The 288,358-nt window shown below is 41.6% G+C and overlaps 6 protein-coding genes across 9 annotated transcripts; 3 read left to right on the top strand and 3 right to left on the bottom strand.

Annotated features, from left to right (window-relative positions):
• Positions 1 to 71,313: 71,313 nt before the first annotated feature.
• PRLR (prolactin receptor) lies at positions 71,314 to 87,241 on the top strand (the record flags this gene model as incomplete). Its single annotated transcript, XM_082335818.1, has 12 exons — positions 71,314 to 71,383; positions 72,536 to 72,668; positions 74,715 to 74,884; positions 75,690 to 75,856; positions 77,458 to 77,599; positions 79,066 to 79,198; positions 81,035 to 81,204; positions 82,373 to 82,542; positions 83,519 to 83,663; positions 84,481 to 84,580; positions 85,505 to 85,574; positions 86,216 to 87,241. 12 exons carry the CDS (start codon positions 71,314 to 71,316, stop codon positions 87,239 to 87,241), a joined length of 2,496 nt encoding a protein of 831 aa, XP_082191944.1.
• Positions 87,242 to 98,599: 11,358 nt separating this feature from the next.
• AGXT2 (alanine--glyoxylate aminotransferase 2) lies at positions 98,600 to 111,196 on the top strand (the record flags this gene model as incomplete). Its single annotated transcript, XM_082336084.1, has 13 exons — positions 98,600 to 98,635; positions 99,053 to 99,237; positions 99,551 to 99,674; positions 100,798 to 100,892; positions 102,030 to 102,123; positions 103,237 to 103,330; positions 104,364 to 104,464; positions 105,578 to 105,670; positions 106,470 to 106,602; positions 107,279 to 107,367; positions 108,938 to 109,087; positions 109,448 to 109,546; positions 111,086 to 111,196. 13 exons carry the CDS (start codon positions 98,600 to 98,602, stop codon positions 111,194 to 111,196), a joined length of 1,404 nt encoding a protein of 467 aa, XP_082192210.1.
• Positions 111,197 to 111,953: 757 nt separating this feature from the next.
• Positions 111,954 to 125,932, bottom strand: DNAJC21 (DnaJ heat shock protein family (Hsp40) member C21). Of its 2 annotated transcripts, none has more exons than XM_082337368.1 (12): positions 125,772 to 125,932; positions 125,324 to 125,417; positions 124,274 to 124,397; positions 123,271 to 123,393; positions 119,865 to 120,169; positions 118,423 to 118,574; positions 117,976 to 118,063; positions 117,575 to 117,733; positions 116,883 to 116,922; positions 114,768 to 114,958; positions 114,279 to 114,354; positions 111,954 to 113,599 (listed from the first exon to the last, which is right to left on the bottom strand). In XM_082337368.1, exons 1-12 carry the CDS (start codon positions 125,866 to 125,868, stop codon positions 113,435 to 113,437), a joined length of 1,614 nt encoding a protein of 537 aa, XP_082193494.1. In that variant the 5' UTR covers positions 125,869 to 125,932; the 3' UTR covers positions 111,954 to 113,434. The 2 variants fall into 2 exon arrangements, with proteins under 2 accessions (XP_082193494.1, XP_082193495.1); XM_082337369.1 differs by having other exon boundaries at positions 114,279 to 114,351.
• Positions 125,933 to 129,783: 3,851 nt separating this feature from the next.
• BRIX1 (biogenesis of ribosomes BRX1) lies at positions 129,784 to 134,567 on the bottom strand. The gene is made up of 10 exons (XM_082336039.1): positions 134,416 to 134,567; positions 133,393 to 133,504; positions 132,965 to 133,008; positions 132,259 to 132,329; positions 131,828 to 131,877; positions 131,657 to 131,730; positions 131,510 to 131,560; positions 131,113 to 131,214; positions 130,423 to 130,551; positions 129,784 to 130,105 (listed from the first exon to the last, which is right to left on the bottom strand). Exons 1-10 carry the CDS (start codon positions 134,548 to 134,550, stop codon positions 129,836 to 129,838), a joined length of 1,038 nt encoding a protein of 345 aa, XP_082192165.1. The 5' UTR covers positions 134,551 to 134,567; the 3' UTR covers positions 129,784 to 129,835.
• A 57-nt stretch (positions 134,568 to 134,624) lies between these two features.
• On the top strand, positions 134,625 to 140,380 carry RAD1 (RAD1 checkpoint DNA exonuclease). The gene is made up of 5 exons (XM_082337491.1): positions 134,625 to 134,842; positions 137,361 to 137,469; positions 137,735 to 137,993; positions 138,348 to 138,446; positions 138,769 to 140,380. Exons 1-5 carry the CDS (start codon positions 134,648 to 134,650, stop codon positions 138,950 to 138,952), a joined length of 846 nt encoding a protein of 281 aa, XP_082193617.1. The 5' UTR covers positions 134,625 to 134,647; the 3' UTR covers positions 138,953 to 140,380.
• Positions 140,381 to 149,350: 8,970 nt separating this feature from the next.
• On the bottom strand, positions 149,351 to 238,434 carry RAI14 (retinoic acid induced 14). 3 transcript variants are annotated; one of them, XM_082336777.1, is made up of 18 exons: positions 238,331 to 238,434; positions 228,729 to 228,820; positions 186,670 to 186,800; positions 169,283 to 169,371; positions 167,441 to 167,505; positions 165,200 to 165,257; positions 164,749 to 164,819; positions 162,374 to 162,480; positions 159,916 to 160,094; positions 159,212 to 159,240; positions 158,264 to 158,350; positions 157,533 to 157,619; positions 156,769 to 156,829; positions 156,303 to 156,421; positions 154,263 to 155,789; positions 153,313 to 153,462; positions 151,602 to 151,667; positions 149,351 to 151,343 (listed from the first exon to the last, which is right to left on the bottom strand). In XM_082336777.1, the coding sequence occupies exons 2-18, from the start codon at positions 228,762 to 228,764 to the stop codon at positions 151,266 to 151,268; spliced, it is 2,940 nt and encodes a 979-aa protein (XP_082192903.1). In that variant the 5' UTR covers positions 228,765 to 228,820; positions 238,331 to 238,434; the 3' UTR covers positions 149,351 to 151,265. The 3 variants fall into 3 exon arrangements, with proteins under 3 accessions (XP_082192903.1, XP_082192904.1, XP_082192905.1); XM_082336778.1 differs by having other exon boundaries at positions 156,769 to 156,826; XM_082336779.1 differs by lacking the exon at positions 158,264 to 158,350.
• Positions 238,435 to 288,358: the final 49,924 nt, after the last annotated feature.

The raw sequence follows: 288,358 nt of genomic DNA, 5'->3' as shown, positions 1-288,358 counted from the left end.
GAGATAAATCTCCTGGAGCTCCCATAACTGCTGTCATATCTTCCACTATCTAATGCTACCTAGCTATTATTTTATTCTTCCTGTGTTACCCTCTCCTGCGTTTGCCTATACATTCACTAGTTACCAGATCCTGTTGTGTGTTATTTTCTTCATAATTCTTTGGTATTGGCATAGACTGGCAGTCAAAGGCTGAAGGGAAATGGAGATCTCAGAGAGAAGGGGAAGAAAAGCTGGTAACTAAGCTGGTGAGGAGTAAAGAAAACGGTGTGATTTGATCCTGAGAGCATCTTTTTAACCAATTTTCCCTGCATTCTATTGAAACACTGTACCATCATCATCTGTAATATTTTCACTATTCCAACAGTCACCTGGGAATTCATTAATAGTGTGGGAATGAATATAGTTTCCTTTGCTATGAATTCCCTCTAGAGAGCGCAGCAGCCTGCAAGACAGTGTACGGGTTCTGTGTCCGTATTACCAGCATAAGCTTTCTGCTGCAGAAATGCTATGCTGCAGCTATGCATCTTTTCTTCTTTTGAGAGCTGGCTTGCTATTATCAAGCTGAACTAGGCACTCCCTTCCCCAAGGAGGCAGTTAGATTGCCCAGGCAGTGAACAAGTTTAAGCAACAAGTAATGCCTGAATGTCTGTGTAATGAATGCAGCCATTTACTACATGCACTTTTTGTGGCACTGAGCATCTATACGAAGTCTGTGGCATGAATGCACACCGGTCTTCTGTGATGAAGTACAGCCTAGTTTGTCTGATACAAGGATTAACATAGACCCACATTTGGCATAGAGCTTGCAGATCTTAAAGGAAAACAAAATCTAGAGAAATGCAATTAGTATAAAGGCTACGAGGAGCAAAAAATGATAGGTAATCGGAGCATTTTTTGTGTCATTAAAATGGAACTGGAAATCTTCCAGACTAAATTTTCTTGTGAAAGATGTGATGCTTTGACAGGGCAACATTTTCCATTCGCCTGAGCTCAGAAGGATAATTCAGGTCTCAGAATTTTCATCTTTATTTTTGAGAAGGGCTTTATATGTTTTTAAGCTATTTCCATTGGATTGTCATCTTTTTTTGTTGCCCAGCTAAAGATCCTTTTTAACTGTGTCGAGTTCTCGTGGCTCCAGCTGAACACCTGTACCAAATGAAGTTCGGCTATCAGAAACAGCATACTTGGGAACGAAGGTAGCCTTTGAAAGCTCTGGCCTTCATTTAGAGATTGTGGAAGTCTGACTTTTACACATTCATTACTGCAGTGAAGGAAATGGACTTCAGTCACTTCCCTCAGTTGCATCAGGATTTCAGTCCAAACTCCTAGTCTCCCAGGCTTGTATTCTTCACCAGAATTAGATGCAGGTTAATTACATAGAACAATAGAAATATTTCATTCCTACTACCTCTTGGTTTTGTCTTGTTTGAAGCTAATATTCTGATACTTCCAGAGACTAAGATTTACAAACTTTAAGTTGTTTTCTATATATTTATGTACCTGCATAGACATATACACATATCAATACACTTTTTATCCTTCAGGCAGGATTTTGTTAGAGTTTTGTCCCAAACTCTTGCTATGCAATACCCTTCTTTCAAAGATCTACTCCACCCTGAAAACCTTAGTTTTCTGTGGCTTCAGCTTCAGCACCACTTTTGGTTCCCATTTATTTCTTCAGTACAGCTGCCTTTCAGAGAGATTGTAGGACTTCACAAGGTAGGATGAAAGGGCAACTCAGCCTGTACTGTAAGTTCTTGGTTGTACTAATTAATTGGACTATTCTAATGCTCTAATAACTTCAGTCACAAAGACTTTCTCATTGACCTTTTCCTGACTGGTCCCCTACACTTTTGGGGGGATGCCTTTATTCCCTGGTTTGGTCTCCATTCTTGTTTAGCTATCACATTTCTCCTCAGCCTAGTTCTGAGTTAGAAATCTCCTGTCACATGAGTCTGTACTTATTCCTGCTGCAAACTTAGTTCATTTGAGGCTGATCTTAACCCTTTTAAAGAACTGTCTCATCTTATTTTAATACCGTTTATTGACCGGTCAGCTGCAGCTGTACCTGTTCTGCAGTCCTCCCCCCACCCCAAGTTATCACTGTGGAGAAATTTATTTACACATTATGAAATCAAGGATTCATATTTTTTTAATGAGCTAAATAATGAGAGAAGAAAGGTTTCTCACTTCCCTGTCCTTCCTCTTTCCTTTTTTTATTGCCTGGCCTTGCTGAAGACATCATGACCTCGCTCTGAGAGAAGAGTTGTCTCACAGTTCTGGTAAATACCAGTTGGTAAAAGTTCTCTTTAATGTGACCTTTAATCCTTGTAAAAACTTACTTGCTAAGAAACTTTCATATCCAGTGGACTTTTTTTACAATCACTTTCTAGCCCTAAAACTTTATCGTAACTTCCAGTAGAGCCACAGGTAATTCTGTTGGTAAGAATATAGAATCATAGAATCACAGAATCATAGAATGCCTTGGGTTGGAAGGCACCTTTAAAGGCCATCTAGTCCAACCCCCCTGCAATGGGCAGGGACATCTTCAACAAGATCAGGTTGCTCAGAGCCCCGTCCAACCTGACCTTGAATGTTTCCAGGGATGGGGCATCTACCACCTCTCTGGGCAACCTGTTCCAGCGTTTCACCACCCTCATTGTAAAAAATTTCTACCTTATGTCTAGTCTGAATCTACCCTCTTTTAGTTTAAAACCATTACCCCTTGTCCTGTTGCAGCAGGCCTTGCTAAAAAGACTATCCCCATCTTTCTTGTAGGCCCCCTTTAAGTATTGAAATGCTACAATAAGGTCTCCCCGCAGCCTTCTCTTCTCCAGGCTGAACAACCCCAGCTCTCTCAGCCTTTCCTCATAGCAGAGATGCTCCATCCCTCTGATCATTTTTGTGGCCTCCTCTGGACCCGCTCCAACAGGTCCATGTCCTTCCTGTGCTGAGGACCCCAGAGCTGGGTGCAGTACTTGTGTCTTTGCAGACAATCCAATGGGACTGCAGATATCTTGTCTGCAAATATCTTTGCAGACAATCTAATTGGACTTTTATATAACTAATTTTTCAGTTCATTGGCAATACTGAGAAATATTTTTAAAGAAATTGAAATTATCAGGTTTTCTTAATTGTGTTTTGGCAAATTGAAAAGTCAAAACTTCAGGCTGAACAAAGCATTCAGCTAATACTGTCTAATCTGAAAGAAAACCATTTTATTTTCAAGCTTTTTTTTAGAAATAAAGTGGATTATGAACCTGTCATATAAAAATGTAAAAGTTTTCTTCATAAAAATTGGTGATGACTGATTTCAGTGTTTCAGAATATTGTTCAGGTTTTCTTTCTCTTCTGAAACACTTTATTAAAATTGATACAGCTTACTTAAATGTTTCAGCTCACTTTAGCTTGCATGTCTGTGTAAAAGTTCTGACCAAAATTTTCACTCAAGGTAAATTAAGTCTCTGCTTTTCCTTTTTTAAGATATACTATCAGTTTTGGGATTATGTGAACTAGTACAAACTTCATGCTGAGAATCTCCTGACTACTTTTCAAATTGTTGCTTGTCTGTTATGAGTAAGAAGGAATACCTTCTAATCACGCAAGTACAAGGACTTTATGAGACTTGCAGCAGTTCCATCCTCCATCAAAATCTTCCTCCCACTTTTTCAAGTGTGAATATTAATAAACACCAAAATGATCTAGTCATCTCATCTCACTTGGGACATCGCACCCTACTTATTTCTGGTTTAGGAATTACAAACTGTTACTGTCCTTTGGAGTTCAGTCAAATTGCATGGCAGTTTTCTACTGCTGATCAACAGAAGTTTCCTTAACGAATAATTCAATTCATAGTGTATAGAAAGTAACTTCATATTCCCAGAAGAAGCCTATGCTTGGTAGAATTCTGCGCTGGTAGTGATGTTTTCTATATGTGCTGTATTCTTTTGGAATTTTCTCATGTAGTAAAAAAGTTTCGTGTTTTGAGTTGCAGGATAGCCGGTGACCTTACAAAGGTTTTGTTTAATCTTTATTTCAAAATAAGCTATGTAGGATGTTTCAATTGAAGATTCAGAAGAGTTTGGATCAGAATTGTTAAAATGAGATATCAGGAAGCACTGAACCATGAGGAAATTTGTATCAGTTTCTGACTGTATGACTAAGGAGTCTAGTTGTAATTCCAGTGATTCATGTGAAAGATGTATCTGGAGGCTAAATCTGGGAAAGCATATGATAAGTTTACTTTTACTTAAAAATAGATATCCCTTTTTCCATTAAATTCAAACGTTCAACCCAAACTTTATTGTAAGAGCATTTCTTAGGATATATATTAAAGTGACTAGAAAAGGGAGAGAAGAGAGACAAGCTGAGAGGCAAAACAATCAATTATGTCTCAAATTATAGTATTCACAAACACAGCTCACTGCCATGGAATGGTTCAAGTTGAGATCTGCAGTAGTTCAAACTTTAAAAATCCTCTGCAGGACTGCAGATTCATTTTTGCAAACTGCTTTATTATGCATATTTTTCCATATTTCACTAGAAAAATTGTGAAATTGGCAGAAAAAAATATTTTAAAAAAACATTGCAAAGATACAAACAAATATAAATCTCAAAGCACTTATTCATTTCCATAGTCCAGGCTTCTTGTCTTAACATCATGGGTGATGGGAGGGACAGAGTATTCCAGAAGTATTTGTAAGACGTGAGCATTTCAGAATAGGATTTAGAAGCTTCTTGAATAGGTACACTCACATGTCCACATTCTGTACCTGTGGAGAACGCATGAGGTGCCTACCGGTGCTCTGGTGCCATTGGATGAACTCGCCAACACAGTCACAGAATCATAGAATACCAGGTTGGAAGAGACCTAGAGGATCATCTGGTCCAACCTTTCCACCACAGTCTAGACGAGATGGCCCAGCACCATGTCCAGCTGAGTCTTAAACGTGTTCAGCGTAGTGGAGTCAACCACTTCGCTGGGGAGATTACTCCAATGATTGACTGGGCTCATTGTGAACAATTTCCCTCTCGTGTCCAATCGGAATCTCCCTGGGAGTGACTTGTACCCCTTACCCCTTGTCCTCTCCATGTGACTCCTTGTAAAAAGGGAGTCTCCATCTTCTTTGTAGCTCCCCTTTAAGTACTGGTACATGGGGCAGTTTGAACACGGACTGCTCCTTATCACAGGAACCATTATTCCCCTACCTGCGGCATGTACCTGCCACGGGCAGCTGTGGCTCTGCCTGGTGACCTTTCCTCTACCGCATATACCCCCATACCTTCCAGCAGCATATGACCAACCAAGCAGAGGAGTCTGCTTAGACTCCTTTCAGGGTAGGCTGACATCATGCACCAAAAAGGAGCTAGGGCATTGTTTTACATATCTAAGAGACCACTAGATTTTCTTTTTTTGTCTTTTGAAGAGCCAAGGGCACTCTGCTTTATTTTTGTTTTCTCTTCCTGCCCCACTCTAGGTTGCTGAATTAAAAATGTGAATGAATGAACGTTTAAAATAAATGTTAGAAATACAGTTTTCTGAAAGATCTCTGCTGTTCAGGATTGCACTTAGGTGAGTCCTGTCGCCTTCGTATATAGATTAGATTATCGTTATGATCCCTATAGCTTTACAGTTAATGATCTCTGAAAAGGTCTCATTCAGCACATTTGTCACATCTGAAATCATTTATTTTTCTTGTCTAGAGGAATTTTCTGATCTCTTGATTTTCAACCCCCTAACAGCCTGAGGTAACCAGAGTTTTTTAGTATGGCAAGTCTCTTAGCACATTCATTGTTCCCTCAGGGTGAGGTCATTCCACATTAACTGTACTTTTAAATTGTCACATTTCCACTTCCGGTGAACGTGTGATACATAACATTCCCCGTGAGCAAGTATGTACTGGTTTATAAAAACAGTCAATAAACTTGGCACTGATAATTTCTGAAAACTTTCAGACCTCTAACTGGAGCAAGCACAATCAGGAGCAATCATGGTATAAAAATGGAAGTTTTATAATTTAGGACAGAATAATCTCTTTGATGATGAATAGCATGTTTTGGATGCTTCTGTATGGTGTGACGCTTCTTCCTTGGAGGACACGAGAGATAGATAGCCTTTTAAAAAGCAAAGATGACTTGTAGCTAAATCTGCATCTGCTCACAGCTTGATCCAAAAATAGCCCAGAAGTGTATCAGATCCCTCAGGCCCAGGAAGTCTTCCCTTTGTCCACGAGAGTCACCATTTTGTCATGGTCATGGCCATATCCCATGTGATCTCAGAACCCCCTGTAATTGCCAACAGCTGAAACTCTGCCTTTTTCTTTACCCCAGAAGTATGTCAAAGGCCCTCATATATACATATATATACACACACACACACGTATATGTGTGTGTGTTTATAAAGATACATATAAGAGTGTACGAAGTATATAAATATGTTTATACATAGTTACACTTCTTTATGAATATATAAGGACTATATTTATAAAGTGTGTCTATAAAAATGTTTAATAAGAGATAATGAAATTAAGTCAAAATTGAATGTAAATAGAAAATTAAATAAAAGGAAAGTACAGTTGAAGCGTGTGGGAGTGTGTCAGAGTCAGGCGGCATGAAAAAATTTGAATATGCGTTGTGCAAAGTGCTAAGCCTGTGAAGCTACCCAAGAGACCACCACCCAGCCCCAGCTCATCCAGAGAACAGACCAGACCTGTGCATCTGACCAAGAGGCCCCCTTCACCTACCTTCACACCAACCAGATCACCATTACTGGGGCAGTCCTTCGACTTTGTCTTGTGCTAGGAAATATAGATAACATTGCTTACCAAGGTAGAAAGCCAGGAAAAAAGCAACTTCACAGGAACATGTGTGTAGGGACACCTACACCCCAACAGGTTTTCCTAAAAAGACCATGTGCATTACAAAGACGACAGTTGGGCTGGGATTTGGAAACAAAGGTTTGTTGGAGAAGGTGGGAGGCAACTTTTGCCTACATCTCAGTGTGCTAACAGCTACCTGTAATACCATGACAGGGATTGTGTTGCATGTTTTCCCTTATACTTATGTTGATGTGGATTTTATAACGCTTTTTGAAAACATAATCCTGGCTGATTACATAGAAGACAGAATTATTCTGTGAACTGTTTTTGTTCCTGCTTAGGACCACAGGATTCAAAAAAAAGACAGCACTTAAAAAAAGAACAAGAGCTTTGAAAGAAAAGAAACAGTGACAATGAGAGACAGGTCACCATCACCCCAATAATCAATTAATAAATAAAGTTTCATTGAACATGACTTAAATTGTTTGTCTGATGTTTGTTTTCCTATGTACATGTAGTAGCAGCATGTTACTAGACTGCAACATCTGTTAAAAGATATTTACTATGGTCCTGGGGAAGTGGGAAGCTTTGGGGATGTAAATCCCCTTTCTGAAACAGCCAGGAGTACTGTTGATCTGAACAGAAAGCAGGTGGCCGCATGGCTTGTAAACCAAGAAACTTAGAACATACATAAGACAGTGAGAAAGCACTTTAGAAGTAACAGGTATTTGTGGCATATTCTAAACACAAAACCAGTGTTAAGCTCATTTTAATGGTGATGAATATAATATCCAAATGTGTCTGGACTGTGTGTCTAAAAGGCAGAATGGATTCTGAAATAGCAGAAGCTTTTAAAACCGTTTTGCTGTTTCTGTAATTACAGACCAAGCAGGGAATGGGTGTTTTTAAAACAGCCTTCAGACAAGCTGTTAAAGTAGAATAATTTTCACTACTTTGTTACTAATAATGAAGTAGAGGCCTCTGTCACAGATTGCTTTAACAGGATGCTAGAAACCAAGACGTGGGGATGTTTTACAGCATGCAGTTACCATTTGCTACTTTGATGTGTTACTGGAGTTCATAATAAAGAGCTATAACCACAGCTTCCGTAGTGCTGTCAGAATCAGATCTGTGGATGTGAAACCTCCAAGCTCTGCAAGGATGTGGAAAACCATGTCTGGGAATTAGTGCAAAATTAGAGTAAATATGCCTCCACTCAGCAAGGAAGACCATGTGAGGATGTCTAGAACAAAACAAAGATTTGACAACAGTTGTGATCAGATGTTCACAGATAGTAGTTGAAACTGTGAGAAAGGGTCAGATACCCATGTACTGCTTAATAGACAACAGTCACCAAGCTATCAAGGGGACATTTTATTCCAATGAACTTTAAAAAGTGAACACTGTTGAGGACAAAATCTGCAAAATTGAAAAGTTTCTAGCAATAAAAAGGCAGAGAAGGAAGAAGCATCTGTTTGTAAAGTGGTGTTGCTGGCCCTAGAAATTTAGCAGCTGGATAAAAGCCTCTCAAGTCCATGATGTTTAGCAGTAGGAGACAGAGTGGGAGAAAAAGAAGGATGGTAAACTGCAGTTTTTACATCATGCTCCCCAGCAATGCTTGCACCAGAAGTTCCCCACGGAACACCAGTTTGAACTTTACTAAACAGCTATTCAAAGCCCCTGGGAGCTGTCAGGCCAGTGGGAGGTGGAGTCTGAAGAAATACAATACCCAGACAGCTGGAATAATATTAATAGTGCTGCTGGGTAAGACATGGCATTATTCTTTGCGGCAAGTCCATTATCCATCCATATACATATTGCTGGAATGTATAAACACTTACTAGTTCCAACAACAGAGCTTTTAACTGTTGACCAGCCATAGGCCCGGTCTTCAGTCCTGCATTTATGAAAACAAAGCTTAAAGCAGACGAAAATTCTTGTACTTTTTGTACAGCTGGGAAGCTAGCCATTTTTTTGGAAGCTTCCCCTGGGGTTGCCAGTGACAGTTTCCGTTTTCAGCTGACATGCCTGGAAGGTTTATCTTGATCTACCTCTACACAAAACCTTGTTGAGCACCACCAGCTGGTTGGAGATTTATTGGTCCCATTATCACGCTGTGTTCTGGCAAACGGTAACAGCAGTGAGATCATTACAGCAACACAGTACAAGCTGCGTTATGTGCCAGTGAACCAACCTCATATCGATACAGGCAGCACTGAAATAAATACAAATGAAAACAAGCACATCTCATTTCACAGGGGAAAGGAGGTTGTGAAGTTGCATCTGCTGCCCTGGGAGATTCTGATATTTTAAGAAAGTGCACCATCATGTAGTAAAGAATAAGTAGTAAAGGGAGTAGTAAAAGAATTAAAAGGACCCGTCCTTGTACAGGGATTATTAAAGAGCCCAGGTGGAGTAGAAGGTATAGGTATGTTCTACAGCGTCTTTTCAAAAGCTGTATCACTTTTCTAAAGGAGTTTGCAAGTTATTAAGCTGCATGTTAAAGGCGTGGCTGAAAACCCATCCAAAGATGTGATCAGATGTGTCTCCTAGGCTGTTGTGGCCAAGTTGCAATCGTTGGCAAAGCAGGAGGTCTCAGGGGTTGTTGAGAGACACATCACAGCCTGAAGGGGCAGCCTTCCTCAAACCCTTAAAAGGAAAAGGATGGGTAGTGCCAGGCTGCATTCCAGCCAAAAGAAGAAGTAAAAGAATAACAAACCCTACTGAACAGCAGAATATAAACAAAAAATCCAGAGGAAGATGGCCCATTCTACCACTAGAAAAGGAGATATATTTTAACAAGGCTGATTTTTGTTCGTGGGTGCTCAGAATAATGTACCAAACCCCACCTGGATTCATTTGAAGTGGCCGCAGTGCAGACAAGCATCAAGAAGAACTTGTTCATTGAGATGCCATTACTTTCAGCTATAACACAATTTCCCACAGTGGACTTGAATGGGAAAGACTCTGTAGGTTTGAACAACCATACTGATCTTTGCTGCAAAATTGTTGTCTGATGAATTAGTTGTTGGCACCTACTTTCAGCCAGCTGGATGTTATGTCTAGAGACATCCTCATTCTAAGTCTGTAAGGCACAGTCTGCTATGTAAGGTGTAGATGACATGGAAGTTGCCTTCAGGAGTTCATCTTCCGTCCTAACAGGATACATGTTTACTGCTGCATCAGGTTCAGGAGAGCCATTCACATTAGAGAGGCCTTTTGGTAAATGTGATCCCTTGTTGTGCTGTACAATGTGGTTTTGTTTCAGAAATCGCCACCCAACTATCATTTATCCGATGGATGTGGTCTTTTGGGGAAAACCCAATGGAAACTTTTCTTAGTGCCCCTACACATGCTCCTGCAAAGTTGGATTTTTGTTCTGGTTTTCCATTTTAGTAGGCAATGTTGCCTGTATCTTGTAGCACAGCACAGAGTCCACAGACTACCCAGGTAACATTGTATGGTGATCTGGTTTGGTTTTCAGCAGTCTTGTTAACTAGTGGTCCCATAGCTGTATTTTCTTCTTATTTAATTTTTCTCTGTCATTTGTAAACTTTGTTATGTTCAGTGCTTCTTATTAAGCGATCTTTTATACGTAAACTTTTGGAAATATAAATTCATTTACATATAAAAATAAGTGTATGTATAAGTGTAAGTGCATAATGTATAAGTGCATTTATACATATTTATACACTCCTTTCTGTATATATTTACAGAGATATTTACATGGCTATCTATCATATGTATCAAGAATATATGAGGGCTCTTGAGAAGCTTCCAGGTGACCAGGAAGGTGAGGTTTCAGCTGCCAAACGATCCCAAGGTGCACTGAGATCACAGGGTTTATACCATTAACAAAATGGCAGCCGTGACAAAACGGCAGCCCCGCGCTGGGCAGAGGGAGGACGGTCTGCTCTCGCTCTGCTCCTGGGTTGACCACGGCGCGGCCTCGCCTGCCAGGCAATCACAGGAAGCACTGATATCACAGGGGTTACGGCTGTGTCACAATGGTGGCCTCACACGGGGACAATGATGTAGTTTGGTGAGGCATGACTTAGTTGGGGGGGTGGAGCCATAAGCCAGTCATGTGACTGGAAAATGTGACTTCTGGGGCAGATGGGTCACGTGACCACAAGGGGCTGGACTTGCAGCAGGAGAGGGTGGGTGGGGCACTTGCCCTCTCTTACCTCATGTGAAATTGTCCTGACCCTTCCCAGGATCTAGAAGAGGACAGGGGAAAAGGGAGACAAAATCTTTTTCTTTAGACAACAGAACACCAGGTCAGCAGTTTCTGTAGTCTGTTCGCAATTAGTACCTCTGTGCTTCTGTTGTGTGAAGATTTTTAATTGTTGGATCTGCTTGGTCACACAAAGGAAAAAATTTATAACAAAACTAATTTAAATTTAACAAATGTGATTTCGGGGCAGGAGAGTTAAGAATAGCTTTTATGATCATTGTGCAAGTTTCTCTTAATCATCCATTCTTAGGCAATTAAAACTGAGACACCTGTACCCTCTGTGTGTTGATCACATGATTATAAACCGCTGGAAGACACTGAAATCAGTAAGTGGGAGAACATGGACATAAGTAACAACAACATAGGTTCCCGCCAAAAAGAAACAATCTTCTGAAAGCACTCCAGTTTTCTTCTAAAGAAGGCCAATGAGTCTCAAGGACAGAAGAGCAGCAGTGATGCCATACATCTGTGACGTGGTCAGGCTTTCAATACAGTTTCATGAAATTTTCAGAAATTAGCTAGAAACATAGTCTAGATGAAACTACGATGCTGGATGCACAGATCCTTGGAAAATCATTTACAGGTGGTTATTGGCGGGTCACTGTCAGGGTGAAAGGACAGATTGAAAACAGCTGCACGAGACTAACTCCTTCATGTAGCAACTAGTCAGTATTTCATTAGTGATGTGGATAACATTACACCAAGTGTATTTACTAGACAACAGGGAAAGGAGAGGGACTTCCTTGGAGAAGATGAAGAGAAAGCAGTTAATTTGATAGGTCGCTGTATTATTTCTGATGAAAAAAAAGTTAGTAGAAACAAGACCAAGCTGCTGCTCTTAAACATGGACACGCAATTGCACAAATAGAGGAAAGAGGTAACAAGGATTCAAGAGGGTATTTTGTATAAATAAGGGTTATAATGGTACACAGGAGGAATAGGAGTCAGTAATGTCATCCTGCTGTGCAAAAAGCAAATACTATGCCAGGGTTTATACATAGCACTCTGATTTGAGGTGTGCAAAGTGATTCTTTTATTCCCTTCAGTATTTTCAAGGCCTAAACTAAAACACTTTGTCATTCTGAGGAATGGTGCTTCGTGAAAGATAGGCAGAGAGTCTGCAGGAGAGTAACAAGAAGATTTAGAGGTCTGGAGAATGTGGCATATGAGAAAATGAATCAAGACTGATAAATCTAAATAAGAGAAGACAAGGGTGATATATTTGAAGTGTTCAAAGTAGTGTTTCTTATCTCTGCAGAGAGACAGGAATAGTCTTGTTTTGTTGCTTTTAGACTGCAAAAGAAGTACTTGGATTAAGTTGCAGCAAGGAAGACACAGATCAGATATTAAGAACACTTTAATAATAAAGGTAATAAAGCAGTAGCCAACATTGCCTAAGGAGATTGTGAAAGTCCCTAATTGGAAATTTTTAAGAACAGATTAAGCAAATCTCAGGAATGAAATTGGCAGTTAATCCCTCCTTGAGGAACTTAGATAGTCTAGATGACCTCCTGAGACCTCTTCTAGTGTGCGATTTATTGAGAAACTTTTATGCATGGATTTATTACGTTTCACATTCTTTGAAACAGGAACTATGTCTTTTGTATTTGTACAGCACACAGCAAAGCAATCCAAGGCTAGAGACTGTAGTCATTATAGAAACTGTGTAGTAATAATGATATCTAATCAGCATGTTGTGTTGGAACATAACTGTAAAACTGTGAGTCCCTGTGCTATCAGTGATGTGGTGGGTTAACCTTGGCTGGCTGCCAGCTGCTCACCAAAGCTGCTCTATCACTCCCTTCCTCGGCTGGACAGGGGACAGAAAATATGACGAAAGGCTCTTGACGTGAGATAATAACAGGGAGATCACTCAGCAATTACAATCAGGGGCAAAACCAGCTCAGCTTGGGGAAATTAATTTAATTTATTGCCTATTAACATCAGAGTAGGATAATGAGAAATAAGACCAAATCTAAATCCACCTTCTCCCCACCCCTCCCTTCTTCTCAGGCTCAACTTCACTCCTGGTTTCTCTACCTCCTCCGCATGAGCAGCGCAGGGGGACGAGGAATGGGGCTTGCGGTCAGTTCATCACACGCTGTCTCTGCCGCTCCTTCCTCCTCAGGGGAGGACTCCTCACACTCTGCCCCTGCTCCAGCGTGGGGTCCCTCCCACGGCAGACAGTCCCCCACGCACTGCTCCAGCGTGAGCCCTTCCCAGGGCTGCAGTTCCTCACGAACTGCCCCAGCGTGGGTCCCTTCCACGGGGCGCAGTCCTTCAGGATCAGACTGCTCCAGCGTGGGTCCCCCGCGGGGTCACCAGCCCTGCCAGCAAACCTGCTCCAGCCTGGGCTCCTCTCTCCACGGGGCCACAGGTCCTGCCAGGGGCCTGCTCCAGCGCGGGCTTCCCACGGGGTCACAGCCTCCTTTGGGTATCCCCTTGCTCCAGCGTGGACCTCCATGGGCTGCAGGGGGACAGCCTGCCTCACCATGGTCTTCCCCAGGGGCTGCAGGGGAATCTCTGCTCCGGCACCTGGAGCACCTCCTCCTCCTCCTTCTGCACTGGCCTTGGTGTCTGCAGGGCTCTGCCTCTCACGTATTCTCACTCCTCTCTCCAGCTGCAGTTGCGCAGTTTTTTTCCCCCCCTTCTTAACCATGTTATCCCAGAGCGCTACCACCGTTGCTAATGGGCTCAGCCTTGGCCAGTGGTGGGTCCATCTTGGAGCTGGCTGGCATTGGCTCCATCGGACATGGGGGAAGCTTCTGGCATCCTCTCACAGGAACCACCCCTGTAGCCCCTCCGCTACCAAAACCTTGCCACGCAAACCCAATACAACCATGTTTCACAACTACCTGGCATCATTCACATTATCTTGGCTAATTTGAACTTTATTGGAAACCCTGGCAGTGACTCATGTAGGTAAAAATCATGTTTTGATATGATCTGTAATAGAAATCAGCCATAATAAACTCTAATTTATCATTTTAATATGTTTTTGTAAATATAGTCACAAACCCAATTTAAGTCAAGAATGATTGTTATCCGTATCATATTTATGGGGTCTTTAGAGTTTGTTTTCTCCCAGAGCACTGAGCAAGAGGTACTCAGATCAGATGGTTAATAATACTGCATGCCATTGAACTCAGGGGGTTCTTGGATTTCTTTGTTTTTCTGTATTCATCAGTTGCCATACAATCATAAGAAGTGTATCAGATATTACAGCCATGCTGTTCAGCCCCTTGATAAAGGGGAATACTCCCTAAATGAACGATGTCCAATCTGTTGTGAAATGTCTTCATTAAAATTATTTTTTTACATACTCTTTTAGACTCTGTTTAACTAGTAAGAATGTATTTGTATTAACAGTATAGCATTTACATGCCACTGCCTGGTGTTTATTGGCAGCTGTAGTCTAGAAGAGATGATACGCTCTGACAACGCTAACAAATGCTTTATCCTGAAGAAGTACAAAGCAAACCCTTTACAAACCAAAGCACTTCAGGCAGCAGATGGAAGTGGGAAGCTATTTACAGCACACAGTAATGCTACACAACAGTTGTGGGAAGAAAATGTGGAAAAGAGTCTTTCATATTAACTGAAACAGTAAGGGGAATTGTCTACATTACACAATGCTAAAAAGCAGAATACATTAGCCCCTGTGGAGAGTTACATTAATGAAGTGATACTAATTTAAATGCTCAAGCTAATTTACTCAGAACTAGCTTGATTATGTGGGGATGGCACTGATACTGACAGGTAGACAGACCCTTAATTTTCTGTCTCAGACACAAGAAACCCGAATGTGATTTCAGAACAACAGTGTAGATCAGGGGTGAACTTGCTGAGGTAAAGAGGTGCTTTGTGGTTTGAAGCCGGGTGAGTTTTATGAGACTCAGGTCTTTAGAAAGACACACTTCTTGAAGCAGTGCATCACCTGACTCCATAAAGAGCGTAAAGGGATAGTACAGCTATTGAATAGTATGTTTTAATATCTGTTTTTGCAAGCAAATTCTGAACTCAGTTACAGATGATTTTCATTAAAAAATTGCGTAGTAACCTCTTTAAATTATTTTATAATTCTTTTAAGATTAAACTGTTTTATTTCTGAAACAAGCCTGCATGTTTCTTTGTCTCTTCCACAGTATTATCTAGGTTCTTTCAGTATAGCTTCTTTCAGTCCCCCTTTCCAACCTCCTGATGCATAATGGAACATATAAATTCATGACAGATATGAAGAACTATTGGTGTAAAATGTTGGGAAGTTTTATTTGCTGAGTCACAAATGTTCTTTGGGAATATTAAAAAAGGTCATTTTTTTTTCATTTGGAAGGGAGATGTTTCTCATTATAATTTTTAACCAGAAATTCTAGTTGAAGTAGTTGAGAGGCTAGGGCATTCATTTTCATGGGCTTTTAGAGAATCAGCTCCAGGTCCTTGCTTGCTTTCAGCTTGAGTAGAGCCTTTAACTGTAGTATACTATGCCCCAGTTCATTTATCTTACCCACTAGGATAAAAGTACTATACCTTTTTTTTTCCCAGTTTGAAAGAAGTCAGAATAGCTACTACAGAATTGTTTTACCTCACATCGCCAAGTAATTAATTAGTGTTAATATTTAATATTTTTGAAAAAGAAATAGTTTAATTTCTTTTGTCAGTAGTTTCACTCTTCATAAATAATACAGTAGTAAATGTAGCAGGAATCCTGGCTATCCAGCATTGTAGAGGAATGTTTCTGCTGCTGGAGTATGTTTTGCCTTTTGCTCTCTGGCTCAATTAATACTTAGTAATGATACAAAGGGGAATAGTTCAGGCAGGCTGAGTTGAGATACAGAAGTTGAGACTTGTCCATAACTCAGTAGTGATAGCATCGGTTGGGGTTTGAGACATTATCTGAGGGTCCCTGGACTTTTTAAGGGCCTGTCCCACTCTAATCATGCATACTCTTGATGGAGGACATGAGAGGGTCCTGTAAAGAGAGGCAAAGAATGGACACACTGAATTATCTGTGTCTGACTTCATTTCTGCAGGTACATCCTGTGGCAGGCAGGGAGTGGTGTAAGGAGGAAAATTTGACTAATTTAGGGGAGGGAAGCTTGGTTTGCTGCTGTATTGTAGAAAATGAACTGTGATGGGCTCTGTAAATCTCAAGAAGGGCTAGATTCCTACGTAAGATTGCTAGAAATGAGACAAGCTAGTGATGGGGCCTAGAGATGCATGAAAATCATGGAGTATTACGGAAGTAGGCTAAGCACTGTTGTGAACCTTTGGGAGGAACAGAGAAGAAAACAGGTAAAGATGCTTTTTAAAATTGCATTCAAGTGGGATTTAGAAATTGCTACAAAAGAAAGCAGTCCAGAAAGCCTGGGACATAGAAATGGACATGGCTGGGAGATTTTATGCCTAATAGAAACAGGGCAGTCTAAGTCCTAGGGTGTGGAAGCTGAGAGGCACCACAGGAGAGGTTTCTGGTAATCTTTATTCTGGGAAAAGATTGCTAATGCATAGTGAGGAGTGTTTTCATTTTTCTTATTGTTGTGGAAAGAAGGGATAGTACAAAAGGATTGTGTCAGGGCAATACAGCATTGTTGAAGGCGATTGAGGGAGAAATGTACCTGGATTGTGCCCAAACAGGGACAAGGCATTCCAGGGCAACTCACATTCAAGTCTTCATGTAGATAAAGTAAGGCATCATCAGAATAAGATGGAATTACTAATAAAAAGATGTAGACAACTATTTCACCAAAGCCAGGAGCTCTGTAGTTGAGGCACACACTGTAGCAAGGAAGAGTTGCATTCAAGTTCTTGATCTGAATCAAGGAACATAAGGTCTTAGGCCTTTATTTTCTCTAATCTACTATTGTGTTGTTTGAATATTTGGGAAAATGTGTTTTCTTTAACGGGACAAACTTGTAATGATCTTTGTTTTCCTTCTCCTTCAAAGCTGAATCTATTGAAGAGCAATGAAAGCTCTGTTTCAAGCTGTAGTCCTGCCAAAGAATCTCACTTCTCTACATCTGTTAATCTGTTCGTCCTGTGTCGGAACTCAGGTTTATGTTCCATTCCCCAGTATCCCAAAATCCAACCCTGAATGCTCCAGTGCCAAAGTCTTGAAACATGGTCCCTTGCAGTATACAAACTGGCAGGTCAATGTGCAACAAAATACACCATTCACTGTCACTGCTGAGCGGATCCTGGAATCAAAGGAGTGGTGAACACCTGATTGCTGTTTCCTGGCTCCAGTAAAAATTAATTAGCAAGTTCAGACCAGAACTCAGGAATGTTCCAGCTGCTTTTCTCCTCCCTTTTCCTATTCCTGCAGTACAGGGTCAGCTGAGCAGCAGCACCCTGAACTGAGTTACCAGCTAATGCCAGAAACTAGGAATAGTGGAGGAAAGAATTATTCTGGAGTGTAGGCACTGATCTCAAGTGGAAAGGTTGTCTGTGCCCTTTCAACTGAAAACTATAGTTTCTTTTAGATGCAGGAGATGGAGCTGAGTTGGTTCAACATCAATGCCTAGTACTGGAGATTTAAGGTACAGTGTGATCACAAACATAATGACTTTAGGATAAGTGACTTTAAGGCACCCACCACTTTGTTGGGGTTTGGTCTGACATTTGATGTGAAGTAAGAAAGAATATTAACCTTGAATAGGTGTCGACTAAAGAGTATTTCCGTTATACATTACTTGTAATAGCAAAGCTAAAGAAATTCCAGCTTCAAGCTTTTATTTCCTACTCCTGTCACCCAGTTCACTATCACTCTGTCATGCCAATACAGCTGTTTGTTTACCGATAGTATAAACTGAATCACTGAGATGACTCAGGCTTTAAGAAAAATTGTAGGTTATTTTTTAGTACAAACCCTTTCTATGATTGCCTCACAGACCTATAAGCAGCTGTGTCAACCCAACTGAATAAGTAGGAAACTGAAGTATGGGAAGGGCAGTAAGTTTAGTTAGGAAAGCTTTCTGAGATAGCTGTATTGGTGTACATCAGTGTGTTGTAGAATTATACCCCTAGCATTTGGAAGACACATCGGCATAACCTACACACCTTGTATAAACGGTGTCTGAGCTGAAGACTGTGACCCTGTTAGCTGGGAAACTGCTGCCTTCATTCTGACCACTGATAATGGATGGTGCTTGACATAAACCTGAAATTTTGAGTTTCTTTATACAAGAAATCACAACTTTATATGTACTGTACATCCAAAGCCAGGTAGATACAGTCTACAGTGTATGGACTAGATCCCTTAAATAGGAGGTAATTTTCACTGGATCTGTAGGACTTTGTCCCCCCACATACCCGCATTACCATTTTTTCCACCAGACCTTAGAGCTTTCTTTTTCTGACTGTGGAAATACTGGTAGCCACCGCTTAAGAACCAACATCATGTTCCCAAACTTTTTACTTCTTAGATGTTGTTCATGCTATCCTATTGCATGGGGATCCTACTGCTGCTTAATTGTAACATAGTATTAAACATACTTGAGAAAAGTTGCTGTTTGTGCATTTAGCTGATTTTAATCCTCTCAGGAAAACCTCTCCTTGGTTCCCACAAGTGACAACTAACTTTTCCCAGCTCACAGGGGTGTGTGTGGCTGTTTTCTGTGATTCTGGAGACAGGTTGCTGAGCCACCGGTCACCCAGGCTTGGAAGCTCTTCTTCAGTTGTGTGATGGACTCTTTTTATGACTCTTGCCTAGTGACTCTGTGAAAGTCTGTGTGTGTCATCACAGCTTGGACTTGGATTTGAAGTGTGAGCTGTCTTCATTCAAACAGGCATGAGGGAAACTTGTTGCAGGTAATAAGCAATACTCACAAGTACCTGAAAAATGCCTTTACTGTATTTCCAGTCCTGTGATTTGCTTTTCAGCTAACTGCTGATAACAGACTGCTTACTAGGTTCAAGAGGTCAGTGACTATGTAGGGCCAGCCTTAATGGCTACAAAGAACAGCTAGACATATTGTAATAATCCTTTGATAGCTGCCAGTAGAGAACTAGTTTTTCATTGGCTTTTACATTGTCACCTTGATGTGAACTTTTAGCTACATCCTCATACTTGAATCAAAACTCCACAGGGATTAGTGTTTGCCTGAAGCAAGGGTGCTTTAAACAGATTGGATTTAAGTGTGATTGCATAAGAGTTTAAACCATCTCCACCTCCTCCCTCATTCTTTGACTGATACTCATCTGATTTGTTCAAGGAGCTAAGATAACAAAAAAATAGCTCTACAAAAAGAAAAGTGATTGGTTTTAGTTCCTTGAACTTATTCGTTGCAGGTTCAGGTGAGTACTGGAAATGATACTAGAGAGAAGGTAGGAATATCTGGAGTTTTTTGGGCAGGACTGCTGAAATCAGTTCAAGTTATAGAACTATACCATATAAACTGACTTAACTGCTCAGCTTCACCAAAAAAGACTAGAAGAAAATTATCCTCTGCAACAAAATGTGACCTTTTTTTTCTGTAGGTTGCCATCTGTAGGTTGGAGGTTGTTTTAACAATCTCTCTCTATATATAGAAATTTGTTTTGAAGATAGTTAGCCATGCTGACCCCCTTTTCTATTTTACAGTTGGAGTAACTCTGGATGTTAAAATCCTATGCCCTATTTTGGTTTATATATCATACCATGCTTTAGGTATTTTTCTCTGTTCTAACCCATATAAGGAAAAAGCTAATATTATAGTGAGTTTTATGAGAATAACTTCAGACTGGTATAACTAGAATGATTGCCTCTCCCTTGCTCAAAATGTCCGGTCTCTTTCCTAACTAATAATCTCAATCCTGTTGTGCTGCCAGAATGAAATAAGCACTTATATTGTTTAATCAGCCTCTTGAATGTTGAGCAGTCAGTGTCCAATGACTGATGACCGGCAGCTCATTAACTCCCATATAAACTGCCTCATGGGAAAAATGAAAGACATGAATTAATGAGTTTGTTACCATTTATTCATTTGTTATTTCAGCTACATAATTTTAATAGAGTTAGTTAAACTTTTTTGCTTTTCTTTACTAATCCAGTTCACAGCCTGCTAGTGTAGGCACTAGCGAGGGTTAAGCTGAAGCAAGAAACCTTTTTGTAAATCAGTGCCATGCTAAAAACAGTTTAGTTGGGTTTGATACAGCACTGGTAGATTAAAAACTGCCTCCAGTCTTCTTGGTTCTGCTGCTTTCCCCACGGGCAACCTCCCATGTTTAGCTTGGTGGGAGGCTAATTTTCTATCCATCCACCCTGAAACTTAGGTCCAGGTGTCCTCGTCTGCAGAATGGGTTTTTAATCAGGCAGCGCGCTCCTGCTAACTAATGGAGTAGCTTAAGGGTTAGCTCTTGGCTACTGTCCTAGCCCAAAGGCCGCATGAGCGCTTCCCAGTGCTTGGGACACAAACACAATGCAGAGCAGCAACATGTGTTCACTGCAGCCGCTGGCCTGCCCAGCGCAGCGTGCCATGTGGGGCAGATGATGTGCATGCCCCCCTCCGCCTTTTGTTTTCCCGTTGCCTTGGTCCCCAGCTGTGCTGAAGAGATTTGCCTCAAGAAGTCAGTGATATTTTTCTTTAGAGAATCTATTAATGCAAACATTCTGGAGCATTTTACAAAGCAGATATCTTACCATGTAAAACTTAAACTGAAATCAAATGACGTGACTTTCGCTGAAGTTGTGTTCTGTGTTGCCTAAAATAGACGCTGAAGTTAAAAATACATAAGCAAGACTCTGTGTTAATTTTACAGTCAAGCAAAGACTGTTTCTTTGTTTGGCTAGTTGGAGAATCCCACAGGCAAGGCGATACAGTAAACACGGCATGGCAGCAAACAATGAAGATTGCAGGTGCATGGAAAGTGCAGTTTGTTCAAAAGTCCAGTTAAAGCTGAACACAGAGATCCTCTGGAGACATACCAAAATAATACTGATTTACAGGTATGCTTTCTGCTAGAAAACTATTAACTAATGTAATCTTCAGTTGATCTCTAAAACTTAAAAATAGACTGACTCTGTTACAACTGACCAGAAGTCAACAAGGATAAATTTGGTCAGTAGAATGTATATTTAAACAACAACATTGTTCTTTAAAAACATATATCATGGTGACTCTTAAAGGCCAACTCTGAGAGTTGATCTTGTTGTGCTAGTTCTTTAGAAAAGCAAAATGAGAAATCATTCTATCCTGAAGATCTTTTTTTGGTCTTGCAATTTTCCACCAAATATTTTCACAAGACTGCTTGTCTTCTGAATGTCAATATATTTCAGATTTTTTAATAGACAAAGGGCTTTTCACGAGCTTTTTAAAAGGGCCCAGTACTAGTACAATTTCACCTTGTCCATGTCCTTGAATGTTTTTCTTTGTTTCAAATATTCATTGATATTTCTGTTTGAGAATTATACCCTCTAATCCTCTCAGCTCCCACAGAAAATGGATGTAATCTAGCAGGCAGAAGGCATTAGGTGTAGATGTAGTTCTGTTGAGTTCAGTGTAAGAACACAGACAAGCCAAATTTTTTTTGGCAGAATCAGGCTTAGCCGGATCAGAATAGGTCACAGGATCTAACACAGAATAGCTGAAATTTAGATTACCTCGTTTCGTTCAGCAAATCCAAAATGGAAAAGAATCCCAAAGCTCTTCTTGAGCTATAGGGACCACTTTAAATCCCAAAGCAAGATTTCTTTGTAAGAGTTCTTGAAGGTCTGAGTTACATTACTGGTGTTATGTTCAGGAAAATATATTTTCTTTGAAAAACATCATAATTTTCTCTTCAGAGTTCTGTTTAAAATGGTAAGTGCTTCAAAAATGGATTAAAATACACACTAAATCTCCAAAGGTAATAGTGTTTCTTTAGAGGTGTTTCCAGAAGACCTCTGGAGAGAGCAATACTGCATTTGCTTCTGCTTGATTAATTCTTGATGATGAAAGGAATAATGAAATCACTCCTGAGTAAAGTGGCCAACAATTGTCACAGAGGTAAATAAGGACGAGAAGAAGGTAATCATAAATGGCAGTCTGGGGCACACGATAGCTTAGAGCCATTCGTACAGTGCGTTAAGTGTAGTTAGGTACAAAACGGTAGATAGCAAGTAGTGAGTCATGAAAGTAATTTTTACGGAGTGGAGACTGTATCACTGATTCTGAGAACTGCTGAGGCTTCGGAGAGGACGAGCAGCTCAGGTACTGTCAGTTTGATGCTGTAGGCTAACATGAGGTTGCCTCCCTCAACAAGCTTGCTTCCTTTAACAGGGTAATTTTGTCCACAATCTCTCTGTACACCATTACAAAATGCATTCTCATGTGTTCAGTGTGTTCCTACATTTTATGAATGCTGCAGAAATAGAAGGGTGTGGAGATCTGCAGTATTTGTGGGGGAGCTGAAGTTGGTGTCTTAATGTGAGGAGAATCAGGGACCAAGTCTGGGTATTCAGAAAGAATAGGTGACTTAATTTTTAAGTAATTGCCTAAAAAGAAAAAATATTAAAAGCTTTTTCATCTGGGGGTTAAAGTCATAGGAACAGATCACTAGAAGCTAAAACCAGAAAACTTAAACAGTACCCTGTCGTGGTTTAACCCCAGCCAGCAACTAAGCACCACGCAGCCGCTCGCTCACTCCCCCCCAGTGGGATGGGGGAGAGAATCAGAAGGGTAAAAGGGAGAAAACTCGTGGGTTGAGATAAGAACAGTTTAAAGTAAAATAAAAATAGAACAGTAGTAATAATAATAATAATAACAACAATAATAATAATAATAATAATAACAAGTAATAATAGTACAATAGTAATACAAAGCAAACGATACACTCTACAATTGCTCACCACCCTCCGACCGATGGCCAGCCCGTCCCCCAAGCCGCGATCTTTGCCCCCCCCTCCCCCGGCTAACTCCCCCAGTTTATATATACTGAGCATGACGTTACATGGTACGGAATAGCCCCTTGGCCAGTGGGGGTCAGCTGTCCTGGCTGTGCCCCCCCCCAGCTTCTGGTGCACCCGGCAGAGCATGGGCACTTGAAAAGTCCTTTACCACTGTGAGCGCCACTTAGCAACTACTTAGCAAGAACAAAATGTCAGTGTATCCTCGACATTGTTCTCATCCTAAACCCAAAACACAGCCCCATACCGGCTACCAAGAAGAAAATTAACTCTATCCCAGCTGGAACCAGGACAGCCCTTTCAGTTCTGAGCATGATTCTCCCCCCCAAGATAAGTTGTCAGGGATAGTGTCTAAATAAGGACTTTATGGTAGGCATCCGTAGGGAGAAGTGAGGCATAAACTGAAAATTGACACAACATATTTTTTGTCCTCAGGAAAGCCACAACACTGCACTTCAGCCAAGAGATTTGGAGTCAAAGAAGGTTTCTGTAATCAGTGGAGGCTGCTTGAGAGCAGAGCCTGGTAAGATCACACTTGTTACTTCTGACGTTTTTCTGGATGATACATATTATCTCAAATTATTTGGTTAAATGGATGAAATGTATTAGCCTCAGATGTGCAAATGGTACTGGATGTTCTGATTTTTCCTTTTGTCCTTGAACTCCGTGTCTGCAAATAACTTGGGAATTACTTAAGTAATAAGAAGTAGAGAATGTGGAGTGCTGGGATAGAGGCCTGCTGCAAGTATCCCATTAGAAACTTAAGCTGTGGGCAAACTACTGCTGATGTAGAATTCCTATTAGCCTAGGGTTATGGAATATTTCTGTATCATATTACCAAAAATGTATATAAACTTTGAATTTGAGTTTTAAATGCAACATTACTCCAAGAAAAGTAATTCCCAGTGTATTAAATTAAATAATGTGCCTGCCTCACGTTTAAGTATTGGAATAAACAACCTACATGTTAGAAAATATCCACTAGGTTTTGTGTTTAATAAAAAGAGTCAGAGTTGAAAGGAAAGACTTCAGAGGAAACACGTGCAAAAACACTTGAGATTTTGTTAAGAAGCAGATTTAGGATCAAGTCCACTTAAAAAGAATATTTGCAAGTCAACTTTATTTAATATAATGAAACACCCTGTGGCTTTGAACTAGATCTGTTATTTCACTATATGGTACTTTTTCTTTCAGCTAGACGTAGTGCTACATCTACACCTAGTATGTAGGTAATTTCTTTTCAAGTATTTTCCTCAGATTTATGGAATGAAATTGGACAAGCAAACCCTGAAAGACCATCTGAAAACTTCGTATTTCTTTAGAAACTAGTATCACCAGGAAAAAAAAAAAAAAAGTTATTTTTTTACAATCATTTGTTCGCAAAAGAGCTGTGTGTGTTTGCTTGGCATTTTCATTTTGGTGTGAATGGGTATAACTTTGTGGGGTTTGTGAGAATTTTATTCCTTCAATAGAAGAAACAAACCTGAGTTTATAACTTGAAACTGTACATGTTGAGAAATAAGATATTTCAGTAAAGAAAAAAGGATTTGCTTTTAAAATTGCAGAACATTTTTGAAGCAGCTGAAATGATGAATTGACAAACATCTGGGCTAAAGCCAATCTATGTAAGACAATACCAGAATATAATTTTAAAGATCTGAGAACCACAAAAACAAGGGTGTTTTAGACACACTGACAGAAAGCCAGGCTGCTAATACAAAACATATTGCCTACAGATCTGAGAACAGTGCCCCAAATTGCTAACACACAGCAGCACACAGAGTCAGGTTTCAACATTGTTCTTCATTTCATAAACTCATACAGATTTCAGTTGATGTTTAACTTTTCTCCAGCATTGATTTGTACAGTTATAAATCAGTTGGTATTTTTGTTTTTTCAAGGTTTCACACAGATTTCTTTTTACAAATGATTTGTTGAGTTCCCAAGTCATCTACTAACGTTGGGGAATGGAGAATCTCCATCACATAGCTGTGTGGAAGCGGTATAAGAAAGCAGAGCATGTAATTATAAAGTCTGTTCGTTCTTGGATATTATGAGATGACTCAAAAATGTTGTGTATATAGAATCTATATTAAAGGGGAGGTTGGGAGAAAAAGACATGGGCAGCTATGCACTGGTTGGAGTAATTTAGAAAATATGCAGAACTTTAGAGCAGTTCTTCTAAGGTAAAGACAAATATAGAAATAAAGGGAGAGTAGAATGAAATGCTGAAGTCGTTTGAGCTAGACTAATCCGATACCTGTCTACCTAGAAGTGCAGTAAATCTCATCTAACTTCAGTAAAGCATATCTTTTGTTGACAAAAAAGAAATCTCATCTAACTTCAGTAAAGCATATCTTTTGTTGACACATAGGAAACCTTGGGATTGAAAAGTGGGATTTAGAAGAGGGTTTGTAGGGCTGTACCTCAGTAGATAATAACACTAGCAATGAAAGGAAAGCTCTTGTGCAGAAGAAGGTTAGCTTTGAAATTCCTCAGGGTGAGTGTTGGATCTGAGTCTTTAATACTTGTTTTAATCACTTGGACACAAAAGCTAGGAATATGGTGATGAAGTTTCCTGGTTATGCAAAGTACATTCTCAATATCAAAGTGCTGTATGGGAAGAACTAGGTGACCTTAAGAACTGCAGTAATGTAAACAGGATGAAATTCAGTAGTACAAAATGCAAATCCAATGGAATGGAATGCAAGGACTGAGAATGGACTAGTTACAAAAATTACTATTTCAGCCAGAAGCTCATTAGCTGGAAACACAGGCAAAGTAAGTAAGTACAATCCTAGGAGCTTTGGCCTGCCTTAGCTGAATTATTTCTAGCAGAATTAGAGGAGTGTTAATGGTGTTATGCAAAGTTCTAGTGAACACATCAAAATAATTTGTGAAGTTCTACTCATTCATATTCAAGAAACATGAATTAAAATTGGAGCAGATGAAAAGAAAGGCTCTATTCTTATGATTCTAGTAGCCTTTCTTACAAGATACCTCAAAAATCATGTTTACCCTAGCAAAAAGTCCGAGAAGGAATAAAATCATAGAATCATAGAATCGTTTGGATTGGAAGGGACCTTTAAAGAACAGCAAGTTCCAATCAGCCCTACCATGGGCAGGGACATTAAAGCCCCATCCAGCTGTCTGCTGCCTGAGAGGGGTTATTGTATCTCTCCGTAAGATGTACAGTGGAGGAAGAATGCCAAGGGGAGGCTGTAACGCTAAGGACAGAGAGAAATGCAAAACTTTGAACTATCTGAGCCACAAGAACAAGTAGATGTAAAATAGTGAATAAACTTTATTGGGAAATTAGAAGATGATTCTTTTCTGTTAAAGCAATTAAAGGCTCGATCACCGCCCAATAAGAACAGTCAGAGCCAAAGAAGTAGCTACTTTTAAAATATATCTTGATTCGTTCATTAACAGGCTTATGCAATATGGTTATTCGTAACAGCAGGTGGCTTGGCTGAATCAGGTGGTTTCTTCCAGCCTCTGCTCCCAGCTGTTGCCTCTGTGAGGGTGGATCTGTAGAGAAGGCTGTGGATGACAGATCGCTGATGTATTACAGATCTACCTTAACTCAAAAATGATTTTTTGAAGACTGAACCATGACACTAGTGTCAGGTCTTTGGAATTGTCTGGTTCAGCTATTATTTCAGTTGCCTGCAGCGCATATTTTCATTGCAGGTCTAGGCAGTGATCAGAGCTTTTTCATGCATGCAGGGGTATTAGATTTGCTCACTTTTGAGCTTTTGACATATCAGTGAAGAATATGAAAGGCTTAATTATATCTTTGTGAAGCTAAGGTGCTGCCTGTGGTGCGAAGGAAGTGCTTTATGGCAGCTGGGGAGGCCATGATCCCCTCAAGCACTGCGGTTTTACGATGGTTGGGTAGCTCTGGCAGGACACGTCTGGCCCGTGTTCCCGCAGCTTTCCTGACTGTCTTTCGCACCATACGCAAGTGAAGGGAGTTCCTTGGGAAAAAGATGGGAGGAAAGGGAAAAGACAAAGGGGTATAATCCCACCTCTCAGATGCCTCTTCAGAGTCGCTGTTGACCATGTTAGTGGTAACTGTTACTGAGTTTATAAAGCCCTGTTTTGTTGACCTCTTGCTTAGATTAGTCCAGGTTAACGCATTGGTTAGTGGAGCAATTGCCTTGAAATTGTGCTTTTCTTTCTATGCACTATTGCTTTTCTTCCATGTTCATAACCCCTGCTAAAGGTTTTGGGAGCTTTGCTTAGGGAACATGCATGTTGAACTGCCAAACTAAATAGAGGACTATGAAGGAGAAGTACTATATGTGTTTCTGTAGCCCAGCTCTGTACAATGGAGATAAGCTTTTCACATTGTTCTCTTTGTTTCTTACTCCATTTTTTTATCAGGCATCTGGTAACATTCCTGACTGTGTCCAACACCATGGAAATCTGTAATGTGCACTCAGGAGGCAGTAGTAATTACATAAACACTTCTGGTGTTTATGCACTTCCCACAGAGCTCTTGGAGCCCTTGTGTAATAATTTTCTTCAATAAAGAAAACTGTATAAGCATTAATCATCAAAATGTAGTGAGATCCTGTGGGTGGGTCCGGCAGCTTGCCTGGGTTCTGCAGAGTGCAGTTTGACATTTTTTGGCATTGGCAGATTCAGGAAGGGTTGGCTTGGGTGAGTGTATTGGGTCTGGCTGGGATGGAGTTCTTTCCCCACAGCAGCTCTGATAGTGCTGTGCTTTGTGTTGGTAGCTAGAAAGGTGTTGATAACACACCAGTGTTTTGGCTACTGCTGAGCAGTGCTTGCACAGCATCAAGGCTGTCTCTCCAACATCCCCCCCTCCAAAGGCCAGTAGGCTGGGGCTGGGCAAGAGGCTGGGAAGGGACATAGCCAGAACAGCTGAACCAAGCTGACCGAAGGAATATTCCATACCATATGACATCTGCTCAGCAATAAAAGCTAAGAGAAAGGAGGAGAGGAAGGGGAAGTAATTATTAAGGCATTTGTCTTCCGGAACAACCTCTACACATACTGAGGACCTGCTTCTCAGGAGGTGGCTGGATATCGCCTGATGATGGGAAGTAGAGAATCAATCTTTTTGTTTTCCTTTGCTTTTTCTTTACTAAACTACAAAAGCTATCAGCTTATTTAACTAGAAAGCCTGGTGAGAACACGTACATTTATGCATGCTATTCAAAGAGCTAAACTATTTTCTCTGCTCTCTTTTATCTCCCTTCTAAACTCTTGGAGAAATGTAGCATAGCACAAGTTGATTATACAGTGATCAGCCATGCAACTGGCTATAACTTTTTAGGACTGGGTTTGATGCTGCAGCTGAGTTAAGCTAGTGAATGTTTCTGTAAAACGGGAGGTCCTGTTCACCCACTCCTCTCTCTGCTCCTTTATTCCTACCTACCAGTGAGCACTACCTCCTTTGCACTGTCTTTGGTGCTCACTGGGCCTCTTACAAAGCTGGTTTAACTTGCTAACCTGACAGAAGTTTTTTGTCAAGGTAGTTTCTCAGTTTGGAGCTCAGCTGGCACATGGAGAAGTAGGAGCACATGTCGAGGAGCAAGGAGAGTGAGGGAAGGGAGACCTCCCCACTTCATTGATCTGCTTAGCCATATTGTCAAAATGCTCCAGCTGCAGTCTCAAACACATGATATGCTGCCCAGCAAGAAACAAGGTAGAGAGAAAAGTTTGTGATGGTGTCAGAGATAGATGTGTTCATGATTTGTGCAAGGGCTCAGTTCCACAGTGCCCAAACAAGCCTGGTGACGGTAGCCAGGTTCAGCCATGAGCCCAGATGGCCAGGCGAGTCCATAGAGATGAGGCAGGTCGGGGATCAGGCCAGGAGCTCAAGTTGAAGGCTCAGGGTCAGTGTCCAGGTCAGTGGGGTGCCTGGCCCGGTGCAGGAATGGCTGCAACACTGCTGCAGCATAGCTCAGGTGGGGGCCAAGTATGAGGCCCTCAGCTTAAAAGCCACTGCAGAGCGCAATGGAGGAAAGTGCCCACGGAGGCTTCTCAGAAGAGCTTTCTGGAAGAGCTGTCTTCAAAGTTACACACTTGCACCATTATTGAAGCTGACGCTGAGCCCAGGCAACCAAACCCCCATCCAGGGGGAAGGTAGAAGGGGTGTGCTTAGAGCTCTGGCAGCTTTATAAAAACATGCATTAGCTCAGAGCTAGAACTGTAGTGAAGTAATAAATATTTTGGGGGGGGGGGGGGGGGGGGGTGCGAAACTTTTTGTATTCCAGTGCCTACAGTATCTGGTTTTTATGTTCTCTATAGTCTAGATAGAGATTCAAATAGTACAATAACTCTAAACACCATTTGCTTTCTCCAGAAACAAGAAGATGGTGTGTTTGGAGAAGGGTAGACATTTTCTTACAGTTGGATTTACCCAATGCGTAGGGACTATAGCATCATTTATGGTATCTCCTTTCACACCACAATAAACAGAAAATTCCCATAGATGAGCTACACTCTGCATTCACAGTAGGAAGTCTTGTGCTCTGCTTCGTGTCAGCTATGAATGGGAAAGCTAGACTATAGGATCCTGGATCTTCCCTTTCACATGTTCGTTAACCAGCCATAAAGAAACACAACAGAATTTATAGCAGTTCATATGGGACTGTGTTTCTAATTCTGACTCATAAAGCCTTCAAAAAAATCACATCTATAAAACAAGAAAATACATATCTTTAATAAATTCTGGTTCTATCCTTCACTCAATTAGCATATACAGGACAATGACATGTTTAATGAATGATGAGTAATTCATTATGACATTTAAAGAAAAATGGTGTCTAAAAACAGCTTATATTTAAAATGTTCCGGCCTTACAAGAAGAATGTACTTGTCACCATAACACAGTGGAATTATTCTCTTAAGTAAATTGAAATAATATATTTGGTCTTTTGAAATGTCTTTGGGTGATCAGAGCTCTCTTCTGACTTAATGTTACAGAAGATTTTCTTACACTTATTCTGCTTTAACATATTAAAACTGTATTTGGTCCGCATTAAATAAGAACAGAGCTTTAAAATCCCACTGTCATCACTTCGTAAATAATTATGTGGCTATTCATCAGCAGTCTTGACCTAGTCTTACAGAATATCACTAATGCAATTCTTCCTTCATGCTGCCTGCTGTCCTGAGGTCAGTAAGACTGTTTCCAGAACAACATTCTGTTCCAGTATCTTGCAAGTCAGTCAAGGCTAGATTATGATGGGAGAATAAAAAGGTTGGAGTCTTTCTTAGCAGTCTACATGTGTAGGTGATTAATCTTTTTTCATTACAGTTAGAAAACACCTGATGTTTCTGTTACACAAGAATAAAATCAAAATATGTCTATAAGGCAGAAATATTCTGGAGGTTTCAAAATTTTTTTTAAGTTTACAAAATGTGTGTCTCTTTTTATATTATGTTTAAGTAGAAATAATATGTAAATGTGTGTAGTTCAAAAGAGTCCTTTATCTTTGTACTTTGCTGTGCAAACTGGGATCTTGTTGCTTTAGTCACTCTGTTCTATTTTAAGATTATGTCACCTGCTAGAGGTAGAACAGTGAAACTAGATTAGTAGTGGCTGCTTTAACTTGATGAGACAGTTTAAATGAAATTTAAAACATAGATCCACTTTTCTGTTATGCTTCTAAAGATGAAAAACGTATTTATCTCTTCATATTCACTGTCCCTGTGCATGAGATTTGAATGTATGGTCAAAGGTAGCATTTGATATTGAGTTATGTAAGACTCCTGTTTATGCAAATCTTAAATTTACAAGACCTCCTGAGTGTGGTGAGCATATATGCCCTGATTTCCATAGGAATACCTCTAATTAGAGGTATGCTAACCTGTAAGTGTTTTTCTGCAGTCTTCTCTGTGTTCCTATTCCCCCTCATGCAAGTAACAATCAAAGGTTTTTGATCATTGTCTTTCATTGTCTAACTAACTCACTCCAGTCTACAGTGATGAAATAACATCTTCTCATTTCAAAGTACAAAAAGTCTTTGATTTTGCTTTTGTCAATTAGGACAGAAAACTTCAAAGTGTGACTTCATAATCTTTATAAACTCTTTCAGATAAAGCTAATCTCTGTGGGGATCTGGACCAGCATGATCAAGATCAGATTTATTCTGTATTACAGCAGTAACAAGAAAAAGGCCCTTTCTAAAGAAAAAAAAAAAGGCCCTTTCTAAAGCAATTGCAAATACCTACTGATTGCTGCCATCTTCTAAACTCACAATCAGATTTGACGTGAGCTTAATCAGCAGCAACCCTTGCCCTGTCTGCAACTGTTCCTCTTTTCTGTGTGTAAGCATGAAGTGTGCCAGTTTCCAGTTTTATTGTGTCAGGAAAAGAGAGTGATACATAAAGGACTGCTAAACAATGATCTAAGAAGAATGTCATGACTTTATGAACACTTCATATGTTTAGCCCGTGAAGTGCAATTATTACAGATTAGGTTTTAAGAATTTATTGTGAGTGTGCATTCATCAAGCTTTACAGGAACTGTGAGAAGAATAAACCTGAAGACAATTAAGTGTTTTCGGAAATTAACATCTTCCAACTAAGCATTTGAGGATCATGTTTACTTTATAGTAATGCACTTCCAGGATTCTGTCAGAGTGACATAGTTGTATAGTCAAGTCTGGGAATAAAATAAGAAAAAAGAGCACTAAATAAAAAAAAACTTTTTTGGATTAAGAAATGGGCAGGGTGCACTTGTCAGGTGGTGTTCTCACTGGAACAGTCTCAGATCCTGGGGAGGTATCTGAAAGCAGTTGAGGCCTTCCCTGGCTCTCAGGGAATGATGGGGCTTAGAGAAAGCAAGTGTGTAAATGGACTTTTTAGGATGGGGCAATCCAAGAGAGAATGCATTGCTGTAAAGAAGCTGTCTAGTCACGGCTCACCAAAACCATTGCTTTTAGAGGATGCAGGTGCTGTCTCAATGCCTAAGAGGAAAAGCTGAAGCCATGGGAAAACTTATTTACCTTTCCCCTGAAATCAAGGTGTCCTCCTGTAGTTGAGCATACTGTTTTTGCTAACCTGATAACACTGGTTTTGTTTTTGTTTTGTTAACACCATTTTGTTTTTGTTAACCCAGGCTGCTATTTGCCAGTTTTTATTTATTTGCTTAGTTTTGATACATAATAATTTTGGAGGAATGCCTTGATAATTACATTTGCTATTTGCTATCTGCTATCCCAGTAGCTCAGGACTTGAATTTCTTGATTAAATCCTTCTCTATCAAAATCTCTTTAGTAATCACTACTGCACATCTTTGCAAAATATCGTGTCTAGGTTTTGTACTCCAGAAAGTAAATTAGGCACCAGTTTCCCTAAGGAGTTTATGATTCCACCAGGCCTAGAACCTGTTCCTTGTATTTGGTTACAGATGTGTTGGTTCCAAACTCACCAGGCTGGGGCTTATGTATGCCTCTCTGCTGCCTGACCTCCCACTGCTGATGCTGGCGGTTAATGCTTATTGAGACAGCTGCTTCATCCTTTGGGATCTAAGCTGTTTAGAGGTGCTTAGGCACCTCCGGAGTTCATCAGCTCTGTCCAAACAGCATGGGGGCCTTTAGGCATGTCGTGGTTGAGCTCCAGCCAGCAACTAAGCACCACACAGCCGCTCACTCACTTCCCCTCGGTGGGATGGGGGAGAGAATCGGAAGAGTAAAAGTGAGAAAACTCCTGGGTTGAGATAAAGACAGTTTAATAGGTAAAGCAAAAGCTGTCCTAGAAATCTTGCATTACTGCTATCAACATCCACCTAGCACTTGCCTCCCTTGTACAAGATGTGCTTCATGATCTCAGCAAGTAAGCCTGTTGTATAGGGCACCCTACTTACTGCCTTAAATGTCCACATTTGATTTTGTTGTGTCAGCTTGCTGTCAACAAGCCGATACATGTGAAACTGGAAAAGGACGAGATGCAGGCTGGCTGAATGCAAGGTCAGGCAGTTTCCATATTTCTGTGGCTCTGAGACAGTATTGCTCAGCAATGCAAAAATTGCTCCCTGTCCATTTCACAGAGAACACACCAGAACTGTAGAATGATGGCAACACTGAGGTCACACTAGCATCTGTGGATAGACCACATCATTCTTCAGGTGTCGGACTATTAGTAATGGGATACTAATTTCAGGATGTGGAAGGCCCTGGGTTCCACGGAGGCAGCATGACCAGCTGGGACAGAGGTTTTCTTGAGAAATACATAACTTCAGCTATTCTGTGGAGAAGTCTTGACAGCATTGCATCATACTCTGGTAACTTACAAGCTACTCTAAGCAATTCATGTTCAGCTTTTGCAAAACACGGTGATTCAGGTATTTCAAGACTTCAGAGTCTCCCTGTAGACTGTGATGTTAACTTGTTCCCATGTGGAGATTTACAGTCAAGACATGAATGTTCTGACCTAGATTCTCACTGCTTATGCTTAGCTCTGCTATCATATGGTATGTTCCCCTATTCTGATGACAGCTTATCAGATATCTACTGGATGCACTGGCAGGTAGTTTAAGGCCTCCTGGTATTGTCCATAAAACCAACTTAATACAAGCCTGGATAAAGTTATTGGAAGGCAGCTGAATACTTTGCAGTCCATGAAAGGACAGTAAAGAGCAATGGCCCTTGCTGTTTGTGTCTCCAGGCCCACATCTAAGCTGTTGCCAAGCCTGAAACTGACTTTGGTTACAAAGCAAGCAGTCTGTGAGGAAAAGATCTTACTTAAGTTTTGCAGCACCATGACTGTTCTTGCCTTTTCTTTTACCTGGTCTTCAGACTCTAAATCTACTCCTTTCACCCCTTGTAAACTCTTCTTCTTTCATTCTCCTCCTCATCCCCATATTTTCATAGCTACAGACAGCAAAGAGGCTGAGCCAGCCAGCCAGCACAGACTTTGCTGCCCTCACATAAGAAATGTTAGTGGACATATTGGGTGTAGGTGTCAAGGTGTTGGCATCAGGAGGCTGGAGGGGTGGCCTCTATGAGAAGAGGTCAGGGTCTGCCCTGTGCTGCACACAGCTGGTTCCAGCTGGATCCACAATGGACCCACCATAGGACACAGCTGAGCCCATCAGCAAAGCCGGTGGCACCTCTGTGAAAGCCTGTTTAAGAAAGGGTAAAACACTGCATGGCAATGTGAGGAGTGAGGAAAAAAAGTGTGAGAAATTTCTGTATGAGCTCAGAAAATGCTCTCCCAAGGCACAGTCTAATGGGGCACACAGGACATTTGCTGTACCTGAGTGACATTTTGCCTCCAATAGCTTGTGCCAGCAGGGTTTTTCCTCTTTTTTTTTTTTTCTGTAAGTCTTTTTTATGCTGCCCAGACTTTTCCTGCTTGCATGTTGCTTTTCTGTCAAGGGTAAATGAGCAGCTTCCATAAAAGCTGACACTCAGTAGAGACCCAAGAATGACATCCGTGTTTCCCCTTTTGCAGTCCTTATGTTATGTAACCCAGTTCTGCTGCCCTGTACTTTCTTCCTCTGCTGTTTCTAGCTGGTGCTGCCCTATCTTTTATAGGACACTGTAGGCCTGCCTTTAATTCAGCTCATGATGCACTCACCTGAAGCCAGGACTCCCTTTGCTGGGCAGTGATAATAGTGTTTGACTGAAGAGATTATGCCTGCAAACTGGAATGCCTTACAAGAAAAGACGGCATGATATGACAGGGTCCCTGGCCTCCATCTGAAATAATTCTTTGGAAAAAGCATGGGGCAAGGCTGCCAGTCCTTGTTGATCTCATCAGACTCCTCCATTTGGCCAGAGCATCTCTGACAGCCTTGCATGTGTCTACTTGCTAGCACACATGGTTTTCCTTAGTGGCTCAAAGCACATTCAGCATGCATTGCAATGGAGGTTTCGCTGTAAGAGCATGAGTAGGCATGGCACTGAGCTTCTGTCCTGATTCAGGACTGTGCCCCATCCTTTGTGGTATCCTTAGGGACTCCTTCTAGAGCCATGATCTATTGCACTGTCTTGGGATCTCTGTCCTCTCTATTAGGTGATAGTAAAACAGGCTCACTGGAGCTCTGCTCCTTTTCATGTTTGGCTAAATTTTGTCAGACAGATCATTCCAGAGGGAAGGGGATTTCTTTGTATGTGGGCCAGCTAACAGGCTGGGTGGAGGCCAATAGGCTCAATAGCATCAGTATTCCTTGCCAGAAGGAGGAAGGGGTGTCCCAGCTGGATGGATTTAGCTGGTAATTGTATCTCACTGTTTCTGAATTGTATAAGCTCAATAGCATTGATATTCCTTGCCAGAAGGAGAAACGGGTATCCTAGCTGGGTGGATTTAGTGGGTAATCATATCTCACTGTTTCTGAATTGTAAACCTAGATGAGTTGATGGCTAGGGAAGATTTTGTTGGAACAGTGGTGTACCATGGTACAAGAATACCAACAGCTGTGTGAATAGAAGTTTTGCCACTACTCTCTGAGGAGATATCTATGGTGTATCTTGAGGGCCCTTTTTATTCTTCTCCATCATATTATGGTGATGAATTCATGCACAGTTACAGGCTCTGTAGTTCTCCCCAAAGTGAGGACCTCTAACAAGAGCTCTCCCTCCTCATTCCTCTTCCAGTTGTCCCTGTCCTCAGATTTGTGATCGTCATAGTTTCTTTACTTTTGTCTTGCACTCGTGTCCAGTCCATTTGTGGCATATAGGCAGTGATATCCATGTAGTAGGTGGCATTTTCAAAAACTTTATCCTACCTGCACAAACATCTTAAATAAAAGAAGGAAGGTTCTGTACTCCCTCTGGATTCATTGTCTTTCGTTGCCTTTGCCTCAAGCCCTGAAATGATGTATTGCAGCATCTTCTCCATTGTGCAGGAGGATGCTGTGAAAAGTATAGTAGGCATTGGGCACTCAAGAGATTTCACTGCTTGGTGCTCTCAGGGAGTGTCTTGAATGTGCAGAAACTTGCCTCTCTTCTGAATGTGACTGCCAGAAACCCTCTGGTACTTCAGATGTAGAAAAAGACTGGGCATCCTCCATTGCTTACAGAATTTCTACTCTTGCTGGCAGTACAAAATGTTCCCTTTTTACATAATTATGAAACTCTCTTGTGTTTATACATAAGCAAAGAATTAGATACTTTTTGACAATAAGCAGCAGGCCTACCCACTCTATAGATTGTTTTACTGCTCTTCTTTCTTCTTTTTTTCTTAAATGAAAACTTTACCCAGTCCCTCTGTAAGCTTCCATTTTAGCCTGACAGGTCATTAATCTTTCTGCTGTGGTCTGGAAAACATCCCCAGACTCGTTCCCAGATGTTTTGTTCACTTTCTTACCCAAAATGTGCACCCCGTTGGTGAATCTAAAATTTTAACCCAATCATGGATACTTTTTTTCACAGTGCCATTATAAACTGCATGTTTTCCAGATCACTTGCAAACTCAGTGTATAAATAGCTTCACTAAATCATGAAATTTACCAATTTGAATTTTCCCAGTTTGTCTGCTAAATTTTTCCATCACCACCGCTACCACCACACAAACACTTACTGGTTTTGTTTTCATGTTAGTTTGTGTGTCTGCAGGGAGTAGGAGAGGTAATGAGCTTGTATTGGAGAACCAAGACTACTTTTAATGAAGGCACATGTGTTTGCTAAGGAGGTCCATTGGAGCAAGATCATAGCCCCGATTTTGAAAACCTCTCAAGCTTTCATTCAGACAGTAGCTGTTTCGCTATGCGCAACATGGGCTCTACAAGATTTCTGCATGCCATAACGTGGGCCACAAACATTCACTTCTTAGAAGTCTGAAGTAAAAAGTCTAGTTGTTTGTCCATGATATAAGAAGCATGTTCTTCTAGCAACTGGAAATGCTGATATCATGTTAAAAAAGGAAAGCCTTTTTTTTTAAAAAATACTTGACTCTTATTTGTGCTGCTTATTACTTTGATATACTTCCCTGGACCTTCGGAAGAATTGAAACTACTTTAGAATGCTTTAAGATATCCTCATCTCCTCCATCACAGCACCTCTGCTTGGTTAAAGGCTTTTAGAAAGCTGTACGTTCCAAGTAATTTGTAAATGATATATGACATGCTATTCCATTCCATCTTTTTGGTTGCTGTAGCAACATCACACTAAACTACGCATTAGTCAGTAGTCCAGGCCAGCAACTGTCTTGTTTCTAAAGCATGGTTTACACATTATGAAGACTATTAGAAACAAATGCTAAAACAGATAATTGACTATGTAAGCAGTTCCAGTAGAAGAATGTGCATAAGAAAGCATTACATTGATTGGTTTAGAAATGAATCTGTGTATTAATCTCCATACATAAATATTCCAAATTTCCCTCACCTCTTCGTTGTCCATGCAAGTACATATACCATTTTTTATATGCATGCAACGAGGAAAAAAACATACTTCAAAGGTAGGTAAAAACTGAGAACTAGAAGTTTTTTATGATGACCTATGTATCCCTGTCCTGTATCTGCAATACTCAGTCATATGATGTTGCTGGATTTGCCATCGTCTTTTTGTTTCTGTATGTAATACGATGACACAGATTTTATGAAAATTAAGTAGAGAGATTATACCTGAAAAACAGCTATCAAAACATCCTTCCCATGAGAACTAACATGAGATATTAGGGAACACTGGTCAGGACACTGAAAATAAAATTTCAATGTTTAAATAAGTTTTAGATGAGGAATAATGTGTTTTAAATTCTGGTATGAGCAAAAAGGAAACGCTTTTTATATGTAAAGCTGTGAATTTATTTTTATTATAATAAAAGAGTGTAATCAAAGGTTTCTTACTAATCCAGATCTAATTGTTATAGAAAAATAAAATAAAGAACACAATTTCAGAAAAAGTCTCAAAATAATAATACAATGAAAATTGTTGTACACATGATTACTAGTATCTAACTCTTTTTCTCTGCGCATCCTTTTGCTGCCTATGCCTCATAAGGTCAACATGCTAGTCTGCCTCAAGCAGAAAGGAAGGGGGAGCATTGCAGCAAGCCATCAGTGCTCCAAGTCTTTAACTGAGAGGGGTTAAATGTTGATGCTGGCTGGGGTTACTTGCTCTTCTTCACTGGGAGGAATATGATATTGGTGTTCATGGTTTCTTCATCCCCTTCTTTAGGATACACTTTGAGCCATTTTTATATGTTTGCTCATGTTCTGCACCTTGCTATTTATTCATTGGTCTGCCAGTTTACATTACATGCAAGGTTACTCTGCTTGGTGGGTTTTACATATTTTGGATATTGTGCTTTGTTACCTTCATTTTGCTCACCTCAGTGTAGGCATTCTTTAACTGGCCATTGGTGAGTTGTTTATAGCCCTTGGATTTCTTGTGTCAGCTTGTTCCCCTTTTCTTATCAACCCATGCCTGAACTCCCTTGCAGTGAATCCTATGTCCTCTTTCTCAAGGCTTCTGCTGTCAGTCCAGGTTTGTATTCCTCTACACTGGATCATTATGCCATTATTAAATATTTCATCATATGAGAATAACTACATGTTACTACTGTATGTAAAAAAATATGGTTATGCCATACAAAAAAGAGACGTAAAAGTAAGATAAATTAGAAAAATTATTACTACACCTAAACAAGCCCCACAAAAAGGTGCAGGCAGGCAAAGAAAAGTTCAAAGTAAGCCTGACAAGCCTCGGTCCTGTGGACTTGCAAAGTCAGTTCAGTCTGCAGCTCGTCACTAGCAATGGCAATAATGTGTTTACAGGGCCACAGGGCTATAGTAGAAGACAGCTATAATTTTGGAGAAAAATTGAATTGAATTTGAGGTACAGTTTGATCCTGGACCACTGTATGACAAGCGTCAAGGTGCTGTGATTTAAGATATCTGTAAACACAATTAAAGAAATGGGAAGTCTCACATTAAATCAATACTAGAAAACCAAATACCGATAATTTGAAGTGACATTAATTTTTCAGTTTGCTTGCCAAGTAAATGCAAGATAGCTATGGCAGTTATTGAAAGTGTTGCCATTCTTGAAAAAAAAGAATTGAAGCTGTTGTTCACTTAGTAAACCTTTACATAAATAATCCCTCCATAGTTAGCTTTTGTGAATTACAGTTCATCAGAATGAGAAAAAAGTTGATTTGACCATAAAATAGAAAAGAACTTAGTTAGCTTAAAAAGTTGCTTGAAATTCCACTCTAATTAGCAAATACTTACAGTTTTACTTTCAAGGATGACCCTGAATGTGTTGATATGGGTGCAGCATTCATGTGGTTTGTTCCCTCATTTCTGAGTAATTGTTCTCTTTTCTTGGATCACATTTTTCCTCCTGTTTGAAGGTGTATCCCTACATACTATGCTAGAATTATTCCAATTAAAGTTGGCACAAGTGGCAGTGAGATCAGGGGGATATTCTTGGTCTTCTGTCAGACGCTGTGATTTTGTTGTCTTTAATCATGCAAGTTCTCCATGCATTCCATTTCATGGAAAACCTGTTAATTTGAGTTTTGTGGGGGTTTTATATTCTGCCCAATGAAGCAGAAAGCTACTGGCGGGAAGTCAGATGTACTATGTGTATCTTCAGCTAAAGCTAAAGTCAGTGAGATTTCTCTGTATATACTGGCCTGAATGTAGACAATGCAGAGCAAAAGAAGATATTGAAGTGTACATGTGGTTGGTATAGCAGGTAAAATAACTCAGTATTTAACTTAGAGAACTGCTTGCCATATTTTTATTGCTGGTCCTTGTTAGAAATAATGGCTCAGATGAGCTTTTGTCTAACCAGTTAGAGAAAGTGCAGTGATTTACAAAAGAAAAATGTATGTGAATATTTTTTCCCACATATTATTCTCAAGTGGCTGATTAAAACCAGAGTAAGTTCAGTATTGCAGATTCTTTACACGTTAATTACAAAGTTTAGTTGACTTAATTGCCTATGCTTACCAACTGCTGGTGTCATTTCTGTATCCTGCTTCTCCCAATGGAGAAATCATGAGCTAGCATTCACAGACACTGAAAATATTAAACTAAAAATGAGAAGTAAATCAAGTCAATGCTTTGCACTATAAAAGGGAAAAATGAAGACACGAAAGTCTTTTGTTTTGGAATTTGTTTTATTTTCTGATTCAAGCTGGAGATCTTTTTCAGGATTCATGGAATATTTTAGTACTGAATTTGGTGTTTGGCATTAAAAGTGAATCCTGGCAATGTCACAGAAGGAATAAGTCTAATTAATAAAGAGTTTCATCTTGGGTCTGAAGAAATTGAATATACATGTTCACTGTATATATTCCTAGTAAATTTTTTTCCTATTTCATCTTGAGTTGCCATTTTTGATTCTCAGTAACACTGATTTTGACAGCAATAGTTACTGCAGACAGTTTTGCAAGTTATGTAAGTAGTCTTACAGGCAACTGAGGCTTCTTGCAGTGTCACTGTTGGAGTATATGTCTGAGCTCCACTTGGTGCAGCCACTATTCTGGTGTAAGAGTACTTCAAAGCCAACACTTCTTTTGTCAGAAGCAGTTGTAATATTTAGCTTAATTGGAAAGAGAGTGGGCAAAAAGGAGAATCTGTATTCTTAATACAGAACTAGGAAATAAATATTATTCACTGTTTAAATGTACTATTAATAAATAACAGTTGTTTTCTTGGGAAAAAGGATGTTAAGCAAACTCAAAGACATTTTAAAGATGTGTTCATTTCAGCCAAGCAATATCATAATTAAACTTTTCCTCATTCAAATCTTCTTCTTAATCTAAGATCAGATATCCTAATCCTGCGTCACACCAATCTTAATTATAAGTATTTTAGACAGTAACCATATTTTCCTGGTAATCTCATTATTAAGTATCAGTATAATTAAGCAGAATAGAAGAAGATAACTATTTAAATTATGATTTGGAATGTCAGAGAGTTACCAGGGACCAATTAATTTGCTTTAGGCAAGATAATAAAGAATTTTCACTAGATTTCATAATTAACATGCTACTGAAATTAAAAATAAGATCCAGCAAGTTGGAGATTATTGCAAGCTTCTGGAAGGTACCAGGAAGAAGCAGATAGAAGTTACAGTGCAAAGCACTGTATGTGTCTAGCAGGGTATGTTACCTTCAGATAGGAAGAATCTTCTGAACTATCTCCTGTGAGATTTCCAGGTGTCTGTAGGTGCCTAGTGTGGCACTTCGGCAAAATGAAAGCATATAAATCCATCATTTGCAAACTCTATCAGGTACTGGTATTTTGATTTTGAAAGTTCCCTAGCTGTTTAAGCTTAAGCTTCTGCACATGTGCCGTTGGTGTAGCTAGAAAGACTGGCTCTACTCAGCATGCTGAAAAGATGCCTAATTCATACCAACTGTATAGCTCCTCTTTTCCCGGTTATAAAATACATTCTTTATTTAGGAGTGCTCCTGACCCAAAGTAATTCCTTATCTATCCTTAAAGTTTGCAGGTCAAATGTTGGATCCTGTATGCAGAAGCATAACAATAATAGAGCACAATTCTCCTCCCTCACATACCAGACTCCTTGGGCTCTTCCTGTGGCAGCCCCAGCTGCCTCGCTAGCCCGTTGCTGGAGACCTCTTCTTGCTGGGCAGCATTAACAACAAGAGCTGTTGGAGGAGCATGATCCATGTCTGCATCCATCTGCTGAGGCTCTGTTGCCCTGCCTTTGCTGCAGCTCTTCCTCTACCATGCACAACCTGTAATACAGTGGAACAAAATCAACACTTGGGATCTAAAGTCCACAAAACTTTTGGACAAGTGGAAACTGAAATTTATTATCCAGGCCAAAGCCTAATTAATACTTTCCTCTTCAAGACTGTGTGAGATTTGCTTTGTCAGCCAACAAAAGCTCTTAGTTTCATTGGTATTTAAGAAGTGATTGTTATTTAATTGAAGCTCAGTTCCATATTCTGTATCAGTAGGTCCTAGTTCATCTCATATTTATAACCTTGTTTAAATAAAACCAAGGTTAACAGGATACTGATAGAGATTTTCCAAGGATTTTAGGAAGATAAGACATCTAATGACTTGAGTATTTTGTCTCTATTGCCTTCTTTATTTTTAAGTAACCTTTTTTCTCTTAGCAGCTTGCCCATGTTTTTTGCTCTTCTTTTCTGTATGAATCATAGAATCATAGAATGCTTTGGGATGGAAGGGACCTTTAAAGGCCATCTAGTCCAACGCCCCTGCAATGGGCAGGGACATCTTCAACAAGATCAGGTTGCTCAGAGCCCCGTCCAACCTGACCTTGAGTGTTTCCAAGGATGGGGAATCTACCACCTCTCTGGGCAACCTGTGCCAGTGTTTCACCACCCTCATCATGAAAAATCTTTTCATTGTGTTTAGTCTAAATCTACCCTCCTTTAGTTTAAAACCATTACCCCTTGTCCTGTTGCAGCAGGCCTTGCTAAAAAGTCTGTCCCCGTCTTTCTTGTAGGCCCCCTTTAAGTATTGAAAGGCCGCAGTAAGGTCTCCCCGCAGCCTTCTCTTCTCCAGGCTGAACAACCCCAGCTCTCTCAGCCTTTCCTCATAGCAGAGGTGGTCCATCCCTCTGATCATTTTTGTGGCCTCCTCTGGCCCTGCTCCAACAGGTCCATGTCCTTCCTGTGCTGAGGGCCCCAGAGCTGGACGCAGCACTGCAGGTGGGGTCTCACCAGAGCAGAATAGAGGGGCAGAATCACCTCCCTCGACCTGCTGGCCACGCTGCTCTTAATGAAGCCCAGAATAAGGTTGGCTTTCTGGGCTGTGAGAGCACATTGCCAGCTCATGTCCAGCTTTTCATCTATCAGTACCCCCAAGTCCTTCTCGGCAGGGCTGCTCTCAACCCCTTCATCCCCCAGCCTGTATTCATATGGGGGGTTGCCCCAATGCAGGTGCAGGACCTTGCACTTGGCCTTGTTGAACTTCAGTATGCCAGCTGTCCATATAGAAAACAAAAATGTTGAAAGTTTGTATGTCATGGTAATAAAACTGAAATACGTTATTGCAAGCTCATTCTTTCATAGGTATTTTATGTGGTATCATGTTCACCTGTTTGGCAAATGTCTAGATTCAGGGCTGAAAGAGTTCCTGCATTAAAACAGTATTCCTCTGCATAAAATAGTCTTCAGGGATTTTTTGAGAAAAAATGGATTTAGCTGGATGGATCAAAGTGTTTGTGACCAAGTCACAGAATGTAGCATAAAACTTACAGGAAATCTTTTGGAAATTAAAAAAACCAACAATTATTACCCATAATAATACATTCCACTTTTTTGACAGAACATTTTTCAGCCCTGTGCTTTAGGCAGCAGTTGTCTTTTCTGTTGTGGGAAAGGCTGAAGGTTTGCACTTACAGCACAGAATTCTCTGCTGCTGAAATTCACTTTTTCATGGCATTTTTATGCTATGATCAGTCTCAGTTCTGAGTTTCAAGTATGCTTTTATCTACATCTACTTTCTAGAAGACTTTCCTAGCTTATTTTCTTGCTAGTTTTCCTCATAGCTTCCTTAATTTGATCTGCAGTTTTGCTTTCAGCTTTGTGTTTGTCTACGTGGTCTTTCTTAGCCAATAGGGCATTAGAATAACCAAGACAACCTGGTAGTTTCTTCTCTTTCTTACCTTGTTGATTTGCATTATCTTGTGACGGAGCAGAGGTGCTTGCTTTACTCTAAAGGGGCTCAGATTGGTGAGAGCAGACGGCCAAATGTTTTGTGACTGAGCAGGGTTTCGCTGCTTTCGTAGAGTCACAGCAGTAACAGAAAATACTTTCTTTGTTACCTCATGGCTGCAGAATTTATTGTAAATGTGCTTTACAGTGATGTTGTACGTAAATCTGAGGGCTTCTTTTCCTGGATGCGTAAATCATTAACAGAACAGTATGTGTGGTCAGCAGTCAGCTTACGTTCTAAGTAAATAGTGCTTACTTTTATCTAGGGTATGTGGTTACAGCAAAGCATAAAACTGGTAAAGGTTCAAATTCGGCAATACCTCATCTCTAGCTGCAAAACTGATATCTGGAATTTTATATTTTGTATGTGCAGTAATTGTTCAAAATATAAATACTTCTTTTCCTTATAGACAAATCCAGTGACTGAAAAGCAGCTTGTGCATAGAATCGACTTAAACTAATCTTCTTTTCCTGCTTCACCCTCTTCTCCTGGAGTCAGTCCACTCAGGCCATTTATTCCCTTAAAGAGAATTTAAGCAGCTTGTCCTCACCCTTGAGGCAATACAGTCTCACTGCAGTTACTCATACAACGCCTCCCTAACCTATGGCTCCACTCTCCCCCTCTTTTGTGCTCTCATGTATCAAGGTTATTGTTCTGTACCTATTTCTATCAAATGCATTTAGGTCAACATAAACTTTGTTTTTCCTCTACTTCCTCAGTATAAAAAACATTTGAGGGACGAATTAATACTTGATCTGGCTGGGACAGGCAGAGAAGTCTTGAACTGAATCTGAGTTTTGTGATATTCAGGTTTACTTCTTTCACAGAGGCTTTTATGGAAGAATCAGTCTCCCCATTCTTGGCTTCCAAGAATACTTTTATCGATACTTATTACTCCTAGAAGTTCTTCCAAACTGCTTCCTAATTTGTGATTTTCTGCTTGATCCTTCTTAGCTTATAAGGCATTAGCCACAGGAATGCATCTTAATCTGAAATTTGAAAAATAGCATGTAAAAATGAAATATTATACAAATTATTCTTATCAGTAGCTTGTTTAAGAATATTATGTAGTGCAAAAATAGTTTGCATTAGTTCATCTAAATCCTTGAAAATCATCTAACTATACATCATCTTAAAAATAGACTGAAAAAAGGTAGTAAAGCAAATATTTTTCGAAAGGAAAGGTGATGTTTTTGCTTCATCTTTCTTTTTTTTTATGCAGGAAGCAACATACAAGATTTGCTGTACAAGCTTTTATCGTGAAATAACCTTCCAAGTTTTATTTTCAACTGTATTCAATGTATTTCAGTCACTGTGCCCTCATAGAAAATGGAAATAACAGTAATTTCTGTACAGTTTACGAAGTTTGAGAGAAATTATGAAGCTATTGTGAAATTTGGCAGGGGAAATTATAAGTTGCTCTGACTATTTTTTTGTATTAGAATTACCTCAGTGGAGTTGAAATCAGCTGTTTACTATAAGGGATGTACAATGTCTCAGCTCATTTATATAAATAGCTCCTTATTGACCTGAATAAGGGGAAGCACCTGAAAAATTATACCAGCTGATGCTACAAGTTCTTCTAGAGTCTTTCCAGAAAATGTAGAGTAAACAACTGCAACCAAAGAATGGAAAGAACAAACATGTAGATACTGGCATTCAAAAATGGAGCAGCTAAGTGTGTCAAGAGAGGAATCCCAAGGACTGACATGGAGTAAAAGGAATGTTTTACATTAAGTTTGAGCTTGTTAAGCTGTGGGACGAATTGCATAGCTAGCTAAGATGAAACAGTCCTGGGACAAAAAGTTGTGAATTATATTAAAAGGTCTGATATTTTCTTCTAGTTCTGTTCTTTTCATGCCATCTGAGTACAGAAGATGTGTTTAGACTCCCTGTGTGAAGCTGAAATGGTTTTGCATGTAGATCTGTCCAAAGAGAGGGTCTGTCCCACCTGTTGGGATGCCTTGGAGGTCAACAGTGTTCCCAGGAACACACAGCTGGAGGGCTCCGTTTTGTCAGAGCCCCTCCCGCAGCCCATAGGCAGGGCAAGCAAAGCTGTATCCGTTCAGGACGGACAGAGGTGAAGAACAAAAGGGACCCAGCTCAGCAGTCAGGTGAAGGGAGGACTCAACCAGCACCAAGATACCCACTTTGTACAGAATATTTTGAATTGTTAAATAGGGAATGCTGTGTGATTGTGCAAAGTGCCAGGGATTATCTTTACATTGCATTGAACAGTGTCTTACAAATCAGAAAAGACTAAGTCAGATTTAGATTACTTTTTTGTTCAAGTGAGATTCTAATTAGCTTCAGGAGAGTTTTCTCCTTCATTCAAATTAGCTCTGGGATCTTAAAAGTTTATTTGTTAAGACAGTGGGGAAACACTAAGAATTTGCATTTGGATTTTCATTTCAGCTGTTAAAACACAAAAAAAGGAGATTATTATTCTTATCTTCAAATCACTTTAATAACTGAAGGTACTACTGGAGCCCTGCTGCATTACCATTTTAGAATCCTTCTGAGCCCATTTCCAGACTGTTTCCACATAAACAGCATGGGTTTATTTAAAATAAAGATGTTACATTTCCCATGATCTAGAATATGTTCTGAGTCAGAGTGCAACTTTTTTAGTTTCTCTCAAGTATTCACAAGCTACTTATATACACATGTTGCCTGAGAAAAAGGACACTGCACTCCCCTTACAAGTAAAAGAATCCATCAGCACCAGCAAAAATTGCAAGGCTTATACCACATAAGCACAACCAAAAAAAAAAAAAAAAAAAAACAAACCAAACGTGGCAAAGCCTATGAGAATCTCAAAACCTTATTGTATCTTCTGTTGCTGAGGAAAGGCAAGATGCTGCCTTTTCTCTAAACATAAAATGTTATCGTATCCCTCCTTGAGGAAGTAGCTTCAGTCTCTTGCCACAGTAAATAGTGTATGTGCTCCTAGGGCCATGGGTAGCTATCTTGAGCCTTAGGATCTTAGGGACTGAGAACAATGAACTGATAGTTATTGATACAACTGCATTCATTTCTAACAGTTTTAAACCTAAACATTTGTTGTCTAGTGATTTTATTTAACAGGCAGACAATCTTTCTCTAATAGGCTCCATTCTTCCAATGCAGTTCAGTTTAGTGAAATGCTAATCCTACCCATAAACTGTCTCTTATTCTACAGCTGTTGGTTTAAATGAGCACCTGCGGAATATCTCTATCTGTGGGGAAGGGGACCGTAGCATTAAAAGGAATGGACTAGACCTGGAAACCTGCAGCTGTTATGAAAATAACAATGAAAAATGAATTCCCACCTATACTAATCTCTTTCATCTGAAACAATAGGCAGCTGCATCAAGTTAAGCTCTTTCTAATCTTGCCAATTTCAAGAAGTACTTTTTCTGTAAGTATGAAATGTTCTTGGACCATTTCTTTTGCACACAATGTTTGAATAGGTGTTGTTTTAGCAGTGAGTTGCCATTTTTTTGTGCCTGCTTATTCTTGTGTAATTTTTGGAGTGTTGATCCCAAATTGGCTAGGGAAGGCTGATACTATTATATTAGTGAAAATGTAAAGTCCTTTTCTGAATCCATAATGAAATCCCTAATTTCAAGACTGTTTCATTGTCAGCCATTTCTCCTGAGATCATGAGAGCCCCCAGGCTGGTTCACATTCTGTGTTGAAGTCCTCGTACTGTTTACCCTACCTCCCTACTGTTTCTTTGCAGTGAAGTAGGTTTCTAACTGCATCCATACACACAAGATATGAAGAGAGGGTTGATCAAAATGCGCAAGGTAACAAGGCTGATAGTTAAGTGTCAAAATAAGACTTGGTAATTATCTGACATATTTTCTATTTTTAATATTTTGGTGGGTTTTTACATCTGTTCACTGTTGCAGTTGACAGTTCTATGGGAGCTGATGAGATTTCTTTTCTTTTATATAATTCATTCCAGAAAAAATAATCAAAATTATTGTTTTAAGTTGAGACTGCTATGAAGAAACAGCAGTAGCTTACTAGGGTTCATTTTCGTGATCCATTTGAATTTTGTTTCCTTTTGTAGAAATATAAATGTTCATATTAAGTTGCTGCTGACATACCCTTTTTATGTAGGTCAAGTGCATTTTTCTTTTTCCATGATTGTTGGTACTTAGCCAATGTGACTGAAGGAACTGCAGTTTTTGTTTTACACTATTTTCATTTGCTTCTAAGAGGCAGAAAGGGCCACAGACATCATAGAACGAATATACTGTTACTGCATCAGAAGGTCAGCCTAAAATTAAGATGAGCGCTCCAAGAGAGTAAAAGTTTTGGATTACAACCAGACAGTGACAGTAGGACAGTAGAGCTATAAACAGAAAGGAAGATATGGGCCTGCATTTTCCTGATGGCAGTCTTCCAGTACCTGCAGGGAAGTTATTGAGAAGATGAGGGCAGGCTCTTGCTGCAGTCCATGGTAGGAGGACAAAAGACAACAGGCATATATTGATAAAAGAGAGGTTCTAACTGAATATTGGGTAGTATTCGTTCACCCTAAGGACAGTCAAGCAGTGGAACATGTTGCCCCAGAGATATCACGCAGTATCTATCCTTGGAGATTTTCAAGCTATGAATGGATAAGCCCAGAACAATCCAGTCTGGTCTCATAGGTGACTGCTTTCAGCAGAGGATGGATTAGAGATCCCCCAAGCTCCCTTCCAACCTGAATTATTCTTTGATTCTGTGGTTCTGTGCTGTTCTACTTAACCTTAATAGGTGCCATGAAATTTAGGTGACCTTGCTGGGTCTTTCTACTGCTTTTGTTTTCCATTTTTAGTGCATTTCTTATAATCTGCTTCCATACAGACACATTGTCTCTTTGTGTGCAGCATTTCCTGAATTTAATGATTTCTGTGTGCATAACCCACACAGTTACATCTGCTTCTTGAATTCTTCACTAGCAGTGCCCCCAATAAGAAGTAAAACTTCAGTAGCTTGTACTTAACTGGTCTTTTTAGTCTTGGCAGTAAGATTTACCTGCCACATCTAGCTCAGTGTAATTAACACATGCAGGAGAATATGTGGATACTGTGGTTCCTAACCATAAACCTTGAGGGTTTGTTTGCTGCATACCAGTTAGCTCCAAATGTTCACAGCGTTTCATGGAGTTCTAAACAAACATGTTGTATTTGGATTTCCACTTTCCTAACTTAAACAGCTGTTGTACATCTAGACTTAAGGTCAACTAGCTTTTTTGGCTTTCTTACTTGTATTCAGGCAAATACCATTGGTTTGTTCTTCAAGACTGTTTTTAGAACATTTCTTTTGAATAGAAAGTTAAACAAATATATGCTTCTGCATGTCTTAATTTGACAAACACATATAGTTGGCTAATTTCATTCTCCAAGGATGGTGACTCCACAAGCTCTCCTATGCAAACTTCCACTATTTAATACGCAGCTTGTGAAATATCAGTTGAATTGCTGAGTGATTGATTTCTCTGTAAAATATTTGCATAAGACAAGTTGCTTTGTCCCTTTTCCCCTACAACTGTCTTCTCTTCTTCCTCAGCCTCCCCTCCCTTCTGCATGCATGAGAGGAGACAGGCAGACACGTGAGAGGAGACAGAAGTTTTCCTTTTAGCTCTGTCTTCCATAATTCTCCTGACTACTACAGCATGTCTTCTCTCTTCTTTCTCTGCAGGGGTCTACTCTTGATCCTCTTTCATTGTCCCTCCACATCTTATTCTGCATCTCATCTGAATTGACAGGATGTTCCCCAGGGGTCAGTACTGGCTCCAGTCTTGTTCCGCTTCTTCATCAGTGACCTGGAGGAAGGGACAGAGTGCACCCTCAGCAAATCTGCTGGTGATACAAAACTGGGAGGAGTGGCTGATGGTACACCAGAAGGCTGTGCTGCCATTCAGTGAGACCTGGACAGGTTACAGAGTTGGGTGGAGAGGAACCTAATGAAGTTCAACAAAGGCAACGGCAGGGTCCTGCACCTAGGGAGGAATAACCCCATGCACCAGTACAGGTTAGGGGTTGACCTGCCAGAAAGCAGCTCTGTGGAGAAGGACCTGGGAGTCCTGGTGGACAACAGGTTAACCATGAGCCAGTAATGTGCCCTTGCCATTGAGAAGGCCAAGAAGGCCAATCAATGGTGTCCTGAGGTGCATTAGGAAAAGTGGGGCCAGCAGGTCAACGGAGGTTATCCTCCCCCTCTACTCTGCCCTGGTGAGGCCACATCTGGAGTACTGTGTCCAGTTCTGGGCTCCCCAGTTCAAGACAGACAAGAAACTACTGGAGGGAGACCTGTGGAGGGCTATGAAGATTATCTCTCTTATGAAGAAAGGCTGAGAGAGCTGGGTCTGTTTAGCCTGGAGAAGAGGAGTTTGAGAGGGGATCTTATCAATGCTTACAAATATCTCAAGGGTGGGTGTCAGGAGGATGGGGCCAGGCTCTTTTCAGTGGTGCCCAGTGACAGGATAAGGGGCAACGGGCACAAATGGAAACACAGGAAGTTCCATCTGAATATGAGGAAAAACTTCTTTACTTTGAGGGTGTCAGAGCACTGGAACAGGCTACCCAGAGAGATTGTGGAGTCTCCTTCTCTGGAGATACTCTAAACCCGTCTGGACACAATCCTCTGCAGCCTGCTGTAGGTGAACCTGCTTTAGCAGCGGGGCTGGACTAGATGATGTCCAGAGGTCCCTTCTAACCCCAACCATTCTGTGATTCTGTCAGCCTGTGACAACTCCATCTATTTTCTCTGTGGTTTTTACCCATGAATCTACATCTCCAAACCTTTCCTTTTGCCTTTTGTGCAAACAAAGATATTGGCCTGTCTCTCTGACATTTCTTTGTGAATTTGTCACCAGAAGAGCAAGCTAGACAGGGCCTGAGGACAGTTCCTGATCAGTCACCCAAATCCTTTGTTTCTCACGTTCTTCTTTAACTACTGTAGAAGACTGAACCACTCTGCCAGTTAAGCAGCAAATCACTTTTCACATCTGAATTCAGATCCAGCCTGTCTTGCACATTCCTTTGCGTTGCTATTCTGAAATATTGTGCTTCCTGCCCACCAGATCTCTTCATGTATTTTACATTAAGCAGCCACTGTACAATAAACAGAAAATTTGGGCAAGGAGCAAGCAAACCTCATTCCTTCCCAACCAAGTACCCTAAACACTAAGCTATAGTCACATTCTGTCCTGGTTATCTTTCTTCTGTCCCTGTAACTCTTGCATTCATAGCCAGAATGGAAACAAGAGGGGTAGAGGACAATTCTAGCCCAGATTACTCTATGGCATAAGAAATAAGAGATTTGGGATTTAATTTCGCTAGGATAATTTAACTTATGCCTCCTGGTTTCTAGGCAAATGATGGAACAGGTCTATTTTTATCCAAATGAGGCAATAATTTGTAGTCCACATGTCCTTGCCCTGTTTGCTCAGGTGGCAACCCATAAAAGAGAACTGCATGCTCAGAGTGAACACATACACTGTTACAGACTTAGCAGAAAAATAAAATTAAAATTGCTCTAAAATTACAAAATAATCAATGGAGATTTTTATATGTGAAACTGCTCTTGGTTTACTAAGGAAGTGAGGCTAACTGATCTCACAATCTATAGACCTCATTCCTTCCAATATTGTATTATCCTGTTGCCCAGTATAAATCATATTTAAGAGAGGGTAGAATTCTCAAAGATAATGGAAACACAATTTTTCTGAAAATTGTCAAATGAATGGAAAAGAGAAGCCCTAATTAGCGTTCCTCCTCATGTGGAAGGAACACTGTTCAGAATTTAGTTAACATTGTGTTCCATTTGGCAAAAGCCTGTTAGAGCATCAGCATATGCATGCTGGGCATTCCAGCCAACTCATGTAGAAGCCACCCCATCGGCATAAATTTATCTTCAGCCCAGCCATAGCCTTTCAGTGTCTTGGCCAATGGAGTATCATAGAGGATGTCAGGAAGGAGGGAGCTGGTATTACAGTGGCAGGGTGAAACAGATTCTTAGAAAATCAGGCTTTATCAGTTCCACTGCTCATGGAAAAACATGGGCTTTTTACAGGCTGGTCTCAGCTTTAATCATGTGTTATTGCCATGTTTTAGAATTTAACTCCTGTGACTCTGTATTGCAAATCCCTTCCTGAAAGAGCTTTTGTTTTCAGAAAATTACAGTCTTACTGTATTCAAGGGCACAAAGTATTAGCAGTGGCCAAGAAGTGTTTGATGCAACTGAGGGTATAAGCAATAAGCAATGTCTCTAAGCCACTTATCACACCCTGGCACCATCAATATAGGTCAACACCACTGTGTAGAATGGAACTACTTGAAAATAATTGTGTTTTATATCAGCTGTCTGTGATTCAAACCTCATCTTCTGACTTGAGAAGAAGGATGGTTGTCCTGGTTTCGGCTGGGATAATTTTCTTCCTAGTAGCTGGTATAGTGCTGTGGTTTGGATTTAGTATGAGAATGATATTGATAACACACTGATGTTTTAGTTGTTGCTCAGTAATGCTTATACTAAGTCAAGGACTTTTCAGCTTCCCCTGCTCTGCCAGGTGCACAAGAAGCTGGGAGGGGGCACAGCCAGGACAGCTGACCCAGACTGGCCCAGGGGCTGTTCCATACCATATGCCATCATGCTCAGTATATAAGCTGGGGGGAGTGGGCCGGGGGGCAGTGATCGCTGCTCGAGGACGGGCTGGGCATCGGTTGGCGGGTGGTGAGTAATTGCATTGTGCATTACTTGTTTTGTATATTCTTTTATCATTATTATTGTTATTATTTTCTCTTCTTTTGCTCTCTTTATCTCAACCCATGGGTTTTACTGTTTTTTTCCTGATTCCCTCCCCCATCCCACCGGGGGAAGGAGGGTGAGCGAGTGGCTATGTGGTACTTAGTTGCCAACTGGGGTTGCCGACCACGACAATGGTACATAAATCATTACAAAAACCAGGATGAGTATTCTCTTCCTCTGTGCTGCCATAGTCATAGCTGGCACAGAGCCCGTCTCCTCAATTCACAATGTCCTCAGTCAGGTACTCCACCCAGACTTCATAACCTAATACTACTTTCATCATATAAGTAGGAGGCTTTGCTGGGTTTTTAATGTCAGACATAGTTGTATAAGTAGAGCTGCAGGGAAAACACAGACCTGTGTATTTTGTAGATGCTAAAAAGAACAGACTCATGTTCCTCAGTAATGAGAAGTGTGCTGTCACTCTGAGGTTTTTGTAAAGTGATAATCATTAAAATATTCTGGGATGTAATTTCAGTGCAATCACTGAAAATGTCACTCAAATAGAAATGCCAGGCATATAATTCTTGTTAAGGTTTACCAACCTGAATGCTAATAATGGAGGGACAGAAAAAAATATCAGGAAAAGCCAAAGCTTTTATTTTCCATGCAGTTAGCCAAACAGAAACAGATGAACTTTCTGAAGAATGACAGTTTGTTCCCAGGTTGAGAATTTATATGACTTATTTAATGGTTTGGCTGTAAAGTCAAAAATAAAGTGGTTTGTAAAGGAATTCAGTCATTGGCTGCTGCTTTTGTTATGAACACAATTCCTCTAAAAAGGAATCAGATTTTGACTAATGGAAAACTATCATATAAAAGAAAATAAAGAGACATTCGGATTGGAACCAGAATTTCCCGAACCTCAGTGCCAGTTCTTATACATATTCACCAGTGGAAAATGAGCATAGCGGAGCTCTAACGCAAAGTTCTTCTCAGAGGTGGCCTCATAATCACTCCCTTTCTCAATGAATGTAATTAGTTACATATTTTAGCTTCGTTTTTCAAGTGTTGTCCTAAAGGGTTAGACAGTCTTAAGTTTAAAGCACCTGGAGTGCTGTATCCAGTTCAGGGCTCCCTAGTAGAAAAAAAGACATGGGTATACTGGAGTGAGTCCAGCAAAGACTACTAAGGTAATTAAGGGGCTGCAGCATCTCTCCCATGAGGAGAGGCTGAGAGAGCTGGGACTGTTCGTCCAGGAGAAGAGAAGGCTCAGGGGAATTTCATCAATGGCTGTAAATACCTGGTGGGGGAAGTAAAGAAGATGGAGCCAGGCTTTTCTCAGTGGCATCCAGGGAAAGGACAAGAAGCAATGAGCACAAACTGAAGTATAGGCATGTTGTGGTTTAACCCAGCAGGCAGCTAAACGCCACACAGCCGTTCGCTCACTGCCCCCCAGTGGGACAGGGCAGAGAATGGGAAAAAAGGTAAAACTCATGGGTTGGGATAAAGACAATTTAATAGGACAGAAAAAGAAGGGAAAATAATAATAATGATAAAAGTATATACAAAACAAATGATGCACAATGCAGTTGCTCACTAGCCGCTGACTGATGCCCAGCCAGTGTCTGAGCAGCGGTCCTGCCCACCCCCTGCCCCAGCTAACTCCCCCCAGGTTTTTTGTTCAGCACAACATCATACGGTATGGAACAGCCCCTTGGCCAGTCTGGGCCAGTCTGGGTCAGCTGTCCTGGCTGTGCCCCCTCCCAGCTTCTTGTGCACCTCCAGCCTCCTCTCTGGCAGGGCAGTATGAGAAGCTGAAAAGTCCTTGACTTAGTGTAAGCACTGCTCAGCAACACCTAAAACATCAGTGTGTTATCAACATTATTCTCATCCTAAATCCAAAACACAGCACTACACCAGCTACTAGGAAAATTAACTTTATCCCAGCCAAAACCAGGACAAGGAAAATCCCCTTAAACAAAAGAAAAAACTTATTTACTGTGACGGCAGTCAAACGGTGCAAAGGGTTGCCCAGAGAGGTTGTGGAATTGCTGTCCTTGCAGATATTCAAAACCCAACTGGGCGTGACCCTAGGCAACCTGCTGTAGTTGACCCTGCTTTGAGCAGTGGGGTGGGACTAGAAAATCTCTGAATGTCTTCCAACCTCATCCATTCTGTGATTCCTTGAAAAGTTTACTAAAATTCCTGCCACTTGGATTTTTTTTTAAATATTTACAAGAAAATCACTACTAGAAATAATTCTGCTCATGAAGAATCCCTTCAATCTAAAGTCCTCAAAATATCTTGGAAACATTAATTTCATTCAACATGGAAATTATAAGTGCAGTTAAAAAGGTACACATCTCAGTGAGATTTAGTGTCTGCCCATTTTGCAGGTGAGCAAGAGACGTCCAGGATGTCAGAGACTAAGCTATTGGCAGGGCTGGGAGCAGAACTCTGGAGCTGAGTTCTGATTCTCTCTCTTTGTCAGGAGAACATACACCTGCTTTCTGATACTCATTTAAGTCTTCCCCACCTCTTGGATGGTACCTGGAAGGCTTGATGTCCTCCATGATTCTCTGCCCTTGAAATTTTTTTTCCTCCTCTTATCCAGACTTGTGCTCCAGAACCTATGCTTTCACTGAGGAAAGTAAAAATAGTATCAGGCCTTACACAGCAGCAGCAAGCCTCTAAACTGAGAGACAGGTTTTAAAGCCTTTGAAGCAATGGAGATTCCTACCAATTTCACTTGCAGACAGCCTGGAGAAATGCCTCTGATTTTAACCGTTGCCCCCTGTATTTCTGCAGAGTTTTTTAAGATAATGATATTACTGGTGCTAGCGGTGCTTTCTCTTGATTGTTTACAGATCCAATTGATGCATTTAGCCCATAATCTAGAGTATTTGCCCTGTCATGGTATCAAAAGCACAAACTATTTCCTGTCCTTTTTAGTTTCTAGTAATGGATTGATTATATATAAGTATTTAATTCACTGAGTGGCCAAAATGCATTAATTCAGTGAAATAAAATTGATTTCATCATAGTGTATACTAGTGAATTTAATTCCATAGCAAAACTGACCTTGAGAAGCTGCTACTAAGCCTTCAGATTCCTTCAGGAAAATCCTTGCTTCCTGAAGAATTTGAGCAAAAATTGTGTCAAATCAGGAATCACTACATAACATTTTTCAATAATTCACATCCATTTAGTGTGCTACTGTTTTAAGACTCCACTTAATATTCTATTTTACATGTAGCAATTCATATTTTGTAGGCACTATAGTTAAAATAACCTCAGATGCTATGATACTTAGGGTTAAAGAAAAATCTAAAAAAAGCAGTGTGTAACTCCCATTGCGTTCATCACAGAGAAGACTGAGTAATCTCATAGAATCATAGAACGTCCTGAGTTGGAGGGGACCCACAAGGATCATCGAGTCCATCTCCTGTCCCTGCACAGGACAACCCCAAAATTCCCACCATATGTCTGAGGGCGTTGTCCAAATGCTTCTTGAATGTTGTCAGGCTCGGCGCCATGACTGCCTCCCTGGGGAGCCTGTTCCAGTGCTCCACCACCCTCTGGGTGCAGAACCTTTTCCTAATGCCCAACCTAACCCCCCCGGCATATCTTCCTGCCGTTCCCTCGGGTCCTGTCACTGGTCGCCAGGGAGAAGAGATCAGCGCCTGCCCCTCCTCCTTCCCTCGTGAGGAAGCTGTAGACCGCGATGAGGTCTCCCCTCAGTCTCCTCTTCTCCAGGCTGAACAGACCAAGTGACTTCAGCCGCTCCTCGTGCGGCTTCCCCTCTAAACCCTTGATTATCTTCGTGGCTCTCCTCTGGACACTCTAGTAGCTTCGTATCCTTTTTGTACTGTGGTGCCTAAAGCTGCACACAGTGCTCAAGGTGAGGCCGCACCAGTGCAGAGCAGAGCGGGACAATCCCCTCCCTCGACCGGCCAGCGATACAGTGCTTGATGCACCCCAGGACACAAAAAGTAACGATCTCGAAAAGTAAGTTCAGATCAGTAGGACTCTCAGAGGAGTGAAGAGGTTGATACAGACAGCATAGTAAAGGACTAAGGCCATGTGCTTGATTGCTGAGCCTTGTGAAGTATGAACATATCATTCCTAGAAATTATGCTTGGTAACAACATCAAAAAATAGATCCGTCTGGCGTCTGAAATTCTCATGAGAGTAATTGAGTTTTAACAGGTGAAATTATGAGAGGTGGAGCACTTAAAGAAAATGTAGCAGTAATGATATGAAAATCCATCACATGGAAAAATAGGATAACAAATGATTCGTGAAACACTGGTGGTCTTAATAGCCTTTCCTCAATAGAGGAGTCTTGTCTTTGCCACATAAAGGATCTTAAGACTGCTTTCTTCTTGCATCTGCTATTTGCAGTTGTCCTGTGAGTATATCATTGACATATAACACAGCTTTAATAGTATGCTCAAAGAAAATACACGTATAGCTAGTCTCACAAATGTATCTGCTCAGATTGTGATCCTGTAAAAGGTATCACAGCATTTGTTTACATTTTTGAATGGAAGTTATTTGAAGGACAAGGTGATTCAAGACTGAGTATTAAAATGAAAAGGAGTAAGCTTAAGCTAATAAATAAATAAGCTAAGAATAAATGGTCATACTTTGTATAGCAACGTGGTTGTTATTGTGCACTTGTTGATTTGGAGATTTTCTGTTTGTGTGTACTGTTGTATGCACATAATTGTAAAACTATTCTAGGTATACGCAGGTATAAAAAGTAAGCACTCTTGCTCAAATCAGAGTTTTTGAGACCTAAAAAAGAGTCTGTGACTTTTTCCTTTCATATGCTTCTATGCATGCATCAGTATTTTCAAGTACTAGTTTCACCTTTCAAAGAATGAATTTTGTTTAAGTAGTTAAAGATCTGAGCAATTAAGTTAGAGTTGGAAACTGAAATAGCGGAGTAGATTTTGAAATGCAATGCACATCAACAACTTGCAGAACCAGTGTTCCTTTGCACCACTGGAGGAGGACTGTACCAGAAATCTCTGTTAAAAACCCTGTCCTCTTGATTTGCTTTTCATATCGAAGACAAAATGGGCTGTGAGAAGTGGCTAAATGTTACTGTGCTTATTCAACCTTCCAACAACGGAGGCATTGCCTATCTCTTGTCTGTATAGGATAACGCAGCATTCTGACTGCACTTACAGCTTCTATGGAAAGGCAGTAACATATCCACACATGAGGTTAGTGGTTAAGTGTTCAGATCTGTCAGCCTGTGTGATTCTGGGCACCTGTCCTGAGTAGCTCACGCTATAGTCCAAAACAGAGAAATAAGGTTTGCATCAGCATGCTGCTTCATTAGCAGCAGGCATCTGAAGCAGTTCAGGAGCATTGCAGAGGTGGTGAACTGAGTGTGTCCTTAGTGTACATTATTCAGCAGCATTTAACTATGAAGAAGAATTGATCTGTATTATTGAACAGCTAGTAATTTTTGTACCAGTCAGCATACTTCATAGCAGGTAGCTATGTAAATGAAAAGTAAGACAGCAAATGTTTAAATGTAGCTAGGGCTCTGAAAGTGAGTTAAAAACCAGTTTGAAGAAATCTGAGCAAAAAAAGCAGAAGAATGGTATATATAACCCAATGGACTTCTATGACTCACTTGGTCTACTTATTTCTAAAATGTATGTTTACATCTAAAGATTTCAAAATGCCTCAATTACCCATCCACATTGTCTGAAACTAATTTGCCCTCTTAAGGTCTATTGCTATTTGTGCAGTCTTGAAAGACCACCTGGAGGCAACCCTGAAAACCTGTTCTTCATCCAAATAGCAACTTTGCAAGCTGAGTCCCCTACACTCTCTGAGCTGCACCTGGGACAAAACTCCAGGGAGGAGGAAGGAAAGGTGCCTCGTTTATCTGCCTTCGTGGCTGGTTCCTAGAGCCCTAATAGTTTCTGTGTGCTTGAGCTGCTTCACAGCTGCTTTGTTCTGTGTGCTGGTGATAGCCACCAAAGACTATTATATTGGCAGCCTTGTCAGAGGTGTAACCATCCTTTTCTCATGCACTCTGAATGATGCACAAATTTCAAGTGGAAGACGACCTTAAGGGAGACAGAGATCTGACTGTTCGGGCTCAAGGTTCCTACCATGCCCAGTTAAACAGTGTGAATTAGATTTGAAAGTCTGGTGCCAGTATCTATTAAACAGTGTCAGATCACATATTCAACATACTGTCAGTGGAGCGACTCAAGGGTTAAATTAAAAGAGTAATTTAAAACATGGTTGTGTTATTCTTCAATGAATTTTCCATTTACATTGTATAAAATATACTGCTACCTAGGGCATGCAACCAGGAAGATGCAGGCATATGACCATAAAAGGCATCACTGAAAAGGCAACTTGAAAAGATGCAGGTAACAATAATGACTGAAGGTGTGGATTCAAGTTTCAATAAAAATGACTTTTATATCAAGTGAAAAATTCAGCCTTTATATAAAAAAGGATTTAAAAGTCTATGTTGTTATTACCTAAAGTAAAACCCACGGATAGAGCATTTTTTCCTCCTGACATTTCATAAATTGACTGTGGAAGAAATACTGTGGATTAAATGCAAAATTAATGTTTTTACCATTTGAAAAATGATTGGGAACTGGGTGCCTAAAAAAAATTACTAATTAAAGTTGATTGTAATGGGATATAAAACAAAATGGGTTGATGTTAATTATAGCGGGTGATAGTTGATTTCTAGTGATCTAAATTACCATGCTTAAAATTATTTCAGCTGTTAGTAAAATTTACTAGTTTGCTGCAATTTACCCTGAAGTTCACCATACAGAGAGCAAGCATGAAGGTTCCTGATGCTTGTGCCTTTTCTTTGATTCCTTGTAAATATCAAATACTTCTAAAAGAAATGTCATTGGTATTTCAGATTTATTACTTTCACATTTTCTTTTTTTGACATTTTTGTGAGATAGCCTTTGTCCGATTAAAACATGCAGATCTGACATTTCAGATGCCTGGGCATGAAAAGTCATCTTTGCCTACCTGCAGTTATTGAAAATTTTGAATTTTCATCACAGTCTTCTTTTAGGCGAAAATCAGATGGTTTTGCTTGCAAGCAGTTCTGAATTGACCACTCCAACACCCCACCTTCATACCTTTTCATACCTTCCCCTTTGGCCCCTAAACTGGATGGCGGTTTTATAATCTTGAAGAAGTATGCCATTTTAAAGGCAGAGGACTCCACTGTTGACTCCAGTATTCGAAGGTGACGTCATTACCCAGTAAAATAAGGCTTATAAAACTTGATAATTATCGTACACACCATAGCTCCAATCTGAGACTGAGTGCAAAGAAGGAAAACTTTTACAGCCACTGAAGCTACACAATAAACAGTGCATCAAGAACATTTACTAAAAAAACAGATGTAGCTGGAGGCATCAATAAGTGCTATAATCAAAAGTCCTTCATTTCATTCTGAGTCTTTTTTCAACAAATAACAGGAACATACTGAAAAAAAGTGTTAAAATAGGTTTTGCTCTGGTACAGAATATATATTTTTTTCCTTGAAATCTTTTCTTCTCCAAATTCTGTTTAGTAGCTATTTCTTCATTATGTAACCAAGAAGTGTGCAAACTCCACAGAGGAGTAGGGCAAAATAAAACATTCATGTTAAATCTAATTGGACATATTTGGTGTTACAGCAGAGGTAAGGGAGGGGCATTCTTACGTCCTTAGTTTGTTAAAACTAAACACTATCCGTAGTCCGAAACCTAATATCCCATATTTGGTTAATCTTTATTTGTGAAACCATTTGTTTGCCTTTGCTGCACAGTGAAGATTTCTCTCTTTGCAAAATTAATTTCTTCAAGTAGTTTCTTGACACATGTTTTATTTACTCTGTCAGAGATGCAAATATTACCTGGTAGAAAAACGTTCGTCAGTAGGAGACACAATACTGTCCTTGCAGTTTCTAAGGAACAGAGCGAGTGACTTAATGGATGAAAGGGTTAATGAATGAATACATTAATAAATTTACCTTTAACCTCCCGAGACTGCAGTGTAAGTCTTGATTCTGTAAACAAGTACATAAAAGTCTCCCAGTCTGCAACCTCAGGGTCATTTCCTTATGCTGCAAAACAAACGAAACATCCAAAACACAATTCACCCTAATGGAGAATCTCCAAGGAATAGCAGCCTGGGATGAAGATGGGCGGTAGATCAGGTTAGTGGTATACTTCATTCAGTTTATATATTCACTGTGAAGACATTAGAAGGGAAATTCATACTCCTGATCAAAGGGTGAATTCAGTTCCTTCGGAATGCATATTGCAGGTTTTAGGAGCTTCAGTATTGTTCCACTGCAAAACTGCAATTAAATAAAGATATTTTTGCTGGAAGATGAGCATCTATGTGGCACTTAACAGAGTTGTGATACAGTAGTATTGATACTGCTACTGGTTTGACATATAGAAAGTTCAGAGTAGTTTGAGGATTTGACTTTCTGTAGCGAAACACTCCTCATAAGGAAGCTGTGTGTTTTTTACTGACATTACAGATTAATGCCACCTAAGTAAACACCTGTAGAAAATAATCTGTTTATAAAATATGTTCAACACTAGTCTACTCAGGAATTAGGTACCGGAGGAGATCTACAAAATACCACCAAGATTAGAGCTATGCAGGATAAAGATACTTCTCCACATATCCACGTATTTCTGCATTAAAGGGAGCATTAATGCTTTAGGTTGGAAGTGTCAAAAGATTAATTACTTTAAGCTCAGGAAAGTGCAGGTTGAAGGTCAAATATTGTTTTATTGCGATTATTGTCAGCAGTTTCTCTCAAATAATTGTAAGAAAAGATTTTTCCCTTAGTTTTAGATTACCAGGATAACATTGTTTGATTCCTTTAGCTAACCAGTGTGCCACTTGATCTGTATATGGCATTAGTGGTAGCATTTAGCATGCAACCAACCACAAAGCTCTTTTATCAACAAATTTGAAGCTCAGGGAATATGTTTGAGAAACGTTCATGCTCACAAATAATAGGACATTGAGTGTTTATATCAGTTTGATTGGAGTAGTAATTTTTGGTAATTGTGTTCTTTTACAGAGTAACTCTACAGTCACTTAAGCAATTCAAGTGTAAATGTACAACATGTACTCAGAAAAAGACAAAGAAACAGCTACTTTTACGACCTCCTGAAAAAGAGAGCACTGAAACAGAGAACAATTACTAGTCCAATAGTTTTCTCTGCTCCCACTGATATTGTTAATTACTGAGCATATTTGTGATTGAACAAGAACATTTATTCCCTTGCAGCCAGGTTCTTTCTGTTACAGTCTTACCACAGTCATAAGGCTTTGAAGAGACACTCCAGACACAGACAGCTGAAACGGACTGTCTCAGTGAGAGGGAATTAAGAAGCTGCTAGAGCTAAGGTCACAGCTTTCTTCAGCATTACCCTACTGATGCTTGCAGGCACTAGGATCCAGAAGATGCCTCTCCTCCACCCAACCCTGTGTTCACCAAGAGACGGCTATTTGGGGATGGCTTCCAGTGGATGGAGCTTTGAAACAAAGTGGATATTGGAATACATTCAAAATTACAACTTTATCCAACCCTTTCCTGCCCAGTGCCAGCAGATTGTTTGTTCTTTCCCCATTCTGTGCCCTTCCTCATTGTCTCTTTCCCTCAGATTCACTCCATAAACCTTTCACACTTTTCTGTTACTGTGTTCTCTTTACTACTTTCAAAGTCCCATTCCTTTACTTCCTCTAAAGTTTTAGTCACTGTAGTCTCTCCGCAATAAACTTCCTCACCTCTACACCAGCATCTTCGCCCAGAAATGTCAAAATAGCAAGACATTTTGTGCCATTGCATTGTTCATTGAAATTCTGTGTACAATTAAAGATTATCAGAAATTTTTCATTGCAACATGTTTTCATTGGGAAAAAAAGTTATAAAAAACCCTGCAATTGTTTGCTTAGATTTCAGAAAATGTTCCACTGGAAAACTTCAAAACAAAACGCTTTATGTTGATATTTGGTGATATTTGTTCATTTTGGAATTTTGAAAATTTGCATGCATTGGCTTTGGTTGAAAAAGAATTTGTGACATTGTGAAATGACATTCTGAAGTGAATTTTCTAAAACTGATTCTTCATAGGCAGTTTCCAGTTTATGGGATATTTTGAAAATATTTTGCAATGAAAATAATATTTAGTTTTAAACCAAAAAAATATTCAAGTTTTAACCTGCTTGTTATATGCCTTTCTTCCACTCTGTATTATTAATTGGTTATTTAAATTTTCATTTCTTAAGAGCAGAAACCTCTTCTTTGTACAGTACCTAGGACAGTGGGATTCTGTCTTTGCTCTCAGCACTATCATAATTAATATGATTTGAATAGTGATTATTTGATGTAGAAATACTTGGGTGAGAGTCATTGTCCTGGTTAATGCAGGAGGTAAGGCCAATTCTATCATGATTCTGTCTGATCACTTATATGAACAAGCCAGTGATGAAAGCAGTCATGAAAACAGAATAAAATGTGCTGATAGGATATAATTGTATGTTTTGGTGTAGTACCAAGTAGTAGAAAGCAGAAAAAGTAGAGGAAAGTTTATTTTTAATTAATGATCATAACCATGCATTTTCTCTTAGAACTAGCCTTCCTTTTAAATGTGGAATGATTGCATAATTTTTAAAATGTCTCTGTGAAGTGATCTAGATCTACAAGGCAGCTTGTATTTTGGGAGAATTCTTCTATTCAGCCAATCTTGGGTCAAACTGTGTTCCCAGCATGCACACTGACAACCAGATTTCTGTCCTTTCTAAAACAGGGAGCACTTATTGAGCCTCATCTTTAACCAATGTTTCACCTTATGTCATGGTTGAGTAATGCAAACATTATTTCTGCCATATTCAGTTGTATGTTGTCTATGCCATTTTATATATGCACATAAAAAAAACCCTGTTTATTGCCTTCAATTAAATCTGATCCTCTGTAACAGCATGATGTCTAGCTGCCAAATAATTTCATGGTAATTTTATTGTTCTCATTAGCTATACTGAAATGGAGCCAAACAAAAGAATACCCTGGTAACTGAGTAATACGGCTTCCCACCTGGTCCCCAGGTGATACAGACCATTCTTAATGTTAGTTGTAAAAATATTCTACTTTGTTTCAAATTGCTGAAAGAGAGAAGATTTTGTAAGAAATAGTATGACAAGCTAGTCATTTCAAAGTTAGTAATTTAATGTAAAAATAGTTTTTCTTGTTCTGGCAGATAAGTTGCCCATTGAAGCTCATCTAAGTTATTTCTTCACAGCATAGTGTACTCAGGTGGGATAACAAAGAACAGTTAGTTAAACACAGTGGCTTTTTTTTGGTAAAACATTTAATTTCAGTCTGTTAGAGGCAGCTAAATCAGGTATCCCCATAGATGTGAGGCTGCTGTAGGTCCATATCCGCAGGTTCTGCCAGTAGTGAAGCTGAGCAGCTGCTCCCGGTGGGTGGGCGCACAGGCACAATAAACACACATAGAGGCCACACGCACCAACAAAGATGCAACGGACACATTTGCATGTATATGTGTGTATTTGCACAAAACAATGGATCGCTCTAGTAGCTGGTCTTAGATGCTCAGTCAGCCCAGTAGCTGGCCCCAGATCCTCTGGTCTCCCCAGTTGCAGGGGGGTTGCGTCTGAGCCCAGAGGCTTGCAATCCCACTCCTCACTGGCTAATCCAGCTGGCAGTTCACTAGCATGCAAATGCACCCACTCAGAACCAAGCACACCCAGACAGAAGACAGTGAGAAGCAGGACTTAATGAGAATATAGGGTAGACTAGGGTGATCAGGCACACATCTCAGTCAGACAAGCCACCCGTTTACACTTAACTGACCCCTTTATTCCCCTTTTCACCTTATTTTCCCATGCTTGTTTCTCCCCAGTCCACTTTGATCCCTTCCTTTCCTCCCCAAATTCTTCCCCCCCTGCATCCCTTAACGAGTGCTATACCTCCTTCAGTCTGTGGGGCATATGGGGAAGGGGATTTATTTGGCTGGCTTCTCCTGGGGTGTTCCACATGAGGGACGATGGTCTTACTGTGCTTTGGCAGTCTTAGGCGTAGCCGATTCCCTGCGCCCATTTTCACTGATTAGGCTGCTAGGGTTCCTCCCCTGACCCCCCATCGTGTCCTGGCCTTTGTGTAGATGGTGATTAGCCTTTAATTGCATAGCCTAGCACAGTCTACTGGTAAATCTAAACTGCACCCTAAATTGCTACAAAAGTTTGTGCTTTTATTGAAACAGAAAAAGGAAAGAGTGTACAGTAACATGGTATTTTACCATAGTTGCTATTGCTCTCAATGTTTAAATGTATTGACTTAGAGTGTCAGTATCTGAATCAGCTAATACAAAGAGTGATTTTTTTTGCTCTTTATGTTTTAGGAATGAAGTAGTGATACTTCCAGTAATATACTAATCCTGGGATTTTTTTCTCTTGCAGATTATCAAGTGATCTGACATTCATGAAAGAGAAGAACAAAAATCTTCCTCACACACATGAATCTTTTAGGTAGGAAACTGGACTTTGTATTTCATGACTATGCTATATATAAATGATATTTAAAATTATTATAATAAGATAATGACTGTGGAATTGGGCTTGGTAGTTGGTAGAGATGAACTTCCATCATATTTCAAGAGCAATTTTCAAGTTCTAATGTAAATTCTAACTTTCAAACTCAAATATTTTACTCTTTACAGCTTATGCCTTTCTTGCCTGTAAAAGACTGCTGTAAAAATAATAATCCTGAAATTACGGCTAAACCTACAGACCACCAGGGAAGAAAATAGAATATTCAGGAGCCGTGAGACTGGTAGATGAAGATTGCTATTGTTAGCTAAATCATGTTTTATTGGGAAAACAAAGGCAGTAGAGGTGGTATTCAGAAAAGAAAAGAAAAAAACAAAAACTAGTAGGAAAGGATCAGTTTTTAGCTTTTGTTACGTTTCTAGTATGAATCTGAGCAAAGTACTTGATTGTTCTTGGTCTTGGTTCCCCATCTGTAAAGTAGGGATAATGGTTCTTTCTTCTTGTTGCCTTGGCTTTTATGGACAGTTTAGATGTTGAGAGTTTTAAAAGAATTTCAGGGTCAGTTCTGTAAAATCAATAGGAGTTGAGTGCATAAATACTTTGGTGGAGAAGTAAGTGTCTAAACTATTTTCAAGAATCTGGGGTTTCATGATTCTTCTTTTTCAAAAATGACTTAAGTCTTTCAGACTGAGGAGCACATCTCCATGGATGAGAGAAGTTGTTCCATTCATCATCATGTATTGACTGCTAATCAAAGAAAAGACTACAAAGGGTTGTTAGGAGAAGGTTTGTTTAAGAGAGAAATTTAGGAAAAATATATTGGAAACCTTTATATAGGACTTTCAGTTGAAATCTTAAAAGAAGTTGTAGGTGCTTCCCGTTTATGCAACACAGAAATATGAAGTGCTTGGTCCCAAGAAATTAACTGGATGTCTAGGTTCCCTTACATAGCCAACAGCAGGAACTAAGCTTCATAGAATCATAGAATCATTTAGGTTGGAAAAGACCTTTAAGATCATCAAGTCCAACCGTTAACCTAGCACTGACAAGTCCAACACTAAACCATGTCCCTAAGCACCACATCTACACCTCTTTTAAATACCTCCAGGGATGGAGACTCAACCACTTCCCTGGGCAGCCTGGTCCAGTGCCTGGCCACCCTTTCGGTGAAGAAGTTTTTCCTAATATCCAACCTAAACCTCCCCTGGTGCAGCTTGAGGCCGTTTCCTCTCGTCCTATTGCTTGTTACTTGGGAGAAGAGACCGACCCCCACCTCACTACAGCCTCCTTTCAGGTAGTTGTAGACAGCAATAGGGTCTCCCCTCAGCCTCCTCTTCTCCAGACTAAACAACCCCAGCTCCCTCAGCCGCTCTTCATAAGACTTGTGCTCTAGACCCTTCACCAGCTTCGTTGCCCTTTTCTGGACACGCTGCAGCACCTCCATGTCCTTCTTGTAGTGAGGGGCCCAAAACTGAACACAGTACTCGAGGTACAGCCTCACCAGTGCCAAGTACAGGGGCACTCTCACCTCCCTGGTCCTGCTGGCCACACTGTTTCTGATGCAAGCCAGGATGCCATTGGCTTTATTGGCCACCTGGGCATACTGCTGGCTCAGATTCAGCCGACTGTTGACCAACACCCCCAGGTCCCTTTCCGCCAGGCAGCTCTCCAGCCACTCCTCCCCCAGCCTGTAGCGTTGCATGGGGTTGTTGTGACCCAAGTGCAGGACCTGGCACTGAGCCTTGTTGAACCTCATACAGTTGGCCCCGGCCCATCGATCCAGCCTGTCCAGGTCCCTCTGTAGGGCCTTCCTACCCTCCAGCAGATCAACACTCCTGCCCAACTTCGTGTCACCTGCAAATTTACTGAGCGTGCACTCAATCCCCTCGTCCAGATCATTGATAAAGATATTGAACAGAATCGTCCCCAGTACTGAGCCCTGGGGAACACCACTTGTGACCAGTCGCCAACCGGATTTAACTCCATTCAGCACAGCTCTTTGGGCCTGGCCGTCCAGCCAGTTTTTTACCCAGCAAAGCGTACACCTCACAAAGCACTCCACAAAACCTATGTGCTAAAAGTAGCCACCTGGAATCAGTCACAAGAAATTCAGATCGGAGACATGTCTGAACTCCCTGTCTTCTCTGGAGCCTATACATCTCCATGAAGGCTGTACTAGGTCCCTGAGGAATTCAGAATTTGGAGACTTCCAATTAGGGCTCATTCAGAGATGGAAAGCAGGGCTCTGGACACACTGCACATCCACAGCTTTTAATTTGCAGTATAATCCCAACCATCACTGTCATTCAGAAACACATCTAGTGACAGCAATGCCCACGTCTTGGCTAGGGACATGTATCAGTGCTAGCATTTGAGAACTCGTTGTGGGAAGGCAGATTCATGCAATGCCTAGAGTATAGTTGAATGTACAGCCAGTAGGTTTCTGGATGGTCTAACAGACTGTGACATTCTTGCTTTATTCCATTCTTTATTTGTACTTGGTTTCACACAGCTGTAGTTCAGCCTTTCAAATGGTAATGAACTGTGGTGTTTTGAGACTCCTTAAACTGCCTTCTCCCAGGCCTGGAAGACAAACATTGTTTATCATCCTAACTAGTTGGAATGTGAATCTTGTTCAGTACAGATTGGTAAAGTACTTTCAGCTTTAGATTTCTTTAGCAGCACAAGCAAAGCTTGTGATGGACATAATGTCATTGCCAGTGGGTGCTATACAGTTGTTCCTCTTCCTGCAAGCCTGAAAACATTGCAGATAGAAAATTTTTCCATCTGTGCAGAATAGAGTAAAGACTCTGTCAATCTCAAGAAATTTATCCATCAGCATAGCCAAGAAAGAGACAGAAAAGAATGTAAGAACTAGAACTCAATTAAGACAAGGACATGTACTCTCAACCCTGCTCCACAGCACCTGATTTCAGTATCGGTATTTCACTTTCAGCTTCATCTAATAGCATTGTAAGCACAGTTTTCAAACCTACAATTTCATAACATTATTAATTGCAAAGTAGGGTTATTTTACAAGAATATCTAACACTTCTGTGCATTCTAAAACCCCAGTAATCATTTCCATCAAGGCACAGTTTTCTGGGGTGCAATGTGCATCTGTCGAATGTGTTAAAAGCAAGAAATTCAACTATAATGTCAGAATGTAATAAGTCTCTTGGAATTAAATCAAAACCTTCAAAAAGGAAGCATATGATCTTTTAATTATCAGTTACTCAACACTTGGTTTTGCATGACATTCTGGCAAATGAATGTCCACTGTGTCCCTTATAAAAAAATGCATTCAGTCCTAAAAGTGAGGCATTCCCTCACAGCATCTTCAATAATGCTATTTACCCTTTTATGAAAACATTTTCAAGTGATACATAGGGGAAGATGTACTTTTGATATAGTTATGACAAAGTGGGCATTATATTTTCTATTAAAGCAAGTATTTTTAAAAAACAAGACATCTCTCCAGAAGCCTTATAAACGATATTTGAACCACAAATACCAAATACCAGGCAACCATGGAAACTGGAACAAATGGAATATGGTTAATATGCCTGGAGCCTCCTGGCCACTGCTCTGCTGCTGCTTACATTCCTTCAGAAAGCAATACAAATATCAGAATGAAGCTTTTCTAAGATGCTTTTAAGCATGATCTTCAAATAAACAGAGGTTCTGATAATTCTTTAATAGAAAATATTTTGAAAGCATTAAATCCTGAATGTAAAATAGGACATCCAGCCACCTCATACTTCTGCACAGTTTTCTAACTGTTAATAATTCAAGGTATTTAACTTGAATTGAAACACTGGCCTGGAAAGCATATATTGGATCATGAAGTCCAGTCCTCAGCTATCACAACCAACCATGTCATATGTATTTCATAATAGATCAGGCTATCTGGGAAAACTAAATAGGTTTTTTGTGTTTGGAAGACTATTTCAGGAACTCACTGCTGTGATGGTAACATTTTTCTCTAATTTTTGGAGCTAATTATGGCCATATATTCTTGTTCCAACATTTGCTAGAATTTACACATTCTTGATTTCCCTCTTTTGATGCTAATCTCCTGCTACGTTTATAGACAACAACCATCTTGCATGGAGTAAAAAGCCAATTCTTTAAATCACCATCATGAGACAGCTGCTATGTCCTCTGCTCATCTTTGTAGCTGTGTTTTAAATCTGTTCTAAATAGGCTAACCTGGTATTTTTTTTTTCCAAGTATAGGTGACCGGAACTGTACATAGAGTTTAGTCTGTGGCACTAATAGGTCCATGTTCCTCCCCTGTATCTCTCCTGTTCTTTTTCACAGCCACATTACAGAAGTGGTTCATGATCATCTCATTTTTAAAAAACAAATGCTCCCAAGGAAAAATACTTGGGTTTAAATGCATTAATTTCATCCTATTCCTATTAATTTTGTTCTTTAGGTCTGCAGTTTCCAAAATTATCCCATTTTCCTTGCAGAGTGCTCTAATATAGCTCTTTCTTGATGATGCCTCTCTCTTTTGTTGTATTGACAAATTTCATTCTTTTACTCACTGTAATCAGTTTCTCTTATCTGTCAGTTTTTCACACAGAAAAGATACATCTGTAAAAGAAAAAAAGAAAATCATGGTACCAGTTCCCTATAGGGAAGCACAGTATGAATCTCAGTTTGAAAGTGCTGTATTTTGCAAATGTTCCAACTATTTTTAGAAATAATAAAATATTGTAAGTGGTATCATATGTACATGAAATAGTTACTGTTTATAGTTCATTATTTCATGTGCCTTGTTCTTGCATGAGCTCAATGGTCTGTGCTCCGCATTATATAACACCAAGTTTTCAGCTCATTTCTGAAGTTAAACACTAATGTTTGTGCCTGCCTTTTGTTTACAGTCACAAAATTTGCATGCGCTTACACAAAACTAGAATTTATGTTTGAATGGTTTGCTCTCCGCTGACTGTACATGCACAGATTGCTGTAAGTGAGTTTAAAACTAACCCAGATGCGATTCTGCAGCCTGTAGCTCAGTAACATGTGTGAAACGTGCCTGGATATTCACAAGTGGCATATGGAAATGTAGCCAACTGTTGTTCTTCTCCACATTGTCCACAGTAAACATGTTTTAGACTCAGTTAAATTAACTGATACTTCATTTGCCTTTGCGCTTGAAAAACATTTATATGCTGATGGATTATAGTTTCTTGATACAGAAAATGAATTGCATAATGAAAATTGAGTCATCTGATAAACCATAAAGAATTTTTCCTCAGCAAAGAGACAGCTTGTTCCCACGCTGTGCTACACTGAATGGGTTTCAAGCATACAAATACCGTAGGAGTGGAAAGCCGAGGTAAGGAGTTTCCTATTTAGACAGTAAATTGTTCTTCTTCAGTTTCAAAGAGTGAGGTTGGCCACCGAGAATCTAAGAGCCGACTCCAGTCACCATCTCTAAGCAGGAAGCATATTGGTGAGAGACGCAGGAGGTTTGCTTTAAGTTATTCTGTCTTTTCTTCAGGCTAAGGAAACAGATTGAGCAGCAACAGGGACTCCTGATCACCCTGAGCTGTAACCTGAATTCTGAGGACATCTAGTGGTGTCAGCCCACTGCAGGGACTGGGTCTTCACAGCTGGTGGCTTCCCACTTGCACCTCTGTATTTCAGCAACACTGAAACTTTGCAGAGTTCTGCAACACTGCCTCTGGCCTTTACAGGTTGAAGAAAGAGGGATGATCGCATCCCATCTTGCATTTTTCACCTGATAAATTAACTGTGAAGTTACACTACTTTTTCCTTGGTTTCTTTTCTCTGATCTTGGCATTCCAGCTTTACTGCAAAATCAAATGCAGCAAAAACAATGAGTTGAATGCACAGAAAGAGTAGCACTCCAGCTCAGGTGATCTTGAATTCAACATTGCCAGTCCCAAATATTCAGAAGTCATGAGATGATTGGCTCAAAAATCATAAACTTCTAAATAGATTTTGGATATTTTCTATTTGCCTTCTGCTTTCAGGACTTTCGGAGTTCAAACATGTTGAGCTCTTCTTTGTATCAACAGTGGTAAAAGTGTATTTTTTTTTACTAAAAGGCTGATTTCTCAGGTAAATTAATGAGCCTAAAATTTAGAGCTTTAAGAAAAGCACATGTTGTCCCAAGATGCCAAATAGATATGCAAGATTTGTTAATGCTATGGAATTGTAATCCTAGAACTGCTAACCATTCAAAGACCTTCAGGAAGACATACTTACTAATCTGTGATTCAGGTTTTCTACTTCTGAAGTGGATCTGGAGGTGTTACTGCACCTTTTTGCGAAATAACAAGAATCAATTAGCTGCAATTCAAAAAGGACTTTGATCAAGCCGAGTGACACATATTACATGTTAAGCATTGTTACTAACTACTGCATGACGGCCTGTTTTTCAGTGAGCCCTTGATCTGATATTTCCTCCTGAGGAGAAGCAGACATCATGAAGCAGAAATTGATATCATCAGTTCAAATTATTTTGCTACTCGCTCTGACTGCAGTGGGTCTGACCGGTAAGTAAAATGCCTCCTGAAACTCTTGTTTTTCCTTAAAACACTTTTTTTAGAAAAGTCTGAGGCTTTACCCAATCTATCCTGACCACCACTGGAGCCTGTACCTATCTAAATTGCTTTCTTCTAAAGTTTTGTATGCAGATTTTGAAAATGGCTTGAGTCTTCTTTTCTTTTTATAGTATTAATTTAATGATATTGTGGTGGCAATGATGAAAGGCACTCACTCCACCCCTACACTCACTCCATGCTTGTCATCTTCTTGGGAATTAGCATCATATGAATAGTAACACTATTAGAGATAATGGTATGGAACTTTAATGAAATGAAGGTCATCTTAGGTTGAAAAGCCACATGCTTTCATGTCAAAATGTATGTAAATTTATGTTCTATATTCTTGGTAGAAGTTAATGACAATTATCATAGAATCATAGAATCATAGAATACCAGGTTGGAAAACACTTCAGGGATCATCTGGTCCAACCTTTCTTGGCAAAAGCATGGTCTAGACAAAATGGCCCAGCACCCTGTCCAGCTGACTCTTAAAAGTATCCAGTGTTGGGGAAATAGTCTTAACAGGAAATATTCTTAAATGTATTGGGATTATTAGGGAATATTCAAATAATTAATGAATACATTCAGGTTGCCAATACACAAAATGATCCATCCAGCCCATTGATTCCTTCTTTTTATTACTTGTCTTACCTATAATTTACCCCAAATATGTGCAAATAGTGGAATTTTGGTTACTTTGTGAAGTTGAAGGTGAAATTAAATTTTAAGATGACCTGAAGATAAAAATTTTGGATACTTTAGGAAAAAACAAAAGGTCATACATTTACTTCCAAGCTTTTTAATTTAATTTGGAGATAACTCTACACACTTAAGTTTAGGTAAAAATGAAAATTTCATTTGAAAAAAGAGAAGTAAAAAAAAATTAGTAGCTATTTTAGAAGTTTGAGGTAAAATATATTTACTTTTCTGAAAGTTTTGACCCTTTTTCCAGGCAGATTTATTTGCCAAATTCAGTCCATAGTTTCAAATAATCTTATTGTCCTCAAAAAAGCATTTCTTGCTGAATTTATCATTCAACAAGAACAACAAAAACCATTGTCCAACTCTAATATAACTAGCTGGATTTCTGCACTTCCTTAGGTCAATCATACCCTGGAAAACCTAAGATAATAAGATGTCGTTCTCTAGAAAAGGAAACCTTTTCTTGTTGGTGGAAGCCTGGCTCAGATGGAGGACTTCCTAGCAATTACACCCTGTTCTACAGCAAGGACAGGTAACAAGCAGTGCATATGTATTCTGTAAGTGATTGAGTGATGATTATGACAGAGGGAGGGAATGATAACATTAATTTATAAAGGTGCTTTTATGAATCCGTGTTAAACCTCAGATAGCGAACAAGAGCTACATGAGATGAATGGCTTTCCCTTGTTAGAAGAAAACATGAATACTACGAGTCCTAAACCTTCAGCCTGTCCCTGCTGAAACTCATCTGACCTAAAATCCTACTGGTCTAAAGACATGCTGAGAAAGGTGTATTTTGTCCATCTTATCAGAAGGCACACAGCTTTTAGCCGAACGGCGTGCTTCTCTGAGGAGGGGAGCCTCAAGGCACCAGGGGGCTGTGGGGGCTCCCCCGGCGCGGCAGCGCAGGGCCTCCATCCAGGGCCCGTCCCACCGCCCCAGCCAGGGAGCAGGGCAGGCTCTGGGCAACCCAGCCCTGGGCATCAGGCACCTCCTTGGGGACAGGGACAGGCTGAGGCCAGGCTGGGCCAGGACGTCAGCCTGCGGGCTGGGGCTGGCTCGGCGGGGCCCCTGGCCGGGAGCTGGAGACCAGCCCTGCTGCGGTGGGCTGAAATGGGGACCCGGGCCCCAGGCTGTGCGGGGGGAGGCCCTGGGGAGGCTGACCAGGGGCAGGGAGGGCTGGTGGTGCCCTCAGGGCCCCGCTCAGGAGCTTCTCCATTACCATGCACAGCCAACCCCCATCTGGAGAAAATCTGTAGTCTTTGCTTCCCCTTCTGTATTTGTAGCCAACCTTGTGGTTCCCCAAATGGAGTAAAATCAGATGTGGGTATTGCATCTCAAAAGTTACTGTTTTGGTAAAGAATGTGACTCCCTCATCCTGTTTAAAATGTGTAAATGTTTAGCAGCTTTGCTTAACTTGCGCTTCTTCGTATAACTGCCCTTTCTTCCTGAAAACAAGAGGTCTCAGAACAGGGCCAAGTAAGCAAGGAGGCTCAGAGATTAAATTTCTTTGAATAAATCCAGTGAGGTTCAGAATACATAAGGTAAAGCCTCAGACTTCCCTCCTTCAATTAAATAAACTCCGAATCATTTTGTATTAATTGGTCAGGAAAGATGCAGCCTTTAATGAAGTTACCATGCGCAACAATGATCTGAGAGCTTTTATTTTATGACAATCCAGATGTTTCAATCTCAATCAAAACAGAAATTTTACTAAACATTTCAAGTCATACCTACCACAGCCCAGAACAGTCCTGCTTGAGGATGGATAGGGGTGCTTCTCTGTTTCATTAAATCTGCTGAACACCAGGCACTGCCTAGCACACCAGATCTGGGCCACAGTTGCCCAGATCATTGTCTTAGCTCATTTGTCTCTCAGGTCCCTTACTCCCATCGTTTCTTTGTGAACCAGGATAAAACTGCCTGGAAACTAAGAGACCTTGTTATTAGCAGTGCATAGAGCGTAACAGTGGGACAAGCATCCTTGAACCATCTCAGCTGGTGCTTTGGGTTTGTGCAGTTCTTCACACCTGGGACAGGCTCTGAGTACATCACCCAGTTCAGCTTTAATTGAGTACAAAACAATTCCTCTCCTAAAAAAGCCAAAGACTTCTATAAAGGTAATAGGTAAGAGATCATTAATTAATTAAATATTTTTGTTGAGACAGTTGTGATGATGATAATGTTAAAAAGCAGATAAATTAACATCTTGCTGAAAACAAAATAATCAATAAAACACTCCTCTGCCATAGGGCCCATCAGGTTACCTTCCAGGGGAAATACGTAAAGGAGATATTTAGCAACTTTTCTTCTTTAGGCAAAGTGAATGTGTTTAATTTGCCTTTTAACTTGCTTTTAAACATTTTTAAACAAACTGAACAACTGCAGTAAAAACAGCAATGAAGCATTTATAGTAACAGAATTTGACACTCACCGAAATGTTTCCTAGAGGTGGGATTATGTATAGGTTTAAAGTTAAACATTTCAAATTTCTTTGCTGAACCTAGGCCATTACCAGAATATTATCTGCTTTGCTTCATTTCCTAAACTTTTAACTTTTTAAATATTTTTATTTCAGTGAAGGAAAAATCTATCAATGTCCAGACTACCAAACATCAGGTCCCAATTCCTGCTACTTTGATAAAAACCACACTAATCCCTGGACAACATATAATATCACTGTAATGGCAACGAATGAGATTGGAAGTAACAGCTCAGATCCTCAGTATGTGGATGTGACCTCCATAGGTAAAAATAGAAAAATGAAATGGAAAACAAACTAGTTGGAGATGTATGTGGTTTTTAATCCCAGAACAAGTAGTGGTGAAAGATTTCTTTCCTCATGATGTGAAGCTTGCAATGGAGAAGTGTTTATCTACAGATGATCTAAAATATGCATCTTTAATTTATGTGAAAACTGCATTTTACTTATAAATCAAGTAACTACATATTTTATTGTCATTTTAACTTTGGCTGAAAAATTGGCTCCTATTTCTAGTTATCTCCAGTATTTCAATTAGATTCAATGACAGTTCTGTAGGTTCCTAGCACTACAGATTATAAAATTTTCAAATTAGGTTAAGCTACCTAAATTTTCCAAATGTAAACATCTTTCTGGCTGCTGGCATTGCAGTCTTGGGAGGGTAAAAATAACTGCCTAAGCACTCTGCAGGCTTTTTGTAGTATTTCATATTCCTAGCTCCATTCTGCTTTCTGCATACACATAATCTACACATTGTAATGATAAATGTGCTTAGTCTTTTTAGCTATGAAATAGCTGACATTTATTTTTCCACGAGTAGCCTAATGAAATTATGATTTGTATTTACTTAGCCTGACAAATTCAGATGAAAGTCTAAGATTTGCTGATACTGTGGTAAATCAGTAGCCAGTTAAACATTATTAGGGAGAAAGGAAAAAAAGGCTATTGTGCTATTCCCTTACAGAAGTGCTGAATGATGTGAAATTAATGTGATTAAATACAAAACCGTAAAGGGGGTGCCTTTTCTGAGAGAAAATTAAATCATTAATGGCAAACTTTTCATTTATACAGTTCAGCCAGATGCTCCTGTGAACCTCTCTCTAGAAACAAAAACATCTGCTAGCGTAATGTACCTTTGGGCAAAATGGTCTCCACCTCCATTAGCTGATGTCAGCTCTAATTCACGTGTATATCACTATGAGCTACGACTAAAACCTGAGGAAAAGGAAGAGTGGGAGGTAATGGAAAAATATATTTATTATGTAAATGCTCTTTTCAGTGAGTTCTCTTGCCTGAATTTAACTAGTACTATAAAAATTTTAGTTTCTGTAAGGACAGAAAAATTAATGTAACCAAATCTGATTAAAGAAGGAAAAATACTGTAGTGGTTTGTAGAGACAGTGAAATTCAAGGTATTTGTATAATTGTTCTAATGTCATATACTAAAAGACTTATTTAGTCCACTGATATAATATTTGTCATTTTCATCAATGTGTCTGTTCCCAAGTGTCACAGTAAGAGACTGGTCAGTTCATATAGTTTAAACCAAATCAGGATCAAAGCAGTTTATTGATTCGTAAGACGTAAATAAGAAACAATCAATCAAGGTCAGTATCAGCAATACAACAGATAAATCATAATACTGGGCACTTAAAAATGTTAATAGATGCCTACAAACTTATAAACACACTTCTATAACCAGTCCAAGAAATATGCTGTATACAGAAATTCCCCTCTCTCAGGAAGCGTAGGTTACAAGCACACCCCACCCTCCTGGGAGTAGAAACTCCCCTATTTACACCCACTTCTGCAGGGGACATGGATGCTTTAACTTAATGTGAACCCATATCCCTTCTTACAGTCTACTAAGACACATCAGTGAGAAAGCACCCACACAGTCACATGCATATACCCAGGTGTGGGTTCCTGCCTGCGGCAGCCCACGCTGTCTGGAGTACAGCTACTCACAGCATCAGAGAGGGAGGCTGCTCAGTCTGGCACACACAGAGGTCATGATGCTAGCAGAGCAGCTTCTGACAGCATTAAAATAAACCTCAGCTACTGCTGAAGTTTCCAGTTCCCCCATGCCCCTCAACTATTACAAATTTTCATGCATCTTTAATACTGTTTTTCAAGCTGACCCTTTTTGTTTCATAAGTCTCTGAGTTATTCCCTAATTACTATTTAGTTGGGCTGAGAGTCGTCATCATCATCCTCTTCAACATGATCAGCTGGGGACAACCACCCTCTCAGAAAGTTTGGGGCGTCCTACTCACTCACACACACAATTTCCATTGACATTCCCAGCTGTTGCCATTTTGCTAGCAGTGGGACACAATACTCCAACAGCTGAGATACCAGGATTAAATACCACTGTTAAAGCCATAGTCAGATGGCCTCAGTGCTACCTAAATTGTTGATGCCCTAATGATAGAGAAAGCTATGTGTCTTGAAAGACTTCTGAAGAGAGAATCAAAGGGCCTGAGAAAGGCACTTAATAATAAGCACTAAAACTAGCTACCAAGAAGCATTACACAGAGGCTTTATCTGTGAGTTGGACTACCTATACTGTTCCTTGCATTGTGGATCTGATGGAGTACTAACTGATAGGAAGTCTACAATTAAATATGTTCTCGAGTATCAGAATCTCAGTGTCACTGAAGTGAGTTTTTCTGTTAAGTTACTACCTTTGCTTCTTTGTAATTCACATCTTATAAAATGAAAACCCAACTGAAACCCTTGCCTTTCAGAAGTCAGTGACACAAGCCTACTCCTTTATGGTTTATTTGTTAAAATGGACCAATTCTTTATTATTTTTCCAGTCCATTTTCTTTTCCAGACAATATCTGTTGGAGCGCAGACAGAGTACAAAGTGATTAGGTTACAAGCTGGGGTGAAGTATGTTGTTCAAGTCCGCTGCATGTTAGACCTTGGAGAATGGAGTGAGTGGAGTAGCGAAAGAAGCATTCAGATCCCCAATGGTGAGTGGATGATTGCTGTTCTGTTAATTGTTTTTAAATTCTAGCCAGTTCAGCATTGTGAAAGGTGCCTAAATGTCAGCCCTGAAAACCCAGTTCCTCACACAGATACTTCACAGTGCTGGAGGAACAGCTTAGTGCATCTTACTGTACTTCGTGTGTAATTGTGTATTTAGTCTTATTGATCCTCTCAGGATCCTCTGCTGAAACTGGCTATGACAAACAGGCTGGGATTTACCAGGAAGTCACTTCTGATACAGGTGTGCCTAAATAATTTATTGTTCCTGTCTCTCTATTTAAAAACCATGTTGATTTCATCTGTAGCTATAGATATCAGGTAATGGTACTTATGTAAGGATCATTAATTTGTTCACTAGTAACTAGACTGAAAGCACTGCCATGTCTAACAGAGCGTAACACTTGCAGCTACTATCATAAGGAAATAATTATCTGTGTTCTGTTGGGTTTGAGTGAACACATTAAATATGCATGACATCATATCTTGTTAGACACTTTAGCCAGATTGTCTCAAATCTTCTTCTTCTGTCCCTAATAGTATTCTTCATTATTTGACATGGAGATTGCTGAAGTACTGTTAATAGAAAAAAATTTTTTAAATGTCCCATTTTCAGATCTGCCTTAGGCAATTAGAAATTTAGAAGATCAATGTCCCTACTCTAAATGGTAGAAAATATATATTATTGATATAATAAGACCATATTTTGCCACAAATACATAACTGCAAAAGTTTCAATCACATCAGGGTTTTGACTAGCATCATCCTATGCAAAATTTAAGCATTTTCCTCTGCCCTACTCTAAATGCTTTATTTGAGTCTATAAAAACATCATCAGGAATCCAAATAATTATAAACTGCTTGGCAGCAATCAGGCAAGTAGCCCGAGTACTGAGCATAACATCACTTTACAAGGAAATAGGAGAGCTGCTTCTTTATATCTTTGGAGTAAGGTCAGCATAGGTACTTCAGAAGAGCATTACTGAAAAGGACATAAACAAATGGGCAAACACTTATGTTCTTCATTTTTTCCTGTAAAAGCCAAAACAAATGACAGCATCTTAAAACATGTTTTTTGAAGAAAAACTGGTTTGGTAGAAAAGAGATTGCATAGCAAAGTGTGTTTTAAATCATTTTATAGAACCTGCTACGACAGTATTTGAGCACCCCTTATCAGATTTGGGGTCAGAGAAGAGCCACAGCCAGGGAACTAAAACACAGTTCCTCAGCATAGCTGCAGTTGGAAAGGATTTTAAATCCAGCTCAAGGTAGCAAGCTGCTGCCCTAACCACTGAACCGTCCTTCCTTTCCTATGCTAATATGAAGCAAAACTTTTTCTTTCCTCGTAGAAAAAAAAGTATTTTCCTGTGCTCTGCTTGACATTGTTTTATGAATTCAGGGTTGACCTAATGCATTAAACTTACTAATTAGTTAATTTCTTTATCTCTTACAGGAGAGTCACCTCCTGAAAAGCCTACAATAATAAAATGCCGTTCTCCAGAAAAGGAAACATTTACTTGTTGGTGGAAACCTGGTTCAGATGGAGGACGTCCTACTAACTACACTTTGCTTTACAGCAAAGAAGGGTAATAAGCTGTGTATAATTATTCAGTGTTTTATTGGAAGGACCTGGAAAATCAGTCCTGATTGGTTTTGCATTTAGGAGATGTTGTTTTCCATAGCACATGATTTTGTCCAAGTGACATATTCTGGAATAGCATTAGCAGCAACAGCAACATGTTTAAGGTTGAAATAGGATCTCTTTAGAATGTCAGGTTTTTCAAGTTTCTCTGAATTCTTCTGCCTTGAAAGACAGACTGCCTTGAAAGTTGCCATGGCGCAGCAACTGCATAATAGTATGCAATACAAATGCACAGTCCTGTAGCTCTTCGGCCACGCAGCCCAAGAAATAAAGCTTTCCAAAATGACCAGATATTAAAATTTTCATCTTCTAATAATGCTTATTTTGCACAAGTATTCATAGGCCATGAATGCCTCCTGGCTTCTGCAGTAATCTTGGTCCTGGAACTTAGGTGAAGTGCTAAACATTCATTTTAAAGGAGTAGTCAATATTTTGTTTGGGTCCTGTGAACTATTTTTGGTTCACCCAGCACTGCTGAGCTGTACACTGACCTAACTGGATGCTAAACTCTGTACTTGTCATCTGAGAGCCAGGTCTTAGTGGAAAAAGACAGATACTGCTCCAGCCAGCCAGGGCAGAGTGTGAAGTCCACATCCACAACGTTCTCTTTTGTTATTGTGCATCTCAGAGGAGCCTGGAAACTAGTACTACATACTCAACTTTCTCTCCTGTCCCTGCTCCCTTTGGGAAGCTTGGGAACAGATTTGGAGGAGAGGTACAAAGTAGATTTTCTGGAGGAACACATGATGAAAGACCAAAATAGATTCTGAAAGCATATAAATATAATATGCAGAACTCATGTAAGTGTGAAATGAACACTGGAAATACTCAGTTTTTAATAGATGGGTTAGAAGACTTCAGCAGTCACTTCTGCTGGCTCTCCGGAACCTGTAAGGGCTATGCAGTGGACAAGGGCATTCAGAAAAGTAAGAGCTGCACTCTGCTAGCTCACTGCTACATCTACAACAGCCTTGTCATGGTTTAACACCAGCCAGCAACTAAGCCCCACACAGCCACTCACTCACTGCTCCCCAGTGGGATGGAGGAGAGAACAGGAAAAGTGAGAAAACTCGTAGGTTGAGATAAAGACAGTTTAATAGGTAAAGCAAAAGCCGTGCGCACAAGCAAAGCAAAACAAGGAATTCGTTCACTACTTCCCATCGTCAGGCAGGTGTTCAGCCATCCTCAGGAAAGCAGGGCTCCATCATGCGTAACCGTTACTTGGGAAGACAAATGCCATCACTCCAAACATCCCGCCACTGCGTTCTTCTTCCCCCAGCTTTATGTGCTGAGCATGACGTCACATGGTGTGGAAGAGCCCTTTGGTCAGTCGGGGTCAGCTGTCCCAGCCGTGTCCCCTCCCAGCTTCTTGTGCACCCCCAGCCTCCTCGCTGGTGGGGTGGGGTGAGAAGCAGAAAAGGCCTTGACTCCGTGTAAGCACCGCTCAGCAGTAACGAAAACATCCCTGTATTGTCAATGCTGTTTTCAGCACAAATCCAAAACATAGCCCCATACTAGCTACTATGAAGAAAATTAACTCTATCCCAGCCAAAACCAGCACAATTCTTCAGGCTTTGTAGCCTTTATTTTGGGGGGAAAATGCTTACTACAGTCTCTGGAATTGTGTAATCACTCTTCAGTCTGAAAGCAGTTTCCTAATTTTCTTCACGTTGCCAGGCATGAAAAATCTGATCCAGCCCTAAATAATGCTGAAATACTAGTAATCAAAGTCAGGTGTTTTAGTCTGTGTAACCTAATCACTGTGATTCTTTCATTTCAGAGAAGAACAAGTTTATGAATGTCCAGATTACAGAACTGCGGGCCCCAATTCGTGCTACTTCGATAAAAAGCACACGTCTTTCTGGACCATATACAATATTACCGTGAGGGCAACTAATGAAATGGGAAGTAACGTCTCTGATCCTCATTATGTGGATGTGACTTACATAGGTAAGAGATTGCCCTGGTTTCAGCTGGGATACAGTTAATTTTCTTCCTAGTAGCTGGTATAGTGCTGTGTTTTGGATTTAGGATGAGAATAATGTTGATAACACACTGATGTTTTAGGTGTTGCTGAGCAGTGCTTACACTAAGTCAAGGAGTTTTCAATTTCTCATACCGCCCTGCCAGCGAGGAGGCTGGAGGTGCATAAGAAGCTGGGAGGGGGCACAGCCAGGACAGCTGACCCAGACTGACCAAAGGGATATTCCATACCATATGATGTCACGCTGAACAAAAAGCCTGGGGGGAGTTGGTCAGGGGGCAGCAATTGCTGCTCAGACACTGGCTGGGCATCGGTCAGCAGGTGGTGAGCAATTGCATTGTGCATCACTTGTTTTGTATATTCTTTTATCATTATTATTATTTTCCCTTCCTTTTCTGTCCTATTAAATTGTCTTTATCTCAACGCACGCATTTTACCTTTTTTCTCCCTCATCCCACTTGGGGAGAATTGAGTGAATGGCTGTGTGGTGTTTAGCTGCCTGCCGGGTTAAACCACGACAGAGATAAAAAGTATTATTTGTGGAACCAAATAATTCAAAATTACGGGTTTTGACACATGAATTTTAATTCCAGCTCTTCTCATATGTAGTATTATATCCAAGTTAAAAACTTGTAAGAACAAATAAGATCTTATATGCCGTAATAATAAATCAATATTCATACCTTTACCATTTTATTTTCAAAGGAATCCTAAAAATGCTAAAAGCTTTAAAACGGCATTCAGATAACCATTTATTGGTTTTTCATATTTCTTTTGGTCAAGCCCTAAGAAACGTCATCCAGCTAAAATCTTTTTCCGCTCTACCAGCAACTGAAATCAAATTGATCTTTTAACTAATAATACTTAAATTTGATTACCTATAAGTAGTTTCCAGACCTGAGAGAAGCTGAATTAGTGCTTTTTATAGCCATGTACTGATAATCTCTTTTCTCAGACTTTTTCCACAGAGTGACTGTTGACAAGTGTTTAGTTTTTTTTTCTAAAGGAACGGAACATTATCACTGATAACCATTTTGTTGTCAGGGATCTGGCTGCCAGGAGTCTGGCAACTGGAAAAGGGCTGCTGGAGAAAAGGTTTTATTTGTCTTATTGTCTGTTCTTTTATTTTAACAGTACAGCCAGATCCTCCTGTGAATGTAACTCTGGAATTAAAAAAGCCAACAAATAGAAAACCATATCTGGTCTTGACGTGGTCTCCACCCCCGCTGGCTGATGTCAGATCTGGATGGCTTACCCTTGAATATGAGTTGCGACTAAAGCCTGAAGAAGGAGAGGAATGGGAGGTAAGGATCTTGCAAGTTTTTGCTAGGTGATGTTTTCTGATCAATTAGATTTTGTCAGCCAGGTCCCACGCCTGAATATAATGAAGCAGGCACACTGAATAGTTCATCATTTTTCAAAAGTGGTTGTGTGATCTACAGTTTCTTACTGAGAATACTGGTATCTCAGATGCTGTTGTGTGATAGCAGGTGATAAAGTACTTATTTTTAATTGTGTCCATTATATAGTAATCATATTGGCATTACAGTTTAAATTGTTCATTCTCATTTAGTCAGGTTTCTTTTGTGATAATTTGTTCTTAACCATAAGGTAGTGGTTCTTAGGTAACAGAAAGCTCAGTGACATTATGTAAAATCATTTAAATTTGTACAAATAGCCATTAGGTGACAGCTGTCATGACTACATAATAATAGTTGTCTATAGCCAGGATCTGCAGCTCAAACAACTGAGTGGCAAATTAAAGACTCCAGCTATTGGTATCTGGCTGCATGCCCTTCTTGTCTGCTGCAACACTTCCCAGCCATCTCTGTATCTCCTCCTTCCTTCCCCTTGCCACTGCACTGCCCAGCACCCTGGCCATTGCAAGATCCACTTCTTACTACCCTGTGCAGTCCCACCAACTCCATGTTCCTTCTTGTCTCTCTGCATTTTCTTCCCCCATCTCTTTTTTGCCTCCTCTCACCATCGCAGTTCCCGCCGTTACCACAGTTCCTCCCCATTTTCCATATGCTCATGATGTGTTTTTGTAGTAGTTTAATTTGCACAGTATACCAGAGCCAGATCTCATTCCCACTGAATTATGTTAGAAAGCTGAACTATAGAAATAAAATAAATGTACTGTTATTCCATGCCTGCATAAAAATTATTAGGAAGCTATCCAGATTTGTTCTATATTCCCAACTTGGTTATCAAGACTTAAATCTAGCTGTGATTTTCATAGAAAAATGTCTCAATTTTATGATTTTATTTAATTTCCAGACTATTTTTGTTGGACAGCAAACACAATATAAAATGTTTAGTTTAAATCCTGGAAAGAAGTACATTGTACAGATCCACTGCAAACCAGACCACCATGGATCATGGAGTGAATGGAGCTCAGAAAAGTATATTCAGATCCCTGCTGGTGAGTGGCCAGGCATCCCTTCAGTAATTGTTATTACATGGAAGTTCATGTAATACTTTTGTTAGCTGTTTGTGGCACTCGTGCAGATTGACATCCCATGGTTTCCCTAGGACAGGTAAGAACATCATTTCTAATGTAAATGAATTCTCAGCATCCCTGCATTATACCCAGTTAGCTTTCCCCTTCCATTACTTTTTGGAGTTAAGAAGGTAAATAATTTTTTTTACTTATTTCAACCATGTCCTTTCTGTTTATTGCCTCATTTGTTCTCATGATGGTAGATTTTAATTAAAAGAATTAAAAGTTTAAAAGCATTAAAACTGCTACATAGACAACAAAGAGTGACTGCCTTCAGACAGCAACAGCTCTTCATTACTCTTTATCTGGAATGAATTTGAAATAAACACCTCAATGTAAAAAGTGTCACATTACAATAGAAATTCTTAAAAATATCTAGTCCTAGATCATTTAACCCACCATTTAATTAATTGTATGATATGTATTTGATAATGAAATTACTACAGTATTGGATTTGAACCCAATTGCTGTAACTGGCTGTGACAAAATTTCCCTCTTCGTACATTTTTGTATCATTTTTCCAAGAGAATTTATGTCCTGCACAGTACCATTAATAAAAAGTATATTTATTATCAGATATTACAATGATTGTTGAGCTCCGTCTTTGCCAGTAAAGGCCTCTAGAATCAATACCAAATTTGGCTCAACCAATTTTTAAAATAAAAGTAATTTGAGACTTTTTTTGCATGCTGACTATGCATATGGTAGATGTGTGTCCTTAAATAATTCTGTTTCCTAGACTTTAGAGTAAAAGATATGGTTGTGTGGATCGTCGTTGGTGTCTTGTCATCTCTTATATGTTTAATCATGAGCTGGACAATGGTTTTGAAAGGGTACAGGTAAGTCACCAATTTCACAACTGCATGGAGCTGAAAATCTCAGCAAACTTTTCAAAAATAGACTTCTAACATTTGATTCAATTTCCTATGGGTTTTGTGTTCTCTTATAAACTATAAGTTACAGGTATTTGACTTTAAATTCGCAACTGATTCCTATTCTTTAGGGAAACCAGGCTAAATTCTCAATTGGTAAAGACTTTTTTATTAGATCTGGCCATCTTGGTTAGCCATGTAAATATTCAGCAAGCATCATTTGGAGTATCCCTGCTCCTGTAGAAGACACACCTTTTGTTTTTGCCCTAATTTCCTAAAGGAAACAAGGATATCTTATGATTTTGCCTTTCTGCCCACCTGTCTATGAATTCCCCAAATAACTTATTAGAGCACGGGCTAATTTCAATCAAATCTGAAAGAGAAAGTTGTCACAAAGATTATCACTTTTGCACAAGTCTTGCAAATATACTTGCTGAGTAGTAAAAAGAAACTGTTTATGGAAAAGCCATCAGAAGTCATTCATCATAAATTCTGTTTAGTAGTAGTCAGCTGACAGTAAAGTATGTACATACAGGCCCACTAGTCCTCCCCACGTAGCTGTGTCTTGGCCAGTGATGAAGTTACAGTGATATTAGAAAACTGGAGGTTAAGGGACAAAGGACAATAAAAGAACATTAGCAGCGTTACTTTTCCAGTTGAATAACTTTGTACTGTTCTCTTTCTTATAAATACATCTAAGGGTAACTTAGGAACTGCAACTGGATTTGTAATTACCTGGCTTGAGAGGCAGGCAGGAAAGAGAGGTCCAACAGGGAGGTATCAGATATGGGAGAAGTGTTTAAAATGTCAGTCACATTCCAAGGAAATGGGAGAACAAATAGAGAGCTAAGGCCCATACTTACACCTTGTGTGTTTGTTCTGGTTTTTTAGAATGATAGCCTTTATCCTGCCGCCAGTTCCGGGACCGAAGATAAAAGGCATAGATACACATCTATTAGAGGTGAGTACCGCTGATACCAACAAAATAATTCACCATTACTTTTCCAAATTATGTACTAGCAAGCACAATTACCATAATGAAGTATAAAACAGCTTCAATTAATTTAATCAATGTTAAAAATCAGCAGCACTTTCAGGTTGATCATGTGGAGGGTATGTGCGAGACAGTCTTGCCTTGCACTAGTAGTAGCAGGGCGTTTGAGAACGGGGTTTGTGACCGCAGCTGTTCCCTGGGACATCACAAGAGCCAGTGCCTGTGTAATCTTCCTAGTAGTTCTTATGCAAGTTGCTCTCCACAGTCTTCTGCTGGACGTGGCTGCTCTATCATTCTCCTCCATTTCCTTCTTGTTAAACCCATGAGACCTGTACCTGCAAAAAGCTCCCTAGTCCTCCTATTTTAGAAACATGAATTCTGGGATTTTGTCTCCCCACTGAAGGAACTGAAGAAATTTTCTTCTGTTCTTCTGCTACTTTCTGCAGCAGTAGAAATCCAGTTGAGGTCTAGTGATATAACTATTAAAGTATTTGTATATTAAATATGTAGATTGTTCACAATTGTTTGTAGATTGTTCACAATTGTTCTAGTCAGATAAACACTAAGCATAACAGTAAAAAAATATATCTTATTTATTATGCCCTTAGACAGGAAAATCTGAGGAATTATTGAGTGCTCTTGGTTGCCATGGTTTCCCTCCAACATCAGACTGTGAAGAACTACTGATAGAATATCTGGAGGTAGAGGACAGTGAGGATCAGCAGCTCATGCCAAGCCACAACAATGGTCATCCCAGTAAAAATCCAAAAACGATACCCAAGGAAACAGACAGTGACTCAGGCCGAGGGAGCTGTGATAGCCCTTCTCTGCTTTCTGAGAAGTGCAGGGAGTCCCACACCCTTCCATCAACACTTCCAACACAAGACATAAGAGATGTTCAAGAAAATGAAGGAGGAAAAAGGAGCTGGGAAACTCAGTGTATAGCCTCCGAACAGAAAATACTCCTTTTTAACAAGGAGAGTGCAAAATCGTCCACATGGCCTGCAGCTCAGCTACCTAATAATCAGCCTCCTATGTTTGCCTACCACAGTACTGTAGATGCACATAAGATAACGCTTAGTACCACAAATGTGAACATTGCACCAGTTTTGGTGGGAAATGAAGAAAAGCGTCAGGCACAATATCCTGTCACTGAAACGGTCCATGATGACATGGAAAAGCAAAGAGAGATGGAGAATTTGCATTCAAAAACTGACCAAACCACAGTGCAGGTCAAACAAAACAGACCTAATGACAAGTCACCTTTTTTGAATCCTAAACTAATGGATTATGTAGAAGTTCACAAAGTCAGACAAGATGAAGAGCCAGCAGTATTACTGAAACATAAAGAAAATAGTGGAAAGACCGAAAAATACACTCTTCCAGGAACCAGCAAAGAATATACCAAGGTCTCAACAGTTGTGGACCATAATATTCTAGTATTAATGCCAGATTCACGCATCCAGCACACATTTGTGTCTCAAGAACCTGCAATGGAAACATCTCAGAACCTTCAGCAAGGTCAAGCTGAGAAAAATATGAGCTACTGTCTGACAGTTCCAAGCGAGTGCAAAAGAGAGACCAGTGGATCAGAGTACATGGACCCATCTTCCTTTATGCCCTCCTTTAAATAACTAGTAGTTAGTACAGTACATACTTAGTAGTTATGTACAGTAAAACAAAACCACATAGTAAATAGTTCCTTAAAAAGAGCCTAGCCTCCTATGTGTATCATATAGAGAATAAAATAAACTGTGGGTTCAGGTAATAATCATGGAAGTAAACCTTGGATCATTAACACATGTTTCTGACACAGGGAAATGAGGAAATGGATATTATCTGCCATGAAAAATACATCGTAAACTCAGCTCTGCAGATCTTGTGTTAGTTCATTAAACCCAAGGGAATACTGCAGATTCAACAAAGATGAAAATTGTTACAGGTCAATCAGTACACCATAGTGATCTGAGCAGTTCCTAAATCAGATAAATCATTGCACAACAGCATTCTTATCTACAATGTATTTTAGTCTGAATGCATTCTGACACTAGATTAAGTTCTCTCTATATTTTTTCTCACTCCTTAGGAAAAATGGAGCTTTTATGTATGACACATCATATATAAAAGAGAATATATTCAACAAATTACAGTAAAATAACAAATTATTCTAAATATATTTTTGCTTTGTTTCAATGTGACAGAAAACTTTGCATCCCCTTCATATCCTACCCAATCAAACCAAACATGAAAAAAATAGCAGGACAACATTTGATATACTGCCTTACTGTATATAATATACAATTCTACTTTAGTACAAGCCCATATGTTTAACAATGTATTTTTAAATGCTATTTTTCTATTACCAAAAAAAAGCAAAATAAAATATTTTTTAATTTCCCAGTGCTATTTAGCTACTTAGGAACTTTTCTGTTTCCTTCTGCTGAGACAGCGGTAACAAGTAAAGCTACCATTTCTATACAAAGCATAAAACTAAACTTTATACTAATTAAGAATATGAAGTAATTTTTAAACTATATTTCTAATATATTGCAGATGTATTACTATTTGAATTTTAAATTATTTATTTCACATGTTTTTTATCACCTGTAATTATAAAATTAAAATAGAATCTAGGTTTTGGGAGCAGAGATTCTTTCCCACTGAATTTGTACTCTGATGCCAGTCATGAATGGAATGGTGTTCTCCTGCATCCTTAGACATTGCACTTTTCTCTGAGCCTGGAGGGAAGTTTGAAGTCAGATTTTTCATAATGAACTTATCAACATTAATTTTGGAATCCAGCCTCCAGAGTCAAAGATACGAGGCATAAGGTCTGAGTCAGAGATCTGCTGAAAACACGGTGGGAATGAGGAAAGGAGTCCATGTACTTTGGCTGGACGGATGTCCCTGGAACAGCAGTGGGAACAGTGAGGATTCCTCATGTCCCATGTAACCGAAGGCAAAATCAAAATGATCCTGGAATGGCTCTGAACTTACTGTGGTCCTTCCTTCTTGAAACACAAGTTTAATTTACTCCAGGAAAGTACGACCAAGTGATGACTGATTAACACTGGGCCAAGTATTTAGCCAGTATCACTAGCTTCAGGGGAAACTGGAAACATAAGGTAAGGGAAATTGTACTGTACATGTGAAGGAAAGTGTATTTACTATAGATGAGCCCTCTTCTATTCTCGTCCTTCCTGAACAGCTTTACATTTCTCCAGCTCCTCATGATTTTGTGCACTGAGCCAGCCTTCCTGCAGTATCAGGTGACCTGCTGCAGAGGCAGCCAGAAGAGACTTTCAGATTTTGAAGGTTCCAGAAGGCCACATCTAATTTGGCAAATCAGATTCTCACCTTTTACCTTCATGCCATGGAACTGCTCAAGTACAGATCAGTCGAGCTATCTAGCCCTTCCGCTGGCAGGTCTTTAAAATGTGACTAATTATCTGTGTGTCTGTAAACATGTGTTAGTGTATGCTGCAACATTAACTTTAGGCATCGAATTTAGAGCCTGTGTTCTCTATACAGGCAATGTACTGCCCGCTTCCAGAGGTTGATCAGAGCAGTCTGGATGCTCTGCTGAAGGTGTAGGGAGGTATCTTAGGTTCTTAATTCAGCCACTTATTTATCACTTGAAGACATGAAGTGGCTACTCCAGAGAGGAGCCAAACATAAAATTTTGTTTGGTTATAGTTAACAGGACAATTTTACTGTAGTGTTTGTAGTATATCTTACAAATTTTCTAGAGATGCTAAAAGTATTGCAAAGAAACTATCAACTTCTCAGTCAAAACTGGAACACTTTGCAGGGCAGCAACTTGTGTGTGTGCATGTATATAAGCTGATAATACACTCTTTCTGACAGTGCTTCATTTACACTTCAGCTTAATTACTGAATCTGACAGCGCTGATCCGGATCAGACACATTCTCTTTCTTTGCACAGATAGCCATATCTGAGCCAAGTAGTTGTCTCCTCCTAATGCCGTGCATAAAGACATGCTGCTACAGGCCTTCCGTGATGCATCTGATGATGCATAGAAGCTATAGAGTCTTATCAAGCCACAGCCTGTCTTCCTTATGTAGTGGATTGCTTAGGGTAAAACACAGGTGACTACACAGATGTTACAAACCAAAGAAAGCATGGGATAAGGTGTCAGCAGCAGGCTGTTGCTGTCATACCGGTTACTTTGGACCTGAGGCAAACAGACACACCTTTTAGCAGATTTTAAGTGTATGGTTCATCCTGCCTAACTGTAAGTATCTATATGTGTACTTCCAGTAATACACACAGAAAGAGAACTGAGTGGAAGAGTTTCTATGCTTTGCCATAAATTGGTACGGAAGCTGCAAAATAGCTGTAGCCTAAATTACATTGTGAGGCATGGATTCTCTCCCACCTTTGCTGATGAATGTCCCAATATGCCAAATCATCATAGCTTTCTGTGAAAAGGGAAATTCAGCCAGGGTGGAAAAGGTGTATTTGCTCATTGCGCTGAGGTAGCTAAGCCTTTTCAGGGATTTGCTAGCTAAATACAATTTGAACGCACTTTTCATAAATATATTTCATTCTTTAAGCTGAATGAATGTGCAAGTTGATTATTTTTCCCTTGGATTTGCTTTTATTTTCCAAAACACCTTGTTACTCCCAAGGTGGGAGCAACACCTTCTGAAAGTGGCCTTTAACATCTGAAAGTACATTAAGAAGAAACTAGTGTTCTGTAAAATCAGAATAACCTTCAGCTAAGTGTGTGGGGATCAAATATTTCATTATTTCTGTTTGCAACTATTATTTTTGCTTGCAGCTCTTTAAGGAATAGCTTTTTATTAGGAAATAGATGAGATTTTTCAGCATTTGTACACAGTTGATTGTTGTAAAATTATGACTCACTAGTGGGGAATAACAGGCTCTTGACACCTCCTATGATATACACAGGGATGAAGTATGTAACATTTTACTCCAGGAACAGGGAGTAGCCCCCTAGCTCTTGCACCATTAGTCAAATTTCTCACTTGGAATAATTATTTGAAAAGTTTGAACGATGTTTTCAATGTCAAATTTATGCATGTGTCACTTAAAGCGTGAATTAGTTTTTAGTAGCATAAAAGCCCTAAAAGGAAGCATAAAAGCTCTTCAGAAGTAATTAATTTTGTAAAATTCATAAAATTGAATATATAATTTTTTAATTAATTACCTTTCCTTTGGACTTGGACTAATTTTATTAACAGTTTTTCTTCAGCATTGACAAATATGACTCATTATCTTAAATTTTCTAATTGGACTTTTTTCTTTAACAAAGACATATTTTATGTACAATTTTAGTATTTCAGTGTAATATTCCGGACTTTTAAAGAAATACAATTTATTGAAGTGGGACATGTGCTCCCAAAACTCATGGTCACATAAAATGCAGGCTTGAAGAATGGTCTTGACGATACTATGTAACTACAAAGGTTATCTAATAAACATGCAGTAAACTGACCTTATATAATACCAGTAAGAGGATATATGTGTTTATGGAACAAACTGTAAAACAAATATGTAATGACAATTGATTTATGTTAAAGCAGTGAATTCTGTGGTGTATTTGTTTATGTGTCTATGTTTAAATGGCTGGAAAATATACAGTTGCTTTAAATGTCATTTAACTATTTAAAGTGTAGTAACAGCAGGTGTTCAAAATGAATAAGCAGAATTTTTTTGTGATCTCTGAATCTTTGTATATGTGGAGTTCACATCATGAAGCCTGTAAATGTATTCCATAATTTTTCATTAACTGTAAACAATTTGAAGGTGTCATGCAAGGAAACCAAAGTCACCTAGGCCAGTTGATGGATATTAGACATCTTCTACAAAGCCATAAAGCCAAATGAAAGTGTCATGACATCAGGCATCATATCCTCAAAGAACTGCTACCTCAAATTATTTTTTTTTCTCCCTTTAAAAAGGCAGACAAAAGCATTTTACTTTGTGTCAAATTGTGAATCATTCTATCACAATTTTAAAAATCTTATTTGTAATGTTCAAATTATTTTTGTTCACTAACAGCTTGTCATGGAATCATCACTTGTGTTGCAATGGTAGTACTACGATGGGATATTTGAGATATGTAGCAAAATGAAATGTTATTAATATGAAAAAATAACAGAGAAATTTCCATCTTGTAGGGAAAGCCATACTGACCAGTTTGGCAGCCAAGCGTCAGTCCCTTTCTGGGGCTGAAAAGTTTTTTTTGCCACTGCCTGTGTGCTCAGCTCACTAGGACTGAATGAGCTGAGTTGTCCAAGATGCTCTGGTTCTGGATCTCAGCAATGGAACTAAGCATTTATCAATACTCGCTATTTAGAAAGACCTGTTTTCAGCTGAGTTCCTGAGAATTAAATCTTCATACTCTGTCCCTAAATGAGTGAAAATGGAGACCAGCCCTGCTCTCAACTATCTCACACCCTCATACTAAATTCAGGCTCCAGTTCCAGTGGGTGTGGAAAGACGGACAGAATTACATTAATTGGAACAATATTGTGGCCCTGCCTTGAAAACCATTTTAAAACAAATAGGGAATTTCTTCATCTTTCCTGTGTATGTCAAGCAGGAGATTAAAGATAAATGGAATACAGAAATACATAATATATGGGGATAGAAAGAGAGCTTAATGATGGGAAGAGGGACACAGTTGCTGCATGTGGCAGAATGGAAGAGGAGTACAGTCACCACAGGATGGTACGTAAGTAGATAATTAGAGAAATCAGAGGGGGTAAACATGCATTTTGACTACAGCTGAGAAGTGAGGGAGGAAGAAGAGAAAATGGAAGCAAATGTAGAAGCAGATAGGAAAAAATGAGAACTAGCAGAGCTGAGAGGAGTGATGAGTTTGTGAGAAGAAAAGGAATAGAAGAAAGCTACCTGAGATAGTCCACAAAAGTAGTAAAGCCTTATTAAACGCTAAACAGTTGGCAAAACACTGAAAGCTGCTATGGATCAGCTGTTATATATGAACAGAAAAAGTCCTATACAAGAAAAGTGGTCATTCACTTTATATCAGTTATCTGACATTGGTTCTGGCAAACAGAATACTTGAAGAGCTAGAGCCCTCATCTGATCTGCTGTTGCATGTCCTACATTCCTAAGGAAAAAATCAAGAGAAATAAAGTGTACCACACTGTTTTTAAAAGCAACCTTCAATTTTTCAGACAGATCTACAGACGAGGTGTATTTATCCATTTACGTTGTCTCACACATATGCCTATCATTCTTAAGCATTCTTCTATTTTTTATTTATTAACAATAATGTAATGACCTAGAAGCTCCAAGAGAAAAAATACTTCGTGGATACTAGTAAAGGGTCTCTTGGCATTTCTGGGCATTGTTTAGTTTGTACTTGAGACAATGTATCATCTGTTAACACTTTCCCTAATCAGAAAGTCCCTGCCTTGGTGATAAATTTGGAAAATTACCAAATCAGGCTTAAAATACATCTCTCCCATTTAAGCTAAGTTTTTAGGAGAAACTATTATATCTGTCAAAAGTAATCAAAAAAATACCTGAATTAGTTGTGTGGTCCCTTGCAGTGCTGATATGCTAAAAACTGGGCTTATACTCAAGACATTGGTGCATAGAGAAGTTAGATACAAGGAAGTGTTTTTTCAGATTGTCCTCTCTGATTTGTGGAAGGCTTAATGTCCTGTTATACTTTGTGATGCTGCTTGTCTTGGACCTTGCCTTTATTTGACTTTTTTTTTTTGGACAATGCTGCTTTTGAGTCTGTTTTTTGTGAGCTGCTGAGTACCTTCACCTCATTTTGGCATCAGTAAAAACAAAACGATTTCACTTCAATTCCTACAAAGACTGCAACAGTCAGTTTTACAGACATGTAGCACTGAGTAGAATTTTCACAGGATACTGGAAATCTTTGTAGAAGTCACTTACAGAAAATATCCCTTCAGCAGGACAGAAAATTATACAGGTCTAGGAAGAGGCAGATTTTTCTACATGCGGAATACATGCAGAAATATAATGATGTCAAATCATATTTTTTAATATTCATAATGCTATAACTACTCCTAAGTCTCATCCCTGTGTCCTTCATGCCAAGAGGAAGAGGAAATTACTGCTCAGATATACTCAGAAAGAGCTCCTGGGCTGCTTTAGTGTTGTTTATTTTTCATCTTGGGAAGTAATTTTTTTAATCAGACTAATCAAATACCATTCATCATCTGGAATAACACAACCATCAGTTCCATATATGCATTATATTGCTCAGAGATACTCAGACCTATCTGGGCTTCTGAAATCTTTATATTGTGCTTCATAGATTTTTTTAGTCATTGTGTAAAATGTAGCAATACTGAGGGTGCTGGTCTGAAAAAGCGTTGCCCAGAAAAAACATGTCAGCCGTTGTTAATTAATTGTATTTGTTCAAATTTCTGCCATGCTGTTAAGTGCAGGTAAAAGTCTCTGGAACTTCCTTGCCTTTAATTATGCCAGCAGGTCTCTCAAAGAAACATATTTATAAATTAAATTTCATGTTCTAAATAATATGCAGAATAAACAATATACTTGCCAGCAGAGAAAGAGATGATCCAATATTTAAAGCAAACATTTCCATTTGCATAAACCATTTCATTGCTAGCCTTGCAATACAAGACAGGCATTTTTTCCATTGCAATTTCAGAATTCGTATGCAATCTGGAACATCCAAGTTATCATAGTGTCATTACTGTAGCAACAGAATGACTTGAAGCACAATTATTCTATGAACCAGATCCAAATGTTTTGTAAATTTCTAAAATTTAAGAAATTACAAAAAGTAGATTTCATATGCAGTATGTACATTGGTTGGAGAATACTGGTATAAAAATAGTTGCTCAGGAATTCTTCATTGTTTCTAAGTGTATTTGAAGGAAAATGCTTTAAAATGTATTTTTTAAGTTCTTAATATTGAAAATGCTGGCTTTAATAAAATCTGTTAGCGATTTCACTTGTAAGATCGATATTGTTACTGAAGTCTGTAGCTTTCTGATGGACTTTTCAATCTTTTGTCATTGTAAAATCTCTTTGCAATGGTGTTCACATTTCAATTTAATAAAAGTTCTTGAATAAAATTCACAAATTCTAGCTTTCTTCATGAAATGTAACAATTCCAGTATATAATATATGAAAAGAAAAAGGAAAAGCCAGACATCCAGCACAGTCTGTGGGACGGGTTCCCACTGTTCTGCGTGTGGAAGGCCCCGTGACAGAGGTGTTTAACCCACTTTGCATGCACCAAGCAATTGAACCAGTTAACACAGATGGCTGACGCACCCGGTCACAACTTTTATACTTATGCTTCTTTATGGCTCTTCGTGTTGATGAAAATTATCACTGAAATTCAGGGATTTCAAGTTAGCAAAAGTAAAGTTTGATTGAGAAAGTTTGAGCATTTGGGAGTCCTGAGGAATGCAAGCACTGCCCTGGTTAGCAGCAAGTACGAATCTCTGACCCATTGCAGCAAAATCAGGCAGTTTTCCTGCAAAACTGGGGCTGCCCCTCAGGGTAGGTGAAGTAAGTAGTCAGCCTTCTGCCTTAGGAACAGCAAGGGCAACAAAAATCATTGTGAAATATCTTTCACTGGCAATTGTGTCTACTTACAGTGTATGCCAATTACGATTCTAGGGAACACCATCACAAATCTTATTTCTTTTAGTATTATGAGGCACTGGAAGGTAACAGAGGAAGGCAACAGAGAGCTTCCCACTTTTCCCATCCCTGTAGGAGGTTGTGCTAGTACTCTTTACTGAGGAAGCAAAAACAAGGAAGAAATGAGTGACCAATTATCCCTCTCCTTATAACATCTTTCAATTTCTCCTTATCACCCAGCTGTATTTAAAGATAACACCTCCTTCTGGTTTTTTTTTTCGCTGATGTGACTTTGTTCTGCTGGTCTGCCTCATGCCCGTTTGTCACAAAATGAGTGGTTAGGTCGCTTAAAGAATCACCATCAAAGATATTTGCAAATAGTGATTTTAATAGAAATTTATAAAAGTGTGATTTAACAAAGTTTGATGGCAAGGTTCACTCTGTTACTTACTAAATGAATGGGGGGGGGGGAGAGAGAGAGAGAGAGGGAGGGAGGGAGGGAGGGAGGGAGGGAAGGAGAGAGGGAAAATTGAGATAGAAGGAAATACAAGGCGGGTAAAGGAGGCCCTCCCGTTGAGTCACGAGGTTCAGAGGACCCCCTTGCTTTCTAAACTTCTCAGAGAGGAGCCTAGGTGCAGCTGGATCCAATCCTAGTCTCAGGCTTGGTCAACGGTTTATGGCTAAGGATTACATATGTTTAGCAGTAGTTTAAGGTTTGTTCACCCTAAGAAGAGAATCACAGGAATTTAACAGTAAGCAATCATTGGTTAATCTAGTGTCTACAAAGTGATTAAATAGGGTTCACTACAATATTTGTATCGATACACACACACACAACAGGCCTAATAAAGGTACCTAGTAATTTATCGCAAATTTAGTGAAATACACACAATATGCATATATATAAAGGTACCTGGTAAAAATTCCCCTTGAGTTCAGTGAAATACTCACCAGACGATGGTCTGAATGGGCGAAAGTTGATCCTCAAGGAGCGAAGGGCGCGGGAGATCAGCCCAGGTCCTGTTGCCAGGCCCCCGTATGCAAAGTTGAGAGCTCGCGGCTCTGAGGCGTCCCGCTCCGAGGGAGGTGCTGGCACAGCCCGCCAGCAGAGCTCGAAGGCTCTCCCGTGGTACCGCTGCTTGTAGGGTTGTGAGATGGTTGACTTCATCAGTGAATTTCCATTCTGGCCACGGCTCCGGTCAGTAATCGCTGAGTTCTCATCAATCTCAGCAAGGCCGGTACGATCCTCCCGTACCGATCCGCCCGAGTCACGATCCCCAGCGACACGTTCCCGTGCTGTCAGGGGGTGACTGATGAGATCAAGGCACTATGGCTCCCCAGCTCAGCCATGCAAGCGTGCCCGGTGCGGCCAAGGGGTGCCTGACCGCCAGACTCGTGGCTCAAAGGCCAAGCCGTGACAGGAGCCCCTGTGGCCGTAAGGCGTCCAGAGGAGGGGGGGGAAGCACCACCACAGCGTCGCTGCCTCGGCCAAGCGCACGCCGCCACGCTCGACCTTGAGCGCGCTCCCCAGCGCTGCTGCGCGCGGGTGGCCAGCGCTCGCACGCCTCATCGCTGTTCCGTGAGGACAAAACGCTCCCTCGCAGCCACTTTTTTAACTAACGCACAGAAAACGACTCAAGATGGGACAGAACTGGCTTAGGCCGAGTTACGCTGCCCGCCCTAGGGTAACGGCAACCGGTATTCGGCACCGCCGCCGCCGCCAAGAGGCCGCGGTAACGGCCGGGGCCGCGGGCACGTGCGGGCGGGCCCCGAGGAGGCGGGGCGAGGGGCGGGGCCGCGCGCCCTCCGCCCGGGGCTGCGCTGCTGCCGGCCGACATGGCGGGGGCACGGCGGCCGCTGCTGTCGGGGCTGGGTGGCGGTAAGGGACCGGCGCGGGAGAGGGAGGCGGCTCGGCTGGGCCGGAGCCGGGCGGAGCAGCCGTCCGAGTCCCGGCGGGACGGGGCAGCCGCCGTTCCCCGGGCGGGCGCTCCCCCGGGCCCGTGAGGGGCTGAGGTGGCGCTTCCCGCGCTGGCGGCTCGCTCCGCCGGGGTCTGCCGGCGCCCAGAGCCCCCGCAGGCCCGGGCTGGCCGGGAGGCGGGGGCGGCCGAGGGGCCCCCGCGTCTCCCTGAGAGCCCGCTCTGATGGGGATTTTTGGTGGCAGCACCGCGTTTGTACGTGGCGGGGAAAGAAGCCCTTCAGTGTAGCTGTAGGTCCCTTTGGAAGAGGTCCAAAGGCAGAACTTCTCTGACTTAACGGTTTTTAATTAATATTTTTGAGACTGGGCTCTCGTAGGTGATTAATTCATTAGTGCGGTAAGTGGTTGTAAGGGAAGTGACCGTGTATGTAATTTATTTCAGGAAACTCTATTCTTCATTCGTTTTAATGCATTTTAGAAATTGTTTAAAACCTTAGACATTTAAAAATAAGTGTGCTATTCTCAGCAGATAATGTTAGGGATGCAGAAAGAGAAGGTGTTTAAACGATGACTTTTTCTGATACCTGCTTAATTACACTTCCAGTTAAATGAAAGGTAGGGCAGCGTGGTGGCTTTAGGATTTTGGAAAGAGGACAGAGGATGGCAGCGAGAGCTGTCGGGGCCCTGAGCACACCTTGTCTGCCCGGAGCAGGCCCCCGCCATGCCCGCGAGCCCTGTGCCAGCTCAGCCTGAGCCCGCGGTCCCTGCCTCAGCTCTGCCGTGGGTACGGCCTTGACACCAGTCCAGCCTCTGGCCCTCTCTCCGGGATGGACCTTGGACCTGTGCTGTAGCCTTGTCTCCAGCCCTGTCTCTGGCCCCATCTGCTGCTGCTCCTGACTGGAATCTGGGCGGACCCTGGGCCTGATTCGTCTGCTCCACTTGTGTGGGGCACTGTCAGCCGGCCCTGCTTTGCCCACCTTCTTCAGGTCTGTTGGGACCGTACCCTGGTCCCTGAGAGCACCGTCTGTGCTGTGGTCACCCTGGGCTCCTGGCTCATGCACTTGTACAGGATTCCTGCTTTGGCTGTTCCAGATAAGAATTTGTATTAGAAACTGATTTTTTTGTTTTTTTAAGTCTTTTTCTGTCAAAATAATAGTCCATGTGAAACTGAAAGCTGAGTGTTAGCAGATAAGAGAGAAGCGCTTTTTTTTTAATTGACATATATTTTGCCTTTACAAAAATATGTTAGTTAATTATTTTTTTCCCCCAGGAAAGTCTTCAGAGAAAAAGAAAAAACACACCGCCTTGCTTTGACCATAGCGTGTGTGGTCAGTGAACAAGCTTATTGAGAAACTCTTTCAGATGTGCACTTTGATAAGTGTTTGATAATTCTCTTACTATTTTGTAGTTGCCTTTAGGCAGCAGAAATGGAAAAGCTCTGTCTCCACACAAGCAAAAATGCCTCCTTGTTATTTTGTACCTGAAGAATACAAAGTAAGTCATACATGTTATAATGAATTTAAGTAAGACTGCATTACTAGATCTGAGTGATAGGCTCATCTGCTATAGTCAGTGCATTAAATATGATTATAAAATTTGCTTTTTGGGGCAAGAACCAATTATGTTACAACAAGGGTATAGCCTATAGATATACCTGTGTGACAATTCTATAACTTATGGCTAAGTTGTTGATTTGAAAAACTTTAAGGAGGAGATAAGTGTAGAACAGTCTTATTTCAAAAGCTAAGTTTCAGACGTTTGTAGAACCCTCTGTGTGCCAGAATTTGTTAAAAATTTAGTTCTGTGAACAACTGCTGTAGACAGCTATGTCATTTATGTGACCTACTACAGGTCCATTAGTCTGGAGCTTTACAAAGCATAAACAGATACTGACTTTTTTATTCCACTCAGTCCTATCCATATGAACGCATGCAGAAGATTCGTGAACAAAATATTTCTCCTTCCCTGCGAACGTACTACAAGAAGCCATTGTTGCTGCATCAAGGACATATGCAGTGGTTGTTTGATTATGAAGGACGAAGATACCTTGATCTCTTTGCTGGAATTGTCACTGTCAGTGTTGGTCACTGCCACCCGTAAGTTTGTTAATGTTTGATTTATACTATAAATTACAGGAAGAGATACATATGTTGGTTTTGTTCTTTGTTAATTTGTGGCACTGTGAGCCTAAAACCAGAATGTAGTTCACTAAATGGTCATGTATATCTCATTTTAAGGTCAATTTCCACTACATTTTGAATAATTTATTAGTTTTGTCTATTTGTTCATCCCTCTGGCAAATGGAGCAGTGTCTGCATTTTCAGAATTAGTAACAGGTAGGTGTGTGCATGTATGTGTGCACGTGTGTGTTGAATTGAGTCCCTTTGTTTCTTCTTGTGCTACATGCAGGAAGGTGACTATGGCTGCCCAGAAACAGCTTGCTCGCCTGTGGCATACCACTAATATCTACATGCACCCGTCAATCCAAGAGTATGCTGAAAAGCTAACTTCTCTTCTTCCAAATCCACTTAAGGTACTTTGCTTCTGACAGGAGCAGGGGCTGGTGAAGGGGGTGTCTGTTTATAAGAAATATTTAATATAAAAATATTTATTAAATAAATGAGAGACATGATATCTGTGGAAAGAAAACATCTGTGGGGACTACAGACTGTCAGATAAAGAGAGCATGATGACCTTCAAGGCCTTTTCTTTAGACCCAGATGTAGACAAGCATAATATCCCAAGCTCCTGTTCTGTTTGTTCTCTCCTTCCAGTTGTCACTGTGAAGGGGCATTGCCAGCTTAAAAAATTACTGAAGGAACTAAGAAGATGTTAACTATCGTTATATGTAGTCAGCCTTAATTTGCTTGATCTCATGAAAATTAACAGTTAAAAGTGTTTGGCAGTACTTTGTGTAGTGAGGTTTACTGATGTTTAAATAAATAAACCACGTAAATGTCACGTTTCATATGCCCAGAAACGGTAAGAAAAATATTGTGTTTGCTTTCAGGTAAAATAAATTAGTCATAAAATGAAATTAGGTTAGCAGAAGAGTGTGAAGCTATGACAATCTTAAAAATGGAGAGTTAAAAAAAAATTAAAAAATGTAATACATCTGCATAGTTTAAGCAGTCGAGAATCTCGGTCACTTCTGAAAACTAACAGCTGTGACACAAGAATTTGAGCTGTTTTCAAATCCCAGAACTCGTATGCAGGATATCCCCTTAATTCTCATTTTCTCCCAATAAGCAAGCTCTGCTTGCCTCTTCAGTTCCATGGTTGTGTCTGTTTATGTCACTCGTAGTAGCCAACATTCAGGGACACCGTACAGCCCTTTTTACCTGTGTGGAGGTTATTTCTGTTCAGTCAGTCATGCTCACTTTCACCCAGACGCTTTCATTTTTCTTTGAGTCACTGTTCCATCTTAGGAAGACCTGAAAACTCCAACTCTTGAAGATTTTCTGTACGCTCCCTGAGTAGATCAGCTTGATCTTAGTTCTCATCTGTAGTGTATGGGCAACATTAAGTTTATTATGGTGGAGTCACCTTGTGGTAGTGATAGGTTATGGCTCATAATCTTACTAAGTGACATGGTCTGATGCTGAACAAGAAGGTGGTGGTTGCGTGCTGTACTGATCCTAAGCATTCTCCCGTAGGTGGTTTATCTAACCAACAGTGGGTCAGAAGCCAATGATTTGGCTATGTTCATGGCAAGGCTATATACTCGTAACTTTGACATCATCTCTTTCAGGTAATGGTGATAGATCTTTATAAAACTCATTTGTGTGTGTGATCAGTCTCTATATGCCTAAACCAAGAAATAATAGAGAACTCTTCAAGCCCAGATCTGCTGAGAACGCTATAAACTTATTTTATTTGACAAAGAGGACTAAAACAGGAGTTGAAGATTTGATAGAGTCTAGGACTAGTTTGCATACAAAACACAACCTGCCATTTTTGCTTTCATTACTTAGAAAAGGGTGTAGTGTCTGGTTCAGGGTGTGCTTTGGTGGATCTTCATTCAGGGCCAGGGCAGGCTTCAGCAATTACTACTTTATTCCTTCGTTCCACCCCTGCAAGTGCCCCTTTGTGAGGGTGCAAAGGTACCTCTGGAATAGCAGTGCAGCGAACCACAACAGGGAGCTGCTCTGGCTGAAACCTAACCTGGTGGAAGGATTTTTTGTTTTGTTTGTTTTGCTGCCTTATTTTTCTGCCAGGTCCCTGAACCATAGTTCACTGCACAGGTACACAAACAACTCTTCTGGCTTAACAACAGTGGTGGTGCAGGGGTGAGTGCTATGTAAGCACCAGTGCAAATAGTTCTTCTCTTTACTGTGCATCCCAGGCGGCCTCAAATATTAGAATAAAAGGCCTTGTTATGAAGAGCTGTATTTTTCTGTTATTCTGTTCAGCAGAACATTGGGTACCCACCTAGCTTGTATATTCTTATTAATGAACTTTTGATTTGTGTATAAAACTGGCAGCAAACCACCATGTAGTTTAATGATTGGCACCATCTGTTGGAGAGAGCAGCAGTTCCCAAGATTCAAAGAACAGAGACGTTTGCTCTGTAGGGCTCAGGTGCTACAGGAGAACTCGTGAAGCACTGTCTGAATTGCTGTTGATTCCAGTCATTGTTCTCGTCTCCTTGCAAACATTACCTCACAATTTTAACATTTGAAATTTCAGGAAGCCAATGCAGATGGGCAGTCATGGATCTTCCAAAACCAGAGCAAAAAATGGCAGTAGGAATCTTCTCGTTTTGAATTTAACAATGCATGTTTTCCCCAATAATTTGTAGCTCAGAAGCATGCCTTCTCAGAACTAATATTGCCACAGTCTCTTCTTGGAAATGAGTGACATTCATGTGCTTTGTTTGTTTGCACAGAGGAGCATACCATGGAGGCAGCCCTTACACGCTGGGATTGACATCTATTGGTCTTTATAAGCATGGTGTTGCCAACGGCTTTGGCTGTTCAACAGTGAGTTTTTTGTTTGTTTGGTTGGTTTTTTTTTAATAATCTGAGTAACTAACAGTTTATTTGCATGTTTCAACAATTATTACGTTTTCTATCCTCAAAAAGTGCTTTATGGTCACTAACTGAACTGCAGTGTAGCTGTTCCTGCTGTGTAAACACAAGAAGAGCCAGAGCCCCCTTTCCTTCTCCGTGTAGTTACTTATGCTAACTTGGAGTCAGGACAGCCATAACACGAGTGGTCGTGATTTACAGTACTTCAGTCGTGCGTGGTGCTTGCATGGGAGTCTATGTAAGGTGCAAAATAATGATAATAATAATAATAACAACCCCTTTTCTCAAGTTTGTTTTGGCAAATCTGTGCAAAGCTGCTTTCAGCTGGTCTGAAGTAGATCCTCCCTTGGAATGAAAAAAAACAGTGTCCCTCATCTCAGCAAGACAGGAGACATAGCTGTTCAGGAGATCCATTGAAGATAAATGGCAATACCTTATCTCCCTGCCCTTGAGCAGGTGGGAATGACTTTGTGTGCTAGAAACTGTCATTGGCTCTGATGTGTACTGGTGATAGCCAGTGCTGTGGCTGAGCTATAGGAAGGCTCCTTTATAGCAGCCTCCTAACCTGGCTCAGTATATGAGTTGCCTGACGTCACGTGGTGTTTCATCAGCCATCAGGATGAGAAAGTTGGAGTTCCCAATTTCCAGCCTGTAATTACTCTACCAGATCTGCCTGCCTTCCTGTATTTTGCAGATTTTTATCATACTTTGGATTATTGAAGTACTAGCAGCAACTCTAAAAATGTTGCTACTAGTCTTAGATAACCAAAACTGCTGACTAACTTAAAGAACAAAACAAAGGAAATCATTAGTTGAGTGACTATTGCTGGAATAGTCTAAACTTGTTGTTTCCAAAACTTCTGTCTCTGTTCTGCCATTCCTTGAGGGGTAAGTTTGGTATTATTCCACAGGTGTTCTTCAGACAAGTTGCTTGAACTAGGTATGCCTTTTGACTCTTAATAGACTTTTTTTAGTTTTTTTTTCATTAGTCATCCCTAGGTATGATCAAAACATCTCTTAGAAAGGTGTTGTTGAATCTGTAGCTGTTTCTCTTATGCTTGACAGACAATGTTACCAGATGTTTTTCGTGGTCCATGGGGAGGCAGCCATTGTAGAGATTCTCCAGTGCAAACTGTTCGAAAATGCAGCTGTTCAGAAGGTTGGTCAATGACAAAACGTATTTGGCTTTTAGATTAGAAATACTAGAGGGCTGCGGAAATAGGTTATATTTACCTTCTCAAGAATGGTACACCTCTGGTTAGGATTTGCAAGCGCAACCAAAAAAAACATTGCAGAGAACCTCAGGCATCTGCTTCCCACTGAGAAAAATTTTGGGCAGGTGACACCTCATATTCTCAGATTTCTTCTTAAAATCCCAGCCTTTGTTTCCAGCATTTGTCATGATCAGTTCTGGAAGCAGTGGAACTCAGTTTAGGACATCTGGAAGAAAAGAAATGTTGACTGGTGTTCCCTGCTGTTTCTGAAGTTTTGACAGCTCTCCAGCTTTTGTTTTGGAATAAGATGAATAGTAAGAACAGCCTGAAGCCAGTGATAGGCAAGAAGTCTTACATGAGGCAAAACTTTACATATGCAGCACAATGTGAAAGCTCCTCTACTGCTCTCCTATTAACAGCAATTACAGTAATTTTTTGCCACTGTTTCAACAGGCACTTTTTAGTATTTTAATTCACATGCAGACATAATAGAATGTTTTCTTTTTAGCTTTGCCCTCCCTAGTGAATGGGAGCATTAGCTATACTAATTGCTCTGTTCTTTATTTCAGTATAGACTGATATGCAGCTGTATTCTCCAGAATCCTCCTATCTGCACTAACCTAAGATTCCTCATGTCTTATGCTGACGTTTATTAACCCCTGAGAAAGTGTCTGCTTATTCCTCTGCTGATGTAGGTGATTCACAAACACTCTCTAGCCTACAGCTTACTGACCTGTATAATGTGCAACATCTTATTGTCTGCGAGCTTTGCCTTGCTGTTTTGGAACTGTCATTCCTTAGACTATAAATGGTTTAAGAGAAAATAAGGGACTCTCCTTTAATGTTTAGCCTTTTATTGTGTATTTGAGAGGTGATATTTACCATGCAGTCAGATAATACTTGTTGCTTAGATGTGTAATTTCATGTTTTGAAGCTAGTTTAAGTAAATTCCCTTTAAACTGTTTCCCCTGTAAACAGGTGTATGTCATGCAAATGACCAGTACATTGAACAGTTCAAAGATACTCTGAATACCTCGGTGCCAAAGACAATAGCTGGATTTATCGCTGAACCAATTCAAGTAGGTAGTTTGCCATTTCTCAATTGTAATAGCAAAAATAGTGTGAAACACTCAAATCTTATATTCTTTAGTTACATCCTAAACCTGGACTTCTGCCCATTGTTGTTATTTTTTAATGCCTTAAGCACCTTAGATATTTGAAAGAATGGATGCACTGTCTTAAAATTGCAGCTTTTGTCACTGATTTCAATAGAGCTAGAATTTTGCTTATGAAGTTAAATTAAACAGAGAATCATGATTAAACATACACACTTCTTCCACATTTAAATAGCAAGTATGGAGCATGCTATTGTTTAGTTTCTAATACCTTCTTCCAAATTTCACATTGCTTTTCTCTTTACTATTTCTGTAAGCTTTAACTCAATCCCCCTTCCACCTCTTCCCAGCCACGTTGTCAACTATATTTTTAGCAGCTGTCCAGCAAGCAGTGGCTGCAGGATTCGCTCTCTTGGTGCTTCACGCAGATTTCAGAACTGATGTGTGTTTGGTTCTTAAATAGGAAGCATGGAAAATGTATCCTGGGAACAGTAAAGGGAAGAAAAAAAAGTTAGAATTGTGACCACAGAGAAAACTGGAGCTGTTCTCTGTTCTTGCTGTCTTCTAAGCCTTAGAAGAAGGCTTAGTCTTAAGAAGCCGTTGCAGTCCAGGTGTAGAGTGGAATTTTGGATTCAAATGAAAACTGTCAAGGTGAACAGAAATTGAGGAAATGGTGTTTTAAACAAATTAACCAAAGAAGGTACATGAATTCTCTGGTTAACTTTGTCATCAAACACAGTTTCTGGGTTTCTCGGTGTGTAGATTTTCAAGCTACTTGTTTTGGCAGGTTATGTTTAATCAATTCTGTCTTACAGTGATCCAGTTTACAGTGTGGCCTCATAAACATTTATACCAGCAAAACCGACGGAACAGCAAACTGCCCTGTGGAATGGGAATGAGTGACCTGAAAGCAGGAACTTTCTGAAGGAGTTTCACTGCTGGAGCCAGAAACTTGAGACAATAGTCTTGCTGTTACCTGAGGGCTGGTGGTATTTTTTCTTATTGCAGGGTAGTCACACAGTAGAACTCCTGTTTCCTTGTCTGTTCCTGAAGACATTGTCTGTTTTGTCTTGGCAGGGTGTTAATGGAGCTGTTCAGTACCCAAGAAGTTTCTTAAAGGAAGCTTATCAGCTAGTACGGGAAAGAGGGGGCGTTTGTATTTCAGATGAAGTGAGTTTTTTTGACATAAGAGCTCTAGATTTTGGGGTACCTCTGAAAGTCATCTTAAAAGAAACCAAGTGAAGGCAAACTGGAAGCCTGGAAATAATCTAAATGAAATGCTGTATGTTTCATAACATTAAGTTTAACGTCTTTCCAAACATAGGAGCCTCCCAGTTTTTACTGTCTGTATTCTGCTATGTGGTATTCTGATTTTAGACCCGGGTAATGTTAGTAGCAGACTTCAGTTCTTACCTTTAGGGAGCAGTAAATTTACACAAATATGCAGCGAATAAATGCCAGCTGTGATGTGAGGTTGCTGTTATGAGTGTTGTTGGCATACATAAACTCTAGAAGGGAGTTGATTGCTGTACCTGTGCAAATACAATTTATAAATAGAATTTGCTTAGCTAAAGCTATTTTGAAATAGTAGCAAATGCTTCAAAATGACAGTGATTCATACCTCAAGCATTGCAGTAGTAGAAATCGGCAATCATGGGGTTGCAGTTTTGAAAGGTGATAAGCAACTGCATTTCCTGTCCATTTTGAAATGGAAGCTGCAGCTTATTTGTGCATCTCACCATGCCTAAGATGTGGTGACATGTTATCTCTTTCATGTGCGAAAGAAAAATCCAATTACAATAAATAGTATTTTGTTCAAAGCCATCTGAATAAGGATCCTAATACAAGTCGTCTCCAGATGTAGTTGCAGTTTAATGCAAATCAGTAAGAACAGAAAGACACGAAAAAGAAACCATATTGTAAAATGTGAGAAAGTGATGGGGATTTCTCTGGATTTTTCTTTTGAAAGGTACAGACAGGATTTGGGCGGACAGGCAGCCATTTCTGGGGATTTCAAACACATGATGTAGTCCCTGACATTGTTACTTTGGCAAAAGGAATTGGTAATGGCTTTCCAATGGCAGCTGTTGTTACAACAAAAGGTATGAGTGTTCTGTTCTGCTAAGGATTAAAATAGAACATTTACAAAATATGCTATACAATAATTACTTACTGGAGAGATGTGTGTTCGAACAGCTGAGCTTTATTAATAATGTTCATCTCAATCTTTTGACAAATGAATTGGATTCCTCTTACTCGCTTGTTTTACCAAGTGCTGTGCTATACCAGTGCAAAGCTTTATATAAATGGGGTTAGCTGTATAACTGAAGCAGGGATGACCTTGTGAGTCATTGGTAGAGCTGGTAATAGATCCTGGAAATCCTCACTGAATTCACCGTTTTACTAACCAATGTACTGCGAGTATATAAGGCAGCATGTTAGCCAGCTACTTGATTGACACAAATGACTGGCTGAGTCTAGTGAAGAAAATTTGTAGATGTCAGTTTAAGGTGACAACTGACAGCATATGTTAGAAGTGTGACTTCTTTGAAAAAGTTTGTTTTTAGCATCTGCTAGACACTGTAATTTTGGGAAATAGTCATATTTTGCACAGACTACTTGCAGGAAAAAAATAAAATCTTCCTATTGTGTTGTCTCCAGTAGAATCAGGGTTGAAGCACAGCAAATCCAACTTAACAGTTAAGTTAAAACAGATAAGTACTGTTACCAAATATAAGGCAACTGTAAGAGTAATCAATGTTGTTCTTTTTCTTTTAGAGATTGCAAGTTCCTTGGCTCAAAACCTTCATTTTAATACATTTGGAGGAAGCCCTTTGGCCTGCGTAGTTGGAGCTGCAGTTCTTGATGTAGGGAGAATGTTATATAAATTTATATATTCCACACTCTTTCTTGTAGCAAAAGATGAAAAATGTTTACGTTTATTCTTACTGTAAAGTTATATGTGGGCAATTTTTTAAATAACTATATAAAATGCATAAACATATGCATGTATTATGCATACATGGCCAATGTGCCCTATGTATAGGAAAAAATAAATTCCTGGTTAGTTCCATTGCAAAATTTTCATCCCTCTAGCAAGAATAGGAGTCCTCTAATTATGTTTTCAAAATCATCATTGTCTCCCTTATGTTCTTTACTCATTAATAAAAATGTAGGACAGCGCTTTCTCAAAAGCCTTAGCTAACTCTTTCACAGGACTACACAAATGCTCAGCTAAACCAAATTTATGCTCTGGCATGCATGCTTAACAAAATTGTTTTAACTCCACAGCTTATACCTTATGCCTAAAAAGCCTTAACAATTAGATGGTTAAAAATATTTAAGGTCAGAATTCCTTTTGAAAAAAAAAATCCCTCATGAAAAAGACAATAGAAAAATTTACAACATATTTCACTTATTATCCAGCAGAAAATCAGTCAGTAGGCAGTAGGTTGCTATTTAATTTGTCTTGATCATGTACAGACCATTTTTCCTTTAATCTCACTTCATTACAGCAGACACTGTTTCTACTCCTGTTACTTTCCTGAGTGTTTTGGGGTTTTTTTTAAGCTATTTTATAATGATCATATAAATAAAAATATTTTGAAAAAACATTTTACAAATAAGAAAGTCTGAACCCATGTTTTGGGTTTTTTGGCTCTGAAGTAACATGGAGCCTGGATCTGAAATAAGTCCAAGGAGGTTGTCAGAGTCAGGAAGAACAAAATGGAGTTGAATGAAAAGAAGAAAGGAAAAAAAAAAGAAAAAAAAAAAAGAAAAAAAAAGAAAAAAAGAAAAAGAGAAGTACCCACTTTAACTTCTGTAATTGTATTTTCTATTTTTTCATGTAAATTTTCTTAATGCAAATGTTAAATTCAAATGCAAAAGTTAAAACAGTTTGTGCGTGTCAGTGCTGATAGCTGGCTGCATGTCAGAACTTTGATTAAGGAGAACAGAGTAAGGAACAAAAAAAAGTTGTGATTAAAAAGCATGGTGTTTGATGAATTGTAATTAAAACATTCACGTTGTTTCCTAAAAGGCTGCCTAGTACACATAGGTATGCCTTGTCAAATCATATTCTTCTCATGATACTGGAGAAAGAATTAAAATATTTCTGGTAAGATTTTGAAAATAATTCTGCTGGCCAGGTATTTTTCAGTTATGACTATATGTGAGCATGAATTACTGAATTATGTTTATGGAATAATAAGTAAAATGTGAAAAAATGCCACAGCAACATCAAAATATTATGTTCAATTGTACTCTGATGCCATGAGAGGATTGCAAGAGAAGGAAAATATAAGGACCGTAGTAGTGAAGGAACATAGTCTGCACGGAAGTGAGATAAACATAATGTGTTATCAAGCTAAATGGGGATTAACTGACTGTATTGGAAGCTTTTCCTGCAAAACTGTCATTGTACATCATTTTAACCAGGCTATTGAAGAAGATGGTCTACAAAAAAATAGTGAGGATGTGGGAACATATATGCTACTGGAGTTGGCTAAACTACGGGATAAATATGAGATTGTTGGAGATGTCCGTGGCAAGGGACTTATGATTGGAGTAGAAATGGTGACAGATAAGGTTAGTGATTTACTTCATTCCTTTCAGTTTACAGTGCCATTGAAAGTTTTGTCACATTTTATTTCAGTTGAAATGATAGGAAGATTTTCTATTAAAAAATGGCTAATGAAGTGAGAAAGCATTGCTCTGGCTAAAAATGAGCCAGAACATTCCAACATTTCAGATATTCCACAAGCTTTGAGTGAACAGTGACTTGTGTACCTTAATTGCATAAACTCATCTTAGAAAGCAGATAATTTATGCATCTAATGTTTTCAGCCAGAGATGGGGGTGGGATTTATTGGGGAGACTGGAATATACATCTTTTTCATAGAACTGCTTTAGAATATCTAAGTGAAGTTTAACGTTCACTTTCCTTAGCACAGTCGCCAGCCTCTTCCAGCTGAAGAAATCAGTCAGATCTGGGAGGACTGTAAAGACATGGGGGTTCTGATCGGCAGAGGAGGACTCTACAGTCAGGTACTGAGCCTCTTATAACGCATAAAGCTTATTTTCTATCCCTGTGAACTACATCCTGTTTCCCTCAAGCTAAATTAACTTTAGTTTAGTAAATAAACTAGAAAACCCATACTCTTAGGAACTAGCTCTGTTTAATTTTGCATAATTTACAAATTGGGCAGGAGCTGTTTGTTTCTTTTCAAGTATGCTGAACTAGCTCTAAGCTTGCAGTTTTCCTTTAGAGGGACAACCTTCCCTAGAAAAGCAATGTACTATAATGCATGTAAATTAGAAGAAATCAGCAATATTCAGGTCTGCTAAGTCTTCGCTGCTGTTCAGGTTATGACCTGACCTGTTGGCTTAGAGCAAGTTTGGTTTTGCTAGTTCTTTCATTCTGGAGAGCTGGTAGCATTCCACCTGGATAGTAATAAAAAAAAAAAAAAAGTCGTTAATAGCAAGTTCAGCAACGCAGCACAGAAGCGAGGATTGCATGTGAATGGGCATCAGCCCACACCAACTGGAGATGCAGCGTGCTGTACCCCGGGCACTGTGTCACCGGCTTCTCGCAGCGTGCGAGTTAATAGCGGAGAATTGCCGCGGGGCTAGTCAGTGAAGCCCTCTGACGTAGCTGAAGCAGCTTCTCTATGAGATAGATGAAGGATGGCTAAAATGAATAGGACACTGCGTCTGTCACCTCATTGGTTCTTCCACAAGTCACAGACTACTGGGCTGCAGCTCAGAGTGCAGCAGAATCTGATTCCGTCTCGCAAGAGTGCTGTTTATCTGTGCGTTCATCTGTTTTATCAGTTGGGTGCTGTGGGTGGGAATGACCATTATTCCACTCTTGCTGCATCCACTCTGATGCATCATACGATGACAGAAAACTTTAAACTGAAAGTTTAAGATTCTTACAGAAGTTAAATACTCTTGGAAACATTACAGTATAGATCAAACATTTGGATTTAAGAACCTAGGTTCTTGACAAGTTAAACTCTGCATATATCCCTCCCCCATCAACATGCATTCAAGCTATAGTACCCTAACTGAAAGTTAGCATTTAGTGATTTTTTGATAATGCATTCTCTTAGAAGCCTTCAAAAAAGCCTATAACATAACAGCAAATCAGCTGACACAATGCAAGAGGCTGCCACTTTCAATAGATATTACTTTTCCCTGTAGCAAAGCTGCCAGAAAGGAAAATACACCTACATGTCTGTTCTTTCTTAGTACAAACCCATCTAAGCTTTTATACTTTCTCTGTCCGGAATAACAGAGCTGCAAACATGATCGACTCTAGTCAGGTCTCTTTTGGAGGCAGTTGCTTTGTCACAAGAGTGGAGTGGGGAGTTGGATGCAGTCAAGTCCGAAATTGCCCCACTTCAGAGTGTGCTTATCAGAAGCCTCAGTCCCTGCTCTGCTGTTCTCCTGTAATATTATTTTTCACACTTTTGGTTAGACTTTTTGGGGCAGAAGGTGAGTGCTGACGTAGACGGGCTGCTAGAAACTGTATTCTTTCCATACAATTTCAAGGATTTCTTTTTTTTTTTTTTTCTCTCTCAGACATTTAGAATTAAACCTCCTATGTGCATTACTAAAAAGGATGCAGACTTTGCCGTGGAAGTATTTCATTCTGCCTTACAGAGACACATGGAAAGAGCAGCTGCAAAATAGACTTGATTTGTTTCCTTACCTGAGACACACAGAAGCCCTGACACTTGCCACCCAGACTCTGCACTAATCTATGCTGGGTAAGAAAATCAGTCTGAAGATCAAATACTTGTTCAGTATCATAAAAGCAGTCTGACAGATCCAGTTTAATAAAGAATACACTCTAATCTGTAGACATACAGCTCAGTTCTACAGTGGTGTTGTGTATTAGCTGCACGCTTATTCTAGCATTAGCATGAAAAACCCTGGTTGGATAAACTGGGTATCAGTTGAAGAGGCAGACACACATTCATCATTCATCTATAAATGTCATAACAAAATTGGTAATTTTTAGAAAGAGTGACAGCAAATTAATAAAGTTGTTTTGGGGAAGTACATGCTGTTCGGACTTCATAGCATCCGTAGTCCCCTGGGGGGCGGTACCAGCGCTGCCGTGGAGTGCCTCCTGCTGCTCTCGACGTGTGCCTGTGTACCACAGCATTTACTGTTGCGTCTTATAAAATACGTTTTCACAGAAGCGCGGCTCACTCCCGAAGGGCTGCGCGTTGGTGTGCAGCGGGTCTGGCCTGGAGCTGTGCAGGGTGGTCCCCAGCGGCCTTCCACAGCGGTCACCGCTGCTGCCCCCATCCTGCCACCAAAACCTCGCCGTTTATACCCAATACATACAGGCACTTGTAAAACACACAGATGATAAAGTATTTGGTTTTATTTAAATAAGAAAAAAAAAATTAAGTCAAAAAGTAATACTGCAGGGTTAAGTCTGTGAGATTTCGCTTACGTAAGCATAGTCAATCTCTGGCTAAGAACCACCCTCGGCAGAACATAACTGGAGCTTTCAGTTACAACTATTTACCCTTACTATGAGGATACTCTGTAATTACAGCATGAAAAAAAAATCTGTGTGCTCATAGAAGCTGTAAAGTTTCTACAGTAATTATTTTTATCATGGCGCTCTAATCCAGTTCTCATCCTCTCCAAAATACGCTTTTCTTTTCCTCTTGCCGGTTTTGGGATTGCACAGCACGCCTGTTAGTCATTTAGCAAAGATGCACACTCTGGCCGGTGAAGTAAGACACCATGTTTCTTTCTTACGTAATCACTTTTTTTAATGTTTTAGTTCATTACCTCCTTCAGTTTAAAAAAAAAAAAAAAAAAAAAAAAAAGGGCATTGCAGACAGTCAGCAAGAACTCTGCATTTATCATTTTACTTTCATTCAAATTTTAACATTTGAGTAATTCCTTGACCCAATAAAGGTACTGTGTCAACTGGTGGGGGAAGGAGAGTATTCTGCCATTTTGTGTGATGAGTGGAAACTTTAGAGGAACTCAGTAAATGCAAGATCAATGCTTCTGGAAAATTATACTTTACCAGTTTCCTATACAACATACTACAGCCCTTGCTGAGCACCGCCTTCTCCAACTGCGTTGACAATTCCTGTGTAAAATCCACTTCCAGGTGTTTGTTATCCCACCTGTTGGTTTAAGTGCTACTCAAGAGCAGGTAGATCATGCATTTAAACAGAGGTGCAATACCAATTCCCATGTTGTTTTTCATGAGAAATCAGAAGAAATTAATTTATTTAGGACACTCATTTCTCCCTTCACTTATTCCAGCAAGGCTCTTCCACAAGACTTCTTCCCCAACACCTGGCATGCAGGTAGATGTACAAAACCAACAGGAATTGTCAAAACTGATTAACCAGCTTTGTCATCTTGCTCTTTCCGTTCTGTCTGCTGTTTAATGTAATTAAGTTGAAGGGGCCCTTGGGGATGGCAGAAAAGCCTGTGGTTTTTCCATGTCTTGGTGATGTTTTGTCTTTGACAGATGATCAAAAAAGCACAGGCCCCTGTATTGGCTACACTCACCCTGAGCTAATCCCTCTCAAAAGAAAAGCTGCAACACAAGTGTTAAAATAATTTATTATTTCCTCTGTGTGGGTACTTTATCCATGCAAGTTCCAACAGGAATGCAAGGTGGGTAGCTTTAAATTACTATTTCTCTAGCCCCACTGTGAAAGCTGCTGGGATGGTAGGTCAAATCCCGTTGTTAAAGAAAGGCTGGCAAAACCAAAAGAAAGCACAGGTTCCTTCACAAGACAATATTCCTTTTGTTGCATCTTCCTTTTTTCCCAAAATTAGGACTTGTCTCCTCTGTTTAACTCCGAACACAGGCAGTGTGCACCTCTTGGTTCTGGGAGAGCTTTCATGTACGATTCTGAAGACTGTCACTATAACAAAGTTCTATCTGTTTTTACGTTTCTCTTTTTTGTTTCTGGTGTTTACAACTCCGTTTACAGCTGGTGCTTGTGTTGCTTTTGCATGTCCTGTGGCTTTTAGGTGCTCAAACAGTTTATTTCGGGATGGAAACGCACAGTTGCAGGTTACACAGTGGATGGGAACTTCATTCTACAATGAGGGAAAAATCAAAATGCTTCACATTTGTATGGAACATGTAATAAATATAATACACTAATTTGTTGTACGCGGTTTCTCTTAGGCAACGAAATGTGAATAAGCTGTTTGTTTCTATCACAGGTATTCCATTACTGATAAACAATTAAGTATCCATATAAAAACAAAAAATCACAAATATGACTTCTTGACATTTTAAGGAGTACTAAGTAGAATCAATAACAAGAATAGAAGCCTTGCAAATCTAATTCAAGGTAAAGAATACATTTGATCTCACCTGACTAAAAAAGACTACACACTCACTGCTTTGGGCTCTGAGATTTAGTGAATTTAACATGTCTTAGGTGTAGTTATTACAAGATTTAGCTCTTTCTGGGAAGCATCAGTATTGGGAAAGATGCAAATGAATTTATTTGGCTTGAACTGCCTTGGGTACAGAGCTTTAGCTACTCTCTTAGAACTGAAATTTAGTCCTGCTCTTCTCTATGAGGACAAGAGCTGATGTTCCAGTCTCCTAGCTTCTAATGAAATCACAGGGATAGAAATACCTGCATTATTAAAAAATAAGCAAAAAACTGAAACAGAATTTGTGGACTGGAGGTGATCAAACAACCAACCTTGCTTGTAATAACATGACCACCGGCTTTTAAACAGCATACGTAATTTGACATACCGTTGTTGGGCGCTCTGAAGATGCCTTAGCAGACTTCTTGGCATCCTTGGCTTTTTTCCCTTTAGGCTTAGTACTGCTGATAAACAAAGAGAAAACAAGATCAGTGCAGAGGAACATTCAACACTTAAGAGCTTCTGATGATTTTCAGTCATCAGTGTGTCTGCTGCTTCTCCCTGTTCTCCTTTCACACAACACAATGCAAGTGCTTCCAGCAAAAAAAAAATAAAGCAATTTGATTTATATGGTCAACTGTTGATCTCAAGATTCAGCAGGCGATACATCTGCTACTGGTAAGTGATGTGGCAGGGATCTGCAGTCAAACGCCATTTCCAAAGTAGGTCCTAACACTCCTTGTTTAGCATCATATTTAGTCAACTCTGATTTGGTGGAGTAGTGCCCAGTTCACACCAGTGAGTAAATCTAGGCTTGTTTGACAGTATCAAACGCGACACAATGACACAGTAACTGCAATATTGCAAATCGGCGCACCTTTTCGCTTCAGTTTTTGCTTCATCCACTTGGCCAACATCTTCTGTAGCGCTTGCGTCCTCTGACGCAGCACGTCCTTGGCCATCATTTACCAGCTCCTCTGCTGAGCCGCTGTCCCTGTCCACACAAGGCACCTCCTTTTGTTCAACTGTTTCTTCATCAGCACTTTTATCAAGAGAGTCCTCGTAAGTCTGTCCAAACAGAATAAATGCAAGTTAACTACTTCAAGTTCATTAGTGATTATGTTTATAGCATTATACCTCGTTTACCTCAAACATGGGTGGGTGAGGAGAACACAGAGCCATGGACCCGCTTAATTTAACTGTGTGTTTTCAGTGAGATTGTAACAGGTAAAACCTTAGTTCTCCTGTTTTGAAAGATGAGGCCACCTGTGATGAAGGGAAGAAACACCAATAAACAGCCTCTAAAACTACAGAAGAGGAGAATGAAGGTAGCTTTTAATTACACACAGGGCTCATTCTGTTCGGGCTACCATTTCACCTCATAACAGTGGCTTTGCTTGTAACTTTACAAAATGTTAATTATTTAGACTAAAGTTTTCTGTGCCAGACACCTGTGTTAGGACGCTTAAGCCAAAGTAACTGAGGTGACTGAAGCTAGACAGACACACTGTATTTTCCCTCCCTAACATCAGAAACGCTGGCAGCCTTTTCCACGTACCAGAAGGCAGAGCAGACAGTACATGCAGTTTGGCAAAAGATCAACCCCTGAGCATGTCTGAAGCAAAACAGCTCAGCTCCCAAAAGCAGGATAACGTATTTGACCTGATTAATGCAACGCTACTACCTCTGGTATCTTTTCCAGAGTCTTCACTACCTGAAAAAACTTGGCCAATCTCTCTACCTTCAGGAAAAGAACACAAACACCATAGCGATTTCCTGCACTCCATAAAGCCTGGTGGAGGATGGAGGTTACATTTCCAGAAGAATCTCCCTACACAAGATTCCACAATTTCACGCTATGCGAGAGTGGCGCCTGCTGTCCGGGCTCCAGAAGACGTCGTGAACAAACTGATGGACGACAGACACAGTGCCTATATGCAACCTACACGGTGAGAACAAGACCTTCTGATCTCAAACTGAGGAGGCAAGAGTTGAACAGGAGCCTGACGGCCTGCACGGAAACAAGGTCAAGCCGAACTGACTTGGACTATGCAATACCAGCCAAAGAGAAGCGAGAAAAATTCAGTTGCTTGAAAGTCTCAGGGAAGTTTCTTGAAGATGAGACATGGTGTGGGAGAGGGCAGAGAAGGTGAACACATAGTAGGAGGCGAGAGGGGTTAGGCTGGGGGAAGACACGACCATCTTGGGAACGGAGAGAGGAGGCAGGACTTGATACAGAGAGCTCACAGAGACAGGGCTAGGATTAAGGCAGAAAGTAAAGAGGTTAGACTTGAAAAGGGTCGAGCTTGCGGAAGGCAGAAGAGTTTGCTCACTACAGCACTGCTGCCACTCAAGCCTGGAACAGCTTGCAGGTCTTGAATTTCACCCTGCTGCTGTCAGCACACATCTGTCATACCATGCACAGGCTCAGCTCGTGGAGGTTGGTGTTACTCGTGTTTACAATTCAACTGAGGGGTGCAACGGATGTGTTTGTACCAACAACTACAGTGTCAGTAGGATGCCACTAATGTGTTACTTCCCCCCTCCACCAAATTAGAGATTAACAAACAATACATTATACCAGCTCTAACAACCAAAGCAGAAAACGACCACCAAGCAGCTGAGCTGCTAATGCGCTAAGGTCATTGCTGGTCTTTCTGATCAATTCCTTGCATCCTCCCTATCTGCCTGTTTCCATCTGTTTTCCTTACACTTCAGACTGTAGCCTTTTTAGAGCCAGCACCACATTTATTAGGATCTGCACAAACAGAACAAAGTGAGATCTATGAGACTATTATCATAAAATCTGATCATAATAAATGTAATAAAAATTATTTTGCAGTCAGATGAGAACTAAAAGTATCTGAAAACAGTCTTCAAATTCTGTAGAACTTCAAGTTGTCTTGTATTTTTCAGGATAAAAAAAAGTTAAGTTAGGAGATAACAAAACTGGGTTGTAAAGTTCCCTGAATATCATTATATGGCTACATACCATCATTGTTTTCTGTTTCTTCCTCTGCTTCTTCGAGAGTCTGTAAAGATAAGAATTGAAAATTACCTCTTCTCAAGAAAAGAAAAAAAAAAAGAAAACAAACTAGTACAATTTCTAAAAAGGTACCAAGTTATATTTTTGCTATCCTCTTAACATGCTATTAGGGAGACAGTACCCACAAACAGAAAATTACTCATGCCTGAAATGAAAACAACAGTTCTCCTAAACTACTCATTGCATTTAGTAAAACATTTATTCTGCTCAGACTGAACTTGAAGATACTAGTGAGATAGTTGGTATGGTTTGGCTATTCAAAAAATGAAGCTGTACAACTTACTTCATCAATTCTGATTTTCAGCACACTCGTGCCAGCATCCAACTGACAAAAAGTACCAAAAAAGTACCAAATCAATAAACACTGGCCCTGTGCAAGTTCCCGTTTGAAAAATAACAACCACTTTTCCTTAATATGTAACTTTAAGAAGTAGAGAAAATATGAGACTATTATCAAACAACATTTGAATCCAGTGCTAATGCATGCATTTTACTTGAACTCTGATGCTAAGAAATATTTTAAATTGCACAGTACTGAGAGTTCCAACACAACTATAAATCATCGGAAGCTCCCTCTGAGGGCCTCCAAGACTTATTTAATCATTCGTCACAATAAAATTAAAGCAAATTTAAAGTACTTCTGCTTGGGCATGTCTTCTGTTTCTTCCTCCTCTTTGGTATGTATTCCATTTGCATCATCCAAGGACACAGGGAATTTCCCTTCTTCTTCTTCCAGTTGCTGTCGTAACAGCGCTACCATCTCTCGATGCTTCTTTGATTTTTCATGATTCTTCATGCTGTGAAGACCAGCAGATCATCGCTGCAGGTAGCTCTGAACAAACACTGCTAAATTTACATCTAAATTAATAACAGGCCCATTATCCATCACTACTAAGTATGAAAAATTCTGCCCTGACAATGTCTCTACTGGAAAGACGACACTGACCATTATGTGAAATTAAAAAGTCTTTAAAATGCATTTTTAAAAAACTTAAAACCCAACACCCCCACCCCCAAATCCCCAACCACAAGCACTTACGCTTTCTCAGTTTTTAACAATTTGTCACAAGCAGGGCAGTACAGACCATCAACAAATTCAGCTTCTTCAGTCTCATCATTCAGTTTGTCTGAAGAGATCAGTGGGGATCAGAGAGACAAGGTCAGATGAGCAATTTTTGAGGAAGCTGCTCTTAAAGCCCCAGCAGATACTCACAACACTGACATTCAGCTTCAATAGTATTATTGACACACAGAGAGATCAAGACTGTCTCACCAAATCATACATTAGCATAAACTGACAGCTGCAGCTTGATGTCTTCTCATGTTCAATAGAAAACACCAGAGAGGGCCAGACTTGAGGCTGGCACGCCTCGGCTGGAGGCAGGGAGTTCCACTACAGTCAGAACTGTGAATCTGGGGCTTTAAGTGCAGCGAGCCAATACTCAGGCTGACGACTCACTATAGATCACCCTCCCACACCCCATACCTTCGATGCCTTTTGTCTCCTGTTCTTCTAATGCGTCTTCATCATCTGACCCATCTCCAAATTCTTTTTCGTATTGTGCTTCCATCTCTTGCAACTCTCTCTCCAGATCTGACATAGTTATCCAGCTCTGCTCTTTATACTGCTCAGCAAGCCTTTAAGTAGAATAACACAGCAACATTGCAGCCATGAGATGGGAATTACAGAAACAGTATTATTTAAAAGATAACTTGATATTCTCTGGTATTTTAGGAGGGAAGTCCTGAACATACTACAATGGAGCAAACAATTGTCTGTAGGGCCTGGAAATCTGAACAGTTAATTTGTGACGTCAGTGGGCACATCTATGCTGAAACTAAAGAGGTATTAACGTAGGTGGGTCCTGCTTGAATTTCAGGCAGGAAATGCTGTACAGCATGGTCAATATCAAGCTGATGGCAGGAAAGTCAGCTCAATCCTCATAGCAGTACAGCTGTTTTACGTGCTGCAAGATCCAAACCCACAAACAGTACAGGACCACAAAAGCCACAAGCCCATTACTCCTTGACTTTGCGCTATGGGAATGTACCAGCTCAGTTTTCCAAATGTAAGTGTGGTCCAAGTTATCAATCAGTGCACCACAGTACAGCTGAATTTTGCTCCAGCTGACTCCTGGACTCAGAATTATCAAACCATTTGTCATAACATCAAGCATAAGTCTGCTTCACTCTCCCTTTAGGGGAAAAAAAAATAATATATATATAAAAAAATAAATAAGTTGTACATAATATATTCCATATATATTCTAACTATTATTATACAATTTTAATCAATATGCAATTATTTTGCAAGTGCACTCTTATTAAGGATTTAAGCCCCTTCCTCCCATTTGCAGGCAAAAATCTCTCCTAATTGGAAGAATAAATTGTGCTTACACTCTTCCTTCTACTTAATTTCGGGAAAAATAAAAGCATCAGAAAAATGCATTTAGTCCAATGAAAGGGTCCTTTCTGAAGAGCTGAAAGGAAAGGCAAAACTAAATTCATTCGTCCCACTTTCTTTTTAGCAGGTACAGTTCCAAGGCAGATGAAGCTAAGTAAACGTTGTCATAGTCCTGTTCTCCCTCATTCCAAAACATACATTCTTTTTTCTTTAGAGGACCAATGATAACTAGTAAATCTTACTTCCCCGGGTATGTAAAAGCACACTGGATTCTGTGCTACTACAGCCAGTTACCTGCAGCACACAGATAACTACTCCCTGGTCACCTTAGATCTCTACATGTCAGTACAATGCAGAGACACTCAAGTTTTAAAAAGCTGACTTAAGACCAAAACTAATACAGAAAATTTTCAAGGATGTTTAAAAGAGCAAGTGGAGCTACTATTAGAATCTAACTCTATACGGTATCCTCATAGATAGTTTCTCCAAGTTTAAAAGAAAAGATTTGTTCCACATTTACGTACTTGGCTTGTTTGAGCGTCTGCTGCCTCCGGAATTCCTCTGCTTTCCTAGTTTTTTCTGCATTTTGTTCTTCTACAAGTTTTCTATGAGCCTGTACTCTCTTATCCCTTTTACGAATAAAGGCTACTAGCTGACGGACCAGTTCATTCCTCTCTTTCCTTGCTTTATCTCTTGTTTTCTTGTTCTCTTTTTCCATAGCTCGCTTCTCCCAGCGGTTTGAGGCTTGTCGTGTGTCATATTCTTCTTTCCAAGCAAAGTGTTTCTGAGTACAGAAACTCTGCCAATATGCATAGAAAGGGTGGACTACCTGTAAGAAAAAAAATTTAAACAAGTCACTTGTTTAGGGGGGGACAAAAAACATACCAAATAATTCAGGACTTTTCTAGCAGTTTTGTGTCTTCTGTACAGGTCACAGTTTTCCCTCAGAGTGTAAATAAATCACATGAAGGTTTAGAGAAACCTCTAATATAATCCTTAAAATTTCAAACTGTGCCAAATCAACAAGCTTGTCTAAACTACTCCAAACTGCAACTTCTAAAAAATATCCCCTTGCAGGATTGGATCGTGCTGACAATAGTGCCCAGCTACTTAGCTGTGCTGTACTTTTCCTGTCAAACTGAAAAGCACAATCGGAATCAGATACGCTGTCCGCAAGCAGGCACATGCACGTATTGCCTAAGAACCACCACACTAAATTACACCAAATGTCAGCCATACATTTCCAACAGCAGCCAACGACCAGCACAAAAAGAGCGATAAAAGACATGTACATAATGCTATTTCTTCTCTGTATATTCTCTCTGCTTCCAGAGCAGGACAGAAATTAATAGCCCTTGATGGATTTTTCTGTCATGAATTTGTTTAATATTTCTTTTATTAACCCATGTAAATCGTTGGCATATACAACAGCACGGAGCCATGACTTACACAGTTTAATGAGGGGCTATGTGAAGATGCACTTACTCTGTTTTGCTAGCAAGTTATATGACTGCAGGTTAAAATTATGCCCTCTAGCTCTCACATTAAAAGAAACAGTAAATGATCTTTCCTTATTCTCCTTCCTTTTACTATTCATGAGTAAATGCTGGATTAATAAAATGGCATTTTTTTGTTTTGTTCTCTATTCCTCTCCAAATAGTTACAAACCTTCTGCATTTTGTATATTCAGGAAACAAGATACGCCTAAACTCCCTTCTGACGTTACTTGACCCATTAAGCTGCCGTTTTACGACTTACTCATACATGCACTACCATTTATATTTTGGAATACCTCATAGAAGTATTTAACCTAACAGTTTAATATCTCTTCTTCTAGTATTTCCTTTTCTCCTCCTTCTGCCATGGGTATTCACATGGACTACAACTATCAACACCTCAACACTAATTTCGAATGGCCTGTCTACATGCAAAGGTTCATGGCTGTGGCCTCTGGCAGGTAAGTCACTACAGTTTTCCTCTGCTATCACAATAACCAGTAAATATTCATATTTAATCCAAATACCTAAGCGAGATTAGACTCCCCATCTCAGACTTCTGCTTCAGAAGGGGCTATCTTCTGTGCAAAAGGATGCACAGCCATCAACTGATGACAGGGATCATCCTCCCCTTCACCAGCTGTATGAGCTAAGACTTTCCTCCTCCTCCTCAGCAGCTACGTGAAATACAAGCACATCTCTGGCATTCTCCAGAAGACTGTACAGCAGCTCTTGCTGAACTCCCAGGTGGATTTTGTTTTTCCTACTACTTATACTTGGAGCTGATCGCTTTTGTTTCTGCATCTAACTGACCTACAAGTTTTCTCTTTCCATGAAGTCTTGCAAAGTCACAGACTTAAGAACATCTTCCCTGGCTGCCCGGCATTGATCGAGCTGCCTCTCAGGCTTCTTGTGAATTAACTCAGCAGATTGAACCAGAAAGCATTCACATCACAGATTTTGAAGCCTCTGTTAGAGTTTTTGTAGCTCCTTTCTAAAACTCTTTTCCCACGATACTCCCACTGAGTAGAGAAGTGGGCACTGCAATGCTGGAATCCTCTGACAGCTTTCTCTGAATATAAGATACCAGGGACAATGACTTTCCCATTTAACTGAGGCTATTTCCCATAAAGTACCTCTATGGATCCCTTAAAAAAAAAGAAAAAAAAAAAAAAAAGTAAGTATTCTGCTTCCAGAACAGCATGAACAAGGCAGATGTCAAAGCATGCTGGTGCTAGAATTTCAGCCATTTTTGCAATTATTGACAGCTTAAAAGCTATTTTGGGTCTATAATCATATCTATCCCATGGCCTCAAAACAAGCAGTTTCCAAAAGATGTTTCAAGATAACTCCATTAAAAGATGGATTTTAGCAGCTTCAGAGACACTAAATATGCTCTCCCTGGGAAAGATTTCCATTTGTTAAGCCATCCTGTAATCTTACCTGACATTCAAACACCCATTCTGACACTGCTTAGTTTGATTTGTAATTTTGTTTCCAACGCCAGCCAAGTTTTGTATCACTGAAGTTACTTATTTTTAAGGTATGTATCAATTTAAATTTCATAGATAATTAGTCATACAGTACAATTCTACTAGAAGTGATGGGGAGAAGTAGCAGACTAGGAGCAACATTTGAGTACACTGATACTGTGCAGTTATTCACTGGGGAAAGCGCTATTACTTTACTATTTAATTTCAACACAGGAATACTGGTAACTTTAAAAAAGAAAAAAAAAGTAAGCCTGATAGAATACAACAAACAGTTGGCAAACCAGATGACAAGAATTCAAGTGTCCCCCACACATTTTCTTTTCTTGCTTCCCAAAGGAAAGCACGCAATATTTTGGAAATTTAATCTTAATACAGAATAATTGTAGATGACAACAGTATCGTAGCAGGAGCTCACATTGCAGGTCAACCACCGCATCTCCCATTTTCTAAAGGCTGTGTTATGCAGTAAGTGCTATGCAGTTTTTCTAAATGAGGCAAGACACTACCTGTTATTTAAAAAAAAAAAATTATCTCAATATCCTTTTCTGTAATGTAAGTTGCATTAAAACACTGGTAAACTATTCTCATCAGGAGGCAAAGAAAACATATGTTCTTTTGTTTTACGGGCCTTGCACTACACTTAAGTTTCATTGGCATAATTCATAGTTAGCCCTGTGATGTGTTTGTCTGACAACTTACCCTAAAAGCCTGGCTAATAATATAGCCCAACAGGAAATACCACATTTAATTCACCTAAATATTATGAATCAGAATGCAAGCACTTCCTTTATAGTAATGGTCTGTAGTAGTAGAAAAGACAGCAGATACATGGTTTTGTATTCACCTCAGAGATCAGCAGGAGCCTTTCCTTTGATTTCAGCGTGGTACAAAGTAATGATTTAACTGTGTTACTTTCGGTCCAGATTTACACTTGCTCTTACCGTATCGTAGTCGCTTTGAGAATATCCAAACATAGGGAACTCTTCAGTATCTTCCTGGGTCATATATTCCATCTCTTCTTCTGCAATCTTTTCAAAAACTTGTCGATAGACTGTAAAGAATCCCTGAAAAAACAAAAAATCTGACTCATTTTGCATGGCTCAATAACAGATGTACAAATGCTCAGCTACAGTAGTGTATTTTAGAGAAATATTACAATTCTGCAACAGCAACTCAAAATCAGGGTAAAGGCCTTCTAAGCACTTGTTCTAGACAGTAAGACCTTTCTGCTTAACGAAGTTCCCATTCTCTCACATTTCCTTCATGTAGTCTCTGTCCCTCCCACACAGCAAGTGCCTGTATTCAAATCTAAACTGAAAAATAAGTTTCAGCATGCTGGAGATGTTAAGTTTCTTGTTACACAGGATCAAGTTCTGAGGAGGTTCCAAATATAAAATTCACTATTAAGTATCCTATCTCTTTTTAAATTAAGACGTTACTAACTCACTCCTAGTATAGTAACAAAAAGACACATAAGGATTTTCTCTGGCAGAGGTTTTTCTAATCACCTGAAGCTTTTTAAGTTCTGATGAGTATCTTAAAATCCAACAGGGAATTCATTTTATGAAGCACACTTTCCCCAAGGACTGCTGTTATATTGCTATTTTTAGCTTGAAGCATTCTCGCTTGTTAAAGCCATTTCTGAATAAACAGATGGTATTGCAAAGCATTGGAACGCTTCACTATATAACGTAAATAAATAATATACACACACTCTGTAGTTGTATGGTATAGCTGGAAATCATGACTAAGTAATTGTTGGACAATAAGCAGGAATTAAAGCTTCCCTAAATGTCCAGCGTAAGTTTTGTCTTAGAGAGATTTGTGTAAGCATTATTACTACCTGTGTGCAACAATTCCACACACAGCTTCTCAAGATGAAGCAAATGCCAACACTTTTCATGAAATTTAAATGGATTCATTAAAGATTAACTAATTCGTTACCTTTTCATCGTCTCCATATCCAGAGTAACAACTAACAGTGAAGTAGTGCAGCAGATCTAAACTATCATCTTGATAGTCGCCATCAACTCCTCCTTTCAGCAGAGCTTCCCTGTGAGTATCATACCTAGCAAAAATTCACAGTGTCAAGGATGCAGAGACACAGAACACTCCCCGGTGCTAGTAAGCTAACACAGTACACCTATCGCCTCAATATATATCGCCCAGCACCTGGAATTTTTGTCTCATATCCAAAGTCTTAAGAGAGAAAAAAAAAAAGACAGGGTCAGTAAGTATTCTCTCTTGACCTTTAGTTTACTTACTATTACTTTATCTGCAATATCTATAAGCAGCAATTTCTCAAGGGGCGGCTAGCAGACACACTGGAGCAAGGTGCTTCAGTAAGCTTTCAGAAATGGGTAGGACATTATTTAAATCATCCAGTACGCACACACACACACAAAACCCCAAATCATACATTAGCACATAAAAATTGAAAAACGTTACTTTCCTTTCAAGAAGGACAAACTTAGTACAGGTGGTTTTGGCTGCATAATCTGGTAGATGCCTCAGCCCGTTTGCAAAACAAGTTACGCACAACATTTAAAGCAGCAATCTCTTAAGAAGAGATGCGTGTGCGTATTTCAAATGAGGACTGTTACACGATGCTACGTATGTCATTAAGGCCCACCATCTGCAGCAATCGATAGCTTACCAGACACCTGCATGCGCTCAGTCTGGTGCCGGCTCTTCCCCGCTAAGGCAGGGAGGACCCTGACCCGAGGGGTGCCTGCGCTGAGGTGCGAGCTGCCTCCTGCTCCGGGAGGGAGGAAGAGGCCAGCAGCGCTGTGTCCCCAGAGCCCCCTCGCGGGTGCGCGGCCCTGCCTCGCTGCGTGGCGCTCAGCCCTAACGCAGCCTGAAGCAAAGGGGACGCTCCTGCCACAGAGGCCCGCGCTGACTTGCGGCAAGGCCCGGCGAGAAGCAAATTCAAAGTCCTGGCCGAGACGGAATCAGAAGTCATGCCCAGGCCGCTACCAGATAAACGCTGCTCACCAGGCTCTTTCCTGGGGGTCACTGAGAACGTCATACGCTGCCTGGATTAACTTGAACTGCTCTGCTGCTTCCTCCGCGTTCTCTAGGTTTTTATCTGCAAGACAATTTAATGAAATTGTCAACGATTCCACGCACGACGGCAGCGGCCGCCCCGCCGGCCTCAGAAACCCGAGGCCGGAACGCCGAGCCGCCAGTGCCACCGAGGGCCCCGCGGCGGGCACCGACCCGCCGCCGCCCGGGCGCTGCCTGCCGGCCCCGCTCCCCGCAGGGCCCCGCCGGCACCACCGGCGAGGCACCGACCGCCGCCGCCTGCGAGGAAAAGGGGCTCCCCCGCCGCCGCCGCCGCGGACGGGGGCCCTCGGCGCCAAGCCAGGGGGCGGCAGGCCGGGCCCTCTCCTCGGGCCTGCGGCCGGGCCGGGCCCGCCGAGGCCGGGCGTCGCGGCCGTACCCGGGTGCCAGCGCAGCGCCAGCCGGCGGTACGCCCGCTTCAGCTCCTCCTCGCCGGCGTCGCGCTTCACCCCCAGCACCTCGTAGTGACACTTCATGGCGGCGGCGGCGGCGGGGTGGCGGCTCCGCGTGTGGGGAAGCGCCGGCCGGCCGGCGGCGCGGCCAGGGCGGCGGGCGGGGGCGGGGCCGGCGGCGGCGCAGCCATCAGCAGCCCGGGCCGCCGCCGCCGCCACCGCCCCCCGCCGGGAGGGGCTGGGCGGGCCCCGCCGCGGGGAAGGCGGGAGCCGGGCCGCCGCGGAGCGGGGGGGGCGGAAGGGCCCTGCCGCCACCAGAGGCCTGCAGCCCCGGGGCGGGCCGCGCTGCCGCCCGCCCTGTGTCCGCCGGCTGGCGGGGGGCGGTGGGAGAAAGGCGGGGGGCTGCTGTCCGCACCCGTGCTGCCGGGTTTGGGTCTGACAGCCCCCCGCTGTCACAGAGCCGAACGCCTTGTGCGAGAATTCCTGCGGATGTGGAGGAGCTCAGGTACAGCCAAGGCAGCTGCCGTGGCTCAGGCGACCGGTGTAAACTTTTTTGCTTTTTTGGCACCTGTGCTCCTCAGAGATCTCAGGTTTGGCCCCAGCCACCTTTTTCTCTAGATTAGACGTGTACCAGTTGGCACTGCATGAACCAAGCTTTGGATTAGACGACGAGATCTGGGGTTTGGGTTGATGGCAAGTTGAATACAAGTCAGCAGTGTGCCCTGGCAGCCAAAAGGGCCAACCGCGTCATGTTTAGGTTGGAAAAGACCTTTAAGGTCATCAGGTCCAACCATTAACCTAGCACTGCCAAGTCCACCACTAAACCATGTCCCTAAGCACCACGTCTACCCATCTTTTAAATGCCTCCAGGGATGGGGACTCAACCACTGCCCTGGGCAGCCTGGTCCAGTGCCTGACTGCCCTTTCGGTGAAGAAGTTTTTCCTAATATCCAACCTAAACCTCCCCTGGCGCAGCTTGAGGCCGTTTCCTCTCATCCTATCGCTTGTTACTTGGGAGAAGAGACCGACCCCCACCTCGCTACAACCTCCTGTCAGGTAGCTGTAGAGAGCAATAAGGTCTCCCCTCAGCCTCCTCTTCTCCAGGCTCAACAACCCCAGCTCCCTCAGCCGCTCCCCACCAGCCTTGTGCTGTAAATTGTGTCCTGGGGTGCACCAAGCACAGCACAGCTAGCTGGACGAGGGAGGCGATTGTCCCACTCCACCCTTCACTGGTGTGGCCCCACCTCAAGTGCTGTGTGCGGTTCTGGGCGCCTCAGCGTAAGGAGGACATCAAACTACTCGAGTGCGTCCAGAGGAGGGTGACCAAGATGGTGAAAGGCCTCGAGGGCAAGAGTCAGGAGGAGCGGCTGAGGTCGCTTGGCTTGCTCAGCCTGGAGAAGAGAAGGGTGAGGGGTGCCCTCGTGGCAGCCTGCACCTTCCTCACGGGGTGCAGCGGAGGGGCAGTGCTGATCTCCCCTCTCTGGGGACCAGCGACAGGACACGAGGAGAGGGAATGAAGCTGCATGAGGGGAAGGTCAGGTTGGACATTAGGAAAGGTTCTTCACCGAGAGGGCGGTCGGTCCCTGGGACAGGCTCCCAGGGAAGCGGTCACAGCACCAAGCCTGCCAGAGCTCAGGGAGCGTCTGGATGATGCTCTGAATCATATGGTTTAGTTTTAGGCAGCCCGGCAAGGAGCAAGGAGTTGGGCTTGATGATCCTTATGGGTCCCTTCCAGCTCAAGATATTCTATGATTCTATGTATTAGATAGACTACATGAATGAAGCAGATGCCTGTATTCACCAGTCTTTTCCATCAGATGGCACACAGGCCACCTCGTTACGGAGCTAACACTGGATTTCCCTTGCCCTACCAAGTGGGATAAAATTTAGCACTTAACAGGTCAGTGTCCTCTTGTACCAGCCGTGCCCGTTCAGCACCAAGACACCAGAGGCTGAAGCCAACAGAGGAACCAAACAGGAACAAGGCATGAGCAAGACCTTGAAACACAGGGCAGCTGGGGGAGCGGACAGGGAGACAGCACTAGAGTCAGTGGAAGAACCAGGTCATGAGGTCTGGAACTGGAAAGCAGATTAAAGAAAGATAATGAAGAAATAGCCCCAGAGAGGTCTGTAACTGTTTGCTAACATCAGTCAGGAAAAGTTTCTTGGAATCATTTTTTTGCTGAGCACTATAGAGAAATTCTCATGGAATTATGGTTGAAATTTTCAGTCTGGTTGGAGGCTGATGCCATTAGACTTTCTGAGAGAACGGTTGTACACTCCTTTCCCCAGCCCATAACTTATGAACATAGTGCATCTGGCAAAAATGCAGACTCACAGACAACAGTTTCCTAAAAGCTTCATGAAAATACAGACCCAAATGAAACCTGACCTCAAGCTGCAGCTCTGAGGCAACGTCAACTGTCAGACAGCGGGCAAGAACGACAGTGAGCCAAACTCTGGACTTTCTGCTGCTCGTCAGTGTGCAATGAACTCTGCTACATTTAAAGTACAGACGTTATCCATGAGCAACACCAAAGCTTTTGGTTGTAATGACTTGTAAGCAATATTGGAAGCTTACTTGCCAGTTTTATATGGAAAAATCTGTATGGACTCACTCTACTTTGAAAAACAGGACCTAAACAACATACAATTGAACCAAGAGGACAACATGAAAAAAAAAAAAATTGCTTGCATGTGTAGGCATATAAAAGCATAGAATTCTGCTAAAAACAGTCATTGCTTTTAAGCACTGCTGCTGTAACAGTCACAGGCAATTCGATTTCAGGCTACTGTACGCATATGGATTTGATACGCGGTCACAGGTACCATGTACCTCTTGCCATTAGGGAACTTGCAATGAATTTGGTATTAAGGGCTAGAATTATAAGTTAGCCTGTTTCACCCCTATAGCGACATTTCAGGTCCTAAGAACCCAACTAGGTACATGGTTGTGGCTGGGGCAGGGTTTTCTTCATAGTAGCTAGCATGGGGATCTATTTTCAATTTGTGCTGGAAACAGTGTGGGTAACAGAGGGATATTTCGGTTACTGCTGAGCAGTGCTCACACAGAGTGGAGGTCTTTTCTACCCCTCACCCCACCCCACCAGTGAGCAGGCTGGGGGTGCACAAGGAGTTGGGAGGGGAAACGGCTGGGACAGCTGACCCCAACTGACCAAAGGGCTCTTCCACACCATATGACGTCATGCTCAGCATATAAAACTGGGGAAGAAGGAAGGCAGAGACATTCGGAGTGATGATGTTTGTCTTCCCAAGCAACTGTTACGCATGATAGAGCCCTGGTTTCCTGGAGATGGCTGAACACCTGCCTGCCCATGGGAAGCAGTGAATGAATTTGTGTTTTGCTTTGCTTGCATGCAAGGCTTTTGCTTTACCTATTAAACTGCCTTTATCTCAACCCACGAGTTTTCTCCCTTTTACCCTGCTGATTGTCTCCCCCATCCCACCAGGGAGGAGCGAGCGAGCGGCTGGGTGGTGCTCAGTTGCTGGCTGGGGTTATAAACCATGGCAGTCCAGGAGCTACCACAGGCAAAAGCAGCAGCTTTTTTACTACTACTAAGAAAAAGCAATTAAGAGGCCATAACCCTTTGCAGTCCCGAGGAATTACAAAGTGAAAAAATTAACACCACCCCCCAAGAGAGATTTCCTACAAATTTAAAACTTTTAAAAGGATTTTCTACTGCTGTTAGATTAGGAAAGCTGACTTTTGAATGCCAGTCCATCAATGACTACCCAGTTATTTTTATTCCTTGTACCTGTTACAGTGAGTTGTCTCCCAGAGGTATTCAAGAGGCCAATTCTCAAAAGCAGAAATATTTGGAGTGTCTTATTCCCCCTCCCCTGTGGCCATGTTGTTTTTCAAAATCCAGAATCCTCTCAAACAGAGGAAGACAATAAAAGAGTGGAAACTCAATCCTAATAAAGAAATTGAGATTTTGTTTACTTAAAACTGAAGTCCAGTTAGTTTTGCCTGTAAAAACAAGTATTTACAATATTATGTCAATATAGCTAGTTTCCTCACTTGTAACATTTATGCTGATGCTTCAGTTCTGAAAAGCTTTTTTTGCTTCTTCCTCTGAATTTTGCGTGGCTTCTTTTTATCTTTCACAATCGGCTTTGACTCTGGTTTCACGAGCTGTATCTCCACTGGCTTTTCTTCAGCTGGAGTTTCAAAGACCACTTCAGTGGGATCTTCTTTAATAAGCACCTTACTCCCTATTTTCTTAATCTTTTGTACTTCCTTCACTTGCTGTTTCTCTCTAAACTTAGCCGCCACTGACAATCTTATCAGCCGTCGATGCTATAAAAATAAGAATTTAAATTACATCAGGTTTCAAATGAGCAAGATGGAAGAAATCAGGTATTAAAGAAAAAGGTGGCATTTTTCTCTGCTTAATTGTCAGAATCCTCAGTGTAATGCCATCTTTTCAGTGACATGAATTTTGCATTCATTCCATTTTTACAAAACTACTCTGTTCTCAAACTGTGATCAGTTAGGGCACTCTTTTCTACAAAGGGTCCCAGGGAAAGGCATACACGATTCTCCCGCACAAACTGCAAGATCAGTTTTCAAATTAGTTGCTACATGAAAGAGAAGACAAAGACAAAGCTGCTTACCATATTTGGGGACCGGTAATGGGGATTTTCATATAGAGTTGGTCCTCCAAAGCTACCTTGGAAGATTTTTATGAGGTTCAAGACAAAACGAGGCCCAATTTCTACTAGAGATGCATCTTCTTCTATTATCTGCAATAAAAAGAATAGTCTCTTCATTTCTCACAGATCGAATCTAAGTATATGACCTTGTGGGCACCCTGCATATCACAATACACAACTGAATTTAAACCCGAGATACGATGCCACTGAAGCTGATAAGCTAGACTTGTATAAATACAATTCTGTACATAAAGCAGTTCTTTTAGGTTCAAGCAAGCACTTAGAGGGTACTAGGTATTTGTGAATTTCTCCTTTAGAAAGTAAGTTCCAGCACACTTTGGGTCAAAGCAGCAAGTAAGGTTAAAAGGCAAGCAAAGCTCAGGCTTTGGCTAGTACTTCCCATTACCGAGACAACCATCACAGAATCACAACTCACAGAATGCAAGCTGAAGTACACAGAACTTAAACCAGCTCTCTCCAGAGATAAGGGAGAAGATAAAGTCATTTTAGGACACTGAAATTACTTTGTGCAAGCACTAGGCTTTAGCATATCCTGATAATAATGATTCTTCTCATTTTATTGTAATTAATAGATTTGATATGAAATTACTCCACTGAGATCCTCTTGAAGAACTAGAAGAGACCACTAACCTGGTAATTCCGAAACCAGATCCTCTCGTCTGTAACGGTGAAGGTGAAAACGTGATCTACAAAAGGCTGGCTTTTGGGGTGATACTGTGGTGTACTAAATATCTGTAATAAAAGGCAGTACTTCTAAATATCTGTAATTTCACAGGCCAAACATAAATGGACCGTTTTTAATTCATTTTAATTTACTAAGATCCTGATCCCAGGTTACATTTCGAAACTCAAAACTTAAGGACAACTGTCCCAGTAATTTTAAGGACATGACCCTAATCCTTTAAAGATTTTTTGCAAGTTCAGAAGTGTAAAACTACTACTTAAAAAATCTTGAGATTTTTAAATATGTTGCCAAAAAACATTTCCAATGAGGAAGAAACACTGGGCAGCAGAACTGCAGACTGACCTGAATAAACAATTCTTTCAGCAGGGCATAGTGTGGCTCCTTGTCAAATGTCTACAAAGAAAAAACGTAATTTTACATACAAAGCCAAATGCAACAGTCAGGCAAAGAAAACAAAAGCATACTCAATGACATAAAACCTGTACTTACTGGATCAAAAGACAAAAGCGGCCGTGAGCCCCTCAGGCAGTTTCCTGTCATCTTCAATTCAGCCAGGGTGTGAACTACAGTGATTTTTTTAAAAAGACCATTTTAGTACTTATAGAAAAGTGTACAGACAAGAAAGCAAGAGCCCAAACACAATAATGCCAAACAACTTACCGTTCTGCACTAAGAATTTAGCTGATGGTCCCTGTGGTGTATTTGAAAGCCTGCAGAGGACAGGTAGTGTGGAAGAGAGAAAAGAAAAATGTTAACAGCAGCCAGAAGGTATGCTGGATTTCTGCAGTACACTCCAACCAGTTATTTCTGTACTGAAGTAATTTCAGTTGCTTTCATAGCATTATTGAGTTCCCTTAACATACTTACAAGTACTTGCTTTCTAAACGATTTTGTAAAATGCTTCTGTAAACAGGCTACAAAAGCTGATCATGCATTGTAAACTTCCACTACCCACAGAACTGCCGGGCTAGTACAGATTTAACCAAGCAACGCTATTTCATGCATCTGCACTATTACAGTAAGAACTTTAGAGAGAATGGAAGCATCCCCAGCTATATATGGAAATGTAAGAAAACATAACATTTACTTACCACATATAGAGATCCTGTTTCTTTTTGGCCTCAAAGAAGATGCACTTATTGCAGTTTTTCATTTCACACACCTACACAAGAAAAGCCAAATCAGCTATTTACAAAATTCTGAAGATATTTTCAAAAACTTTCCACATTGATCTCTAGTATCTTCCCCCCCTCCGAAATATAAGTTCAAACGCAAAGGTCCCGTCTTAATAAATTACACCTACTGATCCCCAAAATGAAGTTGAAGCACTTGCTTTGTTGAAAATCATCTCACGTATTTATTACCAGGAGTAAGCTACAAGCAATCTGATAAGCTCTCCAGGATATAAACATCAGAGCAGACGCTGAGACATTAGGTTCCAGTTTCAGAACTATCAATATCTTACTACATCGTTTGGCCTGGCTGCATATTTGTTTCTTGCTTGCTTCAAGTATAAACTGTAATATACCTTTCACCTATACCGAAAGGCACATTCCGTTTTATTTCTTCATGAAAAAAGTCTATGTTTAATTAAAGGTTTCATTTTTGTTTTATTAATCAAAAGTCAACTTCCTGTTTTAACAGGAGCACTTTTTGAATATCACTGATTTTCATCTATGAAGTTACACAACTCCTATGACTAGTATGAGATCCTTTGAACTTGGTTGCCCCCTTTTCTCTTGCACATTGAATTTCCAGAGAAAATGAAAAAGAAGTGCTAGTTAAATCCTGGATTACCTCATTAATTACAAACAACTGGTCTTTACGGTCCATTTTAGTATCTGGAAGACAAGAACAACATTTAGAAGGCTGGAAACCCAATTTAACACAAGAAGTTCTTTAACAGTCAGTCCTTTCGCAAAAATTTTACTGGTTATAAACGAAAGATTAAGAATAACTGTCAAGTTGTTTCAGCCATGTTATGCAACAAATAAACATAGCAACAGAAGTATCTGGGCACTTACAGGACTGAGGCCATAGGAGTCATTTCCCAGAAAATACTGAGAGACAATGACAGTCGCCGTATTTGGGGTTTGGTGTTTGTTTAACATAAAAGTTTCATCAAAACAGTTATGTACTACATTTTTAAAAAGAACAGGTTGTTGGAAGTTCTTGGTTTAAAACTATTCTGAAAATGTAAGTTAAAGGACGATGCCTAACCCTACCTGCTTTAGAGTGAGGCATCAACGTTCTTAAGTCTTGCATTAGGTGCCTTGTTCTGAAATTAATTCCACGAGAAGAGAAAATAAGCACTCGCTCCTTGTTTTTCCATTTACCCTAGGAAAAAGACACAAAAGTTACATACGAAAAGGAGTTTCTGGCCTAAAAACTACTACAATGCAGCAACAATAAACGTTTGAACTGTAATTACAGAAAAACACAATAAGAACATTTGTTATGAATATTATCTCCCCATCTGCACAGAATCACTCTCTCAGAAAGGGCGCTGACCTTCCTACACAACACAGAGGCGTAAGTTTTTACAGGAAAAAGCGTCTTCCACCCTGCTTCAGTACATTCCCACATAAAACCTTTCGCTCGTACAAAACACGTAAGTATTAAGAAAGCCACATGCAATACTTATTTGCAAAAGGCATCCCGCCTTCCCTGCGAAGTGACCTGAGCTACAGCCTCAGAGCACAATTCAGCGTTTCCTACAGATGAGCATGTAACGAGATCTCAGACTTCAACGTGCTACTTTTTCTTTCTCTTTTAATCAAACAAGGCAATTATTGGAGTCTTCTCAGGATGCTTCCTAAATGAAACGGGCATAACTTCCATATATCCTTTGTACGTAACAGAATTACCCAACTCTCTAAAATACTTTTGAGATTAAGGTAACGCCGCTTATTTACATTGACCAGAATAACGCTCTTCGCATATTTTCACAGACATAGCATACCATCGCATGGCACTCTTATTTGTGCTGGGATTATAAAAAAAAAATTAGGAATAAGCCTCTCTGCCCTCGCTTGGCAGCTGGGTTCCCCCCAGACACCCCGAGCCCCGGTACCGCTGCAGACAGCACCGCCTTCCCCATGCAGGCGAAATGCCTCCCCAGCGCACGGCCCGGGCAGGGAGCCGCGGTGCCCCTCCTATGGGTAAACGCCGTCCCGGGCAGGGAGCAGAGCGGCGACACCCGGCCCGGCCCAGTCCGCTCCACCCTGAGCAGCGGGGCCGGGAGGTACCTGGGAGACGGGCGGCGGGATGCTGTACTCCTCCGGGGCCGGCTTGGCATCCGGCTCGGGCGCGGTCAGAGCCCTCTTAGCTCGCTTCTTCGGCCGCGCCGCCGCGCCCTCATGCTTCCTCTTGGCCGCCGCCATCTTGCCCGCACCACGCCGTGCCCGCCGTCGCTCGCACTTCCGCCCGCCGGCACTTCCGCTCCCCGCCGGAAGCGCTGAGCGCGCGCGGGTGGCCGCCATGCCGCTTTCCACCCAGCCGCCCGCCAGCGGCGAGCCCTACGCGCTGGCCGCCAGCCTGGACAACGCCCGGCACCTCTCCAGCCTCCTCAGGGCCGTCCACTTCCAGGACCACGCCACCTGCTTCGCCACGGCCAACGGCCTCCGGGTGACGGTGGAGGACGCCAAATGCATCCAGGCCAACGCCTTCATCCAGGTGGGGCTGCGTCCCCCGCCCGGGCGCCGGCCGGAGCGCTGAGGCGGGGCCGGTGCCGCCGGTAGAGACCTTAGAAAGGCCCCGGGTACGTGGTAGGCGAGGCGCACGGCAGGGTTACCCGCGGAGAAGGGGAAGCTTTGCTGAAGTGGCGGCCCGGCGGCGGGAGCTGAGGTGAAGGAAGCGCTGTGGTGAGGCTGCGGGCCCTGATGAGGCGTTCCTGCTGCTGAAGGGCCGAGCTCAGCGCCTGCTTTGTTCATGCACGCCTGCTTGTGTGGTGGGCTTGCACCCCTGTTTAATGTGTTGGCACCGGCTACGCCCACTGCTCCTTCCCACCGTCCCCTTCTTAGACGTGTGAGCAAGTTCATGAAGTGTCTACCTATCTTTAAGTGTTTTTATTATGTTTCATCCCAAAGCCAAAAAGGTGAATTTAGGTTAACTCTGAAAGAGAGTACAAATTTGCAGACACGCATCTTCACTGTATCAGCTGGAGTGGGTGCTTCATCACAAGACTGGAGCCGTTGTTGGCCCCATTCGCTCTCTGATTCTGCCTGTGCTGAGCTGTGTCCAGAAAGGGTGCTTGAGAGGTTCGGCATAGACAGAGGATCTCAACTACCCTGAAGTGTCCATATAGGCAGCTTTAAATAGCAATCTAAATTACTTCTTCTTAACTTGCATTTAATATAAGATCAAAGCAGCCTTGCTTGCTTTTCTGCTACCTCTTTGGTAGCTGTGACTGCTGGCTTTGCTTAATTTTAATTTTTTAAGGTGCACTTTTAATTTTCTCTCCTTTTAACAGTGGTTTACTTTCTGAGTGTTTGTTTGTTTTTATTTCTTTAATGCATATCTAATTTGTAAATGCTTTTGTTCATAAGAACAGGCATCGTGCTGGTTCCTGTTTTTGAAAGCATGTATGATACTGGGGATGTAAATGGAAGGGGCGAGGAGTATTTTATGATAGTAACTCAAACCTAGCTTCACCTTTCTTCTGTCCTTTGGAGTCTGTGTCTTTACTATCTGTGAAACTGCAGCCTAAGCGGTGCGTGAAGGGGGAGAAGCCTGAGCCTCCCTGTTCCTACATCTCCCCTTCGTTTCTCCCGCCCCTTGCTGCATGGTCCTTCTTTACGCTACTTCTGTATTTGTTTGGTTATCTTTCTGCTATTTCAGTGAGTTAAGCTGGCTCATGAAGTGGCCAGCACGTGCTAGTGGAAGTTACGCAGTGGGCACATGTGGGCAGAAGCAAAGAACAGTGACGGGAGGTTCCTTTGAGAGTGTTGAGCTGTTAAGTATAGAATAGAATAGTTCCAGTTGGAAGGGACCTACAGTGATCATCTACTCCAACTGCCTGACCAGTTCAGGGCCGACCAAAAGTCAAAGCATGTTATTAAGGGCACTGTCCCAATGCCTCTTAAACACTGACAGGCTTGGGGCATCGACCACCTCTCTAGGAAGCCTGTTCCAGGGTTTGACCACCCTCTCCATAAAGAAATGCTTCCGAATGTCCAGTCTACGCCTCCCCTGGCGCAGCTTTGAACCATTCCCACGCGTCCGGTCACTGGATGCCGGGGAGAAGAGCTCAGCACCTCCCTCTGCCCTTCCCCTCCTCAGGAACCTGCAGAGAGCAATGAGGTCGCCCCTCAGCCTCCTTCTCTCCAAACCAGACAAGCCCAGAGCCCTCAGCCGCTCCTCACAGGACAAGCCCTCCAGCCCTTTCACCAGCTTTGTTGCCCTCCCCTGGAGGCATTCAAGGATCTTCGCATCCTTCCTAAATGGTGGGGCCCAGAGCTGCGCACAGAGCTCAAGGTGAGGCCGCACCAACGCTGAATACAGCGGGATGATCCCCTCTTTTGACCGGCCGGCCGTGCTGTGCTTGGTGCGCCTCAGGGTGCAGTTTGCCTTCTGGGCTGCCAATAAAAATCCATAACTGCTTTTTCAAACACAGCTCACATCACCCTGCTTTATTCCTGAGATATTGTGTTCTTGCGGTTACCACAAAGCATCTAGGGCCCAGCGGCAAACAGGTGTTAGCCTGGAGTAGTTTACTCCCATCAGACTAGTCAGAGGCATGTTTCTGCACATGTTTCAATGTGGTGAACTCACTGTTCTGTGCTTACATATTTTTATTGTTTGAAATGATTTTTCCTACTCCAAGTGAAGAAAAGTAAATAAATATTTTTCCTGGAGAAGGGTGACACTTCCATTGTATAGTTCCCTGAATGTTTCCAGCTCCAGAAGTAGGCAGCTTTAGGCTTTAACATTTGTAGCTTGTTTTTAAACTATAAAAGACAAGTGTTTAGGTTTTCATGTTTATGCCATGCTACTTTGTTTCAACTGTTGCCTAATTTGATTTTACTAGTTTTGAGGATGAAGACCCGTTTTTTCTTTAATCGATATTGTATTACATGTAGAAATCACTTTTTATTGCACTGATCTCTGAAGCGCTGAATTTAAGGAAATGAGTGTAAACTGTAAAATAATCACAGAAACTCCCCTCTATTAATCTATTTCCTTTCTCTTACAGGCAGAAATTTTTCAGGAATTTGCTGTTCAGGAGGAATCGGTGACGTTCCGAATCAATTTGTCTGTTCTTCTCGACTGCTTGACCATTTTTGGTACCAGTTCTTTGCCAGGTATGGTGCACAGTTACCTTGACAGTGTATGTGTGTCACGTGTAATCACATAGTGAAACCTGTACATAGCTATAGGGAGATTTCCAGTCGTGGCACAACTTCTGACTTCCTCACCTTAAGTCCTTCTGAGCATGGCAGCTATCGCTGTTAAGCAGGATCCGTCCTGTTTACTTAAGGTAACACAAGTGTGTGCTGTGATGGAGAGAAGAAAGGAGCTGACGGATGCTAGCTCTCTGAAGAACGTATACTTCATTCTCTTTTTCAGGAATATCAACAGCCCTTAGGATGTGTTATCGTGGTTATGGTTATCCCTTGATGCTGTTCTTGGAAGAAGGAGGAGTAGTGACAGTGTGCAAAATTAACACTCAAGAGCCTGATGAGTTGTTAGACTTTGATTTCTGCAGTACAAAAGTTGTTAATAAAATTATCCTGCAGTCGGAGGGGCTACGAGAAGCATTTGCTGAACTGGATATGACCAGTGAAGTTCTGCAGATTACCATGTCTCCAGATAAACCCTACTTCAGGTATGGGAGACCATGCTTTCAACTCAAATGGTCATGCTTGGCCTCTGTTGGTAAGGACTAGAAGTTTTCAGGGTGAAGAGGGGGGAGCTGTTTTAGAATATTGCTTTATTTCAAGAAGAGTTGTAATAAGTATAGCAAATCACAATATGCAGTCTAATTAACATAGTAATTAATATATTGACAACCTGGTGTAAGTGACACTCACGTGGACAGTTTAGCATTTTTAATTAAATAAGGCAAAACAAACAATAGTGTTTTGTGAAACAGCCATTGAGATCTGCAAGATGACTGACTCTGATGCGTTTTTAGAGAGCTGTGATCAGTTATTTTGAGGTGGTGCCGTTTGTCTTCCAGGTTATCCACTTTTGGAAATGCAGGAAGTGCACATCTGGACTACCCTAGGGACTCTGATTTGATGGAAGCATTCCACTGTAACCAGACCCAGACAAACAGGTTAGGAAGTCTGTGATCAGTGCCCTCTGTGGCAGGTCATGCACTCTTGCTGGAAAGTTTAAAAACCTGTTTTTGCGTTACTGTAACTTTATTTCACTAGTATGGGGAAAAAAAATACTTCCCATCTGATAAAAGTCTGTGTCTGTGATCAAAAGCTAAGCGATAACAATGTCTGTCTGGTGTTGTTACCAGGAAAAGAGCAAATTAGCATGTTGCTAATTGTCTTTTACTTATTCTGTGGCTTTAATTGGGAGTAATGTTTCAGCTCCTGTCTGCACAATGTATTTTTTTCAGGTAACTTTTTTTCCTCCCCCCCCTGCAGGTACAAGATTTCTTTGCTTAAACCATCTACAAAGGCACTGGCTTTATCCTGTAAAGTGTCCATTCGAACAGATGCTCAAGGATTTCTTTCACTGCAGTATATGATTAGGAATGAAGATGGACAAATCTGTTTTGTGGAATACTATTGTTGCCCTGATGAGGATATCACTGAAGCAGAACTGTAGGTGCATGTTTTGGCGTCTGTATTATATTTATGGATATATAAAATACTATATTTTTTTATAAAACTGAATGAAAGCTGTAAAGATTGATAGACTTGATATTGTCATTTTTTTAAACTTTGGAATTGGAAATACAAAGACTTCCTTTTTATTTCCTTTCTTAGCCTTGACTCAAAAAAACTGAAGCTGAAAAAGCAAAAAGGGGAGTTGATCTCCTATAGCCAGTGATTCCAGCAGAGATGCTAAACTGGTGTTCGTGTAATACATTGCTGCTTTTTACAGTGTTCAAGAATTTTTGTTTGTGTTTTCTTTTGTGTCTTTGGCTTGTTCTAAGCAATTACACAACGGAAAATCTGAATGCTAGCTGTATGTTAGCCAGTTAACTTTCAATGGCTTAAAAATAAAACCAAATTTGTCTTGAAGAGGATGGCATTTTCAGACTGATTTCTTAATAGCAGCAGGTGGTTTCTTTCTGGCAGATGCTGACGTGTTTTGCTGGTGAAGCCGCTAGGCTCCTCTTCATCTTGATTAATTCTTAATATAATACAATTCCTTGGAATTTCATCTGATACCAATTTACCCTTTTGTCTGCAGTACTGGTGTTGAACTGGTAAATTACGATAGAAGCGAGAATTTACTTACTCATTACTCAAACTGCTCTGGTAACATTATTGTTTTGTATCTAGTAATTTATTACACATCTGCAAGTATGCTGCTGCTGAAATGTTTCTGTACGTACATCTCCCCTTTCCTACCCTGCTACTCTCTACTAATGGTGTTAAGAATCATAAGAAGACAGAAAAGTTGTTACATATTTGAAATTACTTGTGGAATGCGTTTACCTTCTCAATAGCCTTTTTCAGCAAGAGGAGTGACTCCTAAACTGAAGTAAAGGAATGCCTGCCTGTGTCCCACGGAGTGGGTATTCTTATCCCTGCAAAAATGGGCCTAACCTCTTACTCACTGAAAAGGGAGTGTGGTTTCTGGAGAGTTTTCTGCAGCGGCCAGCTTTGCAAAACAGTGACGTGGGCTGTACATAGGTCAAAAGTTGCGCTTCTCCTTTCACACCTCTCCGGTGCAAACAACCTGCTCAAAACAGGAGATCCCCCGAACCAGCTGGGCTTTGAACCAGGTGCGGAGACTGGAAGTCACACGGCAAGAGACTGAAGTCTTCCTGCCTTGCTGCCGCGGGATGTGATCCAAGAGTCGGCAGTCTCCGGCAGCTTGAGGCTGTAGTTGAGTTTTGTTGTTTGTCAGAAGATGAGGTCCTGCTTTGCAGATGTGGAAAACAGTATGGTCATATGTTACTGCGTTCGCTGTTCCACAATTCAACAGAATCCAAGTCCTTTGGGTTTATTTTAAGCTTAAAATGCTTCTCTTGACCATTTTTCAACCCCTTGCTTATGTCAGCAAGAGTATACTGTCAGAGTACACAGTGTCAACAGTTCACTTTTGTTGTCTTCCATGCAGATCATCCATTTATGGCAATAAATTTTACATTTGAAAAACAATTAAAAATCTTTGAACTACAGGACTGATAAAGATACGTAATGATATTCTAAATTATTTACTTTTTTTTTTTTTTTTTTCCCCCAAACGTAAGTATTCGGTATAGGTGAATTTCCTTTTGGCTTACTGTCTCAATTTCTTTAGTGAAAAAAAAATATTATGTTCTCTTTGGGAATTATTAGTATTATCCCTGACTATTGAGTGTTAAGAATGATTTACATAATCTCTGGGTGACAGGATAAAAATGAAACAGAACACATCACTTTTTTAATGTGATTTATTTTAGAGTATCAAAGTTCCTTGTATTGTGTTTAAGGACATTACTGTGGCCTAACATTTGTACTTCTATATAACTGCCTACAGATGTACTATATTACTTCTTAAAATAGTACTTTTAACAATTTCGTCTATTATCTACCAACAGTGATCACAGAAATAATGTCCTAGGGAGTTGGAACACGACAAAATACCAGAAAGTGACTGTTGCATTTAATGAATAATAGCTATTACAGACACGCACGGTTTGTGCAAGGCCGCCATTCGTACCCCACTGGACCAAGTCAAGGCCCAGACTCACAAAGGTGGGGAGGTGCTTGCGCGCATCGTGCCTCTGTGGGTACGGTTCCAGATGGGCAAAAACACAAAGTCCGGGCTACAGACTCCTTGCAGCAAGGCAAGGAGTGGATTTAGGATCTACCTGTGATGGGTTCTAGTACATCTCTGCCTCCAAACACAGTAAAATAAAAACAGTGAAGAGGAGAATGACTGGAAGGCCACTGTGCACCTTTTTGAGCTGGTGAGTTGCTTAAATTCTGCAAACCTCCGCTGCTGGTAGGAAATTAAATCTAATCCACACTTTGCATGAGGTCCAGAACTTGGGTGACGGTACCTTGCGGACATTTCATCTCTTATCACATCTTCTCCCCTTGCAGACAGTGGGAAACCTGCAGTAGAAGAAACACTTAGTCCATGTTTTTTTCTTTAGTAGCATCACAGAATGGACTTCTCATGACTCAGACTTTGCCCACCTGCTTTTTTATGAAGTGGTACATGGAAGTACTCGGAATTGCTGGCGGTGTGAACTAAAAACGGTTCCTGGAGGTGGGAACCGGAACCAGCGTTTTCCACCCAGGTTCAGTGCGGCTGTAGTAGGTGCTCCCTGGCTGCTCTGATGTACTGCATTTGGGGCTCTGGGTAGCCCAGATGCAGAGGCCAAAAACCTGACAAGTGACTTTTCCTCCAATTGTTTTGATTTGTCCTTTCCAGAGTAAGAACTGGCCTCAAGTCTTCAAGAAGGCACCTCTCTTTTTCTACCTGAAAACCACTGCCCAGGGGCCTTGGGTCCCATCGGTCTGCACAGATACCGGGAGCCAAAATGATGACTTTGGCTCCCAGCCCTGACAATCTTTATGCAAACACCGCCGATGCCAGTGATGTCTCCCACCTCCCAGGATGCTGAGAAGTTCTTGTGTCTCTCTGGCTTTCACATGTTCAGGCCCATCCACATCCACTTGGATCTGTAAAGACTGTTGAGCACAAATTTCCCCAAAAGGAACTGAGTTCTGTACCTCTGTTTCAAAGTTAGTCATGGGAAAGAATCAATTGTTTAATATCTAATTATCTGTGGATTTATAAGGAAATACATTCTTGTATTCTTGACTAGATGGGTCTTCAGTAAGGTTAGCAGAGTACTTGGAGAAGTTGAGATAAGCCACATGCTGTTTCCTGTAGGCGTCTGTTTCAAACTTCATTTTGTAGCAGCTCGTAAACCCCTAAGAATCCAGCAGGTGGATCTTACCAAAATAAATATGTAGAAATTGTATAAATAATTACAGTAACACTAAACAGTCCTTTTGCTGATGGAACACTGACATTAAACTGAACAAATACGGAATTATTTAAGAAATGGAGCTGTTACAGAACAGAGGCTTGGTGCCTTCCTGTCAAGACAGAAACCCGTTTTTATATGAATCTGTCTTTGCGGGGGGGCAGGACTGCTTCGGTACAAATGGAAGCTAAGGGCCACAACAGGCTGCTTCGGCCTCTTTCTGCCCCTTAGCCGGGCTCCAACAACCGACAGGGTAGCGCGTTAGCGTTGCTAAACCTAATTGTAAGGGCCCTGCAAGGGAGTGAGTGTTGCAGGGAAATGTGGTCGGGTGCCCACACAGCTCTAATCTCTTCGTGGCATTAATGGACAGCGAGAAGTGGGCTGGAATATCCACCACGACGGTAGGTGTCTGTCATTCCATGCAAGTGTCCTGGGCCTCCATGGAGAAATACACCCGAAGCAGGTCAAGAGAGATCTGAACTGCACAACAAAGAAATCCAGGAAAAGCTCCCCTTTTGTTATACCATTGAAAATCTGCCCCCACGGAGGGCAGAGAGATGGTGGGAATTCCACTCCCTCTGGAGCGACGGCACGCAGCAGCGTTTGGTGAGTTCATGTCAGCACTTCGGAAATCCCCTGAGCCCAATCATGCATTTCGCAGATCAAAACCCCAGTGAGCCACTGGTGAAAAACTAGATGTTAAACTGGCTTTGTCGGTGGCTGGCTCTTGCAGACGAGCCTGGAGGGGGCGTTGGGTTTTCCAGTCTCCTGGTGTGAGGCTGAGGGAAGGGACGATGGAAGCTCTCCATGGAGGGTTTAGCGGCCTCCTACCCTTCCAGCTCAGGTGGGACTGTGGGGTTGACCAAAAATGAGCAAGCCAGCAGGAAGCTGGAGGCCCCAATGTATTTCCTATATTTATCTAATTAGATAACAAATCTATCTGTACATATGTGTGGATTTTACCCCATAAATGCCAGTAGAGTGCAGCAATGGATTTGCAGCCCTAAGGGAGGTGTGAAGCCACTCTGCCCAGTCAGGCGGTAACTGCAGGGGCCTTGCAGCAACACCGAACTGCAGTGCCTCTGTCTGTCCAAGGAGACAGACTCCTCTTCAGATTTCATACACAGCTCAGCGCAGTCCAGAATGCAGAGGAGCAAGCATTTAGGTGCAAAGCTGCTCCCACGAACCCCAGGGGTGCAGGCTGAGGGCCTCGGTGCTGGCTCCCAGGCTGCACTTGCCCATGCAGACACTGCATGAGATGCTCCTGGGCACGGGGGGGCTGGGGGCTGCACAGCCGGGGTCTGCACTGCAGAAACCTCACCTTGCGAGGTGCAGGGCCACCTGCAAAGAGGAGGGGACTGACCCAGAGCTGTGCCAGGCAGTGATTTGCAAAAACTGCTGGTTGATCTGGGTCAACACCATGGTGGGGCTCATCCCAAGTAGTGTAATGATAGGGGTGGTCTCGTTCTAGCATCCAAGAACCTTCCTGGCCACTTTTATAGGCATAGCCTGATGAATCACTAAGAACAAGTTTCTGCTCCCCATAGTTTTACAATAAGCTGTTTACCTTGACACAGAGAGCTCTGTCTCTCTTAAACGCTGCCATCAGCTGGTTGGAGACATTCACTCTTCTAATAAACTAAATAGAGGCATGAAACAGGTCCCAGAGCGGCTGGGGTAAACCCAGGCTGTTACCCGCTCGCAGCACAGGGGAGCGTGTTCCCTGCAAGCAACCACTCTGCGGGGGTGACCAAGGGTCCCAGAAAGGTTCCCAGAGAGGCGTGGGCTGCACAGAGCTGCTCAAGGGCAGCCGGCGTAGCTGCACGCCCTCCTCCTCCATGCTACAACGCAGACTGGGCAATCATGCACGGCTGTAATTATGCAAGTACTTGCAAGGGAACATACTGTCAGAGCCCCATCCGCCAAAGCATCTGCGGAGGAAACTCTGCCAGCCTGCCCCTGGCCGGTGGTGTGATTTCTTCACACGGCAGCAGGGGCAGGAATTTTAGAAACATCATGAACACCACGCAGCCACCCTCCGGCAGCGCAGGGCTTCGTGGTGGTCGTGCTCCCCAGCCCTTCTGCACACGTGCTGCGGGGGACGAGGCAGGAGGAGCGGCACCGGGGAGCATGCTGGCCTCCCCACGGGCACAGGGACCCCGCTACCCCCGCCACTGCGGCCTTCCAGCGGGCACCCAGCTCTGCAACATCTGCACAGGCATATCTGCACCTGGCTCGGCAACATCTGGCCAGCTGTGCTCACACCCAGCTGTGGCCCCACCAGCTGCTGAATGCAGTGCTGCTTTTTTGGGAGCCGGAGTTTGAATAGCAAGAGCTCGGAGGCACTGTTTCTAGGAATGGGGCAGTGCAGACATTTGTGCTTTGTCTCTTCACCCGCCGCACTGTTTTCCAGCTGCAAGGGAGGCTCAGAGGGGAAGGAACACCAGGTTTAACTCTCTGTCTTTATCCTTTTTTTTTTTTTTTTTTTCTTTTTTGGTCTGGAAAATGCAGCTTAATCGAGCTCCCCACTTGTTCCCCAGCCTCTTCTTTGGGGGATGCCTCCTGGTTGGCAGCAAAGTGCTTACTGGGAAGCAAAGGCATCCAAACATTTTTGGACAGGGCTTTTGAGCATGCAGCAGGGTGCGGGACTGTTTGCTGCTGTAGGACAGGGGATGCAAGAAGAGTGCTGTGGGTCCAAGCCCAGCCATCACTGGGGAGTGTTTTGCCTAATGCAGAAGGGAAGAGCGACCACACCAGAGCGACAGCTTCCCCTACGAGCACATTTGTGTTTTGATGCAGGCGATGCTTGCCTCCCGAGAGCCGCTGAGCGCAGGGTACCAGCTGCGGCATCGCCCCCGTGCAGGGTTAACAGCACACCGTGAGCGTGCGGGGCAGGCAGGAGCAGACGGCCGCCCACTGGGACGCGGGGAGACGGGCTCCAGCCCCGAGCTCCTTGCGGGGGATGATGTCACCGAGATGTGCCTGTTTCCAATCTCCAGCTGCTGGTAGGAGGCCCCATTACCAACCGTCTGAGCATTTCAGGCTGTTGGAAAATGTACGAGGAAGGCCAACACTGCAAATCTGGACAGATCAGCATGCAAGCAGGCTTTTAAAATAATAGAGTGAAAAACTGATGATTGTATAAATACCTGTGTTAAACTCATCAAGTAAGAGTCTGTCAGGGCAGCCAAAGGTTTGTAAACAGCAACAGATGTGTTGCCGTAAAATGCCTCAGTCGTATCACAGAACAGACCCTCCTGAAGCCACCGGTGGGGCTGGGGACCGGCATCTGCAGGACTACAAGCACAAACCTCTACTGCTTGTGCAAAGGGGCAAAACCGACCATCAGAGGAGCCTTATGCTGGTGACACACCACCCCAGGATCCCATCACTGCGTCCAACGAGACAGAGGCCGTCATTTCTCCTAGAAGACATTTTGTCACATGCTCTCATAACCTGGGGAACCCAACACTTGCAGGTGTAAAGCAAAGCACATGGCTTTCTTGCCAGCAGCAGGGTCTGCAGGCAGGACTATTCTGTAGCTACAAAAATTGTATCTCAGGCTTCGTCAAATAAGTAGAGACTTACTAAATCACAGATTTTAATTTGCTTCAGCTGCAGATCACTGCGGTATATAATTCTAAGACAGAGGGTTTATGGAAATGACTGTTAACGTGAGGAGGATTAGTTTGTTACTGCCCTGAGAAGAACATAGATGTAAAACAAAAATAAAAGCATGGTTCTAGGCTGTACTTAGTATCTCTGCCACTTATTTTCAAAAGGATCAGTGAAGGATCCAAATAGAGGAGGAGCAAGAGGCAGGGATGAAGAAAAGCATTTGGAAACCTCACTTCTGTGACATGTTTTTCTGAGAGCTGGCTTGCACCCACAAGCACACCCAGTGACCTGCGTTTGCAGAACTAGATGGTGCTGGTCTAGATGAAGGTTTCAAGGTACCCAGACAAACTCTTGAACTGTGGCTTGACATTAAATTCGGAACACTTTTAGTGCTCCCTGTGGCAGACCAAAACCACAGTGAATAGAGGATTTAAACCACTCATCTGTCCTAAAACCCTTGCACCCATGCCTATTTGTTTGAAAAAATTTGCTGGGTTATGCTTGTGCCTGCAGAATATGTGCGGGGTTACATCACGTCTGCCTATGCTGCCACTCCGAAACCTCAACACCTAACTTCTCCAGGAGCTTTTCCACGGGTTTGTTCAGCATGCAGCACCATGAACCACTGCACAGCTGCTTTGCAGCCTGGATCGCGAGACCTCCCGCAGCGGCAGGCCGCAGCCCCGGCCCCACAGGCAGCTGAAGCCACAAGAGGCTGCCTCTGCCCCAGGACCTGCCCCGTGCTGGGAGGCCTGACCACACCAGTGATTCTTCCCTGCGGCACATGGGTCTCCGCCACGTCGGAGGGCGGATTGCTTCAGCTTTTCACGTCTGTCTTTTGCTCAGATGAAGGCTGGCATCAGCGTGGAGAAAGCCGCAGGACGCTCTGGTCGGCCCCACGCAAGCAGAGCCTCCCCGGGGGCAGGCGAGAGGGGCACGGGCTGGTGCGGACACCGCTGCTCCGCCGCTCTCCCCGGCGGCCCACGTGGGCCTCCAGGCTCCTTGCTTACCCTCCTCCCTCCTGCGCGCTCTAGGCTGGTACCCCACGCTGCCAAAGCCCCCCAGAGAGCGGCTTTTATGGCCTAAACACAACACACGTATAGCAACAGTAATTTATTTAGCTCTCGAACATGCGGAGCGGTGAAACCACACACCACCCACCCCCTTCCCCCAGCCAGCCAGCCAGCCATTGCTCAGGAAAACTCACATTCGGGCTTTAAAACTAAATCGCAGCTCCACATAGCGACGTAGCGTCTGCCAAGTGATTTCCAGCCAGCTTTTCCACTGCTCCCCTCTCAGTTGCTTCTCCTGGGGCACTGCGCTGTGCTTTCCTGCAGCACACAGCAGCGTGGCCTTCCCGTGGCTCTGGCTGCCTTGTGCTGACACGTGGCACGCCGTCACTCGGTTGACCAGAGGAGCGGTGGAAGGACCAGCAGGGCCCTTCTGCCATCACTGAGCCCCCTGCTCAGCCAGCATGGGGAAATAACGGCTTCTTACCTCCTGCCTCTACCCATGAGGTACCTGGCAAAACTGTTTCTTTTACTCCCAGTCTATTCCTCTGAAAAGCCAGCCTCAGGGGAATGACACTTAGTGATGCTCCCAATCCTCCAGAAGTATGCCTGTGCAGAAAAAAACCCCAAATGTACCAAAATGAGGTACCGGGGGACCAATGACCACCTTCCTTTTTCTGCACAGGGGACCTGTGAGCAGGAAATAGCCACAAGCCACAGTGGGAGCACGCACACACTTCGGTGAGGAAAGGAGCAAGAGGATGCTGCTGTCCTGCTGGTGTGGAGCATGGCCAGGTCACCAGACTCATCCAAGAGGGTCAGCCACCCCTGGGCTCGCATGTTGGCTATGTGCCACTACACGTTGCTGAAGCCACAAGATCTGTCCATCAGGGAGGCACGGCAAGAAGCCTGCCGATTGCTGCTGAAATCTCCTCAATCACTTCATTCTCCATCATCTCCTCATGCCCACCTAGGCTGGCAAAAGAGGAAGCCTGTGACAGCCAGGTGCCAAAGGAAGGACTCACACTTTCTTTCTCCAGCAAGAGGGGAAAAAAGAAGTGATCTTAATGCACATCTAAGCAGATGTCTCCTCCCAGATTTCAACCCACTCACAGTCCTCTTAAGTCTGCTGCCACCATTTGCCACCATTCTCTGCTGTCACAGGGCACGGGGTGAGAAGAGCCGGTATGCTCAAGCTGAGCAGTCTGACCAAATGATCTCTGTTGCGTGTGACCTGCTGTCTGTGAGTTTGGCAAGAGCACTGTTCATCCCCAGTACTGATACGTTTAGTGGGGGTGGGAAAGAAATCAGCTATAAAAACGCTGCCCAGGAAAAGACCCATGCTGTCAGGACTGCCCATGCGGGAGAACAGAAATACATAACCACCAGACCAGTGATGCTCAGGAAGCACTTCTACTCAAGGGTGGCAACAACCAAGGCAAAATGCAGCACTGCCACGGGTCTGCCACTAAAAAAAAAAAATCTGCTATGCAGCAGAGCTGGCATCTGGCCACCCACAAGGAAGACAAATGGCAATTCAGATGGGAGACGCTAGGCAGCAGGCCCACGGCTTGTGATGGCACAAAATCCATCAAAGCAGGTGGGATCTGCCCTGCCAGGTGATCTCACCACGAACACATTCTGCATACCAGTTTGTCAGCAGCCTTCTTCAAAGGAAACCCAGTACTGAGTAGCTTACAGAAATTTTCTATGAGAGGCTAAAGAGCTACCTGACCCCTAGGATGTAACCAAAAGAGGTGCAATTCCTGCCATTTGTGGGTTCTTCCCCCAGATAGGAAGATATTATTAGCAAATAAGTTACTGAAAAACTAGTTCCTCAAATAAAACTCAGGAGAGGGAGAGATGATAAAAGGCAGCAGGGATGACTGTGTAACTATTGCTAAGTTTAAAGCGAAGTATACATATCCATATATCCATATGCATATAGACATATATATACTTTCACTGTAGTTCTGTGCATGGAGTGAAGTGCTAAGTGGTAGAGAACCACAGTTTTGAAAAATTGTGGGACCTCACCAATCTGTGCTGCTGCTCTAAGGTAGTTTTAAACTTCGTTGGAATGCATCCAGTGGCAAATGGGAAAACTATATTACCTCTAGCAGGATGACCACGTGAGAAATGGCTCTGAACTTAGCAACTGGACAGAAGGCATAATCTGCAAAACTGGTTGCACGGGATTTGGAGTGGATTCTATTCTACCTGACAGATCAAGAAAGTTGATAATCAAGTTGCAATTTCAGGGAAGAAAACCCGGTACATCTGACAGCTATCTAAACATGACATATAGAACATATTTGCACTATGTTAAAACTGTGGTGAGATTTCCCTCAATACAAAAAGTAAATGAAGGCACATAAAGAACAAAGATGAAAAAACTGGAAATAGTTTATTTGCTGCATAAGGAAACTTCTTGTAAATTACATATAAAGAAACTTGCTATGCTGTAGTATATAATTTTCAATATTCCACAAAGATAATTGTAATAAATATACAAACCAAAACAAAGTAGGAGACTAAATCCATCAGGCAACCTACAAAATGGTTCATCAAGTTTTATACTTTGCAGCATTAGCATGCTTAAAATCTTGTTGTTCGTTTTGAAGTGCTGCAGCAAAATTCTTTTCACATTTCTTTGGAGCATTTTCAAAACCTTCTAACTATAAAATACTGTTCAAAATTAGCAGGCATTAGTTAAACCACCCAAGAAAAGTAACGCCAAGGTCTAACTGATGCAAAGGTGTGATTTTTCTTTTTGCTTTTAAAATCCATTTTAGTTTTGCCGGGGTTAGGAATTATCTGATATAAGTGCACTATGAGTCCAGTCAGCCTGAGGCACTGCTGACTCTTGTCATATTATGACTCTATATAAACTTCATAGATTATATAGCTCTGGAAGATTTCTCTATTAGAGACATATCGACTAATAGGAATAAAACAAATACCATAGTGAAGCTGCAAGCTCGTTAGAATGGGTGTACCCTCAAGTGCAGTGTGTGCTTAGAAACATTTTCCCATAGTTTCGTACTATACCACATCAGGCATTTTTATTTGACTTTAAATTTAAAAGTGCTGACAAAGGCTTTACTGATGTCCCTGGCCTCTAGAAACAACACGTAGACATTTTTGACACCTTTTGGTGTTCTCTACCTATCATTTCTACATTTTTTGAAACAGCAGGCTGAATTGCATTTTACACTTCACTGCTCTGGACCACACTGACAGACAGGTCTATTATTCCATACAGATCTTTTACAAACTGGAAACACTTCACTGGGCTTCACTATTACTGAATACTTGGGGGTACAAAAAGAAACTCTCTAAAACACAATTACCTAAAAATATTTGTTAATAAGCTTAATGCAAACATTATGTAGAAAAAATGGTTTAGTTACAAAAAAATTCATTAGAGGGCCAATAAAAATATACTGAAGAGAAGTTCTTTACAAAAGTGAGGTTAGGAAGTATGAGGCATTGACATTCACTGTAAACATCCTGTGTTCACTAGAATCCCTTGTCTAAAGTATATGTTCTGGTTTTGTTCCTGAGCTTCATGGCCAACACTTGCATAGATAGCTAAACCTATCATAAAGGGTTGTTTATACAGGCGTTTCTGTACTGCTTTGTACAGAACTCCAATAAACTAATGATTTCACCTTTTGAAATAGTTTCATCCCCCTACCACGCAGTTCAAGGAAACTATGAAGCATGGTATGATTTTTGTGTACTCAGTGCATTGGATGGGTTGGGATAGCTACCTTATGGCGTGTTAATCTTAAATAATATTACACTAAGAAATGTAGCTGTTTGATGTTCTGGCTTACCATAAATATCTACTTCTGCTCACTGCTGCAAGGCTCACTTCTGCTCTGCCAAAGACTGCACATGGCAAAATGTCAGGAATCTGAGTGCTACAACATCAAGCAACTAAGTTACTCCCTGTTCATGAGATGCCATTTATAAACAGTACAGAGGACCTCATGGAGAATTTCACCTCTACCCAAGCAACACAAGTGCTTTCGTCTAGATTAACCTCCCTCTATTGGAGGAAGCTAGAAAGTACTTTCAGGGTAAACATGACATGGAGTGGCCTAAGTAAAAAGTCTGAAGAACATACTTACATTTTGGATATGAAAAGCAGGCATGTGTTTAGTTACTGCACATGCAAATGCACATAGGAAGTGGTAGAGACAGACAAACAAATCCACCTCACAAACAGCACAATAACACAAAAGCAGCAAATTGCCAATTTTAAATCTTATGTTAAGGCAAATCTAGATAAATACCCATAACAGGATTAATAAAAATGGGGAGTTTTCCTTGGCTTTTTTGTTCACTTTTTCTGTGACTGGCTTTTACACATCGATAAAATTTGTTTAAGCACTTTCTGGACATCTTCATCCATTTGACCCTAGACAAGGGGAGACAGAAGAAAAGATGATTGAATTTAAGCATGTCTCTACTCTTTAAGAAGATTTACAAACTATTTTTGAGGTACAGTAATCAGATCAATTTCCCAAAAGGAAGCAGTGTTAAATTTGTGCTTTAACAGTTGTACCTTTTGGGTAAGACATCTTAGATAAAACATGCGAAGTTCTTACTAGATCTGCAGAAGAAACATCCTTCATTAAAATACCAACACCGTGTAACTGACAATACGCAACCATACCTGCACAGCATAGAGAAGATGCATCCTGTAAACTGAGACAATTTCCTGATGTTGTTTCTTTGTTTCCTAGAAAATAGTTAAGCAGAAAGTCACAGAGCATTCAGAACTGTTGAATTCAGAACTCCCCAGCTAGATTCAGAGAGCTCTGGGGAATTACAAACCATAGTCTTATGCATGCATGGAAAACCAGCTCAGACAGTACTGTGCCACTAGCCATCCAAAACAGAATTTGCTTGCAACTGTGGTCTACAGAAATGCTGTAATTCTACCCAACCCAGTCAAAAAGCTGGCGAGATGACATCAGTTTTAAGAAGCGCTGAGCTGCAAAGATGTGGAATGAGCACATACTCTACCTCGGAGCTTATTAGCAACCAGAATTGAGGAAAGCCAACAATATTCTGACAAATCAACCCTCAGCTGCAACTGAGCTCTTCCCTGAAGTCAGTGACCTATCTGTCAGCTAATGCCTTCCCAGGGAAGAGGAGGTGCTTACAAAGGTCTTAACCCATGAAATCCTCAGTTAATTACTATACATTAAAACAAGGAAAGCCAACCTCGTTTTCCATGATCACAGACTGCCACATCCCAGAAGCCACCTTTCCAAATAAACATCAAGCTGTTAGGAAAGCTAGCCTACAAGAAGGAAAGAATGCTTCTGTCCTGCTTTAAATCCTACCCACTTTCCTAATGTGTTGCGTATCTTTGCACCGTACATTACTTTGCAGTACTCTCCCCTGAGCAGTGGGAGAGGAAGGGTCCTTTTGGACTTGGTGGACCAGGATAAGAACCAGTCTGGGCCTTTACCCTGACAGGATGCAGTGTTTAACTGCCTGCCTACTTATTTCTCCCCACTGCAAGGGAATTTTTCTGGCCCATATGCATATTGATTCTTCTTTCTGTCTGCTGGGGAAGGTAGGAAAGCAGACACTAGGTAAAGCCATTTAGCATGTCAGGCTGGGAATTCTCCTTTCAGAGTTACTCCAGAGCTCTCAACAAAGGCCTCTGGTGGGCAGTACCTTCTTTTCACCCTCAGCAGTGAATTACCTCTGGTGGGCAGTACCTTCTTTTCACCCTCAGCAGTGAATTATGGTGCTCCTTTGGACAGGCAGGCTCTTGGAAATAGCAATTATGACTCAACCCAGCTTAGAAGACTGGATCTTTCATGCCCAAACAAGTACAATCTTAGAAAAAAAATCTTTAAGCAGTTCAGAATTTCAGAGAATAAACTGTGCTCTCTATAAACAGATGGATCTGCTTGACTTGAAACTTCACACCTTCAGTGACTATTTTGTTCCAGAAAGTCAAAGTTATTTTAGCTTAAAAAACCAAAAAGACTTCAGCTGATGAATGTTCATTAGAAAACACACAAATCCACTGCACACTGGCCATATTTTTCACAAATCAGGGTCTCAGCAGCAGGTCTGGTCACTACATTCCACTACAAGTACAGGAGCTTTACTCCACTATTGATCTGAGGAAATATATTGGGGAAAACAACTTGCTTTAGTTAGACTGTTTCTAAAGACCAATTTGTGACCTGCAGATTCCTAAATGTTTCAGAGAAACAGAGAAATTACAGAATTTCTGAATGAAAATGCCTTTCCTTGTACTCATTGACTGTGCTGCACTTTAAATAACACAGAGCGAAGAATGGCACACATATCTTCAGAGAACTGGGAATAATGGTGGGTTTACAAATTATTATACTTACAGTCAGTTGGTTTTGCAACTGCTTCACTTGTTGTTGTAATGCCTCCAGCTGCTGGCTTTGTCTTTTGGGGGCACTGGTCGAATAGGAAAGCTGAGAAAGGCTGTTCAACGCTTCTTTTAATTTGCTAACTTCCTTGGACATTTCATTGATCTAGGGAGGCAAAAAACAGGTTTTCATGAAAAGCTGCAAGGCATACTGTATTATTGTGGGTCTCATCTTGGGGTTATTTGTGACTTAAATTTAAGAAGTGGGGAGAAACAAGATGTAAACTCAATGGACAAAGAGAGACATCATGTAAGCAAAGGGTTACAATGCTTCTCTACCCCCCCTCCTAGCCCAGTCCATTCAAAATGCGTTCCTTGTTCTGAAAGCCAGCAATATTTACAAACAAGGACTGCATTTACCACCTTTACAACCATGGCTGCTGAACACAAGAGAGAAACATACCAAACACAGGCCAGCTATTCACAGCTAGCAAAATACATAGCTTTTTATAAAGAAATTTGTAGTGACAGATATGGTAGTTGCAGAGGAAAAATAGTCAAGTCATGCTAAATTTGAGACAATATAGTAAAATCCGAACAGTGAATTTTTGCTCCTTTCTGATCTTTTGTTTTCTTGTCTCGTCTGGAATCTCCTCCTGCTGTAAATCCCACTTCTTTGACTTCGGTTGCCTGAATAGTGTGAACCCAACCTAAGCAGAACTTAAAAGAGGTAAAATGAAAGATCACGCATATCTCCACAGGGGAGGAAAGCCAACTGTAAAGTCAAACATATTGACAACTTCTTTCACTTTGATATCTGAGTTTTTAGCTGGGCAAATGCACTCAAAAGTTACTCCACGCTGTGACACTTAACACAACATCGTCTATTAGGTCACCCACGTACCATCCAACATGTTTTGCAGTCTGAATTCCTGTACTGCTCCTCCACTGTACCGAATCACTAACCTTTTTATCTTTATCCTCTTCTAGTTTTGATGAGCTTTCAGAGTATCTTTTCATTTCAAGAAGATCTTCTTGAGCTTGATGGTACTTTTGGTGAAGACCAGTTACCTCCCTTTCCTTTGCTTCAAGCAGAGTATGCATACCTTCCTTCTCTTCTTTCAAGTGCAAAACTTCATTTCTCAGTTGCATAGCATCTAAGGACACATTTTCCTTCTCTTGGATTACATCCTTCAGTTTGGATGACAGAACACTAACTTCACCCTCCAGTGATGACTGGAGCTTTTCATATGTTGCCTTGGGTACCATGGCTTCATTAATTGCAGCTTTTTCTTCCAGTAATTCCTTCTGTAGGTTTCTTACTTCGCTTTCCTTGTTGGCAAGCAGTCCTTTGAGCTCATTTATTTCTTCCTCCATTTTCTTTACAGTATTTCTGAGTGCACTCATCACCTGATGGTGTTCAGTAATTGGCAAAGAGTTTTGTTTCTGAGCATCTAACTGTTGCTTTAGTTCTTCTGCTTCATCTAATACTTTTGTGTACTGGGATTTCATTTCTGATAACTCATTCTCTGCTTTGTATTTCAAAGAATTTGTTACCTGCATCAGTTTCTCATGTTCATCTCTAGGAATGTAGTCCAAAGCTATATCATCTAGAGTTTTTCTCTTCCTATAGTCTTCAAGCTCTGTTTGTGCTTCTTTGTATGACTGAGACAAATCACTAAGTTGTCTGTTGAGCTCATCTATCATTCTGTGCATCGCATCTTTCATTTCTCCAGCTTCAGCACTAGACTCCAACTGCGTCTCATTTGTCAGCTTGTCCTGTAGCCTTTTAATTTCCTCTTGCCCTTCTTTGTACCTCTCAATCAACAATGCTTTCTCTTGATTAATGTTATCAATAACTGAACAATATGAATTCTTCATTTCCTCACACTCTTCCACAGACAATTTGCTTGCCACATTCTGCTCTCTTTCTTCAAACTTTTTCTGTAGCTCTCTCACTTTCTCTTTTTGTCTTTCACTTTCCTCCAACGCTCTCTTCAATTCTTGCTTAAGCATTTCAACTTCTCCACATGTAACCTTCAACCTACTCAGATCAGAACTGGTTTCTTCACTTTCAGAGGAAACAAGACCCAGCTTCACTTGCCTTTGTACGTTTGAAACCTCTTTCACAGCTTCCTCATACCTGTTTTGATTTTCTTGGAACTTCAGCTTAAGATCAGAACCATTTTCTGAAGTGTCTGTGCTATTTAAATGATCTGGTTCTAGGACTCTAGACTGGACCTGAGCTTCTACGTGCTTTCTTTTGGCTTCAGAATTCTCTGATTTCCTCTGTGCATCCTTTAAGTCTTCCTGGAGGTACTTCATTTTTACTTCACTGGGGCTTGTCAACTTTTCTTGAGTTTGGGTGGCATTTAATGTAGACTTCAGCTCCTGAGCTGAGAACTCATTTTGTCTATCTGCTGTTTGCTCAAACTCTGTTTGGGTTGACTGATAAGATTCTGCAGTTGAATCCACTTCTTTAGGTGTTCTTTCCTGTGTAAAAAGAAACCCGAACAATTGCACAACAAAAACAAGTACATGATTGTATTTTTTAGAATAGAGTAAGCAAGGAAATCTTGGCACTTCCTACAGAGACAGGCAATTAAAGCACCATGGAAGAAAGTTTTCGAAAAATTCAAAACCCAGCTGATCCCATTTAGTCATTTACAGCAAGAGAAGGCAGTAAGTGCCAAGCTTCTCTGAAAGTCTGGGCTGATCTCCATAAGCTAATAATCAAAGCTATGCAAATTAAAATTCTGCTAACACAACTGTTAACAGCATCTTTTAGAATGTGGTTATCGTAATTAACAATGTCATTCAGTAATTTATGGGAAAAGTGAGAACATCAAAACACTGATTTAATCCTTTGAGGCAGAGTGTTTTAGTGATCTTGCCACCACCAAGATTGTTAAATTATCTTCACAGTACATCTCTTTAAAACGGTAAGCAGCTCTTTGTTCTGCTAGCACATTAAGACAGCACTAGTACAGCACAAAAATACGCCACCTGTAATTTGTCCTGCAGCTCTTTATTGTGCAATGTCAAAGAAGCAATTTTTGCTTGCATCAACAGAAGTAGATCTTGCTGGTCAGCTTCAGAACTCACATCCAATAAACTATCAGCACCTTTGGAAAAAAAAAAGATTCAAAAGCTTTCAAAAAGCCGAAATGCTAGCTAGTTAGTTATTCTAACCTTCAAAATTAAACAGTTTGTTCCCATGACCACTAAGTGTAGTGAGCAAGCAAACTGTTCCTAGAAACTCTTTCCCCAAAAGTGTGTTAGATCACCCAATGGAAGCACGAGGTTTTGGTGGGGAGCTGCTAGTGAAATTACAAAACATTACTCCCAATACTTATTGTGTCTCACATTCTAAGCGGAAAGGCACAGAGGATTTGTGACCAGATTTCAACATTTCACACCACCTCAAACATCTAACCAAATATGAAAATAAGGATTAAGTGTTATTGTATACCTGTTGTGCTGTCACTTAGTCTGTCTTTATTATCTCGATGCAAAGAGCTGAATTCTTCCTGCTGAGACACCAAAAGAAAATGCTTTCACAGGAAGCAGATGTAAAGTTGGACAGTTCAGCAAAGAGAAGTATAGACAGTATAGATCTTGCTGGATAAAGCCTGGCAAAGTGGGTTTCTTTTATTTCTAGGGTCTTGTTTAATTGTAGCATGTGGCCAGTATTTCAAAGTCTGCTAAAGCCATTCAAGTTCCGTTGCCCAATTCTCATTAAATATTAATGAAATATGGGCAAGTATCTCATAGATAGTTTGGAAGGCTGCAGTCCCTGTGATAAATAACAGCAATATATTGTCATGTATTTAAAAAAGAAATCTTCAATACCATAAGGTAAAGATCAGACAGAACACACTCAACCATTTCCCTGATGTCTTTTGGTGAAAGACATCACTACTTTTTGCATTGCAGAATGCCGTGGACTTCACTGGTATTAGGTCATGATGTCTCACAGCACTAATAGTTTCATAACCATATTCCTAAATACTAATGTATGACTAATTCTATTTACATATTCAGTAAACATTTAAGTAATCCACACTTGTTTTATAAATTACATTGAAATAGAATTGGATTCCTTTTTGTTCCTAAAACTCACTTAATTAATTCACAGGAGACTCTGCAGTCAGCAAAACAGATGTTTAAGGAATATAGATTATTAAGATACTATACTTTCCTTCCCTAAGCTTCATGAGAACAGAAAACTGATACCTTGCACACTTGGTCAGCAAAGAAAGCCTGCCCTTTTCCAGTCATGGGAGTTGAAGTTGATGAGTGTGGAGAGGACAAATCACTAAGCTGTAAAAGATTTTATGTAAATAGGGATGTATACATACGTGTACATATAACTACCTCTCTAACACATGCCCATACACACACACATATATTAAAGAGTACTTTTCCCTGCACTAACGTAAGTGACAACTCTAGGCTTGTTTCAAAGAGCAGATCTAATTATTCAGTGCTCTCCTGAGTCAGTATTACATATGCAGTGTAGCTGTTATACAGGTAACATTCCAGTTCAACATTAAATCTGTTAAACTGCATTTTGATACTATATAAATCTATTTAAGTATTTTACTTTCATATGTATATATGCATATAATAATGTGTACATATATATGCATAATTAAAATATACATAAGTATTTACTTATGGAAGTCAACAAAACCAGGAGACCTTCAACTTTAGATGGAAGATGCAATTGTACAGTAAAATTTGTACAGTTGTATCTTAGACCATGCTGTATTTCAAGCAATTTTACTTAGTTAACCAAACCAACATATGCTTTCATGGTGTCACCCTAATGTCAGGAAAAGCACTCATGGTAAGACAGGCATATAATATAACAGTGACAGAGCAAATCCAGCCCACATCATTCACATAATGTTCAAAGTGCTTTTCACCCCCTAAAAGCATCTCAAAATTGTTCTTTTCTTTACCTGAATAGGACTGATAGGAGGAGGTGGAGCTTTGCGTTTTTTTGGAGTTCCACTTCTTTCTGAACTTAATTTAGAGCCTTGATCATGCTGAAAGTTTCACCAGCCAGAAAAGGTAGGTTTGTTAGTTTGGTTAGTAAAGTCCGAGCAAGTTTTTTATTAAAAAAAAAAAAAAAATCCCACATTAATATCAACTTTAGCAGCTCATGCAGTGCCTTATTTTTTTTTCTATTGTAAAGACTACATCTCTGCTAACACAAAGATATTAAACATGCCTGACAAAAAGAATCTGCCCCCTTGTAATCCATGCTTCAGTGAAACCGAACAAGATTTAGTGAAAAAGCAGAAGCTGACAATAGGTTTAGCACTAGTGATCTTAAATACTTCCATTCATACATAGTCCAGTCATGCCATTTTTAACAGCTACCATCTTTCCTCTCCACCAGCTTCTGCCTGAGCTCCCTGAAAAACCCACCTCTCCTCTCAGAGAAGGAATGAACCAATGCATTGCACCCTCGTCCACTTTCCAGCCACCAGCAGGTCTACAAGGTCTACTTGCACTCCAAGATATGATACTAAATAAAAAATGTAAGAAACTAATTTAATTGCCTAAATCTGCTGGGATTCTCACAAGTGGGGGTCTCCAGTAGGATGTAACTGGGGACAACCTTCAATTATGAGTTTCAGAAACAGAGAACTTTTCTGGATCCTCCCTTCCTTTTCTCACTGAGGGTTCTGGCTGCTGTTACAGAAAGAAGCTAAGTCTAAAGGCAATGTTCCTGAAACACATTTCTTAAATAAGCAACAAAAACCTTTCACATCACAGAGCAGTCAATGGCAGTGCATCTCACAGCGACATTTACTAGTGCTTCTAGTCTCGTCAATCACTCTTTTGTCTTAAGTAACAAGCTTATATAGCCCGAGTATTTTTAAAATCAAAAGGACAAATACCTGCTTTGCTTTTGTTGGTGACTTTGTATCTGTGAAGCAGAAAAGAAGTGGAATTAAGAACAGCTATCAAAGAAAAAGTTATTTGTCATTCCTAGCATATCTCTCAGCTCTACTTCCCACAGCATAAATACTTTTTTTGGTTTTTGAATTCCTGTCTGAAATCTAATAAGTATACTTTAATTTCCTAATTCCATTTGAACCATATCTTTTCTCTGCTGCTTTTTGGGTTTTATACTGAGATAAAGGCTTGTGACAATTCTTATTCTACTATAGTCTTGCACCATTCTTGCACATTAGCTTCCTACTTTAGAAATCCATCTTCGTTTGACCGTAAAAGTCTGTCTGCATTAGTTCCTTCTCCAACCCTTCTACTGAGGAGTTATATGTTCCACTTAATCTTTCACATAATAAAAAAGGATCTATTCCAAATTGTATGCAAGACTTCACAACGCTACTACATCAGCTTAAGTTTTCTTTCTCCAAAACACCTCTTTTTGCCCTGGTCAGTGCTTTATCCCATGCTAAATCTTACCATCTATGGCAAAGACCACATTTTACTGCTTTTGGGAAGCCTCAGCCAGACTACCTTAAACTTGGCTTTTGAAATTTTCCTGGCTATCTTATGAAGTGAATTTGTTCATTGCTAAATATACATGTAGCCAATTCAAGAAGTGACAAACTGCAGATCGGCATGTCTTACATACCCACATCCTGAGACAACTTTGATGACAGGAGATTCTGGATCACTGTATTCTCGGAGAGCTTGGAGTAATGCAGGGCATTCTGTCCAAAGACATCTACTAAACTGACATCTGCACCTTTCCTAAGGAAGGCTTCCACCATGTTAAGGCTACCAGCTTCACAAGCCACCATCAAAGCAGTTCTGGACAAAACAAACACAGAGTAAGTGTCAAGACTGTACTCTTTAAGCAGCAGCTCATTTTTTCAGGGAAAAAAGTGTGACAGATATTGTGCAATAAAGTCCAAGATTTTATCAACAAGTGTATTGACACACACATGTAACTGTTGTTTCTCCTCACAAACGCCTGCCTGCCCCTCCTCCTCTTCCCCATACTCCCCAGCTGGACCTTTTGCAAAGACCTGGCATGCTTTGCACACATCTCCAAACATTTCTAAAAATGGGCTCCTGAGGCTAAGAGGAGGGTCATAGCTAGAAATGGCTGCAGGATAAAGTCAGACTATCAAATCTCACTGCCACACTCTAATTACAGCTCTTCAAGTGGTGGTACAACATGAAAACATTTATTTCACTGCTGATCTCCTTCATGTGTTACTTTTAAGACAAAATAGACAAACAGATTTCAACCAAGAAGCCAAATAAATCTCAAAGCTCTTCAGTGAGACCGAGAGATGGGTTTCATGTCAAATCCCAAGCCACTCTCAGTTTTAGGGGGGAGAAAGTTCATTAGAGCACAATCAATTCCGTCTCCAACACAGGGCAGCTAGACAGTGCCAGATCTTAGAGTAAGGGTAGCATACAGAAGGAGCGTTTTCCTAACAGGTTGTATCTGTTTTTCTCAATGACTTGTAGGAGTCACAAGAGACATACAGAGCACAGAAACCCCCACCGTTTAAGCATGCTCTAATATTGCTTTCCTGCTTGGGCATAATTATCCCTTCTTAACATGAAAACATACCTAATAGGTTGGTCAAGTTCACTGGCAAACACATCCCTCAGTGCAGATATGAAACGGAAAAGTTACTACAGCGATAATATTTGCTAGGTATCAAGACAGTCATTTCACTGATGAATTAAATGTACTCCCTGTAATAGGCGAGCCCTTGAGAAGTGATGGCTGTTGCACTGCTGTGCTAAAAAGTAGTGCTGAGTGGCAACTTGAATAACACTTCCACAGTCACAGGGATGACTTTAGATTACCAAAATAATTCGCTTAGTCTGGACAAGCTAGGAAATTGGAGATGCCATTTTCAAAGGTTATCCCCTTCCTCTTCCAATAAAGCTTCTCCTTATTCAGTAAAAACTTAACCACTTCCGTGAACAGGAGATGCAAGAGTAGTCACTCTCTTTACCAGAAGGGAAGTGAGAAGTAAAATGGTATATTCCATGTTATATCATTTTCTTGCTTCTACACACAGTGCTTTCTTGAAAAAGAAAATATAAAAATGCAAGTCTGACCTATCTGACAGAAAACGCCTTCATCCAACCAAACAAGAAGCTCTTAGCATTGTCTGTTGACTAACCAGTAGCTGAGTGAGGGGAAGGCAGAGGTCCCAGAGTGGGCAGCACCTCAGGTTCAAAGCACCAATGACGCCGTTCAAACCAACCAAGATGACAAAGGGTTTTTCTTTCGACAACTTAAAACACAGAGTGCACTAATAAACTTTGGACTGATAAAAAACAAGTTAGGGCCAGTCTTATCCTCCCAGGTGTTGCCAAAGAACAATATAGGCATTGTATCACATACACCTGATAATAATCTTAATTATTTTAAGTGCCAAGTCTTCTCAGCATCCTGCTTTACCTTCACAGTTTAACCAACTGTTTATAAAACAGTCTATAACTTTCAAAGACTCTTGAACTTCATCAGTATCATCAAAAGAAGGGCATTTTTCACCACAAGGATGTTGCTTTTTAAAAACAGTTTTCTGACACACTAGGTATCTACTAACGCAACAAAACAGCAACTTCTAAGACAACAGCAACTCCACTCTACTCTACAGTACAGCTCTACTGTATTTTTCTCTTCCTGCTGTGGCTGCATTATGGTAGGAAAAAGAACCCTCCACAGATGTTGCTTCCAAGCAACAGTTTTAGGATTTAAGTTGGAGAAAGTAACTCATGCCAAGAGCAGAGCAGCATTTAAAACTCGGACACACACAAAGTGATGTGTGGTTAAGTACTACCAATCAGATTCTTGCAGGAATTATTGAAAAATGGGATTTACTGCTCCGGTAGCCCATGGAAAATCTTAAAGGCACATCTAGTTTTATAGTTGCATAGTTTCTGTTTCACCTTTCCCTTTAGGCAGAATTCTGTAAGCCTTCTCAACAATCAGGATATGCTGTCTAGTACAGGAGGCATTATTTCACATAACAACAACTATTTTGGGAAGAATTTGAGACGAGAGCTTCATTTGACAGTCAGCCTTGGGGAAGAATTAACATGTTAATCTGCTGTACCTTCCATTTTTATCCCTGGTGTTGATGTCTGCTCCATGATCTAGAAGGTATTTGCAGACTTCCATGTGACCATTTTGTACTGCAAGCAGCAGAGGTATGTTCCCATCCTAGGAATGCATTTAAAGAAACTATGAACAATAATCCATCCACTTACAAACATCACTGAGAATTAAAGGTCAGCTATGAACTTTCCTTCTATATAGCACAAACAAGGCGCTATCAGTACATTTTTCTCATGTACCATAAATGTAGCTGGGTTTACTTTAATTCCTTCCTTGACCACTGGGGATGCAAAGCATTACGATCAGGAATGCTTTTTGCTGTCTGTACTCCATTTGCTGTTTGCTTAATGCTATAACATGGTGATTTTGGAACTACACAATACCTTTAAGTAGCTCCACAACAAAACCAAGAATTTTAACTAAGTACAAGGCAAAAATACAACATTTCATATAATCACAGAATAACTTAGTTGGAAGACACCTTTAGAGGTCATCTGGCATTTCTCCCCCTCTGCTCTCAATTCACAGCTAGGTAAACTACGAGGTACAGTACATTGCTCAGAGACTTGTCCAGTCAAGTTTTAAGCATCTCCAAAGGCAGAGACACCATGATGTCTCTGGGTACCAGTTCCAATGTCTGACCACCTTCATGGTGAGGTTTTTTTTTTTTTTCCCCTTAGTACCTAACTGGAATTTCCCAATTAGGTCCACTGCCCAAATTCTGACCGTTGCTTGTCATCATTTTGTCATGCACCTCTGAGGTGGGTCTGGCTCCCTCTTGCCTATGATCAACCATGATTGAGTGGGGAAGTAGTCACTCTGGAAGGGAGAGCCAACCTGCAGGAAGATCTGGATAGGCTGGAAGAGTGGGCTAACAAGAACCTGATGAAGTTTAACAAGGACAAGTGTAAGGTCTTGCACCTGGGAAAACATAATCCAGGAGTGCAGCTCAGAGTGGGATCCACCTGGCTGGAGAGCAGCTCTGTGGAAAGGGACCTGGGGGTCCTGGTGGGCAGGAAGCTCAACATGAGTGAACGGTGTGCTGCTGCGGCCAAGGAGGTCAATAGGATGCTGGGTTGCATCAACAAGGGCATCACCAGCAGAGACAAAGAAGTCATGATCCCACTCTGCTCGGCGCTTGTCAGGCCACACCTGGAATGCTGTGTACAGTTCTGGTCCCCGCTATACAAAAAAGATGTGGACAGGCTGGAGGGGGTCCAGAGAAGGGCCACCAAGATGATCAAGGGTCTGGGAAGCCTGACATATGAGGGTAGGCTGAGAGAGCTGGGCTTGTTCAGCCTTGAGAAAAGGAGGCTTAGGGGTGATCTCATCACCATGTACCAGTACTTAAAGGGGAGCTACAAAGAAGATGGAGACTCCCTTTTTACAAGGAGTCACATGGTGAGGACAAGGGGTAACGGGTACAAGTCACTCCCAGGGAGATTCCGATTGGACACGAGAGGTAAATTGTTCACAATGAGCCCAGTCAATCATTGGAATAATCTCCCCGGGGAAGTGGTTGACTCTGCTACGCTGAACATGTTTAAGACTCAGCTGGACATGGTGCTGGGCCATCTCGTCTGGATGGTGCTAGAAAGGTTGGACCAGATGATCCCTGAGTCCCTTCCAACCTGGTATTCTATGATTCTATGATGCAGCTGAAGACATTTTTAAGATACTCCTACAGCATTTGCTTCTTAAGACTGAACAAACCTTTTCTGCCTTTAAAATCCATCTGCTGAAATTTTAGGTCTAACCTCTGTGACAGATTTTTTTAGTAGAAAGATCAGGTAAGAAGGAGATAGATCCAAGTAAAAAACAAACAAACAAACAAGTTTAAATGTTGTTATGATTTTTTTTGCTTTTGTGCCTGATTTCTGTCAGGTCACCTCCCTTTATCAACAGGGTGTTTCCTAACAGGTAGTTGCATCATTTTGTAGATATTTCATAACAGTGAATGCAGTGTCCCTGAGCCTTTAGACTACACCAAGTATATTTTTTCCCCTCAGGCTTATCATACTCTGGTTGGGCTTTGTGAGCATTTCACAGCACGTGGCCGCATAATAGGCCTTTTCCAAAGCCTACTGGAATCAATGGAAAGACTTTTAATCACGTTTTGAATATATCAGAATTGATTCTAGTTACTTGTACCAATGTCTCAATTTAACGAGGAACAAATCCTGCCACTACTGTATTAGATTGTGAAGTACTTCCCCACCTCTGCTGTGGCAAGCTGCAAAATGAACTTCCTCTGCCAGAGAAATTCAAGAAGAAATATAAGCATAGTATTGCTTTGAACTGCTGCACCTGAGGTTGACTGGAGTGGAGGGTGGTAAAAGCTCTAAAGTAGACAACGGGAGAAGAGGTACGTACCAAATCTTTGATGTTAATTGGACACTTGTGTTCACACAGAAGCTGAACTGCCTGAAGACAACCACATGCAGCTAAAAAACAAAAAACAAACAAAAAAACCCAAACCAAAACAACCTCATTTTCAAAATCTGTGTTCCACACTTCCACTTGTAATACTGCAGCATTACAGTGGTGTCCAAGAAATTAACCGGTATTTCTCTGTTATGAGAAGGAAGGAGAGAAAGACTAAAAGGATGAACAGCAAGCTGTATGCAGAAATACAACCAATATTCATGGTCCAAAGTAGCATGAGAAATTATAATCTTTAAAGGGCTGAAATCAGAATCAACCTAATCTTAAGTATTCCAATGGCTCTGCACCTGCAGGTGTGAACTTGTTAATTGTAATTAACTGAAATTCAGTATTCACAGTATTCCTCTAAAAAACACCGGAAATTCAACAAAGAAGTTACCTGCATAATGTAAAGCTGTTTTCCCGGAATTGTCACTGCTGTCTGCTGGACATTTACTCTGCACAGTTCAAAAAGGAGAAGAAAAAGCAATTAGAGAAACACTAAGAAAATAAAACATACATTTGATGCTAACAACAAAGTGCTGAACATCTCTGAGAAAAGTCTTATGAGCTACTCCAGAAAGCTCAGTCCATATAATAATAAACAAAAAACACTAAAGAAAGGCACAGATTTCCTTTCTACCAATCTTGTCTCTCCTTTCTTGGTACCAGTTTACACTGAAGCTGTAGGAAACACTCAAGGTGAGGGTGATATTCCTAAAAAATGTTATAGTTTTGGAACAATTTAAATCAGGAAATAAAAAGGAAAGAAACACTCTCCTCTGCCTCAGAAAAGCTTCATATTTTACATTACAGTAAGAGCTAAAGGAATCATGTTCTATGGCAACTAGTCTTGAGTTATTTCTGTTGAAGGCAATAATGCTTCATTTTCATTTGTGAAAACTAAAGGATCGACAATCCAGTTATATTTGGTACTATTATAAGCCATCAGCTACTACTGATCAATCTCGACTTCGAAGTAATAAATATGAAAATATCAAATTACAAATCTTTATCAAGTCTTGTTTTGGTACAGAATATTTTAGTTTCAGTTTACAGCAAAGAAAGAAAAAATATCACGCTGAAATAATGGACTTCTAAGAAGCAAACATTAGACCCTTTGACTTTCAAATACAGCCCTGCTTCTAACTTCTATAATTTCCTAGCAAAACAGGTTCACGGAAATTCTGTAACAAAAATGTCAAGATTCTGCCTGTGTAAAATAATTATTTAGCCTGTTTTAATTCAACTCCAGCATGTCAAGGTTAGATGTTCCTCACACATACAAACAGGTTATATCACAAAGCCGGTCCACAGAAGCAAGAAAGCAATCCAAAGAGCATGAATTATTGGAGAACATTACCGATGGGTTTGCACTTACAAACGTATTTAGAAATCTGCATATTGTAATAAAATTAGCAAAATACCAACAAAAGCACTCTGTGGTTATATCTGGTAAGTGAATGGGTAGCAGATACTTGGTATTAAACACACATCTAGTTGCTGAGTTGATCATGCTGCTGCATGCGATACCATCAGTGACAGCTTGATGTCACTGTTTGTGCTATAAATGGATTAGTGTTAGACGTAGTGGGTATTTGCCGCTAAATCCCGAAGTGGGGTGCCTCGGTGGTTAATGATCCCCCCTTCCAGGTGTGCAGGAACAGGGGAGTCCACTTGCAATGAGTCTGGAGGTGGGAATCAGTGAAATTGGACCCAATATTGTCAGAGACGTTGACACTGAGGGGTCAGTCACAGCACAATTGAATAGCCCTGAGGTAACTGGGGAAAAGGAATTTGAAGGTTGGGATATGGGATCCATTCTCTTTCTGTACCACTGTGCTCAAGCAGGGTTATTATTCATTACTTCATCTGTAGGCTGAGCCACAGTCTTACTGATAACCCCAAGCTCCTAAAAATCTGTCCCATTCCTCTGACCACCTCCACCAAAACTCACCTGGCTTTCTGAAATGGAGCAGAGATGGACAATGCCTCTTCTTCCTCACTAATGCAAATCTTCAGCCTCAACACCATGAGAATCTTATCTTCATCTTCACTTTTGTTTTTCTTATTTTCTTTCCCCATTCTTTCTACTCCCATTCTAACCCCTCACTATCCTTTGCCTCATTTCACTGAGGATTCAAGTATTTCCATATTTTAGCATCTAAACTACTTTTGTTTCTTCTCCCTTTGACTTTAAACTTGACAGAGATTTCTATGGTCAAGAACAGACAGAAAGCATTCCAGTGGAAGAATATCAAAATCCCCCCCAGAACTGAAAAATCCTTTTCCCCTATACTTCTTAACCCATCTACTTTCAAGACATCCAACCACACAGACAAAGCACAGAAGCTGCAACCTGCTTGAAACCCAACCCTGCCATGTCAGACCAGCTGCACATGGAAAACCGTATTTGTGGACCACTCAGGGAAGATGCCAGACCGTTTTCTATCATCCATTCACAGTTCCTAAAAGGTCTTTCAACTCAAGCACCTCTCTTGTTTGCAAAGAGACAGGACAACAGCATAGCAGTGTGATGCAGATTATTATTATGCAGGAAATATGTCAATATCTAGAGGAACCAATCTAGAGGAACAAACGGAAAACTTCAAAATCAAAATTAATTTAATTTTTACTTTACCTGAAGTAACCTCTTAATGCAATCAGGGTGGCTGTTCTTTGCTGCAAGATGTAAAGCGTTGTGCCCTAAATGAGTACAAGCAAAGCAAATTAAGTATTCAATCATGCCAAAGCACAGGACTAAACTCTTCCATGACAAAGGTAAAATTTTGAATTGTTCATCTTGTTCCTATCACAACACATGAAAAGTAAGGGTAGGGAGAACAAAATAAAAATGTACATCAATGAGAATGTATTTACAACAGACTGTTGTTCAGGCAGGTAACAGAATAATCTTAATGTCTAGCTTCATATAAAGGAACGACACAAACATTGTGCCAGACTATACCTTGGCAGAAGTAAGTCTAAGATTGCGCAGTTATGTTTTGTTTCTTAAAAAACAATTTTCCTATATTACTCAGCCTCCCTTGCAGAGAGATGTCTGTCAAGTGTCTTAATGATTTCTTCCATTTGGCAATGAAAAAGGAACCCATCACCAAGAGCAAAACCAGCCAAATTTACCAGCTACCGCTACAATGAATTTGTAAAATCCATGGAGTGCATGTAGAAGAGGACTCAGAACACAGGCCTACTTCTGTTTGCATCTGACAGATTCTCTTTTCTGTTAATTTATTTAGCATCTGTGAGCTCATATTTAGCTATGCAATACAGTGATTTACTGACTATGAATTTATGATGAAAGACTGCAGTCTCTCGTCTAGTTTCATCGTATAGAGCGTATGAAAAATTAAGGAGGCCAAGACAGCAAAAGAATAAATTATCCATGTAACTAAGAAAAGAAGGACCCAAGATTTAGTATTCAATACAGACAGAGCCACTTCTGACAGCAGAACATCACTGCAAATAATGTGACTATTACAGATGAGGCTTTCCCTAATGAATACTGGGTTGACACTCTCAGGTGAGAGCAGACAACCTCTTATTATCCAAACAACTAATAAATCCTGAAGCAAGATGAAGTATGAATTCTGAATAGCAGTCTGTATCAGGTACATATATTCTCTTATCATTATGTATAATCTGAATGCTTCTTCCAGTATCACAGACACTTCCTTATAGAGGCAAATCATTTCCATGTATGACAGAAATTCCCTCAGGCTGCAATCGGTGGCCAAAACAGAACCCATGATCCCAGCGTTTACAGATCATTACTGGAGAGACAGAATATTGACAGCTCATTCAGGTGACTCTAGCCAGAGAAAATGCTGGGCACAGACTCCACAGACATGTCAACTGAAATCTATTAAGAAAAGTTTGCCAGTTTCAAATTCAGTTCCCATCATTCTCCTAGTGGAGCAGTAATTAAGGCATAGGACTTTTGAGGGCTGAAACAGCATACTTAATAGCTCTCAGCTCTGTTTTGGCCTGTATCAGCTCTTTTCACTATGTCATAATCCTGAGGAAATGTCTTACTGCAACTCCTGTACAGTTAATGGGGTTAATAGCTTGGATACACATAAAAGCAACACCGAAGATCTTGATTTAACCTATAAAAAGACTCAACTGAAGTTAACAAAGAGTTGGGGGAGGGTTTTGGGTTTTGTTTTTTTTTTTTAAATTTAAAAATAAATAAAATTAAAAAAAAAAATCAAGCAACTATTTTGCATCCGGAGTCCACTATAAATGCTGCCATTTATAGTATTAGGGCAAAAGTTTTTAAGGGCTTTAGAATCTGAATTTTATGTCCAGAAAAGAAAGTATGCCTAAACCTGCAAGTGTTACAACTGCTTCTCCTGCATGCTGTGGGGCTAAAATCAGTGTTGTCAAATCTGTAGTTGTACTCTGCACATCAAGAACTATATAAGCAAATTGAGTATATTAGTGTAGCTTCACAGAGGCATACCTGCACCATCTTGGGCTGTCACATCTGCACCATGTGTCACCATGATCCTGAGGCACTCTGCATGCCCTTTTGTGGCTGCCAGGTGAAAACTGGAAAAGAACATTTACATGTCACTTTTCTTTTATCAAGACCTCCCTTCTCTTTCATTCACAAACCAAGTACTGGCAAGTTGTCCCCTCCCTGTCCTTAGATCTTTTGGCATACCTCCACTGCCTCCCAAGAAGATAATAGCTCTGAAAGTGAGAAGGCACATCAAAAAGTTTTTGTAGTCATACTTTTACACGGCTGCTGTCTCATTAACCCATGCGATATACCTTATTGTGCATCTCGTCCCACCCAATTTCTAAACTAACGTCCCTAGTGATGTAATAGATCCCCATGGAATGCCAGGGCTTGGGGAATTAATGAAGAAAACATTCACAGTGACTGACTTTGCTCTAGTCATTCCAGTCAATCCTGATTTCCCCCTTTCAGTGGACAAAATTTAGTTCCTCTAAAAGGTGATTCAGCTCCTAAATTAAACTAAATCAAGTTGTGCTTCTGCACTGTTCTTTACAGAGCTCATCTTTCTTCGGGGGGGGGGGGGGGGGGGGAACCCTTAGCATTTGTGAGTATCATCTGGAGAAATCAAAGCTACTGGACATTTGTGAGACTGTGCTAGAGATGTATTTTTTCTGCTTCTGGTTTTGCTTTTCACCTCAAGCACCTGCTTGTTTCAACAGTGGGAAATTGCAGAGGTTACGAACCACACTATGGCAGGACACACTTAACAGGGTCAATTACCAAAGATATAATTGCAGAACAAACCAAAGAAGTTATACTGAATGCAGCCTTTTTACAGCTGAAGGTTCGTGTTTGACATCCTTGGCACCACAAGGTTCACAGAAGCAGTCCTATACGCATGCTGCAGACTTTATTTTGCTGGGAAGCAAAAATGAAGGAAAAGCTTCTGAAAACAGAGAAGTTTATATCCTCCTGATGCATATCATGCCAACATCAGTGAGTCTCAAGATATGGGCACAGTACAGGCAAACATACTGCTTCCCCGTGGGTCCTACTAATATTAGCTTGATATACAGAGCTGTCTTCCAGTGGGAGTAATGTAAAAAAAAAAATTCAAGACAAAACACTTTCAATTACTATTAAATTGCATGTGAAAAGTTGGGACCTTCATCAACATGCCCCAAACTGAAAAAAAAAAACAGTATTCCCAGGATGTTTTCTACTATCTTTCAAAGGAGATGTTCATTTCTAACATCATGCACCCCAGTGTTAAGGGGATTTTCCCCTGGAATCTAAAGGGAATGTCACAAATCATGTAGCCACACCAACTACTGTATTTAAGCGTTTACATTTTCAACAACTGCTTCCTTTAAATGTTAAAACTAACACTGGAAGTTCAGCCTGCTAACCAGGGAAACTGGGAATAACAGGCAGGAATGAAACAGATATTTCTGGCACATAGTATGTGAACTGCAACACTGTGTTTCTCTAAGCTGTAGAGTTCTTTGCAGCCTTCTTGAAAACTCAGCAGAGAAAAAGACCTACAGACAAGATCTGGCAAAGGGTGGAGAATTAATCAAAACAGCAGAGCTCCTGGAACAGAGTCCTCTATCAAGTACAGCAACTACCTCACTTCCTACAAGGAGTCCTTCCACACTGGCTGCTGCTGATTGCAAATGGCAGACAGGCAGCGCTTAAGCTTTGAAACTTTGTCTGCAAATATAAAAATACCCTGTGCGCTCATCCTCATGCTTACTCCTGCCATAAACAAACTGAAGAGTTAACACTTCCAAAAGCATAAAAAGCTCTGCTGCTGGCTGTTCTCTAGTCATTCAAAATCAAAACTTCATGTACTTCGTGACGAATGCAAAGTTGTGTAAACATTCTTCTTTAGAAGAAGAGGTTTCTCAGGCTCTGGGAAAATGGCTGGGGGAGGGACACAAAAGGAGCCTGACAAATTCCAACACCTCTAATTTAGCCAGCACAACATACCAGCAAATACCGAAACACATTCAGATCCATTTGTGTAGACACACAGTACAATCAAAGTCACTTAAATATTAGGAAGGGTGTGAAGCATGCACTTGGCTCACTTACATTTGACAATATTCATAAGAATAATAAATACCTGAATATTAATAACTTGGCTTAATCTGGGACACTGAGGTTTTATGGACAGACTGTGTAGGATGGTGCCAAATGCAACATGAATACGCAAGTGCAAAAGAAGTTTTGTTTAGGTAAAATCAGAGCGCAAAGAAAGTATCAAAGAGAGAAGAGAAACTTAACCCCTTTCAGGCTATGCGCCTATGAACACATCAGTCCCACCAACACAAACAGTTCCCATGGCAGTTCTCAACAAGTGGTCACACATACAGATGCTTTGTTTCATGTGGCCAAAAACATTTTCAAGAAAGAAAGGCCTGATTAAAAATATTGCTTCTCCCAAGTTGATGTGATGAGAGAAACATCATCTCTAAGTAGTACAGGTGGTGTGAAAGATGACAGAACATGTATGAAGGATGTAAAGATCTAATGAGAGCAAAAATATAGATGCTATGTGGAGAGTCCCGTGAAAAGAGAGGATGATAAGGTTTAACTCTCAGTCATCCATACAGTGACCTAAGCCAAATGGCATTGGGCTGCTACAGCTCCCCCCCTTGCTTGCTGCGTGTCCCCTCGCTACACCCTTGTACTGCTACCATCTCTCACATAACCTGGTAGTGAGATATTTTTTCTTAATAATCTAAAAGCAATTGGGAGGGGAATGGGGGACATGGTTAGTTAGCTGCTGGTTTAGTAACCTGAACTGCCTTACCAGGAAATCAGCCCTACTCGTGATGGAGAGGAGAATGACTCCAGACTGGGATGAACCTATTACAGTCATATTTAAGTCTAAGTATTTACAGAGCCCTGGGCAAAAACTTCCCCTTGAGGAGTAATTCTAACGGATTTTAAAGTTAATAGCCCCCACTTTTTTTTTCTTTTTTTTTTACTTTTTTTCCTAAAAGAACCCACAAAATCCAAACACTTTAGTAGTAGATACTGAGGGCTCCTGTGTAGCAAGGGAGGCTCTTGTAACAAAGAAGCCTGTAGACATTAATTTCAGTACAGAGTAATTCTTTACAAGCTACATAAACTTCCGTAAAATATTTGAGGCAAAAGCTGCAGGTTTCCAAACGCTGGAGTTCTCACCATCTGGAAGCCTTAAGCAGTGGCGTATTTTACTTGCATCTTTCATGAATAAACTTCCCTTGATATGAAAGCAAACAACTTTTCCTCCCACTTCCTGGTTGTGCAATGACTTAGGCAAACAAAAACAAACATGTAAGGCTTGATTTGGAGCAAGGGCCACACTGAGGGTTAGATTCTCATTCAGCCTAAAACCCCATTTCAACATAGTTCATTTTCCCCTCACAATAGTTAAGCCTGCTTCTACCACTTAAAGCCACGTCTTGATATCCCAGTCTGAACTGATTTGAGATAGATTTATTTTATTGCTGTAAAACATTTCTATTCTTCCTGAGGGGCGGGATGGTCTTTTATTATTGTCTACAGACCTTTCAGTGCAGCAGAGGAGCAGCTACCCTTCCCAGTGGTTTTCTCATTGGATCCAGAAACGAAGCAAGTCAGCATTTGAGACCCACCTCTGCAGCAGCTGATAAAGATCAGTTGGCTGACACAGCTTTTTCCTACTGGGAATGTACAGGTCTCATAACTACTCAGTCCTTAACAAGCTAAAGTGAAAAATGTTGTTCCTTGGGAGGAACACAAAGCCCTGTTGGAGTAAACAGGCCTTGAGCCTAAAAGTGAATACACTCTTCAAAATTTCATCAGATTTGGGGTCAACTGGAGAACACCTACAAGACTATCACCTCAGAGTCCTGTCAGGACCTCAAATTTCCTGACCACAAATGTTACTCAAATAACATTTTCAAATGCACTGATAGATGCTTTTTATGAGTGCTTGGTGACTGAACAGAGTGAACAGCTGTGTATGACATCCCTGAACTAGTTTTAAACAGCAGGTTACTTACACGTAGGAGATGTCAACTGGTGAAGCACTTGCAACTGTCCTAAACAAGCCCATCCCTTATTAAGGGCAAAGGACCTTTTCCATGGTTTCGTTATAAAGTCAAGCTAGCAAGGGAATGGAGACTTCTTCAATTAGTGTCTGACAGACAGAGCATAAGAGCTCAGATAAAGCTGGTCTTTGCTAAAAGGCCGAGAATGAGGGTTCCCAGAAATTACTTAAATGCCAGACAGTCTAACTCAAACAGAAAAGGGCTGTAATTTTTACTACTTAGCTCACATAAAACATTTATTTACAAATCATTTCATCCCACGTAGAACAGAATTAATCCACATTTAGAGGTTAGACTTGTAAAAATGGAGCTAATTGAGTTTGCTAAGGTGGTGGTAGCAATAAGACATGGGTCTGCCATATCTAGGTTCTCTGCTTAACCATTTGCAAAACCATATCCTGCAAAATTGAGCACAATCCTCTTACTGAATGTTATTTTGACAGCTGGCTTAAAACAACTGGGTGGTCCATATATTTAGGGAAAATGCCACAAAAGTAGAGTGGAACATGATAAAATAAGAAAAAATAAATATGAAGTCTTAAATTAAGACAGTAACCTTCTAACTAGGAAATTTTCATCTGTGAAAAGAAAAACAGAAAAAAAAGACCAGAAAAATCACACTCAATCAGGGGGCTCCAGCTCGGTTTGGCAAGGTCATACTCCAGCGTTGTTTTCGGGACAGAATCAGCATTCTCTATAACACAGATTTTCTCCAGGCCCTGAAAGTAGTCTGACACATTACTTACCAAAATCCAAAGCAAATAAAGAACACGGTTGAATTATGGATGCTAAGTGAATATTGTATTTGCTATTTTCTATTATGACAAACATGGAACAAAGTCAAACTTATACGCCAGCATATATTCCATTGTTCTCTGCCATTTTAATCTGAGTGCTCTGAAAATATTTTAAGTGCAAGAATGTTTGAAATACACTATGAACTCACATACACTCATTGTCAAGGTTTATTTTGAGTAAAAACATCCCTTCCCAAGGCAGATCATTCTTCTTCATTTTCTAATGTACGTCAACTCTTTGTTGACTTTTAAAAAGCCTGACTTGTCTGCCAACAGTTTGATGATTTATAGTTTCCCGACTGACCAATACCTTCACACAAATAAACAAGATTGATAAAATAAAGATACAGAGCTGCTTGGAGTCTTTGTAATGCTGACTAAAAAAATATAGAAATGGAAGATATTCAAGCTTCACTGCTACCAGATCAGACAGGCAAGCAATTCACCAGCTATCTCGGCCAGAAAGATACCCACTGATAACCTGGGTGATTTTCTGCACTGACGTGAGCTTTTACACATTTTAGAGGCAGCACCTAGTTTACAGTGTCTATTATCCCTCAAAGCCTCTATTTCCACTTCAATAAAAACAGCAAAAATAAATACATTAGATGATATCTGGCTTTTGATTGTTTTCCACCACAGGCTGAGTGGCAGAAGTGCTAGAGTGGCCAAGACCTGACCTGGAGGAGAAAGGGCTGTGAGTACCACTACAGTAGCATATCCTGTGCGTGAAAGAAGTGCCTGCTGTCACTCAGGAGGAAGTCCAGTGTGGTCTCCTCTCACATGTGGCACGATGACCAGTAATTAGAGAAGAATACAGTTTATTCTTCTGTGAATGGTTTGACATTTTATCAGGATAAAAACACTGATGAAAGTAAGCCTTTTAAACAAAACAAATTTTTGACACATCCTAAATATAATTCATGGAAAAATTATCACCTTCAGATTTAAAGATTGGGAAAGTCCCAGAATGGTCCTGAAACTGGAGGTGTTTTCTGCCTTCCTCTGCCAACACAGACAGGGCTCTCAGAAAACTAGTAACTCTCTGTTCCAGCAAGGATTATGCTTCCATGAGCAGTGCCTGCCCAGTTCTGCTTCTTCCTTATACCAGCACATGTAGGTAGGTACCTGTGTAGCTGGTGAGCTGATACAGGGAACAAAACCAGTTGAAAACCAAAGCTGCCTTCCACTGTTTCATCACACAGTCACAGGTGCGTGTACCCTGTCAGTGCAGAGGAAGGAATAGGATGTAGAATTTCACCTTAAACCTAAAAGCTAAGATTAAACCATGAATATTTCCCCATGAAAACCACAGAATCTTCGTCTTTCTCTGACTGCATTATCAACAGTCAGTCACTCATTTGAGAAGGTATAGGAGATATATAGGTTGTCTTAGGAACAACCAGTCATTTAATCATGGACGAACCATCCAGATGTTTGGAAAATTAGACATCTACATATACCACTATCAATATTTACTAGTTCTTTAGGTTTTTATTATTTTTTTAAACAAATAAAAGCCATAGCTTCACACTGCACCCATTTCATCTCCTCCTAAGAGTAAATGTAATAAACGCAGCTTTTCATTAAATGCTGGCAGTTCATATCATGATCCTGTCACACACATCAAATCACAGAATCATAGAATGCTTTGGGATGGAAGGGACCTTTAAAGGCCATCTAAGTCCAACCTCCCTGCAATGGGCAGGGACATCTTCAACTGGATCAGGTTGCTCAGAGCCCCATCCAGCCTGGCCTTGAATGTTTCCAGGGATGGGGCATCTACCACCTCTCTGGGCAACCTGTGCCAGTGTTTCACCACGCTTATCGTGAAAAAAATTCTGCCTTATATCTAGTCTGAATCTACCCTCTTTTAGTTTAAAACCATTACCCCTTGTCCTATCGCAACAGGCCCTATTAAAAAGTCTGTCCCCATCTTTCTTACAAGCCCCCTTTAAGTACTGAAAGGCCGCAGTAAGGTCTCCCCGCAGCCTTCTCTTCTCCAGGCTGAACAACCCCAGCTCTCTCAGCCTTTCCTCACAGCAGAGGTGCTCCATCCCTCTGATCATTTTTGTGGCCTCCTCTGGCCCCGCTCCCACAGGTCCATGTCCTTCCTGTGCTGAGGACCCCAGAGCTGGGTGCAGCACTGCAGGTGGGGTCTCACCAGAGCGGAGTAGAGGGGCAGAATCACCTCCCTCGACCTGCTGGCCACGCTGGTTTTGATGCAGCCCAGCATACCGTTGGCTTTCTGGGCTGTGAGAGCACATTGCCAGCTCATGTCCAGCTTTTCGTCTATCAGTACCCCCAAGTCCTTCTCGGCAGGGCTGCTCTCAATCCTTTCATCACCCAGACTGTATTGATAGTGGGGGTTGCCCCAACCCAGGTGCAGGACCTTGCACTTGTCCTTGTTGAATCTCCTGAGGTTCACACAGGCTCATTTCTCCAGCTTGTCCAGGTCCCTCTGGATGGCATCCCATCCCTCAGGTGTGTCAACTGCACCACTCAGCTTGGCATCATCTTCAAACTTGCTGAGGGTGCACTCGATCCCACTGTCTATGTCATTGATGAAGGTATTGAACAGCACTGGCCCCAGTATGGAGCCCTGAGGGACACCACTCGTCACTGTTTTCCATCTGGACGTTGAGCCATTGACCACTACCCTCTGGATGCGACCATCCAGCCAATTCCTTATCCACCGAACAGTCCACCCATCAAATCCATATCCTTCCAACTTAGAGAGAAGAATATTGTGGGGGGCCGTGTCAAAGGCCCTACAGATGTCCAGGTACAAGACATCCGTGGCTCTTCCCTTGTCCACTGATGTAGTCACTCCATCATAGAAGGCCACTAGGTTGGTCAGACACAACTTGCCCTTGGTGAAACTGTGCCGGCTGTCTTGAATCACCTCCCTGTCCTCCATCTGCCTTAGCATAGCTTCTAGGAGGATCTGTTCCATGATCTTCCCAGGCACAGAGGTGAGGCTGACAGGTCGGTGGTTCCCAGGGTCCTCCTTTTTACCCTTTTTAAAAATGGGTGCAGTATTTCCCTTTTTCCAGTCACCAGGGACTTCACCTGACTGCCACAACTTTTCAAATATCATGGAGAGTGGCTTGGCAACTACATCAGCCAATTGCCTCAGGACTCTGGGATGCATCTCATTGGGACCCATAGAATTCTCTATGTTCAGGTTCCTCAGGTGGTCACGAACCTGATATTCTCTTGCAGTGGGAGGAGAGCCCCCCGATCCCTGTCAAATGGCCCATTGACTCAGGGGGCATGAGGAGAGGGGTTGCCAGTGAAGACTGAGGCAAAGAAGTTGTTGAGTGCCTCAGCCTTCTCATTGACTGTTGTTACCAGCTCGCCACTTCTGCTCATCAGAGGGGGTACGTTTTCTTTAACTTTCCTTTTCTGGTTGACATACCTGTAGAAGCCCTTCTTATTATTCTTTGCATCCCTCACCAGGTTCAGCTCCAGCTGAGCCTTGACCTTCCTGATCCCATCCTTACACAGCCAGGCAGTGTCCCTGTACTCTTCCCAAGATACCAGTCCCTTCTTCCACTGCCTGTGCATTCTGTTCTTGCCCTTTAGTTTGACCAACAGGTCACGGCTCAGCCATGCTGACCTCTTCCCTTCCTTGCCTGATTTCCTGCACCTGGGGATCAAGAGCTCTTGTGCCCTAGGGAAAGTGTCCTTGAAGACCTGCCAGCTCTGTTCTGCTCCCTTGTCCCTGAGGGCCATTTCCCAGGGAGCCCTGATGCATGCAGCCACAGAAGTGCAAAAATCAGCTTAGGAAAAACAGTTACAGGAAATACATTTTGTTTTCAAGCCAGAGTTGGCACCACTACAAACTGAGAAAATTAAAGATTCTGAGTTTTAAGACATTCAATGAATGAGTTGCTACTAACATCTTCTGGAGTGCAGGCAGGTTAAGATTTTAAGAAGCTGACATAGGCAGGTTTGGATTTACTAAGAGCTGTGGAAGATTTTTCCCCTCTCTCCCCCTTAGCATCAGCCACTGCAAAGTAAAGCAATGCACACAGCCTGTGTTCTCCTATCTTCTGTTTAAACATGAGATGGCATCTGCCCTGCCCCAATACACACACAGCCCTCTGGCAAAACCCCTACATGCCACTGCTGCATTAGCTTATATTCCGGAAGAGCTTTCAAAAGCAAAACAAAAGAAAACCAAACCAAACCAAAACAAAAAACCCCACAACCTAAAAACCCTGCAGTTTTCATATAAAGTTTCCAGCTTTGCCTCATAGCATAAAAAGTCTTGTTTCAATCATACACACCTCGAGGTATAGGACATTAATAAAAGGCAAGCCTGCTGAACGGCTGTTCTCTTAATAGGAAAGAAGCAATTGCATCATGCAACACAGGAGCTGGCAAGCTACAGACTCCTGATTTTAGCCTTCAAACTCAGCAAAAATATCCACCCAGCTGCTCTTCAGAGAGATTTCTGGGATCCCCAGAAGCTTTATAGTTTTCATTCTCAGGTTGTGTTCCAGCAGTTCCATTTTCATACACAGTTTTCTTTGGCAAACTCTATTACCACATTACCACAAACTCCCACTTGAAGTCTGAAACATATAGACTTTTCTTCCATGTACCATTAATTGTAAACATAAGTGCTCTCAATTTAGATTTATCATATGAAGTTTCCTGCAGCGTGTCCATTCTTAAAGTCCCTCAATAACTAACGTCAGCAAATTGCAACAGAGATTTTGCCAAGGGTGAGCTTCAGGGCACTCCTAGGTGTTGACAGAGAAGTCTGGAGTTTTGAAATACTACTTTTATTTTTGGTGTTGTAGGATAGGAAAATGGACAAAGTACAACAAACAATGAAGTCTCAAAAAGCTTGAAGAGCCTAGAAATGAGAGCAGTGTTGCCTGTGCCTCTAAAGCCAAGTTCAGAGGGATGGAGGAAGGCAGAGGAGTAGGGAAGATTCCTTCTGATAGTTTCTTTAAAAACACATCCCACATCTGATGCCCAAAGGGGTGCACAGTTAGCTTCTCAATACATATGCCTTCTAGCAAAACAGCTTTTTAGCATAGGGTGAAATCCCTGAGGATGTCATGGATGTGCCCAGATCAACATAACTTCCTTCCTGAGTTAGGTAAAACCAGCTAGCCATCTGCTGCACTTTCTTGCAAGGCCAGGATAGAGTTCAAAGTTAAAATTAAGCCCAATAATGAGAGCAATGACTAGCACCTCCCTTGACCTTCATCCTCCAACACAACCCACTTGGTATTGCTGCCTATGGGCCAGCAAATGCTAATAACCACCTTAGTACATGAAAAGTCATGGAATTAGAGCAAGGAAATCCCAAACCATGTTAGCATAACAAGAGGCCAGGAAAAGGCCGGAATGGCTGAGAACAACTGAGTAAAAGTTAATCTAAAGAAAATATTTTTGTTGCATGAAAATCCAGCAAGGCTTAAGAACTGTATATAGTGCTCCAAGAACCAAAGAGCATGGATATTCTTATGCAACACGAGGGAAGTTGACAAAGGATAGCTCAGGGTTATGAGCTGCGTTTTGAAGTTTCTGTGCCTTTTACACTTACAATACTTCAGACCTCTTCAGATTTGAAGTAACAGAACTATCTGGAATTTTTTTTTTATTAAAGTGTATAAAGTGAACTTCTCTTACTTCATAGAGGAATTACAAACCAAGTGCAATAATATGTAGTTATGTAAATAACCTAATAGTAACACATTCTTCAGAGACCACTGGTTAAGATGACCTCTTACCATTTGTTTTTATAAACTCTTTAAATGATTATGGCAATATACTTTTATTTTGCATTTTAGAATAACTATACTACTAAAGCTTTTAAGATTCCACATTTCTGAAGAGGAGTAGGGACTGGAACACAGATACATGCAGGAAAAGGCAACTTCAGAGCTTTCCTACATTTTCCAGTTAGTACTTTCCTAACACAGAATGCACCTGTAAAGCAGGTAGCAGAAAATGCAGAGTGATATATAAGCCCAATAAATAAGCACCCACCAGCATAGTCTATTGCCTGAGACCTCATTTTGAAGCTAAAAAAATGAAATAAATCCAACATTTGCACATTGCTCTCTTTTGGCTGTCTGTTCCCTTTCCCCTCCTAGATTAGTGTACATTTTTAAGCCAGCAGAAGCCAGTTGGTGTACTTAAAATCTACACATACAGCTCATTTGGTTGCGTAAGTATTTGAGAAACATGTAAAACAACTGCAGCCCATGACGTAGCTATAAATCTGAAAAACAGCTGCAGCCTTATCCCTGTCCCCTCCAGCCTTAGAGAGCCTGGTTCTGGCCCAACCCATGAGAGACACGCTCCCCTCGTGCTCCCCTGCCAGCTCAGGTAAGACGAGTGCAAGGAGCAGCCACAGCGTTCCTCACGCAGAAGCGGGGCGCTGGGTTCTGCCTCCACATGAGCCAAGCAGCAGCTGTTTCAAGCCAGGCATACAAAACTTCCAAGCATCTAGGCTATGCTCTGATCCAAGCAACTGACAAACTTCTTGAAAACTGGCCAGGACTGGTAAAATCTGGGTACTTGGCAACTCTGCGAATAGAGCTGCTTTACAGGGAATTCCAGCGGCTGCCTGACGCTGCATTACAGGTTTGGCTGATCCTACCGACGAGCAGGAGTGGAACAGGCAGCTCACAGGCTATCCGAACACGTGTACAGGGGCCCATCAGAAGATGACTTGCTTTCTTCTGAGGTGACAGCCCTGCTAACAGATAATGAAATGCAATAGTTTATTAAGAACAGCCATCCTAACAGCTTGTGTGAAAAAGCAAGTATAAAACATAAGACGCAAGCTGGCTCCTAGAAGAAATTGCAGACTGATTGCTTTCCCTTTGAACTCTAGCTATCATCTGCAGGAAGTCCTGTGCGCGTAAGATGCAAAACCTGTTGGGATGTTTCTCAATGCTCAAAGAACTTTATATGAAATAGGGAGTTTGTTCTTTAAATAAGTGGAATTTGTTTGTTTTACAATATAGGAAATCACTAAAGAGAGAAAGTAAAAAGCATCAGTTTTTCAGAAGTGAAGTTTAGGATCTTCATAATTGAAATCAAACTAAAGAGCATTAATTTCTGTCTCTTCAGAAGATGGCCTCATCACTTTTTTTTTTTTAATGACACGAAGGTATAAAAATACTAAAATGTCTTATTAACAATTGCTTCAAAAATGCATATGATAGAACCTGAATGCTGTTGATTTCAAGTCCTGTCAAAAGTGTAGCTAAGAACTAAAAATTGGATCATGATATGTCCAAGTCTAAGTGAGAGGTCATGTACCCAAAACCATCAGAAATGGTCTACACAGTTTCAGTCAAGAGCCAGGAACAAACCACTAACGTGAATTCCACTCCATGGATCTCATTTAAAAGCCTGCATGATTGTCAATACAGTAAAGTTTGCATGAAATGTGGATTTCTTCATGTATTGCCAAATTATAAAATTTAAGTTAATTATTGCTCCTCCATTACAGAGATAAGAACATTTCCTCACTATACATTAACGATCAGCTCATACTGAATGTAATAGAAAGTTAATTAGCTCAATTTAGTATTCTGGCAGAGGACAGCTTTGCCCAACCATGCCCAGATGTTTCATTAACATTTCTAAGTGTTAGTCTAAAGTAGAAAGCAATTCTTCAGGAACCTTAGTATCAACATCTTAATTGAATTATATTCATAACACTGCTGAAGGGGAGAGGGGGAAGAAAAAGGAACAATCAGGATTTGAACCTGAAAAAAACTTCAGGACAGTTTTGGAGAGACAAAAGCTTTTACACCCAAACCTCCCACGGAAATAAATGTTACAAGAATTTTTAGAATAAGAACCAGATTTCAGCCATCTGTTGGCTAGAGATAAAGCACAGGTGAAGATCATTGTGGTCTTCCTTATTTTGTCCATGCTCTGAAACCTAGACATTATTGTGACCATCTGGACCATCATAAATTAAACACCGTGATAAAAGTAAATTAAAAATATATTTTCTGTCAGGGATCATATCAGGTCACTGGAACACCAGTGAACTCCATTCCTGGAGAGATGACAATCCCCAGGCACTAGACCTTTCTTGCAGCTCCTACCCTGGAACAATTTTCAAAAGACAGTATGCTAGTATGCTTTTCTACTTAAGTGTTTAGGCAATTTTAAGAGATGACACAGATCTGTACAAAAGGAACATCTTCTACAGCATGGTCTTAGACTGAGGACCCTCAACACATGCACAAGAAAATAATGTAGAGACAGCCTGAATTTAAAAGGTCCTAAACGATTCATAGCAATTTGTAGTCAACAAAAGGAGGATAATACAATTCTTCCATTTCATAGGCACTGGGCTCGCCTGACTTGTCCAATTTTGAAGATGGTCTGTCTAAACCATTTTCTATGGTTTTCTCCCTCAACTAGAACAGTATAACAACTGTAGTAAGTTTGTCTTCTTCCAATAGCTTCCTTTACGATAAATATTGTTACATACAAGGAAAGACTCTCTCTCAAAGGTAATTAAAACCTGATTTACTTTTTGAACAGTGACGTCCTTTATGCCACTCGCCCCACCTCCTTATACAATAAGATCCGAAAGAAAGAAAAAAAAATGAATACTATGTACATGATAAATATAAAGGATTTGGCGTTGGAATATGCTCCAAAATTTATTATCAGTTCAGCCTCCAATACATGAAAATTCTGTTTCAAATTAAAATATATAATTTCTACTAACTGCTATTGAGAATAGGTGTGTGAAAGAGTCCTTAAAGAGTGCATTTGTGGAGGTTTCTAAAGCTTTTTTGTACCATTGTCAGACTCATTTTATGAAACAACAGCTGATTCAATTGCAGTTAAAAAAATTACAGAGACCTATTGTTTCATTTAATAGCCATAAGCATTTAATTCTAGTTCAGTACCTTGCAGAAACATGCAGCGATGGACTGGCACACAGACTAAATAACTTTAGGACAAGGAAGTGCTGCCATTTATACATTGTGAATCCTTTCCAAAATTCTCCCCCCAACACTTCCCTTCAATAATAGCAGCAGCTTCTTTAAATAACAGCCCATTTGAACACTTGCTCTTGTGGAAAGTGCAGCACTTGAATGAATCCTATCCCCTCCTGAAAAGGCTCTCTTTGAAAACACTTTTTTGTTAGTTTAAGTGGGTTTAAATGATCAAATTCCAAATTGGAAAGCACTGTTTTGTTGTTTAAGGAAGCCAGACCAAAAAAAAAAAAACAAACCAAACCAAAACAAAACAACCAAAACCAAAAAACCAACAACTATCTGGCAGAATAAGAGTACAATGGCAGAGTCAGATTTCCAGATAGGTTCTATTACAAGTGTGCTTGGCAATGATCTGTGCTGTGTAAGTGGGAGCAACAATGGGGCTGTGTCAACTTATGCCAAAGGTGGATTTGCTCCATGGCCTTAAAATTGATTTATTGTTTATAGAAAGAACTGAGTCAGAGGCAGGGTGGCAGTGTGGAAAGTCAGACAAGTCTTAAAAAACTCATTTCACTACTCTGACAATATTTTTTAATACTTTTTTTAAGAGGTACTGCTGGAGAGTTAAACTGCCTGATGAAAATCTGTAAATATTACCTCTAGGAAATTTACTGGTACCTAGACCTCATTAATTTAAGCATCTCTATTTTATTGCATGTGGGCAAGCTACAAAGAAAAGGACTTACAGGACAGAGGCATAAGAGGACATAGGTGAAATTTAGGTGGTTATGTCCAAAACTGAGCCAGCACTGGAGCACATTGTAGCAGGACTCAGTGGAATGATTTATACAGTACTCAAAAAGACAAATAGAGAAAATCCTGGGTTCTTGTCTCTGTTCCTCTCAGTTCAAGCATTTTATATTAAGAAGCCATTTGATTATAAAACAAAAACTGAGATGCACCCCTTTAAGCATGAAATATTAGAGTCCTCTCCATCTTCTGTTTAAAATAATGTACTATATTACTATACTTCAAGTAAAGGTCTGGGCAGTACCGAGAATTTTGTTTACAGGTTATTAACAAAAAGAATGAAAAAGAAAAGATCATAAAAGAAACATGTCACACCCTAAAGGAACAGACAATGACAGACCTAACAAACCTGTACTGCAACATGTAATTGTTTCTCCTTTTTTGCTTTCAAGCACATTCCAAAGTCTTTAATCACATTACGCACGTTGTTATATAATTGAATCCATCATGTTCTTCTAGTCAGTCACCTTCACCCTAATTATGTAAACAAATGCATCAATATATACTCAGAGGGATCAATAGACCACTCATACAAAGAGCTGCCTTCCCACATGGCACTGCAGACCACTTTCTAAAATGTAACCAGTGAAATCCAAGCACGATGGTGGCCAGTTGTCCCCAAAAGACCTCTCCAGACCGCGCATTCCCAGCATGAGAGTCTCTCACGTTACAGGTGAGGTAGCTGACGAACTAGTACCATGCTTCTGCAAGACACGAACAGACCTCAGTGCTGGGCTGCAGCAGGGTCTATGCCTCTAAGCAGAGCTTCTGAGATAGGGCAAACTCGCTGCGTTAGGCACCCAGAATCACTGTGCAGGAATGAAGCCCTGGCATCACACTGAAAACACAGGAGAAACAAGCCTACCTATGCAGAAATGATGGCTGTACTTCATTTTGCACACACTATAAAAAGACTCTGAAGTGGGAAAAATGTAAACAAGATGCTGCCCGTTATTAATAAGCCACACTGGAGAACATTCTGGGTCATGGTACTCCTTGGTAGCTATGTCTCTCCAGATCAGCGTCATTGTTTCTACACCTGTCAGTCTCTATCTTTCAAAACTGAGACAGCAATAACCTGAGCAGGCCTGCTAAGTTTCCCAAAGCATTGGAAACAAAATGAGAGTTGACACACTGTATTTCTGTATCACAGCAATACTATTTTTCTTCGTTCTCTCCCAAGCTTTCTTTTAAACCACTACACAGAAATAACTAAAAAAGTGAATGACAATTAAATGAATGTATGGAACAAGCAGAACCAGAGATCCTCATACCATTAATTCACATTTGATCTTAAAAGAAGTACTTGTATCTGCATTATCAGTAACAGCATCATTAATATAAATATATAGTCATCAACTTCTTTGTATTTGCAAATAAAGAGAAAAAAGGGGGATTTTGTAGTGTATCCCTGCAAAGCTGAAAATCATTGCACCAGATCCCTACAGTTACAACAATCCTATTCCTTAGAGTTAAGAGGCTTGTACGTACCCATTGACAATTTCCTAGAAAAATTCATAGTACCAAATTATACATGAAACTTGCAAACTAGGTGTTACCCTGGATACAGTGCAGCTTAAGAATCTAGCTCTGAAGTTATGTTGACTGTAGAAACATGAGATGCTAAACATAGCCGTAATTCAGAAGATTCAATGGAAGTCATGCTTTGATTATCTTTAAAAGAAAAACACGTGTATGCAACTCTTTAAAATTAAAAACATCTTAAAGTGTGGAGAAAACCCACTTGAAGAAATTAGAGGACTTGGACTTCTGCAGTAAGAAGTTGCAGGTCATTATGAGTCACTGCCATCATTCAGTTTCCTCAGATACAGAACAGAAATGGAGCAGATGTAGGAAACTCAAACAGACCAAGCAAGAAGCAGAGCGTGACTCAATAAATGTAACCCAGAGGTAATTCATTAGAAGTTATTCTTTGGTATAAACTGCTTTGTACTGCCTCTCCCAAGACTAGAAACTGTTTTCCTTTCCCCCCCTATCCATCCAGAATGTTATGAAGGCTTTGGTTCTGTCATGGGATGCCTATTTCTCATTTATCCATTTAATCATCTTTCTATGCCATAAAGAAAGTTTAAGGATAGCTTTCTCTTGGCTGTAGTTTTCTTATTGGAATCTTTTATCTTCCACAATTCAGAATGTTCACAGGAGAACAAGAGGAAGAATTGAAGAAGAAAATGCTATGTATGAAATATATTGAGACTGCCAAAAGAATCTCCTTCACACAAAACTGTCATTGCCAAACTTCAATCAAAACAAGGGACAGTTGCACGAATCACTAGCATCTGCAAGATTTTAAAACCCAGTCATCATAGTTTCAGTTCAAACTAACCCATCAGAAAGAAAATTTATCTTAATTTCTATGTCATTAAACTAATGTCCATGGGAAAAAATAGCCCCAAAGATTAATGTCTTTTGGACTGTGCAGTGTGCCACGAAATTCCTGAGTCCCAAAATACCCTGCCCTAAAATGGCCCCAATCTACCCAGCAATCCAGCTTCAGGTTACCTCAATGGGTTTGTGATTCTGAAATGGCATTTTAAATGTAGAATTACAAATACAGACTAACAGAAAGGAGCTTTCCAGAATGTATTGTGCTTCAGATGAAAAAGAAAACTTCACTTTCAGGATGGTCTCTGGTTCTTAATTCATGTAAGTGGCATACACACCCAAGTCTGTTTTTATCCCGCCCTTGTGCTCAAATCACAAGTTTAAGTTGGACTTACGCAGTTTTGCCCTCACTATCTTGTTTCGTGGCACTGGCTCCCTTTTTACCCAGCAATGAAGCCACTTTCTCAGGATCGCCATTCTCCACTGCCTGCAGCAGCCGATCATCATTCTTATTCCACTCGTTGGTCTGGAGTAAAAGAAAAAGAAGGGAGAAATATTATTAGTACCAGCACTGTGTCCAGGCTCTCCCGAATGATCCTGAATGCGTTTATCACCATTGACAGCTGAAACAAAAGCCCAACCCGAAGAAATGGCACAGAGAAAGCTGCATAAAAGTAATTCGCAAGCTGTGCAGCACAAGTTCCCAAGGACTTAATGGCTCAAGCCAGGGCCTAAGCGATCACTGGAGATGACCTCTAACATGGAAACTCTGTAGAAGAGTAGCGCAGGAAAAAATCCAGTTGTTCTTACTGTATTTGAGAAAGTTCTCCTTCATTTGTCTAGTTCTGGTTTCTATTTTGGAGTTGCAGTGGCCCCATCGGACCTTCATCACATACATCATGTGGATAAGCAATGAGGTGCCTCAGCTAATTCACACCCCACCCTAATAACACAGGCCAGCCAAAACTTTCCATATTTAAGGCTTTTCCCAGATCACACTTTGCAGAGAGTAACAGGTTAAGAGACTGCCCTTTGCAGACTGTAACTAGCTTTACTGAGCTTTTATCCCCCACATTTGTCTTTAAAACAAAAAAATCAACCACACATATAGATGGCACATCCCTAGTGCTGCTGCAAGAAAAGATGACCAGCCTATATTTAAATCTTTCCAAACTTTAGCCATTAAGTCTTTTTGTTCCTTCTCATCATCTGAATCAGGGAAAGGACTCTACTTCCTAATGTGATGATTCTCCCTCCCTCTCTGAACTCTCAGGACATGGCCTATTTCCTCTACCAGACCTCCAAGCTGGATTTAGCAAGATACTAAGAAAAGAGAGGACAGTATCCTTCTGTATCCCATGTAATCACAGCAACACAAGGTCTGGAAAAGGACTGAAAGTTGCATCCACACCTTCTAGTCTGGACGGATAACAGGGTTCAGTCTTCAGGAAGAGCAATCTGGTGCAATTAAAAGCTGCATCTGGATTAGTGTTAGCACCCTGCTACACTCAAGAGAGTTATCTTCAACAGACTATGGCTTTCTCTTTGACATCAGTCAGCTCATCTCCAGCATTACTGCCTATTCATTAGCACTCGATTTCTACACAACTTTTGGAATGACTAAATTCATATTAATACGCTCCTTGAGAAATACTCAACTTAAAAAAAACCCACTTTGTCCTGATGCTCTACACAGATTTTTTTGCCCCCAGCTGAACAAAAAATTCGATGCTTCTCTGTCTGGACTTGTGAGGAAAAGTGTAGAAGGTGCACACTGATATGAACTCCACAGGCTGTGCACACCCTGAAAACCAGAACAGGAGAAAAGTGTTCCAGGTTACTAGTTATTTAAAAATCAAATCAAGAAAACGTTAGGGAGAGTGCAGTCTGAGCAGGAGAGCAGACAGGAGTTGAAAGAACACTACCGGGAACCAGGAGTACGAATGGCAGCTCTGTCAAAGGAGGTGGCATGCAGAAGACAAGGAGCAATTGCAGTCTGTTATGGCACTGGTATGACTGGTGTGTAAATGCACATCAAGCAGGTTCTATTCTTTATTCTTATACGACTGGAATAAACCTCTGTAGACTCTAGTGCATTAACTACATCACCAAAAAAAATTGTTTCCCCTAGCAATATTTAGACTCCATGACAATGAGCGGCCAGCCAAACAGCAGGCTCCACCTAAAATGAAACTCGTTGCGTGTTCTGCTTTTGGGGAATTTTATGCTTTAAAGGGAGCCTACTATTAAAAGCAGATGTTAAAAAATGTATCTTACTTGTAAACAAAATCCTTTAAAGTTAACACTGTTGGTTTGACAACATATTATGCCTCTTGTTTTGGAGCTTGTCCTGTTTCTGTGTTTTTTATTATTCAGTCATGTAAGATATTTAAATATAGGGTATTTGATGAATCACCCTTACCCACAAATCACCAAGATGACTGTAAAGCATTGGTAGCACCTAACTCCTGCACGTTTGTTTTTTTTTTTTTTCCTAATCTTGGAAAAGAAAGAAGGAGATGGCAGGTAACATGATAATCTAAGCACACCCTGCACACACCCACACGTCTAACCCAATACTAATCCGTACTTCAAAAAAGAAATACAACACCTAATTTCAGATTTTCTCACGACCTGAAATAACCAGTTTACTTTTGAGACATGAAACAGAATAAGCTACAGGAAAATGTTAAGACTACGGCCTGCTGAAAATCCTTGGCAGAACAGCTTTCAGAAGAGCATTCAGCTTTTTAGTACAAAAATGGCCACATCTTCAAGAAGCAGTTTCATTAATATTCCTTCAATATTCAGCTATTAAATTGAAACATTAGTGACATATAATGCAATATCCAGTATTCTGGTATAAGCAAGCAAGCACACTAATGCCAACTCCCAAATTTAAGAAATAACTGAGATTAAGAGCCAATTTCCCCTTTGAGAAGCTGCTGTGATAACTATATCCCTGTCCATAATTACACTATCATTAACATCCCAGACCCAAGACAAAGTAACACAACTGGGTCCCAATTACCCCTCAGTATTTATCTAGTGTGGAAGCCGCACCTAGGACATGTATAGATATTGAAAGGGGAGGCCTGGAGTGTTCTGAAAGTGATTCTGATGTTGCAGAACGATGCCCTGTTCTGGCTAACAGTAAAACATTTTAACACGTATGGTGTTAGTCTCTTACAAGTACAGAGACTTTAATTCATCTTTGCTGCAGTTTTCAACCATACCCTTTTTGGTAACAAAAAATACACACTCACGCACACACAAACACAATTAAGATGTAACAATGCCTCATTTAAACAATGGCTTCCTACTTATCTGTATAGCTAAACAGATTTCCTCTTATTTAAGAACTAAACAGAACTGAACTTGGACAAACCGTTAAGTAACGCAGTCTCTCACAGGGACTCTGAAAACACTCAGTTGTATCAGATTCATCGCACTGTCAGGGAAAGGCTATCAGTCTACGCTTCCTTATTTTTCACACGAAGCTGGTAATTCTTTTTCCTGCTTAGAGGAAAGTGGTAGAGGCTGAAGGCTAGGATAAGAAGATCTGTATTTGGTAGTCATTTTAGACCCCTGTTTTCAGTTCTATATCTAATTAATATCTTTTCCTCTAAGTACTGTGATTCAAAGGTGTTAAAGGAATGAATAATTTCAGAGACTGCCACATACCTAATCCGCTTACATCAATTCTTCCAATTGCATGTTTTCAGATTTCCTTACTGATGTTATAACATCTTTAAACACTACTGTATCAGCAATTTTATTTTGCTCCTGGAAAACTGATACACACAGTTTCATTCCATCACTGTGCAGCAGAGTTATGCTCATTTATAAACTAAAATAGCTGTGTTCTATGCAAGATGCTTAAAAGCCATCATGCTGTATTGCCCATATAAAAGTTATGCATCTTTTCATTAAAGCAATAAAGATGCCATACTAGGGCACCAATAAATGTGTCATTATTGTAGATTAAATGTCAATTTTATATTCAAGCTCTCTCAAAATTATACACATTTAACTATAATGCAAGTTATATAAATCTATTTACAGACCTCATTTTATTTTCAAAATGAAATTAGGTATAAATCTGTCCACACAGAAGAAACAACTACGCAGGCATCAACTGTTGCTCAAGTATTCCTCTGATAGGATTGAACTGTTTTTTTCTTCCCCACTGTGTTCAAAACAGCAGCATTGTACAAAGCATTCCAGAAGTTAAAGGTACAGCTAATAAAATAAATGGCATGCAATGGACTCTCAAAAACATCCCTTTGAATAGGGAATTGTAGCCCTACGAGCCATTCTCTTCAGGAAAAAAAAACCTAGAAGGAAAGAGAATGTATATGACACCCGGAAAGACACTCACTGTACCCAGGACTTGGCAAGGAAGCAGAAGGCATTTAAATCAGTAGGGCTTTCACAGTGCCTCCTGTAATCAAAAACTGCACAGCCACTGCTGCCCAGAGCAGAGCAGAAAATACCGATCTCTGAACAGGGGCAATGACTGTTGCATTGCATACAATTTCTGGATCTCTTGTAATGTTAGCCTGGTTTTGACCCCGCAAGTCACACTTACCATCAAGTATCCACCAAAACTGTGGGAGGTAACTTCTGTTGGGATGATGCAAACCACAGGTACTCCCAGCTATGGCTAATATTGTTCAGTGTAAAAGCCACCTTGAACTGCCATTTAACATGCAGCACCAGCATTTGTTTCTCCTGGAAAAACATGCACATGAGAGATGCTCTCTTCTGCCAAGAGTACTGGAAGGACTGAGGTGGCCAGCACAACTGGAGACCTTAACTTCAAAAACCCGCTGCATCAAGCTTCCTCCACCGCAACCCCACAAACCATGCCACTCCACTTATCCAGGCAGCCCAAACATTTCTGTAAGGCCCTTTCTTCAGCTGCCCCAGTGCCACATCCTGCCCTCTCTATCACAAGGCTCCTCAGTTCTCACCCCTTGCTTTTGTCTACACCCACTGACACAACTTTCACATTTCATCCAAGTGGCATGGCACTATCCACCAAGTAGCCCTTGGGAAGTTTCAGTCCTTTTGCTATCACTCTTTCAGGTAGTATAAAAGAATGTTTCCTCTTGTGTCAGAGATGCCTAAACATGCATCATTCTAAGCAAACCCATGTAGGGCACATCAAACTGAAGGTTAACACAGAGTAGCAGCATGGTCTTCAGGAAAATCGCTGTAGTATAGCACCAGACCAACAAAAACATCAGACTCGAGCAGCTACGCAGGTACTTTGCATGGGCAATAAAGCGAAGGTTTTTTAGTTTTTGCTTGTTTTGTAGTAAGGGTGTTGCAAATATGCAAGTTAGCCAACTGAGGAATACAGCATGACACATGGTGCTATACATGTAGCATGCAAATAAAAAACCCCTGAGTAGCTCAGTGTAAAGGTAAACACATGCGTGTAACGAACTTGGAAGAATCTGATCCTGGAAAAGACTGCACATGTGGGGTTTCTTTATCTCCACCACTCCCACCCCTCCCGCCTTCTGTAGGCCACATGCCAAACAGTTATCAACAGCCTTCCTTCAAACAATTAACATTCTGCAACAACAATGGTTTGTGAACACGTGCAAAACTCAGCTGGTGAAACACACATTTCAGCTTCATGTAACAGAATCAGTGCTCCACTCGGTACTTCTTCAGGCTTGGGGTGATATTATTTTGGTAGAGGGCAGGGTTGGTTTGTTGGTTTGTTTGTTTTTTGTTTTTTTTTTTTAAACATATGTATACTGTTCCGTTTAGGTAGTGATAATGGGCATTACGTATGAAGAGACAAAGTAAAACTGATCAAAGCTCAAGAAGTGCAAGTTTTTGGACAAAATAAGAAATTTTCAGTCATGCGTAAAACTACTCAATGTTTTCCTATTAACAGCAGTATAACTATGCAGGGGATCAGGTAATTCATCTTCCCTAATAAACCCTAACTGCAACAATCACCTGCCATGCTGAAGCAAGGAAACTAAATACAACACAGTGACAGCTGAAGGGATGGTAAGCCAACATCTAAACATCAGATGGCTTAGCAGAGCTGGGTTGAAATTTCTGACTGAAATTTAACGTCCCTCTCAAGCATGCTCTTTAGTCTTAATTTTAATCTTTCAGATAGGAAACTGTGCTGTATGGCCTCACTCAGAAGCATCACTCTGGTAACAGTTAAGTGTTTTCCATATTTAAACATTTAGGAACCTGAGAAAGAAGTTGGCAGGAAAGAGCCAGCCATGCTTGGGATGGAAAGCCACTCCTGCCCAGGGCACTGTCTGGTCAAGGTTAATGGAGTGAGGCAGAGGGCAGGAGAGAACTGATTGACTTGATTTACACCATCAGTTTATGATTAATGATTAAAAAGGGCACGATACTCAATCCAAATGCGGAGTGCTCACAATACCTTCAATGATCGCCATCAAGATAGGTTGAACTCTGAGAACTGCAGCTCCATCAGCCACAGACCCACACTTGGGCAGCGGTTACTGGCAGTAATTGTACCGACAGTTGTCGACTGTGTGTCTCCCCGAAGTTTCCTCTACGCACAGGTGATTTCCTCTGCAAACCTAGAGATAATTCTATGGTTGCAAGATACTAATAAACTAGTTACCATACTCCTGGGGCTGAAATTGCCCAGTAAAAATCCTTCATCATTGGAATCACACACAGTGTGACAAGTTGACAGATTGCTTTGAGTCCAAAGAGAAACCTTCATATCAAAGCCTATTTTTTATAGTTAAAGCTTGCACTACCTATTTTACACATTGTTTTCTCTGTGACAAAATGAACATTTTCCTTTCCAGAAGAGAGGCTCAAGAATTTAAAAAAATGTGTTTAAAATAGGTACCCATTCTTTTTTCATCACCGCCATATCACGGTATTAAGCCTCCTCAGTTGCCTTTGAGATTACCAGTAAATGTCATGCAAGAAATAAAAACATATAACAAGAGGTGATAGTTCTACTTAGCACTTGTACACAGTGTTTTCCATGTGCAAAGACCTGAGCAAATATTAACTGGACAACAACTTTGTTTCTTTATCTTTGGCATGCAGCCTACAGGAGATGATTTAAGTGACCTTGCATTGTTGCAAACCTACTGGAGACAGAGTTATGCTATCTCCACTGAAATCAGAACTGCAGGGAAGCTGAGTAGCAAATTGAAATTCCTGATAATTTCAAACTCAGCAACTCACTGTCTGGAAAGGAAAGGAATACTTAAAGACTGGCGTCACAAACAATTGCATGGCAAAGACACTGAACACCACTGCATCACAAGGTCATCCACGAAAGTCCACATGTGCTGGACTTCCCAAGAGAGTCTTAAAAACAAGAACAATCCTATTGCAGGGAATGCATTCACTAGACAAAACATCCCTCAACGTTAAAACAACAGATGATGGCTTTTCTCAAAAGAATGGCATATCTGAAAACATTATAACCTAGGAATCAGTGGTATGTGGGTAAGTAGACTACACCCTTCCCTGCCCTCCATCCCCAATTTAGAGACTGTGCCAGTAGCAAACTTGTGTGGTGGGATTGCAAATCTCCCTTGCAGAGGGGCAGGATGTTGCCGAGCCTATTAGCAACAGCTTATCCAAGTCTGCAGCAGCAGCTCCCAGGACATTCAGAGCTCAGCAGATGCCAGAAGCTGCTGCCTCCCAGGCCCCTTTCAATTGCTGTGGCTCCAGCTCTTTCCTGTACCTTTCAAAGTCTGCCCATGGTGCATATATAGCACCAGTGGCATTGCAAGCTGACCTCTGTTGCACCGCACTCCACTGAGGCAGCACCCTGAAGGCCATACCAAAAGATGCTATGTTCATTAACTTCACCACAAGTAAGGTCTTGACCTCTAATTAAGTTTTCAAAAAAGCAAAGCGTGACAATGGCTTTGAAAGTAATTCATAGTGATATTATCTAAATGTCACTAATTGCTACAACAGAAATAGTCTTGTCCAGCTTCACTTGGCCATCCATGTTCCTTATTTTAGGTGACTGATGGCTAATAATATTAATTATATTTACATAAGAAGACAAAACATTTGCAGCTCACAGAGCTTACGCACGCATTTCTTTAAAGGTGGATATAGCAGCAGCAATGCAAGTCACTAGTGAACGTTTTACAACCAGAAGCGTTAATCCATTGTCCTCCTCTTGCTTCTTGAGCTACTGTGCCTACCTGGGGTAACTGTCCATGCAAAGTGCATGAGGTCTGTTTGACACTGAAGACTGTATTTGTGTTAGACCATGAATTCCATTTGAAGTGGACATAAAAAGCACCATGGGGAAGGCAGGAAGCAGTTGGAGTGAATGAACAAGGAATGGTAACAAAAGACTAACGGTAGATTGTCAGTAAACCTTGATAATTACCCATTCATTGGGTAGCTTCTGTAGATAAAGAAGTGATTATTATCCAAGCAAACCATTTTTTCATGCTGAACCCCAGAATAATGCAACTGAACAGCAAGTCACTCAGCAGGGCACTTCTATCAGCCAGTGAGGCTGCCTGGAAACTTCCCTGGCAAAAGGAGACTACAAGCAGCGAAATGAAAGGGTCTTTCACCAGCAGAGAAGGGGAAAGATGACCTGACTGAAATGGTCATCTGAGACTGCAAGTTGCGGGGGGGAGCTGTAGAAAAAAAGTTAGTGTGGTCTTTGCTTAAATAATGACTGGAATTTGCAGCAGGCTGTGAGCCATGCTCCAAGAACACTCAAGAGGGAAATGAAAATGGAAAGAAATGTATTTAAGAGTTTGCTGTTTTGCTGAGATATTTGCGTTTCTTGTTAGTAAGTTTCTTGTTGGTTTTTTTTTTGTGTGTTTGGTTTCACAAGTTCAGTTAAGCTTTAAATGCAGAGTAGCCATAAGGTCAGCATAGGGAATTTGCAGAGTTAATAAAGCATAGATAAGCAGCCTCTTCGTAACCCAACTGTAAGATTTCATTTCTGTAAGAGCAAGAAAGTGAAAAGGCTGAGCCCAGAAGTCTGCAAGGGAGGCCAAGAGAGCATGACACAGTCCACCCAGACCAAGGAATACAGCTGGCCGGCATCTAGTGAGCTTAGAGGCACGTGGTGGAGTTCTGTGTGGGTTGGGAGGCACACAGCCCGCACATGCTGCTGCTCATTTCCCTTTCTAGTAAAGGCAACAATGTATTTTTCCTTCAGATACTACTTTTAAGCCTTTTAACAAGATAAAAGAAATCAATCTTTGCATTTCAGGAACAGTGAGATTTCCTGTTAACATCACATCTAGGTACATCAGGGCTTCTATTTTCTTTTAGGCAATTACTGATGTTTTCACGTAACCAATTTCATTCTGGTGAAGATACAGGGAAAGTGATGAGCAAAAAGCTTACAACATGTGAGGCCTTAGAACAAAATAAGAAAAACTACGTCTGAATCATTAGTAACATACAGCCAGAGCATTGGCAGTAAGTCCAGCTACTGCCCATTGTTTATCACCTCACATAGCACCCATACAGCAACTGGAAATTTATCTCTACTTTCAAATAGCAAAGGATGTAGCAGTAACCACACCACATGCAACTGATCATTCTCTGTAAGACAGAAGAAAGTAAAGCCAAGAACTAATTGTGTATATTTGTATAAATGAAACAATGTTTATCTTAACACAGGAAAAAAACACAAGGGACTTTTTAAAAATAAAAAAGCTAAATCAATCCTGTTTGAAGTGACCATCTTCCATTCTTCTGCCTCTTCTCACAGTTCTAAAGGTTTGAGCTACAATGAACTCAGATGACTGTTCTCATCTTGAAATTACTCAGTAGATGTTACTAAAACTAAAATACACCTAATGGACTACTGTTTACTGCTGGGCACACGGTAGCTCTTTCCTTCAAAAAAATCCATGGCGTGGCAAAACACAGACTTAAAAAAAAAAAACCCACACTTCTCAAGTGGTTATCCAAGGACCACCAAGAATCCTCATGTTTTCCTTACACTTAAAAATAAAAATATATAAACAAGAAACTGATCATGAGCATGAGATGCATAGAAAAGACTGCTTTCTAATGAAGTTTTAAGACTGAAGAACTACTGAATCAACGTATTTTAGCTATGTATCAAGGTCAAATAGCAACTCACATAAGGTCTTTCAACTTTTCAGGATTTCTGCTGCGCCACTGCTTCACGGTCAGTTGGGAAAAAAAGAAATAATGAGATTTAAAGTGAAATTGGCTGGACAACCTAATCTCACCTTTTATCTGCTAAGTATATTTCAGTGGTAAGCAGGCTGTAAGATACAGGGACAACGTCAACTATGCAAGCAAAATTTGTTTATTCAGCTATTGTGTTGACTATCTTGCATTCCTCAACACTGCATTAGACACAATGGTCTGTGAAGATCAGAGTGTGCCTAAAGACCAGGGCATACATTCTGGTTAGAGACAGTGACAGGAATAGCCTGTTGGCTTTTAACATTCAATGCCATACACATACCACTTCCTTAGTGGATTGTTTTTAAATTCAGCACCACTTCTTGGTATGAGTACCTGAGCTGACTACATCCACCTCGATTTTTAGTAACACGCTCCAGTTTCTGTTGACTAGTAAATTTAGTCAGAGAACACAGGTACTGGACGGATCTTCTTGCTTCCAGATGGGCAAATGGACATCCACCGTGCTGGAACCCACCCAACTGCAACATTACTTCACTTACCAGCATTGGCACTTTAGACCCATGACTCCATCCACCCTTTCTCCTGCCTACTGCTAAACCTCTCCAAACATTGCTTATCTTGCCACTTCTGCATAGTAAGCTGGTTTTCATTAAGTTTAGAGTTGCTGCCCTTTTTTCTTCCCCATTATTCTGCAAAGGGGAACAGAGACACAAAGGCTACTTATGAAGTCTGCAGACAAGAAAAAAAAATTCAACACCAAGCAGAACTGTACACAGTCCAGAATTACATTAATTGATCAGTACTACTACTGCTGTAAGACGTATTCATAAGGTACCAGCCATCATGGCACCTTATTTTTGTATTACAAATGTCTGCATGATATCACAGCTCACAATGAAAGCTGCTTCCTTTTTTTTTTCTCTACTAGCAAGACTAAAGTAGATTACTTGACAAAGCTCCACCATCTTAATATTCTCCACAAGCGCCAGAAAACATCTTAGATGGTTGTTTTTAAAACCACATTATTTTTTGTACCTACTGAATGCCATTCTAGGAAGCAATACAATTTCAAAATCCGTAACAAAATATGTATTAAAATCTCAAAACTATTCAGAGTAGAAAAACAGTCTATTTATAGTTGAATTTGTCATTCTTGTAAAGGACATACCCACTGTTACAGGGTTATAGCCTTCTATTCTGAAACCCATGACAAAGCCAAACAAAACACAGTGCATACATAGAGACAAATCCCTATTCCAAGAAATTATTTTGTTTGGAGTCTTCAAGAGCTCAACTCAATCTCCAAAAGTACTTCACGACTACAAAAGAAGGCAAAAAAGTTTCACTATCTGTCTGATCTTCATGGGGCCACTGACAGATGTTTGTGCCATGGATTGACCTCTAGATGTAATATTTGTCAGTCTCCAAAATCAAATATTAAAGCAGCAGGCTAAGCTTAGCTGCTTTTACTTCCATGGGTGCAATGAAGGACAATCCAAGAGTCATTGGAAAGTTATACCTAAGATACATTCCCAGTTGGACTTAAGAAATTAGGAAAGCAAGCAATTGTTTTGTATGAAAATAAAATCCACTTCAGCAGCCAGAGAAGAGCACATGAAACTTCACACCACCACATCTTCCCATGTTGTTTGTCCTCCACATCACATGCACTGAGAATCAGACAAGTCTTTTATGCGTCAGACTCTGTATGTGGAACAACAGCTGCCCACATGTGGCAGGCCTTAAGTAACAGGAGAGAAAGAGCAAGCAGGCACTCACCCCGGTTCCTTCCCTTAGGCCTCATCTGCAGAAGGAGCTCCATTTCTCTACAGGGATGAATAATAACGTGCACAGCCCTTACACAGATTTTCTGTTCAGCAGGCATGGATGGCCTCACTTTTCATCTGATCAGGGCCACAGCTGGCACATCATCCCCCAGGCAGCCTGTGGAAAGTCAGTTTCACCCCAAGCTGGTGCTGGATTTTAACTCTCGCCTGTTTGAACAGTGATTGAGCTATCTGCTGCCTGGCACAACCACCCCTCCTTGGTAGTAATGGACCAGGCTACACATAAATAACCTTCCCATTCCCATCTGAATACTTATCCACGTGTGATTTACTAGAGCGCTAAGTGCTATCGCTACAGTGCTCTTGCTAATTTGGATACCCTGCACCTCACCAAACGTGCTAGGGTTATTCATACAAGATGACGGAAGTCACAGATGTTTGGGGTTTTTTTTGTTGGGTTTTTTTTTTTTTTTATTAAAGATTCACTTGGCTCCTACTAATTACTTCTAGGTTGGATTATATTTGCATGCCACAATCATCAAATTACTCTTCTCTTATCAGAGATAACTGCTGCCAACAGTTTGTCTGTTGTAGTCTTGATCCCCCTCTGTGAGGAATACTGTTGCTGCTACATTGAGAAACGCTCCTTCAGGTTGCCTAGCTTATATTCTGATTTCTTCACAAGATCCACACACATTTTCTATAATGAGAGCTCAGCAGCTCAATAACCTAGAGATTTTTGTTTTCCCAGTACAAAGCCACTGCAAATTAAAAATCTACAATGAAAAGATGCACAAAGCATGAAATCCTGAAGGGCAGTAGAGTGCCCAGAGTCTCTTTGGATACAGAGCATACAACCCCATGTAAAGTTATTGGGCCTGCTGGGCTACCAGTCCCTTTTCTGTCATCAAAAACATCCCTCTTACAGCCATAACTTTTTTGTCAGGGTCCATGGAGGGGCTGACATGAAAGAGAAATGCCTAGTAAACATATAAATCTTATAAAATGGCTCCCTAAAGCCACCCTACCCCTTTGATGCTTACAAGCAGAGTGACCTGACAAGTATCCCTAGTCACACTCCCCATCACGTCCTGTCTACTCTACATACATTTCGAAGATTGAGACTGCACAGCAAGGCTACGCTGGGTTCTGTGGAGTGCATCTAATGCAACAACTATGAATGAATAACTGCTGAATTCAGACTGTTTCCAGGAGCAAATGGCCAGTCAGCAGCGAGGTAATTCTCATCCTTTTCAAAACATGCTTTTCAACAATTTATGTGAAAGGGTGGAGCGAGAGAGGGAGATCAAGGATTTGTAACAGGTTTTAAGTCTTCAAGGGAGGAGAGATAACACCTAAGAGCTTTGTGAGCCATGACAAAAATGCAAAGAATGCGTGTTTGTTGGTTTTGGGGTTTTTTTTAGGAATCCACGTCACATATCTTTGGGGTTCCCTTCCATCTCATGAGATAGGAAACCCAAAATAACATACAAGCATCTTTTTTGCATCCTGTAACAGCATCTTTAACAGATTCAGTTAATAACTGCAAAGTATTATATAAATAATAAGCTGAAAATGGGGTAGTTTTCATTGCCAGAGACAGCGGGTTTCCAAATTTTATGGGTTAAAAACGCCAATAAATTTAATAGTCTTTTGAAGATGCTAGTATAATCCTTCCAAAGCTGAAGAGAACAGATGACTCAACCATATGGCCAAGTTCCACTAGAATTCTGTCTTGTAATCATAAAATATGATGTAATGTAGTTTGGTCCCAGGAGAAGGAAAGGTGTTAGACATATATGACATATACAAGCATTCCCTGGATCCATCTGGCTGGCTGTTTTAAAAAGGTACTACACAAATAAGCAGGGTTTTTTAGAAGTCTCCAAGATAAATACTCTTATGCCTTCTCTTGGAAAAGAAATGGGTATTGCTCTTAAAATCTACATTAATGCATCAAGCATTATTGTTACAAACACTGCTCAGCTAAATAGGTATAATGAACTACTTACTTATTAGACCTTTCTTCAGCATTGCAGCTTGAAACAACTTTGCCTTTATAAACTTTGAAAGCAATCCGTGGTTTATTACTACTTCACACTTAATTAACGTGAAAATACTAGAAAAAAGAATTTAAAGGACTATTTGCAAATCAAAAGAAGCTTCCCTTTTAAAAATACCTAGGGAAGAGAAAAGAATGCACATCAACTAAGAATACACATACACTAAGTGGCAAAGAATATTATTTTCTGCATTATGTAAAGGTTGAATGAAAAAAAAACTGCTGAGAAGGAAATTGGAGCCATCAACTGTAACAATTCCTTAATTACACAAATACGCACAAGAGAAGTCATCAATACCTCAGTTATGCAACTATTTCACATAATCACTTGGAATTAATGGTAACCATTCAGTACATTGTTATTGCTCTGGTCCTCATTATATTCAGGGCACCATTTAAGAAGTTGTGCACAGATGCCTTAACTAAGCATGTAATGTCTAACAGTTCTATTAAAAAACTCAACTTTTTATTGTAGGTACTTTAAATCCACCCACAACTCAAGTCAGGCTACCAGAAAAGTAGACTGATTCCAAGAAGAAAAGTAAGGAAAAATGACAAGCAGAAATAGTTTCATTTCTCATAGTGACAAAACTAGCAAGGGGAAATTACAGGGGACTGACTGAGATGCAATTACTCCAAAGCCTTTCTAAAAATCACCATGTTACAATGCCCCCTTATGTAATAACACCTTGCTCTGCAACAGACAGGGCGCTGGCAGCCACTAAAAGAGCATACACTGAGTATCCTTTTCCATAAGACCATGCACACTTAACCACATCAACATAAAAGTTTAGAGAAGTGGCAGAAACCAAGAAGCCAAGTGACTACACAAGTGAGCCAGGAAAAGCGTCAATGTTGCCCAACTCCCAGTTCAATCCCTACGAAATCAAAGTGTTAGGAATCATCAGGTAAGGCATAAAGAAGAAAACAGAATAACAATGGACCGTATGTACACCAGCTGTACATTCAAGCTGTTCACCAATGTGCAGTATTAGGCTCTTTCTCTAAAATGGCATTAGAGCTGGAAAAGTTTCAGGAGTGCAAAGATGACCCAAAACAGCATCTCTATGAAGAATTAATAGGCTAGGGTGCCTCAGCCTCCAAACAAGAGGGAAGTTAAGGGGGATACAAAGTCATTAAAAATCAGTAATATGGGGAAGGTATATGGGGATCAACTGTTCAGTGCCTTTTCCAGCACAGTGAGGGACCGTCACACGAAAGAGAAACCAGGTGAAAACCAAATAAAAGAAAGTCAATAGTAGACTTGTGGAACTCTTTCAAAGGATGTTGCAGACGCAGTAAGTTTACGTGGGTTCAAGGAGGGACTGATCATATATTAGGTAGAAAGATTCACTACAGATTTGGAAGAGAGATTCATTCAAACCACAGGGAATGAATATCCACATTCAGGAAACTGTCTGAGCTGAAAATAGCCACCAGCTAGGAAAGTATTATGGAGAAGTGTCATACACACTTGCTCAGTGCTTGCTCTTCCCTAGATATGCACTGACAGGCACTACTAGAAACAAATAACTAGTGACCCTCAATCTGACCCAGTAATCGCTGGTCTGTTCTTAAGAGAAATCAGTTCAGCCCTGTTGCTTTTTGCACCACAGCTCCTATTCCCTCTCCCGCTCTGCAGAACAAAAATCAGTGACATACTGGTGTCCAGTCAGCCTGATGGGCACCAGGACCAGGTCACAGCAGAAACACTGCCCTAAAGAAGCGGCTAATCACACAGGATGACACTGCTTTTCTTCAGTAGTGAGATGGAAAGTAGAAAGAAAAAAACGCATTGCAACAACTCATCTGTGCTTCATCTCACTAACAAGCATATTCCTAAGAAAGGAACCCCTGTGCTCAAGCAACCTGTATGCTATAGGTCCCTAGCGATCTCTTAGCTCCTTCTCAAGTATCCAAAGATAATTAAGAAAAGCAAGGCAGTAATCCTGAATTCAACAGGCCAGCTCAACATTTTTTAGATGACTGCAGAACAAAAATGGTTTAAAGCCACCAGATTTGGCTATGCTGCCTTAACCACTGAGGCAGAAAGCTGGAATGCTTTTGATTGTATGGTCTTCTCATACCCAAGCCACCAATTCCTATAATCTTCTGGCAAGAGCTTTTAATGATAACTTGAACCAAGGGTTGAAGTCTAAACCGAGGGCAGGCTACAGCCACACTTTAATTCAGGGTTTGAATAAAAACCTAAGGGTGGATAAAACAGCCATTCCGACAGAGGCTGAGGACATATCTTTACTATGAAAGGACAAAACTTCAGTGGACTATCATCTCTTACATTAAGTATATTTTATGCCATGCACGTGCCACTATAGAAATATCAAACTATTTGCTCTCAAGTGCTTGGCCTGCATGTTAGCAGAAAAATATTTTTTTAAATTGTTGAAGTATCAATTACCATGTATCAGTTTTGTTTCATCCTTCTAAAAAAACTTCACTACATTAAAAAAAAAAATCAAGGACTTCTATTTGGAAAACTCCACACAGTATTTCACAACAGCCCTGCAATTACTTCTGAGAAATAAGATTTTAAAGATTTTGGCCTGGTATGTCGTGAGAATGGGAAGAGACTGACAAAGCTAAGACAGTGAAATCAACCTCCTGTTACTTTTCCAGAAAAGGTTACAGTGAAGATACTGCTATTGGCAAAATATGTTAGTAACATTACTGTGGTGACTACAGAAATTACAGTGAAGTGTGAACAGACAAGTCCTCCATAATCTCACCACAGAACATCGCTATTCGCTTGAGAAAAAAACCCAAAGCGCTCTGCAGCATCTCCAAAGAACTCTACAAGGCTGAATGATTATGCACTGGAAAGTGTTTCCTTAGGAGTGAGGAAAGTTTTGGCACGCACTCTGCGACGTCACTATAAATTAAACCTCTGTGCTGCAGCTGTCCAAGGCTTTGTACTCAGTCCCTGACACAACCCGTTGCCTCAGGCTGCTTGCTGAACGCCTGCCCAGCCACTGAACTGGTTTTACTGTGTTCCCCTTGGTAAAACTGGGCTGCTACGCTCACTACAGGCTGGCCACCTCCAATGCCACTTTCTTTTAGCCCAAATGCGGTCCACAGCACAAGACATCAAACATTGGGCCAAGGCTTCACGACTGCTGGAAGGTTACCTGCAGCCTCCATGGTGTGTTAAGAAGAGCTGGGAGTCTTTTATGCACTAGCTTTTCACACTGGAAATTAAAACAAAGAATCAACATCAGGTATAAATGAGGGGAAGGAGAATTCCACCATTCTGGTTCAGTTTTGTTTTGTTGGGTTTTTGTTTGGTTTTGTTTTGGTGTGGGTTTTTTGGGGTGTTGCTTTTTTTTTAATGAAGGCAACAAACATTTTGGCAAATGAAAAAGATTTTTAGACTATTACATTATTTGGAAATAAATTAGAAGTTTTATATTAATATTGAGCTTCATGGGTAGTCAGCCACTTCCTTAGCTTTGTTTTATTTTAGAATGCATCATTCTTTTATTTCTATGCCTATGCAAAAGGTTTTCCAAACATTTAATGTCAAACAGGAAAACTGAAGTGGAAAGTGGATGACAGCCAGTCTAACTGAGCTTTATCAACACACTCCATACATCCTGACACACTATACATGCTCTGAGTTACCGCAAGCACTATAACCAGTCATGCCACTGCTATTTTAAGAGACGTCATACTTTGCAAAAAGAAACGACAGAATTTCAATGTAAAGTCCAAAATAACATACTGTGTTGTTTACGATCCTTCTGTTGTTTGCATGAGACTGCACCACACGTTGAAAGGGCAATAAAAAAATCCATGCATGTCAGAAGACCTAGAAAAATTAGGTGTTGTAGTGCAAAATTTTAATTATTTTTAAGCCATCGAAAATGATTATGTTTAAGAAGTATTTATTTAGTCTGACAAAAAAAAAAAAAAAAAGAGCAAGTAAGACTTCAGGTTTCATTATACATTTCACTGGCTGCATACACACCTCCCACCAGAGCAAGTCAATACTGTTTTTCAGTTGGCTGGAGGAGAAATCACTGGGGAGATGAGCACAAAAAGACTTATTCTCAACTCCAGAAGTTGAGCATGCTTCAACACATGGTCTCTTCTGAGCCTGGGAGCTTGGGACTGAATTCTGAACCCTTTCAGAGAGGTGACAGAGCCTGCCTCACATGGATGATCTCTAAATAAAACACTGGTCCACAAGCAGAGAGCTAATTACTTGTATCTAATAAAAAATGATGCGTTTCTTGCTATCGCACCAAGGCAGTCACTACCAGCACTTATTTTAGACAGAGCTATTGCATTATGCCAGGAAAAGCCTGGTTACCTTGGAGACCACTCCCAGACAGCTCTGGCAGAACTCACAAAATGTATTTTACCAAAATGTATCTCTCTGTTGGATACAGTCGGTCAATTTTATGTGCTTGAGCAGAACACAAGGACACAACAGAAAACAACCATCAAAGTAGTTAGTACTTAAACTACCCTCCCAGCGTAGCTAGAATTTTAACATAAAGGAGAAAATAATTGTGTGCAGATCCTAATATTTATGGGAGTGTTAACACCACAGTGAGACAGGAGTCTGCTACACATAAAGGCTTTTTTTTGTTTGTTTGCTTTTGTTAGGGATTGTACAGATAACAAGTATATATCATACTGAAAACATTCATCTAAGTAGGCTTCCTATCAAATACAGAAAATATACCAACTATTTCATTGGTTTAATACAATCTCTGGGACAGAGAAAGAGTTGGTATTTAGGACACATGCTGGAATGAATATTCATGTTTATTTTTAAAAGAATAATACAGCAGACTCATCTTGAAATTGCTCCTTCTAAACTGAGCCTGAAATCATTTTTATCTGGGAAATACACTGTGGAGCCCTGCAATAAACACCGTCACTTGAGAACTGGAAAGCGCTATGAAAAAGGAGCTCAACACATCTACGATGATGCACAGTATTCAAGAATATTTTTGTTCTGCTTCTGAAGACAGCACAAAAGGACATTTCTTGCACCAACAGCTGGAAAAAAAAAAGCAAAGAATCCATTCAAAGAGTACAATTATATCTGATTTGCATGGTTAAAGCATTCCAGTTTCCTTAACTGTTTATGTGGGAGGATGGAGCATTTTATCACGGCAACTTGTTCCACAATCAGCTAGACTTAGCTGTATTATCTGTATTGCATACCGCTAGGTCAGCCACAGGTAGTCTTCAAAAAGGTAAAAACATTAACTTTTTTCAAAACATTCGCTTCACAGTCACTCTATGAACACAGATAGGAGAAAGGGAAAATTTATAGCCACTCAATTAAAAAGAAAAAAGAGAAAGCACACACTTCCACATACGTATTTTGAAACCGCCACAGGGAGACTGAGCACAAATTTCACCCATTATTAAGGTACGGGCATCCCTGTATGTCTCAGGAATGATCAATAAGCCAGAGTAACAAGGTCAACAGAAGCTACAGGCTGGTAAGGACAAGGAAAACATCATTTGTTTAGAATTCATTGCATTGATTTTACACTTTCCTCCTATTTCAGCATTTCTGCTGAACAGACGCAAACACTAATCCAAATTTAAGTTTCTGCCTTTTCTTATGGCATCCATGCAGCTCACCTACTCACAAATCAAAACTTAGGAGATACTGGCACTTTTTTTTTTTATTTTTAAAGCAAAGGAATCTTTACCACCAAATTCTGTCAGAAGTGAATTTCTGCATAAATCATGGTCTAGGAAAACAGACACCTCCACTGCCTTGCTTTAATTCTGTACACAGCGCTGTCAAACAGGACTTCTAGATCCTTTCAACAGAGATGTCTTCCCTGTTATGTTAGTATACATAACACCCTCCTGCTTCATAAGACTGACAGAGGATGTACAAGAAGTGACACGTACCACTTCTACTGCTCTAATGACACATAGCATTATTCTAGTAACATGTATATCAAGGTGGATATGCTTTTGCAAAAAATGGGTGCTCCTCTTCTTCGGGAAAGTCAAGTAGAGGTTTCTAGTACTCTACAATAGTTAATCCATCACCACAATTTAAGCTTTTTAGCTACCCACACCCAACCTCTCCCTCAAACTCTCCACCCTTAATTTTTTTCAATACAGCGCAACTTGTACCTTTATTACTACAACAGCTACCTCTTAGGCTGCTCAGTCCCTGAGCTACAGAAAGCTATACCCAGAAGGCACCAGCACAAACTCCATATCCCATAAGGCAAACGGTTCAGCTTCTGCTTGGAACAGAGCCAGACGAGTAGTGAGCAACAGATACAGCAGAAGCCAAAATTAACTGGCTCAACAACATGCACACAACTTGCAGACAACATGCTTTACAAGGCGTGAAGAATTTCAATGTTTTCAATGAAAAGCACTGATTGCAGAAGGCTCCCTTTCCTCTAGACCAAAATGCCAGGGCTAAGCAAGACAGTTAGTTATCTTTGCCTATCATACATAATTACAGACCTATTTTTAGCCCTCAGACAAAGGTGTATTTTTCCCCTACCATCTAAATACTGTGAAGTTGTACACAAACATAAAATGGCTTTTAATTCCTGACTTACATTCCAAAACATCAAACAGGCATCAAGTTCTTCTCAAGATAAAAATAATTTTAAAATTCTTTATGGCTTTATTTTATTTTAGTGAGAATGATCCAAAGAACAGAGGGTTGGGAAAGGAGCATATTTCTGCTCATATTTTCTGAGTTAGCCTCCCCCCTCCCCCCAAACTTTCACCCCTTTGCAGAAGTTCATGCCTGTTGAAAATTAAAATGTCTGCATTGCAGGATGGGCCATTATAATTCAACACATGCTGCTTTGGTGGAGAAAAAGCATGTTTTTGGAATAGCTCTGTTACAGGTCAGGAATGTAAAGCAGAGTTCATATTTCAGATGAAAATGGGAAACAGGGCTTTTTCTTGCAAACCCAACTCAGCTTTCCAGTAATGAAGAAAAAAGAAGTCTGTGCAGTAAAGTCTTTGTAGCATCCTGCACCAGGCATTTAAGTATACTAATGAAGAGGTCACTGACTGCTTGTGTTTTACAAATGGCAGCATGGCAAAGTCCTGTTTTTACTACTAAATGCAAGTTTTCACCATTTGCTTTAGAACATACTTTCCTGCTCCAGCCTTTGCACTGCCACAGATGACTCAATGGGCAATCACGTGCTCTATTTCATTCCAGAGAGCATCCCAGGCTCAGAAAACAACTGCGCTATTGAAACACCACAAGTAGAAACAGTACAGCACAAATGAGATGGTATCACAACTATGTATTCTATTCCTCAAAGCTATGCAGACTGTGGTTTGATGCATTTTTGCTACAAGTCCCAACACCTCCCCACAGAAGAGTGCAAAACCTCTTTGCACCTAGTCCCACAACTGTTTTGGTTCGTCTCTCTAAATAATACTTTTTTGCACTTAGATTCATCCGTGTGTTGAAGGGAGAAAGATTATGAAGGTCACTACAACTGTACAGTATCAATGTCAATACCGTGTAGTGGAGCATCTTGGTTGCTGGTCTTCTCAGAAGATGGATGGGAAGGCAGGGAAGGGAAACAAGACCAGGAGAAGCTCATTCTTACAAAAAGAGCATCTCACAAGCTATCCAACAGAATTTGTGTTGCAGAATTTGTCCATCCCTCACTTGTATTTGTCTAAGATGCAGGAATCAGTCTGATAGACTTGCTAATAGACTAGCACATCTTGACTCTTCAGTAGATTACAGCATCTTGTTCAGGTAACAGGCTCATGGGAAAAGCTCCTGAGGAACCCAGCAAGAATGCTATACATATCTCCCATACAGAACATGCATGCTTTGCATGTAAGCAACTTAATCACTGCCTGTTTTTAGGCAAAGTCTCCTGAGAAAAGGCACCTCAATACATTTTTCCCCTAAAACCTCTGGTGCTCTGACAGGTTGGAGGAGGCAGCAACCCAGGCAGAGTAGACACCAGGCAGCCAGCATTCCTGAAAGCTGCCCAGACTAATGCATATGTGAGATACTCGCATCTTCAAACGTAAGAGAGTCAATAATCTCCCTCTCTGAAGGGTGAAGCAAGAAAATTTACATCATGCCATGAAGCAGGATTATGATACAACAAAATACCCTAACTCTTTCATTTCTCGTCTGCATCAACAGTGTAAATGTAGCAAGAAACAGGATGCAAGATGTACCATTTAAGTTCTCAAAACAATGACAGTGACAGAATATGACTATACCCTTTGGGCAGAGGTTATGCCCATCAACGTAACACGCACAATGATAAGTAGGAAAAAAAAATACTGCAATGTAGCAAAACATTGAAATCTATTCATTTTACAAGAAACCGTTCCAGTTAGATGCATGTCTCTCTTCCCAAGTGACAAGCGACAAGATGAGAAATGGCCTCAAGTTGCGCCAGGGGAGGTTTACATTGTATATTAAGAAAAATTTCTTCCCCAAAAGGGTTGTCAAGCATTGGAACAGGCTGCCCAGGGAAGTGGTGGCATCACCATCCCTGAAGGCATTTAAAAAATGTGTGGATGTGGTGCTTACAGACATGGTTTAGTGGAACTTGGCAGTGTTAGGTATACAATTGGACTCAATGATCTTAAAGGTCTTTTCCAACCTAAATGATTCAATGATTCTATGTCAGACTTCAAACCATCCTCACATTTCAGGGCCCCAGTCATGGTCGAAAATGCCACTGCACAAAGGACTAGAAAAAACAATCTACCCTTGATTATTCTCAAATTGCAAGTGTAGCCAGATGCTTGCCGAAATAAAGAGTCTCCAGAACAGCCATGTTAAGGAGCTTTATTAAACAAGTTCAATGTGACACTACTGTTAGAGTTCCATCTATTTTACAGAGTGGAATCGGATCTCCTAGCAAGTTTATTTAGCATAGGCAGAAACCACATCCTTAGTCTTGAATATAAATTTTCAGCTTTAAAAACTGGTCCCAGCTGGTAGCTTTCTGTTAGCACTGCTGGTATTCACAACCAAGTGTCGGAGAAACCCCCAGCCCTTGGTAAGGCTACTTCTAGCAAACTCAGCACTAGAGTTTTGAGGGTCCTATTCTTGTTCCAGAATTACTTCTTTTGAAATAGCTTTTAATTTGGTGTCAGGTCCTCCCACCTCCCCTTGCCAAGAGGTTTATGCAATCACGCTGTACCAGTATACCTACTCCAAGATTACTGAAAGCTAGGAAGCAGTCTCCAAGATAAATACGCTCATGCAAGTTTCATGAAAAACAGCGATTATGTTGACAAGAATAATACGGTGTTTCCACCAAAGGCTGTGGCATGAGCTTAGCTGTTTTGTTTGATCTGTCTAATGCCAAACAGCTAACTGCACTACCTGTTTAGCAATTTGGAACAGCCCCAGCAGACGCTGCCTGATGCCCAGCAGGCACGTGGGGGAACATGGGAGAGAGTCACCTCTACACGTATGTCAAAGAAAGAGCAGAAAGGGCAGACACAGAAGGCCAGAGTGGGAAAGCCACAGGTACTGTGATGAGCTGGAGAAGGAATACAGAACAACCATGCAGGTAGGCCAGGTTTTGCTAGTTCTGCTGCTCGCAAAGACCCTTGTGAAATCTAAGACTGACTCTGTCCAATCTCAAGAAACATTGCAAAATGCTCATATGATGTTTCTTAAAAGGGTCGCTTTATTTTCTTAGAACTTTTACAGAATATGTAGTGATATTTACAACATAAATCAGGTGGACTTTTTACTAAGAAAGGAGGTTTAAATTGGGGGATCAAGGAGGAAGGTAAGGGAGATCTCAAAAGGAATGTGTTTGGGACTTTTAACACCACCAGCAGCAACCCCACCCCATCATCTTGCATCCAAAAAAATCAGTTGATTAACTCTCTTAAAAACAATTCTCTCTATTGAATCACTGAAAATGGAGAACTGCATGAACACTACAGAGTTAACCACACTGCTTTCCACTACTGGAAATAAGATTCTCTCCCTGTCATTCTCATCAGCTGAAATTATGTTCTCCCCAGCAACTGCAGTGCATAGCAGGTCTGGCAAACTTACATACTAAAAGACTGAGACAGTTAAGCATTAAGTAAGAGAACACAAATTAATATCAACTGCTGATTTTCCCCACCACTAGGCTTTCTTGTAACAAAGACTAAGAACATTGTAATTAACTTTGCTCATGAAATGCTATGTTCTAAAGTTGGGCTTAATTAGACGAAATATAATTCTTGCCAGAAACAGATAATGTGTGCCTTTCATCAACTTGGGTGATTAGAATTTATTAACGTTCGGCAAGTCTGCATAGCACAAATTATGTTTACCCGCTGCTCCATAAACAAGCACGACATCTCTTTTAGGTATGATCAACTGTATTTGGTATTTTATGAGAGAGAAATGTGGCTTTCATTTTAGAATGAAACTCTAGAAGAGAAAAAACCCTCAAACTGCAAGGGCAAGAAGAGGCAATAAAAATAACAGCACTAAGCATAGCAAGATCCTGGGCCAGTACTAGCTTTCTGTGGTAGAAATACATAATAAGCTTGCAGGGAACAGCAAAGGGACATAGAAAGAGGGAAGAAGGCACGGCTTAGCAATGATGCTTTTCATTACAGCAGTAACAACAACTAAGATCTATTGGTAAGCATAATGCCTCAAGGGCAGTGTGAAAAAGCCACATGAAGAAATGCCAAAAACATCCTCAAAGCTGTAGCAGGACAATGGAGGCCTGGGCTGATGGTAACTCTCCCAAGTTAGTGTCTTCTGAAGTTAGTTTAGATTGAAATACTTCAGAACTCCACCCACTATCAGCTAAAGAGAAAACAAGGAACAGAACATGGAGGATGATTCATGTCAGTGCAAGCTCCTATTTTTCTATTTCAAATAAAACTCAGGCTTCATGTCAATAGCCATATTTTCTTTTCCTTTGTTTTTTTTTGTTTGTTTTCCTTCCAACCAAGAAGTTTTCTCCAGGGCTCAGCAGTGGTAGACGATCTCAAATGTCCCAACCCTTTTCCCACAAAGAGAGACTGAAGTGACCTCCCTACCTCTGCAGGAGGCAAGCAGTGTTAAAGATCCAGCTAAGGTCTCAAGCAGACTTTGCCAGAGTAGTCCTGAAGTAGAAAGAAAAATGGTAGGCTGTCTCCTCTCTTAATGTCTTCCCCTACCACAACAGCCCAGGAACAACCAGAAAAACTGAACAGAACTGCGGGGGGAGGGAGGGGCGTAACACCAGAAGTTCTGTAACTTTGAGTCTCCCCATACAACCTAAAGCCACAACAAATCACACATTTGAGAAGGATTAATTGCATGGAAAACCGATTAAGTCTAGAATCACAGGTGTCAGAAAGACTGGAGAAGACCCTCTAATTTCATTGTAAGGTCCTGCCCACATGCCTAATGAGTTACAGTATTAACAACCAAGGTTTTGATGTCATGTAGCAGGCACTCAGTCCTAACTGTAGATTCTTAGCATATTACACGCCTCCCACCCAACCAGTCAGTGTTAATTATTGTTATAGGTGTTGGATTTCATAACCAGAGCTCCTAGTCCTCTTTAATAATTACTGTTGTGCAAATATTTCTAACTTCTGTAAACACTGCTGTAAGAGATCATCTAAGCCAGTCAGTCAGCAAAGCTGAACTCTGGAAAGCCAAATCACTGTGTTCAAAAGCTACAGAAGAAGTTACAACTGTGTCTTCTGAATAAGACAGGAGTCAAACATTAGTAAGTTTAAGCTCCTAAATGTGTACCAATGCTGCTAGTCACCTTATCTAGTTTCATCATACTTTGGACATCTTGGGTTGGTATCTAAGTTTGAAGGAGTACAGGATAATGTCTAATGTGACTATTTAAGGATATTTTAAGATAAAACAGTAGGTTAGTTTTGGAACTTACACTTATGTGTATTTGTTTGAAATGACTCACGAAGAGACAAGACTATAAAAAATTCACATCACATACACTCTATGAAGGAATTTAGTATGTTTCTGGTTTAGCCTTGCATGTTCAGTGGGGCAGTACTCTGGCAAACATAGCGAATATTTGCAAGATTTGCCCTATTGACAAGCCAATAGGTACAGCCATCACATACACCACTCGTAACAGCCACATTGGATATGAAAAGATTTATGAGCTTTTAGACTAGAAGCCAGGTGTTAAGACAGTGTTCATTACATCTGTTCAAAGCCTCAGAAAGAGGTGCCTTGCTCTAGCAAGTAACCTTCCCCATAGAGGAAGGGACTTGCCTCACCTATGAATACCAGGAAGTCAAAGATCACACTGCGTACAGGTCACCGCACCTCCAGAAAGTGAGCTATTCCCCCTGCAGCTCTTTGGAATATCTGATTCCAGTTTCTCTTTTCTGCATGGAGATGTTCCTTTGTGTTTCTTAACTGGATATGCAAGATGACAAGCAAAACCAGCAAAGAGATATAGACATAGTTTTAAATATTTCTATGAGTGTACTGTACAGAATCACTTCAAAGAAATCCGGGTTTGGTTTTTTGTTCATTTTTATTTGTTTTTAATAGTTTGTAAGAGCATGGATTGATTTGGCAATATTTAAGCTGGTTGGTTTTGTTTTGGTTTTTTTTTTCCCCCCAGTTTTCTAGACTTACTTCCTTTTGCAGCAGGAGACTTGAAGAAAAAAAAGGCTGCTGCGAAGAAAAACCTAGCTAGAAACAGAGAAGTTAGAACATATGGAATAAAGTGAATAAATGGGGATTGTACTGCATAAATTCAAATTGCAAATTCCTGAAAACAGTGGTAATGACTGGAAATTGCAATGAATATTATTGTCACATTAAACTATCACTATTTCTGGTGTTAATGAGGTAGCACTCCCACCACCTCTAATGGATCAGAGATGCATATAGCAAAGCATCAGTCTCCCCACACCTGGTCTGTATATAGTTGTATTTAAAATCCAGTCAGTTTTCTTCTTTAAATTGCAGGCAAAGGAACTTGGATGATGTAACTTAAGAACACACTGAAACCTTCCCCTATTCTCAACCCAGAAATGCTCACAGCAGCTGAAGCATGCAATTTGAAATAAAGCTGGTTAAAAGAAGACAAGGGAATTGGTTAGGGAATAGGGGCTTCTTGGCATTCCTTTAAACCATTTCCTGTTCACCCTTGTGGAGTGTAATATAGCCCTAAGAAAATACATCTGACCTCACTCTTTTCAGCTGCACTAAAAAAAACTTCTAAAAGCAATTTAAATATCAGATTGCACATTCATAAACTGAGGGGGGAAAAAAAAAAAAAAGAGAGAGGTTATACATATTATTGCCTTTGTCTTCCACTAAGACAAGTCGGTTTCTTTTTTTTTTTTTATTTAATGAGAGCTTTGATTTTCCTTGGGAGACGAGGTCAACAGACTAGGGCACTTCCTGTCTGCAGCAATGCCATGTGCTTATGCAGACATGAGTCTTCTGACAAACAACTGATTTATTTCAAAGAGGGGGTCATTACAATCATGGCATAGCAAGATCACATTCTTTCCTACTTGTTTTGCTTAATCACTATGGATTACTCAAACATACTTGAAAAGAAGATGCATTTCAGCTGTGTGTGAAAACTGACAATTCATCCAAAATCCCCCACACACACTGAAAACAGAGGAGGCATGTTCTAGGTCAGACTGTGACCATGCATTGACAAAAACTGGGACCAATCCTACTGGAAACAACTGAGCTATTGAACTGTATAAGGTCTGGTCCTACAAGGTCCTGAGCACCTTGTCACCAGGAACATAGGCCTCTACTTTTCAGAAAAGATAATTAAAGGAGATCATCAGGGCCATTTATGGCTTCCGTATTTAAAATCACCCCTCGGAATCTTACTGATGGAAGCATCCATGCAAACCTCATGCAGTCCCATTACACATATTTGGGACAAACTCAAGTGCCCTGCAAGGAAGGTCAGATCTCCAGCAGCGTGCAACAGCAGCACCTCAGCTAACTACCCACAGATTTTAAACAGCAGGAAACTCAAGAGACAGAAGTTTACAACAGCCAGCAGACATGCCAAGGTCAGAACAGTCTGAGGATTCCCAAGCTATGTAGAGCTGAGAAAGAAGTTAAGCTGGGCATGGTAGAAGCTGGTTGTCTCTCCTTAAGGGAATTTACACGGCCCCCATGTTTCCACAGTATTTGAGCACTGCAGAATTACTTTGCTATCCACCACAATTACCCCATATAAATATTCTTACACACTTGCCCCTTATTTTAAAGATGTGAAAGTGGGACAACAAGCCCTTGCACAAAATTACAGAAACTTGCACTGAAAGATGAGGGGTTGAGCCCTTCTTCCAGTCTTCTAACCTCTCCTTCCTTTACTGCACTAGCTTGGCAGCTCTCGTACTGTTCAACCAGGAGCTTAATTCAATTCCAATGGCAAGATTTACAGTATCTAAATGAGACTGTACTGTTTGTTTACAGCCACCTTCAGTGCATGTACGAGCTACTTAAAAATGGTTAATTTGTCTTTCTTATGTCAAAGAATGTAATATCATAATTGTGCTTGCTGTATGTAAAGAGAGCCAAAACAATCCTACATTCATAAAACTGAAGCTACTAAGCACTATATAGGTAATTTACAGACCAATGGAAAAATAGAAGAACTATTAGTGTTAAAAACAGAAATATAAATCTAAGAAAATGAAAACGTTGCCTTGAACACAGTCATTAAACCTATGAGAGTTATCCATGAGACGGGAGAGGAGAATGAGTGCAAGAATTGCTATTGCAGAAGAGCAGGAAGAAATCTGTCATTAAGTAATATTTATGTATCATTTCTAGATAGCAGGCTTTTTTCTGTTAGCTTATAGACAGACACAACCCAAGGCACCATTGCAGGAAAGAGGCAACTTAACATTTCAAGAATAAATTATAAAGTGACTTGACCTTAATCTAAAAGTATCAGGATACATTAGGGAAAAAAAAAGGCAGATTATAAATCTAAATTCCAGGCACGGAAACTCCCTTGTAGGGATTGGGAAAAATACACCATAGCAGAACAATTACATTCTTATGCTACCAGAAGAAAAACACTAAAAAATGCCAAGTACATTTCAGCTACATGTTAACTTACTAAACTCGCCTTCCTGGTCCCTGAAGAACACTTACCTAAGGTTCTTCCATTTCATATCAGAAAATCTCCGATTGGACTTGGTGCCTTCCCTTCAACAACACTGCACAGCTACACAGAGTAGACACCATGTACTTTACAGGCTGAAACAGCAGACGTAGTCGCTTATTTGCCCAAAAGTGTGCAATGAGTTACTGAATGAGAAGAGCCTGGAAACAAACTTAAATAGTGACAGGATAGTCCCATGTTCCCCCAGCTAACCTAAATTGAAAGAAAAAAACAAAGCAAGTTTGGTGGTTACCACCTAATGTGTAACGATTGAGCAAGCATCCACATTTAAAAATGAGAAAAAACATACCATACATTATCCCAAAGTCCTAGTCAATGTAACAGAAACTGGTGGTCACCCTTCAACAGGCCTGAAGAAACTTACCTGTAGCCATTTCCCCACACACTGCTCATGTTTGCCACAGTTTAGCAAGCAATATATAAATGACTTTCTACCCCAAGTGATCCTCTAAAGAAAGCAACATTACTCACAAACATAAAAAATATAGCCTTCATCTGACCTCATGCATCTTACCATCATCTGAGTAAATGGAGACAGCTGAAGTGCACCACAACAGGAAATTTTCAAGAATTTTTTGCTGTGACATTAATCTGAGCTGATGGTCCTCCCAAGCACATGGATAACACAACCTTCCTCTTGAGAGCACGACATGCTAAATAACCAGGACAGCAATCCAGCTGAAGCGAGACCTGGCTTGCAAACAAGGAACCTACGCTAAGCATAACAAAACCAAAACACCCTGAGCAACTTCAAGTTTACAAGCAAACAACATATGCATTAAGAAGTGGTATTCAGTACTGGAAAAAAATTGCTACCCAACACCAAGCCCAGGGCAGCTTCTTGTCATACAGCACTTCATATGCATAGCCCTGTTTGCAACACCTATTCCAACATAACTGCAAGGATGCACACCTGCTGCTTGTTGTACTTATCACACTTTGACACATGATGGGAGACAGTTGTGAGACAAATCCAGCAAGAGTAGAGAGCAACAGGGTGTTTGTACCAAGATAAGTGGGACATGAACATAATTGGGTGGGCAAAAAGAAATCCACAAAAATCCCACCCTTAAGTATGCTATTACCCTGCCAGTAAAGGAAGTTAACACAGTCCAAGATAGCTGGAACTTGCAGTCCTTCTCAAACAACTGTATAAGGCATAAGAACATGATATGCTGTTCAGGTTCCCTTAGCCACAGTCAGAAGAATTAAAGAAATGTATCTAGCCTTCTTCCCTGATAAACACATAGAAATAACACGGTCAACACACAGTCCCCCACAACATCCTTCTCTCTAAATTGGACAGATAGGGATTTGATGGAGGGACTAAGCAGTGGATGAGGAACTGGCTGGATGGTCACATCCAGAGAATAGTGGTCAATGGCTCAATGTCCAGATGGAGATCTGAGACAAGTGGTGTCCCTCAGGGGTCCATACTGGGACCAGTTATGTTTAATAACTTCATCAATGACACAGACAGTGGGATTGAGCGCACCCTTAGCACGTTTGCAGATGACACCAAGCTGAGTGGTGTGGCTGATGCCTGAGGGATGGGATGGCATCCAGAGGGACCTGGACAAGCTCGAGAAGTGGGCGCATGTGAACCTCAGGAGGTTCAAAAAGGCCAAGTGCAAGGTCCTGCACTTGGGTCAATGCAACCCCTGGTATCGGTACAGGCTGGGGGATGAAGGGATTGAGAGCAGCCCTGCTGAGAAGGACTTGGGCATACTGGTGGATGAAAAGTGGACACGAGCTGGCAATGTGTGCTTGGAGCCCAGGAAGCCAATGGTATGCTGGGCTGCATCAGAAGAAGCATGGCCAGCAGGTCGAGGGAGGTGATTCTGCCCCTCTACTCTGCTCTGGTGAGACCCCACCTGGAGTACTGAGTCCAGCTCTGGAATCCCTAGCACAAGAAAGAGATGGACCTGTTGGAGCGGGTCCAGAGGAGGGCCACAAAAACGATCAGAGGGATGGAGCATCTCTGCTCTGAGGAAAGGCTGAGAGAGTTGGGGTTGTTCAGCCTGGAGAAGAGAAGGCTGCGGGGAGACTTTATTGTAGCATTTCAGTACTTAAAGGGGGCTTATAAGAAAGATGAGGACAGACCTGTAGCAGTAGGTAGTAGATGTAGTAGGACCTGTAGCCACAGGACAAGGGATAATGGTTTTAAACTAAAAGAGGGTAGATTCAGACTAGATACAAGGAAGAAGTTTTTTATCATGAGGGTGGTGGAACACTGGAACAGGTTGCCCAGAGGGGTGGTGGATGCCCCATCCCTGGAAGCATTCAAGGTCAGGTTGGACGGGGCTCTGAGCAACCTGATCTAGTTGAAGATGTTCCTGCCAATTGCAGGGGTGTTGGACTAGATGGCCTTTAAAGGTCCCTTCCAACCCAAACCGTTCTATATTTCTATGATTCTGTGACATTACAAAGGCCTTTAAGAGTCAACCTCCCAATCAAGTACACATTTACAGATTAAACAGCTTCTATACCTGTATTCACAAATCACTGTCTTCAACCAAATCCCCTCATCTCCCATTAAAAGGCTTGTATACAGATTTATAATTTCAAATCTGATTACACTACTGCACAATGTCTTTCCCCATTTTGTGCACGTTAACAAGAAACAACAAAGGCAAAACAACTGAAGACATGAATCTGACAGTGCACTAGCTTCTTCCCACTGACCTACCACATAGCTTTTCTTAATGATCAATAAGGCGCTTGCACATGATGCAGCTTCCTCTACTTTGAAAATGCAGCAATCTGTCTGCAACTGGGACATACAATAAAATTGGTCACAAGCAGTGCATTGACTAACACTCCATAAGCTCACACTGCTGCTTACTTCCTGGAAGATCCATGAGTTCACCCACATCTCAAGTGATGCATTTCACTTAGATTTCCTATACATCTCTAAATTATACGTCTGAAATATACATCAAAAGGGCAAGGTCATTGAGGGGTTGCTATTATTCCTATTGAACAGAATCGTGTCATATCATAAGCAATCACCCTCCAAAGCAAAAAAAAAAGTGGGGAAAACCACAACAAAAACCCAACACACTCGAGACCCTAAAAAGAAGCCACTGTTGGATAACCTGCCAATCTCGATATCCATGTGTATTTCTATACTAGATTCAGGGGAAACCCATGCCTCACTGAAGCCCTGCCATATGCTTCCATGGAGCCAGCATTTTGGTTTTAGTTCTTGATTCAAAGCTCAGTCAAGCAGACTGAAGTCTTTCTTCTGACTTCAAAGGGCACTGTTTCAGTCTCCAGATAAGGAGACAGGTTACCCAAGTCTGCAAGATTCCTAAGAGGTTTCCACCACACACAGCAAAGAAGCAAAGATGAAAGAAAAAGAGGTATGCACCTGTGAACAGAGCAGAATAGGTATGTCAGACACATACATATGCATTGGTAACCACTTTATTTGCAAAGTTATTAAAACACGTTTGCTTCTATCATCATCATCAAGTCAATGCAAGTGTTCTGGACAGTTAACTGCATATTTCATCTGAGATATGCACAGGCAACACATCTGGGGAATGAGACTCCTCAGACAGCTGTAGAGCAGTAAATTTAGCTTGAGTTTCAGGTTATGTTTTGCTAGTGGTATTATGTCACCTCTCAAAATCCAAATAGTATCAAGTAGCACTACTGTTGGGCATTACACCTAAACAGCACTGAAAGAGGTTCCTACCTCAAAATACTTCAAGGTAAAATATGAAGTCCATGTAACAAGCAAAATACAGGAAAAGAGTACCTGTGGTAAGAATACATGTGAATACAAGCTGAGAGACGAAGACATCCTGCAGCTGTAGTTAAAAGACATTCAACCACGATGGCTTTTGCCAGCCCAAAGTCAACAGTATTTTTAAAAGCTTAAGGTTGCAGCTACTTCTAGATAGCTTAGCCTCAAGGTTTTTCAGGCAGCTGAGAGCCTACAATAAGATACCTTGTAATTTTTTAAGAGCGCTTTGTATCTTTCAACATGATTGCAAGCTTCCTACATGATGTGTTTCAAGATATTAATCTTTACACAGAATCACAGAATCACAGAATGGTCAAGTTTGGAAGATAGTCTAGTCCATCTCCCCTGCTCAAAGGAGGGTCAACTATAGCAGGTTGCTCAGAGCCTTGCCCCGTCAGGTTTTGACTATTTATACAACCAAATTACAGTCAAGTATGAATGACTACAAATTATTAGCTTTGCATCAATTCCCAATAAAGTGATACATCTAAAAGTCTGTAAAATTTTCAAAAGTTCATGAGAGTAGGATCCTCTGTTAACAAATCTATTCATCCCAGCTTTGTGCTTTTCTGTACACAGATCTGCAGTTTTTAAACACTCCCTTAATCACTGCAGCTAATACAAAGTGGTCAAGCACAAACATCACCCATCAACCTCACCTTGCCCAACAAACCTGCCTTCAGCCAAGAGAAGGCACCTCCTCACCGCTGTGTTGAAAAGAGCAGAGCAACTCTCTTACACAGCTACAATAAAGGAAGGCTTCTTCATCCTCATTCCTTCTACCTGCCGGCCCCATGCAGTGCTTCACCAACCAGACCTCTGAACAAGAAAAGATACCTTCAATGAAGTGCTGAAAGTTCAACTGTCACAATTGTCCCTAAACATCACACGGTATCTCCTGGGAAGAACGGCCACTAACACCTTCATTCTCCTTTATGCTTAAGCTTCACGGATCTTCAGAGCATGCATGGCATGAACCTCAAGGAGATGCTAGTGTGGCAAGCAAGGGAGCAGAAAAGGGCTTGACATGTCCCTAATGCTGGGCATTTGTCTGGACTATATGCAATCAGAACAGCTTCTTGAAAATATTGCTGGAATAAGGCAAATAATGCATCTACTTCAGCTTGATTAACTCCTTAACGCTTGTTGTCCGCTCATATCATTCACAGGCTCTGAAAATATAAGCATAGGATGAAAAGGCTCAAATCTCCAATAAAATAAAATGTGCGGGTGTTTTATTCTTTCAATAATACTACAGCACCTCTTCATAGCAAACTGCTTTTTGTTCTTAGTAAAGACAAGACAACAGTCTTCAAACACAAAGACTGGACCATTCATTAAATCGTCTCCTCAGTTTTAATGGACAACTTTGACAGCTAGACAGATTTTTTTTTTTTTTTTTTTTTAAATCAGATTAGGCATGAGTAGCGCCAAAAAGGAAGGGAGAGGATATAGTGTACCACAGTAAGAACACACAGACTGCTCATTTATCATATTTTTGATTTATTTTACTTCACATTTAAATCTTACTAAAGATAAATAAATAAATGAAAAAATTACAATTGCTTTTTTCCAACTCTTCCAAACTCAGGCCTTTGAACTTTTGTGCTCTGTTTAAAGGGACACAAAAGACATGTTTCTACACAACAAAGATTCCTTTCTTATTACCAATATATTTAAAAATACTAACTTTTTCCAGTTTGTATATGCCAATTTGCCTTTCTTCTTCCTACCCACCCCCACTTCAATGCTGCTTAATTTTGGTATTTTTAGTAATGAACTGTCAACAAACTGGCTAGCTTCACGTTGTGGTTCTTCTGCATTTATATACTACAATTGTGTGTATTGCTGCCCATAATACTACAGGGTTTAACTTCATTTAAAACAACTTTGTAGTGGGAGGGTTCCTCTTCATCTTTGCAAATGTTTTACATGTACTCCTTTTAATAAGGGCTCACATGACGATGGCCAAACCAGCCATCCTGGCATGATCAGAACACAGGTGCAAAGTGTTCAGCTTGCCAGGCACCGCTTAGGCTGGCAGGGCAGACCAGTGTCTGTGGCCAACCAGTGACTAACCAATGTTTCCTTTCACGCAGCCTCCAACCCTTCCTCCAGCTCTAGGTGGCTGAGCAAGCAAGAAGTCTGGGATAACAAAGTTGACAGGCCTGGGCATGCAGCACCTGGGAAAGAGAGACACCTTTCCTTTTCCCCAACCTATATTTACAGAGGAATCATTAGCCCCATGTCATTCTGTGTTGGAAAGAGTATGACTCTAGGGCCAATAATAATGGGAGATATTATTGCTCACTTAATTTGGGGCACAAGCATGGGTGGAGGTGGAAGTCAAAAGGAAAGCAGTGCAGAAGCTGCATGTCATTTCCTCGGGGCAGTGGTTCTGGGAACACGCACGTGTGGAAAGCAGAGCCCAGACGAGCGCAACGTGCTACCAACAGGACAGAGAAACAGCAAGTGGGTGAGGTCAGCCCTGCAGGTTTGACCTGACACTCATTCAGCCCCAAAGCTTCTTCTGACTTCAAACACAGGGTTTACTAGCGTTGCACTTGCTATGCAGCTACACTATAAGACTGGCTAATTAGGACTGCAACTGTCCATGCTCAACCCAGTCTGTGGATGAACGCTACACACTTAGCAGACAAGACTAGCACCAGACAAAGGAATCATGAATTTATAAGTGACAATGACATTTTATTACAGACTGACAAAGACTGGCTGGGAACGCAACCAAGATGTTCTCTGCTATACTCCAGACTATAATCCTGTTTCAGGAAATAACTATGTGTTTATTCCAAGTAAGCCAACTCCAACCAAGGTTCCTCTACTGTAATTCCAAACACGACAGCACAGTTTTAATTTAACCTATTCCCCTTCCTTTCTGTCCCAACCATTTGGAGATGCTGCAGGTTGTTTCTAGAATATCTGCAAGTTACCTAGCCTCAAGCACTCTGCCAAAGCTATGTACTTTCCCATTCAGACACAACTGATCAGCAGACATCCCAAAAGAGCCTAGTTATTCATTCTCACAGAACAGTTACCAAAATAGTAACTCTGACCCTACAGCTTCAACTGCCCCTCCTCTCCCCTCACTTTCAGACATTTTCTTTTTCCCTTCTGTTTTCCCCTACCCTTATCTATCAGTCTTTACTTGCCTTCTCCATTACGTTTTCCTTCCACCATTAGGAGATTCTACATAACTCATGGGCTGATATTGACCTGCTCACAGAGGGCTCAAGTGCACCAGAATTACAGTTCACTTGTGTACTGGTTTTGGGTAGCACAGAGTTAATTTTCTTTATAGTAGCTAGCATGGGTCTATGTTTTGCATTTGTGCTGGAAACAGTGTTGATAACACAGGGATGTTTTTGTTATTGCTAAGCAGTGCTTACACAGAGTCAAGGCCTGTTCTGCCCCTCACCCCACCCCACCAGTGAGTAGGCTGGGAGTGCACAAGAAGCTGGGAGGGGACACAGCTGGGACAGCTGACCCCAACTGACCAAAGGGCTCTTCCACACCATGTGATGTCATGCTCAGTATATAAAGCTGAGGGAAGAAAAAGGAAGGAGGGGACGTTTGGAGCGATGGCATTTGTCTTCCCAAGCAACCATTACGTGTGATGGAGCCCTGCTTTCCTGGAGGCAGCTGAACACCTGCCTGCTGATGGGAAGCAGTGAATGAATTCCTTGTTTTGCTTTGTTTGTGCATGCAGCTTTTGCTTTACCTATTACACTGCCTTTATCTCAACCCAAAAGTTTTCTCACTTTTACCCTTCCGACTCTCTCCCCCATCTCACTGGGGTGGAGTGAGTGAGCAGCTATGTGGTGTTCAGTTGCCGGCTGGGATTAAACGACAACAACCTGAATAAGGTAATTTTAGAAGTACTCTGAGCACATTCCTACTGTCAATAATGAAGAAAAGACACTACTTGAAGGCAAGAGGTTCATGTTGAACTGACTGCAACAGGCAGCAGGTCTTACTTATATTGTAGAACTCAGAACATGTTTAACTTCTTTCCCGCACAAAGCATTTAAGCTTCACCTGGGAGAGCAAGCTGACTAGAGCAGAGCCTTATGCTGTCCAGAACTGGAGGCATGAAGCCAAACAGCTTTGGAGCAGAAAATGGGGTGGAAGGTAGGACCCTTGACTCCTGACAGAGGGAGGGAGGAGCAGGAGCCACAGCACTTATTTCAAGAGGGAGAGAAGGCTAAATCCTCCTTTCCCAAGAAGAGGTGGTTGAGGACATTCCAGAGATCAAGTCTTCCCCTACACACTGTATAGCAGAATCAAAAATTGTTACTGAAGAAAACAGTAACCTGAGGGAAAGCTACTATCATGTGTTTCAGGCTTAGTTAATTCAACACTCACTAAAAGAAGGACACCTAAATAAAAACAAATTTCAGTAGTTCATTTTCTAAATAACTGGGCGAAGTCATCAGACAACATCGCTATTTCACTTTTTAGCCTGAGTGAACTCTGCATGCATTTTTTTGGTCACAATTACCCTGAAAGAAAGTAGTACATGTACACAGAGTGGATAGTGCAATTTTCAACAATCCCATGCTCCTTTTTAATTTAATTGTAGCTTTCAGTGGATAAAAGAATTTAAGGGCTGTTTAAAGGAGATCCTGCTTTATTATTTTTAAAGTTGCCCCACCCAAGTTTTGTTCTCCCACACATTCAGTCCAGAGCACATGGGAACACAGTGATTTCAATGGAATGTATCTCATCAGCCTTTCCATTCCAGACCCCCGTGTAGCATTTTATACTTTAAAAACTGTTGAATGGGAGCCTACTACTTAGAACATTGGGCATTAAAAAGAAGTGCCAAGCCTTAATTAGCATAGTGTCTAGATTAAGACTGAGATTTTATAGTACAACATACCTAACTGCCTCACCATTTTGAGATTTATGGAACAATGACTACACCACAGGCCAAAAAGCAGAAATTTTCATAAGAACTGCAAACTTTTCAACCCCCGCATGATAGTATAACAAATAAGCATTTCCAGAAATACCAGAAGTTAGAGCTGGCAGTTAGCATTGGGAAATCCCAGCCTGTCTTGGCTCTGCTTCTGGTGATAGATACTTTTTCTGCTGAACTGCACAGTCAATTTTCAATTTTAAAAGACACTCTACTATTTTAATTATTCAGTATTGAAGATATTTGGAAACAAATGCAAAATCTATTATTCCTCTTGTCCAGTCAACAAGCTAGCAATTAGAAGAGAATTGGTCCATTGTAAAATTGCAAGACATGTTTTTCAGCCGATCTTCAATATTCACAGAAAATGGTCCTAAAACATTTCAGTTATTCACCCACAGATATAAGTCAAAGAGTGAAAACAATCCAACCCATCACAGCCTCCACACAATATGCTTTTTCTGGAGTAATCAAGAACACCGTTAAAAACAAATCTACCTAAACAGATCGCCTAGGTTCCTACAACATCTTAGTATCAAAGAGCTAGACATTTAAATGTGTGTGGGTGCCTAAAAATGTTGATGAGCATCCTGTAATATTTAAGAAGCAGAAAAAACACATTTAGACAGGCTTAATATCTTTGCACATTTGAAAATCTACTCGGCCCTCATCTGCCTGTTTAAGATTCTAGATGCTTTTGAAGTCAGGCCACAAACTGACCAGTTACTACAGAAAACACTCCCATCTCCAATATTAGTAAAAGGCCTAATAAGACGTCAGTAGCACTGTTTTTGTTTTAATTGGATTATTTCTAACTCTGCTTTTTCAAGCAGAAACAGTGAAGAACTTCTGTCATTCTGGGTAGAGACATTCATTCTCTATCATGCGAATAAACTACAGACAGTCTTATACACAAATTCAAGCTCTGAAGTGATAGTTCCCAATATTACCACATCAACTTTTTCAAATGTTACATGTAATAGTCTCTTGCAACAATCAAAATGGTCATCCTTTTAGGTTGTCAGCTTTTAGGTGTTATTAACAGTAGGTTTTGAGTTTGATAATGAAGAGCAAGAGGTGAGGAAAGAGTGAAGAAAATACAGCTTCTCAGGCAGAAGAGACTAGTTGCTTTGTCAAGACATAAGTGCAATTTCTGCTGTTTTGCCTGCAGACTCTTGAAGTAAGCACATCCACTACTTAGCTTCCAGTCTCAGCATTTGCTCCCACCCAGGCACCCTGTCCACAGATTTCCAGTCTACAAGCATCCTCCTGCAACTACACATCACACTTTGTCAATACTCATTTCTGACAGAGCGATAAATCTCATTCCTCCACTCCAAATACACATGTTCACATGGCAACAGTCACTCCCAGGAAGGATTTCACAGCGATTAAGTGTGTCAAGGAAAAAAGATTCTCCAGTTAACAGAGCTGCCTGTGCACACAGAGAGTGAATCGGGTGAGGTACAGGGGAGATGAGCAGCAAAAGCATGAAGTAAGGAGTCACTCTACCATCTAAGAGTCAAGCTCCCAGCTCTCAGTTGTGGACTATATGAATTCTGCTAAATATCAAAATTAGCAGCCTTATTTACTTGTGTATTCCTGCAACTCCTTTGCTGGCATGCCCACCCCTGTGCTTTTTATGCCAATAATCTCAGGGTGTGATTTGACAATTCAGCTAAGCCAAGCAACAGCTGCAGAAAGGGATGTCCTGCTGCTCCTCCTGCTTTCACCATTCCTCAGGGCTGACCCTACAGTGAGACAGAGCAGGGAGTTAACCAGCTAAAACTCACCCCACAAAGTAATTTTCCATTACTTTATGTCCCTGAAGTGGATCACTGCAGGTCATATACCCTCAAAACCAGAAGGGGCAGAAATGAAAGAGGGAGCAGGGACATCTCTTTTGCAAGCTGCAAGACTGGTGTAGCTACAGCACCAAAATAAAGCCCCACAGCAGGGACACAGAAACATATGCATGAATATCAGCAGTTGTGCCCACTTTCAATTCAGCCACTGCAGAACAGCCCGGAGAGCTTTAATACATCAGTGAAGTTTCCTACGTGGTCTTCATTCCAGCATACAGTTTTATGTTATCAGCCTTACTGCTGGAGAAGTGTTTGTGTAATTCCAGTTTCTTACACACACCTTGAAGACTTATTCCTACTCCTCCCATTTTTTTAATGCTAACAGCGAGGCTAAAGAGAAGGGTACCGTTTCTTCCCCCAAGACACCTTCAGTTCTACAAAACAAGGCATTACAGACTTCCTCCAGAAAGAAACACAAGGGAGGTGGGATGAGAAAAAGAGTCCCTTCATCCCTGCTGACTTTACCTGCATCCCCAATCCAAAAGCAGTTACCACATCTTATAAATTGAGATACAAATAACATTAATTCCAATTAAAACCACCTCCTCTTCCTCCTCCTCACAAATTACAGCTAAGGGCAGCTTCTGAAAACTAGAAAGAGAAGGATGATTTTCCTTGCTTATCTTGCACAAAATATAGAACACCTCCTGTTGGCTGTTTTGAATTCCACCCTTAAGGTCTGGCTCCAAATCAGAGGAAACAAGACTACCACGGATTTAGACTGCTGTGCTCTTAGAGCTGCATATCTAAATTTTAGGTACCTGAAAAATCCTTTGTGGTCAACTTTGTCTCCAGCCAGTAGACAGCAGTAGTATCAAAACAGCAATTAACTTCAGACTCCACTTGGTTTTGGGGAGAGGCACGAGAAAGTTATTAAGGATAGATAAGTAAGGAATAAGTGAACCAGTACAATTTATAACAGCGGGTGGACTAGCTACAGCAAGATCTAGTTGCACCACGCACGCCACTTAGCCTTTGCTCTAGAGTGGTAACCCAGCCAACTAGCATAAAAGTGTGAATGAAGTCATCTTAACACACAGGCACACCTAACTTCCATAATAAGTGTGTTCATATATTAGCCAAGGGACTGTTCTCATTCCTCAAGCAGATGCCTATAAAAAGTTTTGCTGGTATAGGTGAACTCAAAATAGCAATTGCTGCTACTCGTTGCAACAGGAGCAACAATGCCTGACCACAAAATTCTAGCAGTTCTAAACTGAATGGCATATTCAGTTAGACGAGACACCAGAGACTTGTGACATTATTTTTATTTGTTGTGAAGTCGCACAAGACACTGTGCCACCGGCACATTCAGTCTGGTGACTAGCAAAGGCCAAACACTGTTTAAGTAGTTAAAAGTGTTTCCGTCTGCTCCCAAAGGTTGGCTGACATATTTAGCTCATTTATAGAGGGTCTTTTTAGACAGAGCTCTTGCTAAACTGAAGGAGTAGAGCATCCACCGGTGCTGCTGCTAGGAAGCCAATACAGCAGCTGCACAAAATGCTAACGTGCAGCTCAAGACTTTTTAAGCAGTAACCAGCACATCTGCAAGTTACACCACAACAACATCTCTACCTTCTTCACAGCTCATGAAGTGCACTGCAAGCCAGCTAAAGACACCATTCTAATGGTGTGCCACAAGACCATCTTTGCATCAAAGCACAGCCTGTGCTACTCCTGACTGCAGCGTGTAATTTTATTCCTGAACACCAAAACTTCTGAAGAAGCTCCATTTTCAAACCTAATGTATCTTGACCAAACATGGCTGCTCTAGGACCTCGTGGGAATCTGGCCATGACAAAAAACAATACATCACTTCTTTCAAAGCAGCACACAAATTTAGGATGAAGGATGGAACACTACATTCTTCACAAATCATGGACATTTTTTACAAATTCCACACAAAATCTGGGGAGTCAATTAAACACTGTCACCTATTTCACTGACTGCTCACTGCACTATCAAGTAAGGATTAACATTAGTATATGACAAGAAGCTGGAATGAGTAGCAGTAAGAAAAGAAAGACAAGAACAGGAGTGGACTACAGCAGTTCTGCGGCTCCAAGGGAAGTATGCTTACTACACAAGTTCAAGCTTGGGTCTTCGTTGATACTACTACTACTAGCAAGAGGCAATATGTGATGTGCAGCCTAATGTCTCTCTAATACAGTTTTGAAGAGTCTCCTGTAGGACTGCCATATGTATGTCTGTCACCCTCACTGCTCAAGCCTCATATCCACCTCTCCTGTTGCACTAGAACTGATATGCCACAGCTGCCCTAATTACACAGCTGGTTCCTGTATTCTTGCTGACAAAGAAACCCTGCTGCAGACTGAGGAGACGTTTTGTTAAGTGATCAAACACCACACTGATAAGAATGGTATTATGCTTAGACAGAAATATGATTGGGTAGTAAAGTCCTTACTAGGCTTAATCCCGTACCTGGAACAAAGTTTCAATCTGGCACCAGCACAATCTAACAGAAGTTCTGCAGACCCCACACATGTGCATGATTCAGTTATATGGAGCAAGATAGTGAAATACTATTAGTTTGCATAACAGAGAATTGCACTCCAAATAGAAACAGCCTACTCCATACTGTACTCAGCTGTAGCCTTTGTGCTTGGAAAAAGGTTTTCTTCTCTGTAATTCATTAACCTACAACCTTATCAAGGTGGGAGTGAAGAACTTGTTTCCAGCGTGGAAACCAGCAGTCAAACTGAGCAGAAATACTTACGTCACTCTTCCTGAACTTTGCTTTTAAGCTCTTCATGCTGATCACATTCAACCTTCCAAACCTTTGAGGAGCTTTTTATCCTTCTTCAATATCTAAACAAAAAAGAAAGAAAAATAAGATTCCAACTTGATACCATTCAGTTCACTGGCAGCCAAGTCTGAATTGAATTTGCATACCTATATCACCCTTTGAGAATTTAGCCCTCAAGCTCTGAAAAAAGATTAACAGCCAGCTAAGGGAAACTTTCTGTTTCTCCAAACTTAAGAGCAAGCCTAAGTCTGACCACAGAAGAATAGAGCAAATCTTTACCAAAAACTCAAGTGTGTATCATGTTATATTGGCTACCTCTTGACATAATTAGATCACTGACATGTTCATACATGTAGCAGCTTTCTCTGCCCACTGCCTATTTGCGCAACATTATCATCAGGGCAGCCATTTGTAAAGTGGGAAACGCAGAAATAAGAACGCAAAGTCATTCATTAAAATGTCACTATCCTACAACCATGGGTCTGCACTGCGTAGAAGTACCACCATCACTATTGTATGTACAAGTCTAACTACTAACCAAATTAAAAATTATACTTAAGCCATGCATGACACATACCAGGACAGCTCAACACAACACAGCAGATAGAACCATCTGAGCAAGAACAGAGGTTATCACTGGAAGAATTGTTTTATACTCTTCCCCATAAGAAACTATTCTTGGAGTCATAGCTGTTTTTAATTTGACGGTGCACTATCACAAATAGTCATGTTCCCCCTTCCTCCCTTTCAAGTGAAGAAAAGCAGCAGTTGCACAATCATGTACAACTAACATTACAGACAAGCTGCAAGCTCTTACAGGGGAACAGGGGGCCGGTACCTAGGGCAAAGTTTCCTACAGAAAGCTTCAATATACCACATACTACCAATCCAAGATAAACGTAACGGTGAACAGCATGTTAAAGTAGCATGGCAATGTGTTTTTTCCTACAGCACAGCAGAAAAACTTAATGAAAGAGCAACATACATCTGGACTGGGCAAAGCCATCTATGCAAAAATGTTCCAAATTTCTGTTTTACACTACAGTCACTGGAATCACCAGCCCCCCTCATCTACAAGTTTTAGCTGCTATACAAATTCCTTCTGAAGGAACAGTTTAAAGTAAAGGATGTTCAGCTGTATAAACTTCCTCCCTCTACCCTGGAAAAAAAGGAGAAAAAAAATATTACGAGTCTAGCCAGATAAATAAATAACTGAAATGAGGACTGGAGCATAAATTCAATTAGGTCATGCAGGGTCACTAATGTTTCACATCACTCTTCAGAAACAGTACATTACTCTTTGATAAGCAAAGTGAGATTCAATTGTTTCATAAAAGAAAGCCTCTGACTTCAATGAAGCAAGTTGCTATGCTCTACATGATCACTCTACTGTGAGTTTTAAAATGCGCAGTATACTCTTGGTATACACAATATACTCTTGGTAGAATACCTATGAATGCTTCCACAAAATACAATGCTAAGTACCATTCAGGAGTCGCGATTACTGCTAAGTAAACATGTCATTTAGTTCAACCCCATATTTATCTGACAGACATTTAAGACAAACACAAGTACACTTCTTCAAAGAAAACCCAAACAAACAAAAAAATCCTATACACTACATACACACAAATACATTTCCCACAGAACACACATCCCCAATAGGTAATCTGAATGGGGTAATTCTGTAGGCCATTAAAATATCATTAAATCTGATTAAATGACTCTAAGTCTAATTAAACAGTCATTCTAAAGTCATATCAGATTCCTGAAAGCTTTCAGGTATATGAGCGAGGGGTTTCATTTGAAGTTCTTGCTTTTCATCTCAAGGAGAATGGGCTTGTGGAATTTTGTTTAATTCTTTAGCATGCAAAAGGAAAGGGAAAAAAAAAATTTGCAGAAGCTTTTTACTCCCTGGCTTAAGTGACAATTACTTAGCTTTTTCCTCAGCTGAATGCAATATTTGTAAAATAGTAACAAAACAACAACAACAAAAAAGCAAGTTTTGACTCATCAAAAAGAAGCAATTATTTCACGTTGCTCTGAGAGAAGCAAACCACTTTATTTCTCCTACACCTACTCAAATTTTGGAGAAGGTGTTTAAATTGCACAACAGCTTTCACAACCTGCACTGGAAAGGAGACTGAACTTCAGCAACAGCCCAATAATGTCCTAAATCATTCTCTAGCAACACCAAGGATGATGAGCATTGTAAAGACCAGAAATGCCAGGGTATAGACAAGAAAAACGCCATTACACTTATCTGACCTTCTTTACACACCACACCAGCAAAAAAAAAAAAAAAAAGAAAAAAAAAAAGAAAAAAAAAAAAGAAGAAAATGGAGGACAAAAACCCAAACTGTTTTTAAAACTTTCGGGAAAAACAAAACAAAATCACAATTTAAATGAACTTTAAAAGCTGAGAAACATCATACAATATCCCACAAAATCCAAAACTTAACAGGGCTTTCTATTTTAAAAGTTAAACATATTTGACTAAAAAAAAAGGTAAACCATTTAATTAGACCAGTTAATAAAACATAAAGAAATCCTGTGCATTGGGAACTGAAAACAAGAAATCTTTCCTCACATACAGATTGCCAAAGAATTGTCTGCTATAGGCTGTCTTTCCCCTCCCACCCCCTCAGCATTTTTGGCTCCCATGAACGAAAGATTTGTTACAGCTCCCATGGAAGATAAAGTACTCAACTACAGGCCTATGGGGGAGATGACACAGAACAGCTGCAAAGCTGGACTCTCTTCTGTGAGGAACCTGTAATACAGTCTAATTAACAAGCTTTGCAAGCATTCCTAATATGCTACTTTTCCCCCTTTTGAGGAAGGAAGAAGGGAGGTGAGCTGTGTTTCTATTAGAAGCCAACTTACTTTTCCCACAGGATACTTCACCTCTTGCGTAAGTGCATTTCATACATTGAATGTGAAACTCAAGTCCTCAGCATAATTAAAAAAGCATGCACAAGCACAGAAAAACAGTATTCCCAAGCTTAGTGTGTGTCACATCTGTACTTTTTCCGTAAGAGATAGTTAAACACAAATGTTAAGACTAAAGCTTGTGCATCATAATGCCCATAATCCTTCAGCTGTAGTGATAAAAACCCATGAAGCGGTAAGGGCTGCCTTTTCTTGGCACTATTTAAAGGAGGAAGTCACCTCTCAAAGGGTGTAATTATTGGAATTGATGCAAAAAGAGGTCAGCATCCTGATTCAGCAGAGCTTTATGACAACTGTTCATTTGCCAGAGGGGGGATAAAGGAAGCACCATTAATACACTCCTTTACAAGATAGGAAATGACTACTAGAAATTCACCAGGGAGCACCGAGACACTTCAAAACAGTATTTCCACAATGAATCACAGGTATTAACAAGAAGCAATGTCTACTAATAGTGGCATTTCTCCACTTTCAGAACAAACGTGATCATAAATACTGAGTGCTGTCATTTTGTAGCTGCAGCAAGTTAGCAGTAGAGAAGTGCTTAACTCCAGGGATTCTCAGCAGCTAATGCTGATCACACACTTTTAACCATTAGCTCCAAAATTAAATATCTAGTCCTCTATCTCATCTTCCTTCAGCTTAATGTTAAGAAATAACTTTCAGGAATACAAGCCACAGAAAACATCTTTAGGTTGGTGGTAAACCTATCTAGTTAAAACAAGAGACACTGAAGTGGTGGTAATCTTCAGCCTCAATAATTTCATTGAAATTGTGTTTTAATACACAATACAATCTTTAGGTTTCAACGTAGGAAACAGATTAGGATAATCTTCCCCACTGATTTACAGTGAGATTTATGCAAACCACAGCAAACAATACTGTAATTTCTTTTTCCTTTCCTTAAATTGCATTAAAATCAGAGCAAGACCTTTCAAACAATGTTACAACGAGCTCCTCGAATGGCCAAAGATCCCGTGCTGCAACAGTTAAAAAGCCTTAGTTTTACTAAGTAAAACTACAAGTTTACGATAAAACCATACACTATGCACACTGTCCATGCCAATTACAGTTACCCTTTACTGATAAGAGCTTAATTCAATTAAAGAATTCTGGAAGAATACTATTGCCACCATACACTTACATCTCCTTTGTGTGCATACACCTGTGCTCACAGGGGAAAATAAGGGGCCCCAGAAGTGTCTTCTCCCAAAGCACACCACCACCATTTATTCTCTGGACGATCACTTTCTAAATCACAAGCCCTGCTCTGACCCAGAAGCACAAGCCTTTGTAGCAGCCAGCACTGCAGAGCACCCAGAGGCATCCACACTACTAGCATCTCTTCTGCTGCCCACCTTCAATAGTCAACTCCTCAAATGCTTCGCGTGCCTGAGCTCCCCTGACCTACTATCCAATACCAAGAACATGGCCAAACCGAAGCTTCTCCTCAGCATTGCCAAAGCCACAGGACCACCTGGAGGCATTTGCCGTTGCCCAGCGTCTTTGGTTGTTCGCACATAAATGTGCAAGCCCATGCTGTCCTAAAAAAATCCACCCAATGCTTCATGTCTGACTACCTTCTCATTTCCATCCAGCTGAGCATATTCTTCTCTCCCTTTCTCAGGCCAAAGCAAAGAAGCATGTATGATGTGACCAAAAGCAACGGGAACATTTCCCCCCCCCCCGCCTTATCAGCACAGCTCAGTTTTTCCATCTTGAGTAACCCATCCTCCTGTCACAGGAAAAGTCAAATGGACAGAATTTTTTTAAACTTAATGTCACCTATAAAGACAAATAATTCTTGGCTTCGTTAATCTACTATTACTTACTAATGAAAACACACTGAAAAATGCACTGAGAAGCCCAAGTACTACACAAGAGTGGGAGTGATTTATATAGAGTTAATCCCACTCTAAACAGAATCAGACATCAGAGATAGCAAGGGCCTTGGGTAACTTAATACAATCCCTCTATCTGTTCACAAATCACTGGCAAGGATGTGCTGAACTGTACAAATTTAAGCATTTGAGCCCCAAAGTTAGAGTTCCATAGATAGTGCATCACTAACAAATCTACAGCTATCGCTCTTCCCTCCAGAAGGCTTTGCATCAATTCTCTACTCTTACACTTCCTTCAGCTTCCAATTCAGAATTTGCAAATGCTCAAGTTCCATTTTTAATGGATTCCGCTGAAGCACTACTGGCCTCTGTGAATGTTATACACCCAATACAAACCCAGGCAAGACTGTCAATGCAGGGATATGTGCAGTTTGTTAAACAGTGTTTTCAAAATCAGTTCTAGACAGTTAGGAGAAAGCCTGCATCAACAAGGCCTTAGACACAGTGAATTACAGGAGAAGGTTAGAGAAAAATCAAAATGTGACATTGTCCTGATTTGTTTACTTGGCATATTAGACAGCACTCCAGGCAAAATCCTAGGTCAAGCAAAGTCCAGGCAAATTTGTCATTCACTCATTACATACAGCTTCACTCTGTTCTTACTCCAGTTCTTTTGTCTGGAAGTGTCTGTCAACACACATCCAGCTCACTGAAGAGCACAGTAAAAGAGAGAAGATTTGATGCATGAACTGGGATATACCGCTGTCTTTCTCTGCTTTCAATTTCCCCGTCTCTAAAACAAAAAGCCCTCCCCACGTGCCCCTCAATTTTGAGGCCATATCCTCTGGTTTGATCATATATGAGATACATTGCAGTCCTGAAGACTTCTCCATGTTCAATGCTTAGTCCAACAGGGCTAGATTGGAATTGAAGCATCCAGCTACAACTAGAAAGAGAGAAAAATGACGCAGAGCCCCACTTGTGAAATGGTAATTCTTAAATGAGAAACCCACGTGGACAACAACAGCTAGTACTTGTTTATACTTCCTTCCTTATATTCTGTATCAACCATTCAACTAGATGCTCTTCAGAATCGGCAAACACGACAATCTGTACAGACGCAACGTTAAATCTGTGAAGAGACATATCCATGACTTTATGGATGAATATTCTGAAATAGCCCAAGGCAGAACAGTCATCTATTACGGCAGGAGTTAGGAAGACGGGAACATCAATTTAATTTACCTAAGACACTTGCCAAGCCCCACTCCCATAAACTCTGCCCTTAATACTTTTGACAGGTCTTGGAAGGGTATCCTACTGAAAACTCCTGTAGTCTAGAAATACCTTCAGAGACTGTGCTGATAACACAACTCCCCTATTCAGCTTCCAAGTTCTTGGGTAGGGAAAATATTTTAGCTGATGAAAAAGCAGTACGTTTTTAAACGTTACCCAAAAATGGAAAGAGAGCTGGGTGTGTTTCCACCCCTCAAAAATAAGTACTAGGAATTCAGATATTTTCTATCCTGGAAGACTATCAATGCTATAAACTAGCAGAACATCAGCAAGATCAACACCTACATCTTAGTGATAGTCAAGTGATTTTTATCTGATTTTATTCAGGTTGTTGAAACTTACATTCAATAGCAGCAGCACTAGGTGCTGTACAAATATTGGAGAAGAAGATCTAGTGTTTAAGATAGTTCTCCCAGCCTTCAGAGACCTACAAATCTCTAGACCTCCCTTAGAGTTACCGTGCTGGTGTCTCAGGCAAGTCCTTGTAAACAAGGTCTTCAGAAAGCACTCCAGGGTCAAACTCCCCAGAGACATTTCAGGATGTCCCAGTGCCTTTGGGAATCCAGACATCTGCAATAATCAACGGTAGCTCCCTGCCTCTCAGCAGTTACAAGGAAAGAAGTGGAACATCCTCAGCCACTGAAGTTACAAAGTCATAGACGGAATGGCATACAAGTTCTTTTTCTATTGTAATGACCCAACAAACTTGGCTCTCCACTTTACTTGTCCCCTCCATAGATTCAGGTAGAAAAATCCACGCATCTTGTTTTACAGTATTTTGAATACCAGCAATGGCTTCCGGGCACAAAACCAAAAGGAGCCTATGGAAGCTTTAGAAAATATATGTAAGTTATTACAGCATTCATCCAAAATGCAAGATCTGCCTGCAGAGGAAGGACTTGAGTCAAGATCCAACACTTCCTAGGCAAATGCACTGTTACACCAGAGGCGCTCTCCTCCAGAGGCGGTCTCCAGTTCAGCACACAGACTACCACCATCCCCTCCAGGCATTACCGGCCATCCTGTTCCGGATCTCAACACAAGGGAAGGATGCTTTCTTTCACTGCTGTGTACTTCCACTCCAGCAATCCTCAGGATGTACCTAGACTGGTAGCTAGTCCTAAGTGCCAGTAGAGCCCTTCAGTTGCTTCCACACTTCACCAGACTCACATTTGTCTCTGGCAGTACAACAGTGATAATCTCTGCTCTCATGTATTACCTGAATTACAGCTATTTGCACTACTTCCTCTATACCCTAAAAGCGCATTATTAGATGACCGTCAAAACTGAAGGAGCAGCAAGGACTGACAACTCCGAAAACAAGCCCCAAATCACCTAAAACACAGAGCTATCACCTGTGTGCATTCACAGGCACCTAGACAGCAGCTCTAAGGAATGCAGGCAAGACAAAAGGCTTCTCAAGACATGCGGGAAGTACGCACACAGCAGGAGAGCCAGTTACTCAAATCTATAACCCCAGAAGATGCTATGGATTGCTACGCTCCGACCTTGGGATTTTCAGTAGTCTTATATCTCTGCCACTAAGCAAGGCACTAAAGCTTTAAATGTATTTGTTCTAGTTTTGCTTGGTTTTTTCTCTGTAGTTATTTCAAGCATTATCCCTGTGCAAAAAGAACTAGCCCACAATCAGCTCTCAAAAGGAATGCGATTAGGGTGTTGTTGCAGTAGGATTTAGAAATTGCCCACATCTCACACAAGAACTTAGCTTTCATGGTTTTCCAGGCACTGCTTCTCCCTCAAAGGAGGCACAAACTCCTTATGAAAGAGGGGAAAAAGAAAAGTAACACAGTGGGGAACATGCAAAAAGAAAAAAAAGAGATGAGGCAAGTGAGTGAACCCTCTTGTGAAACGCTTCATGAGACCAGGAGCCTCCCTCCTAGTCTCTCCTCCACTTGATGTTATCCATCTCTTGGTCCAGGGAAGGAGAGGGAAGGAGGTAGCATTTTACTGCTTTGCTAGCAGATGCACTCTTGGAAGAGGGAAGAGAATAGCACAGGGCCAATATTTTTAGAGATTGGAAGGATGGACGTCTGCTACTGCATAGTGACTTATTGGCACTGAGCCTGGCTTCAACTCAACCCTGAGCTCATATCAAGCTTCCTTCTACTCAAATGTTCTTTCACTCTGGTTCATATGGTTGTTATGCAATTCTTCTATTAGTAAATAAAATCCCATTGACAGCTTTCCACAAGTGTCCCAAGACAAGAGCCAAGCAGGTCACTGACAGATACTTACTAAATTCATTTACTCCTACTTAATCTAGGACATCAGAAAGCCTTTCTAAAATGATGTATGTGTAGGTTTTGGCATTTGATTTTTTTTTTTTTTTACAATAACATACACTAATCTGCAACCTGCTGGGATAAAGGAAAAAAAAAAAAAAAAGGACAATACAGCTTCTACCAAAGTAGTATTCACTCCACTAGACTGTAAGTGTTTTATATCATTTCTGCAACAAGCATGCTCACACTCACTATAGAAACAAACGGGAGAATTTGTTAAGATTCTGCAAGGCTGATAAAGCAGAATTTAACTAGTCTTTTCACAGGGAGAAACTTAAGAATGTCACAAGTGGCAACAGCAGACTGCAGCCGGCTCGTGCTGCCAAAAGCTGTGCAAGAGAAAGCAAAATCTTTCGCGTGCTCCCTTGGAAGTTAGAAGCACGGGTTCCTGGTTGAAGCTGATGCGATTCCTACAGCAGACTATTTAAATTTTTTTAAGAGCTACTGAAAACCTTGATCTTTTAAGCCCCCCGCGCCTGCCCGCGGGGCAGGGGAGGCGGCGGCAGCGGTGCGGGGGGACCCGGCGGAGCCCGGCAGCCAGCCCTCCCTTCCCGGGCTCCCACCAAAACCCCGGAGGGAAACCGCCCCACACGGGCGCCGAGACAACGCCGTCCCCGGGGACACCTTTTTTTTTACCGGAGCGAGGAGGTTTTACGGTCCCCCGGCGGGGATTTTAGGGTCTGCCCCCGGGGCCCAGCCGGACCCGCGCTGTCAGGGAGCGGGCGACCCCCTCCCCGAGGCGGCCAGGGCGGGCTGCGCTCGGGCTGAGGGACCCGCCGGGACGCCCCGCCGGGCGGGCAGGGGTTGGGGGGGGGGTCAACCGGCGCCGGCCTGACTGCACCGAGGTGCTACCCGCAGGCAGCTGTCACCCCCCGCCCCGCACCGGGGGGGGGGGAATCATCATAAAACTGTAAATAAAGTAAATAAACAGTCAAGCTGCGCCCCCCGCGGTGCTCGCCACAACCCCACAGCGGGGAAAAGGGGCTCTCCGGCAGCGCCGGGGAAGGAGAAGGGAGAGGTTTCCTCCTGTTGCGCCCCGCCAAGGGTTTCTCCCCTCAGGCTGCGCGGCGGGAAGCGCCGGCGGCGGGGGCAGGTGGGCGCCGCACACAAAGCCCCTATTCACAGCCCCCGCCGCCGCGCGCGCCTGCACGCGCCCTCTCCCCGCCGAGCCGCCCCTCACCTCACGGAGGAACCCGCGTCCCGCTACGATCGTCTCCGTCCCCCGCCGCCGCGCACGGAGCCCCCGCCGCTGCTGAAGGGCGGAGCGGCGCCGCCGCCGCCAGCCCCGGGACACTCGGGCGCTCTGCGTGGATAGGGCGGGGGGGGGGGGGGCGTGACATCACTCCGCGGACACGTGATCGCGGGGCTCCGGCCCCCCGCGGGGAAAGGGAGGGGCGGGGAGGGGGCTTCGCCCCCTCCCCGCCCCTCCCTTTCCCCGCGGGGGGCCGGAGCCCCGCGCTCGCGGAGGAGGGTCACGTGGTGGCGCGGGGCTCCCGCCTTGAGGAGCTGCTGAGGGGAAACGGGAGTTGTCACCCCCGGGGCCGGGTGCGTGTGTGGGAAGGGTAGGTGGGCGTCGAGTGGATGCCTTCTGATCACCTCCGGAGACAAGCCGAGGGGGGGCGAAAAGATATTATTTCCAGGTCTTCAAGGTGCGCAAGCGCTTCAGCGCGTGAGAGAAGTCCTGCGCTGCAGTTCCCTCCAAAGCTTCCCCGTGTGTCAAATTCCCCTTTCTCAGACCCCTAGGCAGGAAGGACGGCTTCAGAAGAAAGAGAAGCAGGGCGCTTCTTGTTTAATATCCAAATTAATGACTGTTGTAGTGTTTGGTTACACAGGAATTTAGAGGTTAGAAAATCACAAGTGGGCTTTATAGCTGTGCCAAGGTAGTGCTTCACTGGACGTGCTCCAGAAGTCTTTTTTTCCAAACCCCTCTTCTCAAAGTTGAACCTCCAGAGCTCCCTTTCGCGAGCCTTCTGGCAAGCCGATGGCAAACCACCTCAATTCGACACCAAGCTGGGTGGGAGCGTTGATCTGCTGGAGGGCAGGAAGGCCCTACAGAGGGACCTGGACAGGCTGGATCCATGGGCCAGGACCAACTGTATGAGGTTCAACAAGGCTCAGTGCTGGGTCCTGCACTTGGGTCACAACAACCCCAGGCAACGCTACAGGCTGGGGGAGGAGTGGCTGGAGAGCTGCCTGGCGGAAAAGGACCTGGGGGTGTTGGTTGACAGCCGCCTGAACATGAGCCAGCAGTGTGCTCAGGTGGCCAAGAGGGCCAATGGCATCCTGGCCTGTATCAGGAATAGTGTGGCCAGCAGGACCAGGGAGGTGATAGTGCCCCTGTACTCGGCACTGGTGAGGCCGCACCTCGAGTCCTGTGTTCAGTGTTGGTCCCCTCACTGCAAGAAGGACATGGAGGTGCTGGAGCGTGTCCAGAGAAGGGCAATGAAGCTGGTGAAGGGCCTAGAGCACAAGTCTTATGAGGAGCAGCTGAGGGAGCTGGGGTTGTTTAGCCTGGAGAAGAGGAGGCTGAGGGGAGACCTTATCTCTCTCTACAACTACCTGACAGGAGGCTGTAGTGAGGTGGGGGTCGGTCTCTTCTCCCAAGTAACAAGCGATAGGACAAGAGGAAACAACCTCAAGTTGAGCCAGGGGAGATTCAGATTGGGTATAAGGAAAAATCTCTTCACTGAAAGAGTAGTCAGGCATTGGACCAGGCTGCGCAGGGAAGTGGTTGAGTCTCCATCCCTGGAGGTATTTAAAAGAGGTGTAGATGTGGTGCTTAGGGACATGGTTTAGTGGTGGACTTGACAGTGCTAGGTTAACGGTTGGACCTGATGATCTTAAAGGTCTTTTCCAACCTAAACAATTCCATGATTCTGTGATTCTAATATCTCACCAAAAAGATCACAGTTGCCTTTACCTGTGCAAGGAACTCTGGGCACTTCATCTACTAATTCTCCTGTTAAGTGAGTTGATGAGCCTCTGCCTACCGTCCCACCATGAGAGTGCTGCCATTCCACCACAAGAGTCCTGCCAGAGTTGCTGGTCCTCGTCCCATTGTGGCACGCTCATCTACTGCTCCCACTCACGACAACCACCTTCCCCGCCTGAGAAGGTCTCATTTAATCTCTGTGATCGCTCTTATCTTCTCTGTTCTCAACCATATCCACACCTTCTAAAGTGGCAAACAGTACAGGGAGGAAATGGGCACTTCAAAACTTCGGGTCATTATTGTAATAGTGGCAAGTATTGTTATTAAACAAATACACTTGGTTATCGCCAGAAGCATACTTTCCTGTGCTAATCTGCAATCCTTACCTTGGCCACTTTGTCTTCTGCGTGTTTTACCTTTGAGAACAGCCATTGTGCCAGCACTGTTTCCTCTCTTTTTTTCTTATGAAAAACACACACACCAATGTTAATCTAATATAGTTAATGCTGAGAATTTAATTTGCAGGAAAACAATAAAAATAGGAAAATTAAACTTCCCTGGCAATGCTAGCTCAGCAGCTACAAAACATGTTGCAATTATTATGCAATTATTTTTAATTCCAGTTATTTTTAAAGGCCGAATGCATGTGTACAATATGGTTAGAAATTCTCCTGCCTGCTTCTTCCAACACCAGCAAAATTCCATGTAAACATGTGTGACTAACATGAAAATTATTTAATACGTGAGTACAGTCTCTTACATTTTGAATAGTTTGACCATGTTGAATTTTTATTTCCATTCTCAATGCCAGCATATCATTAAGAGGGGCTTTGGGTATGTTTGCATGGGATGGTCGCATATAATGATGCATGAATAATAAATAGTATATTCTGGCTACGGCATTATAGTATATTCAGTTCTTGAGAACTGGGAAATACAGTATTTACTAGTTCCCAGAGAAGCATTGTTCATCATCTCATAAACTGTGGCCCAGGATAAAGGCCGCGGGCTTTCTGGTGGCAGCTAGCTTGAATTCATTAACCCAAACTGATCTGTCTGACAGAACCTGACTGCCCTCTAGGTTAGCCTCCCGGCACGGAAGACTGTGCTTTCCACTCTTCTTTTCTGAACCCCCTTTTGGGTCCTTCTCCAAGGGCAGGGCATTGCCTCTTGTTCAAAACACTCCGATGTGGTTCTGTGGCTGAAACCTCTGGGGGCAGAGCGCACGGCTGGGAGTCAGGAGATCTCAGTGCTGTTCCTGATTTTGCCCTCAGTGTGCCGTAGGACTCTGCAATTGTTGTGTTTTTCCACCTGTCCTTCTACTGTCTGTCTGCAGGGTGAGAACGACTCTGAGAGTTTTATTACATGCTCAGCATGAGCTAACAGGTTGTTAGTAAGACAGAGACAATCTAATCTGCAAGAGGCAGAAGGTGGAGTACATCCTACACAAGCAGCTTCTCTCAAAATCTAAGTATTAGCACGTTGGCAGTGTGACACCCTTCCTATGCCCCTCCGTTCCTTTGTACAACAGGCATGGGGCGACAACGGGAGAGGAAGAGAATATCCTCTTCTGCTCAGTCTCCTGGAAAAGATGGGGTGGGTTGCAGACAGTTTTGACTTTGAGCAGCTGCCTGCCCGTGTGATGAAACCACCCATGCATTCCTAGCTACTTCTGCAGAAGGGAGAGGCCTGGAAGTGGCTTAAAGATGTCTTTAATCACACCTTATCACTCTGTTGCACTGTCTTGATAGCATCTGCTAATTAGCTTACTTGGCATTGTTAATTTCTTTTCTGCTGCTTCTGGCTAGTTGTTAATATTTTTCTTTTGCTGCTTCTGGCTACTGCCTTCTGCAGAACGCAAAGCGCTGGTCACATCTCCACTTAGAAATTATTTGCAAAGAAAATCACACTCCTGAGCTGGTTGATCACTTCCCTGCTATCCTTCAAGCAGCTTAAACCTGTTCTATGAGCTTAAAGTGCTGCATTTTCTCTTCTCTCGTTGGACTTATTCTGGTCTGATTATTTCTAATCTGAATATAGTTTGTTTTGCATTAGCTGTTATTTTTTGCTGAAGGATAATTTAAAGAAAGTTTGGGTTTAGATTTTGAGACATTATTTTGTTCCCAGGCTGTTCTTTGCTTATGATAAAATATTTTTTTCACCCTTTGTGACAGATATCCCCCATAAATGCAGAAATCTCTGTGGTAACAAGTGAGACAGCTAAAAAGTGTCATTTATATCTGCTCCCGCCAGAGCGCTTTCTTTTTTTAATAACTTGTTAGCACAGAAAGGAGGTACTTGATGCCTCTTCACAATGTGGTATGTTTCAGAAAACTTGGCTGGGAATTCTTGTCTTTTGCTGTTTCTGTGCTGTTTGTGTAGCACCAGCAATGGGCCTGAGGGGGTCAACGCAGGAAAATATTAAAGGCTGGAGAAAGTCACAACTGGAGCTGCTCAGACAGGGCTCTTAACGGAGATGAAATGTTGAGTGAGGAAAGCCTACCTAGGGACTTCTTTTCCTTTGAAGTGATCTTTCAAAAGCTGAAGGGAAAACCCAGAAATAGTTGCAGGGAATTGTCTAGAATATCTAAACTTCCACTTACTAGATGGATATTTCCTCTGCTTTCACCAACCTTTCTTCTTCCTCATGGTTTTTACATCTACACTCTCCTCTTCACACCTTTCTGCATGGAGTCCTGGTCTATAATTTGTCTGACCTCTTCACGGTCCCAGGTGACATTTCTAGGAAAGCTCCAGAGAAATTAAGTTGTTTTGCCCTTGCGATTCTTCCTGCGCCGCAGGGCCCTGCTTTGCCACGGCTGCAAGAGGCACCACGAGGCTGGGCTGCCCTCCACTGGGCCCCGTAAATCTGAATATTCCTCTGCTGCTCCATAGGAGCAGAAATCGGGAGCAGATGGAGGAGGCCAGGCTGTCTGTGTCACCATTGCTAAATCCTTCAGGGGTTTCGCAGCAGACATCGGCTGGACCTCGGGGAGCCTGCCTTAAACAGCAGCCTTACCTGGGTGGGACTGAATAGATCAGGTCCAGATAGGAAAGGGAACAGCTCTCCAGAAATGTAGCTTACTCTTCTCTCCCTATGAGAGGAAGGACATTATTTGCCTCTGGATATATTTTTCATTTCAGTGAGCAGCCGGTGGGATATACAGGAGGAATTAATGCAATCCGTATTAACTACAAAGAGTAAAAATCCTCCTCTTTTTTTCTTTCACTTTCTCACATTATTATGGAAATCTGTGCTTGCATGTTACTGTCTTTGATATGAATGTGCTTTCTGTAGTTTTAACTAGGAGAAGAATAATTTCTTGGCCTTTTCACTAACATCCAGTGTAAAATAAGTTTATCTTGTACATCTTCCCTGTAGGGACCACAGCTTGGAGCTGCAAGGAAGTGGGCTTGATGATCTAATGCAGCTTTCCCACAGAGACTCATCCTCAGAATTATTCCATAACATGTTTCATTCTTAAATTATTTTAAAAGCACAAGTCCATGGAAACAACAAAAGAGGATTACACACTCTACACAAACAGATTGTGCCTGAAATGGCAGTGCATCTATGTGAATAATTTAAAAAGGAAAAAGTGCTTCATTTCTTCTTGTAGAAAAGCTCAGCAAGCAGAACGGCAAATGTCCAAATTGGCGCAAAGACCTTCGGAGGTAAAGAACAAAGCTTTGTTAAAAGCCTATCCCAGAATCCACAGGGCGTATTTCAGGTCTCTATACCATAAATGAACTGGTTTTGTGTAGCATTCCCTGCTTTGTTTTTTTCTAACAAGAGTGCTTCATTCTCACCTGCGCAGCTGCTCCTGCATGGGGCCATGGGAATTCTGTGTGTGTCAGCTTGCTCAATTTTTCTCCATTCTTACGCAAGTGAGAAGAAGATTTTCTCTCTGCTTGGCCCCACAGATACAGCTGGGGACCAAGATCACTCATGAGAAAAATCCCTTGCTTCCCAGTCCCTGCATGACCTAGTGGCTTCCCTGCAAGCTTGAGGGTTGAGGCTCCTCAAAAGCTTGATGGGAACGTCTGTGTGAAGCCACCAGACTACCAGAGGCCAGGCAGAGCACACCTGGCGGAGAGCTGGCTTCCACCCCTCCGCAAATACAAAGGGCTCTTTGAAGGCACACCACTGAAAGCCCTGAAAGGCCAGTTGCCCAAGAACAACCAAGAAGAAGATTATACTAATCTGAGGATCACTAAAGAGTAAAATCCCTAGTATTCAATTACACCGGAGAGCACCTTGATTATGTTGTAATAGCACAAAAGTCAAAGCAGTTCCCACAGGAAGAGGCAGTTACATGCCGTATTTGCTCCACACCACGCAGGGAGTTGCTTTGTCTCTACTCTTGCTCTAAGGTTTCTATTCCATTCAGAATGTGTAAATCAATTTCCTCTTCCCATTCAAATTGAAGAAATCCACATTCCTGCATATTTTATATGACTATTTGCATTACAGAGAAACCAAGCACCTTGCAAATGGCATTTCAAACAGCTTATTTTTTTGTTTTTCCTCCTTACAAGATTTCTTAATGTATTTGGCATCTGCAAGCTGAAACTTCAGTTCTGTCCCACGTTGTATTCCCGTAACACAATTTCTGCTGCTGATTTTGTTGTGGAGGTGCAAAATCCCATATGCATTCTATCTTTGTTGTCACTCTTCCAGCTTTTGGAAAAGACGTTTCCTTACATCTCCAGAAGAACAAAATCTCATTATGTCGGTCATCTGTTTTGTTTTTTAAAATGCTTCCTCTGATACAGAGATTTTCAGACCGTATTTTTTCTTCTATGAGTCTTCATTTAGTTTGAGGTTTTAGGATCTTTCTTTTGTGTTTATAAATCAAAACTTGTTGAAAAAAAAGAAAGGACAATCCAAGATTTCTTTCCCCTGTATCACTATAATCAAACCAAAAATTTGTTTGGGTCTGATTCATATTTGCATGCAAAGCCCCCCGCCTCTGCTGGGGTTGGTGTAAATGAGTGTCAGACCTTCCTCTCTACTTCTCAGAGATGACTATAACACTTATCCTGGATCACAGGAAAAAATATCAAAGGGTTGGAAAGTGGGATGGGATCCAAGGTTAAGACTCTGCGATTTAGTGTGGAGACCTTGGAGATTTCTGCACTTTGCGCACGGACAGATATAAATCTTATGTAATCCTGCTCCAGCAGAGAGGCTTTGCATAAGGACTTCTACAAATGAAGCACCTAATTACCACCAAATATGTAGCAAACAAAGGACTGAGACTAAATCTTTGGTACGCTGTACCAGTTCTTAGAGATCGTGACAAACCAAAACATCAGAGAGGAATGCAGTTGTACGCAGAAGATTATAAATATGGACCCAAACACAGAGTTTCGTGAAGTGATGAGATCTGGGTTTGGCATTATCAAGGTTAAAAAAAGGCAAAGCCACATTCTCCAGAGGAGTGAACCAGTGTAAATTCACTCCACTCAATAAAAATCATTCATACCTTTTAGAAGCGATTTCTTTAAAGTGATTTCTTCCATCTAGTAGAAGTTTTCCCATATGCAATATCGTGTATCTGTACGATGCCATGGCTGAAGTGTCCTCCATTCTCACAATTTTACACTGTACACTTCCTCTTTTGCTGGAATGTTCAGTCTCAGATGTTTCAGTGCCTACCGCCAAAGTAGCCTCAATCCATCTGTTCAGCAGGTTCCTCTGGCCTTGCGGGAAGAAATAATTTTGCTGCCATGGAACACCTCACAGGATCACATCATCCTGTGTGAGGGTTGTGTCAAAAGGTCAGTGGTCACCAGCAGGGTGATCCCCCCTTCTCCTTCCCCATACACTCGTCCATCCTTCATGACCAGCTGGGGATTCATGTGCCCGTGACTGAGCCTAGGCCAAATCTCACCCTTCTCTCCCAGTCAGAGAAACACATGCAACAGAGGTCCCACATGCTCTCACCACAAACCCACCTGCCGCTTTCCAGTTACACCAAGCACACCACGAGCCTTTATTTTCTAGGAACCATTAAGACTCGCTCCTCTGCCTCTCCTCCCCTTCCAGGCGGAGAGCTGGGGCAGACAGATAGGTCTGACTATCACCAACACTGTCCTGCCAAATAGACTCTGTCTGGTAAGGAGGAGAGGAGGGTCTTGTCTCCCAGGACTTGGTATGTGAAGAACTTTTGTTCTCTTGCTTAGAGAGCTGGCACCTGGGAGTGAAGACACTCACAGAGTAACCATTTTCTTCACAGATGGGGAGAATTTGGGAGCTGAAAGAATGCTAAAGGACTCAACAAAACGAATGGTCGTGCCTGTGGGAGGGGGGCGGCAACTCACTGCAGGCTTGGAGCCTTTCCAGGGTGCATTCGCCAGCCAAGTGGATAGTGGATACAAGGGAGACCCAGCAATGCGCTCCGTGTGCACGTCAGTGTCAACACCGTGTGGCGGCTGTGCTGATCTTATCTGAGCCAGGTTAGATGTGCTCAGGTTTAAGGCAGGTCACGTTTGTGCTGAGAGGTGTCTAGCCATGCACAAATAGACTAATAATTACCTTGAAACCATGGGGTGCTATAACTGATGGTATGCAGGGTTCCTAGAAGTAAGACTCTTATCTCCAACTTCTATTTGGGATCAGCAACAGCTTGGAGTGCTTACTGTTGTCTTTCAATAAAGAGAAAGTACAGATTTCAATTTGCTCATAGCAGTTCTTTCAGTTTCGAACTTCTCCTGAGTTTGAACTGCTGCCCCAAAAATGAGAATAGAGCACCTTTTTTGCAAGAGTGCCAGCATATGCAGAAAGGTCTGATCTTACAGAGGGCTCTGGTGGTACCGACCTCTGAGGAAATAAGGAGCCTGATTCTGGAGCCTGTTAGCTTTTACCCTGGGCATGGGAGTCGGTCCTTGCAGGCCATGAGAGCGAGAGCCCGGCTGACAGTCTGGTGCTGCTTCCATTTCCTTTAGCTTTCAGGTTAAATAAAGATCATTAAATATAAAAAATGAACATTTGTTTCTAGTCAGTTGGTAGTTATTTCCTTCTATTGCCCTGGGCGGAAGAATACAACTACTGAGAGGTATGGATACACTTTATTCATCAACTTTTAAGTGCATTTAAAAATAAATGCCAAGAAACTATAGCCTCAAGCTGAAATTATTACTGCAAGGAATGAAACTGTTTACAATAAAATGTAATAATAAAGCACAGAAAGTAACTAAGATAGAATTGTTTACCTGGGTACTTGCTTGCCATTTTATTTTACTTTGCAATTTTAAAACACAAATCTGTTTTGCGAATAAACAGTGCATACATATTAGCAGTAATGATGTTGTCAATTCCATTTTAAGTAGCTGAATAAAAAAAGTATAGCTGCAGTTGGGTACTGAAGAGTGGAGACAGATGGATACAGCAAACATTTTATCTCTGAACATTAGGTAGTTGGTGCTTGTTGGAATGAAGTGAATACCAAGTACCTTAAAATAATTCTTACTGCCTTTTCTCAGCATTTGTTTCTGCAACCGTTTGTGAAACCAAGAGGTTTTAGTTTAGAAAATTCAAAGAAAGGAAGAGTCTTGAGAACATTTGTGCATATGAAGACTCACAGAATGGCTTATAAACCATCATTTTCTGTCATTTTGTCAAAAACGACTAGGTCACCTTCTCCCTTTTATCAAATGAGCTGAATTTTGCCTTCCAACCTCTACAACAGCATAACTTTCTCTATGGACCTTTCCCTGAGGATAGTCCCATAATTGAACCAGATTGCTAAATGGTATATTAAAGTTATTAATTGTAAAGATTTTAAATGAAGATACTAAAACCTTTGCATTTGGATGTATTTGTATTTTCTGTCATTAGCTGGGCCCATATCTGTTCTCTATCCAGAACTTAATTGCTGCTGGGCAAAAGTCTTAGCCTCTGCTATTCTGACTTTTGGAACAAGTTTCATATACCTCGTCTGGTCTCATTAAATCTCCAGCAAGTTTCAGTTCAGCTCAAAGCACGCCACTTACAATTTCATTAAATCACCCCTAAATTCAGCCTTGGTATTTATTCCAGAATCCTGCATATGTTTTGCTCTGCTCCTCTTGATGTTGTAAGTCCAGTTTGTATACGAAGCAGTATGCAGAATGAAATTGCAATCATGTTCACAATGATTGTATCTGGAAACTGTATTCTTCAAAGGTTGCAATGAGATGGTTACTGGTTGCAATGAGATGCTGACTGGTGAAGAAGACAGTGTCTGGTACCAACTTCATCCTTCAACATGTTCAGTGCTTCAAGAGATCTGTTCACAGCACTGCCTTTTCTGAAGAAAGCAAATAGGTCCATTTGCTTTGAGAGTCTTTATTAATGTAATACATGGAATGAGAAATTCTCTTGGGAATGGCAGTCTTGCCTTTGAATTTCATTTTCATTTTTATTTCTGACAGAGCTTTCATGCAGCTTCTGAACTTCCCTTCACCTCCCTTTCTCAGCGTCTTTCCTTCCCAAGACTCTGCTGTTGGTTCCAGGAACTTGGCTGTCTCACCTGCCGTCCTTCAGAATATATCAAAGCAGACTTTTTTCCCCCAGTGAGGAATGAATATTACACAAGTGAATAGAATGGCTCAGTGAAAGACATCTTCCAGGCCAGGATGATAATGGCCTATGCCTGCTTTAGCAAGCCATTTGGAGCTTAGGCCCCCATATTTACACTACACGCAGTTGGGGGTTTTTCCTTCAGACAGCATTCAGTCTTGTCCCCTGAGCAAAGTGTCCCCAACACAGGTGGTTCAAAGATATCCAAAGAGCAAATCGTTGATTTAGACCCATATACCACCCCCGCTCCCACGGAGTTGGAGCATGTTTAATGGCCGTCTGGGTTGGAGCTTCTTCTGAATCTGAGTCATATGCACCAAACTTGTTCTGCAAGTCAAACCAACATGACGGGAGATTCACTCTCAAGCCACAACAAACCATGTCCATGTAGACACAGTCAAAGCTTCCTGACTTATTTTAAATTTGTTTACTTTAATCTGATTTAGGAACCAGAATGAGAACCAGAACCAGGACAGTCCCTTTATCTTGCTACATGACAGCAAATACCTGTCCAAATCCCCTCTCTGCATGTGAGGAGGTAGGATTGCGTGATTTGTATCCGTGTATGAAAGCTGTATCAAATTAAATTGAATCCATGCCATGCCAATAGCCCCTTAAGTCTCAGCTCAATTCATGATGGAGTGAGATTGCCATCGGTATTTAGCAGAATTTAATCTACAAAGTAGCATATATTGCCTTATACAACTGGTATCCAAAGAAGCATTTGTCCATCAGGAATGGCTTCATGCTTCAGTAGTCCAGAAGGTGAGCAAAGAATGTGATGTTCCTCATAAAAGGCGTAATTGAGCTAATAGGACAAATTGTTTACAAAATCCTTAACTACGTTGCAATTAATACCTAAGATCAGTAAGAGAAAGGATACAACTTATCACTCTTTATGCTCTCCCCCACACTTTTTCCTCTTCTGGATGGTTAGAGAAGAGTCTCTTCCCTTCAGTTTATTGTCAATTTGTGCTTAGTCTCAGAGTAAGAACATTAGCACAGAGATCTGTTTTGTGGGCTTCATGCCGTACATGGTAATTGCATTCATTAACATCAACTTTTTTATTTCATGAGGATGTTTATTAGTCAAGAACTTTGTGAAAAATTACAAAGCTTAATTTTGTGCCAGTTTAATCTAATATAATAGATTGTCTTCTCATTTACATTTATAGGGACGACTTATGTTGTTTATTGCATGTAAAGTTCCTTTAAAGTGGATCCAACTATATTTTCACTGTTTTACTTGCCTTAGTGTAAATATGAACCTATCCATATGCTCTTTCCTTTAGCTAATATTAAGTAGTTATCTGGTCCTGGAGACAGATCTTCTTCCATTTACATGGTTACAGCTCCCAGTAATATTAAACCAGTATAGAGATTGGATCCTTAGGTATTATCTCATTATTAAAACTAATTAAGGGAGCATTAACCAAAGCTGAGTAAGTGCTGAATCATAAGATCATTACTATATCTTTTACCAGCATTCCAGCCATACCAGTATAGATGGCTGACTGGACTGCTCCTTTTCATTGGTTGCAGGTTTTTAATTCTCCTTACTTAACAACTACAAAATACAGGCTTGGAATTTACAGTCTCTAAAACAAAATAAAATTAAAAGTGGAAACCCTAATAATCCAAAATCAGTATGTACCATTAACACAGAGCTACTTATCTGATTATGTACTTGCTCTTTGGGTTAGGTTGCATCACAAAAGACCAGCTCAAAACTGGTTAAGCACACAGCTAAGCCAGCCACATCTTTGCACAGAAATGTTATAATACTTGTTAGCAAAAGGAAGTTATGCTTATAAATTATACTGTCAAAAAGAATTCTTTTTACTGCATATCCCATCAACTAATAATTGTTTGAGTATTCAGTCTGGAGCTGCAGGAGAGGTTTATTGCTACTTCCTGGTCCTTGAAATTCTCAAAGGGCAAGCATTCATTTATGGAATTAAAATGAAAAAACACAGATGGCCAGTGTTGATAACCACACTAAAAGCAGTTAGGGGCCAATCCTGGAAACCTTTACTTGCTCAGATAGGTTCTTCTCACGCAAATAGTTCTATTAAAATAAAACAGATTACAGATATAAGAAAGGGATGAAATGCATAAATGTCAGAAAAATAGCTAAAACCTGTAGCAGTATGTGTATTATTTCTAGTTGGAAGCATTCCAACACATAGTCATACTCTTCAATCTTTTTATTTCATGAAAATGTATCAGTCTAAGCTTTTCCTTTCCCTGCTACAAAAGTGATCTGAAGATGTGCAAAAGAGGGTGAGTGCTTCTCATCAAATTTCCAGGTGGTGGCACATTGAGACTCTACAGATCAGCTAATCAACCAGATCAATCTATGTTTAATTTGAATTTTAATCGGTATGAACATATCCTAAGATTTTATTGCTCAGAGATGAGATGAAATCCATAAAAAAAAGAATATGTGAAGAACATGAAATGCTTCTATTGAATATTGGGGCAGTGTCTATTAAACCGGAAATTCATCGTATAAGACTCCTTCCCAGACTATCTCCTTGGGGCTATAAATCAAGTGTGCAGAAAATCCTTACTAGTGTCAAGACCAGCCATTAAACATCATTTATGTTGACAGTTCCCTTCACTGGTCAGAGGACAATTTGGGTTTCATAGCCGTCCATGTAAAGAAATACCCTGCATACAAAACCTTCCCATGCTACATGTGTAAATTTTTGAGAGACCCTGCATCCATCAGTTTTTTAAGGACATTTCCATTAGTAATGACAATAACTGATGAAATAAGTCCCCCTAGTTCCTTCTCTCCCTTTGCCCTCCCCCACACCTTTTGTCTCTCAGTCTCCAGCCCATTTGCTCTCTCTTTGCCTAGATTTTTTTTCTTTACACCTCCCCTTCATCCCTTTGCCCTCTTCCATGACCTGTGTTTTCTTCTCCCTGAGTGGTTCGCTCCCCTCTGTTTGCTTCTGTTTCTCCCACTCTTGTTTTCACACTCCATCTCTCTCTTTCCCCGTTCTCTCCCCCTCCACCCATCCTTTCTTCCCAGGCACTGTGTTGGAGGGGGCAGACTTAGTAATGTGATTCAGTTTTTCTAAGGCTGCTGATCATGGATTGATCTTTTTAAAGACAATATTTTAATTAATATATCTAGATTTATACCTAAGCCTGAGCACCTCTACAATAAGAATTGTTATATTGTAGAGCAGGCAACCAGAAAAAAAGAATGCTTCCATCTATCAATTAATCTGACTAATTATCCAAGCTATCACTACTCAAAACATACGACCTTCCCAGAGTGTACTACCTTCCTGGAGCCCAGATCTCCTTGCCTCCCCCCATTAATTACCTAGGAAAGCAGAAGGGCACTTGAGAATGCCCTGAGGGTCAAACAAATGTGAACAAAATCCTAAAGCTGATGATAAAGTCCCACTACCTATCAGGCCAAAGTGGGTACGATTTCCAGGGCTGAACAGAACACAGTTTGCCGCTGGGCTTCCCCACCAGCTCATCAGGTACTCAGTTGCATTCATATTATGCAACTCAGTTGCATTCATATTAAACCTTCTTTACATTGCTCTGCCAATGAAAGAGGACCTCTGAGTAGCTGTAAATTACATTAATATCTCAGCGTGATGTGATGGAGCATTAGAGGAAAGTGGTTGCTGACCCCTGGAATGCAGCACAAATTCAGGAAGGACTTTTCAAGAGCGGCTGGATACCTTTCCAGGAGATGAGCTTAGCTGTTGCACATTACTGGACTGGGTAAAAGATTAACTGAGTGAAATTCTGTGGTACCGGCTACACCTGTGATGAGATTGAATGGTCATGGTGGTCACTTACAACCACAAAAATTAATCCATTTTTACATTTTTTTCTGTAGATCCTTATCTGTTTGTTTGCAAACAACTAAAAGACACGGCATTTTTGCAATGGCAGGAGAATAAAGATACAGTAATGTTCTTTGCTTGGTTTGCTCATTGCCTTTGAACAGGATTTGTATGGAAAATCATGATTAAGCTTTTTAATAGGAGGGAAAATTGTGTGAGGGACTGTCAATCTGAGCATGATAGCCTTGTTTTGTATTTATAAACTCTGATGTTTCCAAAGCAGATTTTGAAGAGAAACTTCATGCTCATACCCACATCACTGATAAAAATCATTGCTACACAGGTGCTCTGATTATCAGGTTAACTTAGTTCTGTGAGGTACAACTCCTGGTCATTTCCATTTGGCTGAGATCTGCCTCTGTCCTTCCACCCCAGCCTCCTCTGTCTCAGAGGAGTAATGATCTGAGAGATATGAATACTTGATAACTCTGTGATTATGGTCTGAATGCTCTATAAATGTTTTTATAAGCTATAATAAAAATGTGTGAGTAACAACAGATAACCCTGGAAAACCTCTCTTACTGCTACAAAGACATCACTCAAATGTGGTTTCTTTTTCTGTCAACAGAAAGTAGTTCCTTAGGAACTTAGGCCTAGACTGGGATTTCCTAAAGTTTTCATCCTGGGTAGATAAGCAGAATGGGTAGCTGCTTAGATAGACAGATAAGCAGCTAGGGGCTGCATCAGAAAATTCTCCTGCACAGCCTCAAATAAAAGATCCCTCTGTGGCTGTTACAAGGTTTTGCAGACTGCTAGTGGCCTGGGAGGAGGAGAAGGGTTTGGGAGAGCATGTTTGGAAACCCTTAAGCTAATGATAATCCTGATCTGGATAAGTTTGGGGGCAAAGGAAGGGGGCGGGGAAGAAGGTTGAAAATGTATAGTTTGTGTTAATACTTTTTAACCTCCTTAACATTTAAGAGGGTCAGCAAAATCAGAAAATTGGCAGCAAATATTTTTCTTTTATATGCATACACAAACAGAAATTTATTGCAGCCTGTTTGTGAGTATAACTGTACACAGCTAACATTGAGAATATATTATAAAGTGGGTGTGGGAGATTTTCTGGGTGTGAAAGAACAAATAATACTCTTCCAAATATAAATGACATCTCAGTTCATAAGTGTGCACTGAACACAGATTCAGCATTTATTATTTCTTTTTTTTGTTGTTCTGTTTTCCAAATGGTCCCTTTAAAAATTTTTCTTCTTTTTCTCCCTAATCATGTTTCATGGATTTTCTTTATGGCTCCTTTTCCCTTCTGTGTATATTTTTCTTACAGATTGTTCAATTTCTTCCTTTTCCTCCTCTGATTTCTCTCATTCCCTCTTGTTAGAGGTATTCTTCTTAAAAGAATAATACAACTACATAAAAAAGGTTAGTCAGATCCACATAACCATGCATTCCTACCATTTTTACACATCGTTCACTTTCTTCCATTCCCTTGGGCTGTCCGTGACTTTACAGAGCACCCTGGAGTCACTGCATGAGTCTCCACGAGCTGTGCCCAAAACAGCTCGTGGCCGAGCTGCCTGTTGGCAGCGGCAGCCGCTCGGTGCCGACACCTGCGGAAGGGTGAGCGCAGTCTGCCGCAGACCGTTGTTATACACGGGATGAAGCCATGCAAACACGGAAGCAAAACAAAAGATTTCAGTACAGTGCTCAGGTCTGTGCTTCTGCCTGGTTAGTTTACTAATGCAAATATCCCATGTTGCAGGAGCCCAGAGGGAGTTGTTTTCGAGGTGTGGTTAGTGGCCATTGCTGTTTTTCCCCCCTGATCCTTATATCCAGTGTGGATGCAAAGTGAGTGCATGAGGTTCTCCCAGAAGTTAGACTATAAGGGACACCTCCATCTTTTGGATGGAAATCTGCAGCTGATGCAGCCTCACTCATTACAGATTTTTCACAGCAACTAATTTCTGCCTTGGTTTTGTTTGCTTCTTTCTTAAAGAAAGCAACACTCCTCCAATTTATACTTAAAGAGGTCAAAAGATTTTAGTGCTTTTTTACCAATAAGTATTTCTTGGTGTTCAATAATTGCTTGAGCAAATAACCTTGGCCATAGCCAGTAACTGTACAGATTCCCAAATTAACTAGCGAGCTGGAGTTGATCTATTACCTATAGTTGGCATTAAGACAAAGGGGCTGCAGACATAATATGTGTGCAGAATTGACAAATGGAAAGGAAAAAATGGATTTTAAAGATCAAATAAAACAGTAGACATGGTATTTCTACTGAATATAGTGCCATAAAAAGGGAAAGTATTATGCAGCAAAAGCAGAAAAAATAAGGGAAGGTCATTCTTCTGGGTTTCGTGGGTGTCAATGCACATCCCCAGCACCAGCCATCAAACGGTTCACACAGGATGGCTTCTAGAGCTCACCTATGAGTGCTTTGAAAGAGACAGAAGATAAATTAGTATATCCTCATGGTGCATATTAATTTTTAAAAGTCCTTCCTTCCTGTGCTGGAAAAGCAATTTAGAAAAGCCTCTCTGTCCATTCAGCGCAATCGCAGGCTCCATAGACAGAAATTCCTGATGCACTGAAATCAATCTGCCTGCCATACTCCTCCTCCTCCATCACAGACAGTGCAGTAAATCCTGATTCAGTTCCAGAGACCTGCTGTGGAGAACTGCTTTTAGAGTCCTTACATGTCCCAGTGTCCTCATATTACGAGAAATGTAAAAGGCAGTGACACCAGGAGTCTGCATCTCCTACCCAACATGGGGGAGATGAGTGAAAAGGGAGTTCCCTGTCTGTAGTTTCTAGGAAAATCAGGTATTTGTGTGTCTGTCTAATTACAGGAGGGAATTGCTGACCTTCAGCTACAGACTTTGCCCTTTGTCAGTGGCTTTTTCCTTTTCCTACAGCCCCTGAGGCTCTGCATCTTGTCACGCCTACCCAGAAGGTGATCAATAATGTATTGGCCTTACATTGATTCAGTTCAGCCTTGCCACAGATAACAGCAGCATTGATAGAGGAGGAGGCTGCGTTGGGAGCGGAATAACTGTTTTCAGCCCATCACCCTCAGCTGGGAAATGCACATGTTTTTTGAGTTATGAAAGCCTGGACCCTGCTGCTAGTGGGTATTTAAAAGCTGCATATCTTGATACTTGGGAGGAAAACCAGAAAGAAGCTAAATGACACACAGCATCTTCTGATTGCTTACAATCAGGAGTGCTTGACTTGTGAAAATCATACAAGTTTTGCTTCACCTTTACTCTGGACAGACAGGCACACACAACCCATAAATGGTGTGCTGGAAAACTCCCAAATTCTTAAGGCAATAGTCAAGTCAGTCTCGAGTAATATCAGATTAATCCATCCCAAATAAAATAGAAACGAAAGCCACAGAGCTTGACTGCATTTTCAAAGGGAATTTTAGCTGCCAGCCATCTAATTATGTTTACATGTTTCTCTGCCCAAAATGCAAGTCATGGTACACTGGTGAAAGAGGAAACTTTCAAATTCCGCAGGGTCCAGACATCACAGAAACAACCGTGAAAAGTTCACGCGGCAGGTCAGCTCGTCCTGCATTGCTTCAGTCAGGCACCATGCGTTTGTGAGCTGGTAAACCCATTGTCAGTGCAGCCCCGGCAGGACTGCAGACATGCCAGAAGGTGTGCCAAAACACCGCTTAGGGCAAGTGAGTTGCTGTTTAAAACCATTAGATGTCTAACATGAACGTACTCACTATTAACTGAGAATATTACAGTTAGATAATCCCTGCTTAAGCTGATATTCAGTTGTCAGATATCCTTTATTAGAGATGCAGTACAATTCTCAGCTTCTCCCGTTACCTTGACACAGTAGTATGTAAAAATGATAGAAGTCAGTCTAAATTGCTAGCATGATAAATATAAATTCTTCACATTAAAAAAAGTCACCTCTTTTGCTTTCCAGGCATGACCACAGGCCCATTTATCTTCCAGCCTTTGTTATTCTGAGTAAATTCATCAAATAGAGGGCTTAAATTAGAGAGGAGCCAGAATCAGAAACCTGGATCCTCACCAATACTCTGACCTCGGGCATGTTTCAATTATTTTCAAGGCGTTTCAGCTGGGCCACTTTCTATAAAAAAGGCCAGACGTAAACCCTTGATCTGGACATGCTGAAACTGCAAAGGGATTCAGTTTCAGGTCTAAACAACATGGCTTGAGCTTGTGAAGAGCTAAAACCAGGTTTGTCATTACAAAATAGCGACTTTGAGTGACTCCATTTTGGGCTGTTGTATACAAGATAAAATTAAGGATCTTGATTTTTTTTAATGTGGGTGCTTGAAATATTTTGAACATCCCATTATTTTAGAGACACTTATACCTCAAATCACTTATCGCTGTTTAAATTCTTTTTCCTCCATAGAACTGTTTAGTGGTGGCCAGGACTTACTTGGAATTAATTGTTTCACAGATATCTAATGTATTTAATAACAGAAGGACGGTGATTCTCTATATATTAACTCATCTGGCACACTTTAATGTATTTGGAAATCTAATTCAATGTGTACAACTCTATGCTTCTGCTTTACAACTTTGCCAGCAATACAATCTGTATCATTCACTCAGAGATGTCCACTGAGGTTTTACACTTCAATATGTACTAAGTAAATCCTATAAGCATGCAGCTGTCCCCATATTTTGGCACCACAAGTAGATATATCCCGAGCCTTTGGCTTGTAATCAAGAGGGTCCTGGAAAACACAAGCCATCTACCATTTTGGGTAAAATGTTCCTTTAGCCCACAACAGCATCTAGAAAGCTGGGTAAGGTGAAGGTAATGTCCGTCTGCAGAGCTCGCTGGTCTAATGGTATCGTAACAATTAAGCATGGCCAAAGACAAATTTTGTTCTGATTTGCGCCTTCTGAATTACAACTCCGATGACAAGGAAACTACCCTTGTGTAAATGGCAACAGATCTCAAGCCCAAAGTGAAGTCCATCTTAAAGTTAAACCAGTTTCAGTACTTACTTACTTAATATTGATTATGCTGTCCATTACACTTCAAGCTAAACGTCTTGTCTGTAAAAGTCTGTTACAGTCTTTCAGCAGAGCAGTCTGTACTTGCTTCCAACTGTCCTTAAAATAGCACTGCACCAAGACTTTTGCTCTAACACTCTCGCTGTTTACTGGCCTTTCTCTGTTAATGGCTGTGTTTTTTATATGAGCACAAAACATACGTTTTTCATTTCCTTAGAATAGTAAGAAATCTTTTTACAGAAACTGCTGCCTAAGCAAATTACAAGTCTATAATATTTCCATTAAGAGATCTTACTTTCCCAATGTCGAATGCTTTTGGTGGTGTGTTACAAAGTCCAGAAACATGGAGTGAAAATTGTTCTTGTGACCACAGAAGCATTTTAGATTTTTCTGGTGAGGCCCATATCCAGGTCATTTAAATATATGTTTGCTTTATGCTTTCTTTTTCCCTTTGTAAGTTATAGGGATTTAGAAGAGATACAGGTTTCTTTCTGAAGATTGTTGTCTAAATGAGAGCAGAATAACTTTCACAGGACTTATGTTACACTTCGCCTTACTGGGAAGAAATAGGCACATCTGGATGGTAGCTGCACCAGCAGTCCACAACTACCTTAATGTCTTTTTAGGGATCATTGCTGGCCAGTACAGGTTAAAGCCATCGTTGGCTTTCTGAGGACCTGGTGGGGTAAGAGGCAGGGGAAGTGAAGAAAGATGCAAACCTGCATTCACCAAAGTGATCCATCTCACTTTGCTCCACACAAAGCTCCTTCTTTTGGGAATGAAGTAACTCTGTTGGGCCCAACGTAGTGGGCCAAAGTGTCAAAAGTTTAAAGCTGTCTATAGTAAAACCTGTATTACAGACTCAAATATGTGGCCTGAGATCCTGATTTACATAAGCGTGCAGGTTAGGAAGTTGTTGGCTTTTTTATACACGTATTGTAGATCTATGTCAAACCGAACCTCACATTTACTAGGCAGGTTTTCAGTAACTACCAGGTGCAGTTTCACTTAGTCATGTAATCACAAAACAACTTTTGCAGGTATTGCAGTTGTATGTCCTAGCCAACTACCTGGTTGTGTGCTCATGGACTGATAACGACCCAATGTATGAGGCCTCTGACTGTGTTTGTATATATACAGTCACGGTTTTCTCTAACTTGTTTGCCATGACATCTACTTCCCATTTCACTCAGCTTGAAGGAGTCAAGGGATGGTCCTTGTATTTTATGAAGCTAAACAGATGTCACAGTGCAAACACCCAAGACAGGGATGGTACACAGTGCTTTATTTGCATCGTTATCTCAAACAAAAAAAAGCCACTGAATCCAAGAGTCCCACTTGGACCACCTCCAGCTGCAGAGGAATGTAAGGATAAAGACAGAGTAAGAGTTTACTCAGGAAGAAACAGGATCTGGCTTTGTGTTACAAGGCTGGAAACAAGATTACGATAAGTAAACAAAAGAGAAAATCTCCTTCTTCACTGCTTCACTGGCCTGTCCCTTTCCTGTAATTCCTCTGGCCTGCTCTGTACTGCAGATGCTGGGGCATGCGTGCCTGGCGTCCCCTGCCTCAGCAACCAGACAATCCAATGAGACCCAGGTTTCCCTTCTGTCCCCCCAGTTACAGCTCTCTAGCTGTACTGGCCCTTTCCTGCCCATGGAAAAGCTCCATGGCTTAATCAGGACCATGATATTCAAGTCCTGTAGGGATTCTGGCTCCCATCCTGCCTGTCTTTCCCAGTTAGGAAGGCCACTGTCTTACATTTTTCTTCAACTCCTCCTTCACTAGGCAGCATAATATACATGGGAAAATCCTTCTTAGCTCCACTGTATTTGCACTCTGCTATGTATTCACTGTAAAACACTTCTATTTTGTTTAGTGGTTAAGTTTGCTACTGGAGATCTCACCATAAGGCAGGTCAGTCCACAGGGCATGTTGACTGTCCCAGCTTGCTGTGAGCTGCAGTACTTCCCTGCATCACAGGTGAAGAGGTCACTGCAAAGGACTCAGGCTCAAGCTGGTTGAGTTCATTACCCAGTTAGCACAGGTCTGGAAGGAGTAAATAGGAAAGGACTAAGGCAAGAGCTGTGTGATTAGACTCGGGGAGGAAAGGCATCTCTGCATTAAGGTCTGGAAAGGCTAATGAACAAAGGTGGGTAATGGTGGAGCTGGGAAATTCAAGCTCTCAGAACTTGATTGGATTTGACACTAGTTGTGAAGGGAAGGCGAAAGTCTGATCAAGCTGATTAGGCTGGGATGGCACTCATCTCAAGGGACTGCAAAGGGTTAGGGCCGATGCTGGCTGGGACAGGCAGGATGGCTGTACGCTGACACTGCAGCAGGGCTTGGATTAACCCCAGGAGCATTCAGGGATAGTGTTTCGGTTGTCAGGAGCTGATGGATTGGCTGTGGTTCAGAGGTGGTGCTGAGCTAGGGGAAGCGACTAACTCAGCTGTGTTTCAGTCTGACTCTGCACACGTGGCCTGTGAATCCATTTATTTAGCCTTCTCACTGGCCAAGAGTCAGCAGGCAGCTGGTCAGTCAGATTTCCTGTATCTCCTGGTCTCCTGGCTGGCTGTGATTGACTCTTTATCCAGACCACGATTCAATGGAAAGGAGAGGATTTGGAAGGGAAAGGGGAAGGTGGAAAAATTGTGTGTGCAGGGAGCAGGGGTGCAAGCTGTTTTTACTTGAGTATCCATAAAGATTTTGAGCCAGTGTTGGATTTTTTACCAGTGCATCCATTCAAGTGAGTTAGACAAAACTGCTCAATATATTTAACTGTGACTTCCAGATCTGGTCCTTGAAAATGCTTGAATCATGCTGTGACAGCAAACAACCTTTCATTTGGTAGGCTGGATAAAAGTAACGGTGCTGTACAAAGTAATCACTTCTGCCTCAGAAGCAGAATCCATAACTTCATTTCAAATTTGTCTCTTCCAGAACTGTCTGACATGCCATCAATCTGGCTTCTGCTCCTTCCACTCCACTCAGCAGACACAATCCTCAAAATGCTGTTCTCCCTCAATTTCACTGCTCCATCCTCTCCTGATACTCCTCAGACCTCCCTGATTTTCCACTCTTGTTCTGTGGGTTCCTGTCTTTGTCCTCTCCACCATATTGGGCTGATCTTCACATTGTTATCCCTTCTCTCTTTCCCCTGCTTACCCGCAGATCAGTCTCTCCATTTCTGAGGCAAACTTTGCAGATGCTTTTCCCAGCAGCTACACCTGCCTAACCAGTTCCTACCCACGCTCCTGGTTGTGTCATCCTCACGCCTCCCTGTTACTCACGCTAAAAACAACTGTTTATGGTGCCACATGTGATGTTACATGTTGGAGCGGGTCAATGAATTCCTCTATGCTAAAAGTGTATAGGGAGAAGGAGAAAAAGGCATTGCCCCATTGCAATTCCCTTCAGCGCTCCTCAGGCTGCTGTGTGGGAATAACACGGGGGCGGCGAGGGGAGAGGAACGAGTGCTGGGAGCACTTGAAAACCACAGGCTTAACTTGGCTTCCTTCAGACACGCCTATCGCTCTGGGCATTTGCCTGGGTGGTGTATGGTGAGTGGAAACAGTCTCGCCTTGCCTGTGCTCGGGGCTGCCTGGAAGCTGTGGGACTACGTTTGTGTGGCCCAGAGTCCAAACTAATAAGCTTCGTTAAAGACAGGTTATACTGAACCAGCCTCAAACCACCCTCCCCTGCGCTTCATCTGTTCTTCTCACCACTGACATGGACAGAACTGAATTCCTCTCTCTCCGGCTCTCTTCCTCGCACAGCGCACAGCACCACAGGGGCTCCAAATCAACTGTGTCCAGCACATTTTTCCCGTGATTTTGTATGCATTCTTTGGATGTCAGCCTCACGGACTTAACGCAGTTTGTGCGTGCTGATGCCTACATCGGTACTACCTAGCAGATCCTGCTAGCTGTTTTGATTCTTCTTCTATGGAAAAGTGTTTAGCATTTAATAGGGATGAAAATAATAGTTTTATATAGAAACAAAGTTGGAAATAGCTGGGATATACCCAACAAATGAAAATTCAATACTGAATGAGATCCTTCCAGGTGAACTTTTAGCCCCACCTAAGCAATTTAATAGAAAATTCTATCCATACAAATTGCTATAGACTGGTTTAAATATTTTGTATGAAGGCACTAATCTTCTGTGAAATTCACTTGGCCCTTTCCATAATGTTTCTCAGCTGCTTCTGTTTAATATTTTCATTCTGATGGACAGTGTTTCCTGAAGATGCTTATTCTAGATTACACTTTCTGTCCACTGGTCTAATGGAAAAATTAAATAGAAATATTAAAAATATCAATTGATTGGCATATTGGTGAGAAAACATCCAGAGTTAAAGACTAAAAGGTTGCTTTGCTATGAGGACTGGAATTCTTTGGTGTGCCAACAAAGTTGCCAGCTGGCTATAATAGAAGAAAAATGAGCAGAGCATCTGCAAGATATTTACAGTAAGGGTAGAGGGAGGAGGGGAGCAGCCTTCAGAGTTTATCAGTGGTATGCAGAGGTCAAAACGTTTATCAAACTAATTTGATGTGAAAAACACTAATGAGAAAGGGATTTTGAATATTCTGAGCAAGTCCCAGGCTGATGAGTTGCGTCTTCCTAAGTGCACTTTGGTTCCCTTGGGAACGGGTGGAGGGGAAGGGAAGGGGCAGCGGGAAGAAGGGGGAGGAGGCTGAAGGAAGCCGGTTTCTGCACGTAAGGGTGTATGGCCACGGTGTGGAACCACTGGGCTGTTGCCTGTGCACAGCCAAGGCTTGGGCCGCCTGTGCTGCCTTACCTGCTGTCCCCATTCCCCCTGCCCTGAATGGATTTCATTATCCCTGTCTGGAATGCAGAAGACATTTCTTCCAGACAGTAATATACGCATATAAACAAAGTGAAAAGGCAGAGGAAGTAGATGCTGGTCTCCCCCAGTCTCAGCTGACCCCTGGTAACTCCTCTCCCACATGGGATGCTAGGGAAGGAAGGAAAAATCTCCTCCATCATCCTCATTTTCCTGGATTATTCCCTGCCCAGGCTCCTCTCCACCACCCTCTCCTACTTTCCTTCACCATCCTGTAGCTCCCAGTCCTGTTGTTTTGCAGCATGTGCTGCTCTGCCCCACTGATTGTGATGCTCTCCGCAGCCCCTGCCCAGCTCCACAGCCTGGTTGGGCTTTCCAGGGGTGTAACACTGGTCATTTCAGGCTCACCTCCCCAGCTGGGGGCTGCTGGAGCTGCCAGGGGATTTCCAGGAATGGGGAAGTTTTCCAGTCTTTGCTGTCACTGCACTGCTGGAGCACAAGGGGCTTTCCAACATGCAGACTCTGATTTCCGACACTGACTCAGAATGAAGGCTAAAGGGGGTGGATGTTTTAGCCTGACTCTCCCTCAAGAGGTGAAATGTGAGCTTTAAATCCCCAGGTTTAGATTAGTTCAAGTCCTCAGGTATGAAGGGTATCAAAGATGGTATGAAGAAAGTTTTGTCTTCCCACTTTTCTGCTCTCATTTCTCATACATTAAAGCAGGCTGGTTCAGGGTCTCAGCTCTCCCCACCACAGAAAGTGTGCAGCTCCTGATGGCCGCTTCTTCCCCAGGACAGAGAGAAATAGGGCTCTCCTCGAGTGGAAATTTCAAATTTCATTGCCAGGAGAGTTCACCCCATCCTTTTCCCTGTCGTCTCTCTGACCATCCAGTATGTCAGTGATACTAATCAGTTCAGCCAGAGGCGAGGTGGTCAGGCTGGCAAGGATGGATGGGAAGGATGAGTGTGAGAAGCAGTGATGCCTGCACAGTTACTGGCCAATACAAAGAAGTGTGCTTATTGTGCAGCTCCTGAGCTGTTCCTCAGAGCCTTGTTCAGCCCAACATCGGGGCAAGCTGTGAGGCAGCAGGACCGTGCAGCAGCAATGTCCCACCGCAGCCATTCCTGGCGGATTAGTCACTGACTTCCCAGGAAACGGCATCCAGTCCTGAGGGTCAAAAACTTTGTTCTCTGGTTTGTGCATGATGGTTGGGGTGACTCCTCTGAAGCAAACGCAAGCACAGAACTGGTTTAAGCAAGAGCCTTTGCCTTTTTTCCTCCACGCCCTGTCTGAGGACATTTGTTAGCTGCTGGTGGCAGTTGTTCAGAGGGAGATGAGTGAAAGCACACTTTAGACATCAGCCATGAGCAATGGCAACTGGTTTCAGGGATATGACTACCAAGGAGTAGTAGCAACTCCTTGTTCCTCGCGCTGTGCCTACTCTGCTTGTAGTTGCAGTGTACGTTAGAGCTCTTTTCTGGCTGCTCTCAATGGAGTTAATTAATCCTAAGAGACCAAAACCACAGCAGGACTAAACTGCATACAGCCTGGTTTCCCTTCTCTCCCTGCCCTCTTTTCCTCGACAAACTGCCCTACCCTGAGGATGACCTGAAGCTCAGGTAGATGAGACTTCCCTGACACCCCTGCCTTCAGCTGTCTGAAAACACCTATATAAAAACCTGTTGTAAAGTGCTTTAGTTAAATGTTTATGATCAAATTTGTCAAACTTAGTAGGCCACATACCTGACCTCTGGTAAAAATTACGTTGGCTTATTCACAGCATCCTGCTGGCAATTTCAGTCCTGCAAAACTAAAACCAAATAGAGGTTGTGAGGCGGTTGTTTCGATTAGAAAGCTATGAGCTGCTCAGTGCGTGGCAAGCCTGGGTAAGCAATGGGCAGAGAAGAGCAGATCAAGATCCTTCCCTGCTCCTCAAGCACCTCACACTAAGCTTTCTTGGCATTTGCAAGTCACTGCATTGCCCACCTAATACCCTGAGATACATGTTTCAAGAGAGGAAGGACTATGGAGAGTTTTGGAGTGGGCAGCTGTGGCTAGTCTGTGCAAGGCAAAGGACAAGGTTTTGATGGGAAATTTAGTCTGAGAAAACAGTGACAAATGACTGGTTTGTGGAGAAGGGATTAGGAAGGAGGGGAGAGGAGAGAAAAGAGAAGATAATAGGGAAGGAATGTTGTTCTTGGAAGAACATTTTAAAGAGGAAGCATATCATATAACAGCCATGGGCAATACCACTTGCATCTTTCATAAAAACAAGGGAAATCAGAGCTATGATTCACCTCATAGCATGATACCATCAGTCTTGGACAAAGAGGCAGTGACGGTCAGGGCTGGCCGTGCATGTGTCTCTTGGACAGTCACAAGCCTTCTGCTCCCCTTGTGATTTGATTTATCTAGGAAATGAAGACATATCTCCAGGACTATAACTCCACAGCACAGCTTACCACGTGAGATGGCTTTTTTCCTACACCCCTCTTGAAAACAGGGCATAAACCCACTCTGAGGCTCCATAGCATGCAGGCAGCCCTGCTCCGCTCCAGGAGAAGAGGGATGAGTGCTGCCAGCCCAGGGAGCACAGTGCCCAGGCATGACTCCAGCTCTGAGGTAGCAGCAGTGCAATGAGACGATGCAGAAAATGGCTGCATCAGGCCATATAATGCCACAGCATGGTGCATAAAGCTGGTATCAGCACCACTTTAATATTCCTGGGTTTCATTGCATTTGGAATTGCAATTACTGCTCCATTATATGTTGTTCCTGCATCTGGGACTCCTGCCTGTGCCCATAACTTATTTAATTACCCCCGTTTCATCTTGGGAGAAATCAAATTACCTCCAAAAGCACTGAGCCCTTCAGTGCCTTCTCCCGTGCTTCTTTTAATACCTATCATTGTATTGCCATTGACCCCATCCACAAAAACTTTGTGTGTCCATTAAAAGCAGCCTCAGCTCTGATCCGCAGCAGGCACGCAGGAGCCACGCAAACGTTTCCACTTCCTCCAAGGCCGGTGTCTCCTGCTCTGTAACGTGGTTCCTCCGGGCACAGTGTTGCTTCAAAGTACAAATTCCATCTGGAAGGGATCTGATAGCTCGTTGTCTGGCAGGAGTCATTTCCTTTAGGTAAAATGCCTTTTTTTACACTTGGCAGGGACAACAGTTTCCGAAACAACTCTCTGCATAGAAGTGTTAGCACAGAGTGTTTTTCTGTTGCTTTTTCTCTGGAGTCTTGGTAGGAGGCATACAGGGAGACTGTTCAGACAGGGACCTCTCGACAGAAAGCGCTGTCTCCTGTGAGCAGCTCCACAGGGTGTGACTCTGCCGGGCTCCTATGTGCCTCCACGTGGAGCAGCAAAGGCTGTGCCACTTGTCCCTGTGGTGTGAGAAAAACACTGTCAAATATAAATAGGAATGCACACCCAGAAATGCTGGAAAGGGAGCTCCAAGAGCTATTAACTCACTAATTTCAGTATTCTGCTGTTTTTTTCATGGGTCCTGTATTCCTGTTCCGTGAAGTTTTTCAGTGACCTATTTTCTCAGCAAGCCACAGACTCCAGGGATGGAAAGGTAAATACAGAATAACCTGGTGTGGACAAGCCTGTCTCCCTCAGATGTGGACTGCTGGGGGACATCACATCCCAGCGTGGCTGCGACAGGAGCAGGCAGCTGAACAGCCACTGACAAGCTCCAGCAAGAAGCACGGGGTGGGAAGTGGCCCGGAGCAGCCTCACCACACTGGTCTCTTCCCCCACCACAAAGGATGACCTGAATCTCTCCCAGAGGTCCACATACCACAGCCTGCTTTTCCTTCAAGGCAACCACAGAATGATTTATTTGTCTAAAGAAAGAGGAAGCAAGGCTTTTAACTCCTTACTGCTGTAACTGGTCGGTGGATTGCTCCCTTATGTAGGTGGTCTAAGCTTCCCAAGTCAGGGAGCTCTGGGACTGTGGGATGCTGTTATTTAACTCTTCCTTTTCTCGAGAGGGATGGATATCTCCCTCATCACGGGAGGTAACACCTTAAATCACTACAGCTGTTCCAGCAATGATCAGGCCCTGGCAGCTGTTAGAGATTTTAGCTATATGATCTCCCCAGTTTCAATACAGCTGTGCTGAAATAGCTTTGCTTTGCTTTGTGCTCCAGACACTCCCAATCAGCAGCTCACCCTTGTTTCTTGGGGTCTAAGTCTCTACTCATACTGTGTCCCTTGCAGCACTAATCACAGACCTTTTGCTTACACTGGGATGTTTCTATTTCCATCACAGGCTCCAGAGAAACTGCCACCATCCGCAGGATTTATCCTTCCACAGCTCTGGCACCGTGGCATATGTCGCATGGAAAATGCAACCAAAGCAAATACTGATGCTCTAGGAAATGTGCTTGGCAGTGCGAAGACATCGTTCTGCTCTCTGCCTTGCACCAGGAGCTCTGCTCTCCCCCTCCATCCCACCACTCCTGTCTTTTCTGGGCCATGATATTTTGCCCTTGTAACTGTCCTGCTCCATACCTTATCCAGCAAAAATAACTTCACTTGTTTTTAGAAGCTTTGCCCTGAGCTATGCAATGGGCCATTATTTATTATTCTGCAAAACAGGTTGAAGCTTTAAGAAGGTACATGGCTACATTTCTACTCTGCTGTGGCAAACCTTGCTCCTCTTCTCTGTCAGGGGGTCAGAGATTTCTTGACATGTGCACTGTTTACAGGAGGGGAGGAGAGGGGAGGGGAGGGGGCTAGGGTGCAGATTCTACACCAAATGCTTGCAGAAGAAGGCCTGGTTTCAGATGGCTTCTCATTTTCCAGCATTTCAGTTAAGTTGCTTGTTCAGTGTCTGCAGAAAGTGTCTCATGGTGTGTTTGTTTAACCATGACAGCAAGTGATTCTGGGGGACCACAAAATGCATTTTTCTAATAATAAACACTCCCCATTCTGTTAAGTGACTATGGACCACACATAACTTAGCCTGGATTTTCTTCAGGTCCGGATGCCTGGAGACCTATTTATCCTCCTGTGGAATTTCTGCTAATTGTGCTGAGACCTCTGTTTGGACTATGCTTTTCCAAATACACAAGAATGCTTGATAACATTTTATCTCAAGCAAAAGATGGAAAAACTTCTATCTCTGAGCAGAATCGTTGGGTCAGGAAACCTAAAGACCTTTGTGATTACAGAGTGGGATACCACTCATTTGATTTTAGCCATCTAAAAGCCATGGCACCTCACCTAAGCTATTTGTCTGGTCTCTCTCTCTAACCAGTGGAAGCAGATAAGCCTGTCTGGGGATGACTCATTCCATCTATTTTAGGGTGGGGTGAATCACCCCTTTGCAGCTGGCTTTCTCTATCTGTTGACTACAGAAGGAATCAAAACAAATCCCTTAGACCAGAGATACCTAATCTGAAGTAGCTAGAGTTACAGCTAGAATCACCCACTCTTGGTAATGCTGAGAAGCATAGTCAAAGAACCCTTTCTGCTGCCTGGATGTGATGCATCTTCATCTCGTTTCCATGCACTGCTACGAAGGACCCAGCAGTTCCTTTTAACCTATTGCATTTTCACCTTCTGTCTCTTCCTTGGATGCCAGAGGAGTTTTTTAGCAGTTAAATAGGTTGACTGAGTGCATCAGTGGCAGCTGTCCCAGCCCATGTCCTGCATGTTCCCAGAGCGATGAAGAGGCAAAGACCATTTCCTCAGCAACTTAGTCCTGGATTGCTGGCTGACTGCAGGAGCAGGAAGAGCATAATATATGATACAACATATAGAATAACTATAAATGCAATTAAGCATCACAGCACCTTTCCTATGACTTTGACCTAGAGCTGCCTCCGCTCTGTATTCCCTTTTGTGCATGAGAGCTCACTTTGACCTCGCTCACTGCAGCTGCACACCAATACATTCCCCACTTAAATACTAATACTATATTCCCACTTAAATACAAGTGAGATGTGAATCTGTCCCAGCTCCTCATTATGTTCTTCTTGCCTCCTTGTTCAATGAGAGCGGCCATGGGGTAAGAAATCTTGCCTGGCCCAGGTGGTCCAGCTTTCACTATGGCTGGCTGGCTGCACCTCCAGATGAGAAGGTCTGCAAAGGGGCATTGGATATATATTGGGGGACCAGCAGATCCCTGACGTGTGCATGTGGCCTGGATTGGCCCTGAGGAATGTCATGTGAAACTGAAGTGAGGTGGTGTGCAGCAAAAGGAAAAAATTAAAGAAAAACAGTTTGGAGGGAGGGAGAGGCAAGCGGTTGTTTTTTAACAGGCGTGTAACATCACTCTGTAATTGCTGTCTTTACGTCTGTGTCAGTGCTTGCATGGTCTTATTACTCTTGTACTTCTGTCACTGACTAAAATTGTTTAAGCAGTGTGTAAATTACAATTAAAAAGTATCCACACTAGCTTGTCCAAGGGGTTGATTTTGTTACTCAGAAGTACCTGGTCCCAGGCCAAGGTCTTTTCCGCAGGGTGCCAATGTGCTACGTGGCGAGAGCTTCTGTTTCAGAGTTTTCCATCCGGACTTTTGAATCTTAGGCAATTGCCAAGCTGCCCGCCAGGCCACTTAAGAGATCACTCAGGGTAGCAGTCCAGAGTCTGTTAACATTTTCCTACAGTTACATAAGGAGGGTGTAGAATACCAGTTAGGGAGGAAAATTTAAGCTTGTCTCTAAAAGGCAAAGTGAATTTCCCCCATCTCACCTGCTATATCTGACCTCACCCTCTGCTCGTGTACCGCCAGTTCGCTGTCACTCGATAGCTGTTTTCGTCTTCTATGCTAGTGCTGTTGTGGAAACCTCTTGTAAGAGCTCATTCCCTGGCCAAGAATATTTGCCTATCGAGTATTTCTTTATCAGTCCTGGCTGATTGGCGGTCTTGCAGTTTGCAGCTTCTTCTTTAGCTTCCCTTCCAATATGTCCAAACTGGCAGCATCTTCTGCACTGGTTTTGCACTGTGTCTAGTGCCTCCTCAGATCCCTTCCCCTGGCTGCAGCTGCGGAGTCCCATCTCAGCCAGGCAATGCAAATTCAAATTCTCTCCAGCCATTTGTTCTAATATTGCTTTTAAAAGAGTGGTGCTGTGAGCTCTGGGATACCTGGGCAAATTCCAGCTGGAAAATCTTGTTTAAAAGAACTTCCTTTAGTAGTGACTGCATGAAATGTTATTCTTCCCTCTCTGTCCTACCAAAAATGGGTGCGATCTCACTGCTGTCATCCCATCCTTGGCTGAATTTCAATAGGAGGATGCAAATATGATGAAAATGGTTTCACGACAGATTTGTATGAAAGTGTCTTCAAATAATTAATACCAGGATCAATCTAGGGAAAAACTGTTATTAGCAATTCACATGTGGGTGTTAAGTGTCAGCCCCCAAAAACTGCTTCCATGAGTCACCTTAGAGTACCTTGTGCCTTGATACAATGAAAAATGTATCTGCAAAAGAGTTGTCATGGAAACATAAAAATAGCTCTGGAAGGGATGTTGAAGGGGCAGCTAGTCCCTTCCCCTGTTACAAGATAAGATCAAATATAATTTAACCATTTCCGACAGATGTTCTCTAACCTATTCTTAGAAACCTCCTCAGTTTCCCAAGGCAAGCTGCTCCATTACTTCACATTAGTTCATTTTTTTCTGGAAAGATAGCACTTTCTAGACAGCTGATCATTCTTGTTGGCATCTTTATACCTCTTGGTCTGCATCTTTTGTGAAGAACATTTCCCCAAAACAGGTTCTGCAGATGAAGCTTTACTAGTGCCGATTTGAGGTGAATTATTACTTTCTGCATCCTATTTATTACACGTCAATGTGGTGTTTACATTTTTGCATCAGTATGGCACTGCTGGCACATGGCAGGATTGCAACCCTCCAGAGCTCCCAGAAAATATATTCGTTCTCCAAAAGAGTGAATGAACTGTGAATATATCATACAGTCCTAATAGCACATTACCAAGGGGGCCTTCCCTTTCCACAGCTTTGAAAACCTTATGCAGCAGACTAATTTGGGTAGGAGGAATCATAGTGAAATTCAGGTGCTCCTGTTTGGGCTGAAATGGTTTTAGCTGGGACAATATACCACATCCCTAGAGATGAGTTCAGGGTTCACTGCCTGAAGCCCCAGACGTGCGTGGAGGAACGAATCTGCAGTGGTTGGTCCGGCACAATCAGAGGTGACTCCTTCCCCCTGGGAAGCCAGTGTTTGTGTCATGTGTTTACCACTGAGCAGGGCTATTGTCAATGTTCATGTGCAAGATTATTGATTAGGCTGTGCTTGGAAAGCTAAACTGCCCAGAGTCCGCAGGCTGTTTTGTTCCCTGTTGGGGATGTGTCTGCTGGGGGTGGCATGGCTTCTTATGATGTCTTAACCAGTTTTTACTTCTTAGTATTATTTGAAACAAAATAATTTGATAAAACTATTTGAATTGTTTTATTTAAACTGTTTTACCGTTGAAAAATATGGGTTTTCATTGCATGTGTTCTCTGGGGAAAAAAAAAAAAGGTGTTTTTTAAAATTTCTCTTTAATTTATACACTGAAATTATTTAGTTTGGACATTGCATTTGACTTTTCTGGGAAAAGGTGCACTCGGGTTTCTTTATACCTCTGTACTTTTCTGTACTCAGGATTCTCAGCTGAACTATATCTTCTGTGATATGGTTCCTGCAATATAACTGTCTCTCTTTATCATGATGAATGATGGTGGTATTTAACAGTTTGATAAGCTTCTATTTAGGAAACACCTGAGTTCCACCTTCTGGGTTTTAAGGTGAATATTTTAAGGTTCAACTTCTCTGCCAGCGAAAAGCTATCTTCTTCCTCCAGAGAAAATTAAATTGTACTGTTCTGAGAAAAAAGTTGGTGCCTTGAGCAGCTCTGGGTCTTGCTGTGGACTTGAGAAATGTCCATTTGCAGCAGGGCAGGTGGGATGACCTGCTGTAATGGCACTTGTCCCTTACCAAAGAAACCCTCTTAAATGTGCTGCTTGAAGACATCTCCAGGCACTCATTCTTGGAGGCACCCTCCCTTCACAGAGGATGGGACGCTTTGGACCTACACCTGGACGTGGGGATGATTTGGTGTTCATGAGAGAACAAAACCCACTCTGTGTCCTCCATCAGGTCTTTCTACTGAACTGGACCCAGTACCTCAAGCACAGTGGCACCACTTTGCTCCCCCTTACCCTCAGTATCTGTGTTCTCCCTGCAGGTGCCTGCTGGGCTCACAGTTGTGCTGTAATTAATTGGCAATACTTCTCATCAAGCTCAAAGGGCTGCCGCGATTTTATATGGCAGAAGGGAGAGGGTGCAGAGGGACAAGATGCAAGCTTGCTACCAGCCTTCGGTAGCCACGAGTGGAGTTAAAGCTCCTTGGCCTTAGCAGCAATAGGCATGTAACCAGTAATTTCAATCTACTTGCTAACAGGTAAATCAAAACTCCGCAAGGACATTGTTGTTCTAGTGTTTGAACAGGCATTTGACATCTGGTGAAGTGGCGAGTGTGTATTGCTAAGGTGGAGACCTAGATATCGTTCAAGGGAAAATGTGCCTGGCAGGGAAGAAATCTGTAGTAAAAGCATCTTGCAGTGACCCAAGAGCATCCATTCACACCATGGCAAAGGGTGTGGAGGGCTGCCGCAAGCAGCCCCCAGCCAATTTATTGCTTGCTTTAGGGCAGGAGAGGACTTCATGCAGGGGGACTGGGCATCCAGGACACATCTGCCTGTGCCAACTACAAGGGCCAGGGCAGCGGCTTGCACAGCCTTTCCCTGCTGTTTAATCATGAGCTCAGGTCTCACACTCTCAAGGACAACAGCAGGGTCAGTGAGCAACATGAACCAGGGACAGTTTTTGGTAGGCCAAGGATGTGGCCACCCTCTTATTGAGGGACAATAACTGAACATGAGCTTTTCTGTGCTTGTTGCTCCCAGGACACCAACATTTCCTCCCTGAAGAAAACGGGGATCAAATGAAAGTGTGGGATTCAGAAGGCACAGCAGCCAACCTCTGAGCTATGATGGGCCACATAGCCACGGCAGGTGTTTGAGGGACACGTGCCATGTCCTCTCCTGCCGTGTCTCATCAGATGTGCTCCAGAGAAGGAGTAGCTCATCTATGACCAGAGACTGTTGTGTGTCCCCTTGGACAGCTGGATGCATGTCCATCACATCCAGTCTGGGTCACAGGACTGACTGTCAAATCAACAACCTGACTGGTGATCAGAGGAGAAGGGACTCACGTCTGTGGCCACATGGTTGCACATCTGGGGGACTGAGGAAAGGGGGCAGCTGGAAGCGGGCTGCCAGCACAGTTCAAATGGGTCCTGAGGAAAGATGGTGGAAGACCTGGACAGGTGAAAAACTTTTTTGGGACTTGCCTTTGAGGTGGCCAAAGGAGGGCACTCTTGCTGCTTATGTCAGCATCTGCTTCCCTGTGTCTCCCCTGAGACTCTGTCCTGGTGTGTCTTAGCACCAGTTCTCCCATGTCAGCACATTTCCATGGTATCCTTTCTAGTTACTGCTAGGCAAAAATATAGCAGTGAAAATGTTTTCCCCATTTCTAAAGAAAAGACGATCAAGAGGATAAACCTGATCTCTTTTCCATTCACTAGTAAAGACTGACTTTTGCATAATAAAGTTGCGAATACCCAAATGGAAGGGGGACAATACAGTATGCACTAGATTAAAGGTAAGATTTCTTAATCTGGCTATATGACTCAGTTATTTGAATACCTGCATCTCTACACATTACAAAGGAACAATGCTCATCACCTTCCTTCCTACAGCTGGTACAGCCAAGACTTTTGAAACTGTCTGCCTAAAGTTGTGTCCCCAGGCCTGCTGTTCAGCCATCTGAATAAGCTGCCTGATTTCCAGACATTCTGAGCCTTTTACAATTCCCACGTGATTCTGCTAACAGAAAATCTTGGCCTCCGAGCCTTGCTGTTAAATTAAGCAGCGCCAGGTCTGGCTGTGATTATCAGAGCTGAGAAAAACCTCCATTTATGTTTCAGTGCATGCCAGGCAGAGCTGGCTGGTGTCCCGAGCAGACTTGTGCTAGGTTGCCTTCTCAAGCAGATTTGCGCAGCTGTGCTCAAACAACCCCCCAAAAACGTGGCCCCACATATAAAAATGCTGTGATAGGACTTCTGTAACTCTAGTATTGATGCAAAGCAGCTCTGAAAACGGTGTAGGCACCAGCAATGGAAGTGGTGAAATAAGCAGTGGTGGAAAAGCCTGCTAGGATATGCACATCTGAGGAATTTGAGATATTCTGAGAAATGGAATTAAATTTGCTGAGGTTTCAGCTCATGAGATGGAAGAAAAAGTCCTGTTTCAACATGTGTTTCTAGTTTGTATACTAAACTGCTTTCGCTCAGATATTTTTGAATATACAAACATTTTTAAACTGTGTTATATAATACAATACAAAATACAAACACTCCCATTTTGTCAAAATTAAATCTTCATAGGCTTGAGACAAGGTTTCTCTTCATAAAATAAATTCAGAAGGTTTGTTCCAGCTTCAAATAAATCAACCAGGAAAATCTTTAAATCTTCCACAAAACAGAATTTTCTTCCTCCAGACATATGTCAGCAGCTGCTGCAGCTGGTGTGTCTGCCTGGATCAAAGGGATAAGGAAGGGGCGGCGAGACGGTGTAGCATTCATCCAGCATGTGATAACGAGCGCAAGGGTTAGTGCCTGGAATCATGATGTCATCGTATGAATTATAGAATATCATCGGAGTCAAGGGAGACTTTTGTGTCCCTTTCCTGGTTTGGAGAATACTTATTTTGTAAGCTGGTTGTGGAAATATTTAAGTACAAGTTACTGTCAGTCAAACCTTTACATTTCAGTTGGAGTTTTGTATTACCCAGGAATAAAGAGTTTAAAAGTTAGACATATTCCTGCAGATCTGCTCTACTTGCATATAGAGACTTGAACATTTGAGTCACTAAGTGTGATACTTGGCAACAACAGTGGCTTTTAGGACGATACTGTTCTTCTTGTGCTCTGTTTTTTGAGGGAATATTAAGCTGTCAAGGTTAATTCAAAGTTATGCAGAATTTCTCACCTCCCAGGTGGCTTAGCTTGAATGTGGCCAGTGAGTTCATGTGACTTTGAACTCGGCATTGCTCTCCTCCCTCCGCTTTAGTTCTTTAATGATGTCTTTTTGTTGATTCATTGCCTGTGAGTGCAGAGATAACGCCTTCTTTTCCTTGTAGCTCAAATCACCCATGAGCACAATACACCCTGTATGATCCAGCTGTCTGATTACCAGAGCTCCCTGAGTTTGGAAATTGTGCTTTCCATGTTCATCAAGTTCCAGATATTCAATGGGAGAAGCAGTTCAGAAATTACAAATTACAGGCCTGGTGCATGAAAGAGAACCAAAATTGGTACTAGTTTACCTTAACATGCCAGGTTCTAGTCTATGACAGTTCAGGAGTGTATAAGGAGACATTTAGCCGTGCTTGCAGCTGGGGTGGGAACCTCCAAAAGAGAGGGGGCGGGTGGTCAGGTCAGCTCTTCCATACTTATCATAAGCCCGTTAGTGAGTCAGACCCCTCACCCCAGCTGAAGTCATTACAGCTTTTGTGTGTCTCTAGCAATCAGACACATGATGCAAATGTGGGTGTCAACCGCCAGTGTTGCAAACTGCACTTCCTTGAACGGGCGTAGTGAACAACATGGGGGGAACCACAGGCACTGATTTTTATGAAGCAACATAAAAAGCTTTGCTTCAGGACCCGTGTATGGGTTGGGTTTATGTATGTAATTACCCCATGCTTTGCAAAGTGCCTTTTATTAGAAAAATATAATTTTAAACAAAATGCAGTCATTTTTGATAGCAAAACTCTGTAGGTGTAATACTCCTCTGGGAGTGGGTTCTTTGGAAAGCAAAGGGAATGTTATTGCTGTCTGGAGTTATCTAATGGGAGGGCATGACTGATCCAGGCAACATACCTCAAAGGTGTATGGTGGTAGGACAAGAGGCAACAGACACAAGTTGGAGCATTAGATAAAAGGAAAAACTTTTTCATTGTGTGGGTGAACAAATCCTGAAGCGGGGGCCGGAGATACAGGGAATCTGCATACTTGGAAATCTTCAACACTCGGACGGAAAAGTGCCTGAGCAACCTGATCTCACCTGCTTGGAACAGGGTGTCGAACTGGGCGACCTCCACTTGGGTGTCCCTCACAAAATTATTATTTTTAATGATTCTATGAATGCAACTAGCTGAAACCCACATGTATTCCTCAAAGAAAAGCAGATTCCTAAGGAAAAGGTCTCTAAAGGTGAAGTTACAGCTAACATTTCCCACCAAGAAGAGTAAGAGCGCTCCTGCGCTCCTCGCTTGCATCTCTGCTCCCAGACGTGTCTTGCCCTCTCCCTGGTGTTTGTTCTGGCACTCATTGGGCCTTCCATGGGGCCACCCCGTTCCCCAGCCTGGCAGTGCTATCAGGGGTGGTGCAGGCTCAGGGCAAGCCAGGTCCGGCAGAGCGAGGGTGGTCATGATGTTTGGAGCAGGTGGGATGTCGCAGAGAAGGAGACTTCTCCTTCCTTTCAGCCATGGTGACCTATTTGATTAGCTCAAGCCGATACATACAACTGCACCCTGGTGAAGCATCCATGATGCAGACCATTCAAAAAAGAAAAAGCACAGTGCTTCCAATTAAAGTCGCATAAATCATGCAGCGATGCAACTTCGCATTTGTTGGAAGATTATCGCTAAGCAACTCACAGCAAATATTAGGAGCGCTGAATACCGGTATGCTCACGATACAGGCACTAGAATATGTTTTACTCGCTTTTCCAGAGAGCTCAACCAGAGGAGCTTTGCAGGATCTTGGCCATCCTAGACCTGTGACTGCCATCTAGAGGGCTCTGCTCTTCAAGCAAGCTCCAGCGAGGCTGGTGCCTCCTGGAGCAGCTTGCTGCAAACGGCTGTGCCCTGTGTCGTTTCCTGCCTTTGCCGGATGGTAGATCCTATCCCATCTCCTCTGGGCTGTGTGTGCCCCTGCTGTGCTCTGTCCCACCAGCGTTTGCAGGTGGAGCTGTTGCTGCCATCCCACTGCCCAGCTCCTTTGCTGGTAACTGGCTGAGTCCCAGGGCACTGCAGGGCCTGTTCAGAGGCGCCCAGGAGGACACACACTCACCCCTTGTGCCAGTGAGCAAGGTGTCCTCTCATCACATCACCGAAGACACTGTATTTATCCCCTGCCGCATGAGGCTATCTAGAGAGAGCAGGTTTGGGAGGTCTCTTGCTCAGGGAAGTTAATGCAAGGCATTTTCTGAGCAGTGCACGAAGCAGGGCCACTGCCTACACCAAGGAGACTGGTTACACTCCCTTGGGGTATGAGTGCTTTCTTGCTTTGCAAACTGCCTGCGTGGATGGTTGTCTCCAGAAATAGAGGACCACTCTTGCCTGACAGCAGCAGGATGGCGTGAGCTCTAACGTGGCCTCTGCTAGATCAGGCTGCCTGAGAGACTGCAGCTTTTCCATACGATGGCATCCTACAGTAATGAATGATGCATTTAGTCTGAACCAGAGCTCTGTCCTGCAGACAGAGATGGGAACCACTGGACAGGTATGGACTTGGGCTTCTCACCATGTGCTGGGGAAGGGAAAAGCCTGTCTGGACATAGATGCAGGGACTGGGTTCCTGTGTCACTACGTATCCCATTGCGTGGTATGTCTGTGGCATGGCCTGAGGATGAAACTGCTTTATTTCAGTCTGACCTGTACAATTAATTGGACCTGCTTGTCCTTTCTGTGGCATTAATGGCTGAGGTCTTCCGTTCGGGGGAGGACAGAGGGGTAAGAAGCTGCCGAGGGAAGCTGTGGAGAGGGCAGAGGTCCACAGAGAGGTGAGCAGACCCCTCAGGGCTCCACTGTAAGGCATGAGCTGCACTCAACCTCCAGCCATGGTCCAAAAGGAGCTCTGCCACCAGCCTCCCCACTCCCAGGCATCACTAGAGGGAGACGGAGCATCATCTTGTGGCACTGCCCAGAAGAAGCTCCTTAAGACCCATTTTCGATGCCTTTTCTTTCTGCTTGAGATTATTACTGGAAATACGACAAGGTGGAGTACGCCAGACTCACTGGACCCTTGGCATCTTCTGCCAGGACCCCGCGGAGTTGCCCCTGCCGACACCGGGAGCCCAGAGCCCCGTGACAGCAGCCTGCAACAACGTGAATGCATCCAGTCTGTAAAGCAGCTAAGAGGCAGTGCATATATTAGGGCCTATACTGAACGTGTAAGACATCAGAAAGAAGAGTCAGCTGGGGAGGGCTTGTGCCATTGCAAGGGAAAAGCAGCAAGAGGTCCCACCAAGCAGGAGTGTAAGTGACAGTGGGGGGAAACGAGGAGCTGAGAATGGCTGAATTGCAGAAAAAAGGCAGGGTTTGAAGAAAGAAATCTGTTTTTACTGAGGAATGTTTGTATAAATATGGCCAGGAGCGACCGCTCTTCCCATACACAACAGATAGCCTAGATCTCAGGTTAAAGCAGTGGGTGGCTGGGAGCTGAGTGAAGCCAGAGGAAGGACATGTGATTCATTTTCTTGATTTACTATCTCTGTAGGCTACTGAAGATGCCTACACACCTCACCTAGAAGAGCTGCCTCATTGCTGGCTTGTGCTGGACTTTTAATAGCTTTTAATTGGATCCACTGTGCATCTTTGCCCATTCCACACTAACCCATTTCTCCTCCATCAAAACCAAACATACCCCCCAGCAGAATGCCTGACAAGCATATCAAGGACTGGGCAATGCATTACTTGCACAGCTTTTCTAATTTCTGATTTGAATTCACCTAATTTTAGGTTCTAGTCACAAGTTCTTGTGATGGGTTTCTCTCTTGGTAAGTGTTTTCTCCCCATGAATTTATTTAGTCATGATATTCAAATGCCCTCTCAATCTACATTTTGATAAAAAGGTGAAGGAAGAGGTTCTTAAAGGCATTTTGAATAATTTCATTACTCTTACCTTCTCCAGATTTTTTGAAATCTTTAAAAAACATTGCCAGCAGAACAGTTTGCCTGGTTCCACAGCTGGACTCATGAAGGCTACGTACAGGATCAAAATTACCTCCCTGATCATCTGTGTTTGTCCCTTGGGTACAAATTCAATTTTGTCACATCACACTGGGAACTTTTGCTGAGCTGTTGAATCACTGTGCCTGTTGTGTTGTCTCACCGCCAGAGGTTTCCAGGAGACAATCCATAGCATATGTCTGATATTTTTGTCTACAGCTTTGTAAATTTGCTTCAGTTGTGTTAGAAATACATTTTTACAGGACACTTCCAAGATAAATACAGTAATACTGGAAACTTTCCCCTGAATTTTTTCGATTTGATGAAATAAGGGCTTTTGGGAAAGGTTAATTTTTTGTCCTCTCTAGTTCACTTTCCATGTCTCCTTTATTTCTGCATTATATTTACCTTCTTCTCCTGCCTTTCCTCAGGACAGACATGCAGATACAGATGAATCTGCATCTCTCAAACATTTGTTTCCTAGTCTTTGTCATGTGGATTGTTTTCCCAATTCAAAACTTATGCAAGTTGGAGGGTTTGCATTCTGAAATATGAATGCCACATTATATGAGAAGATTATAGCAAACAGCGTGAAATCCAGCTATCATGCTGTTCTCAGCAGTTATTTTTCTCTGGTACATTACACTTTCAAATTTATGTCGCTGCTGGTGTAACACTATCTTATGTATAAAATTGCAACAAATTCTATTTGAGATGTTCTTGTGTTTCCTTCAAACTTTGTTTTAGAGAAAATAAGAAATGCCAGTCCCAGGACTGGAAGTGGGAGATGCCTGGGGACTGGGGGACTTATAGCACTGGTTTTTACCAGTGAGTAAATCCATTCTCCTTTTTCTGTTTGATTTATCCACTTGTGTTGTGGTTTAACCCCAGCCGGCAACTAAGCACCACAAAGCTGCTCGCTCACTACCCCCACCCCAGTGGGATGGGGGATGGGGGATGAGAATCGGGAGGGTGAAATTCAGAAAACTCGTGGGTTGAGATAAGAACAGTTTAATAACTGAAGTACAATGAAATAGAATAGTAGTAGTAGTAATAATGATAATATAATAATACAATAATAATATACAAAGCAAGTGATATACAATACAATTTCTCACCACCCACCGACCAATGCCCAGCCCATTCCCAAGCAGCGATCGCTGCCCCCCCGCCAACTCCCCCAGTTTATATACTGAGCATGACGCCATACGGTATGGAACAGCCCCTGGGCCAGTCTGGGTCAGCTGTCCTGGCTGTGCCCCCTGCCAGCTTCTTGTGCACCGGGCAGGGCACGGGAAGCTGAAACGTCCTTGACTTAGTATAAGCATTACTGAGCAACAACTAAAACATCAGTGTGTTATCAACATTATTCTCATACTAAATCCAAAACACAGCACTATACCAGCTACGGGGAAGAAAAGTTAACTCTGTCCCAGCTGAAACCAGGACACTATCCACCCCTTATTCTATACCAGCTACGTCATGCCCAGGTCTTACACTTTCCAATACATTCCAATTAATCACTACCACTTTTCCCATTTTTTGAGATAGATATAAATATATATATATATACACACACATACACATACATAGATATAGTTTCTTTAGTCTATAGGCTATCCCTCTAAAATGTTTGTTGAGTTCATTTAGTCCATTACTTTGGGCTTCATCCATCATAACAGTCTTTCAGGGCAGGAGAGATGGTGTGTGGTGTTGGATTTTTGCATGCTGGTCAGTTCTGGTTCCATCACCACTGCACTTTGCTTGGTTTCCTCAAAGTTCATTCTTCATTAATTTGAGTGATTCTTACTGTATACTGTTGATATGGCCCATAGTAATCATTGAAGTGATGACATCCAGTATTATATAGCAACTAACATTATACAATTCGGTTCATTGGCTATTTTCACCCAAAATCAAATCCCCTTGAGGTACACATCAGACTTCCCCATCCTCCCCCATCACCCACCAAATGCACCCAGGTCCTTGAGCAAAAGCAGTCCCACAAATGGGTTTACCTCTGCCTGAGGCAGGAGTAACCCAGACTGTCTTCCCTGTCATATTTTTTAGGTGCACTACAGGGACTTTACCCCCCACTACAGTACATAAAAGTCTTGATTGGGCAGGGCCAGCTCGATTGGCAGATCCCCTAGTGTTGACTAACCAGGTGGCCTTTGCTAAATGTGTATCCCAGTGTTTCAATGTCCCAGCACCCATTGCTCTCAGTGTAGTCTTTAAGAGTCCGTTGTATCGTTTGATTTTCCCGGAGGCTGGTGCATGATAGGGGATGTGATACACCCACTCAATGCCATGCTCTTTGGCCCAGGGGTCTATGAGGCTGTTTTGGAAATGAGTTCCGTTATCTGACTGAATTCTTTCTGGGGTGCCGTGTTGCCATAGGACTTGCTTTTCAAGGCCCAGGATAGCGTTCCGGGCGCTGGCATGGGGCACAGGATACGTTTCCAGCTATCCGGTGGTTGCTTCCACCATTGTAAGCACATGGCGCTTGCCTTGGTGGGTTTGTGGGAGTGTGATATAATCAATCTGCCAGGCATCCCCATATTTATATTTCAGCCATCGTCCTCCATACCAGAGAGGCTTGAACCGCTTGGCTTGCTTTCGCATTATGGATAACCTGTGCAATAGCGTCCATGGTCAGGTCCACCCCTCGATTATGAGCCCATCTATATGTTGCCGCTCTTCCGTGATGGCCTGAGGAGTCAAATAACGATGACTGCAGTGCCATACTGCCATACCTTATAAAATGATTTGACGCCTATGGACAGAAAGGACATTTATAAACAGGGACTTATGATTAGAAAGAAAAAGTTTGCATTAGATCAGCTATGAATGTGCATATAAAATGTCAGCAAAATGCATGCAGTTCTCCTCATATTGCCATCACAGTCCTGGGCAAAAAAGACCCTTTCTGCAGAGCAGCAGCAGTGGATGGGAGTGCTAGTGTTTGGGAACAGCCGGCTCTGCTCCGAGGACTGCACTGACTGGGATGCTCCAGACCAGCTGGCAGCATGAGGAAGTGACCTTCCTTTAGCTGAAAAGCTGTTTGGCCCAGCCAGAGAAGCCCTGTGGTCTCCTCTGAGAGTATCACTTCTGCCCCTTTGGGTCCACCAAGCTTTTCACAACCTCCTCCTTCAGCAGGGCTTGGCTGCTTGCTGTGCCTGGCTGTGTGAGCTGCCGGTGTGGCTGGCAGCCATCCTTCCTACTGTCAAACCAAACTTCTCATCATTAGAAATCATTGCCTCGGGGACACAAAAAACCACCTCCCAGCTTTCTCAGAGACCATTCAAAAGGCTGAGGCACTACAAGCCTGTCTTCTTCTTCTGTCCTCTCGAGGACATGGTATAGATGGACTTGGCAGTGTTAGGTTAACAGTTGGACTCGATGATCTTAAGGGTCTTTTCCAACCTTGACAATTCTATGATTCTATGATTCTATGATTCTTCCAGCTCCAGGCAGCCAACCTGCCTAAACAGAGCCCTCCATCCTTCCCTGCCAAGTGTGAGTGCTGCATTGGGCGCCCAAAGCCCTCTGCCAAGTAGCTGGTGTTGCCCTGCGTGCTGTCTCCTACCTCCTTCTTCCTGAGACAGCCTGACCATCTCCATTGGTGAAACACTGGCACAGGTTGCCCAGAGAGGTGGTAGATGCCCCATCCTTGGAAACATTCAAGGCCAGGCTGGATGGGGCTCTGAGCAACCTGATATAGTTGAAGATGTCCCTGCAGGGGGGTTGGACTAGATGGCCTTTAAAGGTCCCTTCCAACCCAAAGCATTCTATGATTCTGTGATTCTATGATTATGTCTTTAAACAAATGATCAGATATGAAATTGCAAGATTAGGTCATTAGGAGGAGGGGGAAACAAAAGGAGATGAAAAAGAAAAAAGGGAAAAGAAAAAGAAAAAAGGAAAAAAGGGAAAAAGGAAAAGAAAAAGAAAAATGAAAAGAAAAAGGAGGAAAAAAGGAAACGAGGAAGAAAAACAAAAAAGGGAAAAATAAAAAGAAAAATAAAAAGGAAAAAAAGGAAAGAAGAAAAAAAAAGGAAAGAAAAAGGAAAAAAAAAGAAACCGCAGCATTTCCTGGGTCTGAAGGAGTAGACAGCTGGGGGGAAGCTGTGTACTTTGAAGTGGCTGTGCTCCCCCAACAGCAGCAGCTAAGCAAAGGCTGACCGGGGTTATATTCCACACGCACAGCTTTGCTCGCGGTGGTGTCAGGATGTATGACTGAACTGTGGGGAGAAAGGAAAGGGAGGAAAGGGAAGAAAGATTACAGTCAGATCCCCCCTCCCAGTGCACACTGTTTGAATGGTTGCTGGTGGTATGGTGAACCCCTTAGAAAATGCTGCAATTCGCCTTCTCCCTCTCTCTAAGAAGAAAATGAAGATGAGCAAATTCATGCAACCATTTTATTTCATTCAGGCTTCTCCAAATCCTGGTGGAAAGCTCCTGAGAAAAAATCTAGTTAGTATGGGACCTGCACCTCAGAGCTACAAGTCCTGCATCTTCCATGAGTGCCCTTGACTGAGTGTGACATTTGGAGCAACATAAAATATTTAAAATGGAGATGCTCCTGCCGAGAGTCCTCAGATGATGCTCACTGTAGCACAGGACATTGTATTTCACAGATGTGGTGAGATCCCTTCTAAGCTTGTACATTCAAGCTCTTCCCCAGCTGCTCAAAATGCCTGAGAGACAAGAAGCCATGTGTGTACCTACATGTAGGTCAAGCCTATCACCTGCTCCTGTGGCTCCTTTCTGTTCACCCTCCAGACTCACCGAGAGTCACTCTCACATCTGCTTCTATCTGCCTGTGACCCCTCTGCTCCCCACCTTGTGGCAGGGCCGATGTGGGGACACCCTGTCATGCTCTGCTGGTGGCACCACTCTCCTCCATGTGTGCCCTGGTCTCTGCCCCATGCTAGGGGCTCTTCATGCCCCTCGATTTGTTTTCCTAGGACTCCAGTTCTCCTCTTCCCACCTCTTATTGTGTCCCTGGCTGCATTTACCCTCTGCTGTGTGCCCAAGGGCCACCATGTATCCTTCAGGCCTTTTTCCACCTTTAGCTCCCTGTGTGTCAGGACTGCATGCCACTGAAATCCAGTCTGGTTCATGCTTTAAGACACTCTGAAATTCAAAGATGGTCGCTACCCAGGGATCTGGCAGCTAAAGATACAGCACATTTGTGAAACTGAGATCCTATCTGCAATTTCAGACATGTCCAAATTCAGTGGATGTTCAGACATTTTCTTGTTTTTGCTCATGCCTGTCTTGAATTAAGACCCTTGAAGAATAGCTGTGTGACTGTGTGGTCATGCTGGCACACTCCGAGAGTCGCCAGCAAGCCACTGACCATGAGCAAACACTGCCCTTGCCAGGGGGGCCTGAAGCACTGGCCAGGCTGAAACAAGGGGACCTCAGTTGAGACAACCACAATTGCTTCTCCTTCTGCTTGTTCCAGCTGTTTGCAGGGCCATAGGACTGAGGGCATATTATGTGTTAATGAACTGTAGTACGCTGGAAAGATGGCTGAATTGTATAGTCAGTTTTTTCCTCCTAATGGAAACAAGGACCCAAGTATCACTAATCATCCTAATTGGAGACAGTAATGTGACAGATCCAAGAAGAAGAAATAAATGCCTATTTCCCAGGAGGAATCTCCATGGAGATAAGAGGGTATGGGACACATCTGGCCCCAAATACCCAGGAGTGATACATACCTTACGAAAAGCAGTAGCCCATGTGTGCACTCCCATCACCTCCAACGTAACAGCCCACCACCAGCCTGTTTATGTCTGTCACAGTGTAATTTCATTGCCTGGGGGTGATCTCTCCTCAGCCTGCAATTCAAAAAGGGGGGACCATGACTGCAGGTTGTCGCATTTCTCTCTGAACCTACCTGCCTTCGGCAATATCTGGCTAAGCAGCTTCAAATACTTGTCAGAAGACATGAAGCATCAGTGGACATATTGCTGTTACATGAAAGAGCCACAGGTGGTTTTCCTCGGGTTAGACCAAGACCCAGACAAGGCTCTTCTCCAGACGTCTTCTCTGAAGCACGACACTGTCTCCTGCTGGGCAATGGCAGGGCTCATTGGCTGAGGTCCTCGTGAGCCTCCCCGCTGCGCTTGCAGCAACGAGTCACACATACAGCTCCTTCTGATCCCCAGCTGCACAGCTGGTGCTCCCCAAAAGCCCTGGAATGTCTGCTTCATTCCTGCTGAGCCTCCCAGCACTCCCAGTTGGGATGAACACCAGCCCTTTCTGTGGCAGTCAGCCGAACATGTCCTGCTTGGCCCTTTTTCTGTTGTGTGGCATCCGCTTTACCCCTTTGCCCCACCAGACACAGTGTTTCAGATGTTTTCATGGACCACAGCATCTTCTGCTCATTTGTCCCACCAGAAATCCAAGTCATGCCCCAGCCTGGCAACCCTTGTGGCCTACCCAACACTGACACTTACATCCTATTAATCATGAGATTAGCCCATGGGTTAATAACCCGGAAGGTAAGATACCTACATGCACTGAGTATAAACTGGACCTATGGTGTGAAAAGTGATGTCTTCCGCTAGAAGTTGACTTGTATGAAGGACATCATGTGCTCCATACTTGCAGGGATTTGCTTCTATTATTTTCAACACATGCAAATATCCAGTCTTGGCTCCATCTCTCCTAATTAGGGAGGCCTCATGATTCACCATCATTACATTTAGTAGATGTCTGTGAACAAACTTTAAAATATCAAGGTTCCAGGGCACAAAAGCTCTTTTATAGCCTTCATTCACAATTAGGCTTGTGCTACATTCTTGGCATTTCGAAATGACCCTTGTCTTGAACACTGCATCTTGTGATGCGCAAATTGACTACACGAAAAGGTTTCTAAACTAACATAATTCATTATTGATAATACAACAGTTGTATGTTTTATCTACAGATCTCTGGTCTAGGGAGTCATTATTTCTTAGAGCTTTTGCCATAGCAAGGGAAAAACACAGCAGAGTATTATCCAACATTATTGTGTGTGAACAGCACATTATTTTACAATATTTTCATAACATAAGCCTGTTCTAAGTACCAGAAGGGTGCTTGTAACCAATGGTTCCAAATTCCCCATTGGCACCGCGTTTCAAAGTGGCAGCTATAACCTCCCCAGTCCGCGCATGCATTTCTCATCTCCTACGAAATGCATGTATTTATACAGAGCCTGGCATGACTCCAAAGAATCTGTTGTGATTTATCAAGTGAATATTCCGCATTCGGAAATTGTCTGTATACTTATCTATACAATGGGGTCCTCTGCTACATGAACCCCCTTGAGACAACTCCTTCCCCAGTTCCCCCCACCCCCTCCTCCTGTTTCCTTTTTTATTCTCCTGCACATCGGCATTTCTGGCTGTGCGCCTCCATATTCCCACACGACTTTTTGGGAACAGCAGGCTACACTGTCTGCTGAGCCATTTACCCCTCATATGTGCATGTGCGGTGCTGGAGAAACATATCTTCATTTCACAGAGAAAAGCCTATTTATTTTTGTAGGCTCTTTATGGCACATGGGTAAGCAATGCTGAGGTCAGTCAAATTCCTGTTGAATTTGCAAAGTGGCTGCTTTAACTTAAGCAAGAAAAACCTTGTCTTCTGTCACAGTTCTTTTCATAACAGACCTATAATCCTCTGATAAATTATACTTCATTTTATATACTATACTAATTACTTAACTGATACTCCAGGAATAGTTTTCACTAATCCAGCCCATGTAAAGCTCTGACTAAACCAGTCCCGTGGCCTTTTCCCCAAAAGCTCACTCTTCCCATGCAAACACACTCCCAGAGTTCCTCTCCTTACCCAGAAACCTTTAAAAACACACGGCTCAGCCATGCGAAATAGTTGTTCTGGTTTTATTTATGCTGCAGAAGTGAATGCCAGCATGGCAGGACCCAGGCTGGGCACTGGTGTTGCCCTCAGCCACAACCACGGTTTCAGCAACATGGGACATCCCTGTGGTTTTCCCAGACTAGGGGCTGGGGGAGGTGAGCAAGTCTCCTTCTTCTTGAACGCAAGCAGAGACAGTAGCAGGGTTCCCTCCATCCATTGCAGAGATGGAGAAATATGTCGGAGAAATGCTTCTTTCAGCTTTCAGGATTTCTCCCCCTTTCAGATTACCTTGCGTGTCCCAGGGGGTGAGAGGCAGCACCCGAGTAAGCACGGCAGAGCAGACAGGGCATACACGCTGACACCCATCAAAGCAGCCATGTCAGCCAAGCCCAGGCAAAGGAAGGTCTGTGGTGGGAACCCGAGGGACATGGAGGAGAGGGGACGGATTTGTAGGAGAGGCTTTCAGTGAAGAAATGAACCTTGTGGTTTTTTAAAAGAAAAACTTAGCCTCTCAGCTATTTGTAAGGGCAGCAGCAGCAGGTTCAGTGGGACTCCTGTTTGGGAGGTAACAGCAATTAGGCTTGCAACTAGTAACGATAAATGAGGATGTCTACAGCTGTGCAAGCTTGCTGCCCCACTCTGCTCCTGTATTCATGTGGGTGCATCTGTGGCAATGTCAATCTGTGTTAGTTGTATCCCAGAGTTATTAGTGTAGCCCCATCAAGAAGGCACATCTGTTCTTGCTTATGTTCAGCTCATCTTTTCCAGCTTCTCTTCATAGCTGTCAGGGGCTATTTTCTCAAAGCAGAAGCTCAGAGATGAGCCTGGAGGTAACAACTTCATCTAAAAAGCTGGGCTGCATGTATAAGCCTAAAGCGTTTGTCCATATGGATATATAGGCTAGACACTGGTGCTGCTTTCAGCCAGCCTAAGTCATGTGAATCCCAGTCCCTGTCTATATTTCACTATGAGGGCAGCACCAAATTCTTCTATGTTGTACTTTGTATTTCTTGACCATGGCACTGAGATGTTTAGCGCACTCTTTCATGGAGCTGCTCTGTGGGCTTGTAGCTCCTTCTGAGCTTGTCTCTGCTGTTGAGAGTTACTGTGTTGACGGCTGGTGGAAATGGGTCTTGCAGGGGTCTGAAGGTCAGTTTGAACTAGTAGGATAGGTGTGGCCACAGTGGTTCTTTGCAGCTCCCAGACCCAGCCACTCTGCAAAACTATTCAAACTTCTCAAGACTATTTCATCAAACGCTTTTGATGCTGATTTTGTGCTGTTACTCTGTGTGAAAGCTGCAGGGGAGGTGCCTGTGTATCACCGTAGAGACATGCGAGGGGAAGAACGGTTCTTATTAACAATTAATCTTCCCCTCAGGAGTGTGGATGAAAGACTGTTGTAGCATAAAAAGGGTATGAAGTCAAAGGACCAAAAATATAGCAGATGTCAACTTGCAGACAACTCCTCTTTCAGCCAAATTTTGCACTCAGTTCCTTCCTATACTACTTCAGGCACAGCAGTGCCATCAGTTTGAGTATTATTCCTTCTTTTTTTGTTTGTTTGCGTGAAGGCCTTTGACTTTGGTATCAAATTGTAGGTCTCATCACACCAGGACATTGAACATGTATGTAAGAAACAAGTAGCCAGTGGCTTGGACTCTACAATACAAGAAAACATTTGGGCATGAAACTCAAGAATATATTATTTTCCCCTTAAGAATGCATATCTATTGCTTTGTAGAATCATTTTTATATTTCTTTTCAGGACATAAAGAATATGTTAGCCCTGGATATACATAGTGAAGTGCCTGCATCTGAATTTAAGTACTGAAAAGGACTGTGCTTGGACTAGCGTGACAGGTGTCTCTTCATCAGCGACCATCCTAGATATTTTCAGAGATACAGGTGCTTCGGAGAATGTGCTGGAGCTTGAGATCACAGTAGTTGGGCAGGATGATTGGAGCTGCCCTTGCTGGCAAGAGGAACAACATTGGCTCAGGTTGACCTGCAGCTGTGGTTGGTCTCTGTGGGACGCCTTGAGGCCAGGTTATGGTTTCCCTTGCTGGCAGTTATACTGGTGTGAAGGTGAACAGTGCTGAGGGACTGGAGAGTAAGG

This window comes from Platalea leucorodia, assembly GCF_965183815.1.
Source record: "Platalea leucorodia genome assembly, chromosome: Z".
Lineage (NCBI taxonomy): Eukaryota > Metazoa > Chordata > Aves > Pelecaniformes > Threskiornithidae > Platalea > Platalea leucorodia.
This window is presented reverse-complemented; position numbering and strand designations above follow the sequence as displayed.

Coding starts and splice junctions, on each gene's coding strand:
- RAD1 (XM_082337491.1), top strand. CDS start 134,648: ATGCCGCTTTCCACCCAGCCGCCCGCCAGCGGCGAGCCCTACGCGCTG. Junction 137,470..137,734: donor TGGTACCAGTTCTTTGCCAG/GTATGGTGCACA, acceptor TCTCTTTTTCAG/GAATATCAACAGCCCTTAGG. Junction 138,447..138,768: donor AACCAGACCCAGACAAACAG/GTTAGGAAGTCT, acceptor CCCCCCCTGCAG/GTACAAGATTTCTTTGCTTA.
- BRIX1 (XM_082336039.1), bottom strand. CDS start 134,550: ATGGCGGCGGCCAAGAGGAAGCATGAGGGCGCGGCGGCGCGGCCGAAG. Junction 131,215..131,509: donor TGAAAGAATTGTTTATTCAG/GTCAGTCTGCAG, acceptor CTTTTATTACAG/ATATTTAGTACACCACAGTA. Junction 130,552..131,112: donor TCTGGTTTCGGAATTACCAG/GTTAGTGGTCTC, acceptor TTTTTATTGCAG/ATAATAGAAGAAGATGCATC.
- RAI14 (XM_082336777.1), bottom strand. CDS start 228,764: ATGAAGAGCTTAAAAGCAAAGTTCAGGAAGAGTGAC. Junction 162,481..164,748: donor CAATTAACATCAAAGATTTG/GTACGTACCTCT, acceptor ATGCATTCCTAG/GATGGGAACATACCTCTGCT. Junction 155,790..156,302: donor AGCTGCAGGACAAATTACAG/GTGGCGTATTTT, acceptor CTTTTTACACAG/GAAAGAACACCTAAAGAAGT.
- DNAJC21 (XM_082337368.1), bottom strand. CDS start 125,868: ATGAAGTGTCACTACGAGGTGCTGGGGGTGAAGCGCGACGCCGGCGAG. Junction 123,394..124,273: donor GATATGGAGACGATGAAAAG/GTAACGAATTAG, acceptor TTGTTTTTTCAG/GGATTCTTTACAGTCTATCG. Junction 117,734..117,975: donor TTGTTAAAAACTGAGAAAGC/GTAAGTGCTTGT, acceptor TGGTCTTCACAG/CATGAAGAATCATGAAAAAT.